Here is a 257,068-nt window from a genome sequence, read left to right on the forward strand (position 1 = left end):
AAATTACTAGTGATCCAGGATCAAATTTGATTCAGTAAATATTGTTATAATTGATACTCCCTGTATCGTTTCAATGAATTGTGAAGTTTAAAAGGTATTTGAGAGCCGATTTCCATCTTATCAATCTTCTTCACATGTAGTTATTTTTAAAATCTCACTACCTGTCTTATTTTTAAAGGATTCTAGAAAAGATTTTACAGTTTCCTGGTAAGTTTCACAATTGTTCAGGGCCTGGTCAGATCACTGAAATGTCACTTCTGAGGTTGGGCCAGGACAAATGCAATCCATAAGGATGAATTGGATAGGACTTTTCCTCTGATGTTTGCCGCATCATTAGTCTAATAGGATTATAAAGTTCTTGTCCTGTCTCAGAAATAGGTGCTATTATCCTAAACTTTATCAAACATGATTCTAAGGGATTAGAAAAGGAAATGTGTACAGCTGACAGCCAAGGAGCAAGAACCACCCTAATAATTCCTGAGCAGAAAGATCTAAATTGTAAACCCGATAATACTGGGGTTTTGGGGGTTTTTTTTGAGAACGTGATTGGAGTAAAATAGGAAGCATTTTCCAGCTAATATGGCATCATTTGTAAGAGCAGTTACGATGTGACAAATGGGGGGAAGGTGTCTTAAAATTATACATAAACTCCCTTTCAGGATGTGCTTCCTGAATATCGGGAGGGAAATGTACTGCATTATGAGATGGCCACTGCAGTGAATTTATATTATGTTTATCCCAGCTTGACTTTTTAAAAATTATTTGTGATAGAGTTCAGGTAATATGGCTATCTTTGAAAGTATTCATTGAATCTCAAGGCTAATGATTTCTATTAACCAAGAATGGCAAACTACCACCCCGAGCGCCAAATCCAAGGCCTGTTTTTTTTTTACAGCCTTTGAGCTAAGAATGCCTTTTATACACTTTTTTAATGATGTAAGAAAAGGAGTATGCAACAGAGGCTGTATGTAGCCTACAAACCCTGAAATATTTATCATCTGACCCTTTACAGACAAAGCTTGCCAACTTTCAGAAGATCAAAAACTGACCTCCTGTGGTCAAGATATGACCTGCGAGGTATATTTTATTTTGCCTAACCTGTATTTTATTTTTAATTTAAATTAGTTGTCAACATATTCACGTGTAAAAGGTCACATGCAAATTGAGATTTCCAGCTTCTTTTGGACACTGGCTGATTTAGCAACCCACATGGCAGCAAATCTGCTAGAGGTAAAAGAGGACTGGCTCAGTGGTTGCGAGTTCATTTCTGAGAGGAATGCCAAATACAGCTTTCTTCCTTAAGTCACAGTTTTGCTCCAAGTTGACAACTGACTTGAGATCACACTTTAGTTTCAAGTTTTCAAATTCCAGAAAAAAAATCCAGGTGCTACTTTTTTTATTGAGATTGTATTAAAATTTTAAATTAATATAGACCTGATATCTTGATGATGAAACATTCTATTCAAGAACAAGGGATGTCTTTCCATTTGCTCAAACATACTCTTGTGTTTTTCCAGCAAACTCTAAGTTTTCCAGAAAACTATAAATTTTTCTTCATATAAAATTTTTATATTTCTTAAGTGTTTCTTAAGTATTTTATCTTTTTTTGTTGCCATTTTAAATGGAGTTTTCTCTTCCATCTTATTTTCTAACTGGTCATTATTTATGTATCTGAAGGCTACTGGGTTTTGCATATTAACTTTATATCCTGCTATCTTGCTAAATTCTTTTTTGTTTGAGTTTGTTTTATAATTAATTCTTTGAGGTTTTCCAAGATCATATCATCTTCAATAGACATAGTTTTTTTTTAATCTTTGAAAATTAACACTTTATTTTCTATTCCAAAATAAAAATACCAAATTTAACTGTAAATGTAACAGAACTAAAAGCTGAAGGGAAAATAAGGGGATTACTGAACTTCAAATCTTCTCTAACCAATAGATAATTCTTGAAAGAGACTTCTGAGATAAGAAACAAAATTAAAAACCATTAAGAGACTGAAGTCACTAGGTTTTTTTAAACTTTTTTTTTGCTTTGTGATATTATCAACTGTCTCCATTTTTTTAATTTAATTTAATTTTTTTTATATCTTTGAGTATAATTGCTTTACAATGGTGTGTTAGTTTCTGCTTTATAACAAAGTGAATCAGCTATACATACACATATATCCCCATATCTCCTCCCTCTTGCATCTCCCTCCCACCCTCCCTATCCCACCCCTCTAGGTGGTCACAAAGCACAGAGCTGATCTCCCTGTGCTAGGTAGCTGCTTCCCACTACTCTCTATTTTACATTTGGTAGTGTATATATATCCATGCCACTCTCTCACTTTGTCCCAGCTTACCCTTCCCCCTCCCCGTGCCCTCAAATCCATTCTCTATGAATAGACATAGTTTTAATTCTTCTTTTCTAATTCTTATGTTTCTAATTGTTTTATCTAATTGCATTGGCTAATACCACTCATAAAACTGTAGTGGAGATAGAGAACATCTGTCTTGTTTCTGACCTTAGTAGGAATGCCTTTGTAGTTCTGCATTAAGTAAAATGCTGGCCTTTTATAATATATAATTGATAATGTTAAGGAAGTATTAATCTAGTCCTGTTTTCTCAAGGATTTGTATAAGGAATGCTTGTTGAATTTGTCAGAGTTTTCTCCGTCTATGGAGATAAGCATATGATCCTTCTTTTAAAATCTATTAATAAGTTGAATGATATTAATATATTTCCTAACACTCAACTATCCATATATTCCTGGCATAAAACCTACTTGGTCATGGTGAATTATTTCCTTAATGTGATATTAGAGATTTTTAATAGTTTATTTAGAATTTTTGCATCAATATTCATAAATGATACTGGTCTCTAATTTTTTCTTTATGTGCTATCTCTTCAGATTTAGGTATCAATGTTATAACTGCTTTTTTTTTTTTTGAAACATCTTTATTGGAGTATAATTGCTTTACAATGGTATGTTAGTTTCTGCTTTATAACTGCTTTAAAAAAAAAAAAGGTCATGAAGAACCTAGTGGTAAGACGGGTATAAAGACACAGACCTACTAGAGAATGGACTTGAGGATATGGGGAGGGGGAAGGGTAAGCTGGGACAAAGTGAGAGAGTGGCATGGACATATATACACTACCAAACGTAAAATAGTTAGCTAGTGGGAAGCAGCTACCTAGCACAGGGAGATCAGCTCTGTGCTTTGTGACCACCTAGAGAGGTGGGATAGGGAGGGTGGGAGGGAGGGAGATGCAAGAGGGAAGAGATATGGGGATATATGTATATATATATATAACTGATGTACTTTGTTATAAAGCAGAAACTAACACACCATTGTAAAGCAATTATACTCCAATAAAGATGTTAAAATAAATAAATAAATAAAAAGAAGTAGCAGGATCAGCATGTTACTTAGAGATAGGGAGGAAAACATCTAGAACAATCTTCTAAAAGTTGAATGTGTTTCCTCTGCGTGGTGAGAAATGGGGTTGGAATGGGGCAGTGTGTGCAATTGCTATTTTTTCATACAAGTCTTGTACAATGATTTGATTCTTGAAACTGTGTGCATGTGAAACTTTTCTTAAAAATAAAAGAGTAAATTAAAAAAAAAAAAAGATTTGCAAGTTTTCTTTCATTTGCTCTGAAACAATTTATGTATTGATAACACTGGGACTACCTGGCCTCTAAAGAACATTTCCAAATATCTGTTTGCACATTTATGGGAGTTTCGAAGATGAATTCCTTGACAAAAGGAAAAAGAAAAGAGACCCTATTCGTGAAGAACTGATCCTCTAAAAAGAATATAAGAAATATGAGATAGAGCTGGATTTTATAGAAAAGAAGTGGAATGGTAATAGCTTTGAGGACTTTTTAAATTGCTTTTTCCATGGGTTTTCAGAAATGGATTCCATGGGTTTTCAGAAATGAATTATAAAAAGATTTGTAAAAAAATTAGCTGGGAACCTTTTATCAAAAACAGATTTGTAAAAATTACTGCCTTTTAGCTGAAATTTATTAATGAAAAAGAAATTTTGTAATTAATGCTCAGGTGTCTTCAGGTTAGCTTTTAGAAGTGAAATCCCAAATGCTTTCTAAAAACCTCTCTAAAATGTACCTTACCAGTTTGGAGACTGGATTTGATGCAGAAAGGGCAAGTTATTTTGCAAGCCAGAACTTGGAAGGCATCATGTTTCTCATAACATTTTGAAAAGTAACTATGGGAACTTTTTACACATTTAAATTGAACAGATGTGTAATTTTTTTCTGTCCAGTTGTGGTTGTTACCATGTTTAAGTAAACGTACTTCTTGCTTACATGTGTTTCCTGTGTTATGTAAGCTCTAGGGACCCACACCTGACTGAGTTTAACTTGCTTATTAGCAAGTTTCCATCCGAGCAGATTTGGTTTGATTCTGAGGTCAACTGGAACAAATATTTTGCCTTTAAGGACCCTAATAAAATCAGTTTGTATTTACAGGGACTGAAATGGCCTGTTTGTTTGTTTTTAACAGATAAAAATATACTTTTAATGACAACAATTTCCTTAATGCATCTAGAAAGATAACTTCTTTTTTAGCACGTTGTCAACATTTGACATAGCACAGCTTGAGGGATAAAAGTACCTGGATATGAAAATTATTTTGTATAACCATAACTGAAAGTATCTAAGAGGTTGCTTAAATTTTCTCATATATAGACAATATTTAGAAGCAGTGACAGCCATATTATATGGCAATATTAACTATGTTATAATAAAACCATTTAAAGAGTAAGGTGGTAGTGTTGGAACTAAATATATTTTGAAGATTCTCTTCTCCCTACTAGAGAAAAGCTACTTGAGGGCATGTTGATTTTTCATCTCTGTAGGGCCAGGGCACCTCACATATTATTTGGCACAAAAGAATTGCAACTTCATAATCTCCTGCCTCAAATAGACTCTCAGCATTTCTTATCAACGCTTTTACTTAAAGCTATAACTGGCCTTATTCCAGAAAGGCTATAAAGCAGCTGTTACTTTCAATCAGCTTTTCCTCTCAGTCCCTAAAACTATTTCAAACATTTGCTACCCAGGCCTCTCTATTCAACTCTACTTTCCTCAGTTTTCTCTATTTATTTAAAAAAAAAAAATTTTTTTTTTTTAATATGAGCTCTTCAAGCATAATCTCAACTCCCTAACCCCCTACCTCCAATTATTTTCACACCCATACTTCTGCTTAGACTAACATCTCCACTGTTGCCGAGCGCCAGCTCCCTGCTGGTTGCTCCAAGAACTTGCTTTGCTTCATTTTTTCTCCTCTTTCCCTCCCCCAGTATCTTCACTCTTCCTTCCTCTCTACTGCCTGATCTTTCTTAACACGCCTCCACAGTGTTGCATCAGACCACATTACCAGATAGGATAAAATACCATTTCTTCTCCTTATATTCTAATATCCTAGGGTTCAGATAAATTAAGTCATTTTTGAAGGTTACTCACAGTCACTTTTTCTCCATTTATGAAATCATTTGAACATTCATTTAATAATCTCATATTTGCCAGGCATTATATTAGATGTTGATGATACGAAGATAAATGAGTTCTATAGTCCTTGCCTCAAAGGATTCCAATTAAGTGAATGAGGCAGACACACAAGCAGGGAATTATAAAACTAAAGAAAGCCAAGGTGAGGCGTGTACAGGTGTTAGGGTGATGTGGAAGAGGGGCACTGCCTCACCAACCTACACCCACACTTCCTAGGATGTATTTCCATAGATATAAAATTGACCATGGGTGGGTCCACCTCTGGAAATGACTGTTCCTATTCTGGCTCCCAGTTATTGATATCTGTTTAATAAATCCACAGTGGGAAACACTATTATATTTTAATAATTAAACATAATCATTTTAAATAGTAAGAAAAATATATACAAAAGTAAATTATTGCTACCAAAATTTCTACAGACCATATTGCTACCTTTTAATAAAGGGGGAAAATAACACATATAATTGCTTGTGTCTACACACACACACACAAACCTGAAAGGATGCACAGGAAACTTAATAATGGTTACCTATGTGAAAGGGAGGGATTTTTCCTCTGTTCCTCTTTATAAATTTTATTTTTAACTGTATATTGCTTGTTCAAAAATGTGAATTACAACAAAGAAATCCTAGAGGTCTCTGCACCATCTGACCTCAACTTTTCAATCTTATTTTACACTTCTCTGCAACATGATACAAATTAAGCTAGTCTCATCTCTTAATCGAAGAATCATTAGCATGCAAGTTTTGCTCATCTGAGCCCTTCATCAGGCATGTCCTCTATCTAAACCCTATTTCTTCAAGGAGCAGCTCAAGTCCAGCATCCTTCATGAGGCCTTCTCTATTAACGCCAGCTCACAGTTACCTCCCTTAAACCATCGCTCTATATAAGTTAAGGTATGTCCACCCATGTGGCACTGGTCATTTGTAATGTTACCTAAATAATGTTTGTGTTTGGATGTTTTGTATCCACTAGATTCCCAGCTTATACCTCCTTGCATCATCCACATATAAATAAAGCACTTAATATTTCTTGAATCAATTAATCCAATCCATTCGCTGAGGGGGATAATTTTGTCTTAATGAAAACCATTGAATGAAAATAAACAATAGACTGTTGGAAGTGTTTCCTAAGTCCCTGGAGAACGGTATGGATCTGGATCAAGCAAGCTTGAGTTCAAGTGCTGGCTCTCACTGTGAATTTAGGCAAGTTACTTAACATCCCTACGCCTTCCTGCCCTGTTTCTTTTTTCTTTTCTTTTTTTTTTTTAATTTTTATACAATTTTTATACATGCCATTTACAGTTATTACAAAGTATTGGCTTTATTCCCTGTGTTGTACAATAGGCTTGAGTCTGTCTCACCCCCAATAGTTTGTACCTCCCACTCCCAGACCCCTATATTGCCCCTCCTCCCCCCTGCCCTGTTTCTTGAATCTAGATAAAACAACTGGCCTCAAAGATCTGGAGTTTGTTTGGAGAATTAAGTGAAATGATGTAGATACAGCAATTAACACTGTGCTCTAGCACAGAGTATAGGCTCAGCAGAAGATAGTCATGTCATTCTGAACATTTAGGAAGTTCTTGTCAGGAGAAAATAGAATACTGCAAATACAGTGATGGCGGTTACTTGCACAGGTGCACTGCCTTCCAGGGCCTGGGCGCCCCCAGACCTCACTCTCACCTTGGAGCCCTTGGTCTTGCTGTGGAGTAGCCTACACTTCCCTGCATCACCCTCACCCCCAGCCAGCCTCTGCACTCAGGGCCTCCTCCACTCCTGCCAGGACAGGGGAAGATGAGTTACAGGAAGGCCAGCTCAGAGGTTAGGAAACATTTTCTTACAGAAAAGCTTTGTCATCCATGGTGGTCGGGGTCTTTAGTAAAATTAGGTTAATGGATTTCTTTGGCCATATCTGGCCATCTGAACCACCACATCTAAAATTGTTTCCATGGGAAACTATGTTCCAGCCTAACGACTGACTTAGAAAGGACCTATTGGAATGCAACTTGTTTGGGGACTGTTGGTAGATCAACATGCATAACTCATTGTCAATGAAAAAGGAATTGACATTTCTCCTGCTGAAACATACTGTACATACATTTTTACAACTGTTTCTTGGGGACACCAGGTATCTAAAGTTATTGAAAATAGCAGCCGTATAAGCCCATCAGATTGAATTGATTTTCTGGGACTAATTATATTTGAGCTTCAAACCCCAGCAACTCAAATGTGCTTGTTAGGTGTCTCTGAGACATTTTTAGAATTCAATACTTTGAAGCAAGGCAGAGGGAGCTTTTCCCTTTGCAGTGCCCCCCTTGTGGTTACATAACACTGTGCTGAAGTGGCGCCCCTCCCCCACCCCTCCTAGAAGCCTTCCTGCCCTTGTATGGCAGCTGTTCCACTGCAGTTCTTGGTACTGAAGCAAGCAAGTCGAACCCTTATTAGGATCCAAGTTTAAAAGTTAAACAGCTCAGGGGCTAAGATTAAGGATCTCCTGTGTGTAGAATCTGGAAGATACTACATGAATCAACTACACTGTGTTTCGGATGAAGCTGTTAGATATGAATATAGGTGATCTGTATGAGATTGGTGTCCTAACACAAAAACAATGACTTGTTCTGTTTTAAATTCATCCTAAGTCCCAAGAAAGCATTTTTCTAACTCTCTGATGTTTCCATGTTGTGTAATTACCACAAGGAGCATCAAGAATGTGTTTTCTTTCCTTTTGCTTCTCTTTCTTACGTCCTTGTGGATGTGGGCAAAAGCAGCATCCACATACTCTCTGCTGTTTATTCCAGGTTTACGCTCAGTCCCTGAGTCACCCTCTCTTTTAAGTTAGTTTCTCTAAGAGGGAGAAGAAAAAAGCAGAACCAGGCAGACAGTTAATTCTCTTGTTCCATCCCCTCGACAAGGCAAGTTCTCAAGAAGGGTAGGATATAAGCATTTAATATACCAAAATAAGCCTTATAAAGTTACCCCACACAGAATGGAAACTGGTGCAATTACTGAAAACAGTACGAAGGCTCCTCAAAAAATTAAAAATAGAGTTGCTGTATGATCCAGCAATCCTACTCCTGAGCATACACCCAGATAAAACTATAATTCGAAAAGAGAGACTGGTTCAAGATGGTGGAGTAGAAGGATGTGCACTCACTCCCTCTTGCGAGAGCATCAGAATCACAACTAACTGCTGAACAAGCATTGACAGGAAGACACTGGAATGCACCAAAGAAGATACCCCACATCCAAAGACAAAGGAGAAGCCACAGTGAGAGGGTAGGAGGGGCGCAGTCACAATAAAATCAAATCCCATAACTGCTGGATGGGTGACTCACAAACTGGAGAACACATACCACAGAAGTACACCCACTGGAGTGAAGGTTCTGAGCCCCACGTCAGGCTTCCCAACCTGGGGGTCCAGCAACGGGAGGAGGAAATCCTAGAGAATCAGACTTTGAAGGCTAGCGGGATTTGATTGCAGGACTTTGACAGGACTGGGAGAAACAGACTCCACTCTTGGAGGGCACACGCAAAGTAGTGTGCACATTGGGACCCAGGGAAAGGAGCAGTGACCCCATAGGAGACTGAACCAGACCTACCTGCTAGTGTTGGAGGGTCTCCTGCAGAGGCGGGGGGTGACTGTGGCTCACTGTGAGGACAAGGACCCTGGCAGCAGAAATTCTGGGAAGTACTCCTTGGCGTGAGCCCTCCCAGAGACCGCCATTAGCCCCACCAAAGAGCCGGGCAGGCGCCAGTGTTGGGTCGCCTCAGGCCAAACAACCAACAGGGAGGAAAACCAGCCCCACCCATCAGCAGACAAATGGATTAAAGTTTTACTGAGCTCTGCCCACCAGAGCAACACCCAGCTCTACCCACCACCAGTCGCTCCCATCAGGAAACTTGCACAAGCCTCTTAGATAGCCTCATCCACCAGAGGGCAGACAGCAGAAGCAAGAAGAACTACAATTCTGCAGCCTGTGGAAGGAAAACCACATTCACAGAAAGACAGACAAAATGAAAAGGCAGAGGACTTTGTACCAGATGAAGAAATAAGATAAAACCCCAGAAAAACAACTAAATGAAGTGGAGATAGACAACCTTCCAGAAAAAGAATTCAGAATAATGATAGTAAAGATGATCCAGGACCTCAGAAAAAGAATGGAGGCAAAGATTGAGAAGATGCAAGAAATGTTTAACAAAGACCTAGAAGAATTAAAGAACAAACAAACAGAGATGAACAATACAATAACTGAAATGAAAAATACACTAGAAAGAATCAATAGCAGAATAATTGAGGCAGAAGAACAGATAAGTGACCTGGAAAACAGAATGGTGGAATTCACTGCTGCAGAACAGAATAAAGAAAAAAGAATGAAAGAAATGAAGACAGCCTAAGAGACCTCTGGGACAACATTAAATGCAGCAACATTCACATTATAGGGGGTCCCAGAAGGAGGAGAGAGAGAGAGAAAGGACCCGAGAAAATCTTTGAAGAGATTATAGTCGAAAACTTCCCTAACATGGGAAAGGAAATAACCACCCAAGTCCAGGAAGCACAGAGAGTCCCATACAGGACACACCCAAGGAGAAACATGCCGAGACACATAGTAATCAGATTGACAAAAACTAAAGACAAAGAAAAATTATTGAAACCAACAAGGGAAAAGTGACAAATAACATAAAAGGGAACACCCACAAGGTTAACAGCTGATTTCTCAGCAGAAACTCTACAAGCGAGAAGGGAGTGGCATGATATATTTAAAGTGATGAAAGGGAAGAACCTATAACCAAGATTACTCTACCCAGCAAGGATCTCATTCAAATTCGACAGAGAAATCAAAAGCTTTACAGACAAGCAGAAGCTAAGAGAATTCAGCACCACCAAACCAGCTCTACAACAAATGCTAAAGGAACTTCTCCAAGTGGGAAACACAAGAGAAGAAAAGACCTACAAAAACAAACCCATAACAATTAAGAAAATGGTAATAGGAACATGCATGTCGATAATTACCTTAAACGTGAATGGATTAAATGCTCCAACCAAAGGACACAGACTCGCTGAATGGATACAAAAACAAGATTCATACATCTGCTGTCCACAAGAGACCCACTTCAGACCTAGGGAAACATACAGACTGCAAATGAGGGGATGGAAAAAGATATTCCATGCAAATGGAAATCAAAAGAAAGCTGGAGTAGCAATACTCATATCAGATAAAACAGACTTTAAAATAAAGAATGTTGGGCTTCCCTGGTGGCGCAGTGGTTGAGAATCTGCCTGCCAATGCAGGGGACACGGGTTCGAGCCCTGGTCTGGGAAGATCCCACATGCCATGGAGCAACTGGGCCCGTGAGCCACAATTACTGAGCCTGCGCGTTTGGAACCTGTGCTCCGCAACAAGAGAGGCTGCGATGGTGAGAGGCCTGCGCACCGCGATGATGAGTGGTCCCCACTTGCTGCAACTAGAGAAAGCCCTCACACAGAAATGAAGACTCAACACAGTCATAAATAAATAAATAAATAAAAGAACATGAATGTCTTTAAAAAAAAAAAAAAGAATGTTACAAGAGGCAAGAAGGACACTACATAATGATCAAGGGATCAATCCAAGAAGAAGATATAACAATTATAAATATATATGCACCCAACATAGGAGCACCTCAATACATAAGGCAACTGCTAACAGCTATAAAAGAGGAAATTGATGGTAACACAATAATAGTGGGGGACATTAACACCTCACTTACACCAATGGACAGATCATCCAAACAGAAAATTAATAAGGAAACACAAGCTTTAAATGACACAATAGATGAGATAGATTTAATTTATATTTATAGGACATTCCATCCAAAAACAGCAGATTACACTTTCTTCTCAAATGCACACAGAACATTCTCCAGGATAGATCACATCTTGGGTCACAAATCAAGCCTCAGTAAATTTAAGAAAATTGAAATCATATCAAGCATCTTTTCTGACCACAACACTATGAGATTAGAAATCAATTACAGGGGAAAAAATGTAAAAAACACAAACACACAGAGGCTAAACAATACGTTACTAAATAACCAAGAGATCACTGAAGAAATCAGAGGAAATCAAAAAATACCTAGAGACAATTTACAATGAAAACACAAGGATCCAAAACCTATGCAATACAGCAAAAGCAGTTCTAAGAGGGAAGTTTATAGCAATACAAGCCTACCTCAAGAAACAAGAAAAATCTCAAACAATCTAACCTTGCACCTAAAGGAACTAGAGAAAGAAGAAAAAACAAAACCCAAGGTTAGCAGAAGGAAAGAAATCATAAAGATCAGAGCAGAAATAAATGAAATAGAAACAAAGAAAACAATAACAAAGATCAATAAAACTAAAACCTGGATCTTTAAGAAGATGAACAAAATTGATAAACAATTAGACAGACTAATCAAGAAAAAGAGGGAGAGGACTCAAATCAATAAAAGTAGAAATGAAAAAGGAGAAGTAACAACAGACACCGCAGTAATACAAAGCATCCTAAGAGACTACTACAAGCAACTCTATGCCAATAAAATGGACAACCTGGAAGAAATGGACAAATTCTTAGAAAGGTATAACCTTCCAAGACTGAACCAGGAAGAAAAGAAAATATGAACAGACCAATCACAAGTAATGAAATTGAAACTGTGATTAAAAATCTTCCAACAAATAAAAGTCCAGGACCAGATGTCTTCACAGGTGAATTCTATCAAACATTTAAAGAAAAGCTAACACCCAACCTTCTCAAACTCTTCCCAAAAATGCAGAGGAAGGAACACTCCCGAACTCATTCTATGAGGCCACCATCACCCTGATACCAAAACCAGACAGAGATACTACAAAAAAAGAAAATTACAGATCAATATCACTGATGAATATAGATGCAAAAATCCTCAACAAAATACTAGCAAACAGAATCCAACAACACATTAAAAGGATCATACACCATGATCAAATGAAATTTATCCCAGGGATGCAAGGATTCTTCAATATATGCAAATCAATCAATGTGATACACCATATTAACAAATTGAAGAATAAAAACCATATGATCATCTCAATAGATGCAGAAAAAGCTTTTGACAAAATTCAACACCCATTTATGATAAAAACTCTCCAGAAAGTGGGCATAGGGGGAACCTACCTCAATATAGTAAAGGCCATATATGACACACCCACAGCAAACATCATTCTCAATGGTGAAAAACTGAAAGCATTTCCTCTAAGATCAGGAACAAGATAAGGATGTCCACTCTCACCACTATTATTCAACATAGTTTTGGAAGTCCTAGCCACGGCAATCAGAGATGAAAAAGAAATAAAAGGAATACAAATCGGAAAAGAAGTAAAACTGTCACTGTTTGCAGATGACATGATACTATACATAGAGAATCCTAAAGATGCCACCAGAAAACTACTAGAGCTAATCAATGCATTTGGTAAAGTTGCAGGATACAAAATTAATGCACAGAAATCTCTTACATTCCTATGCACTAATGATGAAAAATCTGAAAGAGAAATTAAGAAAACACTCCCATTTACCATTACAACAAAACGAATAAAATACCTAGGAATAAACCTGCCTAGGGAGACAAAAGACCGGTATGCAGAAAACTATAAGACACTGATGAAAGAAATTAAAGATGATACCAACAGATGGAGAGATACACCATGTTCTTGGATTGGAAGAATCAATATTGTGAAAATGACTATACTACCCAAAGCAATCTACAGATTCAATGCAATCCCTATCAAATTACCAATGGCATTTTTCACAGAACTAGAACAAATCATCTTAAAATTTGTATGGAGACACAAAAGACCCCGAATAGCCAAAGAAGTCTTGAGGAAAAAAAACAGAGTTGGAAAAAAATGGAGCTGACTTCAGACTATACTACAAAGATACAGTAATCAAGACAATATGGTACTGGCACAGAAATATAGATCAATGGAAAAAGATAGAAAGCCCAGAGATAAACCCACTTACCTATGGTCAACTAATGTATGACAGAAGAGGGAAGGATATGCAATGGAGAAAAGACAGTCTCTTCAATAAGTGGTGCTGGGAAAACTGGACAGCCACATGTAAAATAATGAAATTAGAACACTCCCTAACACCATACACAAAAATAAACTAAAAATGGATTAGAGACCTAAATATAAGACCGGACACTATAAAACTCTTAGAGGAAAACATAGGAAGAACACTCTTTGACATTAATCACAGCAAGATCTTTTTTGATCCACCTCCTAGAGTAATGGAAATAAAAACAAAAATAAACAAATGGGACCTAATGAAACTTCAAAGCTTTTGCAAACCAAAGGAAACTTCAAACAAGACGAAAAGACAACCTTCAGAATGGGAGAAAATATTTGCAAACAAATGAACGGACAAAGGATTAATCTCCAAAATATATAAACAGCTCATGCAGCTCAATATTAAAAAAACAAACAACCCAATCCAAAAATGGGCAGAAGACCTAAATAGACATTTCTCCAAAGAAGACATACAGATGGCCAAGAAGCACATGAAAAGCTGCTCAACATCACTAATTATTAGAGAAATGCAAATCAAAACTACAATGAGGTATCACCTCACACCAGTTAGAATGGGCATCATCAGAAAATCTGCAAACAGCAAATGGTGGAGAGGGTGTGGAGAAAAGGGAACCCTCTTGCACTGTTGGTGGGAATGTAAATTGATACAGCCACTATGGAGAACAGTATGGAGGTTCCTTCAAAAACTAAAAATAGAATTACTGTATGATCCACCAATCCCACTACTGGGTATATACCCAGAGAAAACCATAATTCAAAAAGTCACATGTACCCCAATGTTCATTGCAGCACTATTTACAATAGCCAGATCATGGAAGCAACCTAAATGCCCATCGACAGATGATGGATGAAGAAGATGTGGTACATATATAATGGAATATTACTCAGCCATAAAAAGGAACGAAATTGGGTCATTTGTAGAGATGTGGATGGATCTAGAGACTGTCATACAGAGTGAAGTAAGTCAGAAAGAGAAAAACAAATGTCGTATATATATATTTTTTTTTAACAATCACACTTTAATTTTTATTTATTTATTTATTTATTTATTTATTTATTTATTTATTTTTGGCTGTGCTGGGTCTTTGGTTCGTGCGAGGGCTTTCTCCAGTTGCGGCAAGTGGGGGCCACTCTTCATCGCGGTGCGGGGACCGCTCTTCATCGCGGTGCGCGGGCCTTTCACTATCGCGGCCCCTCCCGTCGCGGGGCACAGGCTCCAGACGTGCAGGCTCAGCAGCCGTGGCTCATGGGCCCAGCCGCTCCGCGGCATGTGGGATCTTCCCAGACCAGGGCTCGAACCCGTGTCTCCTGCATTAGCAGGCAGATTCTCAACCACTGCGCCACCAGGGAAGCCCCAAATGTCGTATATTAACGCATATATGTGGAACCTAGAAAAATGGTACAGATGAAGCGGTTTGCAGGGCAGAAATAGAGGCACAGATGTAGAGAACAAATGTATGGACACCAAGGGAGGAAAGTGGCAGGGGGTGATGGTGGTGGTGTGAATTGGGAGATTGGGATTGACATGTATACACTAATATGTATAAAATGGATAACTAATAAGAACATGCTGTATAAAAAAATAAAATAAAATTTAAAAAATAAAAAAATAAAATTAATATACACCTCCATAGAAGCTGGGAAACATAGACAAACGTAAAATGAAATAAAGATCACCTGTAATCCTTCTATAGAGAAAAAAATATGATTACTGTTTTGGTACGTCTTGTTCATATGTATAAATATATAAATTTTAAAATTAAAAAAAAAAAGAAAAGAAAAGATATATGCACCCCTGTGTTCATAACAGCACTATTTACAATAGCCAAGACATGGAAACAGCTTAAATGTCCATCAACAGATGAATGGATAAAGACGATGTGGTATATTTACGGTGGAATATTACTCATTCATAAAAAAGAATGAAATAATGCCATTTGCAGCAACATGGATGGACCTAGAGATTATCATACTAAGCAAAGTAAATCAGAGAAAGACAAATACCATATGATATCACTTAACATGTGGAATCTAAAATATGACACAAATGAACATATCTGCAAAACAGAAACAGCCTCATGGACATAGAGAACAGAGGGAGGTGGGGAAGGGATGGATTGGCAGTGTGGGATTAGCAGATGCAAACTATTATATACAGGATAAATAAACAACAAGGTCCTACTGTATAGCACAGGGAACTATATTCAATATCCTGTGATAAACCATCATGGAAAAGAATATGAAAAAGCATATATATATGTATAACTGAGTCACTTTGTTGTACAGCAGAAATTAATACGACATTGTACATCAACTATACTTCAATAAAATTTTTAAAAAAATAAAGATACCCACCCAGTACATTTGCCTCGTTCTAAGGGATAGTTTGAACTTTCTGCGCATTCTGGAAATTAAACAAGCTGAAATTTTTTTTTTTTTACAAAAGAACTTGGGACACCAGAAATCTCCAGCCACTTGTGAAATGCCTCCTTTATACTCCCCAAAATGAATGAGAAGCTCCAAGTCCTGAAGACAATCAGTCTTGGTGCAGAAGCAGAAGCGGAAAGAGGTGGTTACACATCACTAAGTGCTGTGATAAAGCTTTTCAGACGGTGCTGGGGAGGGATTGTTCAGGGGCCTCTCAAAAGTCCTCGTAGACAGACAGATGGCTCATCAGGGCCCAGTCTTCAGGTGTTCTGGAGCAGGGCAGGTGAACCCCAGAAAGGCCAGAGATTCCCTGAGACGATTCTCTGACAGTCCTGAGGCTCCCTAACTTTTGGAAGTAACTGTGTGGGTGATAATTGGTACTTGAATTCATTCTTTGTTCAACAAACATTTATTGTGCGCTTATTAGGTACTGGGAGTTACAGTGGCAAACAGGTTCTCCTGAAGATTATGGCCTAGTGTGGAAACCATTGAACAAAAAACTATACATGTATAATAGCAGCTCTGCCAAGTCCCGTGGTGGAAAATGCAGGGCGCTAAGAGATCTGAACCCAGGGACATTTGGATTGGAGAGAGATGGTGTGCAGGGCAGGGGGTGTCAGGGAAGAAAACAACATTAAACCCAAGACCTAAAGCTTCGTGGAGGCCGAGGGAAGGGCGTGTGTGTTTTCCTGTGGGGAAAAACCTGGCTTCAGAGGCGGAGCAGAGCGTCAGGGGGACAGAGCCCCGTGCCCGGGAAAGGGAGGAGGTTGCCAGGCGACCAGAGACGTAGACACGTCCTTCAGGGTTTGCAGGAACTGTCACAGATTTTGGACTCTGTGGATGATGGGAAGCCATTGAATGGTTTAAGCTAAAGAATTAACATGACCAGATCTGTATTTTTAAAAATCACTCTGACTGCTGTATAAAGTAGTGGCCACCAAACTTCTCAAGTAGTGTACCTCTATCAATAAAACATTTAAAATCTGCATGCCAATACAAGCACGTTTTTATACACATCACGTTATGTGTATTATAAAATACAGAATAGTCGTTTTAAAGGATGAGATAAATTGAAGTCCTAAGCTTTTCCTCCTGCCGCTCACTCTGCAATGGCAGGTCTGTTTGGGGGCTCCTGGTGTGCAGTGTGGACGGAGGGACTGTCAGCGGGGAGACGGGTTCCGTGATAATCCGGGTCAGAAGTGGTGGAGGCTTGGATTAGGACGAGGAGGGAGAGACGTCGACAGACCTTAAACGTATTTCACAAGTCGAACAGAAAAGCCTGAATGGCTGGTTGGCTGGGATGGGTGGGGGTGGGGAGGAGGCGATGTTAAAGGTGACTCCCAGTTTCTGGCTGGAGTAACTTCTCAGATGATGGTGTCAACTTACCCTTTTTTTTAAAATTAATTAATTTATTTTTGGCTGCATTGGGTCTTCGTTGCTGCGCACAGGCTTTTCTCTAGTTGCAGCGAGCGGGGGCTACTCTTTGTTGCGGTGCACGGCCTTCTCATTGCCGTGGCTTCTTTTGTTGCGGAGCACGGGCTCTAGGCGTGCGGGCTTCAGTAGTTGTGGCTCGTGGGCTCAGTAGTTGTGGCTCACAGGCTTAGTTGCTCCGAGGCATGTGGGATCTTCCCCAACCAGGAATGGAACCCGTGTCCCCTGCATTGGCAGGCGGATTCTTAACCCCTGCGCCACCAGGGGCATCCAGTGTCAACTTACCCTTGAAATACAGTCAAATGAAAAAAGTCTGCCATTTACATTTTGGAGGAAAAAAAGAAATGAAGAACTTTTCTAGATGTTTTTAGCAGTGTGTGTGTGTGTGTGTGTGTGTGTGTGTGTGTGTGTGTGTGAATGTTTATTTTTGTGAGAAGGATTACCTCTAGCCCTCACGTTTTCTGTTCTCACCTTTTATGTCTCTAAGGGAAGGAAGTTCCAAGATTTAGAAATCTTAGAAAGCCAAGATTTCTAAGGTCCCACCTTTTGCTCTCTTGCTCTCTCTCTCATTCTCTCTCTGGTACTGAATACATTCTGGGTTGTAAAATTTACAGGAATACTTTTATTATTTGCAATTTTGATTGTGATATATATTTAAATTATATATATAAATTACATGTAAAAATTATACATATATGTAAATTAAACCTCTTCCTTCTTCCCACTGATCCATTTTATAACCTTTTTCTTGTACATTTTCAGAACCACTTGAGTATTCCAGGGTGTAGTACACTCAAGGTAATGCTATTCACAGATTTCCACAAAAATAACAAAAATGGGGGGAGTAATGGCTATTCTAATATGGCATCTTCTGCACATCCCCAGAGAACTGCCTGGGAATCCCCTCATTAAGTAAGCCCTTGTCTCAGTACTTATCTGTAGGCAAATGTCAGCTGCAGATACTATTTTAAAAGTCCTTTAAAAAACCACAACTACTTATAGTGATTAGGAGGAGCCAAAAGGTAATGGATATAGAGCATTCTGTAAACTGTAGGTTCATATACGAATGTCCATTAATATCTTGAAAACAAAATTATTTCAAAGTGCTGCTGAAGTAGCTACTTATATGGAAACTGAATAAATCAATACATGAAATGGGAAACGCTGTCATGACCACAGCCCTGGGCCATAATTAAGTCTGCTGAATGATGCCGAGTTTGGAATGATATTTAGGATGGAAGCAGGATGATTCTCCAGGATGCACACTGAGTGAAAATAGATTTCCTATACCCTGTTGGATGTTTGTAATTACTTTTCACTTTCTTAGTTATAAAAATCAGTTGGGGGGCTTCCCTGGTGGCGCAGTGGTTGAGAATCTGCCTGCCAATGCAGGGGACACGGGTTCGAGCCCTGGTCTGGGAAGATCCCACATGCCACGGAGCAACTAGGCCCGTGAGCCACAACAACTGAGCCTGCGCGTCTGGAGCCTGTGCTCTTCAACAAGAGAGGCCACGACAGTGAGAGGCCCACGCACCGCGATGAAGAGTGGCCCCCGCTCGCTGCAACTAGAGAAAGCCCTCGCACAGAAACGAAGACCCAACACATCCAAAAATAAATAAATAAATAAATAAATTTATTAAAAAAAAAAAAAATCAGTGGGCAAGCCAGAGGTGTGGGCCTGTTCGGTGGTCGTAAAATATAGGAGGAATATTACACATAAACTTAGAAATGCCTTTCTAATTTTCTCCAAGTAAGAGAGTTTGAATAACTCGTGAACTAGTTTTCAAGAAATGCAACTTTTTACTCTACAAACACATGTTTATATAAAGACTAGACAACTACTTTGGAGAGAAGGGTGTTCTTCAGTCAGAGACCTAAAAATCCTTGGCTGGGGTTAGCAGATGTAAGCTTTTTGTTTTTTTAAATAAATTTGTTTATTTATTTATTTTTGGCTGCATTGGGTCTTCTTTGTGGTGCGCGGGCTTCTCATTGCGGTGGCTTCTCTTGTTGCGGAGCACGGGCTCTAGGCTCGCAGGCTCAGTATTTGTGGCTCGCGGGGTCTAGAGCACAGGCTCAGTAGTTGTGGCGCACGGGCTTAGTTGCTCCCCGGCATGTGGGATCTTCTCGGACCTGGGCTTGAACCCGTGTCCCCTGCATTGGCAGGAGGATTCTTAACCACTGTGCCACCAGGGAAATCCCTGTAAGCTTTTATATATATAGAATGGATAAACAACAAGGTCCTATTGTATAGCACAGAGAACTATATTCAATATCCTATGATAAACCATAATGGAAAAGAATATTACAAAAAAAATGTATGTATATATATATATAACTGAATCACTTTGCTGTACAGCAGAAATTAACACATTGTAAATCAACTATACTTCAATAAAAAATATTGATATAAAAAAAGAATAAGTTCCTAGAAAATGGAGGTGATTATACTTTTTTGTATGCCTATAAGTTTGTGCTCTTAGTAGGCCCTCAATAAATATTTTTAATCACCCCAAAATAAATAAATAAATAAAATTAAAATCCTTTGTAACTATCACATTCAGTGCTTGTGTTCAAAAACTCCTGCTGAAAGCGTGACCTGAAGTGAGAGTTGGGGTCCCCTTTCTCTTACTGTTCAGCTGTGGCCTCATGCTTCCTGTTTTGGGGGCCACCCTGGAAAGCAGAAATCCTGGCTTTGTTTTTTTTTTTCAAAGGCCTGAGCCCTAGTGAGGGTAGTGGATTCCTGGTTAGAGGTAAACTGTTGGTTTAAAGCCAATGGGAAGAGGATTAGGGGGCGTAGTCAAAGCATCTTGGCCAGAAACATGAAGGGAAGACTTTCCTGCTATTAGAAATTCCTCCCGGATGGGAGGAAGAGGAAAGAAAGGGAAAGTTGGGGGTCCTGAGAGGTGAGGGGAACTGAGCGCTGCTTCTTAGCGGCACTGCTAAGGAGAAGAAGGGTGTCGATGGGCAAGGAACCCCATGTCCCAGACTTGGCACTGCAGCAGTCAAGAGCTGCCAGGCCTGAGGGGACATCTTTGTGGCAGGGAGCTTCTATGAGCAGAGGACCAGCTGCACAAGCCCCTGATACTAGGTGAGACCCCAGACCTGTGACACAGGCAGGGGAGAGCCTCAGAAAGGGCTGAGGTTAAATCTCCCATCCTGCAGGATGGGGCTTGAAATGGAAAAGAAATTGAGGTAGAAAATAAAATTATATTTCTTGCAAAAATGATTTTGTGGACTGATATTTATAACCACTACGAACGGCAAACTCTTTTTTTGGTATAAAGTGCAGAAATAAACCAGTTTAGCATGTCTGGGCAATTGTACACATCCTAGAATATAGTAAGATATGAATGAGCAAGGTTTAACCACACCAGCACACTAAAATGAAAAGATGCAGAAAGCGTTCTCGGGACCAAGTCAGAATCATTTAAACAGAGTCAGCTGAGATGGAACTTAGATGCTTCTACAGGACTGGAATTTTTGACAGGCAGCAAAGGCAGCTTACTCAATACAACATTATTTCATTTCTGTTTTTCCAAAAGACACCATTGTGGTGAAATGGGGACCTGTAGCTCCAAGAAAGAGTGGCAGGTAAAGGCTTCCCAAAAATCTCTCTCTGACTCACCAGGGAGCATCAGGGAACTGCACACAAGTTCTCTCCCTTTCACCCCAGATGGCTGGTGGTAGCTGGCAAGTGACAGCGGTCAGAAGGCAGCCCCTGCTCCTTCACCCAATGTCTGCAGTATGAAAAAGCGCCAGGAATGGCCAACTGGGATTGCAAATGTGAAGGGTACTCTTGAAAGTATTGAAACCGTCTGCCAATACCTTGGGGGAAATGGAAGTCAAGATGTGAAGACAGAGAAAGTAGCAGTAGCAGGGTGATGGGGACCAGCCCGGAAGAGGTGTCAGGGAAGACACGCAAAGGAAATGACGGGGAAAGGAGAGGAGAAAGCGTTACCGCCACAGGGGGGTTTCTGATAGGAGGGGAAGTGAAAACTGCAGAAACAGAAAGAGGAACTAGGGGACAAGAGGGCTTTATTTCTCAGCGCGCTACCCCGCCCACCTCCCCCTAAGAAGCAACCACCTAGGGGGAAAGACACACAGGAAGTGTCCTTTGCACCTTAGACCCTGATTTGGTGATGGATGAGACGCCAGCTCTTTAAAAGGTCACTGCCTAGGTTGGAGAGAGATCAGAGATATTTCCGGACTGGAACGTGGGCCGTTTGCATTCAGAAAGGAATGAAGTTCTCATCCAACTTTGATGCTAATACTTTAAAAAGAAGGGAAAAAAATTACAAACTTTTATGTGGTGTTCATGAGGGAAGGAAGGAGGGAAGAGGGTGGGAAAGTAGGAGGAAAGCAACGTCCTCCAAGAATTTATTTTATCAAACATTTAATCAACTCTTGCTCAAGGCTAATTGTAAAAATAAGCTATGCACCTCCATCGGGGGCCGGCAGCTGGCAGACGGCGGGTGTGATTTGAGTCATTGTCATGTTCCCAGCTGCGATTCAGAAGACATTTCCTAAGAGCTAAACCAAATTTATGAGCATGAATCATTCAGATCTTATGAGTTTTTAATACAATATTAATGTAATATTTCTTTATTCATATACTATGTTTAAACTTAATTAACAGACTCCTTAAATACATCACAAGAATTTAACACCAAACCTTTTTTCCAGTTTTAGTGAGATATAATTGATATATAACATTGTATAAGTTTAAGGTGTACAACAAAATGATTTGATATTTGTATATATTGTGAACTGATTGCCACAATAAGACTAGTTAACTTCGGTCACCTCACATGGCTACAAGTTGTTTTTCTTGTGGTGAGAACTTGTAAGATGTACTCTCTTGGCAACTTTCAAATACACAAACTTTTTAAAAAGATATTTACTAAGAGACAAACCAAATTTACGAGTCTTGCAGTATATTTTGGGAACCAGACATGGATTACACCAGGTTAAAATATCTAGAAAAGAGAACTGTCACCAGATGAGGGCCTACACTTAACAAAAAATGTTTTGCATTGCGGTAAATTATACATAACATCAAATTTACCATTTTAACCATTTTTAAGTGTACAGTTCTGTGCTATTAAGTACATTCACATTGTTGTGCAACCATCACCACCATTTCCAAAATTTTTTCATCTTCCCAAACTGAGACTCTGTACCTATTAAACAATAACTCCCACTCCCCCTCCCCCAGCCCCTGGCAACCACATGATTCTACTCCCTGTGTCTAAGAATTGACTATCCTAGGTCCTTCACGTAAATGGAATCAGTGTTCTTTTGTGACTGGCTTATTTAATTCAGCATACTGTACATCTAGGTTGCAGCGTGTGTCAGAATTGCCTTCCATTTTAAAGATGAATGGGCCTATACTTTTTAAGTGGGAGGCATGATGCAGAGTCTGCTTTTTCTTAAGAAAAAAAAAGTGTATATATCCATATCACTTTTTAAAAACTGCTACAGCAGCAAATACATTTTTTAGCATTTATTTGGTTGCAGAAGAGGCTGGGGCTGGACTTCAAGGGCCTTGTTCAAAGGCCTCTTAGTTCCTGGGATGGGTTCTTCTTAATCTCACAAACAAGAGACCATCCATTAGTGGATGAGACTGAGGACTGAGCTAACCCTCAGTCCTCTTGATTCTTGCCCCCCTCCTTCTCTCCCTGACCCCTGAGCCCCCATAAGAGTTTTCTGGGTAGAATATATGGGAGCAAAAAAAAAGAAAGAGGCATGCCTCTGCTCTTTCAAGTAGAATTCCTGACAAAGGAATACCTTTCCTGGATCCAAATTTTGGACACTGAGTTTTGAGCTGGGTTCTGGTTTTTAGATCAAGTGAATTAAAGAAATTCATAACTTTCCTCCTCTCAGCTCTAACCTTAATTTCAAAACTCTGTGCCTTTTACTGAAATAAGACTCCCCTTATCAGCTCAAAAATGGCTTTGGGGGTGGTTTTTGACCTTATTCCCCCCAAATCAAAAAGTCCTTTTTCTTTAAGTCACTGCAGGGCACCTGTGGTAACGGCAGATGGAAAGGCACACTGAATCTCACCTTGTGCTTTGAAATGACAGCTGGCCCTGAAAATAATCTCCCAAACTCAGTAGGCTCTGAAGTCTGTGTTGTTAAGCATGGTACCAGGGCCTGTCAGTAACCCCTGGCCCATCTCTTCATGCCCAGAGCAGGAGCCTAGGAAAACAGGAGCGTTTACAACAGCCGATGCACAGACATGGTCCCCATGGAAATAACTCAAAGGCACTACAAAAGGGGGATGGGAGACACTAGAGATTTTAGACCTTTTAAAGATTTTTAGATATAGATATATCTAAAATATATTAATATATATTTAGATAGATTTTAAAAGATTTTCTTTTGCGGGAACACGTTTGTGTTTCTTACAAGTCATCCTGGGCTGTTTTAATGTAAAATTATTTTTTGGAAGATTGAAACTAGAAAAGGCCTGTATTTTCAAGCTGGACAAGAAAGTCAGTGTTCTTCCTGTCAAGACAGTTGGGAGAGGAAACTGCGTAGCCCCTGTAGTTTCAGTTTACAAGTTAGACCACTGATTGTTCCACGAACAAAATGGAAGGAAGTTCTAATTTCAGGAGTGGAGGAAGGAAGATCTGGAAGGAGAAAATTCAAGAATGAAGAAGGCCCAAGAATTCATACTTCTCCACTCCATTCTTAGACATTTGGGCCTGATGTAAAAAATATTGTCCCACCCAGCCAGCCTCCCGGGTATACTGTTTCCCCAGCCTTGACTGAAATTCTGCACAGAGGTGGTCTAGGAGACAACGCTTTGATCATCCACTATATCCAATCGCTCTGCGTCTGGATTCAAGTCAGAAGGCTACGTGCTAACAGTTTGCATTTCTCCTTTTAAGAGTCCTTTGCTTTTGCAGGAAAACTGAGGCTATTATAAGAATCTTAGAAAAATATGGGAGTTGGTATATTTTGGGTACTGTGAAATAATTTTCCTAAAAGTGACATTATTTAGCAACTGGGAACATGTTAGCTCTAGCCTTATTTCGTGGATATTTGTGTGTGTGTGTTTAAAATATATGTAACGTAAAATTTACCATTTTGACCATTTTTAGGTGTACAGTTCAGTGGCATTAAGTACATTTTATGGCTATTTTAAAAATCCTTTACTGCTCTGAATGCAGAGGCTCCTTCCTACTTTTTGTATAAACCACACCCTGCACATAGTGTTCAGGGGCCCTTCATTTTTCAACCTCACCGTAGCAAAATTATGTGTACTTCTATCACCCGTTTTTAAAAACAGAGATTCTAAAATGGAGTAGCTGGAAGACTGTGTCTTTTTTCTACAGGTCCATTGCTCCTCTGTGGTCTTTTATCCACTAAAGATCATGATTAAGTTTATCCTAAACCTGCTGTCCCCCAAGCTAAGTGATTTCCATTTCTTTGTCTATTAATAGACACCTTTGCCCACACTTTAGTCCTGGTGGTTCTCACCGGGGGTCTTCTCTGAACCATGTTCAAAGTTATTTATAGCACTAGAGTTTTGAAATCTGGTAGTAGTGTCTATGAGCTCTATTTAAAATAAAACAGAACAAAACAAAACCTAACAAGAGTTTCCCAGAGTAGCTTTCTTGACTCGCATTACGAGAGTGAGAAGCAGCTAGTGTTCTGGGGGGCTGTTGTCTTTCTCACTCTCATCCCCACTGTCCCTTTGCCACCAGGCTCTAGTCTCATCCAAAACTCCAGTCCAGACTAAGAAAACCGTTTCTTTCCTTAGTTCCTTACAGCACAGACAGTACGGCAGTGTGGACAGAAAGGAGGATGTTAATTACACTTTCCAGAGCAGACTGGATTTCAAATATCCTGAGCTGTCGTCACACCTCATGGCAGGTGTGTGACTTGCTTTTTTGTTCAGATAATATTGGCTAAACTATTAATGAAGCCTTAATGGAGGAAAAAGCACCCAAATAAGAAAAAATTTGGTGTGGAGACCAGCTTGGTGCTCACCGGTGCTCGTGGCCCCTCCCAGCATCGTCCCATAAACGTGGAGCCTCGGTGAATATTTGTTGACTGAATAAATGAATGAGGGATGGGTAGGTCTCAGGTAACATTCTAGCCCCTGGTAAGCAGAATAATCCAAAAGTGGAAGCAGGGGTAGGTACGGCCAGTTAGAGTGAGGGTAACTTGTGACCTAAGGTGAGGATGTGGTTCAAGTGGGGAAGATGAAGGTTTGAATGGGTTTGAATTTGGCCATATCATCCAAGCTGTGACCACCTCAAACGACTTACAAATGGTTTGCAAAGAAGGTATATCATCAAAATCCTAAACAAAAATTAATTAATTAATTAAAACGAAAGGAAGAATTAATTAATTAATTCTCTTTTCCCTGAATTTTCCCTGCCTGTCACCCTTCATGGGCATAATCCTAATTTTTCAGTGTCCTCTGAGTCTCCTGGCCCTACACACCAACACAGCCACACCCAGAACAAGTCTACCTTCTTCAAACTACACTTTGTCTTAAAACTATCCCTTTTAAAAGTGCTCTTCAAGTAAAGGTTCCAATTCCTCAGAACTGGAAAACCATCTGACCACCTTGTCACACGCATATGTAAGCCATGGTCACCAAGCGCTTAGCAGTCAATACATGTTTGAAATTACTTGGTTGAAATACTGTGTTCCAAGTCTGAACAACAGCTAGACACACGTGTGTCTCAGAAGAGGGGCTCATTAACTGCAGTGAATACAACGGATGGGGTGAATCAGGGCCCCTCTGTGCCAAGTCTGGGCAACGTTCTCCCCACCATCAGGCTGGAAACAGAGCAATCAGTGACTTGGTATCCCAGTTACAGCCCCGTTATCAGCCGTGGGAAGCCGCTGTAGATGCTGTGGGGGGAAAGGCACGATAAAAATGTGTTAGAGGTTAAAAAAAAGTTTTAGAAAGTTTGCTAGAGAAATGACGTTTATTCTAGATCTAGATGAGGACTTTAGGAGGTGATGTCTACTGCTGCTGTCCCTGGTGCTTGCTGCCATCAGGACTGAGTCCAGTGGAAGACACTGGTGGCTCTGGTCAGTATTCCTGAGGACGCTGCCACCTGGTTCTGAAACACATGCAGAAGATGTACCAGGTTCCCGGGGTGAAAAGACATGTAAGATCAAAAAAGGGTGATCAAGTTTACTTTGAGGGAAATGCAGAAGAAAGGGTGAGCAGCTCTGCCTCTATAGGTAAGAGAGTCGCCAGCCCTCCTGCGAGAGTGGAGAAGGTACCCCCAGGCGACAAGGACTGGGCCAACAGCACTGATCATTTCGTGTAGTTACAAAATCCACTGTCCATCCATCTGGCTCAGACACTCTGCTGCTCCTTGAGGGCGGGGGTGACTGCTACCGATGTTAAGGTAGCTTCCTGCCCTACTTGGCATAGGGTGCTGACTGCTATAATTATACTTGAAAGAATACATCAACATCTTTTTGTCTTGAAAGATGAGTAGAAATGCACAGGAAAGAAAGGGGTCAGCTACTCTGTGTGGAGAGAGCATAGCATAGCAATAACACAGAGGTGGGAAATTCAGTGAGCCTTTTAGGAAATGCAATCAGTTCACTCCTGGAGTGGGGATGACTGGGGGAGGGTTGGGAGTAAAGAAGTGCTGGAGCGGGGGCCAGAAGTCAGAGAGGACGGCCTCGCAGGCTTTGCTAAGAATGTGGACTGTATCCCGTAGGCAAGAGGAACCCATCCAAAGTTTTAAGGCAGGGAGATCATCAAATCTGTGTTTTAGAGGGGTCCCTGGCAGCAACATCAAGACGAACTGCAGTAAAGGGATGTTCGAGCTAACACCCATCGGTTCCTTTGTGAGTGGAGTAGAGGGCCAGACATTTATGAGGAAATTCAGAGTAGCACTTACTAGTATTAAGAGAATAGAAAGAGTTGAAGGTGACATCGAGTTTCTTGAAGGTGACATCATTAGTTTGACATTGAGCAAGAAACCAAGAGAGGTAATGGAAGAAGAGAAGCAGGCAGGGGAAGAAGAGTTTGAGGAGCCTATACATTTCCAGGGAGAGCCGTGGGTTTGTGGTCAGTAACATGACGCCCAGAAGAGAAGTTGGGGACAGAGACACAGTTCAGGGTGTGGGAGTTGGAATCATGAGGCTGGATGAGAAGCCCAGAAGCTTCACTTGGAGGGAGAAGAGAAACAGTGAGCCTGGGAAACGGAGATTCCCTGCCCCCTTTAAAGTTCACTGCCTTTCTCCCTATTATACAAATATCTACACAAGAGGACAAGTGGAAATGACACCAACATTTTTTCCCAGAAGTTCTTTAACTTCTGGCCCTGTGACAGGTGAGCTGGCCCTTTCAGAGTCTGGGTGCTTCTCCGGGAGTTGAGTGCTGCGTGGGATCAGGACGGCAAGCTCCTCTGTGGAGTCAGCTCACCCCCGCGTTTACAAACAGCCCTGGAGACGTATGCGCTCCAAACCCCGGGCCGGGAGCCAGGGCACCAGCTCGGCAGGGCTTTCCTTGTTAACTGTCTTGAAACATCTGAAGATGCTGTGATGGTGAGACCAAAGGGGGGCACCCCCAGGCCGGACGAACGCCGTCGGGCTTGAAGGCACAGCCCAGGCCTGGAACACGACCAGTGATAAAGTGCATGGTATCCAGATTGGGGCAGTCATTGTTGAGTGACTTCTCAGTGAGAAAGATAGTAAGAGAATTAGAAGCTGAAGAATGGACAGAGGAAAATCGGTGGCTGCCAGAGGCGGCGGGTGGGGCTGTGGGAGAAATGGATGAAGAGGGTGAGAAGGCAGCAATTTCCAGGCATAAAATGAATACGTCTTGGGGGTGTCATGTACAGCATGGTGACTAGCGTTAACAATACTGCATTGAATATTTGAAAGTTCTACGAGAACAGATCTTAAAGGTTCTCATCACAAGAAAAGAAAACTTGTAACTATGTGAGGTGATGGATGTTAGCTAAACTTATTGTGGCGATCGTTCCAGATGTACACACATGTGAAATCATTATGCAGTGCGTCTAAAACTAATACTACAGTTCATGTCAGTATCTCAATAAAACCGGAAAAAAAGAAGTGGAAGACTGTAAAAACTTAAGGGAAAGTAGCTATTGAGGGAAAAAACTCAACAGTGATCCCATAAATCATATTATTTGATTAAAATATATCATTACAGAGAGGACATTGAAGACAAGAGCAGAAGTATTGTGCTGGAGATGTGGTCAGGGTAGGCTTACTCCAGGATGTGGGACTTGAACTAGCCCTTTAGTGACAGGCAGAGGGGGGATTATCCCAGGCAGGAAGAATGATGTGAGCAAAAGAACAAGCTTGTGTATAAACTGGAGTGATAATTGGGATGACACAGTGGTTATTTTAGCAAACTGACGGTTTTTTAAAGCAAGGAAAAATACAGATTTGTGGACGAGTTGGAAGTTTCATTTTACCACCATCTCAGCTGATGGCGACTCCACTCTTGGGGTTGCTTGGAGTCATTCTTGTCTCCGTTTTTAAAATTCACATCCCACAAACAATCTAAGTCAGGAAATCTTCTTGACTCTTCTTTTAAAACAGATCTGGAATCTCACTACCTCCGAGTCCCTCCCCTGCTCTCACCTGCTCCAAGTCACTAATAATCTCTAGACTAGGTGACCCATTTAGCCCCCAGTCTGGTTGTTGCATCGTTGCCCTTGGACAGTCTACTCTCAACACTGCCGCCAGAGGGATCCCCCCGAAATGTCCCTCAGATCAGGTCACTCTGCCGAAAGCCGTTCCTGACTCCCCATCTTTCTGCAAAGTAAAAGTACATTTCAAAGCCTTGACGATGGCCCAGGAGGCACTGCTCACTCTGCCTGACATTCTGCCCTCTGATCACATCTTCCAAATGTTCCCTCTCACATTGCTCTGGCCACCCTGGCTTTCCGCAGGCACACTCCTGCCACAGGGTATACTCTGCCTGGAATGCTCTTCCTCCAGCTAGTTGCAAAGTTAACTCCTGCTCAGATGTCATCTTCTTAAGGAGGCCCACCTTCACCTCCCTACTGAAAACTGTCTGTTCCTGTCTGCCACTACACCACCACCAACTGGCTCCTCCCCCAGGTTACACAGGAGAAAGTTCTCCAGCCCTTTTTCAAATGGTTCTTAAATATTCTCATCTCACAATCAACTAAAGCAGATCTCCTTCCTTCCAGAGAGTTCCAACATTCTGGGTTGGGACCCAGGTCAATGAATTCAAATACTGTCAGTGGCTTTTACAGCAAAGTGCTGATCATGATATCTGTTGTAACAGGATACAAATAAATAAACATAGGAGAACATTCCTCCAGAGGGACTTTAAATATGTAGACTTATGTCTTGATACTTAAGAAGAATCCACTTTTGTTGCCATAGACTTTAAATCTAGTTTTATAAACATGGTTCATAATTTGACTTTTCAGGAAATGAAAACACCTATTACACTTAAACAGACGTGAATCATTCTTTCCTATTATAATCTTATGTATTGCCTCTCCCAAACAGACATAATTATACCTTTAAAAAATTGTATAGGGCTTCTCTGGTCGTGCAGTGGTTAAGAATCCACCTACCAGTGCAGGGGACACGGGTTTGAGCCCCGGTCCAGGAAGATCCAAAAGCCGCAGAGCAACTAAGCCTGTGTGCCACAACTGCTGAGCCTGCACTCTAGAGCTTGTGCGCCACAACTACTGAGCCTGTGTGCCACAACTGCTGAGGCCTACGCATCTAGAGCCTGTGCTCTACAACAAGAGAAGCCACCGCAATGAGAAGCCCGTGCACCGCAAGAAGAGTAGCCCCTGCTCACCATAACTAGAGAAAGCCCACATGCAGCAACGAAGACCCAATGCAGCCAAAAATAAATAAATAAAATAAATAAAAAAAAATAAAATCAGTTTTATAAAAAAAATTGTATAACAAGGGTTGAATTCCTTTATTTTGAGAATATACACTCCTTCAAACATTATTGTTTTCATTTCTTAAAGGTTTGAAATTAGCAATATCGAACAAATCAACCTAAAAATGTACAGTTAAATCTTTAATCTCAGAGAAGAAAGGACCAGTAAGGAAAAGGGTCATTGGACTTCAGACCTAGGAAAGAGCTTCAGGGTGCAACACCAGCTCAACCCCTCCATCTTGCTGTTAAAGAACCAGAGCACTCAACAAGACATGGAAGCAACCTAAATGTCCATCGACAGAGGAATGGATAAAGAAGACATGGTACATATATACAATGGAATATTACTCAGCCATAAAAAAGAATGAAATAATACTATTTGCAGCAACATGGATGGACCTAGAGATTAGCAACATGGATGGACCTAGAGATTATCATACTAAGTGAAGTAAGTCAGACAGAGGAACACAAATATCACGTGATATCACTTATATGTGAAATCTAAACAAAAAATGATACAAATGAATTTATTTACAAAACAGAAACAGACCCACGGACTTTGAAAACACACTTATGGTTACCAAAGGGGAAAGGTGGGGGGAGGGATAAATTAGGAGTTTGAGATTAACATATACACACTACTATATAGATAAACAACAAGGACAGGGAACTCTACTCAATATTCTGTAATAACCTAGATGGGAAAAGAATCTGAAAGAATGGATATATGTATATGTATAATTGAATCACTTTGCTGTACACCTGAAACTAACACAACATTGTAAATCAACTATACTCCAATATAAAATAAAAATTAAAAAAAAAGAACTCGAGGGTGTGAGTGGAAATCACTCAGCTGGTGGACCGTAAGCTGGTCCTGGAAGCCAGGCCTCCTGAAGGCTAGCAGAGCAATGTCTCCATTATGCCAGAGCAACCTGAAAATCAGCTGGGGTAATTGTGCAGCTAGTCAGATTTTATTTATTAGTTAGCACTAGCTGATACATTTGGGGAAAACCAAGCCATGCCAACATGATACTACCACTCTTCCATATACAATGAAATTTAATTCGAAAATATGCAGAACCCACTTCTATAAAGTTTGAGTACTTTTCTGGCAATTCACCCTCTGGCATTAACCCATTTGTCACAAAGTATTAACTCCCTGTACCTATGTCTGCTTGTGTGGCTATCTCTTAGGATCTAATGAGGAAGAGCTGGATCAAAGAAGAGTGGGATGGGGTAGTGCTCAGGAGTGATGACACAATGGAGACCTTGCCAGGTGAAATTATGGGATGGAATGGCATCACCCTGGTAACCAACTTGGGACTGAGAACTTCTGAGATCAACCGGCTGCCCTGCTTATCCCCAGGATGTTCCCAATGCCAGGTTCCCAGTGACACTTACTCTCTCTTTTCCCAACTCCCACTCTTCAGTCCTCAAGAGTCACAAAAATAAAGAGAAGTTTTAGCGATATTTGTTCGATAATCTACACAATTATTCTGAACAAGAAATAAATTGACAGTAGCTCAGGTCATACATATGGGATAGCACAGGACTGAAAATAGGTGATTATTCCTTACATTGCCATCTGGACTAGGAGTTCATTTCCAGAGAAATTGCAGAGATTCTGCAACTGTTTATATACCATTTGAAATCCTAGACCTCTACTCCCAGGAGACCATCATAGTCAGACTGTTTACGTCTCTCACCAGTTGACTGAGAGTCACTTTATTATCTTAAATGTGAGCTCCCCTCCATCTTGCCCTATTTCCTGTTAACCACCCTTCACCAAGAGATTGGAAGTGACATTAACAATTGGGGGGCTGGGGACTCTCAGGATAAAGTCTATTGTCACTAAGGTATAGAGATTTTGTGGGCTGCTCTATGTTTTCAGAAAAAAAACCATATTCTAAGAATCAAATATGCTTAGCAAACTTACTCATGCTTACATCAAATTAAAGAAGGAAGCATGGCCTATTTCTGTTTTACAACTCACTGTCCCAGGGCCTTAGGTATTTGGAATGCAGACTGTGCCCTGTTGGCAGGGATTCGGAATCAATTTAGAGTGTGTGATATGATAACACATGTTCTGGATCAGCGGCAGGGGAATGTTTGGAGCAGTAATTCTGTCTGTCTCCCCATTAGCAGGAATGCTTGCTAAACTCACAGCTGGAGAGGTGCCTAAAAAGAACTAGGCTCTGTGTGTGTGTGTGTGTGTGTGTGTGTGTGTGTAAAGGCAGCACAAAACCCAGCCCCCGGGATAAATGTTAAATTAAGGCCGTCAAAAATGAAACAGCACTTTCATCACAAGGATAAACCGGTATCAAGTCAAGATGACTGACTGCCTTTTTCAGCTAGAAGTGCTGCTCTATCCCTTCAGACACTGGGCTTAATGACACAGGTGATGTTTAACAACAGTAAGGAAAAAAACCTAGACCCAGTGGTCCCAAGAAGAAAATCAAAAGAAAGTGTTCATTTTAATAAGGCACAGAAGGTGGGTGGGTTGGGGGGGAGGTATAGAAGATTCAAACAACAGGAGTGAAACTTGATATCTCTCAGGCAGAAGTAGAAGCTGAGTCTTGGCCCTGGTGAGCCGAACATTAAGGAAACACGTAAGTGCGTGTAAGTGCAAGCACGCAGCGAGCATACTTCAGCAGGCTTTGTGAGGCCACATGATAAGCTTAGCAAGAAAGATCAAATGTTGTTCTCTGCAAAGATGTAAGTTATTTACTCATTTTAATCAGCAGAAAGGACAATTTGTATAACGTATCCCTGCTTTCGTATTTCTCTTTCCCTAAAGTCTATAGTGTTCTGTAACTTCCTATTGCCTTATAGTTTACCCTGCTTACACAGACACAGCAATCCTCTCCAGATTGACCTGGATGAATGAATGAATGAATGAATGAATGAGTAGTCGTGGGATTTAAAATATTCAGAATATAGGGACTTCCTTGGTGGTCCGGTGGTTAGGACTTCACCTTCCAATGTAGGGGGTGCGGGTTCGATCCCTGGTTGGGGAGCTAAGATCCCAAGTGCCTCGTGGCCAAAAAGCCAAAACATAAAGCAGAAACAATATTGTAACAAATTCAATAAAGACTTAAAAAAAATTGGTCCACATAAAACATGCAGAATATGAACATCATGGAGCCATAGTTGATTTGGCGTTTTAGATTATTTCTCTAATTCACTCAATCAATTTAATTATGGTTAGCTTAGAGATCACCAGGAATCTCTTGAAAAGAGTCAACATGGTTAAATGGTGAAGATACAAGCATATATTTTACCACTACTTGTTCAAAACTAAAACTGTAAGAATTTATAAAGTCATCTATTGATTTACGTACGATTAGAGTTAAGAACACACTGGCTAACTTTGCAGGCTTCTTCCTTAGAATGAAGCCCTAGTCTTCAGAGCAGGTACTTACAAAGCATTTCTCAGTTGGCACAGTGCTTTTACACATATTATTCCATCTAATCCTCTTGACCTCTTACCTGTTTGTTTTAAGATACCACCCTGGCTTTTTTTTTCAGAGGTGATTTGAAGTGTTAGGTCTTAATAATTGAGCAACATTTTCCCAGAGTCCTGTCTTCATTACGTCAACTTCCTTTGACAACTAGGACAGTCTTAGCCATTTCCTGTTCAGATCCCTTCTCCCTCTAAGCCACTGACCTGCATACTGGCTTCCTCCTTCAGAGGTGCCTTTGATTATCTGCTCACTGGAGGGGCAGAGAGAGGTCTGACCACTGATCCCCTTGCCCACTGAGGTTACCAACTTCACCCCTCACCCACCTCCTCTCCTACAGTCTTCCAGTCATTTATGACTATGTCCTCCCCAGTTTTCAGGTCTTGGTTTGTGTTTCAATCCACACACCTTGTCCTTGTTGATCCTGCCACTCACACCTTTCCAGGTGGAGCTGCATCTCCCTTCCCACTTCACAATCCCCACGTTCTGCCCAAAAGAGACACTGTCCTCCACCCTTTCCCGGCTTTATTGCCTAGAAGTCCCTTTTGCTCCAGCCTCACGTGTGTGTACTTTTTTCTCTGTACAGTATTTTAAAAACCTTTTATATATTTCTCATTGTACTGAGTAGTTTTTCACCAAATCTATCATAGTTATTGTTGCCATTTCCATGTTAGTGGATTTATTTCGGGTGTTTCCAGTTTGGAGCTATTACAAATAACATTGCCATAAATATCTTGTAAAATATTTTTCATTTAAAATAATTTTCTCAAAATAAATTTCCAAGAATATTATTGTGTCAAAAGGTACGATCATTTTTATGGCTTTTATTCTGTATTCGGTTGCCTTCAAGAAAAAGTACCAACTTGTCCTGTCCTTGGCACTGTTAAGAGTGGGCTTCTTTGAATCTTTCCCAACACTGGGTTTCATAATAATTTGCGTTTTTATTGTCATTAATTTAATCATTGTGAAATAATACTGCGGAGTTATCTTAATTTGCACTTTTAATTGAGGCTGATCTAGCAATAAAAAAATTTCAGGACTGAAATGATCTTTAACACAGAGCAAAAATAATTTCCAAGGGGAGCGGAAAGGGGTCATTTCTTCAAATCTATTGGGCTGGCTCGGAAGAATTTGCCTGCACACTGGCGGGAAAAACTCTATTGCCGTTTAGCAAAACTGCCACTACCGCTCTAGTCTAGACCCTTCTTTCCTCACACACAGGTGATTGCCAAAGTCTCTTAACCAATTCGCCAACCTTCCACTCTCCGAGTCATTTACCCGCAGCTCCCGGTGTAAAGCGCTCACAGAGGAAACAGGGCCGCCGGAGGGACCAAGGGCACAGCCCCCTGAGACTGAACCTGTCTCCCGAATCCTAGACGGTGTGCTTTCTCCGTCGTGCGACTCTCACTACTTTCTGGGAATCCAGATGCCTCCGAAGAGCCGCCGGCTGATGTTGGAGGCTTTCTCTCCAGCCCTCTGGCTGCAGGAGCTGCAGCCGCGACGCGAGGCTCACCCCCGGCTGTGTGTGAGTCTGCCCTTGGCCTCGCACTGGCCTCAGAGCTGCGCCCCAGTTAGGGATGCACCGGCCGGCTTGCTCAGGTTACTTGCCCTGCCTTTTGTTTGCCTGCTGCTTGGTTTCTAGGGCTGCTCCCCTGCGCTGCCAGGCGGCCAGGGTACCGCGAGGGTGGCGAGGTGCGGCGAACTGAGTTTGCGCGCAGTGGAGACCCCCGACCGCTTGTGTGCCGCTTCTTTCCCGAGGGAGGTGTGTGGGAGGTCTGAGTTTAGCAGGATGTGGAATCGTTGTGCCCTGTGAGCGTGTATTGTTTGATCATTCAGATCAGATCTTAATCGAGATGTTCCTTTCCCAATGGCTGGGCAGTATTATTTTGCAGTTGGAGGGAAAATAAGGAAGCCCTATATTGCCTTGCCCGCCTGGGAATTGAAACACGTGTCTAAATAAAAGAACTGAAGTGGGGCCTTTTCACAACATGAGGGCATTCTGTTCATGTGGGCCTGGCATTAACGTTGACTCGGTAGAAGCATCGTCTGGGCCATCACCTGAGCTTCTCTCCTGCTGTGATCCTACAAACTCTTCAGGCTGACCTCCTTCAAGTTCTCATTTTGTTTTTCTAATACAGGAAACGGCAACAACAAAACAACATGTGCAAAAAAAAAAAAAAAAAATGTGCCGGGCACTCTTCTACAGGCTTATATATATGAGCTCATTTTTCTGCCACAACTTATGAGGTAGATGATTATTATCTCCATTTTACAGGTGAGAAACTAAGGCACAGAGAGGTTAGGTAACTTGCCCAGGCCCCCCAGACAGGACCCTAGATTCTGCTGACTGTATTCTTAGCCAGTGGCTGGAACCTGGCAGTCCAGGTCTGAAGCTACCGCAAGAACAATCCCCCTTATCACGTCAGAACCATAACATCTGGCTCCCTGCTGCTGACCTGGCAGCTTTTTATTTGAACTTTAAGTGCCAAACTTAACATGATTGTAATCTGAAAGCACGCAGATTCAGGAAGCTGTGAAGTTGCTTTACTCAGTGGATTTTGGAATAGTAAGAAATGATGAATAAAAAAAAGTGCAGGCTTCCTGCTCTCAAGCCATCAGGTGTGGGCAGAAAATCATTCAACGTAGGACATGGAAAGGACCTTAGAGGTCATATCATTTTATGGCTTCATTTTATAGTCAAGAGAAAAGGCCCAGGGAGGTGAAGTGCCTTGTTCAAGGTCGTGAAACACATTTTCCAAAATTGCAGTTAGATTGTTTAGATGGGTAAGTCAGATAAGTGTTGTTGAAATGCTACTATTAGAATCCTATCTAGTTATGGAACTTGATAGATGGTATTAGTTTGGGGAGCTTCTACAGCAATATGTAGAAGTTCATATGGCTTAATTCAGGGTTACCTCACCTAGACAGACCCATTTCCAATACTAAGCATGCCATTTTTTCTGGAACCATGACACATTCAGTGACCAAAAGTTGGTTGTACAGTATTGACATCCTCTTAAAGAGAATTTCTTAGTTTTCTTGGTGCCATAATGGCCTTTATTCAGTGTTTCTAATTTCCATGTGCTTTATATACATTTCTAATGATCACCATTACATCACTGTCCGTTCACATGAGAGTAAAGGCGGTATTGCTCTGGTGGTGAAGAATCTGGATTCCAGAGACAGACAGCCTGGGTTTGAATTTCAGCTCTGCACCTTATTGCTTTATGATCTGTGCCTCAATTTCTCCATCTGTAAATTAGGGATAATAATAGTACTTACACCCCATATGGTTGCTGGAAGGATTAAATGACTTAATATAAGCAAAGCTCTTAGGATAGGGCTTGACATGACATAAGCAATATATGAAGGTTATCATTATTTCTAGAAGAGGAAGCTGAATTACAATGGAATCACAATGGAGCTGAAAAAGTGCTTACTATTTCTGCTTCCCAGACTAAGGCTGGGCCTTGTTTTATAGCTTAAGTGGGACCTTAAAAGAAAGCAGTATTTCCAAGATCATCTACCAAGAAATTGACTCAATTTACAGAATTGCAATTCTTGCCAACCTGCTGAATGAAGTGTACTTCTATATCTTTTCTAATAACAAATAAGAAAGAAAGAAAGAAATGAAGGAAGAGAAAAATAAATTCTCCTCTTTGGTCTACATTTTGAACTCCCAAGTAGAACATTTTAATAGCAAGTATAAACAAATCAGTTAATGCAGTCACTATTTTAGAAGTTTACACAAATAACTTTCTCAAATAGACTGTAAGCTAGTATGTACAAAAATCAGTAAAGGGACAAGATCTGTATGTCCGAAAGTGTGGAGACTCAAAAGAAAAATGACAGATTTTACTGAATTTCATATTGACCTTAATTTATCACCTGGACATTGTACAGATGGGGTATGATTTGTAGCTATATGTGCAATCGTAACTTATTCTTAATCACTGTAGCTGGGCTTTCATAGACTTTTCTAACCTTCCTACAAGCATCCTAAAATAAATAGAATTGAAACATGGGGAAAAAAATGGAAGTTTCCAAGTGAGTTCTTGCTTTTTTATCTTTGGAGACAGTATGGTGCAGTAGAATTAGAGTCCAATTTTAACTCCAAATTAACAATCTACCCTGTCAGTTTCAGTTTCCAACATGTAAAATAAGGCCAATAAGGCTAATCCCATTGCGTTTTTGCTAGGTTTACATAAGACATGAATGTAAAATGAGTGCCCAGTGACAGTTCTCCCTTCTCTTTAGACATAAAAAATAATACTTTGTTCTGGAGAGGGTGTGGAGAAAAGGGAACCCTCCTACACTGTTGGTGCAGCCACTGTGGAAAACAGTATGGAGGTTCCTCAGAAAATGAAAAATGGAGTTACCATATGATCCAGCAATCCCATTCCTGGGTATATATCCAGACAAAACTGTAATTCAAAAAAATACATGCACCCCTATGTTCGTAGCAGCACTATTCACAATAGCCAAGACATGGAAACAACCTAAATGTCCATCAACAGATGAATGGATAAAGAAGATGTGGTACATGTATACAATGGAATACTACACAACAGTAAAAAAGAATGAAGTAATGCCATTTGCAGCAACATGGATGAACCTAGAGATTAACATACTAAGTGAAGTAAGTCAGACAGAAAGACAAATATCATATGATATCACTTATATGTGAAATCTAAAATATGACAGAAATGAACTTAACGACGGAACAGAAATAGACTCACAAGACATAGAGAACAGACTTGTGGTTGCCAAGGGGAGGTGGGGGAGGGATGGAGTGGGAGTTTGGGATTGGAAGATGCAAACTATTATGTATAGAATGGATAAACTTCAAGGTCCTACTGTACAGCACAGAGAACTATATTCAATATCCTGTGGTAAACCATAATGGAAAAGAATATGAAAAAATATGTATATATGTGTAACTGAGTCACTTTGCTGTACAGCAGAAAATAACACAACATTGTAAATCAACTATACTTCAACTTAAAAAAAAGAAAGAATATTTTGATTAGAAAAATCTGCCGCCTCTGGGAGGACGCAGCATCATGGGCATGTGGTCTGGCCTGTCAGTGCCCTTGTGGAATCAGAAGGCAGCTCCTCTCACTGTAGGCAGCCTGGAGCCAGGGCCGGCTTGGTGCATCAGGGCTGGATTTCAGGCCCCGCTTCTCGGGTGCCCCAGGCATGAGCATACGTGGCAGCCCAGTGTACGTGATGAGAGAGAGCCAGATGTGTGCTCATCAGGACAGAGAGCTTTCCAGGAAGAGAAAACAGCAAGTGCAAAGGTCCTGAGGTGGGGGGGGGCAGTCAAGCCTGGTGAGCTTGGTAGACACAAAGGCCCCCGGGCTGAAGAGCAGTTATCAAGGGGAGAGCTGTGGAAGATGAGGTCAGAAAGGTGAGCAGGGCCAGATCGCGCAGTTCCCTGCAGGACGAGGATAGGAGTTTGGATTGTATTCTAATTGTATGGGGAACCACCGGAGGGTTTCATATTAATACACAATATGAATTCTATGTTAAAAAGGTCATTTTGGCCATTGCACAGCCGACATATAAGTGATGAGGGTGGAAACAGAGAGGCCAGTAGAGGGCAATTGGAGGAGTCTACGTGAGCAATGGGGCACTAGCGGGGTAGTGGTAGAGAAAGAAAGGTGAGGTAAGGGAAATACTCTGGAGCTGAGTGCCTCAGGACTTGCTGAGAGATTTAAAGGCTGTAAAGGAAAGAGGAATTAAGTATGACTCCTTGGCTTTTGGCTCGAGCAACTGGGTAGATGGTGCTGCCATGGACTGCAGGTTAGGGAGAGTGGGATTTAACAGGTTTGGATGGGTACAATAAAGAGTTTGGACATGTTAGGTCTGAGATGCTTATTAGCCATTCAAGTGGGGATGGCAAGCAGGCAGTTGGATGGATATATGAGTGTGGAACTTTAGGTTCGGGCCAAAATTCTAAACTTGAGACTCATCGGCTTATAGATAATATTTAAATATACAGGGCTGGATGAATTCATCGAGAGAGAGAGAGAGAGAGAGAGAGAGAGAGAGAGAGAGAGAGAGAGAATATCCAGGACCAAGCCCCGGGGTCCTCTTACTTTCAAAGGTTGGGCATAGGGGGAAGCAGCTTCAAAGCAGATTGAGGAGGTAGGGACAGGTTGAGGATGGTAGAAAGAGTTGTCTGCTGCACTTGGCGGGAGTGCCATTGACACAGACTTACAGTGATGGCCCTGGGGAGAGTAGACTGTCCTCTGGAGAATAAACTACTTTACTAAGTGCTAAACACTTTCTCTGCAGCCCTCTAATCAGTATTTACTTTTGTTGCTTTTATTCATTTTGCTAATTTAGTTGATATAAAATGATACATGATTGTTCTTTTAATTTGCACTTGTAAAACAAACCAAGTATTACTTGCTATTTCCTCTTGTTATATGAGCATTCTGTTAATATCTTTGAGACTGGTTATTGTTAATGATTATGGTTCACTTTCATTTTTGTATTGGTTAAGTTTTTTCTTTCTCTCACTTGCAATTGTTTTTGACAGGAAGTAACAGAAAACTTGACCACAATAAGAAGGGGTTACTTTTGCTTACAAAACAAGATGTTAAAAGGTAGACAATCTAGCAATTCTATAATTCCTCTAGGATCAAAACTTCTGCCTTTCCAATGCACCATCCTCAGCGGGTAGTTTGTGTCCTCAGGCTTGTCTGAAGGCTGCCAAACCTCTGAGCATCACATCTATATTCCATCAGGAAGAGGAACACGGAGCAAAACTCTCGTACTAGCTGAGTCTATTCGTCTTCATCAGAAAAACAGTAGCTTTCCTTGAAGCCATGCCAGTGGAAGTCTGCTTACATCACAATGACCAGAAGTCGGCCAAATAGCCATGCCAAGTTGCAAAGGAGGCTAGGAAGGTGACTATTTTTTTTTCACTCATGTATCATTCATTTAATCATAATTAAACATGTAGCAGGACCACACTCGAGGCATCCTGTGTAAATCACATTCTAGCCTCTCTTTAAAAATTTTGTCTTTAATTTTTTAAAAAGCTATCTAATAAAAAATTTAATCAATTTAACTTTTATTCAGTAAAAATTTACCCTTTTTATCGTACAGTTTTATGAGTTTAAAAAAACATGGAGAAAGATGACTATTTTAAACTGTGAATACTGTTGCTCCCCCAAATTGCTTGATGTTCCCACAGCAGAAAAGGACAGTGGATTAACACAACAGAATAGGACTTCCCTGGCAGTCCGGTGGTTAAGACTCCGTGCTTCCACTGCAAGGGGGAAGGGTTCCATCCCTGGTCAGGGAACTAAGATCTAAGATCTCCCATGCCACATGGCTCAGCCAAAAACAAAAACAAAAACCCAACCAAACAAAAACTGTTACTCTTAAACAACAGAGTAGTTTAAGAAAGGTGTGAATACTTAATTGATGCTTCCTGAGATGAGATGAAATGGAAGAAAGAGTAAGAAGGGTCCTCTTGAGTCAAGGGGGAGGTTTGCATCTCAAGAGTACCTGCCCATAATCCCTAGGTTTCTGCCAAGCTCAAGAACCATCCCTTCTGGGCATTTCCTCCCAGGCGAGGATGAGGCAATGATGCTGGTGATGATTTGATAAAAGACTTAGTTTTGTTGTCTCTACTGGGTTGAGGCCTGAAATGTATGAATAGATGAGCTAGAAAACAGCTGCTACCTGTACATTTTCATTAATCATTCCCATTTCCAGCATGTCTGAGTGATAAGAGATGACAGTGAATGGCAATGAATAGGTAATTAAAGTAACTGAACATCAGTATCAAATTTACCATATTCATGAAAGTCCGGCACGTCCCTACAACATGAACACAGGGTAATACCATTACTAGCATTTATTGAGCCCCTATCCTGGATGCTTACCCTACAGTATCTCATTTAATCTTTACAACCACCTTGTGACCTGGTGTGTTGAATCTTCTCTGGATTAGAGATAAGTGATTTGGGCTTGACCCTTCCCTGTCAACTTTACGTGGGATGTGTCGAGATATAACTCACATTCATAAACTTGCTTGGTTTTCATCTGTACTCATTAAGAAAAAAAGAAAGGTAAAGTAAGTCAAAAGCATGGTCAATAACTTGCATGTTTAAAATCAGTATAGATTTAGTTGATTTTAGGAGTGGTTTAAAAGAAACAAAATTACACGGATCTAATTTAAAATTGGTGTACTCTAGTAAACTATCTCCTGTGTCTCTTCCACCCTTTAATCTTCCGTATATAATTTGCATATTGAGTTAATTCATGTTTACATTAATTTTCTTCCAGTTAACATTATTTCATACATACTTCTCCATAACTCTGCCACTATAACTTGGATATTTCTCATCCTTTCTGGGCTTCAGTTTCTTCTGTAAAATGAGGCAGTTAGGCTATTATGTAATAGCCAAAGTTTTTCCAGCTCTAACAGAATACCTATTATCCACAAGGGAATAATGGAAATATAGCACAAATGACACAGACTCTTTGGAGAACAAATTTACTTCAAAACATGGATGCTACTTAATGGGCCATAACTTTCCTGTTGTTCATGAGTCAGCATGAAAAATACCTCCAGAGAAGGCTAAGTAGGTCAGATTTATCTAAGAAGACAGCTGTGTAATCCTGTATCCCTCTCCAACCTCATGGCACTGCAGATACATGCTTCTGGCTTTTTGAACAACAGTCAAATAGCATTACCAACTTTGTAAAGTCCACAAGACTACAACTTGAAAAATTAAGCTGGCCTTTAAAAAGCTTCAGTAGAAGAAAAAATAGAGCTGTGTTTATATATGGTCCATAGCAATTTTCTTCTATCTTTTAAGCCATTTCCATTGATTCTGAGATACTGGTTGGTGTGAGAAAGACTTTTCCTAAAAAGTAAAATAATTTAAAAATTAGTAAAGTTTTGGGTTGTGTCTGTTTATTAAACCTGTTGAATAAAACCTGTTAGGCTGTTGATGTTTGCTTGCTTTCCTTTCTAAGTAGTATGGTCATAAGTGGACTTAAAAATACGTATTGTAAATAAATAGGCCAATGAGACAACTTTCATGTAGAAACATGAAGGTGCAGTTACTGCCGAAGTGGGCTGGGCAAGTATTCTTGTCATAGAAGGCCCCCTTAACACAGTAGAAGAAAGACCTTCAGAGCCCAAGGGGCAAATGCAAACCTAGCGAATTGAAACTAAGAGAAAAAAGAAGGGACGCGTTGGGATGGGACTGGAGATCCTTGCTAAGGAAAGGTAGATGCTGGCAGGCAACATAGAAAAAAAGGCAAGGGACAGAGAGAATACTGGAGAGTGGATAATGCAAAGTGCCCTTCTTTTTTTTCACATCGAGGTTTTATATTTGTGCTAATCTTCTTAAATGTTTAGTTCTGGCCAAGCAATTAGGCTATTTAACCTTGTTTAGAGTTACGCCCAGACAGTGTGAGATTGGGTTCACAGTACTGTATTACATCCTTGGGAAAGAGAGGATCCATAATTGATTTAGTCCTTCCCCACATCTGTCCTGCTATTCGACCACTGCTTTGCCATTGTCTAGACTCTAAGGCACCAGAAGCAATTAAACAGAGGATCAATGTAAGCAGACAGGTGTGCCACGGTCACTTCCCCTCTTCATTCTACATGGCTCATATTCTCTGAATTTCATACAAGCTACTCTGGAAGCAGCAAATTAACTAAAAATATCTTAAGATTGCCAGCACTTCCAGGTCGCGCAAATAGATCCCCGAAAAAACCTTGCTCCTGATACTGTTGGCAAAGGCATGATATTAACTTAAAAGAGATCTCAGATCATAGACGTACTTTTTAGTTATAGGCATCAAAAAATGTATTTCCAAGTATCACTTATATTACCCCGTGAATGTCAGAGACAGCAACTCACCACGTCCTTGACCCCAACTAGGTTTCAGAAGAGGCTGACTAAATTTTGCAATAGGAGTCCGAAAGGAGTGTGTGCAGGGTCTTTAAAGCTCTAAACCCCCTAGGAAGAGGCTTCCCCACCTGTCACAAACTGGACCGTCTCCACAGAGGGTGCCGGGCCCACCACCGCCACGCGGCGCTGAGGTCAGCCTCTCGAGTCTTGGGAGAGCTCTTTTTAATTCTAAATTACAGACTTTGCAGCCACCGGATATCCTCGCTGCAGAACTGGCAGTAGCCATGTGGCTGCACTCGCCTTTCTTGACAACCACTGCATTATTTCCACTAATACCCTGTCTGGGGCCTCTCGCTGGGCGACTCCTCACTCCCATCGCCGCCCCTGCCTCTGTGGGTAATAACCCGATCGTGGCCCGCGTGCCCAAACAAAGCGGAAACCACCCCAAAGTTCTTGGAGAGAGTGGCCCGGGAGCCCCTCCCGCCGGCTCTCGGCGCCCCTGTCACGCCCGCGGAACGTGCCCGGGCCCCGCAGCCTCGTGGGGGGGCAGCCGCAGGGCGCCGCGGGGCGGGCCCGCAGCCATGTGCTCCGAGCCGGGCGGGGCGGCGGCCGCGGCCTTCGCATTGTCCACGTTCCCCGCGCCCCGCCGCGCTCCATCCCTCCCTATCTGTGGCGCACACGCGCGGAGCTAGCGGCGCGCCCGAGGCTGGCCTGCAGCAGCTGCGGCGGCGGCGGCGGCGGCGGCGGCGGCGGGGGCGGAGGCGACGCGGCGCGGGGCGGGGCGGGGCAGGCGGCGCGGGGGCGGGCCCGGGGCGAGGAGGCCGGGGCGCCAGCTAGCGAGAGGCGAGCGCGGCGAGCAGCGCAGAACAGCGCGAGCAGCAGCATGGCGGGGCTCCGACGCCCGCAGCCGGGCTGCTACTGCCTCACCGCCGCGGCCGTGAACCTCCTGCTGGGCGTCTTCCAGGTCCTCCTGCCCTGCTGTCGGCCGGGAGGGGCTCAGGGACAAGGTCAGCCTGGCGCCGCTCCGCTGGCTTCCCTCTCCACCCCGCCCCCCCTTTCTTTTGGGGGAACTGCTGAAAGCTATAAGAGGGCGAGGGGAGGAACGGGAAAGGAGGAAGGAAAGCGGTTGCAATTCCGGGCTGGTACCCTTTGCTTACCGCGGCGTCCCCTCCGGCACCCTCCGCCCCCTGCCAACCGAAAGCTGGGAAGTCGCGGGGCTCGGGGACCGCGGCGCGGACCGCTAGCCGCGCGCGCCTCGGAACCTTTGTGCGCGGGCCCCGGGCGCCCCGGGCTCAGCCCCCGCTTTGTGTGGCGCGCGCTGGGGCCCCGCCGCGGCCCGGCTTCCTGCAGCTTTGTTCCCCTAGCCTGGCCGCCCGGGCCGCGTCCCGCACATGCCCGTCCCAGCTGCTGCGGGATGCGGAGCGCAGGGTCCCGCGGGGTGGCTTCTCCTCTCCGTCCCCCCAGCGCTAGAGCCCCCGAGCCCGCACGTCCGAGGGGCCACCGGCTCGCACCCAGTCCATTGTGTTCCGATCTTCGGCTCGCTCCTCGGGTGGCCTCGGCTTCTAGAAGGGAAGGGAGGCTTGTTTTGGTGAGGCGGGTGCACGGGGGGACAGTCGGGAAACAGGAAGCGTTTCTTTTCCGTGCATTAAAAACGCGGTGTGTTTTTTGGTGTTGGTGCAGCGATCGAGCCCTTGCCGAACGTGGTGGAGCTGTGGCAGGCGGAGGAAGGGGAACTCCTGCTGCCCACTCAGGTGAGGACGGCCAGGTGACAGGGCGGCTGCGGGGGTGCAAGGGAGGAGAGGCCCGGAGGCCGCCGGCCCCCACGGCAGCACCGGCGCTCGGGCCACTTTGCAAGGCAAATAAACGGTCGGGCTGAGCCTGAACACCTGGCCACGGTGGCTTGCCCGGCCTCCTCCCGCGCCATGTGACAGAGCGTGAGTCACGCCGTCCCCAAGTTCAGGAGGTGGGAGCCGAGGCCATCTCAGCAGGGCCGCGGCCGGCGGCGGCGGTGCAGAGGGGAAGGGCGGGCCCCTTGGCCGTCAGTGGTCCGGGGTGGGCGAGGGACCCGTGCCCCGATCTCTCCGTGAGCCGTGCTGTGTGCCTGAGGACCACGGGAGGATGGAATATTGATTTCAGAAATGTTAGTGAGTGGTCCTTGCCGTTGGCGTTAAGTAGCTTTGGGATGAAGATGTGACTTTAAAGGATTGTAATCTTGAGTTTTGTCCAAGTGCCTTTAATTTGTGTTAGAATACACCCTCTTGTTAAGAACTTGAATTTCAGGTTTCGGATCCCCCCTCCCACCCCCGTGTGATATAATGATTGCATGTGGAAAAATCATTACTAATGATTTGTTGGGAATCTGGCATCATCAGATTTACGGCTTCAATAGATAGAGTACTACAAAGCCTTTGTGTTTAAGATTTAACTTTTAGGAGAATTTCTCATTGACTGCAGATGTACACATTTAAATATATTGTTGACTGTTTTTCATCAGTGACAGTAGTGACCCCAAATGCATGTTTTGGATGGGTGGGGGAGTGGTTTGAATTGTAAGGGAATAGTCAGCTTGTGTGCCAGTAATTTTTAAGATGTTCATGACTTCTCACATTGGTGGCAGCACTTAATTCTATGTTGTCTCTTGTGGCTGTTTAGAAAACAGGATGTGTAGCTATAACTTCACTGGCGAGGCTGTGCAGTTTTACATTTCAGTGTTCTTCCTCCTATGTGGAGCATTTAGAGGGCTGGTTTTGAGATATTTGGAATATTCATTTTAACCAGGGCTAATGAATAACAGCTTCAAGGTGGAGAGGTGATTTTTTTAGAGGAAAAATGTACTGGACCTTCCCTGAAGGCCAGCAGGCTGAATGAGACCAGTCCTTGGAGAAAAAGCCCCATCAGGATGGGGAGCAAATAGTCTGTCCTCTTAACAGTTTATTCCTAAATAGATTTTTTCCCCTGATTGTAAAGGGCAGATGTGTAGTGTTAAAAAAATGCAGAAAGATGAAAAGAACGAAATAGAAATCACTCAACGCCTGCTGAGAGAACCATGCTTAACATTTGGCATATTGACTTTTCACAAATGCAGTATAGTCATATTTGTGTATATCAAGAGTTTTCAGCAGAGGCGTTAGTGACATTTTGGGCTGGAGAATTTTTTATTGTGGGGGGCTGTCCTGGGAGCATCTCTGCCTCTACCCACTAGATGCCAGTGGCAGTCACTCCTCCCTCCCTGCAAGTTGTGACAGCTAAAAATGTCTCCAGACCTTGCCAGATGTCCCTGGGGAGCAGAATTGCCCCGGTTGAGAAGCACTGGTGTATATCTATACATTTTTGCATTTTTACTCAGTCGTACCCTCTACCTCTTCCTGGTTAGTGTAGGAAGCCTACCCAGACTGAAAGGAAAGGAAATGATAGACTTTCATTTGTTACAGCATTAGTCGAAGGCTCAGTCTCTGTGCTCAGAGATGGAAATGTCAAAGCCCCTGATATGATGAATGATTTTATTTATAGGCTCAAGAGTGATTTTATGTAAATCTTAATTTCTGGTTTTGTTTATATGTATAATACAGTTTGTTTTGGTAAAAAATGTTAGAATTTTAGAAGCTGTTCTCTGGAATACTCACTATAGAAGCATTTATACCTAAGCTCTTTTAATCAAAGCTATAATGAAAGTGAAACTGATACTCAAAATCATTTTCTAAATACTCCATCTATATGTGTATTTTTTAGAGACTGTTTTACCCTACATGTACCTCGGTGGGGGTGAGGATAGATATGGGTCTGTCTGTCTATATTTATCTAAGCTGCATATCTATCTAAACTGCACGTGTGTGTGTGTGTGTGTGTGTAAACTGCAGAGAGTTCTGAAGAGAGTTATTTTTAGGGAATTCTTTTCAAAGTATTTTGCATTTTTTCAGAAAAAGTTCCCTCATGTGTGTCAGGGAGTCTGTTGAAAAGAGAATATTTATAGCTGCTATGTAAGTTTGAGGGTTTTCTGCCTACTTTGTAAGCTGGGTTCCTTTCAGGAAGACTTAAAAGCTGGCTTCAGAAGCTAAGATTTGTCAGCGATCAGTGAAACGGGAGCGTCCGAAGATGTGCCGTTAAAAAATTGAATACTAACATTTGCCGGCACTCGTTATTTATACAGTTATCTATTTTGGACATGTTTTCTATAGATTGGGCCTTTCTTTTTCTTTTTCTTTTTTTAATGGGTCTCTTAAGTGACCAAGAACTTGAATAATGCATCATTAGTAAAACCAGATATAATAATTGAATTGTTATAAACTGCCAGCCTTATAAATCCCTCTGGCCGGGCTTCCAGGATTCGACTCAGGGCCCCATCGCTTTTCACCGCTCTATCCTTGGCTTCTTCATCTGCAAAATGGGGTTAATAGTGGTGCCAATCTCAGAGGATTTTGTGAGGATTGAGTGCCTTGAATTTAGTAAGCGCTTAATACAGGTTACGTGTTTTTTTGGCAGTATCTCATCTGACCCCTAGATTTGGTCACTGGAGAGCATGGAACAGCTTTCCTGCTTTCAAGGGGCTGAACCAGTGCAGATAACTCAGTACTATCATGTGCCCAGCAGTTGCATAGATAAGTTACATTATTCATATCTTTTTGTTATACACTCTTTTATGTTGTAAAATGTTTTGGTCTAAGAACATTAAAACTTGATCCATGGTGATAATGAGAAGGAAGAAAAAAACATGTAATCTTATTCTTAGATTTACAGGATTTTTCTTCTCTGACTCTACTTCATTCATGCTTCACCACACTGACTCCAGAGTGGTGATGTTACAGAAGCCAAACAAATGTTTTCGTCAAATGTTTTATTGTCAAGAAGTGATTGCCTGTGTGCAAGGTACTGCTTTGTGCACCTTCTTACTCCGCCTTCAAGGTCAGAAACTTCCATGACTCCCTGTGAGCCACTGTGGCCCTCGGGGCCTTTTGCAGTGTGACCTTGTCTGCAGCTCCGCTCAGTCCTCTGGGACACTCACCTGCCCCTTGACCATGCAGGCCCAACATGGATCTGTTGAATGAAAGCACAAATGCTATTGCCCTGCCGTTTGTCCAAGATCAGTCCTTTCTGACCCCTAGCTTGGCCGTGGCACTGTCTCCATTTCTCCTCCCCTTTGAGTTTCTCGAGTGTCTGGGTTTTTTCCTTTGTCTTGTGTGCCTTGTTGCCCTAACTGGCTCCCCTTAAGAGGGTTTGGGTGTCTACGCTCGGGTGCCCCGTTGTGGCCACGATGTTGTGCGTGCGGTAGGCCTTCAGGGGTTATTCCTGGTGGAGGAGAGGCAGTGCTCAGTGTCTTGTCCAGTTCCCCTATTCATGAAGTTAGCCACTCCTGAAGATGGCAGGTGGAATGCCTTAGGCGTTGAGTTCCTATTACTGTTTAATAATCACATTTCTGTATCAGTTCTAGGAGCAAGAAGGGCAATCTACAGTTTGTTCATTTAGTCCATTCAGACTTCACTGGGGTGAGAAGCCTCACTCCTAAGGGCCGTGGTTGGGTTTTGGGACGTGGACATCGGTGCTGAGTAGGAGCTGTTTCCTGATGCAGAAGCATGTTGGTCTGGGATGGGATGGGGAGGCTGTGCGATCCTGGCCTTGTTAGTCCATCGAGCAAACAGCTGGCCCGGGCCTGGCCCAGATAGGCCCCTGTGGTACAGTGATGAATAAGAACGTTTCTGCCTTGAAAAATCCCGCATCTTGTTTATTTTGCCTACTTAAGCCTGAGCGTGTAGATATCAGAAATTGGTAGAAAGTGAAACAGGAAGTGGCACAATGAATATCTCAGGTACTGTGTGAGGTAATAGTCTCTCGCCCCAGGCTGGGAAGCATTGACTAGCATTTGGAAGTCTTTTTGTCATAGAAATTTCTTTTTGGTTGAATCAAATTCCACTATTAACATAGAAAAAGAATAACCAACATGGGTTGAATACTCCTAGCATTGTTTAGCCCTCTATGAGTCTTAATTCATATTAAGATCCTAAAAGCTATGAAGTATTGTGAGCTGGTTTCAGATGAGGAAATTGAGGCACACAGAGGGTAAGTAACTTGCCCAACGCGATAAGAACATGCACAGCAGTGGTGGGATTTGAACCCAGGAGGTGTTTAGCTCCAGAGCCCAAGCTTTTGGGCACTTTGCTACTGTACGAGTTTTAGCACAGTCTGACCAGGAAGGTAGTATGGAGGTGATAAGGTGCCTGTGTCTGAGAGAAGTAATTTCATGTTGTGTTTTGAATTAGGAAAGTTTGCTTAATGAAATTTTTGTTTTCAATTAATTAATTAATTTATTTTTGGCTGCACTGGGTCTTTGTTGCTGTGTGTGGGCTTTCTCTAGTTGCGGCAAGAGGGGGCTACTGTTCATTGCAGTGCACGGGCTTCTCATTGCGGTGGCTTCTCTTGTTGCAGAGCATGGGCTCTAGGCGCACGGGCTTCAGTAGTTGTGGAACATGGGTTTAGTTGCTCTGCGTCATGAGGGGTCTTCCCGGACCAGGGCTCGAACCCGTGTCCCCTGCATTGGCAGGGGGATTCTTAACCACTGCGCCACCAGAGAAGTCCAAATGAAGTTTTAAAAATAGTTATATCTACTGGTATTTAAAATTTTTTTATTGGAAAAATTTTTATTGAGCTATTACTCACATATAGTGTTATATTAATTTCAGGTGCACAGCATAATAATTCTATATTTGGAGCTTTGCAAAATAATCACCACAGTAAGTCTAGTTAAGATCCATTACCATACATAGTTACAAAAATTTTGTTTTCTTGTGATGAGAACTTTTAAGATGTACTCTCAAAAAAAAAAAAAAAGATCTACTCTTAGCAAATTTCAAATAATGCAGTACACTATTATTAACTGTAGTCACTATGCTGTGTATTACATCCCCCATGCCTTATTTATTTTATAAATGGAAGTTGGTACATTCTGACACTCTTCATCCATTTTGCCCACTCCCCACCTCTGCCTCTGGGAACTACCAATCTGTTCTCTGTATGTATGAACTTGGTGTTCTGTTCGGTTTTCTTTTGTTTAAGATTCCACAAGTAAGTGAGGTCATATGGTATTTGTCTTTCTCTGTGTGACTCATTTCACTTAGCATAATGCCCTCCAAGTCTATTCATGTTGTCACAGATGGCAAGATTTCATTCTTTTTTATAGCTGAGTAATATTCCAGTGTATATACATACCACATCTTCTTTATCCATTCATCTATCAGTGGACACTTAGGTTGCTTCTGTGTGTTGGCTATTATAAATAATGTTGCAGTGAACATAGGTGTATATATATCTTTTCAAGTTAGTGTTTCAGGTTTCTTTGGATAAATACCCAGAGGTGGAATTGCTGGGTCATATGGTAGTTCTATTTTTAACTTTTTGAGGAACCTCTGTACTGTTTGCTATAGTGGCTGCACCAGATTACAATCCCACCAGCAGTGCATGAGGGCTGCCTTTTCTACACATCCTCACCGACCTTTGTTATCTTTTGTCTTTTTGATGATAGCCATCTCACAGGTGTGGGGCGATACCCACTAGTATTTAAGAAACACCTAGACTGTGCTTAGCCCTGCAGACATTTATGGAGCATGTGCTGTGGGCTGAGCACTGTTTTAGGTACTGGGGATGTCATGGGGAACAAAAAAAGAAAATCACTGCCCTTGTGGAGCTGGCAGTTAATGGAGGCATATAGATAATAAGTAAGAAATAGAATAAATTATAAGTTATGCAGTTTGTTAGAAGGGCATCAATGCTATATGGTGGCAGATTGGAGGAAGATTTGGGTGATGGGAGTTGCAGTTTTAATTCAAGAGGTCAAGGTAGGTCTCTTTGAGGAGGCCTGTATTTGGTATTTGAGCCAGCCTCTGAAAGCTGTGAGAGAATTAGAATAGCTAGCAAGGTCCCGAGGCACTGCCAAGAGGGAGTGGGGAGAAATTACGGGGTTTGGTCCCCGCCCTTTGAGAGCTCGGTGTTGTTGGGTAGATAAAGCTGGATCCAAGTGCTGAAATGTAGGAACGGAGAGGAGGGAGAGAGGAGCAGTGTGTATTGGAGGGTCTGTTAAGGCTTTGGGGAGGGAGGGGCCGCTTAGAGACCTGCATTAGCCCAGAGCCTCACAGGGGAGGTGTGTTTTATGCTTTGAATGGGAGCCAGAGCCCTGCTGAAGTGTGGCTGTAGAGATTGGGATGGGTGTGTCAAGGTCAAGTGACGGTTGCTCAATTCCAGGTTCAGGAGCTTGGAGGTTGCCTCTTGAGCAGAGATTAACATGGTGACCTTGACTGCTGGGTCCCTAAGTAACGACTGATGTTGAAAAAGATTGGTCTCACAGTGGCACACAGGCCGGGTTGAAGGCAGCAATCTTTAAAAAAATTTTTTTTTAATTGGGGTGTAATTGATGTACAATATTAGATAAATTTTGGGTGTACAACATAGTGATTCACAATTTTTAAAGGTTATCCTCCATTTATAGTTATTATAAAATATTGGCTATATTCCCTGTACTGTGCAATATATCCTTGTAGTTTATTTATTTTATACACAGTAGTTTGTGTCTCTTAGTCCCCTACCCCTATCTTGCCTCTCCCCCTGGTGACTACTAGTTTGTTCTCTGTATCGGTAAGTCTGTTTCTTTTTTGTTTCATTCACTAGCTTGGTGTATTTTTTTAGATTCCCCATGTAAGTGATATAATATAGTATTTGTGTTTCTCTGATTTATTTCATTAAGTATAATACCCTCCAGGTCTGTCCATGTTGCTGCAAATGGCAAAATTTCATTCTTTTTATGGCTGAGTAGTATTCCAGTGTGTGTGTGTGTGTGTGTGTGTGTGTGTGTGTGTATGTATGTGTATCACATCTTCTTTATCCGTTCATCTGTTGATGGGCACTTGGGCTGCGTCCATATCTTGGCTATTGGGAATAGTGCTGCTGTGACCATTGGGGTGCATGTATCTTTTCGATTTAGTGTTCTTGGTTTTTTTTTTCCGATATATACCCAGGAGTGGAATTGCTAGGTCATATGGTAGCTCTATTTTTAGTTTTTTGAGAAACCTCTATACTGTTTTCCACCGTGGCTGCACCAGTTTACATTCCTGCCAGCAGTGGATGAAGGCTCCCTTTTCTCCACCTCCTGGAAAGGCAGCAGTCTTAAACAGAGTGAAAAGCCCGTCAGCAGTGGTAGTGCAGGCCTGGGGTGCTGATGGCTTGGGCCGATTTGCCGGCAGGAGGGATGGAGAAGGACAGGTCTAAGCTGTATTTCTGATGAGTGGATAGATCTTCATGTTCGGAGGTGACGGCAGGAGAGCAGTGTAGGACAACTCTCAGGTTTGCCCAGGGGCAGGGAGTGTGACGGCCTCTTCGACACAAGGAGGCCCTTGTCAGGGACCCCTGGCGTTGAGAAGTCTGGTGTCGTTGTTTCTGGGGAGACAGTGCGTAGAGCCTGGAGGTGTTTGGCGTTTGGGCCGCAGCTGTGGGTTAAGTGGTCCTGCACGTACTGCGGGGTCTGACCTAACCTGCCCGAGCCTTGGCTCCTGTGGGAAGGTTGGTGTTTATCTCCATGTGTGATAGAGTGAGAAGCTGGGGCTGCAGATAGGGATTGGGGCCCTGTGGCTCCAAGAGTGGGTTAACAGTCAGAGGGCGTTAGTGAAGCGGGGTCTGGGCCCAGGAGGATGGGGGGCAGGGCGACCAGGAGAGCCTCGGGCTGGGGGAGCTGGAGGCGCAGGAAGGGTGGGTGTTTCCGCAGCCAGCGGCGCAGCTTCGGGAGAGGACAGAGCCATGCCACGAGCACGGGTGCCGGGCGAGTGCCGAGGCGGCGTTTAATTGGATCTGCCCTTTTGCTTCTGTTGCAAGCACCTTCTCTTTTTACCCACCTGGTATGTGACTTCTGGTCACAGTATGGCATGGTAGGTCTCAGAGAAGATTTTGGAAGCGCATTTGAGTGAGATATTTATGCCACTTATAAGTCAAAATCTATCAGGTGCTCATTTAGGGGATTCTTTATGTTTGGGGATTTTAATTATCGTTAAATTTTACCCTGTGCGATTAAACTTAAACACCAAAAAAAGGCTCTTGGAGAGAGGAGTGATGTCAAACCAATTTTGAGACTGTGTTTTGGTGGTGATTTTGAACAGGTAGAATGTTTACTTACCGTGAACATCTAAGGGATCACTTGGGAGTTTCTGGCTTTCAGTGGTGCCATTCTAGCGTCATTCTTTTTTTTTTTTTTTTAATTTTTTTTTTAAAATTAATTAATTAATTAATTTATTTATGGCTGTGTTGGATCTTCGTTTCTGTGCGAGGACTTTCTCCAGTTGTGGCAAGCGGGGGCCACTCTTCATCGCGGTGCGCGGGCCTCTCACCATCGCGGCCCCTCTTGTTGCGGAGCACAGGCTCCAGACGTGCAGGCTCAGTAATTGTGGCTCACGGGCCCATTTGCTCCGCGGCATGTGGGATCTTCCCAGACCAGGGCTCGAACCCGTGTGCCCTGCATTGGCAAGCAGATTCTCAACCACTGCGCCACCAGGGAAGCCCCCTAGCGTCATTCTTTTTTTCAGTAAGTATTTATTGAGTGCCTGCTGTGTGCCGGACACTGTTATAGACAAGTTCATCACCCCTGTGGGATTTGAAGAACTGTTTTTGTTTTTTGGGAAATTTTGTGTTTCTTTGAAACAACTGTTAAAGCGTGTTCTTTCTCAATAGGGTGATTCTGAAGAAGATATGGAGGAGCAGTCTCAAGAACAGAGGTAAGGAAAAAAATGGGAGCAAATCCATGCTAAGTTTCTCTGCCCACTTTGGATGCTGTCTGAAGTCTTGGGATATGTCTGTGTTCATGTATTTAACATTATCTGTGATTTACCTTTCTCTTTGGCATTTGGGGTATCTATACTCTCTAATAATGAAAATGGCTTTGTTTTAAAATAAGGTTGCACAGAAAGCTGTGAAAACACGCCCCCACTAACTTCACTTTCCCATGGCGTGCACACACCATCCTGTTTACAGACATCTGTTGAGCATCAGGCAGTGTGCTGGGTGCTGGACGTAAAACACTGAACAAGACCTGTTTGCGTGTAGTAGGGAAGTCAGACATTACTGTAAACAAAACAAAATAGTTATGCTTACAATAGGAGCTATCAAGAATTCAGTTGCTGTGGTAGAAAATAATGAGATGGATAGCATGCTTAGGTGGTTGGAGGTGACGTTTGAGCTCAAGTCTGGAGGCTGTGTGGGAGCAGCCAGGCGGCAAGCAGAGGTAATGGCAGGTGCAAGGGGCCTGTGGTGGGAAGCACTGGTGGCAATCCAGGGACGTGGAGAAGGCCAGTGTGGTTTCGTAGGATAGTGAGATGAGGTAGGACCTTAGAGGCCATAGTGAGGAGGTTCGTTTTTAATTTCTTTAAGTGTGGGATGAGTTGTTAAAAGATTTTAAGCAGGGGCCAGCAAATCAAAAGATGTAAATTACATTTTTTAAGGGAATGCTTTGGTCATGGGGCACTCTTGGTTAGTTGTTGTCAGACTGGGATATCTGGTCCCTTGGAGGTACCTGAAGACTCTAAGCGGTACGTGGGCGTGGGGATAACTTTCAGAGAATCAGCTTCTAGATCCTCAACATCCATATATTCTCCTAAAACTGATCTGTCTGAGCTCGCAAGTTCTCCTTTTCCATCTCTTCTTTCGCAGTCTCATTTCTCCTCTTTGCCAAACAAAGGCAGACCTCTTTCCGGGCCCCGATCCTGCTTTGTGCTTCATCTTGGGCAAAGGGACAATTTGAAGTATTGGTATTGGTTAAGAGAAAGTGATTTAATTCTGGATGACGAATTCATTAGTAACTTTGGTGGTTTTCAAATCTTTACTCTCTATAATGTTGAAGGAGAATCCAATCAAATTGTCAGTTGTTAGACCATCAAAAAGTGATTTGTGGATAAAATGCTGAGGGAGTGTAGAGCGTATAGGGTCAGTGCTGTAACAAAGCTCCTTCCATTCACATCTATTTATGTGAACAAGCTTTTTCAGCATTTACATTAAAAAAAAAAGGGACAAGAAAAATAAGATTAAATTGATGCTAATTAACCCTGTCTCATTCTAGCAGTAATAGTCATATAAACCAATTAGGGGGAAAAAAGTTCCATAAATTTCATTAAAGGATGCATTTTCAATAAAATTTGAACTCTTATGTTTAAGTACCTATCAAAATTTGTAAAATTTGTTAGATCAGTTGTGTGCTAATAAAAATTATGATAATTCAGAAGAAAAAAATTTGACACTTAGACCCTGTGGTCACAGGATATTTAAAAAACCCCCAAATCTCAATTTATACCCATAGTTTTGTTGAAAAAGGCTTTGAACATAAAGCTATATTAGGTTAAAATTCTTTGAGGGAATATCCAGCAATATAGGAAAGCCTATCTGTATATTTTTAAAAATGAATAATGATGGATATTGTTATACAGTATTTAGATTGCTTTGAATATATTTTAAAAAGTGAGTTTTATTAAAAATTCCAATATTTATAATAGGCCAGAAATTGCATTCTTTGCAAACATTCAAATTCATAGTATAACATAACAAATTTTTTTTCTCCTTGACTTATATGTATGTTTTTTTAATTTATTTTTTAAATTGAAGTATAGTTGACTTACAGTGTGTTAATTTCTGCTGTACAGCAAAGTGATTCAGTAGTACAGCATTTTAAATGTTGGGATTACTTAAATATACGGGGCAGAGTTCAAAGTTTGTCACAATCCTATCTGAGTGTCTGGGAGCAAGAAGAGCTGAGGAATGCTGACGCTGGTTCCTGTTGAAGGTGGTGCGGACAGAGGCACGTGGAAAGTTCTGAGATGAATTAGGTTTGACTCAGTTGTGGAGAGTGAGAGAAAGAGGAACCATGGAGGGCTGCTCGGATTTGGCTGGAGCATCTGGGGTGATGATGACGGTGATGGGAAAGGTCTAGCGAGAGGGCGGTCAGGAGCTCTCCTTGGTTGTTCTAGGAATCTCAGACTTGATGGGACACATCCTGTCCCGGGAAGAGGCAGGTAGGCAGTTGAGGTGAGTGTGGCGCTAGGAAGGCCGGGCTGCATCGCCAGGGGCATTGTCCTGTGTGCCTTTGCATTGGTTTTCCTCTTTCAGAGGTGTCCTTCTCTTCTTTCTTATTAATTAGAACTAGTTTCTTTTCACGCATTTCCTGTCACACTTAAAGGTGTGAAGTAAATTTTATCCTTCACGCTCTTTTTTTTTTAAAATATTATTTATTTGTTGCACCGGGTCTTAGTTGTGGCTCGTGGGCTCCTTAGTTGCAGCATGCATGCGGGATCTAGTTCCCTGACCAGGAATCGAACCTGGGCCCCCTGCATTGGGAGCACGGAGTCTTATCCACTGCACCAGCAGGGAAGTCCCCTTCGTGCTCTTTTGACACAGACGACCAGAGTGAGGGTGTAGAGGTGAGGGGGAATTGAGTCAGTGGCTTTCAAACTTTTGGACAGTGACTCAGATGAAAGTCACATTTTATATCATGATTTCTTATTACCCACAGGCAATGTATGTGGATGTATGAATATGTACGTGTGTGTTTATTTATTTATTTATAAAATAGCGCTTACCTTTGCTGCCTGTGGTGTACTGTATTTTCTGTTTCATTTTTTTAAAATGGTGGCAAAATATACATAACATTTACCATTTTAGCCACTTTTAAGTGTGCAGTTCTGTGGCATTAAGTACATTCACATTGTTGTGTAGCCTTCACAACCACGGAAATTTTCTATTTCATTTTCTTTTGTTAAAAAAATGCTGGTTGCCACTACTGAATTGATTTCAAAACTCACAGTTTGGTCCACCCTGATTTATATGTTTTAATCTTCTCAATATCAAATATTCCAGTGTTTTGCTGTTATTTTATCCCTAGTCGCTTTCCTTTTAGCTGGACTTCCAAGCCTCTTGGGGTTTTTTTTGTTGTCGTTGTTGAGGTTTTTTGCCTTTTGTGTAAAGGCAAGATGATGATGAAGATTGGATGCTGCAACCAGAAAACCTTCTTTGTGTCCATTTTCTGAAAATGTAGCTTCTGGTGTTCTCTCTGAGTCTAATGAATGAATTCTCTCTGAGTCTAATGTCCTGTGATGGGTCAGTCAGTCACCTAAGTACTTACTGTTCGTTTACCTTCTACTGTGCAGTTGGGATTTTTAAAAAATGAAGATTTTAATACCTTCAAAGCTCATAGAATCTCTTGCTACTTTTAAATTAGGCCTTTTGCTTTAGCATAGATTTAGATTTACAGAAAAGCTGTAAAGATGGTACAGAGAATTCCCATTTACCCTTCACACAGTTTATCCCAGTGTTAATGCCTTATGTTACTATGGTACATTGGTCACAACTAGGAAACCAACATGTGTACATTACGGTGAACTAAACTCCACACTTTATTCGGATTTCCCTGGTTTTTCCCTAATGTTCTCTGTCCCACGATCCTATCCAGGAGACCACATTTAGTTGTCATGTCTCAGGACCCTCTTGGTTGTGACAGTTTGTCAGACTTCCCTTGTTTTCGAAACCGTGGCAATTTTGAGGAGTTCATCCTTCAATTTGGGGTTGTCTGAGGTTTTTCCTCATGGTTAGGTTGAGGTTATGGGTTTGGGGGAGGAAGACCGCAGTTATAAGTTGCCATTCTCCTCATATATCAAGGGTATCGACTGTCAGCGTGACTTAACACTTTGATGCTGACCTTGACCACCTGGCTGAGGTACTGTTTGTTAGCTCTCTCCACTAAAGTTCTTCTTTTCTTACCTTTTTCCATACTACACTCTTTGGAGGGAAGTCATTAAGTGGAATAAGCTCTACCTCCATAAATTATTTAGAATTCCTCTGTATGGAAGATTTGTCTCTTCTCTCTCATTTATTGGTTTATTCAGTTATTTATTTATGTCATGGATATTTATTTTATACTTTGGGTTATAGGCCAATACTAGGTTTGCCCTAAATGCCATTTATTCTTAACCTTATTTATGAAGTCATTAGTATCTTCTTACACATTTTTCAAACATTTTTGTGATTTTCATTTTAATTACTACCCTGCTGCACTAACCTTAATGATATTAAGGTGAACTTGAAGTCAGTACAGGCAGCACATATGAATTCCACAAAATGAATGCTCTGTCTCTGAGAGAACCCCTGTAGAGGGACAGCTACTAACTTGGGAAATAGATTTGACCATAAAACAGAGTCTCAGTACGTCCTAGGAAAAGTGTAGTCCTAGGAAAAGTGTCAGTGGCACTGACCTCTGTCACTGGAGAGAGTCTGGGCAGTGAAGGGGGCTCTGTGTTTCCCCCCATACTGGCCAAGGCGGGGTCCTGGCTGGACCACTGTAGATTCTGGGGCGCAGGGTTCTAGAGCAGCTTGCCTGTGATCTCAAACAGAGTTTGGGAAAGCTTTTAGGGTAATTGGCCTCATTGAAGATTTTATTTATATTATCTTGACTTCATCTTCTGTGAATGCTATGTAATTGTACTTGGTTGAAAGCCAGAAAAGCGGTATTTGAAAAACGTTCTCCCCTCTCTCCTCTCCATCCCCATTTTTCTCCTGGGTGTTCTCAAATATCAGCAGTAATCTGTTCCTCTGCTGAGAAAGAAAGATTGCTGTTGGGGATTCAGTGACGGGAGCAAAGGAGAGCAAGCTGACTTCAGCTCTTCCTAGAACTGACACTCTCTGGGAAGCTGGTCTGGCTCTCTGGACGCATCTCCAAAAGGCCTTTTTGGGGTATATTTGTTAGAATGTGAAAAGTTTAAGCGTTGGCAAAGTATGAATAGTATATTAATTCTGCCTTTAAAATGATTAGGTAAAAATCATAAATACTGACCAGCCAGGGGGTGTCTGTGGAAGGTTTTTTTTGTTTTGTTTTTCTTTTAATATACTTTTATCTGATTGGTAGCAGCAGCAACATGTGTTCTGAAACCGTTTTCGTCAGAACATGAAGAAAATCTCGTTAACCTTTCAGCAACATACTGAAAGATGTAATTGCAGACAGAAGCGACTTAATCTTCAGGGAGCTTCCTTCTGGCAGTGAGTTATCTCAGAGCCCCCATGGGGAAGGGAACTACTTTCCACTTTTCTTTGTTTTTCTTCAGAAATCGAAAGCTGTGTTTTTAGCACAACGTTGAAGTTCCTTACGTGTTGATAGGATCAGGCATTTTTAACCTGAACTTGCCTCCCCAGGGCTCCGTCCTGGGCGCTCCTCTCTTCCCACCTGTCGTTTCCCTGGGTGATGGCACCTGCTCTCTTGGGATTTTAAAGAGCGAGAAGGAACTTGAACTCGGTGGTACCTTCTGCCCAGGGGTCGCACCTGTGCAGTTGCCCAGCGAGCTCTCCTCTGCTTTCCGGTGCCGCCCCGTCAGTGTGTCCTGACCTGAGCTCCTGGGCTCAGTCCCCTCAGGTTCCCGGCCTCCCCCATGGCCCTCTCCGACCTCCCCTTCGGCTGCTCCCCTGGCATAGCCCCGCCCCTCTGCTGGCCGGTGCCCCGTGCATTCATTTGCATAAGTCAGAAATCAGGACGCCTGTCGCCTCCTCTCATACGCCTCGTCCCCAGCGGGGCACCAGGTCTGGCTGCATCTTCTTCACATGGTCTCCTGCCTTGGTTTTACAGCTACCCCAGTCTGCTCTCCAGGTTCCTACCCAAGTGATGTATCTAAAGCATGTGCATCCATGCCCGTCATTCCTCTTGCAAGCAGCCTTACCTTCTGAGCATGGCACAGAGACCACTCTCCAGCCTCGCTTCCCCTTATGCACGGCCTCTCTCCCTCTCTCTTTGCCGAGACACTCTTCTCTTCCCTGGCACACCTCTCACCCGACTAACTCCATCCGTCCTGCTCCACACGCACCATGGCAGTTCTGCCGGCCCGGACGTTCACTCCTCTGTTTAAAATTGCCTTTCTCAGGATGCCCACCCACCTGCCTGAGTCTCAGTCAACTGAGCCTCCGGCACCTAATCCACTACCTAACACCTAGGAGAGGAGCTGCTAAATGAAGGGATGCACCCTCCTGTTTTTAAGTCTTTTAAATTGATTGCTTGTCATGCTTCACGTGTTCTTCATATCCAGGCACACAAACCATATTTGCCATTGAAACCACAGTACCGGTACTAGGATTAGGGGTTGTAGTTTTTAAACTGGGTTACTGCAGTTGGCATGTTTTTAATGAGAATGGGTTATTAGCTCTATCTCTGTGTGCCCTGTGGAACCTTCTACAGGGTCATGTGGCCCCGAGAGGGGTGCAGTGAACGCATTCAGTCATGGTCTTCGTGGTCCTGACAGTGTGAAGTGAATTTCCTTTGACTGTAATAGGGCTCATAATTTAGGTGTTGGCCTTAGAATACAAGCTTTTAAACAAGAACCCTATTTAAAAGGGTTAAGCCACAAAACCCCTTTCAGATTTTTTTTAGGTTGTGAAATTTCTAGCAAAGCTTTTGACACTTACATAATTAGTTAGCCCTCAATTGAAATCAATTAGAAAAATAGTATAATAGGATCAGAATCTTAATTCTGATTTTCACTGAAATTTTTACTTTTCCTGGATATATTTTTTTACATACTCTGGAGTGATTAGGCTTGTGCTAATTTGTATCTTTATATGGAAAGATATATTTGAACCAACTTTTCATAATTCCAGGTGTATTTTGAAGGTTAATTTAGAACAAAAACAGGCAGACCACTTCATTAATGTTGATATTCCAGAAACAAAAATGGGGAATTGAAGCCTGGAGAGCTTGGGTGTGTTCTGTAAATGTGGTCATCCAGTGCCAGAACCTCAGTGTTGATTACGTTAGACTTAGGGATGCCTTGAGGAGAAGCGGCTAAACTCAGCACCGAAAGTCCGACTCTCAGCTGGCGTCCTTCCACAGGGCACTCGGTGGCCTGGCTGATTACTGACGCACTTGTCACGGTATTTAACAGGGAAGTAACTGGGGAGTCATGCAGTCAGGTGGGTGCTCTGAAGAAAGCGTGAGGCAGATGCAACAGCTCAGGAAGACTTGCCCATGGAAATTACCACATGGTGAAAAAGTGTATAAAAGACTCGGAGAAGCTTATTTTAGACAAGAGAGAAGGTAGTGCTGTGAGCAAGAGAGAGACTTGGGTATTTTGTCGCTGGAAACCCAACTTAGGTCTTAAGAGACAAGCTGGCGTTTTGGCTGTTTGGCCCTTCTTTTATTTTAAATTTATTTATTTATGGCTGTGTTGGGTCTTCGTTTCTGTGCGAGGGCTTTCTCTAGTTGCGGCAAGCGGGGGCCACTCTTCATCACGGTGCGTGGGCCTCTCACTATTGCGGCGTCTCTTGTTGCGGAGCACAGGCTCCAGACGCGCAGGCTCAGTAATTGTGGCTCATGGGCCCAGTTGCTCCGTGGCATGTGGGATCTTCCCAGACCAGGGCTCGAACCCGTGTCCCCTGCATTGGCAGGCAGATTCTCAACCACTGCGCCACCAGGGAAGCCCTGGCCCTTCTTTATTGTGCTTTGGGTTGATGAGAAATAAAGGTACCCTAGGTGGAGCCCAGAGTATTGGCAGCAGTGTTGATTAGCTCTGTAAAGGTGTTCGAGATGTGTCGTGACACCAAGCTTCTTTTTTTTTTTTTTTTTAAAGGATTTTCTTATTTATTTATTTATTTATTTATTTATTTTTGGCTGTGTTGGGTCTTCGGTTCGTGCGAGGGCTTTCTCCAGTTGCGGCAAGCGGGGGCCACTCTTCATCGCGGTGCGGGGACCGCTCTTCATCGCGGTGCGCGGGCCTCTCTCCATCGCGGCCCCTCCCGTCGCGGGGCACAGGCTCCAGACGCGCAGGCTCAGCAATTGTGGCTCACGGGCCCAGCCGCTCCGCGGCATGTGGGATCCCCCCAGACCAGGGCTCGAACCCGTGTCCCCTGCATTAGCAGGCAGACTCCCAACCACTGCGCCACCAGGGAAGCCCGACACCAAGCTTCTTATTGCTTAAGAAGGGGGCAGAGCCTGGGATTTCAGGGTTCAAAGGAGAAATATGATTTCCCAAGGCAGTGTTCTCTGTCTAGGAACACCAATAATGAGATAATGGGGTCTCCTGGCAGCTTGTTACTTTCATTTTAAATGAATTGTCATCACATTATGAGTTTGTTGTTAGAGTCTTCCACAGAGGAAATAGGACTCCAGAGTAACAGTGATTCCCCCCACCCCCCCACCCCCAGTAAATGTAACAAAAGAACATTGGCACTTTACAAATGATTACTGTGGTAGCCTGGACAGTATTTCTCAGATGTGCTCAATAAAGATGTTTTTGGAATCATTACTTTAGGGTTTGCCATTGCATCTACTTTGTAAATGATGTAAGAAAAAGTTTCATTTGCTAAGTGTAGTCCTTCCCAATGCTTTCCCCCAAAGTAGTGGGAATGGACTTTTGAAAGGTCTGCTGTGAGCATGAAAATTCTTTGAATAAAAAAAAAAAAAAAAAAATTTATTGAGAATTTTTGGTCATTTAAAAATTACTCACTGGTTATTCCTTTTTTTTTTTTCCTCCAGAAATCTTTTAATAAAATTCATGTTTCAGGAAGATGGCCGTGTTTACCTCCTGGCATTCTCTCTGTGCTCCACAGATACTTATCCCAGTCTGAGAAGCATGGGTTTAGGGCCGTACCTGCTTTTTCCCTCACTCCAAGTCCTGTGGTTTCTACCCAGTTTGTCCAAGTAAACACAGCTCTGAAGGACATGAGGCTGTTGGGCTAAAACTAAACTTCTCCAGTAGAAAAGAGGATTTGCCACCTGTGGGATGTCTGGAGGAGCCCACGGCCGCTGTCGAAAGTAGTTCTCAGGGAGCAGCTTCTGTAGAAGCAGAGGCACAACCTCCCGAGTTGACCTCTGTGAAAATGTGCACAGTAACTAATCCACGTTGATGTCATGCCTTGTACAGTGGTGACTTTCAGGGTTATGGTGCCCTGTGGATGTTGGTTCCTTTAGCTGCCACTAAATTATTGATAATAGGTGAAGTCCAGTTTGAATAACATGCAACAGTGTTCTAGTTGATAGTCACGGCAGGTGTGTGTATGTACTGTGAATTTTTGGTGAAGTTATTCTTCTGGGAACATGATTAATCTTTATCTCTCAAAATCAGGCCATGTTAATCCAATTAATCCATTCAAAACTGGGTTTAAGTCATTGCCCTTATACTTTATGGTTTACAGAGTACTTTCACATGCATTGTCCTTAGAAAACCAGGTGGATATGTGCTGGTATTCTCATTTTATAGATGAGGAATGAGTTCATAAAGGCAAAACAGTTTAAGATCACAGAGCTGTGTGGTGGCAGGACAGGCACATAAGTTGAGGTGTCCTCTTTCTAGATATGCTTGTCTACCTTGTCTCTAAAGTGGAATAGGTTAGAAGACCATTTTCACAACTAGGTATACTGGTACCTGCTTTCTGCAGAAGGAGACTAAGTCGAAGACTGATAGGTGAAAACAATTGAATTCTCTGGTGAGCTTTAGTAGTGGGGGTTTCCTGGGAAACGCCTGAAAAAAATGAGCATGGCTCTTGTAAGACAGACCCGAGCTGGGTCTTCAGTAACCCTTTACGGGGTGCTAGACGGCTTCTTCAGTTTACACTATTTCTGGGTGTTGCTCACCCACTGACTGTCAGCTGCATAGCTTTTGGAATAGTCTGCAAAGTTCAAATCTGGAATTTTAGGATTATTTGTGGAACATACGCCACTGTCATGTGTGCTGAGAGGTTGCCCTCTGTCCTGGACGGACGTGCTATCCTGTTAGCTTGCTTTGCTTTGTGATTAGATATTTTCAGCTTCAAGTAACAGAAAACCCTGACCCAACCAGCTCAAACAATAAAGAATGTATTATGTCACCTAACAAGAAGCCGGGAGCAGGGTGGTGCTGGCTTGGTTTGCTGAGCAGGTGGGCGTCAGCACCGGGCAGCCGGGTCCTTCCCACCTGTCTGTGCTGCTGGCTGCTGGTCCTGCCCAGTTCCCCCTGGGCCTCACGGCCTCCGGCCGCCCGCTTGAACATCCATGGGCAGCCTAGAAGAACCTTCCTCCTGCGCCTCTTTCTCAGGAGCACCCCTCAGCGACTTCTGCTTAGGCCTCACACGTCAACATGGGTCCACGCTCACCCTGAGCCCCTCCCCGGCCGAGGGCTTGGTGGGGCCACTGGATGGGCAGGGTTTACCTCAGCCCTGGGGAGTGGTGCTCCCCTCACACTGCAGGCTGTGCCCAGGGAGAGGGGGAAGGAGGGGCTGGCCGGCTGCAGTAGTGCCACCAGCTGTCACTTGTGCCCAGCGCGGAGTGGGGGGGCTAGGGCGGTGTTTCTCAAAGCACAGTCCTGGAACCAGCAGAATCAGCACCGCCGGGGAACCTGTTAGGCCGGCTTCCAGACCCCACCCCAGGCCCAGCTTAATCAGGAGCTCCAGGGGAGGGGCCGGCGAGCTGCTTTCACAGGCCCTTCAGGGGATTCTGATGCGGCTCAAGTCCAGACTTGGATGCCATTGGTCCAGGCTGAGGCATCTAAGGGAGCACATTTCAAAATCCACTTTTGGCTGAAGGTGGAATAATGAGATGCAGAAATGGTCTTGGAGGTGAAGCGCAGTGGGTGGCAGTTGGGAGACAGGCTGTGCTCAGTGCGGCTCCTGGTCGCTGGCCCGGGGTTTGAGCAAACCTAGGACTCCTGTATTCCTTTCATGGGACCAGCCTTCCGCCAGCCGATCCGATTTTCCTAAATGAGTTCTGTCCTGGTTATGGGGCGGGGGTGGGTTCCCCCCGTCAGGGTCCACTGTGCCCCAGCAGGCCATCGAGGTCGGCTTCCAGGGAGAACTGAGGAACTTTCTCAGGGATAATTCATTCATTATAAGGGAAGTGAGTCTGGCAGGAAACCTTGGCCCAGGAACAGAAACTCTCAGTTATGGGATGGGAGTGGCCACTGGCAGTACAGGGTGTGTGTGTACTCGGATCTGCCTCCTGGCCCAGCTCCCTCTGGGCACGTGGCTGTGTGTGTGTGTGTGTGTGTGTGTGTGTGTGTGTGTGTGTGTGTGAGTCTGTAGGGGGCTTGTTGGGGCAGGACGAAGGATATTACTTCAGTAAAAACTGAAAGAAATGTTCTAAAAGTTCTGTGAGGAGCTGGGCTGGGCGGGAGCAGCACGGGCACCACCCACACTGAAGGGCACTTGCACATCCTGCCTGACCTTCCCCCCTCCACCCTGGGTCAGGGGTGCTGGCCTGGCCGCAGGAGCGGGGGTGGTGCACAGGGGTGGGTGGGAGCTGGAGAGAAGGGAGACAGTTGGGACCACGGCCTGGGGTGGCAGAGCCTGTCGTGTGACTCGTCAGGGGAGAGAGGCCTCCCCAACCAGACCACAGACGGGGATTCCCTGTGGCTCTTTCATGGTGCAATGGGAGTGTCTGCCAGTGGAGGGGGCAGGACGGAGGAGGGCAGGAGGAAGAAGCCCAAGTTCAAGTGTGCTGTGTTAGTTTCCCAGGGCTGCCATAACACAGTACCACAAACGGGGTGGCGTAAAACAACAGAAATTTATTCTCTCAGTTCTCGAGGCCAGGAGTGTGAAAGCAAGGTGTTGGCCGCTCTCCCTCTGAAACCCGCAGGGAATCCCTCCTTGCCTCCTCTTAGCTTCTGCTGCTTCTCTGGTGACCTTCGTGTCCCTTGGCTTGCAGCCACATGCCACCACCTCTGCCTTTGCCACACATGCCGTTCTCCCTGTGTGTCTCCATGTCTTCACACAGCTGTCTTCTTAAAAGGATGCCAGTCGTATTGTGTCAGGGGCCCGCCCTACCCCAGTATGGCCTGATCTTAACTAATTATGTCTGCAGCAACCCTGTTTCCAAGTCAGGTCACATTCTAAGGTCTGAGGTTAGGACTTCAGCATGTCATCTTAGGTGGACACAATTCAACCTATTACATACGGAGACTCATTTGTGAGCCCTTTGAGGGTCCCCTCACCTGCTTCCCCTGCCCTCCCTGAACTCTGGGGCTCCTAGGAAGTAACTATGGGTGTTGGACTGGCTGGGCATTTTCATTCTGAGAGCTGCACTTACGGGTCACACAGTTTTCGGTTGCCAGGGCTCCAGGGGCAGCTATAGACCCCATGGGTTTTCTTACCGACTCATTGAACCTGGCCTTTTGGTCGAATGGGTTTTATTTCTAAATTATTTCTTTGTGTATCTGTAAGAGCATATCCATGGGAATTCTTTATTTACACAAAATTGTGGGCGCCGGGGACAAGTATTTTTTATGATTTTTTTTTTTTTAACTTGTGGGAAATAAGTGGGAAGGTTGAAGAATATTTCGGTATACACTGAAGTTTAGCAAACAGGCAAAGCCTTGAAATCAAACCACAGTCCTTTGATTAGAATTCAGAAAAATACAACTACTGAAAACGCTGCCAGGCCATGTGTGCTGTGTTGGGGCTGCATGCAGAAGTATCAATATCTTAAACTTGTTTCATTCCCAGTTTAAACCCAGCAAGTGAATCCGTGTGGGTTGATGCACATGCTGAAGCACATGCCTGTGAGCCATTCATTGGTTTGGAGGGAGAATCCTTTCGTTCTTCCCTGGAAATGCTTGAATCAAGATGAGTCTCTTTCTGCCTCCGTATGTGTGGACTGCAATGATCCGGGTGTCTGATAGTGCCAACAGTGAGGCAGAGCTGCTGTTACTGTGGGTTTTTTTTTTTTTTTAAATAAATTCATTTATTTATTTATGGCTGTGTTGGGTCTTCGTTGCTGCGCGTGGGCTTTCTCTAGTTGCGGCGAGCGGGGGCTACTCTTCGTTGTGGTGTGCGGGCTTCTCATTGCGGTGGCTTCTCTTGTTGCGGAGCACGGGCTCTAGGCGTGCGGGCTCAGTAGTTGTGGCTTGCGGGCTCTAGAGCACAGACTCAGTAGTCGTGGCCTACGGGCTTAGTTGCTCCGTTGCCTGTGGGATCTTCGCGGACCAGGGCTTGAACCCGTGTCCCCTGCATTGGCACGTGGATTCTTAACCACTGTGCCACCAGGGAAGCCCTACTGTGGGTTTTAATACTTATCCATCAGGCTACTTGCAGGTGGATGGATGTCCCATCCAAATTGCCTGTTGGTTTGACTTTCATGTAACTTTAATTAGCAGATTCATGTTTTGGGAACATCTGATCTGTGATCTTGAAATTGGTTATGGTTGGCGTAATTCTTGGGTAATTAGGCGCTTTCACAGTGACTCCTCCAGTCATTAGAGGGCTGGGGTAATTTGAGGTTGAAATGTGAGAGCGAGGTGGAGAAAGCCCTTGCGCTCTAGCCCTTAATCTTTTAATCCATTTAACCTGGGTTGTAAATTCAGGCTTCGTTTTAATTTGAAATGTGTTTAGGTAGTTGGGAAGGGGTTTCATTAATTCACCACATTTAGACCATAATTAAGGGAGGTTATTCCTAATTGCCTAAACTCCTTAAAGTTACCGTGGGTACAGTAAGGGTCCATTAAAAGTGTGTTGCTCCCCGTTGGAAACCGAAATTCCAGGTTGAAAAAGTGAGCTGACAGCTAAAGGGAACAAGCACGACAAAAAACCCAGTTCAGAGGTGCGTCCTGGGCATTGTTTTTGTGAGTTCAGAAGTATATTTGTGGCATATGGAGTAGGGTTCATGGACACACAGATGTCAAGTAACCTGGTCTTTTGCTGAGTTTAAGGACCATTTCTCACTTAAATGCGCAACACTATCTACATTTTCTTTTCTTTTTATTTCTGCTTTTCAATTGGGGCTAAAGTGGAAACTGGAGAAGGAGAGAGATGCTTCAGGAGACCTGCATACCTGTAATATTGACTAATAAAAGGAAAGAAGGGGAGAAGTAAGTGGAATAGGAAACTGGAACAAGAAAAAGAACAGCTAGAGGGCCTGGATTGCATGCATTTTTTTTTTGTCTATGCCCTCCCCTCAACTTTGGGATTTTGACCAGGTAGATATGATTATAGGTTTTAATAGTATGGCGTTAAGTCTCCAGCCTTCTGTATTGTTTTCTCAGTGATCCATGTCAGTTTTCTGTCCCTCTGTAAGTAAAATCCTTCAGGAGGTTGGTAAAAATTACTTTTATTCCTGTAAGTCTGTTTAGGGACAACTTTAAATATTTTGTTGCATTAGTCATTTTATTCCAATTTGTATGGTCTGTGCATTTATTTTTTTTTAAACATAGTAAAAGCCCTCCATACACATTTAATATAGTTAATCTCTGTATTACTTTTTAGTAGTACAGATGGTCTCTGACTTACAGTAGTTCAGTTTACAATTTTTCAACTTTACAATGTTGCCAAAGTGATATGCATTCAGGACTTCCCTGGTGGCGCAGTGGTTGAGAATCCGCCTGCCAATGCAGGGGACATGGGTTCAAGCCCTGAAGATACCACATGCTGTGGAGCAGCTAAGCCTGTGTGCCACAACTACTGAGCCTATGCTCTAGAGCCTGCGAGCCACAACTCCTGAGCCCACGTGCCACAACTACTGAAGCCCATGCGCCTAGAGCCCGTGCTCCGCAACAAGAGAAGCCACCGCAGTGAGAAGCCCGCGCACTGCAACGAAGAGTAGCCCCTGCTCGCCACAACTAGAGAAAGCCTGCGTGCAACAATGAAGACCCAATGCAGCCAAAAATTAAAAAAAAAAAAAAAAGTGATACGCATTCAGTAGGAATCGTACTTGGAGTTTTGAATTTGCATCTTTTCTTGGGCTAGTGATAAGAGGTACGATTCACTCTCGTGATGCTGGGCAGGGCAGCCGGAGCTCCCACCAACCCCGCCATCACGAGGGGAAACAGCCGATATAGACAGCCATTCTGCGCCCAGACACCCATTCTGCTCCCCGCTTTCAGCACAGTATTCCATCAATTACATGAGATACTCAGTATTTTATTATAAAATAGACTTTGTGTTAGATGATTTTGCTCAACTGTAGGCTACTGTAAGTGTTCTGATCACATTTAAGGTAGGCTGGGCTAAGCTGACGGTCGGTGAGTTAGGTGTATTGCGTTTCGACTTATGATATTTTCAACTTAGGATGGGTTTGTCTGGATGTTAACCCCATGGTAAGTTGAGGAACATCTGTACTTTTGTAGAGTACTGCTTTTTTGTAGAGTACTTTTTTTTTAAGGTTTCTTTTGGTTTCCCAAATAAGGATTTTTAGTATCGAAGAATTATTTACGCTATTACAGTATGTGAGTTTTCTAAACTTATATAGCTTTTGGAGGCTGTCCCGGTGAGAGCTGTGAAGTAAGATGTGAGACTCAGGTGGAGATGGGAAGGATGACCAGAGGGAGGCAGGGCATTTTTCCCATCCTCAAGGTAGTTAGTAGCCCAGGGGCTGGAAGATGTGCTTGGTGCCAGACCCTGTGGGTTTGGATCTCACTTCCTACTTATTAACAAGTTGCCAAAACTCTGTGCCTCAGTTTCCCCTTCCCTCAAACGTGGGTATTATGAATAGTACCTACTGCAGTTTGTTGTAAGAATTAAGTAAATACACGTAAGGTGTTTAGAACAGCGCCACGCATGTAAGCACTCCAATATTACCTGCTGTGAGATCGAGAAGGTTGTCCTCGTTTTAGTTGCACCTGCCGTATAACATCAAGGGACCCTGCTCTGGCCTGCACCTGTCCCTTCTCCAGGGAAAATCCTTTTTTTAGGAATTGTTGCGTTTGAGAAGCCAGTACTAGTGTGGCTAAGGCCGCAGGCTCAGAGTTTGAACCCTATCTCTGGCTTTATCAGCTATGTGATCTTGAGACTCAGTTTTCTCATCTGTAAAATTGGGACAGTAATACTACATACTTCACAGTCACAGGATTGCGTGAGGATTAAAAAGGTTACGTGTAAAGGAAGCTCTTCAGAGTGGAATATGCAGCACATATCCAAGTGTGTGTATGCTTTAAAGAAATAATAATCTGTGTCTTAAGGAAACAGTAGGCTAAGTTTACCAAGACATACTTAAAATGATGTTCATCTTTCTACGGTGGGAAAAAATTAGAAACAACCTAATTTATTTTGGGAAAGAATTAGAGACAGCCTACGTGTCCAGCAGTACATCCATATAGATAATGTCGTAGTGAAATGTTTGTGAGAGAAAGAGGTTCATGATACTGAATTTTTAATAGAAAAAAATTACGGACAGATGTTAACTAGACTTATTGTGCTCATTTTGCAGTATACAAATATCAAATCAGTATGTTGTACAGTTGAAACTAATATAATGTTATGTGTCAATTGTACTTCAATAATGGAACCATTTATCTTAAAGAGTGATGTCGACTCAGTGGGTCTGTGCCAGGTTCTGTGATAGGCTTCCCCCTATATTACTTTGTTTTGTCCTTGTGACACCTCCCAGGGATGCTATCCGAAACACGGAACTACCTGTGTGATGCTGCACAGAATCACTTCTGCAGTCTGGAAGAATACACTTGAAGTTGTTCAGTGTTTTCATTTGGTAGTGAAGAGTTATTTTTATTTTTGCCTATTATGCCATAAGGTACATTAAAAAATAAGACATCTTGGCTTAGGGGAACTCACAATGAGGAGGGGAAACAGACTGAGAATAGACAACCAGGGTCCCTGATGGCATCTGAGCACGGCAGCCAGGGAGAGTCCCTTCGCTGAGGCGGTTCGCATTCCGTGGTAGACCTTGCTTGAGGCTGTCTCACCTGGAGAGTGGGAACTTGTCTTCTTGCAAAGGAGGATTATGAGGCCTTGGGAAAGGGAAAATCGTGCAGAGCTATTTAGTTACCAGGAGCTGTGGGTTAGAGGGGCTGGGAGAGAGTTGACGCCCTGGTGCGGGTGAGGTGATGCTCTGACGGGGGCAGTGGCGTTGGGGGCCCTGCTTTGCCAGGTGTCTGCCCTTTACTTGCTGCATCCTGCGGAGGTGTGAGGGGGTCCTGGGGGAGGGGTAGCAGCTCTTTACCGAACAAGTGTGAACTGCTTCAGCCTGTTCAAAGGATGTGGCTGTGCCTTAGCTTAGGGCGTGGAGGCCAGCGCTGGCCGGAGAAGAAGTCTGAAGACAATTCCTCGAGGGCCAGCAAGGCTCGTGATGCCAGGCCAGCCGCGCTCTGGGGTGGGGTAACTGAAGTCAGAAAGTGGTTGGTTGAAGAGAATCCTGTTTGGAGTGAGGGTGTCAACATAGATCGGGCTGTGGATTTAATGGTTAGGAATTCTCTAGAAAGGTATCAAATAGTACTTGCCTAGAAGCTGGGTCTAAACTACAGTTTCAAAAAAAAAAAAACATTTAAAATCACTGAATGCCGTATTTAAGCAGAATTTGCTGTAGAAGCGTGGAATACAAATGATAAACGCAGGCTGCTCTGTTACACTGGGGATGGAGAGGCCCACCGAGACAAAGGGATATTTGCCTTTCAAGAAGCCCCCACTGTGGGGAAGGCCACCTCCTCCCTCAGCCCCAGGGGCTGCTCGCAGTTAGCCTGAGTCGGCGCCCTCCGCATAGACGTGTGTGTAGAGTGACCATGACAGTTTCATGGTGGTTCCCTCGCCTTTGCCCTTGACCGATCTAGGATTGGACGTTACGAGGACAGTTTTGAAGGGATTGTTTGAGGACTTTGGGAAGGTTTTCCTCACGTCTCCACAACAGCGGTGGGGCTGTGATGCTGAAGGGATGGCAAGGCGGGAATTCGATGACGTCATTGAGCCGCGGAATCAGCCTGCCCAGGACCGCCTGGTCCAGGACGTTGGGTCTATGAGTCATGTGAGAGAAATACTCCTGTTTAGCTTGTTCCGAGTCAGGCCTCGTGCTGCTTGAAGCTGAAAACATCCTGTTACACCTGTGTTTCAGGTGCCTCTCCTCCGGCCTCCAAGACAAACTGGTCACAAACCCGTGACTCCGTCACCCAGTTTGAAACGTTTTGCTCCATAGAATCATCTACCTAGAGAGTTAATTTGTTTCAATTAGGTCTTATATTTTATGTTATTCATATTTTCAAAGACCTATTTTTGAAGGCTGCATCTCAGATAAAGCATTTTCCACGCCACAGTTGAGTCACGTCTGCTGGTGCTGCTGTAGAAAAGAAAGTTAATTTGGGCGCTGAACTCACAGCCTTGAAATTAGAAGGTGATGACAGACACTAGCGCCTGGCTCTTCTTTATCAAAGACTGTGCTCTTTTCCACTTTTTACCATTTCATCTGTGTTCACAAAGATGCCTCTCAAAATGCGGAAATACTTAAATATTTTTTTCTTTTTCTCGTGAAACATTTCAAACATGAAGAAATCTTGAAAGAACTGTAGAATGAACATCCAGAGCCAAATCTCATAGATTCAGCTTCTTTTGGCATCCTTAAAGCTTTTGGTAGCAGAGGCCAGTGTTTAAGCATTTTGAAGTTTCTGGCTAAATTAAGAAAAAGGCTGTGTTGCCTTCCCTGCCTTTTTATGTTTTCACATTTAAGGCACGGCTCCTTTTCCGTCCGCCTGCCGTTCTCCGAGTCTGTGTAAGTTTGAGGAGGCGGGTGGGAGAAGAGGGCAGAGGCTGGAGAGAGAGCATCTCACTCTATCCACACACACACTGCTTAGTTGGTCCTGGACAGAGATGGGGGTCCCCAGGAGGCCTGTGCAGGGAGCCCTTTCCCTCCAGCCCTTTATGTGCTTTTGCCCCCCAGGAGGACGAGGAGACCGTGAGGGGCCTTCCCCGGCTAGGAACTGTACCTCAAAGTCCACTCTGGGCAGAGAAGCAGGGTTGCAGCCGCAGAGCCAAGGGGGCCGAGGCCAGCTCTCCCGGCTCTCCCACTCATTTCCGGCTCGCTGCTTAATTTGAAATCCTGGAACATGTGTTTTAGTGAATTGGTTCATGAAAATGTTTTTTGCAGGATTCTGGAATAGAGGCGGTACCTTCTTTAGTACAACATACATGGATAATTGCACTATGTGAGAGAGAGAGTGTGTATTTTTGGAGGTAGGTAGGGAGGTGGAGGGTGAATACAGGTCTTTTAAACTCTGTCTTCACAGGATGCAAATCGTTTCCTGCCTTAATATTTATGCAGAGTGTGAACAAGGAAGAGCTGAGATCCCATGATCCTCTGGGACCCCAAGATCTTCTCACTCGGCCCTTCTGGACAAGGCTGGGCCTCCTGCTTGCCTTCATCTTTTTCCCTTTCAATCCCTTTGGAAACTAGTGGTTAGAAGCTGGAAACTGAGAAGTTGCCATTTAGAAGTTTATACAACATATGCAGGAGAGTCTTTTCCAAACTTTACAGTTGTGTCAGCTTGGAGCTTTTGCCAGCCCTTCTTGCAAAAAAACCCCAAAACCCTCTGGAGTTAAGAGAAACCTCCCAGTCCTGCAGGGCCAGTTCTGCCTTGTAGTGTGGAAGCCTCACTGTTTTTGTTGTCTTTCTCTTGGAATGCAGTCTTACGTAGAGAACTTGGGCTGTCTCTGATTTTCCTAAACCTTTACCTGGCTTATCCTAGACATTTTTTTCTTTCTTCTGTTAGTATAGAAGTCTGGGTCAGGCCTGAACGCACTGTTTCATGGCTCTGAGACTGTGCCTTATGCTTGTGACCGCTGGTCCTGGGCCGTCCCTTTCCCACGGTCAGGGATGCTGAGATCTCAGGCGCTGGAGCCCCCATAGGCCCCTGGGGGGTGTGGAAGCTGCCCAGCACCCACCCGCCCAGCAGCTTGCTATGGCCAGGCCACGGCGTGTCCCCTGGAGTCTCAGGCCCGGTGGGAGTCATGTAAGTCTCTGCCGATGAAGAAATCAGTGCCTTTATGGCATCCTCTACACTTGATTGGTTATTCAGCCTCGGCTTGAACGCGTCGGGTGACGGGGAGCTCGCCGCCTCTGACGCTGACTTCCCATCGTTGAGCGTCTCGTCGCTGGGCTGTCCTGCGATGGGGTTTCCCGTCTGCCGTCTTGGCCTCCACCAGCTGCTTCCAGTCAGCCTTGTGGAGCAGCGCAGAGCAGGGCCGTTCTCTCTGCCGGAGGACAGATAGTTCTTCACAGATTTGGAGACGGTTGTCAAATCTCATCTCTTGGTTGATTTTACCTAATTATTTTTTAAACGTCTCCAGGCTAACTTATTCCTCATTTTTTCCCAGCTCTAATGTTAACTTGGTCAGAACTTTTTTTTTAGTTTAACTTCGGCCAGTGCTGGCTAACGGGGTTCAGTTGAAATCCCAGCGGTGCCATATGGGGTGAATTTATTTCTTCTGTTGTCTGGACTCTCCTGATCTAACGAAGCCTAAGATTTCATCAGTGCGGCTGCACTGTCTCTTCCCACTTAGAACAGGATGGCTGAATGAAAGCGGGAGCAAATGCAAAACAAAACAAAACAAAAAACCCTTAAGCCTTTCTTTTTCTCTGATCCTTTTTCTTCTTTTTACCAGTTCTCTTTCTCAATATATACTTAGGTAGTTAATTACCTTCTTTAAAAAAAAACAAAACTTAAAGTGTAAGTATTTACATTTGGTCTTGCTAAGGTTTCATCCTGTTGATTTGGACCTGTGTTAGCCTGTTGAGCCCAAAGAAAAACACACACACTTTTTTTTTCCTAGTTGTGAAAATTGGGCCCCAAGTGACTTCGTCTCCTCTCTCTCCCAAGACCTCATTTAAAATGACAGGATAGAAATTTAAAAGGTAGAAAGAGCCCATAGTAAACAAGTGTTTGGGAGAGGAGTTACCAGTTGATAAGAAATTTCCAAAAAATCCTGGAAGATTGAAAATGGATGAAGATGGTAGCTGATGAGGAGACAGAGAAAGGCTTAAAACATGACAATGAAGGGGGTCCACCAAGCCTGCTGTGGACTTTCAGAACAGCAAGGAGAAGGGGATGGTTCTTGAAGGTTCTTCTTGGGAGGCGGGTGGGGATTGGTGGAGAACAGGTCAGGTCGCTAATGAAGACACCACAGGGGTCTTCTGTTTGACCGTGCAGGATGCCTAATGAGGATGTGGGACTTAGCATGCCCACCTCACAAGGTTGTCGCCAGTATTAGATAATGTGTGCAAAGCATCCACTGTATTTCCTGGCACGTGGTAAGAGCTGTCTGGGTGTGTGTGCAGGTGTTACTGCTATTGTTACTATCACTGCACCTACTGTGCCGGGGAAGCAGTGTATCAGGACCAGGATCAGCTTCATGAGACAGACAACTCAGTGGCATAAACAAGATAGAAGTGGGTTAAATAAGATCGATGTTTACCTTTAGACTGCTTATCTGAGAGTGCAGTGGGCAGGCCAGGGCTGCTGTGATGGTTCCATGCTCCCCAAGGTTGTGGCTCCTCTGTCTCTTGGTCTAAAATGACTGCTTACCCTGCAGGGTCACATTCGTATCCTCTCCAGGGAGGAAGAAGGAGCGGCAGTAGCATTTGGCTACCCCCCCCCTCCTTAAGGCCACTTCCCGGAGGTAGTCCCCAAACTTCAATATACATCTTATTTCCAGAACTTAGTCATGTGATTGCATCTCAGTCAAAAGGTAGGCTGGGGAAAGGAGTCTTTTCTGCAGCCATGTGCCTGCTTAAGCATTTCTTTTAAGGAGGGAGGAAAAAACAGCTGTTGTGGTTGGTAGCTAGCATCCTCTTTGTCGCAGTAGGCTTTAATTATCAGTACACCAGGTCCCAGACTTCTGGAGTATAAGATTTGTTTCAGCTCTTTGGGACTTAACACAAAGGTCCATTGATAGATTAACTTATATGTTGGTCGACTTAAGAATTATGTGTTAAACTAGGCGTTAAACCACAGAAGCTTTTAATATGGCTGAAATTCATTTAAATGAGCTCCACTGAAAAAGTTCAGTTTAACCTTATTTTTGAAAAGATCTGCCGATACGGAGAAAATTGGAAATTACTGAGGCTGTCTTGTGAGGCTGGTATTAGTCATACAGTACCCTTTTGGTATGGAGACAATTTGCGCAGATTCCTTTGACTGTTAGGGGACACTTGCAGCATTCAGTGTTTATAACTTCTTGTTATTTGATCTCTCTGCCCTGGAAGTGCTCTAACTCTCTACTGTCACTCCTGGGAAATCGGCATCTTAGATTTTTCACATTATTCCCGTCCGTTCGTTAGGAGGATAACCACGGGGTCCATGACCCTGTTCCTAGAGATGAAATTTCTAGAAAGCCAGTTACTGCAAAGTCTCATCTTGCAGGATGATCTTTTTTTTAAGTCTTCCTGACTATGTTTATTTCTCTTGACCCAAATACTTGAGATTTATTTTTAGTTGGCAAAACTCAGAGATGTCTAAAGGTTAATCTTAAACTGTATAAACTGTATAAACTGTATATTAAAGCGAAGACATAATTTCAGTTTCTCACACTTAACTCGGAGAGTACTTTCTCACTTAGGAAATTTCTCAAGAACCTTAACACTTAGCAAATGTCCGTGTGATGTTCTCCGTTGCTGTAACTTTCTTGTTCAGTTCATTTTTTCCCTTATCCCTTTTTAGAATGCAAAGGAATTTTCACATTTTAGGGATTTGGTTATTATTCCTTCTTGCCCTTGGAGCATAACATAGCTTTTAAACATAAACCGGCACAGGGTTAACCATATTAGGTAGGATAGAATGGAGTAGGCTAAGTGGCACAAATGGACAGCTGTTTAAAATATAGCAAAATGAGTAGATTCTGTCTCAGTGACTGTCGTTTTCAAATTCAGTCATTATTTATACTAAATTCTATTTAAAGCAAGTACTAGGATATAAACCAAAATATTAAATAGTTAAGAAAAAAATGTTAGGTGTATATTAAATTCATGCCTTAATTCAGTTTCGTGGCCAGAGCTAGGACAAGGATTCAGGGAACCTGGGTCCTACAGCTTGCTAGTGATGCGATTTGGGGCAAGTCATTTGACTGCCGAGTTTATTTCACCACAGACAAAATAAGGCTAATGTCTGCCTTGCCAGCCTCATTGCAAGAATTTAATACTATGATGGTTATGGAAGTGCTTTGAAAATGATTGAGGGTCATGAGTGTAAGGTTATGTTATGGAGGAATCACAGCTGAGACTAGAAGCAAATCTTGAATAAGGAAAGAAAAAACAGAAAACTCTCCGCTTTTCAATAAATATTGTTTTCAAATATATTGAAGTCTTTGCTTTTAAATGAATAGTGAAAGCTAAATATGTTGGTTCTTTGTGTTTTATCTTAAGCAAGAGAAAAATTGGCTTGTTAGAATGATAATTATTTTGTGGCTTGGTTAGTCTGAGTTGTAATATAGATTTTCTTATAAGTGATGTCTTTTTTTCATTTATTCCATAGAACTAGCAAAATGTTATGATTCTTTTAATGAGGTTACCAGATTTTCTTCTACCAAAAGGCTTTTTCTACAAACTAGTGACATTTAGGGTATATGAAAAGCAGAACCCTTGACTCTGTGTCTCTTCCTCACTTTACCCCGACGGTACGCCTTTGTCAAGGATGGATGGGCTCAGTTGAATCTCAGCTTGTTTTCCAGAGTGAGCAGCCTTGCTGAGCAGTGAGAGTGCCTGCAGTTCTAGGGGGCCTGTGGGAGGGGAGGTTAGGGCTGGCTAGGCACGTACTGTAGGGTGTAGAGCAAGTGTCAGGGGACCTTGGAGGGAGGATGAAGACAACTTATATGTCTTTTTGTCCATAAGTAGTTGCAGTGTAATACCTGTCTGTAATGAACTCCAAAACTGTAAACTCATTCTTTAATTATAATGTGAGTGTACACGTGTTTGTGTATCACTTGAATTAGAAGTTGAAAGCACATTATGTACTGAAGAGGAAAAGAAAATGTTAAGTTGTCAGGATTCAGGCTCTCATTCTGTTTGGAAAACGAGTTGTAAAGCCCATGACACATCAATATGTGTATGAGAGAGTACTATAATTTTATTGCCCGGCTAATATGTCTCATGCCACTAAAATGAGGTGGGCAATAAAATAATAAGGATTCAGAAAAATGGAGGTAACTTGGAGTCTGAATAGTAAGATAGAGACTGTTGAAATAAGCAGGAGAGGACCTGAGAGGAATGAGGGGCATCAAATTGGAAGTGAGACCCAGGGTTCTGCCAGGGCACTGCTGGCCAGAGCAGAGGGGTTTTTTTTGGTGTGACAAACATAAATCTCATGGATGTGTTATACCAGGTTTTGATAGCTTGAATTCTTGTGTGAGGAATGAAAACTTTTCCATGAAGCAAGAAGGATCAGAGAGAAAGTGAAGTAGAAGATGATAGCAAAGAAACAACTTATGTATAATTAGACTGTGAAGAAGAAAAACAAAGTTGTGTAGTGGTACTAATATTTAAAATCCAGGAAAACTTTCCAAAAATAAAAGAAGACTTGAATCTATAAATTGGAAGAGCCTGTCAAGTACTTGGGGGTAATTAACCCAAAAAGATCAACGTGGAGATATATTCTAGAAAAAGCACTCGACTTCAAAGAAAAGAAAAAAAATTCTCAAGGGCTCCTCGCAAAAAGATTGAATAATGTACAAGGGCAACAAGGATTTGCTCATTATCACGTTACTCAAAATGACATATAAATCAAGGCCACAGTGGAGCAGCATTTGCAAAAGATCTTTAAGTGCCAACCATGGATTTATATCCAGACAAGCTGTCCTTCAAGTATCGAAGCTAGAAAAACAGTTTTAAGCATACACAGCCTCAGGGAGTTCTGCACCTTTGAGCCCTTATGGAGGAGTTTGTGAGAGAATGTACTTTATTTAACCAAGAAGTGACTGGGGAAGCTTCAGGAAGATGACTGAGGGTGAGCATTTTGTATTTTGTTTGCAGGTCTAAGGCTGAAATGGAGGAAGAGACAAGGGTGGGAGAGTAAAAACCATCCCCATAACCGTAATTGGAAGCTCTGGGAGGTGGTTTTCTGTCTCCGTGTGGGTCCCTTCGAAGCCGCTGCTGAGATGGAGTTTGGTGTGCAGGATGTTTGTGAAGGATGAACGCCTGTGGAAGGGAGGGGCAGAAGCAGGATGGGGTAGAGGGAGGAGAGTCAGCTGCCCGTGGGTCTGCAGAGCCTGGCCGCACCGCAGGGAGCTTCGGAGTGTTCACGCCCAGCAGAGCTGCCCAGTCTTGGGCTCTTGCACCCCATCTCCGTCAGTCACTGGGTGTGGGCTGCCCTTTGAAGGGTCTGTTTTTGGGTGGGTGGCCGAGGCAGACCCCGAAGGAGCTGGAGGCTGTCTACCCACAGCACATCTCCACGCCCACTTAATACTTTTTCTTTCGTAGAAGACTGTGGTCAAAGTGATAATTTAGAAAGATAATTTCTTCTCACTGCCATAGACCTGTGTTGTTTTGTGGTTTCCCAGGACCTTTTGAACATCCTCTCCATATTTGGGTAGCTCTCTGTATTGTGAATCCTGACTTTCCACAGAGAATACACAGCAAAACCCCCAACCATAAGAAGCCCTCACACTGTATAACTTGCCTCTCTTGCTGTCAGGGCGCAGACGTTTGACTTAAGTGCTGCCAGTTTGAGTGTGAGCCCCTAGCAAGACTTGGATTTGCCACTGAAATGTGAAAAAAAGAGGCAAGGCTGGAAATACCCATTTTGATGCTGGTGTGGCTTCAGAGGCGGCTTTCTGATCACGGCGGAGCTGGGTGGTTCTGGTGCTGGTAGCTGCTCCCTTACAAGACCAGTCCTGTAATGTGATTCAGCCTGGACCCCAGGCCTAGGAGACAGCCTAGTCCCCTGCCGCAGTGAATGCCTGTAAAACATGTAGAAAGGGTTCTGTGACTGGCAACTAAGAACCTGACACATGCATAGCATGGATTGTGGGGAAACCAGCTTGGGGGCAGGGAGATCAGCTAAAAGACACTGAGACAGTCCAGGGGGGCACTGGTAAAGGCCTGACCTAGGATGGAGTTAGTAGAACCTGAGTGGATTTAAGCAGAGTATGAAAGAAGCAATGAATCACATTTAATGATGGTTAGAATAAGGAATTGATGGGCAAAATCAGACAGTATTCAGCACTACCTCTGGGGAATGGATTTGGGTGTGACAGGGATGTTTGGGTGTCTGTGAATGACAGTGAGGCAGACATAGTTTTCAGTTTTTACCCTGCTGTGTGTTGTGTTGACTATATGCTTATAGTATTTTCATGAGTTTAACAAAGATAGCTCTGAGGTTTGAGTCAGGAGGATTAGAAAAATTGGAGGGTCCAAGTATCAAATTTTGGTATGTGTATTATACCTGTGTTTGAACATGTTATTTTTTTATTTATTTATTTTTTAATGAAATGAGGTTAAGGATTTTTTTTTTTTAAGACAATCAGATGTTTTTATTTATTTATTTATCCATGGCTGTGCTGGGTCCTCGCCTCCACGCGAGGGCCTATCTCCAGCCGCGGCAAGCGGGGGCCAGCCCCCACCGCGGTGCGCGGGCCCCCCACCATCGCGGCCCCCCCCGCCGTGGAGCACAGGCTCCAGACGCGCAGGCCCAGCAACTGTGGCCCACGGGCCCAGCCGCTCCGCGGCATGCGGGATCCTCCCAGACCAGGGCCCGAACCCGCGCCCCCTTAATTGGCAGGCAGACTCCCAACCACTGCGCCACCAGGAAAGCCCCAAACATGTTATTTTTTTTTAATCTGAGAAGTCACAATAAGTCAAATGAAAGAAGGCAATGAAGACTGGAATTGTAGAAAATTATACAGATGTTCCATTTGAATCCTAAGTTCAGAACTCATAAAGCACAGTTACTGAGTTTCCTCTATGTACCAAAAGATTTGCTAGGTTCTGTAAATGTTTTCTCATTTAATATTTTCCTCTCACCTCTGTATTGTAGGTAATGTCATCCACTAAATAAATTCCCAGCACACATTGATTGAAGATGTATCTCATAGGTTTCCTTCAATTGAGGGATTTGATTTAATGTTTGCTTTAAATGTCCTCTTTTAAGTGACTTAAAGAGTTGGTACATTTTTATCTGTATAGAACTCTATCACTATAATGCTTTTTAAATTATTAATAGTACATCATGAAAATTAAAATAGTTTAACCTTGGGTTAATTTACAAATCAGGAATGTACATCACCCCTCCACAATTAACAACAAATTTTAATATTTACTTATTAATTAGTTCAGCGGTTCTCAATCCTGGCCACACTTTAGAATCACCTGGGGAGTTAAAAAAAAAATACTGATGCTACTGGCTCCACCCTAAAGTAATTGAATCAGAATATGGGCAGCCAAAGTTGAAATTGCTGCATCAGGATTTCTTTTGTAATAGACTGGCAGCTGCTTTCATGGTGCCCTTGTTTTGATCTTGCTAACTGGAATATGATCTGTCAGGAAAGGGATGACAGTGTTTATTTTGTTAGAAGGCTAAGTTTTCATTTTAACGTGAAGGCATGTCTGATGATGTGAGAGGGTACGAAAACACTCATCCTTACATTATAATTTTGATACCTGACTCTCCTTTGTCGAAGAATATGTGTATGAAACAGCCCAAATTAGAATCAGATTTTGGATAATTTTTTCTTAATCTCTGTCCTGTGCTTCCTTGTCATCCCCGTCTTGTCATCCCCGGCTTTTGAATTTAAGGTCTATCCATGCAGGAGTCTTAGAGCAACGGCCTTCGGAGCCAAGAGGATGCGCACCTGGGGGTACTTTGAAGCCTTTTTGAGGGATATGCCGGCACCCATCATTTAAAGGGAATCAGTTTCAGATTCTTCGATCTTGAGTATCATCAGCCTTAAAATGGACCTGCCTGAGGAAATGCCTGTGGCCCAGGTAGCCTGCTGGTTCCCCTTTCACACTTCTCCTTTCAGAATTACCACTCTTTAAAGGGAAGGCACACCTCTCACCCACCTCTCACCTCATCCTCAGGGTGCCAAGCAAAGGGATGATCAAAAAACTGGTGTGTGGGCTTCCCTGGTGGTGCAGTGGTTGAGAATCTGCCTGCCAATGCAGGGGACATGGGTTCGAGTCCTGGCCCGGGTAGATCCCACATGCCGCGGAGCAACTAGGCCCGTGAGCCACAATTACTGAGCCTGTGCGTCTGGAGCTTGTGCTCCGCAACAAGAGAGGTTGCGACAGTGAGAAGCCCGCGCACCGCGATGAAGAGTGGCCCCCGCTCGCCGCAACTAGAGAAAGCCCTCGCACAGAAACGAAGACCCAACACAGCCAAAAATAAATAATAAATAAATGAATAAATTAAAAAAAAAACCGACAAAAGAAACTGGTGTGGCTGCTGCGGGAGGGAATGACTCTAAGCACCGGGTAAATGATCCTCTGCAAATAAATTTCCCATTCTTCCAATAAAATTGAAAGAAGACTTAATTGAGTGGCCAGCTGAGAGATTATTAAATATCACAGCCATGGATGCATATTATTTTTCTTTGCTAGAAAAATCTTTTTCCATTTCCATCTACCTGTTTATGTGAGCTCATTTGCTCAGTGCCTGCATCTATAAGAACTAAATGCAATCCTACATTGCATATGGCACCTTGTCTTATTCCAGTAATAAGTAATAATCTCCTACAAAGAATAAACTAATGGGAGGGAGAGTACCATCCATATCATTAAGATGTACATTTCCAGTAAAATTTTACTTAGAATAATTTGTAATATTTCTTTGGTCAATTTTGTCCTTACAATGCTAATTGTATTTACCTCAATTTAGAAGAAACTGTTAACACTGATTTGTATGGTTAAATACATAAATCTCAATTTGTTTACAGATATTTGAGGTGTGATGGACTTTCAAGCATAAAAGTATATTAGAATGGAATACTCTGGGGAGAGTGGAAAGGACAGATGAGATCAAGGAGAAAGGGAAATGATGTACAATTTCCAACTCTTTTTTTAAAAAATACATCTTTATTTATTTATTTGGCTGCACCTGGTCTTAGCTGCTGCATGTGGGCTCCTTAGTTGTGGCATGTGAACTCTTAGTTGCAGCATGCGTGTGGGATCTAGTTCCCTGACCAGGGATCAAACCCGGACCCCCTGCATTGGGAGTGCTGAGTCTTATCCCCTGTGCCACCAGGGAAGTCCCTCCAACTCTTAAAGAGTCAGTTCATTTATTTTTTTAAATGTATGTTGGTATGTGGGAGATGGTGATGGAATTTAGACCAGAAGAGATACATTTAAAAGTGATGTAATAGTTTTATTTAAAACTCAATATTTACAGTATGCCAGAAATCATCTTCTTTGCAACCATTTGTGAGATTTTGAATGTTACGTTCAAAATGTGTGGAGTACATAGTTTTTCCAAATCCTTTTTGGGATTTTGCAAACAAAAATGTGAAGGAAGGCCTGTTATGGATGCAAGCATGAGGAGGAAGACAGGTGTCATTTATTTCTTTATTTTTCCTTAGTTAAAATACCTGGAAAGATGACATAATTCAATATTTTTAAGCCTCTTAGCAATATTTTAACAAAAAAGGATAATTGCCAAATTTTAATATGGTGTCCAAAAATGCACGCTCTTTTTTTCCTAAGATCACTTAACTTTTCTAGGCCCATTCTTCTCTGAGCCTTTGTCGATAACATTCCTGACATCTCCTTGTCTTCTGCCTTCCTCCTGCTCAAAGAATGTTTTCCAGTTTAGATATGCAGACCCTTTGCATTTATCAGTAGATGTTGGTGGGGTTTTAACTCACCAGTTTGTCACACTCAGGTATGCCTTTATCTTTAGGTAATTTTCATTTTTTCTGCTGGTTTTAGTTATCAAGGAGTCTAGAGAGATTTGGGGATGCCTGAAGAAGTCGATGGAGCCATGGAGAAAGTCAGGATACTCTGTGGTCTCCTACTTCAAGCTGTTTGCATTTACAGATACTTTGTGTCATGGTAGCCTGAGGGGGGAATTGGTATATGCCTTTCCTGATGCCTCTACCTGTGTATTCACTAGAGAAAATTGTGAGATTTGACCGTTAAAAGCTTATTTCTGTTCTCAGTCTCGAGTAGGTAGGATAGGACCTCTACTCTGTCATTTTTGATAATTTTGAAAAGATATAATAACCAAAATATGCTTATCAAATGAGTAAATTGAAAATTGAAAAAGGGCAGAATGCGTTCAGTTTGGTTACATTTTGTGAGCAGATTAAGTATTGGGAGAACAGTATAGGTATTCTTGTTTTCGTGCTTATTCTCTTTCACTACTGAGGTTTCATAGTATTGCAGACACTGTCATAATATAAAAATATTTAACAATAAATGAAACACTTGTAAACATGGTCTCCATTCAAACATGCCTTCCTGCTTAATACTAGCTTCTGTTCCACCCATTTCCCATCTGGTTGGTAGCCAGGGTCTTTGTGTTGGCAATGGAAGAAGAGAAAATTGACACAGGTGATATATTTGATGCTTCAAAAGAGGGTGGTTTAAATGTCAAAACATTAAGGCATGCTCTTGTGAAAATTAATATAGCCCTTAAATATTTTAGCAGAAATTATTTCTGTCATATCATGCTAGTATTTGTCAAGAATTATGCTAAAAATTCTCAACTTTTGACTCATTTTTTGTTTCTACTGAGATTTAGGGCATGGTTGGGATTATAACAAAATTTATTAACTATAAAACACTTATTTTCATAACTTAGTTTTATATTTTTAAGGCATAAAGTCCCAGATAAGTCTCTCTCCCTCCCTCCCTCTCTCTCTCTCTCTTTTTTTCTTTTTCCTTCTCTCACTATTGTGGACGTTAAGTGGATTCCTTTAAACAGCTTTTTTTCAGGTACCAGTTCTCCCTTGGATATGGCAAAGCATAGGCTTTGAAGGCATAAACCTGGGTTTGAATCCTGGTTCAGCCCTTTGCCCTGGACAACCTTGATCAGATAAATCCCTGCAAGCTTTGATTTCCTCCTCCGTAAAAAGGGACTAATGGTGCCTTTCCCAGAGCATGCTGAGAAAGTGTAATGCATATAGTGCACATAGAAAGCTCGTAGTGTGGGGTCTGCTCAATAGCAGATGCTCCCTGATAGGGCCAGAGCCTGTCATTAAGTAAGTGCTGTGTTACTCTTGCACCTCAGTTACTTTGTACTTGGCATTTGTGTCAGCTAACGAGGGAACTGCTTCTTAAACAATGAGAAACGAGTCAAGAATGTGTAGTGACATCAGTAGGAGGACATGTTTCCATTTTCAAAATGGAAATCGTTTTTTAATTTTAAAGGTTATAATCATAATAGCTAATTTTTAAGTGTTTGCTTTATGTTAGATACTGTTTAAAGCCTTTTACAGCTGGAATCTCATTTATTCCATCTCATGAGCTAGATGCTGTTAAAATGGGTATCACTACTATCCCCATTTAATAATAGGAAACCAAAGTTAAAGTTAGTACTCACTCAGGCTTGCCCAGCTGGTAAGTGTAATGCCTGTTAATGTTTTCTTAGAAAATACTATAAAATATAAAGAAAATTAAAGCCACTGTAAAATATGGAAATAACGACTGTATTTTAAAAAGCAGCTTTAAACATTGTGTGTGTGTGTGTGTTTGTATGTATATGAATCATTTTGCTGTACACCAGAAACTAGCACAACATTGTAAATCAACTATAAGGGGGAAGCGGGTGGGAGAGGGTTGGATTGGGAGTTTGGGATTAGCAGATGCAAACTGGTAGGTATAGAATGGATAAACAACAAGGTCCTACCGGATAGCACAGGGAACTATATTAAATATCCTGTGATAAACCATAATGGAAAAGAATATGAAAAAGAACGTATATGTATGTATAACTGAGTCACTTTGCTGTACAGCAGGAATTAACACAACATTGTAATTCAGCTATACTTCAATAAAAAATAAATTAAAAAAACATAAAAAACATTAAAAAATAGCAGCCTTATGGAGATGTAATTCACACAGTCCCACATAAATGCACCCTGTTAAGGTGTTCAGTTCAGTGGTTTTTAGAATATTAGCAGTTGTGCAGTCATCACCACTGTCTAATTTTAGAACATTTTCATCACCCCAAAAAGAAACCTCATACCCATTTGCCGTCACTTCCCATCCCTCCACTCCAGTCCCTGACAACCACTAATCTACTTTCTGTCTCTATAGACTTGTCTATTCTGAGTATTTCGTATAAATGGAATCATGTCATACGTGGTCAGCCTTTTGTGACTGGCTTCTTTTATTTAGCTTTACCACATTGTAGCATATGTCAGTACTTCTTTCCTTTGTATTACCAAATAATATGCTGTTGTGTGGCTGTACCACCTTTTGTCTATTCATTCATCAATTGATGTACATTTGGGATATTTCCAGCTTTTGGCTGTTATGAATAATGCTGCTGTGAACTTTGCTGAACAGGTTTTTGTGTGAACATATGTTTTTAATTTTTTTAAGTATTTATCTAAGAGTGGATTTGCTGGTTCCTATGGTAACTCTATGTGTAACATTTTGAGGAACTGCTAAGCTGTTTTCCAAAGTGTCTGTACCATCTTACATTCCTTCCAGCAGTGAACAAGGGTTTTGATTTCTCTACATCCTCACCAGTGCTTATAAGGTAACTTGTTGATTATAGCTGTGCTAGTGGGTATGAAGTGGCATCTCATTGTGGTTTGGATTTGTGTTTCTTTTTTTTTTTTTTTTTTTTAAAGTTGGTCATTGTTTATCTGAATCTCAGTTTAACTGGGAATCTTGTATTTTACTTGCTAAAGCTGGTGATCCTACACGGGTAATTCTCATGAGTGAGCTGCTTTTTTTTTTTTTTTAAAGATGGGTCACCATAATGGTTTTTTAAATTAATTAATTAATTAATTTTTGGCTGTGTTGGGTCTTCGTTTCTGTGCGAGGGCTTTCTCCAGTTGTGGCAAGTGGGGGCCACTCTTCATCGCGGTGCGTGGGCCCCTTACTACCGTGGCCTCCCCTGTTGCGGAACACAGGCTCCAGACGCGCAGGCTCAGTAATTGTGGCTCACGGGCCTAGCCGCTGTGCGGCATGTGGGATCTTCCCAGACCAGGGCTCAAACCTGTGTCCCCTGCATTGGCAGGCAGACTCTCAACCACTGTGCCACCAGGGAAGCCCGGATTTGCGTTTCTTTAATGACTAGTCATGCTGAGCATCTTTTCGTGTGCTTATTGGCCATTTGTTTATATTCTTTGGAGAAATGCCAGTTCAAATCCTCTGCCCATTTTTTTTTTTTTTTAATAGCTACTTTATTTATTTATTTATTTATTTATTTATTTATTTATTTTTAGCTGTGTTGGGTCTTCGTTTCGTGCGAGGGCTTTCTCTAGTTGTGGCAAGCGGGGGCCACTCTTCATCGTGGTGCGGGGGCCACTCTTCATCGCGGTGCGCAGGTCTCTCACCATCACGGCCCCTCCCGCTGCGGGGCACAGGCTCCAGACGCGCAGGCTCAGCAGTTGTGGCTCACAGGCCCAGTTGCTCCGCGGCATGTGGGATCTTCCCAGACCAGGGCTCGAACCCGTGTCCCCTGCATTAGCAGGCAGATTCTCAACCACTGCGCCACCAGGGAAGCCCGCTCTGCCCATTTTTTAATTGGATTCATTGTATCTCTGTTGTTGAGTTGTGTACTGTAAGGTTTTAATGTATCCTGCCAGGACTTTTTTTCTATTAATAAAGTATATTATTTTTACTATATATTTTTCAATGGGATTATTTGACATGTATAATTTTATAACTTGATTTTTCCCCCTTTTTCTAGTTTTACTGAGATATCATTGATATACATCCCTGTGTAAGTGTAAGGTGTGCAGCATAGTGATTTGACTTACATGTATTGTGAAATGATTACTGCAGCACATTTAGTTAACATCCATCATTTCATATGGCTACAGTAAAGAGAAAAAGCAAAAAAATGAAAAAACTTGTTTCCCTTGTGATGAGAACTTCCAGGATTTACTTTCTTAACAGCTTTCCTAGATACCATACGGCTGTGTTAACTGTAGTCATCATGTTGTACGTGACACTCCTAGTACTTTGTTATCTCAAAACTGGAAGCTTGGATCTTTTCACCACCTTCCTCCAGTTCCCCCTTCCCTCATCCCCCACCTCTGGTATCCACATACCTGATCTTTTTTTCTGTGAGTTTGGTGTTTTTTTTTTTTTTAAGATTCCACATATAAGTGAGATAATACAGTATTGTCTTTCTCTGCCTGACTTATTTCACTTAGCATGATGCCCTCAAGGTCCATCCATGCTGTTGCAAATGGCAAGGTTTCCTCGTTGTTTATGGCTGAGTAATATTCCAGTGTGTGTGTGTGTGTGTATACACACACATCACAACTTCTTTATCCATTCATCCATCGGTGGACACTTAGGTTGTTTCCATTTCTTGGCTATTACAATAATGCTGCTGTGAACATGGGGGTGCAGATATCTTTTCGAGTTAGTTTCGCTTGATTTTTAAACTTAATATATCCTGACCATCACTTCTAATGACTGCTTTGTAGTACATTATATGAATTTTCTGTAATTTCAAATCTAATACTTTATATATGGGATTTATTTAAAAGGAAAAAAAAACCCAACCGCACTGCATCTGCATCTTTGAACAATCATTTCTTTAGGATGCGTTACTAGAACTGGAATTGCTGGGTCAAAAAGTGGGCATGTTTTGAAGCCTTTTTCCCAGATTGCCCTCCTGAAAGGTGGTTCCGGTTTATCTTCTCACATCAGTGTTTTAGGATTGCTGGTTTGCCCACAAGCTTCCCAGCCCTGAGTACCAGTATTTTGTTGTTTTTTTTTTAGCCTTACCACGTGGCATGTGGGATCTTCCCCGACCAGGGAACGAACCCGTGCACCCTGCATTGGGAGCATGGAGTCTTTAACCACTGGACCACCAGGGAAGTCCAATCAGTATTTTCTTAATCTTTGTAATTTTAATCTAAGAGGCCCCAGTTGGTTTTATATACTTTTCATTTCTCACCATTGGACTTGTTTCCTGAGCCTGGAGGTTTCCTCCTGTACCTCCTCCAGGTCGATTCCTGTCTGACATCCCTCCTCTAGGAAGCGTTTCCTGCGCCTCCTCCCACCTGCACAAACACACTCATTCTCAATGGGAGGGAGCCCAGGAATGTGCTCACACGGTTATGCTTTTTATTAAATTTTCAAAAGTAAAGTATATTGTGTATTTTTTTCCCTTAAAGAATACCCTTCCCCAGCCCGCAAGCAATAAGTGTCAAACCCCACAAAAGTGGATCTGTCCCTGCCTGGCACATGTTAGGTATTCAGTTCAAAGCTAAATTGAATGGAATCTATTCACTAGCTTTTCTGGCATTTAGGTGAGGCACCTTTTGTTCATCTGAGGCTTGGGTCCTAGTAGGCTCGTGAAAAATATGGTAGCATTGAAAGAAACACTCTACGAAGGTTTTTAACAGTTAAGATAATTCTTTGTGCAGTTTGTGTGTTTATGCCATCGTGTATTCCCAAACTTTGCTAGCCAGAAGTTGAAAATCTATTTTGGTACATTGCTGATTTCCTGTGATAACCCAGTCAAATTACTCAGTGCCCTTATAGCCTCTTTTTTAACTCACTCTGTGATCCACCACTTTAAAAGTCACTTTATAAAGCCTTTGCATGGAGTAGGAGTCTTTTGGAACCCTATTTTTATGGCTTGAGAATTTGCCCAACTTGAGTGTTGGGGTTTCAGGGTGATTTATCACTGATTTTCCATATTTCCCAAACTTAATATGAGTGTGTGTTTCTTAACAGGGCAAAAAGAACCCACTAAGCTTTTTGTTGAGCAGAACTTTTCTGACTGGCTTTCAGTGAGCGCTGAAACCTGCCTGGAGAACGGGGTGCGCACGCAGGGCGGTAATTTGACCCAGCCCTGTCTGGGTTTAGAACTGAGGCTGGTCAGCAGGTGTTTGGCTTCTCCCCAGTTCCCCTGGACGTGCTCTGTGCTGTGATCGTCAGATTGAGAACTTAACGTAAAAATGTCTCCTCATCTCCTGAGCACCTTTGGAGAGCACTGCTGGATGCTGCTGAGTATTTCGAAAGGCGGTGTTTTGGTATAAGAGAATAGCCAAGGCAGGACAGGGCCGAGGCAGGACATCCCAGAGCAGATCCAAAGAGAAAATAGAATCAGAAGGGGCTGAGCCCAGTGTCAAGGTCTCTGAAAATGAGAAGCAGGTATAATTAGCAGAGAAACTGTTAATGGAATAGAAAAGCTTGAAAACATAGTGAATAACTTAGTTTTTGTCTCAGCATTAGCTCACCCTGGAGAGAAGGTCTATGTACGTGTGTGTGACATTGCAGGGGAAGGGGATAGACTGGTGAGACTCTAGCATGATGCGTGCAAAGGGAGAATTGGGTAAGGTGAGAAATTTCCTGTTGATTAAAATCATGTGTGACAGTTTCAAAAAGTAATGATAGGCTTTGGCATATGTTAGTATATGTTTACTATAAAACCCAATAGGCTGACTTGGTGCCCGGACTCTATTTGCAGTATCCCCGGGATGTATCAGGACCATTTTTCAGCTTTTTGATGGAATCTGTGACTCCGGGGGACACATGTGCCAATCTGTTTGCCAGTGGCACCTCCTCTTTGCTCTTTGTCCCATGTCAGGGCAGGCACCTGGGCATCCTAGCTGTTGGGGCCATACGGACATTGGGAGACTTGAGCCTGTGGTTTATTTGCTGTATTTTAAACTTTTGACCACCTTTCTTACCTATGCTGTGATCAGTTTTTAGTCTGTATGTACAATACTTTTCTCCTTGCCATCCTGTGGGGGGAGAAATTCTGTGTGTGAGGACCTTGTTACATGGGTGGTGTGACCCAGCACCCTTAGAGAGGTGAGAAGTAGCTGGGGGCATCCTGAGTGTGCTGGTCAGCTGGAGAGATGGGGCAGTGGTACGCAATACTTTTTGTTCTTTGCTTAGAGATTTAATAGAGAAAATTCTCTGGGATTTTGACAGCACTTGTTCTGATGTCATGTGTAAATACCGTCTTTTTTGAATTGCTTGCTTGCGGCCACGCTTTCAGTGAAAGTTGCTGAAGCGACAAAAGCTGTGATAGAAAATTATGTGGTGGCCCAGCATACTTATTTTTGAACTTGAAGACTTTGTACCCAAATCCAATCACTTTTTGCTCTTGCCACAGAGATTGTGAAGTTTTACTTAAACTTAAGGTGACATTAACACCATAGAAGGGGAAAAGCTGGGATGAAAGCAGGGAGACACTTTAAATTGCTATGGAAGGAGTTTGGCCATCTTTACCTGTATATTGGCCAATACATTTAGAATATGGAGAATGAGCAATTTGAAACTTTAATTTTCTTTGATTTGCATAGGAGGGAAACAACAGGCAAATGTAATTTTAAAGCAGATACGTGAATTTAGTGCCTATATGATTTGCCCAGTTTTAGCAGCAGGGATAAAGGGAAATGGCCCCCCCGGCCGTCGGATGCGTTGACGCCATCCCCGTTGGTCCCCATCAGAGCCGAGCGGCTGATCAGGCTTTGAGACAGAAATTCACTGAGTCTTTAGGAAGGTGGCCTGTTGGCTCTGATCACACTCTCCATTTACACAAGGCTTCTTTGAAGAACCTGCTCTACCAAGTGTCTGTTATGCGTAGGAAACAGGATTAGATGCTGTGGATGAAGAGGGAAGTTTGACAGCCCTTGACCACAGGGAGTTTACACTGATGCATGTGAAAACGGAACCGCCAGGGTAAAGCCCGGTGCATAAAGGCCACGTGAATGATGAAGGCAGCAGCACCGGCCCAGGGGTTCCTGTTGGGGCCGGGAAGGGGGCCGGGAAGGAGGCCTTCCCTGTGCCGGACAGCCGGACCCGCTTCCTCCTCTGAGCGGACTGTGGTGGTGGGGGTCTCTGGAGGTTTCAAGCACATCCATGATCCATCTTTCTTGGTGCCAGTTTTACTTAAGATTTAGAAGGGTGATTTTTTTTAAATCTTAAAATGAACCCCAAAGATAGAGTGCTCAATTTGCATCCATCTTAACAATAGACAACTAGCCTTGATGTGAGCTCAGGAAAGGCCAGCCCCACACAGACCTCTCCTTTCCCTTCTCTTTCGAGTTAGTTAATGGGAAGCCGTGCGGAACCTTCCAGGGGGTGGTTGTAGCTTCTGCTTTTTCTGTGGAAGTCTTTGGATCCAGTATTTCCATGGTGGCGTGAAGTTGTAGAGCAGGGGTCCAGCGTGTATGTAGTGAGTGGGTGGAGAGACTTGCAGTCCACCCTGGGAAGCCAGTTGTGTGTGTGTGTGTGTGTGTGTGTGTGTGTGTGTGTGTGTGTGACTCAGGGGCAGTGGGTTTATGGTGGGTCCACGCTGGGAAGCAGCCCGGCCCCAGGTGTGTGATGCCCAGGCTTCAGCCGCTTTCACCTATGTCATCTTGGGCCTCGTTTCTTTATGTGTAGACTGGGGACCATACCTACTCTCCTAGGGTGGTTGTGGGCATGGAGAGAACGTGTATCAGGTGAATATGTGTTGGGGATTCAGCTAATGGTGGCGGCGGCTGTGTCGTGGGTAATGGTGCTGGTATCCTTGGGAGGGAAGGGGCTGGCTGCTTCCCCAGGGAAAATTCTGGGCCCTGGCCTTCTAGGGAGGATTCTCTCAGTACACGTGTCCACCCTCACTGTTCTGGTTAGGAATTAGATAGTCTCTGTTATAATTTCTGGGACCATTGTGCATTACTCGAGAAAAGTATGTGTTCAGTACAGATGGACCCTAGTTTAGATACAATGAATTCTTGAAGATTGTTCCTTTTAAAAATTTATTTATTGGGACTTCCCTGGTGGTCCAGTGGTTAAGACTTTGCCTTCCGGTGCAGGGGGTGCGGGTTCGATTCCTGGTCGGGGAACTAAGATCCCACATGCCCTTGCGGCCAAAAAACCAAAACATAAAACAGAAGCAATACTGTACACACGTCAAACAACTCTCTAAACAAATTTATTTTAATTGTGATACAATATATATATATAAAGTTTACCGGTTTAATCGTTCAGTGGCATGGGGTCCTTTCACACTGCTGAGCAGCCACTACCACCGTCCATCCACAGGACTCTTTTCTTTTTGCAGAACTGCGACTCTGTGCTTTTTACGCACTAGCTCCCCATTCCCCGTCCCCCAGCCCCTGACCACCACCCTTCTACTGTCTGTCACTATGAGTGTGACCATGCTAAGCACCTCATGTAGGTGGAATCATCAGTGTTTGTCCTTCTGGAACTGGCTTATTTCACTGAGCGTCATGTCTGTGTTGTAGCCTGTGCGCTTTGTTTTGCTGTTGGTCTTCTTTTGTTCTTTATTTCTTACTCTTATTACAGAAGAAATGAACGTTTATTTCACAGTCTTTCAACAATACAGAGAAGAAGAAAAACATTCTGTAACTCTCCTACCCAGCATGACTCTTGCTATTTTGGTGTCTGTGCTTCTACTGAGGCTACGTCTCAGGGCAGAGTGGCTTAGAGTTGAATCGTACACGTACCGGGGCCTCTGGCCTCCTCTTCGGATGTGAGGGACGTGAGGGAACGTGGACTGTAAGTCGTGAAGACAGTGAGGAATCAAGTGCGACTGTGTGTCGGCGGCGGGGAAGGCGCTGGGGGAGAACGTGGAGCAGAGGAGTGGGAGCCCTTAACCGCCGTGTATGAAATGGGACATTCTCACCTTTGAAGCTTCAGCTTGTGGGTTTTGAGTTCCTGTTTTGTGCCCTTTAATTTCAACTTTCTAAGTTCATAAGTTGGTAGCAAATAGGTGTGCTGGCTTTCACTATGTGCAAGTATGAGGAGGCCTCAGAAAGGTAGTCTCTTTCCTTCCAGGGTAGGGTTGAGGCGGGCTGGGAGGGAGGCCGTGTGCTGGACCCCAGGGCAAGGAAGGGACGGCATGCAGGAAGCAGAGGTGGATTCAGTGCCAAGAGCGTTCCCATCTGGGTCCCCAGGGTGTCGCTTTCAGGAAGACTGACCCCTCCCCCAGCCGCCGCTGCCTCTGCTAGAACATTCTGCCTTCCACCTGTATCTCTCTAGTCTCTGGCTTGTCTGCACTAGATGAAGTGAGATGAAGTTCTTAAGAGCAAGATCCTTCTGCTGTTGTTAAATTTCTGTGTCCTCAGCGTGTTTCTTCGAATGACTGGAGAGCCTGCCCAGAAGGTGGGCTCTCCCAGGTCTCCTTGTTAATGCCACGCCTGCTGCTGTCCCTCCATCCTTCACTCTCACTCTGTTCCTTAATCGCCCCCCACCCCAGGGCCTCCCCATCCTCCCACTCCCACCTCCCACGGACCACTTTCTGCTCTGGGTTTGCCTGAGGCCCTACCTTCAGTTGCCTTTGGTGATTTAGAAAAGTCAGAGGAAATCCCCACGGCCTCTGGGGGCTGCTGGGTTTTCCCTTAGCCCACTTTGATAGTTGATGGTTAGACTTTATAGGACTTAAGGATTGAGTAGGTTTTTGTGGCTTTGTCTATTCACTTAACTATTGTGTAATATTTCTATGGTACTGTTTTCTCTTTGGTCTAAAAAAAAAAATTGAAGACCATGTGACTGTACAATTACCTATATTTTTTTGCCGTGGACATTTGTCGTGCCTTTGGTATTTCCTGTCAAAATAAGACCTGGTGGGGCTTCCCTGGTGGTCCAGTGGCTAAGACTTTGCTCTCTCAGTGCAGGGGGACTGGGTTCGATCCCTGGTCAGGGAACTGGATCCCACATGCTGCAACTAAGAGTTTGCGTGCCGCAGTGAAGATACCGTGTGCCGCAACTGAGACCCGGCACAGTCAAATAAATAAATAAATAAATATTAAAAAAAAAAAAAAAGGAAAAGACCTGAAATAGAGTTTCCTGTGAATATAATTCCCAAATATTATGTCAGGCATTGGCAAACCATGTTAATTAAAACTGCCAGAATTATGTTGCTGTTTAAGTAGAAGTATTTGTGAAATTTAGGGATTTCCTAGTTTGTCTCCGTTGCTGTCTGTCGAATGGGATTCCTTCTATACGACGTGAGTTTAGGCAGTTTGCCTAAGGCTGGAGAAGGGCACAGTTGTCTCAAGAATGAGATGGAGAGGGAAGAGAGACATAATAGTAAGCAAAAAATTAAAAATTTGAAGGAAAACATCACTGCATTGTGTAGGAGGAAACCAGATCTGATGCAATTCCAAAGGTAAGACTTGGGGTAAAAAGAAGGGGAAGTCTTTGAGGAAGAGGAACTAAGGTTTAGAAATGCAAAGGCTGATCTTTGCACAGTTTGTTGGCTAGCTATTTTGAAGGATGCTCTGAGGAGAGCAGTCAGAAAGGAGGTTGCATGCTTCTAATTACCCTTAAGTTTTAGAGTTGAATTTTCATGTGATCATTAGTTAACATATTATTATCAATAGGATTGTGGGAAAAGGTCTGCAGTTAGCTAGTGTTAAAATTAAAATTTATGTCTGGGACTCCTCTGGTGGCGCAGTGGTTAAGAATCCGCCTGCCAATGCAGGAGACACAGGTTCCATCCCTGGTCCGGGAAGATCCCACATGCCACGGAGCAACTAAGCCCATACACCACAACTACTGAGCCCACACTCTAGAGCCTGTGAGCCACAACTGCTGAGCCCGCGAGCCACAACTGCTGAGCCTATGTGCCACAACTACTGAAGCCCGCACGCCTAGAGCCCATGCTCTGCAACAAGAGAAGCCACCGCAATGAGAAACCCGTGCACCGCAACCAAGAGTAGCCCCCGCTCGCCTCAACTAGCGAAAGCCCGTGCGCAGCAACGAAGACCCAATGCAGCCAAAAATTAAAATAAATAAATAAATAAATTAGGGATGAGAAATCATATCAAAAAAAATAATACAATAAAATTTATGTCCGAATGGGGGCCACACCCAGAAAAGAAGCTATCACCCTCACCCTGCAGTCAGCCTCATAGATTATGCAGAAAGTTTTATTTGTTTTTTTACCATGTGTTCTGGGGGATACCCATGGTTTCAGCCAATCAGAAGAGGCTTAGGCAGTCAGGAAAGGGAGTCCATCCTAGTCCAGCCCTACCCTTCATAACAGAGTTTTCTTATTACATTTCTCATTACAAAAGTCATGTTTGTTGTAGCAAGATTAGGTAATTCAGAAAAGAACCACGAGGGTAGAAAGCGTCCTTATCCCACTCTCCTCACTAAGACTGTTTGACCAGCACACCTCACTTTAGGTGTGGGGAGGCTGTCTTTTTCTCCTGTGTTTCACTTCTGTTTGACTTTTCGGCCTCTCAAAGTCTAGTGTGGAGTTTGGCCACTGGCTATGCTAGGTGGCCCTTCTCAAAGCTTCCCACCCCAAGAATTCCCTTCTGGTGCATGTGGTCTGGGGAAGGGCTCCGATGGACCTGCCTTGGGTCACATGCAGGTCCTGGTGGCCAGAGAGGCCAAGCCTCTACCTGGAAGGAGAGGATGGCCAAAAGCCAGGGCTACTCAGGATGGGCAGTCCAGGCCTTCTCCCAGTACTTTGTCACTTTAAAAAACACCAAAAAGAAAAATGGTAGCTAATAACAAGCACACAGATATATAATTTTTAATGACTGATGTTGTTGGCAGGTGAAATGTGTTTTATGGGAGTTATGTTTTTTACGTATGTCTTGTTTTGGAGACAGCATATATATAACGGTGTGTGTTTTTTGCCTGTTTGCAGGGACTTTTGTAAAGAAGTAAGCTTGTCTAGAAGCACATGATTGGCTGGTAGGAGGCCTGGGTTTGTTTCTCAGTTGGCTTCTAACTAGATCCCTGGCGGTGGGCAAGTGGTCCTCTGGATTTCCATTTCCTGACCTGACGAAGGAGAGATTCAGACCCTGTGGTCTGTAAGGTCACTTCTAACACAAAATTTCAGTGTTTGGGCTTGATTTTTATCACTTTATGTTAATTATTTGGAGGGTTTGTAGCTGTGTCATAGATTCTGTGCAACATTGTCGTTGGTGTTTATTTGGTGCCTTTGACCGGGATGTAACCCGTTGATTGTACAGTTGTAATGTTGTAGTTCCTATGGGAACATGTGATCGGCTTTACGTTCCTTCTGGTTTCTAGGGATGTGCTGTGGCGGTGAGGTGGGGACTGTCTCTGTGTGAGGATGGCCCCTTTTAAGACCAGCTGTCTGCAAGGTGCCTCGCCCTCCACAGTGCTGCGTGTGTGACCGGCACGCGGTCCAGGCATTGATGGGCCACTGTCCATGTGTTAGCCTTTCCTGCCTTAGTGAACCGTCTTGCATTTGTTTCTCTTTAGCTTCATCTCTTTGGTTCCATATTTTTGCAATCTGAGAGGATTCTTTGATTTTCGGTCCTGTGTGTTTCGAGTGTCGGCTGTACCAGTCGTCTGAGCAGCTGCTCTGTCCTGTGGTCTGTTCCGAGTTTCCCTGGCCTGCTGCGGCCCAGACAGGCCCTCACCACGAGTTCCGTCTCCGTGACGTGGACAGCAGTGTGGATACGTTTGGACTTTTAGAACTGGGGGTGAAATAGTGTAGCCTCTGCTTACTTTCAGATTTTGGCACTAGATAATATAAAACAGGTTACAGCTTGCCTCTTCAAAGAGCGGGTTATTTAGTTGTAAAAATGGAAATTTATTGATAGGGAGAACCTAGGCTATGAAAACAGAACAGAGAGTAAGGCCATACTTGAGCTTCTAGCACTTGGCGTCGGTAGATTTGTGTGGGTTGAAAAACCCGAGTTTTATATTTAGTGTATCCTTTTCCAGTGACTGGAGAAAACCATGTGGCATGTTTTAAAATATTGAAAAAAGAGGATTGGTTTTAAAAATAGAGTGTACAGACTGGTTGCAGTAATGCAGATAAAACATCCACCTGGGAAAATGTAGGGGGAAACCTCTAGGTTTAAAAACAATAAAACAATTAAAAACAGTGAGAACAAGTGTCAGTTTAAAAGCAGGTAGAGGAGGGAAAGACCGACTTGAACGTGAGGAAATACCTTCCTCGTGTCCATTTTCTCCTATGTTTCTCCTCTTACTTCCTTGAAAATACTGGTCTTGTTGTCTCTTGGAGGCTCCCTTCCTCGGCCTGTCTCGTAAAGTGTTTGTATTAAAGTTGCTGTACAATCAGCAAGGCGGTTACAACATATGCCTCAGTTTTAGAATTTCTGGGACTAATAGAAAGAGCACAGGGAGAAAAGGGCTTGCTGCGGGCGGGTTGTGGGGGGTGAGGGAGGCGTTCCCTCCCTGGGAGAGTGTGGGCTTGAGACAGGCTAGACTCTGGAAAAGCAGCAGCGTGGCTTCTTTCTTTCTTTCTTTCTTTTTTTTTTTAAAATTAATGTGGGTTTTTTTTCCAGTATCCTTTTTTTTTTTTAACATCATTATTGGAGTATAATTGCTTTACAATGGTGTGTTAGTTTCTGCTGTATAACAAAGTGAATCAGCTGTATGCATACATATATCCCCATATCTCCTCCCTCTTGCGTCTCCCTCCCACCCTCCCTATCCCACCCCTCTAGGTGGTCACAAAGCACCGAGCTGATCTCCCTGTGCTATGCGGCTGTGCAGCGTGGTTTCTCATCTGACATGTATGTTGTGGGTCACATGAGGCCCTGCAGTTTTGCTCCCTTTTTGTGGGGAAACTTTGTGTTTAGTGGTCTTGGGAGGCTGGCATCCTCTGGATTAAGGAGGAAGGGTCCTGGGAGGTGAGGAAGAACCTTCCATTGCTTTTACCCCCACTGTCCAGAGGGCTCGGGACACCACTGTTGTCTTGTTACGAGATCATTGGTGATTTCCGGGATATTTTGTGATTAATTTTATCTTGGTGCTTATGAGAAATTACACTGAATTTAGTGTCCATGAATTTTGACTTTCATCTGTACAAAATGGAAATGTTCCATCCCACATAGAATTGGTTGTGCTTGCAGTAGTAAAAGAAATGATGGATTACTTTGAATTTTCTATTTAAGGAAATTGCATACAGCGTGCTTCTAAAGTGTGGTAGATGGGCTGGAATCATTTTACAAAAGAAATGAAAGTAAAATTTCCACTTAAAACAAATCAGCAAACATTTGTGGGTGTGCATCTTCCACCTCTTCAACCATACCTTGAAGAGAGCTCACTCGGTGTATATGTTTCCACTTACCGGAAGTAAGCATGTAAAGTAAGAGACCGGTGCGGACTCCTCACTCAGAAACAGACGCTGCTGCTTTGGAAGGGAGTGGGTTGGAAGAGGTGAAAAACCAATGAGCAGAGAAGACTGAATCCTTGGGGGGATATCTTAATGTGGGTAAAAATACGATACCAAATTAATTTTGCTCGTAAGAGAGCACACGTGTTCTCTGGCCTGCTGCCTGGGTTAGGAATGATTTCATTTGCTCGAAAGACCTGCCTTCCCTCCCCACCCCATCCAGGTAACTGTGGGAGACTTTTCAGATTTGACATATGCCCATGTTTTATAGTCACACAGTGCATTGAATTAACTAAGATCTGATTGCAAAAGTGGACTCTGTGGGCTGTTACACAAGATGTTTCCATATGTTCATTTCATGAGACCATGCTTTAAGAACCACCATCACTATGTCAAGTCTGAGCAGTTCATGGTTCATATTGGTGTCAGATGTTCTATTCGAAGCACGTAAAGTTCTCGCTGTTTCTACTGTTCTTTTTTCTTAAGTTTCTGCTATTCCTCTGAGAATGGCAACTCCTTGTTTGTGGTCAGAGGCATTTGTAGCATCTCATGCTGTGTTGGACATGTAGCCCAGAAAATACCATGTAAAAAATGCTGGTTGAATTTGGTCAGATCTTGATAATGCGATATTAGAATTTTCCAGTGAAGGTGGTATTAGTATATTTTAAAAATTAATCCTATCTGTTCAGTTCAAGAATCATTAATTTGGTGAATGACAGGATTTGGGGGCAAAGAGTCAGCTTATTGGATGATAAAAATCAGGACCCTAAAAGATCTAGATTGGCTGCATTATGAGCTGAATTAAAGAAGAAGAAATTCAAAAGATGTCATTAGGTACAGTCGTGGGATCTGAATGAGCATTGTCCCCACAGGAAGGCGAAACGGAGAGGAGAGAGGCCCGAGGAGGTGAGGAGATCACGTAGGGGAGGGAGACTTGAGGGGTCAGAGACTGCTTGGAGGCAAGTGCTGCACTGGTGTGTGTTAGAGGTGAGGGCCTCTGCTCAGAGTAGGCTGGCCCGCTGGACTGCGTTCTGGTGACCACCGTTCAGTGCAGTAGCATCAAAGCACTTGCAGCTCATGTAAGTTCAACCTCTGGAGCAATAGAGTGAGTGATTCTTCCCGCCCTCCGACTCAGTGGATATCTGCCGTAGGGCATCTGGTGGTGGCAGAGGCAGTGTTTTCAGGTCCGGGGACACTCCTGGCTCAGTGGTTCCAGGGCAGCCTCCCAAGGGGCTCCACCTTCCCCGCGTGACAGAGGCCAGCGCCCATGGTGGGGCAGTTCCCTGTTGCTCTGGAGCTACTTCCTGGAGGCCCAGCCTAGAGCCGGCTCCCTAGAACCTTTCAGTGATCTCACAAGCACTTAATTCCCTAAATTAAAATCCCTTTCTGCTTAAAACAGCTAGTGTGTTTCCTGCCACCTGACTCTTCTGGAGACTGAAACGTTTTATAATGGGAATGAGCTGCATTGGAAACAGAAGTATCACTGGACGGATCTCAGAATGAGCTGCAGATAGATGCATGAATGGATCTGTGGTTCCCAAACACACCTACTCCTGTTCTTCTAGTGGGTGCAAGGGCGGTGGGATTGCTTGGGGACGTTATTCCCAAAACAGATTGCCAGGCTCTATCCCCAGAGATTCTGATTCAGGAGGAACTGGTGGATTCCTGGAATCCATATTTTAAAAACGCTGCTTCTGGTTATCCTGAGAGGTGGCCAAATTGAATTCCAGCGGACTAAATAATTTCTTGACTCTACAAGCTGGTGTTTATGATGATTCTTTTTAAAAAGAAGGAAATATTTAGGAGCTACATATTGTAAAATTCCGCTGCAGGGGATTTACCTTTTCTTGGATTTAAAGGGATTAATTCTGTAACTACTGCCAGAATGTGGCAGTATTTCTAGTGTGGAGTATACAGGATTTCCTTCTTTTGTTATTAAGAGAGGAAAGAAATATATTTTGAAAAGTGTTACTGAATGCAGAATAAAAATTGAGTTGTTTGTGATGAGAGTTAAAAATTTAACTGAATACTTTATATGCAGCATAGTTATTGTACTAACTATGGAATGTCACAGTATAATTCCCTGATTCATTGTATGAAGTACTGTTAGTGTATTTTCTTATCTCTGTTTATAGTTAAAGGAAAACCACAATGGAGGCTATTTGAAATACGGAAATGCCTCCTCAGAAGAGAGGTCAAAGGATTATTTGGAGAACTGGCAAATTCAGAGTTATTGAGTAGCACTGGAGTTCATTGAGCTCTGGAGGCCAGGTGGTTTAAGGATCAGGGCTCACATGTCCATGAAGATGAGTATGGGGATGGACACAGCAAGGGGAGAACATTTCTTGGTGTAAGCACCTGTTCTGCTCTTATTTGATTTCTTCACCGCCTCCCCTCCCCCTGCCAAAAAACAAACAAACAAAAAAACAAGCAAAAAAAACCTACCCAAAACAAAAAACCCAAAACCCCAAAACACTAGTCCTGATTTCTGCCCTTCTCTTCATCTTCTCATGCTGGCATTTGGAAGGTACATGCTAACAGATGTGCCTGCTTGATTGGAATTGATTAGCTCTAGATGATTGGGGTCCTTGTGGCAACAGGGGTTATATGTCAAATGGGCCTCCACTGGGGGGCAAGGCTGTTCTTCCCCTGCAGCTGCCGGGCTGCTTGAAATTAGGCAGAATGATTTTGCACTTGGATAATAGGCATTAACTGCAGCTTGTTACAAAGTGCTGCATAATAATGGGAAACGTGGACACGCTAATCAAACGTATCTGCATATGGCATTTTCATTATGCATAAGAGGCATCTGTGTGCACAGAAAGGAAATGAGCTTGTGGGGCTTCCATGGGTACGTGTTTGAGAAGATGCATCTGTAGAAATGACCTCCTCATTCCTTTCCTACGTTGAATCCTGACAGGATGATTGAGTTAGGAGGCTGGCATGTGTACTTGCTTTTTTTTTTTTTGGAAGCAGCTTTATTGAAATATAATACACATACCATACAATTCACTCATCTAAAGTGTGCAGGTCAGTGTTTTTTTAGTGTATCTGCAGGGTCGGATTGCTGTCACCACAATCTAATTTTAGAATGTTTCTGTCCCTCAAAAGAAGCTGTGGTTCTTTTATAAAGGAAATATAGTTTGTACTTTTTAAGGGACAGTTTTTTGATGGGGATGCAGATTATTAGGGCTTTTGCAGAATCACCCTATTTCTCAGAAAGCATTTTTTTTTTTTCCCATAAATAGTCATAAAATGTATTTTAATGTTCCAGAGGTTACCTGTGTTCCTGACTTTTGGACCCAATCTCACGAATTAGGTTTTAGTTACTGGGTTCATCTAACTGTTAGTTGGGACCTTTTCAGCCTCAAGTGACAGATTCCAGTTAAAAGGAATTTATTATTTAGTTCTTACAACCTGGAAGAAGTGCTGTTGGCTTTGGGAATAAGCAGAGTCAGGGACTTTCTCTCCATTCCTTAGATCTTTTATCCCCACATTGGCCACATTCGCCACCATGGTAGCTGGGGGACTGGATGTGGGTGTGGGGGACACATCTCCCCACTGGGGCTTGAACCCGGGGTGCAGCTGAGGTAGCAGAAGTGAGGTTTAGGATCAGGTGCCGGGTGTCAGCTCAGCTTGCCTCTATTTTTGTGTGCCTGCTGTTTATTTATATAGGCTTAGATTTATTTCTTCCTTCTGGGATTATGAATCCACTCATTCAAGCAATGGAGCCAGAATGGCCGTCTCAGGCATATTGCTGCTTCGATGTTAGTTAGGTTTGAATAGGCCCAGGCCTGGGATGCTGCTTCCTGAAGATCCTCCCCAAGCCAGGGGTTAACAGACAGGGTCTCTTCTTACGGTCCTAGGTCCTAGCCTAATCTCTGCATGGTTCAGTGCCTGATTCAAGGCCTTATTTTTCTCAGTAGACTCAATATCATCTCTGTTTCTTAATTTCTTAGTTGTCTCGGCATTTTATTAAAAATTGTGGCATTTATAATTTAGTAAGTCACTCTAATTTGTATACCCTTGGCATGACTAGACCTGACTTTTTTTCTTTTTAAGGTGAATAAAAAATATAACTTGCCTGACATTGGTTTTTGTTTTGTTTTGTTTTGTTTTTTTAAAAGGTAACTTTTTAAAAAAAATTAATTTATTTTTATTTTTGGCTGCGTTGGGTGTTCGTTGCTGCGCGCGGGCTTTCTCTAGTTGTGACAAGTGGGGGCTACTCTTCTTTGCGGTGTGCAGGCTTCTCATTGCGGCTTCTCTTGTTGCAGAGCATGGGCTCTAGGTGCACGGGCTTCAGTAGTTGTGGCACATGGGCTTCAGTAGTTGTGGCACACGGGCTTCAGTAGTTGTGGCACATGGGCTTCAGTAGTTGTGGCGCACGGCCTTAGTTGCTCCGTGGCATCTGACATTGGTTTTTAAAATTTTTCTATACATAGTTTGTTTTTCCTTTTTTAAACAGTTAGATTTGGTCAAGGTTTATATTGAAATTTAGGAAACCTTTTTTCATGACATTTCCTGTGGTCTCTGATATATTTTGGTGAGGCTGACTTTATGCTGGATAATTAAAAAGATAGTCTGAGGCCTGGATTGTGATTTTAAAAATCCATGACACCAGTTGAAGAGTTTTTCTCCTATGCAACAAATGCTATTGAGCAACTGTTGTCTAAATGCTTGGGACACATTCTGCACAAAACAGACCAAAATCCCTGTCCTGGTGGCGCTTGCAGTCTAATAGAGTGTGGGAAAGAGACAGCAAATCTGAGTATAATAAACAGCTGAATTGTATGGATGTTCGAAGGTGATATGTAGTGTGGAGAAAGTTGAAAAATAGGGCAACAAAAAAGAGGATGAAGATCGTGGGGTGGGGCTGTCATTATAAGCAGGGTGTTTGGGTGAGATTTTACAAAGATTTGGAGGAGGTGAGGGAGCTTGCCATGAGGCTACATGGGAAAAGAATGTTCCAGACAGAATGGTCAGTGCAGAGGCCTATAAGGTGGGAATTTGTGCCTGGAGTGTTCACAGAGCAGCCAGAAGACCTTGGGCTACAGCAGAGTATCCCAAGGAGGGAGGGAATTGAAGGTGAGTCATGGGGAGAGCGTGCTGTGGAGTTAGTTCCTGTGAGACCCGTGAGATGGGGAGTCTTTGGGGGCTTTGAGCAGAGCGGTGAGACCAGCTGAATTCGGTTCAAAAAGGCTGTCCTGGCCGGTGTTGACGTAGACTGTGGGGAGGCCACTTGAGCCCAGTTGGTTGCAGTCAGTGGTCAAAAGATCAAGAGAGGGTGGTGCCCAGGCCTGGATGGAGGTGGGGAAAGCAGTGTGGTTCTGGATCTGTTTTGCAAGCAGAGCTCACAGGATTTCCAATAGATGGATGTGGGGCATAAGGCAGAGAGCAGACAATGATGATTCCAAGATTATTGGCTGGAACAGCTGAGCCAAGATGGCTGTTGATGCAGGGGTGAAGAGGTTTTTTAATGTCTTTTAGACATCCCAGTAGACCTGTGGGTGGGCAGCCAGAGTACTGGGATTGCTGAGAGGGCTGGGCCCGAGATGTAAATTTCAGGTGACAAGCCTGGAGACTGGCTCACATCAGCCAGTGAGTGGATGTAGGTGGGGAAGAAAAAGGCCTGGGGCTGGAGCCTGGTGGTCTCTGTTGAAAGAGGTGGAGGAGGCAGAGCCCAGAGAGTCAGGGGAGTGGAGCAAAGTAACAAGAAGTGTTTGAGAGTTGAAACTTCCATTAGCTTTCAAATAACTTGTAAATGTGAAAATGTGTTACTTGAATGATAAAAAGAAATACAGGTTGTATTTAAGAAGAATGTACCTTCCCATCGCTCTTGAGTTTTCTAAAAGCACATAACTGAAAACTGGTAATATTCTCAAAGACATTGAACCCTGTAACAAATTTGGAAAATCTGGCGAAAGGGAAACGTTACTAGTATTCCTCCATCCTAACATGGCCTGTTAATATTTTGGTTATTGCCTTTTCATTTGCCTCTGTATGTTTTTAGTTGTAATCATGTTGCACAGGACAGTTTTGTTTCCGTTTATTTACTTGTTGGCAGCTTTTTTTTTTTCCCCCCCAAGTTGCTATTATTATCTTAGAAACACAGTTTTTACTGGAACGCTGGACTTCTTTTGCAATTGGTGTTCATTGACAGAAGGATTGAAGGGCTGAAGCTACATTGCCGCTGGCTGATCCTTGTTCCTCCCTACTCTGCTGGGCTCTGGAACCCGTGCGGGATTCACTCTGTGCTCGTCTGGGCTGGAGAATGCTGGAAGGAGAGGGGAGGGTCTTAGAAACCTGGGAGCAAGACCCGGGCAGGCCCGGCCAGTGGGAGGGTAACCAGCCCACAGGGTTGCACAAAGGGAGGGCAGGTTGTGCCCAGGGGCCTCTCTTCTGGGCCCCGTGACCTCAGGGCCATTCTTTCTTCAGCAGTAACACTTCAGTGCTTCAAGGGTTTGAAAGAAAAATTACAATTTAAAAGGAAAACCCTTCATGCACTATTTGCATATGAGTGGCGTCTGTATAATTAAGAACAATTAAGTTCCCTGGGCTGAACTGAAAGGGTGGCTCCTGCGACTTTGCTGCTGTCAGCTCTCGGGAATTGTCGAAGGCGTTTCAGCCCACCCCCCCCAACTCAAGCTACGCCCTCCTCAGTATGTGAAATTCTGAAACATTTTTTGGTCTTGTCCTGATTTGCTTCTGGAGAGTCCAGGGAAATCGGAACATGAATCTTAACCATTTTGCTTTTCTGATGCCCTTAGAACAGACACCACCCCCTCCACCACACCCCAGGCACTTTGCAAAGCTCTCTACACACAGATATCATTTAATCTTCACAGTGGATCTAGGGGTGATATCTTAACTTTATAGTACTGGAAACTGAAATTCTGGTCACACAAATGATCTCTTGTACTCATCTAGCTCATTGATTCCACCTTTGTGAGTTGGTCTCTGCTGGAGACCCAGTGACTCTAGGCCCTGGGAATTCAGCAGATTTCTTTCACTGCCGTAACCTTTTTTGGACTCCTTTCTCCCAAGCCTGACTACGAAACAGGACACAGTCTGGCCCCGATTTTCCTCTTCTGGTTTTGCAAGAGCTCTGCACTTTGTCACGGTGTTGAAGGACTTTGGGTAGGGCAGGAAGATAGCCTTTCCCCATTGTAGGGTTCCTGCAGGCACCCTGGGGAAGAAAGTCATGTGTATCAATCAATGACTGAGGAAGTTCCAAGCAGTCTTTCAAGAGTAGAATAATTTTTACTCCTTGCCATCCCTGCAGTGTATTTGGTGTTGGGCTCTGATTGGCGAGGCCCCTTCCCGGACTTTATTCCTAGAAGGCCAGGTGGGGACATTACCTGTGTGTTCCTTCCAGCACCTCTTTTATTTCTGCTGTGGTCACATGGGTCTGGGTTCCCTGAAGTGTCTGGCAGAGGTCCTGATAGGTCCCTGCCTGAGACTTGTGCCTACATGTGCAGTTACGAGGCAGAATGATAGGTTCTAAACTAGAAGGTAGTTTCTGTATTACCGGTCCTGAGGGCAGTTCCTATACAGGCGTTTCTCAGTTGGCACCAGTGTGTGACCAAAGCCACCGTAGGCCACCACCATAGTCGTTGGCTTTTCCCAGTGTGGGGCAGCAGGAACCGTCCTTTCTTTGCTTAGAATTTTTGTTTTGCTGTCAGGTTTGGGTTACTTTTATTGCTGTAGCCACTTTGTCTGCTGATTTATTGGGAAGCTCTGGTTCTGGACCACATGAAAGGCTGGCACTGCTGGACCCACCTCCCCAGGGCAAGCAGAGGCTGGGAGGATGCAGAGGCTGGGAGGATGGGGCTCTTGGATAGTGTTAGTTCTGTTGAGCAGTGGCCCCTGGCAGTTCTTATGTTTGAAGAGGGTGAGAGCTGTTTCAATTAGACTTAACTTTTGAGGTAACAGAGCTACAAAGTACCAGAGGTTTGAAACATGCTTCACACTGCCTCTGGCTCCAGGCAGTCTTCAGGGATCCCCGCTCCCCCAGGATCCCCGCATTCCTTCTCCTAGGGCACCAGCCTGGTCCTCATGGTGCGAGGTGGCGGCATTGTGTTCATGGCAGCGGACGGGAGGAAGGGTGGAGGGAGGGCCAGAGGGTTCCTGGCACCCGCCACGGGACCCTACATCCCATTTGCTGGAGCCTGGTCCCATGGGCGTACCTAGCTGCAAGGGAGCTTGGGAAATGTGCCCAGCCAAAAATGAAGTGGAAGAAGGAGAGAAGGAGAGAAGGGATGTTGAGGGTCAGTCTCTGCCACAGAACCCTGTGGGAGAAACCATGACACCGTGACCATTATTTCTCAAGGGCAAATTGGTTTTGACATAACACATTTTTAAGTTACCAGCCCCTCCATCCCTAGGAGAAAACCCCAGTCTCTCTGGCTTGTGTTAAGGAGTCCTTGTATTTCCGGGCACACTCGGGATGGTTTCTCCAGTGTCAGTAAGCCTTGGGCTTCACATGAGAAAAATCAGGGTTTAAGCCATGCTGACGGTGGGATTCTATCATGTAAGCTGTGAGCTTGGTAGTAGTGAGTTATGCTCTGTGGGCAAGTGTGGGCTCTGTGTTAGTATGTTAAGTGGACAGCCTGATAGGCCAGTCAAAAGAGCTTCTTCTACATTCCTGTTTTCAAAAACAATTTGCATTCAGAGGGTAGATTTTGTTTTTCTCTTTTAAAGGGAGAGGACTTGAGCTTGTTGAATAGGGGCATGTTCAGAGCACGCGAATCCTTGCTCTTTGCAGCACGCTGATGCCGTGTCCCTTCAAGGGACAGTTAAAACGCTTAGGCATTTTTCATTAGATTTTTTCGGACAATATTGCTAATATTCTTTGTAATTGCCTGAAATTGTTTTGATATATTTGCTCACATTGGGATTAAAAAAAAAAAGTCAATCAGTGCATTGTGTTTGAATTAAAATGTTGTTCTGGACCTTGAAGTTATATAGGATTACTCTTTCATCCTCCCAAGAAACTATAAGAAATCCCCTTAGGTTCTTCCGTTTTTGTGTTACCAACCTTCCTGAAGTCCATGCGCCTTCACTTGTGTTTCCCTTGTCGGGAACCCCTTCCTCCACATTCACGTGAACACGGCATATCCAGCCTTCTGGCCCTGCTCAACGCTGTCTCGTCCAGAAAGCTTTTCCGAACCTGCTTCACAGCATCTTTCCCTCTTATGGACTGTGCTCCACCTTGAGTGATACGTGAGACCGTAGGCCCATGGAAGTTAGGCAGCCTCTTATTCTTCTTTGGATTCTTAGGTCAAACTGCCTTGGCTGCGGTAATGTCTAATGCAGGTAGAGTGAAAGAATTAGTGTTGGTGGGATTTGACATTGCCGCTTTTTTTCTGGTGATGGTGGTTCCATCACCAGAAAAACTAGAGGAATTTCTCTGGAATACAAGCCGATATTGCTGCATCCTATTCGTCTGAAAGCGTCAGATGCAAAAGTAGTGGCTTTCCCAAGCTTTAAATTTATAGAACTAATCTAATTAATCAAATTCTGCTATGACCAATCCAGTATATTCATACTGTTATCCATCTAAAAGCATTTTTCATATCAACTAAGGTAACGTTTAGTTCCTGCTTAAATATCAAGGCGGTTGTAGTTTGGAAGTCATCTGTGAATAAATGTGCAAGATGAGTACACATTGGATATATATGTTTGCCATGTGTTAGGAAATAAAAATTATTTTGTTGAAGAAAAAGTGATGTTTATATACCAAGTTGCTTCAAGGGTCAGAGTTGAGCTTTAAAAAATAGCTTGTTCTCTATGTCAGTGAGTATCTTTCTGTTACCAAAGGGGAAAGGGCAGGGGATAAATTAGGAATATGGGATTAACAGATACACATTACTATATATAAGATAAACAACAGGGATTTACTGTATGGCATAGGGAACTATATTCAGTATCTTGTAATAACCTATAATAGAAAAGAATCTGAAAAAGAATGTGTATATATGAGAATCACTTTGCTGTACACCTAACGCTAACAATAGTGTAAGTCAACAATTGTTCAGTTAAAAAAAAAAAAAAAAAACAGCTTGTTCACGTTCCGAGAACTAATATCTAAATTTATATGGGCACGTTGGTTGGTTTTCTAAATATAGCTACAGTATTGCACAAACTGGCATTGTCCACTTAACGATTGAGGAGGAAAAGGCCTTCATTCCCAGTCTCCCCATTCACTTATCGTTTGTGTGAATTTCTGTTTGGCTTCCTCTTCACCATGTGTAGCATCTGGCCAAGACTGTTAACTGCTGGAGACATCTAGTACTGATTTACTTTTTCATGCTAACTTGTCTTAGAGCTGAAAGGTAGTGCAAAATGTATTTTGTATTTTGCAGGTTTAAAAATCATTTAAAATTATTTTAACATAGAGTAGAATCTAGGAAAAGATGTTAAGTCTTTAAACCATAGATGAGAAGCCATGTTTTACAAGAAAGAGAAAGTTGGGCTGGGAGAAGGAAACATAAGCTTAATTACTGGCCTTTTCTGTTACAGGTTTTTGCATGGTTATTTAACCACCTAACTAAAGGCGTTCTTTATAGCATGTGGCCTGTGGTATGATTAAATGTGTAAACGCAATAATACATTTTAAAATTCTTCAACGTGCAAATGTAACGTCTTTTGAATGTGAGGTCCTGCTAGTGAGACTAGAAGGAGGGGGTGGCTTTGTGTGGTATCAGCGTGTCGGATCCCAGGACGGCCCTCAGTGTCGGCCGCGTGTGGAGTTAAGAAAGGTAGAGAAGTCAGGGTGTCAACAGGGCTCCCGGCTGGGCGGGTTGGCTGTCGCTCACCAGGAGGGGCAGATAGTGCTGTGAACCACTGGGGAGAGCAAGGAAGACGCTGAGCTCCATCTTGGATTGTGTTTGGGGGTTCCGGGGGGCCGTCTGCGGGATGGCGTCCGCTTCAGATGGAAGCACAAGTCAGAAGCTCAGCAGAGGAGTCCAGGCCACAGATACACAGGCTTGGGAAATGAATCAGTCAGACCACAGAAACCGACTCTGGCTGATTTAAGCAGAAAAGGAATTCATTGAAAAGATATTGGGCAGCGTACAGCATCTCGAGGAAGACTTAAGAACCAGGCTCAGAAAACAAGCAAGCAAGAAGGGGACTTTGCAGCGAGAACCACAGCCAGAGCGTGTCCTGGAAGGAGACTGCTGAGGACGCCCCGGCCCCTGCCGCTTCCCGTCTGTGGTGGTTACTACCCCAGAACCACCCCACCTCCTTCCTCCCTTGTGGCATCATTAGCCGCTGCCCTGCCCCGGGCCGATGAGCCTGGCCAAGTCTAGGTCGTGTGCTGGCGCCCGGCAGCAAGCTGGGCCACTAAAACTAGGGCGGTTGACCCTCGAACAACTCGGGTTTGAGCTGTGCAGGTGAACTTAAATGTGCTCTCTTTCTATCAATACGGACTACACGATCCACAGTTGATTGAACCTGTGGGCGCAGAACCGCGAGTAGGGGGTGGATCCTGAGGGCTGACTGTAAAATTAATGCAGACTTTTGACTGGGTGGGGCCGGAGCCCCTGAGCCCCAGTGTTGTTCAAGGTCACCTGTAATTGGCCCTTTCACAGCTCAGCAGGGGTGACAATGGGAAATCTGTGAATGTGGTAAGGAAGTCTTAGATGCTGGACAGCCAGAAAAATCCAGATGTCTGTATGGGAAGCATCACCCTGTTGGTGATGGGTGAGCCTAAGGGGTGAGTGTGATGGTCCAGAAAGAGTGAGAGTTGAGGAAGGGCGGAGGAAAGGGTGACCTGGGAGAGGTGAGCAGGGGGAGAGGACCTGGAGGGGAGCTGAGCAGGAGGAGCCCCAGGGGTGGGAGGAAGACTGGGCGAGACAGCCTAGAAACCAAGGGAGGGCACTTCGGGAGAGAGAAGCCCCGAGAGTAAGTCAGCGCAGCCCTCGAGGTCACAGCTTGTTATCCCTGGAGACCTCAGCAAGAGCAGTCTCGGTGAGGGAGGGGCGCGATGTGGGAGAGAAGGGGGCCGGAGGCAGCGTGGGGAGGGGCTCTGAGCCGGGTTCACGGTCCCCTTCAGCCACCGGCTGCTAAGTGGGCTGCATGGGCTTCGGCAAGTCATTTAAGCGCTCAGCGCGTCTGTGTCCCTGTGTGTGGAAGTGGGATACTAACAGCACCCACAGGGTGTATGGGGTTACACGGGGTAATCAAGCACTTGGCACAGCATCCGTGCACTGTAAGTGCTCAGTAGACGTGCTTGCGGCCATTGGTACTCTCACCGGCAGCTTGCTGCGAAGGGCAGAGAGGGCTTGGAGCGGGTGAGGAGCATCAGGGCCTCTTCTCAAGTGAAGGGGCGTGAGTTTCACATGCGTAAGTGGACAAGAAAGACGGCGCAGGTAAGGAGATGGTGAACACCCTGGGGAGGGCAGGATGGGGCTGGGAGGCCCTGGAATCAGCCCAGGACCCACGCAGAAAGGCGAGGTAGGGGTCGTCTTTGAGAGAAGGAACACCTCCTCTGTGGATGGAGAAGGGCATCAGCAACTCAGGGGACAGACTGCTGTGGAGGACTTTTGTCCTGGCCTTGGAGGGGTTGGCCATCACCGCGCCAGGTGGCTTAAAATCCCAGCTCTTTTGTCAGTGAGGCCACCTCCAACAGACCACTGTTGGTATTGCTCCAAGGACTTTCCTCGACTTTGACTTTGAAGCCCAGGGCTTCTATAGTAGAAGAAACTAGGAAAATCGTCTACTACCAAATGACTTTTTCCCCCTCTGGGAATTTAATGGGGAAGAATACGGGTTTCTGCCTCCATTTCCGCCCCCCCCCCGCCCCCGCCTCTTGGCTTGCGGCTTGTGGGGTCTTAGCTCCCCAACCAGGGATTGAACCTGCGCCCTCATCAGGGAGAGCACGGAGTCCTAACCACTGGACCTCCGGGGAGTCCCTCTGCCCCCATTTTTAAGCGGTTCTTTGCGAGTAGTTAATTTACCAGGAAGAATGACATTTCTAACTTAAGTAGACATGCCTGTGTATTTCATGTTTTTTTCCTTTCAGTAAACTTCTGGGGAGAAGTATTTTTTAAATTAAAAGTAAAGCAGGACACAACTTGTACTACCAAAATTATGATGTAGAATTTTATAACTCGTGTAGTTACAGAACTCATTTCATAAATCATGCAGCCTGGGCCGTTTGTTCTTCACCTGAAGGCCCTAGAGCTGGTACCGATGGACCCGAGGGGTACTCAGGGCAGCGTCAGTGCCATTGGTGGGGCTGTGCAGACCTTGCCCTGCGGTGGCCAGTCTGACTGTGGGCAAGATTCCTAAGGGCTGCTGCAGGCTGGGGCTTCTTATATCTGTACAGGGGTGGGTTCCAGTTCCACTGCATAAGGGAGAAGTACTGAATTCCTCCAAGGTCCCTGGGAATAGCAGCTGAGTCCTAGAAGTCCCTGTTTCCTGCTCAGGGTCCAAGGGGATTAACAATGCAGTGGCCTTGTCAGCGGCAGTGCCTTCTCAGTCTCAGGGCTGCCCTCCCGTCTGCGCTCTCCTTCGTCCCTGCTCACACCGCCCCGCCCGGCTTTGTGCTCCTCACTCTGCATCTGGCTGGAGCCACCAGATGCTCAGAGGGTGTTCTCCAAAGTGACCTGTGCTTCCTCAAGCTGTTAGCTTGGCTGGAGGTGCCTTGATTCAGTTTCCATGGAGGGCTGCTGTCCGTGGAGCCCCAGCCCTCGACACCTTTCCTGACTCTTTCAGTAAGTTTCTCCTCCCCCGGCTCTTTGAACTCTCTTGATCTTTTGAGTTTTGCCTGTTGGCACACAAGCCTGGCCCAGCCTCCTGGATCATGATCTTCAGGGGAGTCTCTTCTGAGCTGGCCGCCCGCCCCCCGTGCAGCTGGGCCACGCCGAATTCAGCCGAGGGCTGTGAGGCAGGGGCCCGAGCCCCTGGGCCCTGACGCTCGTTCCCAAGAGGAGGAGCATTGCGTCTGAAATGATGTGTTTTGGTTGGATAACATTTGTGAATGGCCAGAACAGTTGGTTATAGTTAATTCATTTTTATATCTAAGTTATTGGATTGAATTTTTTTAAAGGGTGTGTCTGATATTCGCAGATCGATTTAGTTTTCCTAGGAAGGAGGACTGGGCATCTGAGCGCTTTTCTAAGGATCTTGGCATCATCCAGCCCAGCCCCCTCGATTTGCTGAAGAGGATACCAAGCCTTGTGTCACGTGGGAGCTCCTGGCTGAGACCTGAACCAAGGTCTTCTCATTTCCAGTGAAATTTCTTTCCTCTTACTAGCCACTTTTTCGAACTGTGTTTCTTTGTTTTATATACAGAGAAAAAAGATGGCCAAAGTTAAAAAAAAAGAGAGAGAAAGAAGATAAAAAAGTCAGGTAATCTTAGGCAAAGATATTCTTTCAAAAAAGCATGTGTGGAATTCCTTGTCCACATGTCCTGAAGCTGAGGGAAGGCGTGACTCTTTGCAGGAGGAGGGCATCTTTGGAATAAGTGGGCATGGGACGGGGTCCATATAACAGGAGCTCCTCGCCTCAGTTTGCTGTCACTTTTATGTCTTATTTCTGTGCCTCGTTCCTGCTATAGAAGCAGAAGGGGCTCGCTCTTATTTTTCTGTTTTAATAAAGGGCTTTTCCTTGTAATCATCTTGCAGATGGGGAAAGGGTGAAAGTTAGAAGTACGTGGCATGAATTTATAATTTAGTTTTACAAGATGCATGCCTTTATTTTATGGCAGATGTGTGGACTCCTAAGAGTACAAGAGGCCAGGTGGACTTCCACATAAAAGAATCATCCGTATTGTTAAGGGTACAGATGTGAAGAGGGTAATGCTGACTTTTGAGAGAAAAAGGAAAGGGAAGACAGTGTATCTTTTATTTCTGAAGCTCTTGAGGCTTAAGTTATTTCTTTGATGTTGTCGATTTAGAAATGAAAACTTTGGCATCTTTAAACACAGTATAATTTCCTAGCTAGCACTGATATTTGAGGACAATTGTTGATGTCCATAGTTGACTAAATTTTGGCAGTTTGCTGCTTTTTCCCCCTTCAGTCTTTAATACTCGAGGTCATATGTATGTGCGTGAGATCTCTCCAGGTCAGTACCTGTGTCTAAAATGGTTTTATCTATGGGAACTAACTTTTTAGCTCATATAGTGATGTTAAATCTCCTTGTCCAACTTGATCTAGTTTCCAGATTGTAAAGTCAAGTGAGCTGAAACTGACCAAATGAGAAAGATAAATCTGTTCTGTGACTTCTAGGAAAAAATACTGACATGGTTTTATTTCTCCATTGTGAGGTCAAAAAATAGTTTCTTTGAAGTTTCTACCATACTGCTTTAGGTTGAACCTTAAATGTCTGATTTTCACTGGGTATGAAAAACTTCCTGATTGTGGGATTTAGAAAACTCTGTTATGGTGTGAGACAGCCCAGGTTTATATTTCACTTGTTCTATTCAGAGATAATTACTACTACCCCATTTGGGACTTCTAAATCCTGAGGTCAGCTCTGACTCCACGCTCAGTTGGCCTCTCCATCTGTTCTCATTGCTTTTCCTGTTAGATGACAGTCATCCTCTTAGTAACATGATCTAATATTTATTGCACTTAACTATGTGCCAGGCGTGAAGCAAAGGCATTATTATTTCATTTTAACCTCATGATAACTATAAGGTGGATACCGTTGTCATTTTCATGTTACAGATACTAAGGCTGGGACTTTTGAGAATTTAAGTGACGTCTTTGGGTCTCAGCTCTGAAGCCCTGCCCCTCTCCTGGCAGGTGAGACTGCCTTGGTTCCTTGGGTAGTTCATGTGAACTTGGATGGACTTGAACTCCGTGCAGGGTTCAGGTTTCTGACCTGGATAGACAGATCTACGTTGGAATTTTGGCTGTGCCTCTTAGTAACTATGTGATCTTGGGTGAATTACTTAAATCCTCCAAAACCTCGTCTTCATTCAGAAGTTGTGTGTGAAATCTGATGTTAAATCCACTTTCAATACCCAAGGCAGGAAGAAGACTATCATTAGTTATTTTACTTTTTACTAATACAGTGGCCTGACTTTTCTAAGATCATTCTTGGCATGTGAAGTTGCCTGTTTGCTTTTCCTTCTGGAATGCTGAGCCCTGACCAGCTTGGTCTGGAGTGGGGGTGACTGCGGTGCGTCTGATGTTGGCAACTCTTTTTTTTTTTTTTTAATGAGGATCTTGAATCAGATGCGTATGTTTGATTGATTGATTGATTGATTTTGGCTGTGTTGCGTCTTCGTTTCTGTGCGAGGGCTTTCTCCAGTTGTGGCAAGCGGGGGCCACTCTTCATCGCGATGCGCGGGCCTCTCTCGTTGCGGAGCACAGGCTCCAAACGCGCAGGCTCAGCAGTTGTGGCTCACGGGCCCAGCCGCTCCGCGGCATGTGGGATCTTCCCAGGCCAGGGCTCGAACCCGTGTCCCCTGCATTAGCAGGCAGACTCTCAACCACTGCGCCACCAGGGAAGCCCGGCAACTCTTTATGTCGCCTCCTGTGCCTCTTTAAAACATTTCTGGAGGCAACTGGGTGTGTGTTTGTGGCCTTTTTTGCAAGCAAGTCATGGAGGTAGTACTGGTCTTTTGGGGCTTGAGAGAGCCCAGTAAATAGCATACCTCTCACCTGCCCGAGCTGGACACGAGGGAGGAGGTTGGCAGATGGAGACTGAGGTCACCTTTATTATTAATACAGTTGATGCTGAGGTAGAATAAAGGAGATACAGATAAGAGATAACAGAGAAAGGATTCTTAGGAGAGGGCATGGAGGAAGGGAAGCTTACACAGAGGCAGAAAAGTGGAGAGAGGAAGAAGAGATTGCAGCGAGGATTCTTCCTATGAGATGAGGATTTTGGAAGGGGTTCTCTGTATTGTTTGCACCTTCAAGAAAAATGGGAGAGGGGCTTGCTGAAGGTCATAGTGCTTCTATGGGCCGGCAAGTTTCAAACTCAAATGTCTATTCCTGGACCAGCCTCTGGGCTGTGCTCGGTGGAGGGCTACTTTGTGGGAGGAGAACATGGAAAGATTGTATTTTGGAAAACTTACTTGAGTCTCTGAAAACAGTTACGCATGCTACATTTAGGAACTTCTCCAGTTAAGTATTTTTGGAGTACATGGCTTTTAAAATGTCCTGTGACACTAAGTGAAGTAAGACAGAGAAAGACAAATATCTTATATCGCTTATATGGGGAATCTAAAAAAAAAAATGATACAAATGAACTGATTTACAAAACGGAAACAGACTCACAGACTTAGAGAATGAATTTATGGTTACCAGGGGAGAGGGGTGGGGGAGGAGGGATAGACTGGGAGTTTGGGATTGACAAATATACACTACTATATTTAAAATAGATAACCAACAAGGACCTACTGTTTTTGTTTTTTTTTAAAAAGAATTTCTTAAAAGAAATGTCGTATGACAGTTAATACTTTCTTGATACACACACGTGTATATATTTTATATTTATATATATTTTTACATATATTTTGTATTTTATGTCTTTAAGTATGTATATATAATGTTATAGCTTATTTTTTAATGTCTTTATATGTTTTTTAGTATTTTAATTTCTGGCTTTTGGTTCTGAAGGAAAATGAAATCATAGTAATGATTAACAACTGCTGAAAATATGACCTGCCGTATGAGATTTTATTTGATTGTTAATCTTAAAAATACAGACCTGGTGATGGTTTCAACCTTTGGGAGCAACCCTGGCTATGCTCCCGATCCTTTCCCTGTTACAATTTGTCTAACGAATGTAGAGGCCAAAGCTCCCTCCCTCTGCAACCCCTTACCCTCAACCCCCATCCGTGTGTGTCTTTTCTTGATTTGGGGTTTGTGAAAATAGATATGTTTCCTGAATTCACCCAGAAATGAAGCCTATTAAAAATTAAATCTATCTCCATTTTTTTATCTGAATGCTTATAGAATCTATATATTTGATATGAAGTTATACTAACCATAATCTAAGAGTATCTTAAATTTTTGCAGCTGTAGAATTATATTAGACTTCGAATAATTCAACTTTAACATTTAAAATCTAGTTCAGACTCCTTTATAAGGGAGTAAAATTATATCTCATGAGAGCTATCGGCCTAAGTATATCCTCTTAACTCAGCATTCAAATTTTAAAAGTACAACAAAAATTAATCTGTCTTGTCTTTTCTTTTTTAGCTTCTCAGACAAGCTATTTAGTGGAAAAGCTTTACATTTTCAGCCATCAGTTCTAGATTTTGGAGTTCAGTAAGTATCTTCTCTTTATAATTTTTAATAATTTATTATTTACACTATTTGCTTTCAGGATATCTCTATATATGTATGATGTTAAATATATTTTAAATATATAGATAATATCAAGAGAGATTGATCCTAGAACTTGTTAAAAGGAACATTTTTGAGAAAAGGAGGGTGTAAGAGTTGTTTTAGCCCTTTCTTCAGTTTTTAATGAATGTACCTTATAATTTAAGTCGATAGTAAGTCCTTGTTTTTCTGAAACAAAGCAAGTTATTTTATAATGAAAAACTCTACATATTGATGGTTTCTGAATTTTTAAAATTAGATTCACTTATTCACTCAGTTTTTACTGCTCCTTATGCTTTGGGATTCAAAATTGTACATACATTAGTTACTATGATTGAGGCTTTGGAAACAAGTTAAGTGGGGAAGACAGCATGGAAGCTGTAATTCCTTGTAGTACATCTTGCTGAGAAGCATGAGATGAAGGGGATGTGATCTGAGTGTCGGCTGAGGGACTGATCTGGGAACTCAGAGAAATTAAGGAAGAGAAGGGTGAAGCTGTGCTCAGGAGGGAACTTCAGGACTCGTATTGGTTGTAATGAAGTGTTAGACTCCCTGGATGCAGAATTTTGCTGCACTGAGTAGATGTAATTTCACATTAGTAGAGTTTCTAGGTGGAAGTAAAAGAGTGTTTCAGGATTAAAAACTCTGCTTGTTTTAGCAGCCTGGACCATCACTTCAATTTTATGAAGAACTTTTTTGAGTTACAAGAAAAGTTATGTGAGTGGAATAACCATGGTGCTAGGAGAGCATCTGGGGTGAGTTAGTGGTGGTCTCCTGGTGTGCTCTCCTTTATTCATCTGGTTTCCTTCCTTCCATTTCCTTCTGATCATCAAAATATCAGAGCTGCCATGAAGAGTAATGAATTTTAAATTTAAAAGCACATTGTTGAGCTTTTTAAGGAGAGTCTGTAAAAGGAAGAAGTGATAAAAGTGTGAAGGGAGCTTGCTGATTTTACAAGATTCTAGGCGTCTACTTTTTTGTTTTTGAATTTTTATATTTTTATTCTTTGGTAAAGAATGAGGTTTTATAATCAAACCTCATTGATTTCAAATTCTGAGATCACTTTGCTTTTGTCAAAAGTATTGTAAAAAGAAATTTCAGTGTAGGACCTACTTTAAAGTGTATGTTACATATTGGTAGATATAACAAGATGGATAGTAGTAAATACACTTAGATTAGGATAACAATTCCAGTTCATGGGACACTGGCTGTCCATAGTATATTTACTCTTCAGTGATATAAAAAAATCCTACAGTCGTCAGTGCACATGATTGGATGTATGTATGTATTATCTATGTATGTTAATTAGCTCTGCACATCAATTTCTGGTTCTAATAGCTGGAAGCATGTTGAAAAGAAACGTTTAAAGTTCTTGATTTGAAAAGGTTACTGAGTTTTAGACTTGAATCACCTTTGGATAATTCAGTTTTGTTTATGTAGTAGTTTATAGTTCTTAAAGTACAATCTTGTCTCTTGTGAGTTGAGTCTTACAGCAATCCTGGAAGGATATTGGAGGTAGGTGTTGTCTAAGAGAGAGAATCATTTCCAAATATCTCTGTATTGGAGCATGTACTACAAATGCTCATATATTTGTTGCTGAGAAGTAGTGCAGTTTTCCCAAGGTCATTTTACTGGAAGTGACAGAGTAAATCTTTTGATTTCTAAGCCAGCATGTACCATGATATTTTTCTCATAATTGAGATCCAGGATATGGTTATGGGAATAAATTATTTTTGCTGAAGTTAAAAAAAATCTCAATAATAACAAAATATAGCCTAAATCAGAACACTTTTTAAAAATTAGTCATTTTACCTTGCATCTAACAAATGGTCTAATCCATAGGCATTAGATACACATTTTAACCAGAGAGTTCTCATTTCTTCACTGCCCTAGGTCAGGTTTTGCTATTGTTTATTTTGGCATTGACCTTGAGCAAACCTCATTCCTTCTCATAGTTCTGGTTTCCCTCTAGGATGCAGAATCAGGATCATGTTATTCAGTTGCCCTCTGCCTACTTCTTAGGGTTTATGTTAAGGGTTAATATTCTGCTGGTCCTGAGATTAAAAGTGCTAATCATTCATAAGAAATTTTAATCATTCTTTTGTAGTATTAAATTAATAGAGTATCTTCCAGTTGTCACTAGTGAAGGAAATTCTTATCCTCATAATACTTTTAAAAATAGAATTTAAAAAAAAATAGGATAAAAATAGTACTGTGGCGACTAGGTTTCAGCCAGCATTCTCTGTTAGGTCTGGTGAGGTTTCTGGTGGACACAGCCACTGGGCTCTGTTACATTGCAGTTTTGTGGTCTTATTTTTGAAGGTGTTTCTCGGGGAGACATTTGTATCCTTTGAAACTAAAAATCTTGTATTCCAATTATGTGAATGAAACAAAAGCTTTGAGGATAAGTATTAATAACTTTGCTGATTGATTCATATTATTCATGTAAAACCTAAAATCATGGAAGTTCTTATTTATTTAATTTAATTGAGGGAAAAGGCAGATGTGAGCCTAGTACTCCTGACACAGGGCTTTCTGAGGTGCTATGATAGTATAAAAAATTTTTAGTTGTTTTATTTAAGAACACTCTAAAAAAATCAAAGTTTTAATCACACTTATTATATTTTATTTGTAACTGGCTGTTAAGGACTTTTAAAATACATATTGGACATACTAAGCCTTCAACTAAGACTTGTGATTAAAAGTAGAAGGAAGAGCTGAAAGAAAAATTCCAAGGATTTGATGGCACTAATACAGTATTTTGGAAATCCTATTGTATATAAGAGAAACAGCATGCACTTAATTTTTCCTAAAGCACACTTTTTTTTAATATTCAACTGTGAACCCCTAGTTTTTAATATAAGAGAAATTGGAACAAAATCAGAGAAACACAAACATAATGTAGATGATTTTCTCCCCTGTATTGAGAATATAGTTTCATTTCTAGGCCATACTAAAGAGAACCGTTAATTTGGGTCTCTGCCACTGAGGGTGTTAAAACTGGAAAGATGACTTCAGTGAAATTTTTGCTGGCTCTCTATTTATCACAACACGGTTTAACTAGAGTGAATTTGATATTGGGTAGTAGCAATCAGAGTAAACGATTTGAGGGAACATTGCAGGTAGTTCCAGGCAGCTGGGCTAGAAACTGGCCCCTTTCCTCTTGCAGTTCCTTTGTCAGAGCCCACCTTGTAGATGGAGAGCCCTGCGGAAAAGATTCAACATCAAGATTTCCATTAGTTAGGGTATTTGCTGAAGAGCAGAGATTCTTAACTCTGAGGGTCATGGAAAGTTTTGAAAGTATGTATAACACTTTTGTGTGCATATTTGTGGATGGAGGAGCCAAAGCTTTCATTAGAGTTTTCGGAAAGACTCATGATTTAAATGGATAACAGCCAAAGCTAGAAAGTGCTGCAGAGCTTTCATTTTTCTCGGAAGAATGGTGTTTAACAATTAAGTTTTCTTTTATAAGACTTAATACAGTCTCTTTGCCAGTTGAAATCCATTCCCCCGAAAAGTATCTTTAAATTTATTACTCAGAAAATGAACCCTAAGAAGATTGGCTTTTTCTATGAGTACAGTTTCTTATCTAAACATATTCTCATTTGAATTACAGACCCATGTCAGACAGATACCTAGTTCTCCCTAGGTGTTTTTTTGCAAGCGTTCAATGGCCTAGATGGGTTGAATTCTTCTAATACAAAAATCAGTGGGGTGCTACTGTGGGTTGACGTGAGTGTCTTGTAAAAGAAAGGATTAAAAAATTTTTTTGACTGTTGTGGATAGAATGCTTTATTAACAATAGGATTGTTGCTTTTAACTTTGTAATAAAGATCAACAGCTTTCTGGGTTTAGAGTGTATATATGGATGGATGGATGATTTTGTTTATAACCATACAATCCCTTGCGTTTTTTCCTTGTTCCCCTCCTAGGTTCCTGGGACACCCTGCAGCAAAGATTCTCTATGCGTATAACCCTAGCGGGGAGAGCGAGGTCGTGGTGAATTCCGTGTTTACAGCTGCGGGACATTTCCACGTGCCTCCCGTTCACTGCAGGGTGAGTGTGGACGCGTCTTGGAAGCTGTGCTGTGGTGGGCTGCCAGCTTTTCTTGCTTTCTTTGCCTGTAGTTTTTTCACTTTCTGCTGCCTGTCTCCCCTTTTTCTGCTACCCAGACTCTTTCTTTCTATGTGTTTGCTTTAGCATTTATTTTTTCAGTTGTTCAGGTTCATAATTTTGGTGGCTCTTGATTATCTTTGTGGAAGAAAAATGTTTAATGAATTAAAACTAGGTAGTAATGCATGTGTATTCAATACGACTTTTTCATAGTTAAAGAACCTTAATATTACTTGTCTCATAGTGACTACCAGTGCTGAAGCATTTAGTAACTAGTACAAGTTTACAGTGGTGACCTCTTCACCTGGCGAGCGTGCTAGGATGGTTAGGACTCTTTTCTAAATACAGGCCTAAGGGGGGTGAGTTGTTCCTTATGAAGCTAATTTGCACCATAACACAGAGCTCAAAAGCATGATCTTCTAATAGTTTTAATTTAATTTAATTTTTTTAAAAATTTATTTATTTTTTTGGCTGCGTTGGGTCTTCATCGTGGCAAGCGGGCTCTTTGTCACGGTACGGGAGCTCTTCGTTGCGGTGCGCGGGCTTCCCTCTGGTTGTAGTGCGCGGGCTCAGTAGTTGTGGTGCGTCGGTTTAGTTGCCCCGTGGCATGTGGGATCTTAGTTCCCCGACCAGGGATTGAACCCGCGTCCCCTGCATTGGAAGGCGGATTCTTTACCACCGGACCATCAGGGAAGTCCCTAATAGTTTTAATTTTAGTAATTCAATTTAACTTTAATTTTTAAACTTTTAAAAGGTCTTTAACTTTTAATGAAGATCCAGGTTACTACTAGAGTTTATTTTCCTTACTCTCCCCATTTTTTTTTTTAATACTGGGACTCAGGAAGTGGAGTAAGGGGGAGCCCAGTATTTTGATCATGACAGTCTGTCCAGATAAACGCTGTCCCTGACTTTTACTAAGTAGCAACATGTCGGTACACCGGTGGTTCTCTTTACTTAAGTGGAGGTGGAAGTGTGTTAGACACAGGTCCTTGAACACATGCGGGAGGAAGAGGAGGGTAAAGGAAAGGTATGAGGCACATGGCTCCACTCAGGGTGAAAGCTGTCTTGCCCTAAGTCCACGGTGTGTTCTTTGATATTTTCTCTTAGATTGTTGGATGTTGATCTGTTTGGACATTCTCGGGGATTCATGATATGCATAAATCAAGGGTGCAAGAGTACGCAAATATCTGTTAACAGGAATTGTCAAGAAGAAAGTCTGTGAAAGACAGTTTGTCAAAGAGGGGCCATTCCAAGTGGCTAATGAGGTAGCTTTCTTTCAGGTAATTCCAGCAATGGGGAAAACGTCCTTCAGAATTATTTTCTTACCTACTGAAGAAGGAAGCATTGAAAGTTCTTTATTTATTAATACCTCCTCACATGGAGTTCTTTCTTATCATGTAAGTAGCTTTTTCTGTTGGTCATATAATTTGGCTGTTGACGTAATGAAGGAGTTTGGATGTTAAAGAAAAGCCTTTTGGAAATGTTGCCACCTAGTTTATGTCATTCAAATATAAGGCTGCTTAGTTGATGTCCAGCTCACCAGCCCTCCTCCTTCCTCTGCCTCACGGGCCAGGTGGCCATCTTTTGTGGAAAGTGCGCGGCTGGAATGCACCTTGGATCTCGAAAGGGTATCAGAACAAAACAGAGAAATCTATCGAACGGTTTTCTAGTATAAAATATAATGGGGTTTCAAAACTCACGACGCTCACCTCCAACAGTCCAGGAATAGGAAGCTTGTGAGGGCAGCCCCTGGAGGTTTTGCTTCCTCCTCTCCCGGGCTCAGGACTGTTTCTGCTGTGGGAAACTGACTGCATGCTTGGGGGCCCGTCCCCAGGGAGCTCCCTATTCTAGCAAAGCACTGGGGAGGGAGTGAGAGGAGTCTTTTTGTTGTTGTTCACAGAAATAGTCAGGAATCTTTATCTTAAGCGGTATCTGTGACATCTTTCATTTAAGTGCCAAGATCTATCACTTTTGTGGCTAATTCTTACAGGATTTCATGTAACTTGTGGTCCCATATCAGAAAAGTTGTCTATTTCTGAAGAGATTTGCTGCATTGAGGAACATTCAGCTTAAGTACAGCAACTTGTGTTGCATTTTTGTTTTTGGAGGACAAAGATAAATATAATAATTGGATTAATAGTCTTGATGGCCAAGTTGACGAACACAGATTTCCTTTGGGAAGGTATTTCAGCACTATGTCAAATGTGTTTCAAAAGTAATAGATTTTTTTTTTCCTGCAGGTATCTGGCATTGGCACTCGCAGAATCTCTGCAGAAGGGTCTGTAAAACAGCTACCAAATGCTTACTTTCTGCTTCCACAGGTCCAGAGCGTTCAGCTTTCACAAACACAGGTGATTTTAGTAGGACGTTTATTTTGAATGCTGATAAATACCAAACTTTGTAGCCTCTACATTTATGTGTCTTACACAGAGTACAGACAGACCTTTTTACCTAGTCAGAAGTGGGATTTTTTTTTTAAAAAATATTTATTTATTTATTTATTTATTTTTGGCTGTGTTGGATCTTCGTTTCTGTGCGAGGGCTTTCTCTAGTTGCGGCGAGTGGGGGCCACTCTTCATCGCAGTGCGCGGGTCTCTCACTGTCGCGGCCTCTCTTGTTGCGGAGCACAGGCTCCAGACGCGCAGGCTCAGTAGTTGTGGCTCACGGGCCCAGTTGCTCCGTGGCATGTGGGATCTTCCCAGACCAGGGCTCGAACCCGTGTCCCCTGCATTGGCAGGCAGATTCTCAACCACTGCGCCACCAGGGAAGCTCAGAAGTGGGATTTTAACATGTTCCACTTTTGGAAAAAATCCTGGTACATATGGAAAAAACGTATGTATGTAAAGTGTCAGTGGAATCCGTATACTTCTTTTTGACTGCTGTATAGTCCACGGTGTTGATATTACATAGTTTGCTTAGTCCTGTTGTTGGTCATTTGCAGTGTGTCCAGTTTTTCATTATTTTTACCATTAGGCCGTGTACATATTTTACAGGTTTCTTTATTTCTCTTTTGGACTACCTGTTTCCTTGGGGTGTATTTTGTAAAGAGGATTCTGTAGTTAAAGACTACGAACCATTTTATAGGGCTTGTTAATCTTGCCAGGGTGCTTTTCAGGGAGCCAGACCCTCCCTGGTCACTGGTAATGACATTCCTGCAAGCGTCTTTCCCTCTCCCCGCCCTCCTGCCCTGAGTCCTGCCTGGGTGTGGCTCAGGGGAAAGAAATGTTTTCAATGTCTTAGTAGGTATATAATGGAACCTTAAAATTCTTTTAATGCGTATTTCATTAATCGCTTATAGGGTTGGCCGTTTTTTCCCTTCGATTATTTATATTTCCTTGCAACTGTGGATAACTGTTGAAATTCCAAAAGCACTTGACCCAACATATTATGAAGCTTATACCACCTTACCTACCCTTTCTTTCTAATGAATAACTAAAGCCCACCGCTCGGACTTCTTGTAGGTCATGGTACCCAGGCTTTCCTTCACCATCAGTCTCACTGCGCCTCTGCTCTGGGCCAGGCATGAGTCGGCACCTCTGTCTCCATGGAGCTCTCATTCCAGTGGGGAGAGGAGCAAAATTAATTTACCTGTAATGTAATGTCTGGGTGCTTTGCCACCCAATAGGTCATTCTTAGGGATTTAACATACTATTTCCATTTTTTTATAAAATGGAATAGCCCTTCCTCAGGATTTTAAGGAAGATTTCTTTTTATTTGCAAATTTGGATTTGGTTTAAGTTCTAAAACCAGTGGGACTGTATTGAAAGGTTTTAGGCTGGAGACTGCTGTGATCTGACCTGCATTTTGTAAGGTCTTGGAAGGCCTGGTGAAAGTTTAATTTGCATGTGCTGACAGCGAGGGCTTTTCCTGTGAGCACTTTCAGCCTTATCTTGGGGCTGTCCTTCAGCAGGGGGAGGGGGGGCAACTGGGAATGGCCAGGTTTCTCTGGTGACTGAGAGCTTTGAGTGCCTGGTACCATGTTAGTGGTGATAAAAGCATTGAAACCGAGGCGGGTGTTCACATTACCTTAGTTAATGCTGTTAATTTAAGGATACGTGGAATTAAGGGCCTCAGAGGCCTTGGTGTGATGAGAGCGTGCCTGCCATCCACTCTGCCTGGCAGATCCCGTCCTTGCCGTGGTGCCCTCTGCCCTGTCCCACATCCAGGCCATCCTCATCTGGGCCACCATAGCAGCCCCTTAACGGGTCTGCCAGTGTCTGCTTTGGCCCTTTCAAGTCCTCTTCCCCAAAATGCAAGTTGGACCTCGTCAGTCACCTGCTTTCCGTGCATTCCTGTAGGATTTAGGACTTAAACGGAACCCTTCGTGTGGCTGGAAGGCCTTGTGCGGTCTGGCGCTGTCCCTCCCCCGCCTCCCTCCCTCTGCTGCTCACACTGCCTCTTCCCCTCCTGCCCCTGGACCTCTGTGCCTGCCGTTTCCCCAGACGCCCCTCCCCCAGCTTTTCTCACAGTTAACCCTCACTTCATCCTTCCTTTCTCATCCTGAGTTCTCCAAGGATCTTGCTGTCTCTCCCATTCAGTTCCAGACCTCGGTTGGCCTGCAGTACAACTGACTTCCTTCCCCCTTAGGACTTGTATCCGGTGAAATAATCCCACGCCCACATAGTGTGGTTACTTAGCCACTCTCTCTTTCACTCATGGAGTTTAAGCCCCACGAAAGCGGGGGCCACCTGACTTGGCTTTCCATATCTTCCCGGCCCAGCCCGGGGCCTGCCGTTGGAGGGGCCCATGAACTTGGGCTGAGGGGAGTTTTGGCCAGCTCCCCCTACCACGGCGGTGACTTGGCTTTTCTTGTTTCTGCTTTAGCTGGTACGAAACTCTGTTTTGTTTCTTTTTTCCTTTTTTGCATTTTTATCTATATTTAACAACTTTATCGAGATATGATTCACATACAACAAAATTCACCCACTTAAAGTGTCCCCCCACGGGTTGTTAGTATACTCACAGAGCTGTGCAGCATTCACCACTCTCTCACAGCCTAATTTTAGAACATTTTGTTTGCCTTAGTCCCTGGCAACTATTACTCTATTTTCTGTCTCTATAGATTTGTCTATTTTGGACATTTCATGTAAATGAATTGTGTGGTCTTTTGTGATTGGCTTCTTTCACTTAGCATAGTGTTTTCAAGTTTCATCCATGTTATCAGTCTTTCCTTCCTTTTTATTGCCAAATGATATATTGTATAGGCGTATACCACATTTTGTTTAAACATTTATCAATTGGTTTCATTTTTTTGATTTGTTTTAGTTTTTTTTGGCTATTATGAATAATGTCGCTGTGAACATTCATGGACAAGTTTGTGTGGACGTATGTCTTCTATTCTCTTGGGTGTATATGTAAGGGTGGAATTTTGCTGGGTCATATGGTAATTCTATGTCTCACATTTTGAGGAATTGTCAAACTGTTTTCTAAAGTGGTTGTATCATTTTACAATCTCACCAGCAATATGTGAGGGTTCCAGTTTCTCTGCAACTTTGCCAAGGCTTGTTATTTTCTCTTTTTTTGTTGTTGTTTTGTTTTTTATAGCCATCCTAGTGGGTGTGAAGTGATACCTCATGTGGTTTTTATTTGCTTTTCCTTAATCACTAATGATGTTGAGCGTCTTTTCATGTGCTTTTTGATAATTTTTATATCTTCTTTGGAGTAATGTCTATTCAGATCCTTTGCCCATTTTTTAATTGGGTTATTTGTCTTTTTATTGTTGAGATATAAGTGTTCTTTATATATTCTGGATAGTAGACTTTCATCAGGTACATGATTTGTATGTATTTTTCTCCCATTCTGTAGGTTGTCTTTTTATTTTTAATTTTGATGAAGTCCAGTTCACCTATTTTTTATTTGGTCACTTATGCTTTTAGTGTCAAATCTAACAAGGCCTAAGGTTGTAAAGATTTACTCCTGTGTTTTTTTCTAAGAGTTTTATAGTTCATCTCTTGTAGTGAGGTCTGTGACCCATTTTTACTTCACTTTAGTGTATAGTGTGAGCTCGGGATCCAAGTTCATTCTTTTCATATGCATTTCCAGTAGTCCCAGTACCATTTGTTGAAAAGACAGTTCTTTCCCCATTGGAGTGTCTCGGCCTCCTCCTTGACTGTCTCAGCTTCAGCTCTGTTCCCAATGGTAGATTCTCTCCATTTTCATTTATACTGGGATCTATGAGTTTAGTCAAGTCACTGTCTAAGGCTGCCCCTGTTGAGCATAGCTCCCCCCATCAGTCAGTCAACAGTTAGTTATTAGATATCATTTCTTGAATGTTCCAGGAAATGATAGGGCAGTGAACACAGCACAGTGTCCTGCTCTTATGACGTGACAATGTAGAATACATTACAGAGTTTGAAGGTAAAACTCAATTTTTTTGACTGATCTTTTGTTGGAACCCAGTATTGAGAGGTCTAAATATCAAAAAATATTTCTTAAAAGACAATTATTTAAATTTCTTTCATTTTTACAGTGATTTAGAAAAGGAAACTTCAAAGTCTTTTTTTCAAGGCTTACTACACCTAGAAAGAAAAACAAAAACCTACAAAATTTAGACTTAAGAAATAATTATGGCATTCCTCAGAAAAAATCCTGACTATAATATTTTTGCATTTAAACTGCACACATAAAATGCGTTCAAGTTGTGTTTTAAGTGGCTGTAAGGTTGCCGGCTGTCCTTTTCCAGAAAGGAGTATCTTTATTTTGATATTCTTTCTGTCCCGTGTTTTTCTGTAACTTTTGCCTGTGGTCCAGAACCCATAATCTGGGGTGGGTGCTGAGTTCAAGAGGTCCCTTCTCTCAACGGGGAAGGAGGGTGGGGGAAGGAGTGTTCATGACTGAATCTTCTCCATGACAGAGCTGGAAAGTGCATCTGGTAGAAAGCTAAAAAGAGTGAGAAGGTTTAGGCAGAAATGAATATGTCCTGAGTCTTTCAGATACAGGGATTGTCACCGGCCTTTGCTCACACATACTTAAAATTGCTTCCTAAGGTAGCAACTAGAAATTTATGTAATCAGAACACTTTTGCTCACTTACCCTTGCAGCTTACCACGTGATAACTCACACAGAGGGACTGTGGCAGCACTTGGTTTTGTCTCCTGAGCTGCTAAAAGATTCAATTAACTATGACAAAATCAAATTTAAATAATGCTAGTAAGAAAAAAACCATGGATTTCCTTTAGGGATACAAACTGGAGGAAAAATTAAGTACTTCCATGAGGGTCAAAAGCCAATTTCCTCCCTCTGTCTGTCTTTTTCCAAGCCTGTGCTCCTTCCACTGAGCTCACTTGTCTCTCGTTGGATCGTTAAATGAACACCTGTAAAGCCCCAGGACAGAGCCCAACCCCAGGTCACAGAGTATAACTTTACTAAAGCGCCCTGAAAAGGGCATTGTTTGATATTTCATCCTCCTTTTCTGAAAGAGCATACATTTAGGGAAAATGGTCAGATGAAATATGTCCATTTTATTTGATCTTATTTCTATGAATAGGGGGGAAAACAATGTGAACATTTATAATGTCATATAGATTGTAATTGGTTCAAGATCTCAGTTTGTTTTTTGGAATAACAAAAAAAAAAAATGTGTCCCTCTTGTGAAATAAACTAGGGTGCCCGTGAAAAAATTGTTAGGTTATCTCAGTTTTTTTGTAGTATGAGCTCATTCCAGTCCTTTTTGTGTGTGTCCACTCATATCTTACTTTTGCATTTTTCCTGCTCAGTCGAACTGGATTAAATGGCTCACTCTCTTCTGCTGAAGCCAAGAGTGTTTGTGTGATTTGTCTTCTGTCTAAATTCGTGCTGGCCGGGAGTTCTCTAGCAGGGGCTGAGTTCAGTGAGAGGAGGGTGTGCATTGCGGCCTCTCTGCTGCACATGCGTGTCTGCTCTGGGGAAGAAGGGGGCAGACATGAGGAATTAAGTTGCCTTTTCACTTAGTCCTTCTTTTTCATTTGTTTTGACGTTTATGGAGTGAGCATTCCTAGCAGACAAGACGTCACTATGACAGTGGGTTTAAGTGAGAATCTGAGGACCCTCTGCTTTTGTTGCAGTCCTGTCATCATTTGGCACCTGGATTATCCCCCAGTCAGGCTTTCTCCCCTCCGGTGCACCTGCTGCGCATGCTGGTGATGTCTTCTTAAACAAAACTATTCGTTATTTCCCTGGTCACTACACTGCTGGGTCCCTGTTGTTTGCAGGATCCAGCCCAAGCAACCTAGCTTGGCCTACAAGGTCCTTCGTCTCCTGGGTCCAGCTTCTTCTCCAGCCTCGGGGGTACCACCCTGCTCTTCTCATCTCTGGGCTCACAAACCTCCCATCACTGCCAGACCATGCCATCCCTTTGTACAGACTGTCTCCCCTTCATAAGCTTTTCCCCTGTTCTGACTCCAATTTTACTTCTAATTCTGTCCTCTGAGACCCAGTTCAGATATCACCTCCTCTCCAGGTTCCCAGGCCAGTCTCTGCTCTGGTCCCACGACGCTTGGTTCAAAGCTGCTTTAACATTTAGTGTCCCGGGCTGTCTCCCTCCGCTGCTCTTCCATGAGGCTTTCTAGGCCCGGGCCTGTTTCTTTTTCATTTTCATAATCTCAGTATCACCTTAGTGTTTGGTACATTGAGGGCAGCCCCAGAGCTTTTCATAGGTAGATGAGTCAGTGGGCACCCAAGTTAAGAGCCCCAAATAGCATATCTCCAGTCGTAATATCTAAGATTTGTCTAACTTCACCTTTTCACCACATCAACCAGATGACCTTCAACAGATTTACTACCAGGGCAGGTGGTATAATTCTTATTTTAGAAATTGTAGAATGGTCTTAGAGTTTAGGTTACTTGGTGGAGGTTGAGGACAGAGCTGGGATTGGCAGTCCCGGCTCAGTATGCTTTAAATTTTTCCCCAGGTAATGATTTTCATATTGTTGACTTTGTAATTCATGTTCCAGGAAAGATATATGCAAAAAAAATTTTCTTGGCAGCATTTTTATAATGGCAAAAACAGTAGAAACAGCCTAAAGGCTCAACAGTGGAAAAAGGATTTGATAAATTTAAGTATATCAACATAGTAGAATATTAAGTAGTTCTTGCAAGTTACAATTATGATGCTTATGTAGAAATGTCTGACAAGCGAATAGTAGATTATAAGCTAGACTGTACTCTGTGATTGTAATTGTAAAGTATATGGTGGGATGTAATATGTAAATAGAGTTGTGTTAGGCTCATGAAAAAGTAAGAAGTTTTATTTTTTAACGTTTTCTTTAGTGTTGTTTTGGATCCAAGCCATTGAGATTTGAGGAATGTTTCAGTGGTTTATTTGGGCAAAACAGAATATTTGTAATTGTCATTCTTTCAGAATCTGGCATATAGGGTCACTATAGCAATAACCTTGTCTCAGAGAGTTAAAAGAACTTAAATTATTATTATTGGAATCACTATAAAATAATATTTATTGTTAAAGGTGGAATTATAAGGCAATATGGGAAACACAGAGAGGCTTTAAATTAGAGGAAAGCCGATGACACACAGTTCCCATGAAGTAACAGTGGATCTGTGTGTCCTAACATAGTATCATAGTATTGAATTCTCTCAAAAGGAGATTGTGACGATAAAAAATTACAGTGTAATTATAAGAAAACACAGGAAACCAGAGAAGTAAAAAATTAGAAATAACCCCCAAGACCACAGTCACACTCAACATAGGTGACCAGGAAGAATATTTTGTCACCTCCTTTCTGAACTTTTCAGAGTGTCTACAGTCTCCTGTTACCTGATTGTGTAAAAGAGAGCTTATTTCTGGGGATTGTGTGTGATGTCTGATACACTTCAGACCAGGAGTTGCTACCCTTTTAAGACTGGCACAGCCTGGCTTTGGCATGCTGCTGTCAGGCCCTGTGCCTGCCTGCCCGCCCGGGACAGGTGTTGGTGAGGCCTGTGGTGCCCGCCTGCGTGGAGCCTGGTGCCGGCCAGGCTCGGGGAGCGTGCCCCACGTTGCTGTCCGGGGATTCGCCTCCTAGGTGCTGATCCCTGTCGAGTACGTGCGGTGGTCTGGAAGGGAAGCTATAAAGTCAGTGTGGGGAGGAGGACAAGGAACGTTTCCAATCACAGTTCGACAGAGGAGAAACGGAAAGGGGCAGGTTTCTGAGTAACAAATAAATTGCAGAAGTCTGAACGAGGATCTGGAGATGGAAAATAAAAACAGGGAAAGGTTAAAGGCCGCTGTGGCCGGCTGCCCTGTTTTCCTGATGTCTTACAGGATAAGTTAAATGAAATACACAGATTTTCTGGGTGAGATAGCTAAGAATTCCTACAAATCTGGGTGGGAACATAACGTATTTAATAACATTTATTTGCCTGATAAAAGTTACCTTTTTTAACATAAAAATGTTAGTCTGTCAGACTCTGGAGAGTTATTACTGTATGTTAGGAAAATATATGCCGTTACCTACCTGCCTCTGAATGCAGCTTTTGCTTAAATTTAAAATTTTTTCTTTTTTTTCATTGGAGCCTCCAGTGAGAATGATTCAGTGGAGTGGGAGTTTGGGAAGAGATAGAGGGCTGGTGAATGGGAGACAGGAAGGAAGCTTGGTGAAGCCGCAAGAGGTACCCAGGGGTGGGGCTATTCCCCTTTCCTCGGCTTCCCCCCGCCCCCCAAACCCCCCAGCCCGTGAAGTCTCCTCCCCCCATCAGCCCCGTTTGCTTCTCTCAAATCTCTGCTCTCTTGGCAGGACAGAACAGTGTTCCAGGAGAGAACAGTTTCTTGGCCCCTCCTTTTTTAAAAAAAATTATTTATTTATTTATTTATTTATGGCTGCATTGGGTCTTCATTACTGCGCACGGGCTTTCTCTAGTTGCTGCGAGCGGGGGCTACTCTTTGTTGGGGTGCATGGGGTTCTCATCACTGTGGCTTCTCTTGTTGCGGAGCATGGGCTCTAGGTGCGTGGGCTCAAGAGTTGTGGCTCATGGGCTCTAGAGCTCAGGCTCAGTAGTTGTGGTGCACGGGCTTAGTCGCTCCGCGACATGTGGGATCTTCCTGCACCAGGGCTCGAACCCGTGTCCCCTGCATTGGCAGGCAGATTCTTAACCACTGTGCCACCAGGGAAGCCCTCGGCCCCTCTTTTTAACTCAGCACTTGCTTAGTCCCTTTTTTGCCTCCTGGAGAATTGACTAGTTCCTTACTGAAAGCCCTGAGAGACCCCTGTCTTAGCAAGGATAGTATGCAAAAGCTTTTGTTTCTGTGTATGTGTTTTCCTTTACTAAGATTATAAGCTCCTTAAAGAGCAGGAATCATGTCCTAACCAGTATTTGTTTTCTTATCACCTAGCACAGAGCCTTGCCACAGAACACATAGTAAATAAATGATTGAGAATTGAATAAATGACCTTAAAAAGCAAGGAATTATAATTCTGCCAACATTCACTATGTTAGAATATTCTAGAAACTGTTGTTAGAAGACTTGAAGATGCCCAATAAATAAATAGCACCTCTCTTCCTCAGGTTCTGAACTGGTGTATATATAAGAATCAGAAGCTAGAAAACTAAATTTATATTACTGAGAAGCCACATTCTCCTGTGTCAGCTGACGTAAGAGGGTCAGGGTTGCTAACTCCCGGCCCCCAGGTAGACCGTGGTGTGGCCCATTGGAAGGGACTTTTTTTTTAGTTGAAGTATAGTTGATGTGCAACATTACATAAGTTACAGGTGTACAATATAGTGATTCACAATTTTTAAAGGTTATACTCCATTTATACTTACTATAAAATATTGGCTGTATTCCCTGTGTTGCACAATGTACCCTTGTAGCTTATTTTACACATGATAGTTTATGCCTCTTAATCCCCTGCCTCTGTCTTGCCCCTCCCCTCTTTCCTCTCCCCACTGGTAACCACTAGTTTGTTCTCTATATCTGTGAGTCTGCTTCTTTTTTTGTTTCATTTACTAGTTTGTTTTGTGTTTCAGATAAGTGAAATCATACAGTATTTGTCTTTCTCTGTCTGACTTACTTCACTTAGCGTAATACCCCCCAAGTCCATCCATATTGTTGCAAACAGCAAAATTTCATTCTTCTTCATGGCTGAGTAGTATTCCATTGTATATATATACCACATCTTCTTTATCCATATCCATTCATCTGTTGTTGGACAGTTAGGTTGCTTCCGTATTTTGACAATTGTAAATAAAACTGCTATGAACATTGGGGTGCATGTATCTTTTCAAATTAGTGTTTCTGTATTTTTCGGATATATACCCAGGAGTGGAATTGCTGGGTCATGTGGTAGTTCTATTTTTAGTTTTTTGAGAAACCTCCATACTATTTTCCACAGTGGCTGCGCCAATTTACATTCCCACCACCAGTGTACCAGGGTTCCCTTTTCTCCACATGGTCACCAGCGTTTGTTATTTGTGCTCTTTTTGAGGATAGCCATTCTGTGAGGTGTGAGGTGAAACCTCATTGTGGTTTTGACTTCCATTTCCCTGATGATTAGCATTCATCTTTTCACGTGCCTGTTGACCATCTGCATTTCCTCTTATGGAAGGGATGTTTGAATCAAGGACAAACACCCTTACCCAGGATGTAGAGAGAAGGAGAAAAGAAACCAACTCGTCCAATAGCCCCTGCCCTGTCACCCTGCCTGCAGTACAAGGTCATTGTCTGTGGCTCACTAATAGGCAACTGCCTCTACCTTGAGGGGAGAGGAAGACTTGGGGCAAAGGAACAGCAGTATCAGGAATATTTAGTGTTTAGTGTTTACTTTCCTAATACTGCTCCTCAGTTTTGGACTTTTGACCCTTTGGGCTTACCCGTTGTTAAGCCCATGGCCCTCCCTCTCTGCACGGAGGTAAGCAGACTTCCCGTGGCCGTGCTCCTGCCTTCCTGAGCCTGTTCCTTCTCCCATGGGTACCAGCCCTGCTTTTTCGATCCTCTGTGGACCGCTGGGATGCACAGTTGAGTTTTCCCCTGGAAAGCTCTGAGATGCATTATAATAATTCATCAATAATCTGCTCCAAAGCCACACTATGCCCCAGGTCTGAAGTTCATATCCTCATCTGTTTCCCATCCCAAATTCTTTTCAAGTATCCAATAAAGCTTACCAGAGCTTTGAAAGGGGATCAAATAACAGAATTAAGATATTCCAAAAAAAAAAAAAAACCAACCCAGCCTTATAAGGATGCCCCATCACAGAACTGTATAGTGAAGTGAATAAGAAAGTGAATTCTAAAACCAGGCCACCTGGTTAAAAGTCTTGGTCCTGAGTGGTCTTAGCCAGGTTACCTAACCCTTTTATGTCTCAGTTTATCTATAAAACAGATAATAGCACTACCTCATAGGAGTGCTATAGTTATTGAATAAATGAATACATGAAAAAAGCTTAGAACCTAGTATCTGGCACATAGCTAAAATGCATTTATCACTTAAAAAAGTTTTTGTATATAAACCCTCTCCTATTATGAAACTCTCAGGGAGAAATTTAAAATTCAGAGAAGCAATCCTTGGCAAGACATGAAAGTTCAAGGTTCTAGCCCCATATCAAATTATGTTGGCCTGTGAGTTAACATGCAGAGAATTTGAAGTCCTCCCTAATTCCTTTTTCTTGGTCTTAGCCAGAGAGCTTCTCCATGCCTGTGTGCAGCTGGGGTAACTCCCCCTGCCCCCTGCCCAGGGCTTCTCAGAAAGCCCCCCGCCAGGATGTGCGTGGCTTCCCCAGGGCTTCTCAGAAATTACAGTAGTTCAACACTAAGTCTCTCTTGTCTCTGCTTGTTTCAAGTGGAGCTTGAGTCTAGAATCTTTTTTTTTTTTAATAAATTTATTTATTTCATTTATTTTATTTCTGGCTGTGTTGGGTCTTCTTTGCTGCATGCGGGTTTTCTCTAGTCATGGCGAGCGAGGGCTACTCTTCGTGGTGGTGTGCGGGCTTCTCATTGTGGTGGCTTCTCTTGTTGTGGAGCATGGGCTCTAGGCACGCGGGCTTCAGTAGTTGTGGCACGCGGGCTCAGTAGTTGTGGCGCATGGGCTTAGTTGCTCCGCGGCATGTGGAATCTTCCTGGACCAGGGCTCGAACCCGTGTCCCCTGCATTGGCAGGCAGATTCTTAACCACTGTGCCACCAGGGAAGCCCGAGTCTAGAATCCTAACAAGACACACAGGAATATTAGATTATCAACCTTACATCCACCAAGTTTGGAGAACATGCCCCCCAGCCCTCAAGGTGCTAATTTTGAGCGGAATTGTTCCCAGTACTTCATCTTTGCCAAAGAGAGGGATGGAGGGCTGAAACCATCACCTTGGTTTCAGCCTCAGCTCATGCCAGTTCTGAGGCCAAGACCTGCGCCCTTAAACTCGATGGGCAGAGGTTGCCTGTCTGGAGGCGAATTTGGGGAGGAGCCACCTCCTCTCTTCGGAAGTGACACCGAGATGCTCAGATTCTCGGGTCTGTGCTCACAGTCAGAGCCTTGCGGTGGTGCAGTCCAGTCACCAGGTGTGTCTGTCCTCTCCTTTTTGCAGGGAGCCCTTGTTTCTGGCACTCCTGTGCTGAGTGGTGTCCCCGCTCTGTTAAGGGATGGAGCATCTGTGGGTGGGGACTTTGAGACCTGTCTGTGATGTGGTTTCCGTTAACTGTTACCAGGAGCTCACAGAGGCTTCTGGAACCTGCTTCTTTGGGAAGGTTTTTCCCTTTTCGTCCTGCTTGTTTCAAGTGGAGCTTGTTCGCAGCAGATTCCTGGCGGGGAACTGCTGTTGACACTCCGGGAGCTTGGGGCCCAGTGGGGGTAGCTCCTGGCCCCCGAGCCCCGCGCTGTCTCCTCCAGCTTGTGCGTGTGCCCTTCTTTGTCTGTAGGCTGTGTTCTGCCTGCAGGATGTGCTGGTCTCTTCCTGTCCCCTTTTCCTGTCAGGGAGGCTTAGATGAGTTTCTTGCTGTTTAACCAGCTGCTTTTGCTGGTCTCTTTTTCCCTAATGCTTGTAAGCTACTGCTGTTTGCTGGAATTGATGCATTCCTTTTTTTTTTAGACCTTTTTCTTTCCTTTTTGGTCTAAATCTACTTTTTCCTCTAGGTGTTCCTCTAGATATTTTCTTGTGAGTTCTCCCAAAGCAAGAGAGATACAGTTGCTAAGTTTTGGGTCTGCCGAATCTTCTTCTCTTCCCTGCATTGGGTGCTCTTACATTGGAGACGTTCTCCCAATAGACCAGCATCTAATTTAGGGCTGGCATCAGTCTGTCTTGTTCTCCCTGGTTCCCCTTTAATAGGTTTCCTCGATGCTGTGCCTTCTCTTAGACTGAGTCCTAATTCCATAAACTTTGCAAGTGTGTTCCCTCAGGGCACAGGCGGTGACAGTCCCTCCACCTGCTGTGCTCCAGCATCTTCGTCTGATCTCCGATCTCCGCCGCTACCCCCACCCCTCACAGCCTGTCCAGAGTTTGTGTAACCCTTGGTAGAGCTGTGTCAGTCTTTGGAGATGAAGGTAGATCCTCAGTTGCTCTCACTGTGGGTTTTGTACCTGGCTTTAGAAGTGTGTTTCTCCACAGTTCCTAGAACTGAATCCTGGTTCCTCTAGGAGGAGCAATTCCAGTCCTCTGAGATCTTGCTTGTCTTCCTTTATTAGAGGTTTTTTTTTTTTTAAGGCTCAAACAAGCACAAAGATATTGCTCCCTCACTTGAGTTAGACTCCAGGCTGTCCCTGTCTCTGTCTGTTGAACCGGGTGTCAAGGTCTCCTTTTCTGTTGCAGCTCTGTCCAGTTATTCCCCAAGATGTCAACCTTTCTCCAAAGGGTGGCCCTCTCTCCCTCCTGTTTCATCAACCTGCCTTGCTTTTTTTTGTTGTTTTGTTTTTGTTCCTCTTGTCCTGATAGGAAGATGAGAGAGCGTTTCTCTAAGCTTCTAGCACCTTTCTGATTTCCGGAATGAGCCTAATCGTTCCAAGGACAGCCCTTAGTGGTTGCCTTCTTCGTGCATACAATAATTTTGTCAAATTGCTTTTCTGACTCAACCCAAGATGACAGCATATCTCTTTAATAAGGTTATCCTTATTGCTTCTTTATTTATAAAATCTGCCCCCATCTATGTATCTTCCACTTTGGATCTTGAAAATCTGAAGCAGCAGTTAGCATTTAGGTGATTAATAGCTGTAGGGCCAGGGAGTTGGAGGGGAACTCTTGAGTCTGTGGACCAACCACATGAATTTAAAATAAACCTTCTCACAATTCCGACTCGTATCCATAAAGGTAAGGCATAAAAAGGAACAGAATTTGGAGCAGCCTGTCTATATTGCCTGCCTGGAGTTGGACCCAACACAGTTTCTTCAAGATTGGGCTATAGAAGCACCAGATAGTATTCTGGAAGCTCTCTCTATTTTGAGAGCCCTGACTGGGACACCATTTTGTTTTTGTTTTGTTTTTCCTTCCCCCGCCCTTTCCCTTTTCTTTTCTTGTGGTAAAATATGCATAACACAGAATTTACCATTTTAACCGTTTTAAAGTGTACAGTTCAGTGGCATTAATTATACTCACAGTGCTATGCAGCCATGACCACCGTCCACTTCCAGAACTTTTTCGTCTGCCCAAACTGAAACTCTGTCCCCCATTAAGCAGTGATTCCTCATTACCCCCTCCGCTCAGCCCCTAGTAAGCATTCTACTTTCTGTCTCTATGAATTTGAATATTCTAGGTCCCCTCATACATGGACTCATACAGTATTTGTCCTTTCGTGACTGACGTATTTCACTTAGCTCAGTGTCTTCAAGGTTCCTCCATGTTGTAGCAGGTGTCAGAATTCCCTTCCCTTTTTTTAAAAAAATTAATTAATTAATTTATTTTTGGCTGCATTGGGTTTTCATTGCTGTGCGTGGGCTTTTCTCTAGTTGCGGAGAGTGTGGGCTACTCTTTGTTGTGGTGCGCAGGCTTCTCATTGTGGTGGCTTCTCTTGTTGTGGAGCACGGGCTCTAGGTGCACGGGCTTCAGTAGTTGTGGCATGCGGGCTCAGTAGTTGTGGCTCGTGGGCTCTAGAGCGCAGGCTCAGTAGTTGTGGTGCACGGGCTTAGTTGCTCCGCGGCATGTGGAATCTTCCCAGACCAGGGCTCAAACCCCTGTCCCCTGCATTGGCAGGTGGATTCTTAACCACTGTGCCACCAGGGAAGTCCTCCCTTCCCTTTTAAGGCTGAATAATATTCCACTGTGTATATATCCCGTGTTTTGTTTATTCATTCATCCATCAGTGGATTTCAGAATGTTTCCATTTGGCTACTGTGTGTAATGCTGCTGTGAATATAGGTGTACAAATACCTGTTCAAACCCCTCTTGTCACTTTTGGGTGTAAACCCAGAAGCGGAACTGCTGGATCTTGTCATTGTGTTTAAATTTTTGAGGAACCACTGTACTGTTTTCCACTTCAACACCCTTTCTTTCACAGCCTTCTCTGTACCTACTTAGGTCAAAGCCATGCTGTATTGCTCAAGGGCAAGCCACAGCAGCCTGCATCACAGAGCCTGAACTTGTGCCGAGCCTGGGTCCAAGCTCAAGGGCTGAGCCAGGCCTTCAGGGCTCACTTGCCATTTGCTTAAGGCCCAGCGGCAGCCAACTGTATAAAAATAGCTGCTTGTCTTTGGATCGCGCTTCTGTACGCTGCATGACCTACCAAGGTGGAAATCCCACATGGCTGTCCTGGAACTGCCAGCCCAGGTTGTGGTCGTTAAGGGCCAGCTGCCCAAGTGTAAAAGTCCAGGGTATTGCACAACGCAGGCTACTGCCACTTGGTCCGACCAAAAGTATTAATATTTCACTGTTAACTTGTTCTCCACATTGTGTTTTGTCTTTAATGGTTTTTGGCACATTTCAGGGGGGTGGGAGATGGTGTGCAGTAAATGACCCTTCTCTCTTTTCTTGGGTTCTGAACCATTTATGAAATAAGAAGAATTTGAAACATTTAAGACAAAAAATCCCTTCTCTTGGAAACCAAAGGATTGGGGAAGAGGAGTTTCCCTTCTAACAACTTTGATGTGGGGAAAATGCTTCCTAGAAGCATTTAAATGATTTGTTGTGGAATTTTACTAAATGAATGCATGAATTGTGAATGAAAAAGCAAATGCTCCCTTTTGAGGGCCTGCTTCATGCACTGTGATTGGCATGTGTATCGCATTTAATGCTGGTAGCATGGCTGTGAGTCCATTAACTGTTTTATACAAGAGAAAGCTGAGTCTTGGAAAAGGTAGGGATTATCCCCAAGGTTTCATCTTCAGTCCGTGTTGACTGCAAAGCCACTTGGCCACACTGCCTTTTCTAAAAAGATGTGGATAAGGAAAAATGTGATACATGTGCTTTTTTTTAATGATAAAATTGATTTTTATTTATGTCTAATATTAAATTGTGTATTGGAAAGAAATCTGTTGCTCTGACCAAGTACTATTCACTTTCTTTTTTAACTGGAGTCTAATTGCTTTACAATGTTTTGTTAGTTTCTGCTGTACAATGAAGTGAATCAGCTTCATTGTACATATATCCCCTCCCTCTTGGACCTCCCTCCCACCCCACCCCCCATCCCACCTATCTAGGTCGTCACAGAGCACTGAGCTGAGCTTCCTGTGCTTTATAGCTTGTTCCCACTAGCTATCTATTTTATGCATGGTAGTGTATATATGTCTGTCCTAATCTCCCAATTCATCCCACCCTCCTCTTCCCCCACTGTGTCCACATGTCTGTTCCCTACGTCTACATCTCTATTCCTGCCCTGGAAATAGGTTCATCTGTACCATTTTTCTAGATTCCACATACATGTGTTAATATACGATACTTGTTTTTCTCTTTCTGGCTCACCTCACTCTGTATGACAGACTATAGGTCCATCCATATGTCTACAAGTGACCCAATTTCGTTCCTTTTCATGGCTAATATTCAACCCTTTTTCCCTTAAAACAAATAAAAACAACTCATTTCATCCGGTTCTTAGGGTTTTACAAATATTTTCGTGAGTGGGTCTGACAACATAGGTAGATATTGTTTCAGTGGTTACAGATCTGAGAACCAGAAGGTTAGTGGTAGTGGTGAGGGCTGAAACACAACTGCTGGTTAATATTAGGGTGAAGCAACCGAACTCAGCTGAGCCTGTCTGTTATGCAGGAGACACTAAATTAGGAGTTCAGTTAAAGAGTGTGAGTGTTGTGTAGAAGGGACCCAGGAAAGCACTCATTTTATACAAAATGATTTGCTGTATAGAATGTATTGTACGTAGCACCATATGTGTGGGCCGCTGGCTGGAATGGTCACATGGCTTATGTGGGCTCTGTGTTCCTAACTGAGACACACGTGGGTATAAGAGACTTACCTTTGTAAGGGCCTCTACAATTTAGCATTCAGAATTGTGAAAGGGAAGAAAACTGAGAAGGAGAAATCTCAGGTTGGGATATATCTAAGTAATTTTTTTATATTTCATACATTATGTTCCTGAAATGAACGGTTTTCATATGTGGTCAATACTGGGAACATCATAATTTCAAATCTGTTGTTCATTCTGTCTGGATTAATGCATTATAGACTCTCATATACTCTTGTCAGGATATGGTTTACTCTTGCTAGTGAAAGTCATCTCAGATGACTTAGAACTTTGTCTATCATTTTCTTTCCTGTTTAATTGCACACGGCCCCCCAGAATCACACTCTGCCCCTGGCCTGGTACACAAAGACCAATTTTTTAGCAAGTAGAGGAAGGTGATTTTTTTTCTCTTTCATCCCATTCCCTAAATTCATACGTCTTCTCCACAAAATACATGCCATACAAAAGAAGTCTTAACAGGGATATTTTCTTGACTGTTACATTATCTCCTGGTATGGTTTTCTAAGACATATTTTCATGCTGAAGAATTTTTAGGCTTTTAAGTACCTAGGAGAAATGGACTTGGCCTGTTCTAATTTACTTGGAAAAAATACTTATGACTTATGTTAAAAGACCTGCTATTTTTTTTTTTTCCTGTTTTTCTACTAACTAACCTTTGGACCTTTGATAAGTCATTTAACCCCTCCAAACCACATCTTTTCCCATCTTCTAAAATAATATCATACACTTATGTGAAAACTACTTAGGGGACTTCCCTGGCGGTCCAGTGGTTGAGACTTTGCTTCCCAATGCAGGGGGTACAGGTTTGATCCCTGATCAAGGAGCTGGGATCCCACATGCCTCACGGAACAGAAGCAATATTGTAACAAATTCAATAAAGACTTTAAAAATAGTCCACATTAAAAAAAAAAATCTTAAAAAATACTACTAAGGAAGTATTACTTCTTTTAGCTGTCAAATTTAGGAACTAATTTATTAAAATAATGTGGGAGGTTTCAAAAGTAGAGAAGTAGGTTTTTGTTTGTTTTTCTTTTATAATCTGCCCAGGCACACTTCTGCATAAGGGGTCAAAACAAATGTCAAAACAGCTGGGGTCCTTTCAGAGGTAATTTGTAATCCCAGTGTGCCTGTGCTTGCTCCAGGTGGCTCATGTTTTGGTTATAGTTTCTGATTTTAAGTCAAGATTGCAATACTTTTGTTCTTTTGGGAGAGAAAGACATGAACATTTAAATTTCTCTTTGGGAAAAATCCGCATGCTTCAAGGGCAGTTTGGAGGTGTAGGAACTCCCCCTGGTGGGAGTCTGAAATATGTTGTACAGCAAATGAAACAATATTGTAGTTTATTTTTGTTATGTTTTCAGCTAACAGAAGAATCTTACTTAACATGGTAAATTATAAATTCATTCTTGGTAAATTATAAATTCATTCATGGTAAATTATAAATTTGTCATCAAGAATGACAAAGTATTGGGCTTTAAATCGCATCAAATCACTGTGCAGATAGGATTTTTAATCATGTTCAAAGTCATAATTTTGAACTTTAACATAATTTCAACATGTGAAGAAATATTTTAGGCAAGAAAATTGCCTTGTCAGGTTAAGACCTATAGTTAAATTGTTGTAGATGAAACAAAACCCAACTTAATTATAAACGTATATGTTGAAAGTGTGTTGATATGGGTGTTTCTTTAAACTTTTTTTGGGGAAAGTTTCAGATCAGAAGCACATGCCAGATATCAGGTTTTGCTTCGTGCTCTTATTTTAGAGCCATTGTTTATTTTTAGTTTCTTGCCCCTTTCAGGCTTGCCCCTTTCAAGCAAACATCTGTGACTGTGCAGCCACTTCTCTTCCGTCATCAGCTGTCTGTTGAGTGCCAGTTAAGTGGCAGGCATTGTGGTAAAAGCACAGATGGGGGCTTACTGTCTGCTGGGACAGGCAGACCTTGAACAGGTTGCTGCAGTGTAATGAGGGGCGTTATGGAAGGTCAGGTAAAAGGCGGTGTGGATGTGAGTGATGGCACTTACCCCCTGGTGGTGTCAAGGACGACCTCCCTGAGGATGGTATTTAAGCTGGGACATGAAGGATGAATCAGGTTTAGGTAGATGGAGGGGAGGGTGGCTTGGGGATGCGAGTTCAAGGCAAAGGAACAGCACATTCAGAGGCTGAAGGCAAAATGGAGCAGAAAGTAGACCGGCGAGGCTGCAGCGTAAACAAGGATGTAGAGACAAGGCAGGTGCCCGGGTTTTGTAGCTACAGTAAAGGACTTGGGGCTTTGGCCGAGCAGGAAGTTTGTGAAGGGTTCTAAGCAGGTAGTGGCGTGAGCTGATTTGCTTATTCGTAAACTCATTCCTGGTGCAGTGTGGACAGTGGAGAGGAGAGGGCAGAGGTGGACGCGGGGAGACTAGGAGGGAGTTGCTGTACCAGCCTGCCTGCCCGCCTCCCCCTCCCTCCCACGAGGGCAGGGGTCCATCAGCTTTTTCTGTAAAGGCCCAGAGAGTAGACAGTTTTGGTTTTGCAGGCCATACTCAGCTCTGCTGTCGCAGCACGAAGGTGGAGCGTGTCTGTGGTTCCAGCAAGACTTCATATACAGACACAGGCCGCGGGCTGGATTTGGCCTGCCGGCATAGCGAGTTGAGCCCTGAGCCTTCAGGTGTTTGTTAGGAATAAAGGGAAGTGAACGGATCCAGGGGCTGCTGAGGAGGTCCAGTCAGCAAACCTGGGGTCTGGGTCTGTTTGCTGGAGCTGAGTGAGGAGGCGAAGTGAAGCTGGTTTCCAGGTTTCTGGCTCAAACCACTTTATGAGTAACGAGACCCACAGCAAGGGCCTCGCTCTCTGGGCGTGGGTGAGGATTCAGAGGGGCGCCCAGCCGCTGGTTGCCTGCGTGGGTGTGCGGAGAGGCCTGCGCTGCTGAGATGAATGTGGGCGGCTTCAGCGTGTCGCAGACCCCCCGCGGGAGAGAGGGAAGGGGGCCGAGGTGGAATCTGGAGTGACTAACAGCTGGTGCCCGAGGAGGAAGAGCCAGCAAAGCAGGAGCCTAAGAGAGGACAGAGGAACACCGAGAGGACAGAGGAACACCGAGAGGACAGAGGAACACCGAGAGGACAGAGGAACACCGAGAGGAGGCGACGTGGCGGAGAAGGGTCGGGCCAAAGAGCTTTCTATCAGATTTGGATACGAGGGGGTCACTTATAACTTTGATTAACGCAGCTTCAGGGAGTAGTGGGCTTTCTTTGTGTATGTCTTTGATGTGGGACTTGCTCACAGAAAAACATATTCGAAAATCTAGCTCTTCCTTAAGATTTGAGGTTCAGTTTACAGGTGGTATTACCCTAACTCTAGCTGATACTAGCAATTACTTTTTAAAAGAGCCTTTGGTTAATGTTTGGTCCTATTTACAAGCCTGGTTAAACCCTCTAACTATTTTTTACTACACTTTAAAATATAATGTGAAAAAAAAAAAAGTAACGTGCTGTAGTTCCTCGGCATCTGTGGGGGAATGGATCCAGGACCCCCCCTCGGATACCACACCCCAAGGAAGCTCAAGTTCCTTCCGGTCTGCATCCACGGAACAGAGGATCAACTGTATTTTATTCTTGTTTTATACATTAATTGCTGAATGACAATTGAAGTGGTTAAAAATGTGTTTTTATATAATGTACTTAGGTAGTTCTTATAAATCTAACAAATTAAACGTAATTGTGGTGATTTCCACGTAAAACGAAAGTCAGCCGAGGATTTGGGGAATGCCTTCTCACCTTGCTGAGATTTTCGGGTGTTCCGACTGTGACTGCCAAGCCAAGTGCCTTGTTTATAACCACTATGCGAGACACGTCACACTGAACAGAAGAGGAAATCTCACAGCGGAGATCCTTTAGATTCACGTGCTGCACTACCTGACTTTTCTGTGTATTCGCCGTCTGCTGCCCCCACCCTCCCACCCAAATGGCTGTATCCCTGGATTGACTTTGCATTTCTTTGTCTTCACAGTATGTCAATATCATCCCATGTGGCTCTTAAGATCTTTGAACTTTATGAAATTCTGCAGTCTTTTCATATACTTTTGTCTCTTCCATCCACGTCTCTTCCACACATGAAAAATGATAGCCGGTTGAATTTTGGGCGTTTCCTATGCTTTTCTCATAGCGTCTAAGCTCACTCTACAGATGGGAAGCAGACATCAGAACCGTTGATTGGCTTTTACTGGGTGAACCTACTTTAAAATAAGAGCAGACTCCTACGTTGGAACAAAATGTTTGAAAAGTATAAGAAATGCCAAACTACAGTGTTCCTGTGTATATTTAGAACATATTTATCTGCTCATTGCCATAATAGGAATTTTCATGTTGCCCAAGGGAGAGCTTATGATTTCCATTAGATGTAAGCTCAGTGACAGAAAAGATTTTTCTCTGTTTTATTCACTATTGTATTTCCAGTAAATTGAATTTTACCTAGCATTTAGCAGACGTTCAAATATATGGTGAATGAATGAAGAAATGTCCTTTCTGAATAAATGATAGATTGTTTATTATTGGCAGTAGATTGTGCCTTTTGCTTCCTTTTAATTTCTCCCCTTTTTTCTTCTTTTAGGCAGAAACCACTAACACTAGCCTCTTGCAAGTGCAACTGGAATGCAGTTTACATAATAAAGTGTGTCAGCAACTAAAGGTAAAATAAAAAATTTAGTGTTTTCTTCCTGCCTTCCTTCCTGCCTCTTTGCTTAGAAATAAAAAATAAAACAGCATGTTCTGTTCTCAGAAATGCACATACCCTTACCTTAAGTGCTTTTTCCCCGTGAAGTTCAAAACGAAAAAATTCAGATGATATTTTTGAGTTTTTCCTTTTTTTCCATCCCTCCGATCTCAGAGTTGCTATGTGGAATCAGATGATGTTTTACGGCTACAAATGAGCATAATTGTAACAATGGAAAACGCCTCGAAAGAATTTGAAGAAAACACCCAAGATTTGTTAGATCATCTCTCTATTATTTATGTAGCTACAGATAAATCTGAGACCTCAGGTAAGGTGGAATCTTTAAACTTTTCTGTTACAACATATTTTGATTAACCTGCATCACCATTCTATATCATTTACTTATAGATCGTATCATTGCAATCCAAGACAGAGAGCCTTTGCTTTCATTATTAACACAGTGCAGTAGTAACTGGTTTTCAATCTGCATCTGCTAGTAAGGCTGTATTATTTTGGGGTAAATTAAGTGGCAACGGACTTCCCTGGTGGCGCACTGGTTAAGGATCTGCCTGCCAGTGCAGGGGACATGGGTTTGAGCCCTGGTCCAGGAAGATCCCACATGCCGCGGAGCAACTAAGCCTGTGTGCCACAACTCTTGAGTGTGCGTGCCACACCTACTGAAGCCTGCGCACCTAGAGCCCATGCTCGGCAACAAAAGAAGCCACTGCAATGAGAAGCCTGTGCACCACAATGAAGAGTAGCCCCCACTAACCGCAACAAGAGAAAGCCAGCGTGCAGCAACAAAATAAATAAACAAACAAATAAATAAATAAAAAATAAATTAAGTGGCAACGGCAAACCATTCTGTGTTTCCCTGGGAAGAATTTTTCTTGGCGTTCTGAAGATAGTAAACTAATTAAATGGGCACGACAATCGAATATAAATATTCACGAAGTATTTGAAGTCTTGTGTCTCTTGTTTCTGTTTTACTGATTTGCAGAAGCTCAGTTGACCAAATCATGCTGTTTATATTTTTAATAGTTGGTTGTCTGCTGCTTATTCCTGGATGCCTGATCAGTAAGAGTAGTGTGAGTTTCAGTGTTCATTTCTATGAACTTTATCTTTGAAATTGTGTGTCCTACTTAACCAAAGATAACCTAGTTTATCAGTTTAAGTTTCTAAGAGATTTTGTAGGAGACACATGTGATCCATGTGATTTATCACGTGGGGTTTGCTCTTATCCATTGGTTATCAACACAGTTCTGGTAAGTGAGAGTGTGTGTGTATGTACACACATATACACGTTCAGAGAAAGAAATGGTACCAAAATATAGTTTTAAATTGGCAGTCTTAATTGTTGGTCAAACATTGTTTACTTTCCAGTCCTCAGAATTGACTGTAGTAGACATGGGTCAGCAGGAGAGCTTTCCTGTCCTTGGGTTCATAGTTTCTGGTGATTCCCAGAATGGCCAGGTAGACATCAGTGTAGAGAAGACTCCTGTCCCATGGGGAGCACTTCTGTTGGTGAGGATTAAAGGGAAGCCTGCATTTTGAGATCCAGGGTTTTATTTTTCCCAGTGTGGTTGTCAAATAAGGAAATGAGGGGCTGTCTAATCAATAGGAGACCTTAACTTTATTTGAAGCTGTCCAGTTGGTTAGTTTCATCCAGGGGAGTAGTACTATGACCCTAAACTCAGACTTTTTCTACTGGTAGTTCATCATTTAGAGAGCCTGTGTTGACAGGTCAGTCTTTTTGCCAAGGTCCTTTTTCTTGTGACTTAATCAACAGAAAATAGCTCCTCACTTCAATTTTAGTGTTGAAAAGTAAGTTACATTTTTTTATAGAAATATGTAATGTGATATTTTAACTACTATATTAAGGTGTGAGAATGAGATGGCCCTTTCTTTTAATCTCATTGCTCTGATTCTTTTGGACAGATGATTCGGCAGTGAATATGTATATATTGCATTCAGGAAACAGCCTTATATGGATACAGGTAATTGTAAATACTTTCGTAAAGTGTAGTTTAAACTTACAAGTGTGTATTTAATTGCAGAACATGAGGATTTTTGAGAAAACACTTGTCTCTATTATCTTTTGCTTTCATTTAAGCCCATTCTCCCTTGCTCGAGCCCATATTTGGATGAAGGTTGTCAGCACCCCTTCGTACCATTATAGACACGTGTGCTGAGCAGTTGTTCTGTATGCCAGTCTGAGCTACTTAATCATTTTAACAGGGTTGATTCAAACTGGATCAGTCTTCTCCAGCTAAGAGCAGTACTGTGGATTGTTTTTTGTTACAGGATGTACATCATTTCTCACAGAGAGATGCCCTGTCTCTGCAGTTTGAACCAGTACTCCTACCTACTTCCACAACAAACTTTACAAAAATTGCCTCTTTTACTTGCAAAGGTACAGATTTTAAAAATATTGGAGATTGTCTTTTTATTTTCATTATCCAGTTGTTATGCCTGCAGTTCTTTCTGTGAAATGACTCACAACTACAGCGTAGGCAAGGCTTTAGGAAGTGAATGGGCTCAGTTTCAATTCCACAGACTTAACAGTTATGAGAGGTAGCATGATGGAAGAAGTGATGGTGATGCTGCTTTTATTCTGCCACATGTGCAGGATTTTGAGTTTATAGATCGTAATTCAGTTGGTGATTTGAAAGACCAGGTTGTATATGAGTCTGACGGACATAATGCTTTCACAGAGAGGTTGAGCTGCCCCAGGTTTGTTTCTTTGTGTAGAAATCGATGCAGAATGTCTAGCGAGTATAAACCCAATCCTATCTTCAGGGTCTTACTTATAGTTCAAAAGATTTCTGTAAAGAAATGCATTTTAAACATATGAAAACAAGCCCCACCTCACTTACGTTGAAAGAAATGTTAACTTAAAGCAATACGTGAGATATAATTTATGACTTAGATCTATGAAGATCAGACAGAATATCCTGACAGATCAGACAGTTAATATCCTGTGTTGGTAATGATTAGGAAGAAAAAAAACACTTATATTTTTGACATGGGTATAAATTGATGCAGCCTTTTTGGGAGGGAAAATTGGCAATCTCTGTGAAAATTGAAGATGTGCCTATGTGGTCTCTGATCCTTAATTCTACTTCTAGAAGGTTATCTAGAGATACACCCTAGATGTTCAAAACTGTAATACAGGAATATGCATTGTTTGCGGCAGCAGAACAGTATAAGCCTCCACTGACAGAGAACTGTAGTTCATCTCTGGGGGCGGGGGGGCTGGCGTCTGCAGGTGATACGGAGCGTACGTGGGCGTGCAGTGTCAGCAGTGTCCTTCTTCTAAGGGTATCTGTGTATTTGTATATGTTAGAGCACCTGGAAGGATGCTTGGGAGTCTGCTGGCAGTTGTTTCCTTTGTCTAAGGTAATGGGGAAGTCAGGGGGAAAGGTAGACTTCTATTTTCACATCTTTTTGTGACTGTTTGAATTTTGGGGGGAACCATGTATATAGCTAAAAGAAAAAAAAGAGTTGGGTATTAGTATCAGAGTCAAGAATTCAGTACCAGTGTTTTGATGTTCTGCCATGGTTCAAGGAATGCTTGAAAGTGATTTGATACCTCAGCAGTGTTTTGCAGCGCGGACCCACTTTGGCTGTGAGCTCCTCCGTACTCTCAGGTTGAGCTGCTCCTTTCTCACTCACACCTCCACACACGCCTCTTCACTGTTCACTTTTGTCTTCTCTGCAGACCTAAGGACTTGCCTCTTACTTAAGATCTTTGTAAAAGGAGAGCCACAAAGCGTTGACTCTCTTCTCCCCCCACCAACGAAGAAATGAGAGGTTGCTGTAGGAAAGAGGGGTGGGTAGGTAGACAGCACGTTCTGGGTAACTTCCTGGGCACCCAGCCAGGAAGACGGAAAGATAGTGTTCAAGAAAGGATTTTAATGGAGCCAGAAGAGTGAAGGAACTAAAACATTACAAATAAAACATTTATCTTGTTTTCGTTTGGGCATAATGAAAGAAAAGATACTGATACTTCACATTTATTTCCTCCTACCTCAAAACAGCTCCATCCTGTGACAGTGGGATGAGAGAAGACAGGAAGAAAAAAAACACTCCGACACTAAAAGCGTGCCTCTCCTCTCCTGTGGCTCAAGGGTGGGTGAATTCTGCTTTCTCTGGTATTGAGTGGTTCCCCTCCACCCCCTCCATCTAGAGATGATTTAAAAATATAACTGAGACTTGCATGATTCTCTCTCTGGACTTACCTTCCCTACATTAGCACTGCTAGTAGGAAGTGAAAGGGTGGTTTGCAGGATGGGAGGGAAGAAGCTGAATGACGGAGTTCGTGGATCAGATCCAGGCCAGGCGGCCACATGTGGGAGAAGGGAGAAGTACTCCTGCACAGTTTCTGAGTTAAATTCGGGTCCTGGTTTTGCCTGGTGGCCTCTGTGAGCCATCCTGGTCCTGGCCCCATTGCACCCTCTGGCCTTCATATGCTCCACTCGTGGGCAGGAAGGTTGAAGAAGGCAGTTTGTCTGGTCCTTGCCAGCACTTACATTTGTTCTCTGACATTTTATGCAGCTACCATTTTTGCAGTTAGAGGCTCATTCGCATGCTAACAGCTGTTGTACACACAGGGCTGATGGCATGCGTGTCCTGTGTTCACAGGTATTTTCGAATGGACTCTTCTGCAACCCAGTTTCACATAGAGACTCATGAGAACACATCGGGGCTTTGGTCAATGTGGTACCTCAACCGTTTTGACCGTGGTGTTGTATTGAATGATGTGTTTGTTTCCAAGGAGACCAAGCGTGTTTTAAAGGTACACATGGTATTTTTATCCAAGTTTATCCTATTTTACGCTTTGTTTAAAGTCAAATACTATGAAACTGATATTTACAAAATCTTTCACTTATGAATTTTAAAGCAAGTGTGTTTCTTTTAACGTTTTCAGAATTACATTTAGGCTCTCTTTATTTTTTTCAAACTATTGTTCAAGGAGCTCAAAGGAACCAGGGTACATCTTTTAGAGATATTTGCTGTTACCGTTATTTAAAAATATTATAAATTATAATTTATTCTAAAAAGTTTATATTTAGTAAAAAGAAGCCTGGTTCATGATACAATACTGGGTTTTTGTAAAATACTGCCTATGAACATTTCAAGATTACTTTTGTGAAATTTAAAAACAGTTGTATGCTAAATATTAAGTGAAACCTATCATTTACATGAAAATATTTCAATATTTGACCTGGAAATAACTGAGTAAAATTGTATTTCTCGAAGTATAGAAAAACTTCAGTGTATCACACATTATAATGATTTTAATCATAATTAGCGTTAGTTAGGAAAGTAATTTCTCTTACTTCTTTTCTTTTTAGATTCTGAATTTCACTGGCCCTTTATTTCTACCTCCAGGCTGTTGGAAAATATTTTCTTTGAAACTTGCCGTTAAAGACTTTGCCATAAATCTATTCACCCGTGTATTTTTGACTACAAACATAGGTGCTGTTTTTGCAGTACCTCTACAGATTTACTTGGCGCCGACCAAGGTATTGTTTACACAGTACATATGTGTTATAATTTTTGTAATAATTATTTCTTTTTATTAACTTATCTTACGGTGCTTGGACTTTATTGACTGAGTTGAGCTCATGTTTCTTAAGGCTGCCTAAGAAATTGAAGGATATTACCAGGCCAATCTTAGATGATAAATTGTTCAGATACAGAAATCTTTATTTGAAAAGAGTTTCTATTTCTCATAAAGTGATATGAGGTAATTTTCAAATGAAATAAGGCATTATAGGTCGATAGATCTCATTTTCACTTATTTCCAAAATGTATGGAGCAAGGAATATGTGCTTGCTGTAGCAAACACAGTTGAGCTTTTAGTACATACTTGCAATGACTTCAAATAAACTAAATCGTTAAATGTTTTATTTAGACCTCTGGTAACTGACTCTCAGCTGCTCATAATCCTTGAATTTCCTTAGCGGGCCAAATCTAAAGCCTGAAAGGGTTCACAATTAAGAAAATGCTTTCTAAAATCTGGGTATATTGTATTTAATTTAGATCTTATCTTAAACATGTCTCATTTTTTCTTAATGTTTCTTTCTTTTCATTTAGTTACTGTTATTGCTTCTTTTTGATCCAAGCTCTTCTGTATAATGCTGGGTTCTAATTTTTCACTATGAGACATTCATGCAACCATCTTTATGATTTTTCTCACTTATTAGCGTTGGTGTTTCATAGATAGAAGTGCCTCATGTTTAGCTAAAAGCTTAAAGATAGGGCTTCTAAACTTACGCTAAACAAAATGTAAGGTTAATTTCATTCATCCATATTTTGAGCAGGGGAGGTTTCTTAGAAATTTCCTTTTCCCATCAAGGGATGCATACCGGAAGCGTGACTGGGAGGGAGCAGGCAGGATGCAGGACTGTGTGGAAGCAGCAGGTCTGTGCTTGCTGAGCCTAGGAAGTGCGACATTCATTTAAATGTCCTGAGTAGTTTAGGAGTTACTATGGATTAGAGTACAGTTTGTTAAAAACCCTACTAAGAATGTCCTGAGACTAATTTAATCTTGAATTCAGAAGGCAGCTTGGTGTCTGTCAGGCCCAAGGGGTGTCACTGTGGGCATTGATTATTGCACAGAATCCACTGTAGTGACCCTGCCTGTGATAGACAGTTAGAGCTCTCATTCAAGGAGAAAGGAAGCCAAGAAACCTCTTTCTAGCAGTTTGGCTTCTGGTCAAAGGGAAGTTCGCTGAGGTGGAGGCCAACGTCTGCTACGCATTTGAGTGCATTAGGATTTTTGTGTTTAGTGTTGTGTTGTAAGTTATTCATATATTACTTTTCAATCTAGGAAGGGAGTCTGGGTTTTGAAGTGATAGCACATTGTGGCATGCATTATTTCATGGGAAAATCAAAAGCGGGTAAGTATTTTGCCCTTAGGCTTTCTGTAGAACTCTAGTTTGGGGTGGGGTGGGAAGTAGTGAGAAAAATTCGTATTTGTAGATGGAATAATTAGTCCTATTAACGTCATTGCATCATATTCTGTTCTTTAAGAGCATGATCATTAACAGAACGACTTGAAATTGTTAAGAATCCTCCAGAAACATCCGAGTGCTTGTGTAATTAAAGCCCCCTTAAGTCTTAGCCTGTACTTTTGTAAGGGATTTTCTTCAGACACGTTATTTGATCATCATAGCAACCTTGTTGCCAGGAACAATTGGAAGATTCTGGTTCTTTTATAAAAGGGCTGACTAGAAGTTAGTAAAAAAATAATTTGGAATTGTGTTTGAAGACTCTAGTACAGGAGCATAAACATCGTATAGGGAGCGCTAGTTGTTGCCTGAGGCTGAAGGCCAGGGTGTTGATAGAGAAAGCTGTTCCTGGTTTTCTTCCTGCTTTTTGACTTATTAAAATATGTAATCTAAGGACAGTGTTATAGCACAGAGATTTCCTTTGGGAGATTCCCACTTTTCCACCCTGATAATGCTCTTTAGCACAGACAAGACAGAACAGATAAGTAGGGAGGGCAAGGTGAGCCGGAGACCAGCTTGCAAATGTAAACATGCACCTTCTCTAGATTGAGCCCTGCTCTGGGCTCTCTTCTGAGGCTTGCTGTTTGCCCATCAGCATTCTGCCTAGTAACCCGGCTTAGATGATGACTAGCACTTATGTGGAAGCAGTTTAGCCTTTTAGGTGTAAAGCTGTTAAACATGGTCCGAGTATGATTTTTAACTTGTTTCAGACTGTATTCATGAGCCATGTGTCTTTTATGTTATTACCTTCACATAATTCGATTTAGTTTTGTTTTATACATGTTTCTTTGATTTGATATATCATTTGCCATTGAGTTAGAGGGACTTTTAGTAAAGCAATCCGAGGACAGGGGGTCATTGATCACTTTACCGTCCTCTCAGTTTGAGAAGTTTTAACCCTCAGCCCTTGGCATTATTTACTAAGTGAATTGTGTTTTCCATACATCTAAATAGTACATCTGATCTAACTTGTAGAAAATCCTAACTGGGAAGGGAGCCTTTCTCTGGATTGGTCTACCTGGGATGTGGATTCCGAACTTGCAAATACACTGTATGAAAGATGGAAGAAGTTAAAAAATGGTGACGTCTGCAAGTATGTTTTCACCTCTCTTTGTTCAGCACTGGGGAGACACTGTGACATAATACTTTATTGAAATTTCAACACTGAATTTTTAATATCTAGCCTTTTATTTTGTCAAATTTCAAACCTCAAGATTTGAAAAGTATAGTATGGTAAATATTCAAATATTCCCAATCTAGACTCACTAGTTGTTTACATTTTACCACTTTTGCTTTTTTCTCTCTCTCTACGTCTGTATCTGTGCACATACACACATTTTCTTTCTGCTGAGTCATTTGAAAGTAAGCTGTAGACATCATGATACTTCAACCCTCAGTACTATATTAGGAAAGACTTTCTTTTCGAAGGATAACATTCTCCTACATATAACTACACTGCCATTACATACCCAACAAACTTAACACTGATGCAATTATATGAGCTGATATACAGTCCAGATTCACATTTCCCTAGTTGACCCCAAAATATCCATTATAGCTGTCTTTTTCTTTTTCCTTTTTTTTTTTAAACATCTTTATTGGAGTATAATTGCTTTACAGTGTTGTGTTAGTTTCTGCCATATAACAAAATGAATCAGCTAAATGTATACGTATATCCCCATATCCCCTCCCTCTTGCATCTCCCTCCCACCCCTCTAAGTGGTCACAAAGCACCAAGCTGATCTCCCTGTGCTATGCGGCTGCTTCCTACTAGATATCTGTTTTACCTTTGGTGATATGTATATGGCAATGCCACTCTCTCACTTCGTCCCAGCTTACTCTTCTCCCTCCCCGTGTCCTCAAATCCATTCTCTTTGTCTGTGTCTTTATTTCTGTCCTACCCCTAGGTTCTTCAGAATCTTTTTTTTTTTTTTTTTAGATTCCATATATATGTGTTAGCATATGGTATTTGTTTTTCTCTTTCTGACTTAACTTCACTCTGTATGACAGACTCTAGGTCCATCCACCTCACTACAAATAACTCAATTTCATTTCTTTTTATGGCTGAGTCATATTCCATTGTATATATGCGCCACATCTTCTTTATCCATTCATCTGTCAATGGATACTCAGGTTGCTTCCATGTCCTGGCTATTGTAAATAGTGCTGCAATGAACATTGGGGTGCATGTGTCTTTTTGAATTACGGTTTTCTCAGGGTATATGCCCAGTAGTGGGATTGCTGGGTCATAGGGTAGTTCTATTTTTAGTTTTTGAAGGAACCTTCATACTCTTCTCCATAGTGGCTGTATCAATTTACATTCCCACCAACAGTGCAGGAGGGTTCCCTTTTCTCCACACCCTCTCCAGCATTTATTGTTTCTAGATTTTTTGATGATGGCCATTCTGACTGGTGTGAGGTGATACCTCATTGTAGTTTTGATTTGCATTTCTCTAATGATTAGTGATGTTGAGCATCCTTTCATGTGTTTGTTGGCAATCTGTATATCTTCTTTGGAGAAATGTCTATTTAGGTGTTCTGCCCATTTTTGGATTGGGTTGTTTGTTTTTTTGGTATTGAGCTGCATGAGCTCCTTGTATATTTTAGAGATTAATCCTTTGTCAGTTGCTTCGTTTGCAAATATTTTCTCCCATTCTGAGGGTTGTCTTTTCGTCTTGTTTATGGTTTCCTTTGCTGTGCAAAAGCTTTTAAGTTTCATTAGGTCCCATTTGTTTATTTTTGTTTTTATTTCCATTTCTCTAGGAGGTGGGTCAAAAAGGATCTTGCTGTGATTTATGTCATAGAGTGTTCTGCCTATGTTTTCCTCTAAGGGTTTTATACTGTCTGGCCTTACATTTAGGTCTTTAATCCATTTTGAGTTTATTTTTGTGTATGGTGTTAGGGAGTGTTCTAATTTCATTCTTTTACATGTTTTCCCAACACCACTTACTGAAGAGGCTGTCTTTCCTCCATTGTATATTCTTGCCTCCTTTATCAAAGATAAGGTGACCATATGCGTGTGGGTTTATCTCTGGGCTTTCTATCCTGTTCCATTGGTCTATAATTCTATTTCTGTGCCAGTTCTATACTGTCTTAATTACTGTAGCTTTGTAATATAGTCTGAAGTCAGGGAGCCTGATTCCTCCACCTCCGTTTTTCTTGCTCAAGATTGCTTTGGCTCTTTGGGGTCTTTTGGGTTTCCATATGAACTGTGAATTTTTTTGTTCTAGTTCTGTGAAAAATGCCATTGGTAGTTTGATAAGGATTGCACTGAATCTGTAGATTGCTTTGGGTAGTATAGTCATTTTCACAGTGTTGATTCTTCCAGTCCAGGAACATGGTATATCTCTCCATCTGTTTGTATCATCTTTAATTTCTTTCATCAGTGTCTTATAGTTTTCTGCATACAGGTCTTTTGTCTCCTTAGGTAGGTTTATTCCTAGGTATTTTATTCTTTTTGTTGCAGAGGTAAATGGGAGTGTTTCCTTAATTTCTTTTTCAGATTTTTCATCATTGCTCTGTAGGAATGCAAGAAATTTCTGTGCATTAATTTTGTATCCTGCTACTTTACCATATTCATTGAGTAGCTCTAGTAGTTTTCTGGTAGCATCTTCAGGATTCTGTAGTATAGTATCATGTCATCTGTAGACAGTGACAGTTTTACTTCTTTTCAGATTTGGATTCCTTTTATTTCTTTTTTTTCTCTGATTGCTGTGGCTAAAACTTCCAAGACTATGTTGAATAATAGCGGTGAGAGTAGACAACCTTGTCTTGTTCCTGATCTTAGAGGAAATGGTTTCAGTTTTTCACCACTGAGAACAATGTTGGCTGTGGGTTTGTCAACTATGACCTTCATTATGTTGAAGTAGGTTCCCTCTATGCCTACTTTCTGTAGAGTTTTTATCATAAATGGGTGTTGCATTTTGTCAAAAGCTTTTTCTGCATCTATTGAGATTATCATATAGTTTTTATCCTTCAGTTTCTTAATTTGGTGTATCTCATTGATTGATTTGCGTATATTGAAGAATCCTTGCATTCCTGGCATAAACCCCACTTGATCATGGTGTATGATCCTTTTCATGTGGTGTTGGATTCTGTTTGCTAGTATTTTGTTGAGGATTTTTGCATCTGTGTTCATCAGTGATATTGGCCTGTAGTTTTCTTTTTTCGTTACATCTTTGTCTGGTTTTGGTATCAGGGTGATGGTGGCCTCGTAGAATGAGTTTGGGGTGTTCCTCCCTCTGCTATGTTTTGGAAGAGTTTGAGAGGATAGGTGTTATTAGCTCTTCTCTAAATGTTTGCTAGAATTTGCCTGTGAAGCCGTCTGGTCTTGGGCTTTTGTTTGTTGGAAGATGTTTAATCACAGTTTCAATTTCAGTGACTGTGATTCATCTGTTTATATTTTCTATTTCTTCCTGGTTCAGTCTCAGAAGGTTGTGCTTTTCTAAGAATTTGTCCATTTCTTCCAGGTTGCCCATTTTATTGGCATATAGTTGCTTGTAGTAATTTCTCATGATCCTTTGTATTTCTGCAGAATCAGTTGTTCCTTCTCCTCTTTCATTTCTAGTTCTGTTGAATTGAATCTTTTCCCTTTTTTTCTTGATGAGTCTGGCTAATAATGGTTTATCAATTTTGTTTATCCTCTCAAAGAACCAGCTTTTAGTTTTATTGATCTTTGCTATCATTTCCTTCATTTCTTTTTCATTTATTTTTGATCTGATTGTTATGATTTCTTTCCTTCTGCTAACTTTGGGTTTTTTTGGTTCTTTCTCTAATTGCTTTAGGTGTAAGTTTAGGTTGTTTGAGATTTTTCTTATTTCTTGAGGTAGGATTGTATTGCTATAAACTTCCCTCTTAGAACTGCTTTTGCTGCATCTCACAGGTTTTGGGTCATTGTGTTTTTTTTTTTTTTTTTTTTAAAAAGAAAAAAACATTTTTATCTGAAGAAAGCATTGCTAAAAAATTTGGTGCATCTTCTTTTCGCCTCAAAAACAGTTTCAATGTTTTGTTATTTATGATAGAAAGATCCACATGAACTTCAGCAAGCAGAAGAGAAGGCTGTCAACCACTCGAGTTGCCCAATGCCAGGAGTTTTTTTTTTTTTTTCCACACACACACACACACACACACTGTATTTTATTTTTACAAGAGATAAATAGACTGACACCAAGCATTGTACATGGATGACCACAACAAAAGCAACAATAATTGCAATTACTAAACATGAAACACACTCATACTATGTCATAATATTGACATTCAGTCCAGTAATCCTCCACTGACACAGCTCCTTTACTTTGCAGTGAAAATTGATTTGTATATTCTTTGCCTCTGAGTCCTTGTGGGATTTTTTTTTTTTAATTCAGACAGAAAGTCACAAAAATTATACTCATCCTCATCAGTTCACTCAGTCCCATGTAATTAATTTTTTTTTTCATCTTGATCTTTTGTTAGCACTTTTATGAGTTCATCAGTTTTTCATTAGAGTTCTGAAAATGCTTATTCATTCAGTTCAGCAGTACAGTCAGTTACCAGAAACCTGTACTTGTCAGAGTCTTTTCCATGAATTTCTTGAAGATGAAACCCTTTTATAGGAACATATTTGCAAAATCATCAGAGTACACCCAGAACTGTCTGTAAATGACAAAAGACTTAAAAATGACCATGGTTAAAGAGTTGATGAAAGTTCATAATAATGCAGTTGACAAGAAAATTAGTTATTTCTGAGATATACATTTTAAAGTAATAACTAGGATTATTACTTATAACATTATACCAGAACATATAAGATTTTTAGAAGTTTCCTGTAATGTCTGAAACATTTATATTAACATATTTCCATACATATTTCCATACAAATACAAATATAAGATTTTTAGAAATTTCATGTACTGTCTGAAACATTTATATTAACATATTTCCATACATATTTCCATACAAATACAAATATAAGATTTTTAGAAATTTCATGTGATGTCTGAAACATTTATATTAACATATTTCCATACAAATAACCCAATGAAAGTTTAGTATTAGTTGTTTTGTTTGTTTTTTTATACTGCAGGTTCTTATTAGGCATCAGTTTTATACACATCAGTGTATACATGTCAATCCCAATCGCCCAATTCAGCACACCACCATCCCCACCTCACCGCAGTTTTCCCCCCTTGGTGTCCATATGTCCATTCTCTACATCTGTGTCTCAACTTCTGCCCTGCAAACTGGCTCATCTGTACCATTTTTCTAGGTTCCACATACATGCATTAATATACGATATTTGTTTTTCTCTTTCTGACTTACTTCACTCTGTATGACAGTCTCTAGATCCATCCACGTCTCAACAAATGACTCAATTTCGTTCCTTTTTATGGCTGAGTAATATTCCATTGTATATATGTACCACAACTTCTTTATCCATTCGTCTGTTGATGGGCATTTAGGTTGCTTCCATGACCTGGCTATTGTAAATAGTGCTGCAATGAACATTCGGGTGCATGTGTCTTTTTGAATTACAGTTTTCTCTGGGTATATGCCCAGTAGTGGGATTGCTGGGTCATATGGTAATTCTTTTTTTTTTTTTTTTTTTTTCCACACACACACACTGTATTTTATTTTTACAAGAGATAGATAGACTGACACCAAGCATTGTACATGGATGACCACAACAAAAGCAACAATGATTGCAATTACCAAACATGAAACACACTTATACTATGTCATAACATTGACATTCAGTCCAGTAATCCTCCACTGTAACAGCTCCTTTACTTTGCAGTGAAAATTGATTTGTATATTCTTTTCCTCTGAGTCCTTGTGGGATTTTTTTTTTTTTTTAATTCAGACAGAAAGTCACAAAAATTATACTCATCCTCATCAGTTCACTCAGTCCCATGTAATTAATTTCTTTTTTTTCATCTTGATCTTTTGTTAGCACTTTTATGAGTTCATCAGTTTTTCATTAGAGTTCTGAAAATGCTTATTCATTCAGTTCAGCAGTACAGTCAGTTACCAGAAACCTGTACTTGTCAGAGTCTTTTCCATGAATTTCTTGAAGATGAAACTCTTTTATAGGAACATATTTGCAAAATCATCAGAGTACACCCAGAACTGTCTGTAAATGACAAAAGACTTAAAAATGACCATGGTTAAAGATTTGATGAAAGTTCATAATAATGCAGTTGACAAGAAAATTAGTTATTTCTGAGATATACATTTTAAAGTAATAACTAGGATTATTACTTATAACATTATACCAGAACATATAAGATTTTTAGACGTTTCCTGTAATGTCTGAAACATTTGTATTAATATATTTCCATACATATTTCCATACAAATACAAATATAAGATTTTTAGAAATTTCATGTAATGTCTGAAACATTTATATTAACATATTTCCATACATATTTCCATATAAATACAAATATAAGATTTTTAGAAATTTCATGTAATGTCTGAAACATTTATATTAACATATTTCCATACATATTTCCATACAAATACAAATATAAGATTTTTAGAAATTTCATGTACTGTCTGAAACATTTATATTAACATATTTCCATACATATTTCCATACAAATACAAATATAAGATTTTTAGAAATTTCATGTAATGTCTGAAACATTTATATTAACATATTTCCATACAAATAACCCAATGAAAGTTTAGTATTAGTTGTTTTGTTTGTTTTTTTATACTGCAGGTTCTTATTAGGCATCAGTTTTATACACATCAGTGTATACATGTCAATCCCAATCGCCCAATTCAGCACATCACCATCCCCACCTCATCGCAGTTTTCCCCCCTTGGTGTCCATATGTCCATTCTCTACATCTGTGTCTCAACTTCTGCCCTGCAAACTGGCTCATCTGTACCATTTTTCTACGTTCCACATACATGCATTAACATACGATATTTGTTTTTCTCTTTCTGACTTACTTCACTCTGTATGACAGTCTCTAGATCCATCCACTTCTCAACAAATGACTCAATTTCGTTCCTTTTTATGGCTGAATAATATTCCATTGTATATATGTACCACAACTTCTTTATCCATTCGTCTGTTGATGGGCATTTAGGTTGCTTCCATGACCTGGCTATTGTAAATAGTGCTGCAATGAACATTCGGGTGCACGTGTCTTTTTGAATTACGGTTTTCTCTGGGTATATGCCCAGTAGTGGGATTGCTGGGTCATATGGTAATTCTATTTTTAGTTTTTTAAGGAACCTCCATATTGTTCTCCATAGTGGCTGTATCAATTTACATTCCCACCAACAGTGCAAGAGGGTTCCCTTTTCTCCACACCCTCTCCAGCATTTGTTGTTTGTAGATTTTCTGATGATGCCCATTCTAACAGGAGTGAGGTGATACCTCATTGTAGTTTTGATTTGCATTTCTCTAATAATTAGTGATGTTGAGCATCTTTTCATGTGCTTAGTGGCCGTCTGTATGTCTTCTTTGGAGAAATGTCTATTTAGGTCTTCTGCCCATTTTTGGATTGGGGTGTTTGTTTCTTTGATATTGAGCTGAATGAGCTGTTTATATATTTTGGAGATTAATCCTTTGTCCGTTGATTCATTTGCAAATATTTTCTCCCATTCTGAGGGTTGTCTTTTCGTCTTGTTTATGGTTTCCTTTGCTGTGCAAAAGCTTTGAAGTTTCATTAGGTCCCACTTGTTTATTTTTGTTTTTATTTCCATTACTCTAGGAGGTGGATCGAAAAAGATCTTGCTGTGATTTATGTCAAAGAGTGTTCTTCCTATGTTTTCCTCTAAGAGTTTTATAGTGTCCAGTCTTACATTTAGGTCTCTAATCCATTTTGAGTTTATTTTTGTGTATGGTGTTAGGGAGTATTCTAATTTCATTCTTTTACATGTAGCTGTCCAGTTTTCCCAGCACCACTTATTGAAGAGACTGTCTTTTCTCCATTGTATATCTTTGCCTCCTTTGTCATAGATTAGTTGACCATAGGTGCGTGGGTTAATCTCTGGGCTTTCTATCTTGTTCCATTGATCTATGTTTCTGTTTTTGTGCCAGTACCATATTGTCTTGATTACTGTAGCTTTGTAGTATAGTCTGAAGTCAGGGAGTCTGATTCCTCCAGCTCCATTTTTTTGCCTCAAGACTGCTCTGGCTATTCGGGGTCTTTTGTGTCTCCATACAAATTTTAAGATGATTTGTTCTAGCTCCGTAAAAAATGCCATTGGTAATTTGATAGGGATTGCATTGAATCTGTAGATTGCTTTGGGTAGTATACTCATTTTCACAATGTTGATTCTTCCAATCCAAGAACATGGTATATCTCTCCATCTGTTGGTATCATCTTTAATTTCTTTCATCAGTGTCTTATAGTTTTCTGCATACAGGTCTTTTGTCTGCCTAGGTAGGTTTATTCCTAGGTATTTTATTCTTTTTGTTGCAATGGTAAATGGGAGTGTTTCCATAATTTCTCTTTCAGATTTTTCATCATTAGTGTATAGGAATGCAAGAGATTTCTGTGCATTAATTTTGTAACCTGCAACTTTACCATATTCATTAATTAGCTCTAGCAGTTTTCTGGTGGCAGTTTTAGGATTCTCTATGTATAGTATCATGTCATCTGCAAACAGTGACAGTTTTACTTCTTCTTTTCCAATTTGTATTCCTTTTATTTCTTTTTCTTCTCTGATTGCTGTGGCTAGGACTTCCAAAACTATGTTGAATAATAGTGGTGAGAGTGGACATCCTTGTCTCGTTCCTGATCTTAGAGGAAATGCTTTCAGTTTTTCACCATTGAGAATGATGTTTGCTGTGGGTTTGTCATATATGGCCTTTATTATGTTGAGGTAGGTTCCCTCTATGCCCACTTTCTGGAGAGTTTTTATCATAAATGGGTGTTGAATTTTGTCAAAAGCTTTTTCTGCATCTATTGAGATGATCATATGGTTTTTCTTTTTCAATTTGTTAATATGGTGTATCACATTGATTGATTTGCATATATTGAAGAATCCTTGCATCCTTGGGATAAATCCCACTTGATCGTGGTGTATGATCCTTTTAATGTGTTGTTGGATTCTGTTTGCTAGTATTTTGTTGAGGATTTTTGCATCTATATTCATCAGTGATATTGGTCTGTAATTTTCTTTTTTTGTAGTGTCTTTGTCTGGTTTTGGTATCAGGGTGATGGTGGCCTCATAGAATGAGTTTGGGAGTGTTCCTTCCTCTGCACTTTTTTGGAAGAGTTTGAGAAGGATGGGTGTTAGCTCTTCTCTAAATGTTTGATAGAATTCACCTGTGAAGCCATCTGGTCCTGGGCTTTTGTTTGTTGGAAGATTTTTAATCACAGTTTCAATTTCATTACTTGTGATTGGTCTGTTCATATTTTCTGTTTCTTCCTGATTCAGTCTTGGAAGGTTATACCTTTCTAAGAATTTGTCCATTTCTTCCAGGTTGTCCATTTTATTGGCATAAAGTTGCTTGTAGTAGTCTCTTAGGATGTTTTGTATTTCTGCGGTGTCTGTTGTAACTTCTCCTTTTTCATTTCTGATTTTATTGATTTGAGTCCTCTCCCTCTTTTTCTTGATGAGTCTGGCTTATGGCTTATCAATTTTGTTTATCTTCTCAAAGAACCAACTTTTAGTTTTATTGATCTTTGCTATTGTTTTCTTTGTTTCTATTTCATTTATTTCTGCTCTGATCTTTATGATTTCTTTCCTTCTGCTAACTTTGGGTTTTGTTTGTTCTTCTTTCTCTAGTTTCTTTAGGTGTAAGGTTAGATTGTTTACTTGAGATTTTTCTTGTTTCTTTTTTTTTTTTTTTTTTTTAAAGGATTTTCTTATTTATTTATTTATTTATTTATTTATTTATTTTTGGCTGTGTTGGGTCTTCGGTTCGTGCGAGGGCTTTCTCCAGTTGCGGCAAGCGGGGGCCACCCTTCATCGCGGTGTGGGGACCGCTCTTCATCGCGGTGCACGGGCCTTTCTCTATCGCGGCCCCTCCCGTCGTGGGGCACAGGCTCCAGACGCGCAGGCTCAGCAATTGTGGCTCACGGGCCCAGCTGCTCCGCGGCATGTGGGATCTTCCCAGACCCGGGCTCGAACCCGTGTCCCCTGCATTAGCAGGCAGATTCTCAACCACTGCGCCACCAGGGAAGCCCTTTTCTTGTTTCTTGAGGTAGGCTTGTATAGCTATAAACTTCCCTCTTAGAACCGCTTTTGCTGCATCCCATAGGTTTTGGGTCGTCGTGTTTTCATTGTCATTTGTCTCTAGGTATTTTTTTATTTCCTCTTTGATTTCTTCAGTGATCTCTTGGTTATTTAGTAACGTATTGTTTAGCCTCCATGTGTTTGTCTTTTTTACGTTTTTTTCCCTGTAATTCATTTCTAATCTCATAGCGTTGTGGTCAGAAAAGATGCTTGATATGATTTCAATTTTCTTAAATTTACTGAGGCTTGATTTGTGACCCAAGATGTGATCTATCCTGGAGAATGTTCCGTGCGCACTTGAGAAGAACGTGTAATCTGCCGTTTTTGGATGGAATGTCCTATATATATCAATTAAATCTATCTGGTCTATTGTGTCATTTAAAGCTTCTGTTTCCTTATTTATTTTCATTTTGGATGATCTGTCCATTGGTGTAAGTGAGGTGTTAAAGTCCCCCACTATTATTGTGTTACTGTCGATTTCCTCTTTTATAGCTGTTAGCAGTTGCCTTATGTATTGAGGTGCTCCTATGTTGGGTGCATATATATTTATAATTGTTATATCTTCTTCTTGGATTGATCCCTGGATCATTATGTAGTGTCCTTCCTTGTCTCTTGTAACATTCTTTATTTTCAAGTCTATTTTATCTGATATGAGTATAGCTACTCCAGCTTTCTTTTGATTTCCATTTGCATGGAATATCTTTTTCCATCCCCTCACTTTCAGTCTGTATGTGTCCCTAGGTCTGAAGTGGGTCTCTTGTAGACAGCATATATATGGGTCTTGTTTTTGTATCCATTCAGCAAGCCTGTGTCTTTTGGTTGGAGCATTTAATCCATTCACGTTTAAGGTAATTATCGATATGTACGTTCCTATGACCATTTTCTTAATTGTTTTGGGTTTGTTTTTGTAGGTCCTTTTCTTCTCTTGTGTTTCCCACTTAGAGAAGTTCCTTTAGCATTTGTTGTAGCTGGTTTGGTGGTGCTGAATTCTCTTAGCTTTTGCTTGTCTGTAAAGCTTTTGATTTCTCCATCAAATCTGAATGAGATCCTTGCTGGGTAGAGTAATCTTGGTTGTAGGTTCTTCCCTTTCATCACTTTAAGTATATCATGCCACTCCCTTCTGGCTTGCAAAGTTTCTGCTGAGAGATCAGCTGTTAACCTTATGGGAGTTCCCTTGTATGTTATTTGTCGTTTTTCCCTTGCTGCTTTCAGTAATTTTTCTTTGTCTTTAATTTTTGCCACTTTGATTACTATGTGTCTCGGCGTGTTTCTCCTTGGGTTTATTCTGTATGGGACTCTCTGCGCTTCCTGGACTTGGGTGGCTATTTCCTTTCCCATGTTAGGGAAGTTTTCGACTATAATCTCTTCAAATATTTTCTCTGGTCCTTTCTCTCTCTCTTCTCCTTCTGGGACCCCTATAATGCGAATGTTGTTGCGTTTAATGTTGTCCCAGAGGTCTCTTAGGCTGTCTTCATTTCTTTTCATTCTTTTTTCTTTAGTCTGTTCCGCAGCAGTGAATTCCACCATTCTGTCTTTCAGGTCACTTATCCGTTCTTCTGCCTCAGTTATTCTGCTATTGATTCCTTCTAGTGTAGTTTTCATTTCAGTTATTGTATTGGTCATCTCTGTTTGTTTGTTCTTTAATTCTTCTAGGTCTTTGTTAATCATTTCTTGCATCTTCTCAATCTTTGCCTCCATTCTTATTCCGAGGTCCTGGATCATCTTCACTATCATTATTCTGAATTCTTTTTCTGGAAGGTTGCCTATCTCCACTTCATTTAGTTGTTTTTCTGGGGTTTTTTCTTGTTCCTTCATCTGGTACATAGCCCTCTGCCTTTTCATCTTCTCTGTCTTTCTGTAACTGTGGTTTTTGGTCCACAGGCTGCAGGATTGTAGTTTTTCTTGCTTCTGTTGTCAGCCCTCTGGTGGTTGAGGCTATCTAAGAGGCTTGATGGGAGGCTCTGGTGGTGGGTAGAGCTGACTGTTGCTGTGGCGGTCAGAGCTCAGTAAAACCTTAATCCACTTGACTGTTGATGGGTGGGGCTGGGTTCCCTCCCTGTTGCTGTGGCGGGTCAGAGCTCAGTAAAACCTTAATCCACTTGACTGTTGATGGGTGGGGCTGGGTTCCCTCCCTGTTGGTTGTTTTGCCTGAGGCAACCCAACACTGGAGCCTACCCGTGCTCTTTGGTGGGGTTAATGGCAGACTCTGGGAGGGCTCACGCCAAGGAGAACTTCCCAGGACCTCTGCTGCCAGTGTCCTTATCCCCACGGTGAAACAGAGCCACCACTCGCCTCTGCAGGAGACCCCCCAACACCAGCAGGTACGTCTGGTTCAGTCTCCCCCAGGGTCACTGCTCCTTCCCCTGGGTCCCGATGCACACATTACTTTGTGTGTGCCCTCCAAGAGTGGGGTCTCTGTTTCCCCCAGTCCTGTCACAGTCCTGCAGTCAATTCCCACTAGACTTCAAAGTCTGATTCTCTAGGAATTCCTCCTCCCGTTGCCAGACCCCCAGGTTGGGAAGCCTGACATGGGGCTCAGAACCTTCACTCCAGTGGGTGGACTTCTGTGGTATAAGTGTTCGCCAGTCTGTGAGTCACCCACCCAGCAGTTATGGGATTTGATTTTACTCTGATTGCGCCCCTCCTACCGTCTCACTGTGGCTTCTCCTCTGTCCTTGGACCTGGGGTATCCTCTTTGGTGAAGTCCAGGGTCTTCCTGTCAATGATTGTCCAGCAGTCAGTTGTGATTCTGGTGCTCTCGCAAGAGGGAGTGAGAGCACGTCCTTCTACTCCGCCATCTTGGTTAAACGGGTCATTGTGTTTTCATTGTCATTTGTTTCTAGGTATTTTTCTATTTCTGTTTGATTTCTTCAGTGATCTCTTGGTTATTTATTAGTGTATTGTTTAGCCTCCATGTGTTTGTATTTTTTACAGTTTTTTTCCTGTAATTGATATCTAGTTTCATAGTGTTGTGATCAGAAAAGATACTTGATACACTTTAAATTTTCTTAAATTTCCCAAGGCTTGATTTTTGACCCAAGATATAATCTATCCTGGAGAATGTTCCATGAGCACTTGAGAAGAAAGTGTAGTCTATTTTTTTTGGGGTGGAATGTCCTATAAATATCAATTAAGTCCATCTTGTTTAATGTATCATTTAAAGCTTGTGTTTCCTTATTTATTTTCATTGTGGATGATCTGTCCATTGGTGAAAGTGGAGTGTTCAAGTCCCCTACTATGATTGTATTACTGTTGATTTCCACTTTTATGGCTGTTTGCATTTGCCCTATGTATTGAGGTGCTCCTATGTTGGGTGCATAAATATTTACAATTGTTATATCTTTTTCTTGGATTGATCCCTTGATCACTATGTAGTGTCCTTCTTTGTCTCTTGTAACAGTCTTTATTTTAAAGTCTATTTTGTCTGATATGAGAATTGCTACTCCAGCTTTCTTTTGCTTTCCATTTGCATGGAATATCTTTTTCCATCCCCTCACTTTCAGTCTGTATGTGTCCCTAGGTCTGAAGTGGGTCTCTTGTAGACAGCATATATATGGGTCTTGTTTTTGTATCCATTCAGCCAGTCTGTGTCTTTTGGTGGGAGGATTTAATCCATTTATGTTTAAGGTAGTTATCAATATGTATGTTCCTATGACCATTTTCTTAATTGTTTGTTATTGTAGGTTCTTTCCTTTTCTTGTGTTTCCTGCCTAGAGAAGTTCCTTTAGCATTTGTTGTAAAGTTGGTTTGGTGGTGCTGAATTCTCTTAGCTTTTGCTTGTCTGTAAAGGTTTTAATTTCTCCGTCCAATCTGAATGAGATCCTTGCTGGGTAGAGTAATCTTGGTTGTAGGTTTTTTTCCTTTCATCACTTTAGGTATGTCCTGACACTCCCTTCTGGCTTGCAGAATTTCTGCTGAAAGATCCACTGTTAACCTTATGGGGATTCCCTTGTATGTTATTTGTTGCTTTTCCCTTGCTGCTTTTAATATTTTTTCTTTGTATTTAATTTTTGATAGTTTGATTAATGTGTGTCTTGGCGTGTTTCTCCTTGGATTTATCCTGTATCGGACTCTCTGCGCTTCCTGGCCTTGATTGACTATTTCCTTCCCCGTGTTAGGGAAGTTTTCAACTGTAATCTCTTCAAATATTTTCTTAGACCCTTTCTTTTTCTTTTTTTCTTCTGGGATTCCTGTAATTCGAATGTTGGTGCGTTTAATGTTGTCCCAGAGGTCTCTGAGACTGTCCTCAATTCTTTTCATTCTTTTTTCTTTATTCTGCTCTGCAGTAGTTATTTCCACTCTTTTATCTTCCAGGTCACTTATCCATTCTTCTGCCTCAATTATTCTGCTGTCGATTCCTTCTAGAGAATTTTTAATTTCATTTTTTGTGTTGTTCATCATTGTTTGCTCTTTAGTTCTTCTATGTCCTTGTTAAATGTTTCTTGTATTTTCTCCATTCTATTTCCAAGATTTTGGATCATCTTCACTATCATTTCTCTGAATTCTTTTTCAGGTAGACTGCCTATTTCCTCTTCAATTGTTTGGTCTGGTGGGTTTTTACCTTGCTCCTTCATCTGCTGCATATTTCTCTGTCTTCTCATTTTGGTTAACTTACTGTGTTTGGGGTCTCCTTTTTCCAGGCTGCAGGTTTGTAGTTCCCATTGTTTTTGGTGTCTGCCCCCAGTGAGTGAGGTTGGTTCAGTGGGTTGTGTAGACTTCCTGGTGGAGGCGACTGGTGCCTGTGTTCTGGTGGATGAGGCTAGATTTTGTCTTTCTGGTGGGCAGGGCCACGTCTGGTGTTGTGTTTTTGGGTGTCTGTGTACTTAGTATGATTTTAGGCAGCCTCTCTGCTAATGGGTGGGGTTGTGTTCCTGTCTTACTAGTTGTTTGGCATGGGGCATCCAGCACTGGAGCTTGCTGGCCATTAGGTGGAGCTGGGTCTTAGCGTTGAGACGGAGATCTCTGGGAGAGCTCTCGCCAATTGATATTACGTGGGTCCAGGAGGTCTCTGTTGGTCCAGTGTCCTGAACTTGGCTCTCCCACCTCAGAGGCTCAAGCCTGACACCAGGCCGGAGCACCAAGACCCTGTCAGCCACATGGCTCAGAAGAAAAGGGAGAAAAAAGAAAGAAAAGAATAAATATATAATTAAAAAAAAATTATTGCAATAAAAAATAAAAAATAATAATAATAAAAAGAAAAGTAGAGAGTAACAAAACCAATAAACAAATCCACCAGTGTTAATAAGTGCTAAAAACTATAGTAAGATAAGCATAAAAATCAGAAGCAAATCAGTCGCAGACTGCCAACCCCAAGTCTACAGTTGCTCCCAAAGTCCACTGCCTCAACTTTGGGATGATTTGTTGTCTATTCAGGTATTCCACAGATGCAGGGTACATCAAGTTGATTGGAGGGATTTAATCCGCTGCTCCTGAGGCCGCTGGGAGAAATTTCCCTTTCTCTTCTTTGTTCGCACAGCTCCTGGAGTTCAGCTTTGGTTTTGGCCCCGCCTCTGCTTGTAGGTCGTCCTCAGGCATCTGTTATTAGCCGAGACAGGATGGGGATAAAGCAGCGGCTGATTAGGGGGCTCTTGCTCATTCAGGCCGGGGGGAAGGGAGGGGTATAGTAGTTATAATTGGAACACGGGACGAGACTGCGGCGGTAGAGGCTGACGTGACGTTGCAACAGCCTGAGGCGTACTGTGTGTTCTCCTGGGGAACTTGTCCCTGGATTATGGGACCCTGGCAGTGGCATGCTGCACAGGCTCCTGGCGGGGTGTGGATAGTCACCTGCACTTGCACACAGGATTTTTTGTGGCAGCAGCAGCAGTGTTAGCGGTTCATGCCCATCTCTGGGGTCCGAGCTGATAGCTGTGGCTCGTGCCCTTCTCTGGAGCTCGTTTAGGCGGTTACCTGAATCTCCTCTCCTCACACACCCTGAAACAATGGTCTCTTGCCTCTGAGGCAGGTCCAGACTTTTTCCTGGACTCCCTCCTGGCTTCCTGTGGTGCACTAGCCCCCTTCAGGCTGTGTTCACGCAGCCAACCCCAGTCCTCTCCCTGGGATCTGACCGCCAAAGCCCAAGCCTCAGCTCCCAGCCCCCATCTGCCCCGGCAGGTGAGCAGACAAGCCTCTCAGGCTGGTGAGTGCTGGTTGGTACCGATCCTCTGTGTGGGAATCTCTCCACTTTGCCCTCTGCACCCCTGTTGCTGCACTCTCCTCCATGGCTCTGAAGCTTCCCCCTTGCCCACACCCCGTCTCCGCCAGTGAAGGGGTGTGGAAACTTTTCCTCTTTCACAACTACCTCCCAGAGCTGTGGGTCCCATCCCTATCCTTTTCTCTCTGTTTTTTCTTTTTTCTTTTGCCCTACCCAGGTACGTGGGGATCTTTTTGCCTTTTGGGAAGTCTGCGGTCTTCTGCCAGTGTTCAGTAGGTGTTCTGTAGGAGTTGTTCCACGTGTAGATGTAGTTTTGATGTATTTGTGGGGAGGAAGGTAATCTCCACATCCTCCTCCTCCGCCATCTTGAAGGTCCCTCCTCTCTTTTTCCTTTTTTAAAATTCAGGGTCCAGTCAAGGACCATGCATTGCATTTGGTTGTCATGTTTCCTTAATTTTTTTCAGACTAGTGTCCCCACCTTTTTTCGTCTTTCATAGTGTCAGTGTTTTAAAGCGTCCTAGTCAGTTGTCTTATAGAACATTCAACACTTTGGATTTTGGGGGGTTGCTTCTTCAAGTTTACATTCCTGTTAAGCATTTCGGGGAAGAGTACTAATTACTTGGTCGGTCTTATGTCCTTATCATCTCATCACCTGAGGGAGGGACATAAATGTCAATTTGTCCCATTATTGACATTGCTCAGTTGAATCATTTGACTCTCTCCATTGTAGATAGTTTTCCTTTTGCAATTAATACGTAATATGTGCTATGATAATTCGAGACCATGTACATTTCCTGTTCCCTAAGAATGTTTCACCCCATGATTTTGGCATCCATTGATAATCCTTGCCTGGGATCAGTTGTTGAATTGATGGCTGCAAAAATGGTGATGTTTCTAATTATTTTGTTCATTGTACACTCTTTTTGAGCATCACTATGGATTCTTTGGTCCTTACCACCATTATTATTTTTGATGCTGACTTGTCCCAGATTTGCCTGATGGGAGCCCTGTGTGCCCATCATTCTTTGAGCACTTCCTTGCTTTCTAGTAAAACAGGATCTTCCAGGATCATCTTGTAGTTTGTGTCACCCAGACCCCAAATAAGTCATTTTTTCCCAAGATCCCCTTGTTCCTTTTAGTGGAAGTGATTTCCTTTTTTTCTGTCAAAATTATTTTTCATAATTTCTTTGTTTCCAAATTACGCAGGAGGAACGTTTTAGGAATGACTCGGTTTGCCCACTCGAAGAAATCCAAGGAGTCAGAACCCTTTGCTCTCTTCCTGCCTCGTTTGATCCCGGAGACTGGCCTCGTGTTAAACTTCAGTGCCACCGCCCTGAGGAACAGCGTGGTGAGGGTCCTGCGTCTTTTCATCTCTTCATTTCACCCCAGCTCTTGGGTTTTTATGTTATCAGAGTATCACCACCTTGAGATACTGTTTCAGAACCAAAATTAGTTGAAATTAAGTGACACACATATGCCATTCAGCACTTTTAGGAGGGAGGCGTCAGAAGAACAAAGTAAGGAGTAAAACTCGTTAACAGACTGAAAATGCTTAAAACAAACACGTTTTATGAAGTCTGTATCCAGTTCAGAATCTATCAGCTAAGAAAGTATTCAACTGCAACAACAGAGAAGATCCTGACTAACACGGGCTTCAGTAGGAGTGAGTGAGTTTGAAGTTCATAGGGGAGAGGAATTGACTGGGTGATGGTTTGTAGTTAGATGCAGGTGATGCACTTTTGCAGGGGCGTTTCAGGAGTGGTTCTGCCTTTCCTGGGGTCTGACTCTCCTCTCTGTACATCTAGGTGAAGTACTTTGTGGTGAAGAACCCTTCCTCATCGCCAGTCTCCCTGCAGCTCCTGCCTGTTTCCTTGTACCCGAAGCCCGAGGCTGCCGCGCGCCTGCTGCACAAATGGTAATGCCCAGCTGGTGAAGATCTCTCACGGGGTGTTGGGAGGTCCTGTTAAGACCCGGAATTATTTAATGTCCTTTGCGTTTTCCCTGGGACCTGTGTGTGGATGTGCATGGGATCAGCCCATGACCACAGCCCCCATCTCCTCAGTGCAGACCCCTGATGGCAATTCCCAGTTCTGGGTACTGTGTGGGTGTTGAATGTTACCATGTCAAGTCCAGGGCCCAGCAGAATATTCTTTTCTTGTCAGAGAACCTTTACAATCATGATTTTTCACATGTACTCCTCTAAAATTTAGAATTGAAATCACAATGACCTCTGGGCAACACAAGAAATGAGTTTAGTGGTTCAGTGTATTTTAACCTAGGGTTGTTATACAAAATATGATCATAGTTCATGTCTGTTACATCTTATTTTTGCACAGTAGTCACAGTTTCACTTAGAATGTTTCCTCTTCTGGCTCAGTGACACCTGCCCTCATCCCTGGGTCTCAGCTTCAGGACTCCTGATGGTTTGGACCACATGAGTCTCTGTTTGGGGTTGGGGTAGGGGCATTATGTGCTTTGAAGGATGTTTAGCAGCATTCCTGGCTTCCACCCAGTAGATGCCAGTGGGACCTCCCCAGCTGCAGCAACCAAAAGTGTCTCCAGACGTGGCCAAATGTCCACTGGGAGATAGAACTGTCCATGACTGAGAGTCACTTCCTATCAGGTTCCATAGCTGTGAACCATTTGGGGGAAAAAAAATTGCTTCATATTGGGAGCTTTTGTCACCATATGATTCTTTACATGCTGTGCTGCCAACATTCATTCAACAATATTTATTGAGCTCTTACAACATGCCTGGTACAGTGTGGGGGGCTGGGACACAAGAGTGACAGGTCGGGGTGAATTGGGTCTGTGTGCAAATAAATGCATATGTATCTATATGCACACGTATGTTCTTCTTTCTTTCTTGGTGATCTGAATGCTATCTTAAACATTTTTTTCTTTATAGGTTTGGCACCGATGTGCAGATGATTAATTTCACAACTAGTGAATTCCAGCTCACCAAAGCTTGCCCTTACCGGGTAGGATGTCATCTTTAAACAGAAAAAAGAATGCTGACAAACTAGACACATAGCATATGGGCCTCACTGATTTGTGTTTCAAGTGTCTTTATGTAATATATGTGGCTCTCTATTTTTATATTCTAGGAGTTAAGTATACATAGCAGCTTTTTCCAATTAACTAATGCAGCAGGAGCCCATGGTTCATGTGAGCCTGTAAATCATTTTAATTTGATTATTTAGATTCATGTGAGTGAAGAAATAACAATTGAATCAGAGCTATGTAGAAAACCATAAAACTCGAGATCCCAGAATTTATAATTCTCTTAAGATTCCTTGGCCCCATCAAATTCTTTTAAGGGCAAGATAAGGTGAAAACAAATACGTTAAAAAGAAATCTTCTCTTACTAAACTGGCTTCATGTTTTTAGCAGATCACCCAGTTTCTGTGATAGTCACCTGCTCTATAAAAAAGGATTTCTGGGAGTCTTGAGCCTCTGGGCTGTTATGAGGTCTCGCATAAATACCCAGGGAGGGAGTAAACATGTCACGTGGCGAGGACATTGCTTGACTGGGAACTGGCAGCCTGCTTTCTTAGTTTTCACGCAGTCGTTCTGTGGGTCACTGGTATTCTGTGCTTGAGATCAATTAAAAATGAAGCATCTCTTAAAAAAATACACACACATAGACACACATATGCATGTCACTGTGGTTCTAATACACACACGTATTCAAATGCCTTGGGTATTTTCTTCTTTCTCTACCCATAACCCTCCAAAGATACACTGTTGGCTCTAGATTAACTTGAAAGAGGGGGGCCACAGATAACCTCCAACTGTGAGTTAGAACGAATCAAAGCAAGCTTTTAAGTGGATTTTTAACAGAGTTATTTATAGTAAGAAACACGCAAGCAATAACGTTCCTTTCCCTTTGTCAGTGGTCTAGGCAGCAGGGTCTTGTGTTAGCGAGCCTGCCCTGCCCTGTCCCTCTCATTCTTCTCTTCACCAGGCAGTCTCCCAGGACTGTTGGGAGGTAAATGAGTCCAAAATGCTAACAGGTATTTTGTCCCACGACTATTTAATCACATATAATTTGAAATTCCAAAAATAATGCCAGTTTCTTTTACATGTCAGTGTTCTATTCAGATTTAAACAAATAGTGCAACTCGCAAAAAGTTTTTAATCTGTGATTGAAGATTTTCCCCGAGAATGTTATACCTTTTGTGACAAAGGAAATATCAAACCATTGTTAATTTATTACATTGACAAAAAGAATAGTCAGTATCAATGTCTCTGAGACACTACAAATTTAACTTAAAATTCTTATTAGAATTCGTTGTCATATAAGAAAGGCCTACATTTTTGTTTTGTTGGTTTATGTTTAGAAATGCAGTTCCTTTGGTTAAGAGCATGTGGAATTGGACATTCAAAGTTCCAAATCCAGGCTCCTCCATGTAGTCCTGGGTAAATTATTTAACCTCTCCAGGTCTCCTCTTTTTCACTCATAATAATGTTTGAAGATTCCATAGGTTTATAGAATGCTTAGCATCTTATATACCTAATTATATTCCAGAGCCTGGCATATACGAACTATTTTATTTAATAATTGGTGCTGTTGTTATTATGCTTTTAATACCCTAAATCGGCAGCTTGTTTTCAATGTTCATATGTGTATAAAGCAGAAGTCCTCCCTTCCTGAAGTTTATAATTTTAATGAAAATGAATCAAATACCATCACTATTTCTTCTTTCAGATAGTATGGGAAATGCGAGCAATAACTGAGGGATAAAACAAATTTAAAAACTAAAAATATAGAAAAGAGAAACATTATGCAGACTACATGGTTACAGTTCTAAAGAATTACTACATTATTTTTAGTGAGAAGGAGCTAGAAAAAACATTGGAAAGAGGGAAAGTCTACCACAATGATGAAGAACTAAATCTTGAATATTAAATTTAGAACACAAAATTTATTCAGAGAAAGTGAGAAATCTTGGGGAGAATAAAGGAGGATATGAATAAATAAAGATCTTTCTCCTAAATGGAGAAACTAAATAAAGATGGTTTCTTTATAAACTTAATATTAAAGAGAATTTAGGGTTGTCCAGCGGTGGACAGGTGGTTTGGTCAGATCCCTGTAGCATTCAGGCAGAGGCTCTTGCTCTGTTTTCTCGGTCATGTTTTACATCCAAAGCATCTTTGCATCAAAGGCCTGTAGCCCCAGCTCCCATCTGGTCCAGGCGGCAAGTCCCCTTTCCAGCATCCGTGTCAGGTTGTCCTGCAGCCTCTGCCTCTGCTTCTCAGCCGGGCTCGGGAACTTTTGATGGGTGTGAACTCTCCCGGTAAACAAGTTCCACAGGTTGATTTGGGTGGTCAGATCCAGACGTTAAAGAAGCAGCAGTCATGTTTATGCATTTTAATGAAGATGGAATCTTGTTCTCTAGGAGTTAATTGCATTTATTAATAACTTGCAGGGTGTGCATTCTGAGGAATCCAGGTTTGGCATCCTCCACCTACATTTGCAGCCTTTGGAAAGGAAAAGGGTTGGTGTAGTTTTCACGCCAGCTGACTATGGAAAAGTCACCTCCCTCATCCTAATCCGGTAGGTGTGTCCCTTTCTCATTGGCTGGCTGACTCTCTTTCTCTCAAGAATCTCTTTAGCTGAGAGGTGACGCTGACTCACTCAGGCCCTCAGTGATGATCTGTGTCCAAGGGCAGGAGAGGCAGTGGCTGAGGAGTGCGGCTCCCTGAGGCTCCACACTTAGGCCTCCTGTGTGTCAGGTTCCTGCCTTGTACCGTGGGGAGCATGAGCCCACCTCTCCAAGGGTGGCGGTACCCTTCCTGCAGCATCTCATCCGCCGTCACAGAGGGTAGAGCACACACGTGAACACATACACACACACACACACACACATCCACACTTACTTTTCTGTCCTCAGCTCAGAAGAATAATTGAAACACTGCCATATACGTTTTCATTCCGCGGTGTTTGGATTTACACTGTTCTCATGTCTCTCTTGCTTCTGGAATTCTCTGTAGCCCCAAAGGACAATGGAAAAAGTCCTTAGTTGAGCCCACTGGCTTGTTTTACTTCTTTTCCTTCCTTTTAAATGAACAATTATTGCCAGCTGATTTAAGCAGTTAAATGTTTTTCATTCTGAATTTTTTTTCCTCTTTACTCTTTATTGAGAGTCTTCTTTCAAAAATTTACAGTAAATACAGATCTATGTTGAAGCTCTCTCTGCATTGGTGAGACTTCTAACACAAATTTAATTTTTTCATTAATGACGTTTTAGTTATATATATTTTTTAAGCTTTTCCAGTATCATATCAGTTGGCAAAGACTTTCTTATTCTGGACTTCCTTTAATATATGAGTTTGTTCTTCTGCAAGTGAATGCTGCTAAAAAGAAAATGCACTAAGATAAAGTTCTTAAAAGAGTCTGCTTGCTCATTGTAAAACAACTATACACGCCCCCTGCCAAAAAAAAGAAGTACCCATAAAGCACTCATACTGCATCCATGGTCGTCTCCAAGAAAAGTACGTTGGCGACTGTTTGAATTATAAGCTGAATTAGCCACTTTTTTTCATGGAACACCATTTTTACTTGAAAGGATGATTAGCAGACAAACTATGGTTGTTTCAGATTCAGGTACTTGGCAAATGTTTTCTTGAAAGTGAACAAAGTGAGCCTGTCACTTCAAGGGTAGTGTCTGTTGCCAATGATAAAATTTGAGCATTCGCATGAAAAGTAGAGTTTTGGAAAACTTGTATCTGCCAGTGTGAGCTTCACAGCTTCTCAGTACTTAAAGTACTTTTCTGTTAACATCAGTGAAGATATTAATAAATGTGATTTTTATAAGTATAATGAAATGTGTCAACATTTGGAAGATCTGCATATCACAGTGAACAGTATTTTCCAAATAACTAATTATGATAATCCAAAAATCATCCCTGGTAAAATGTGCAAGATAGACCACTGGATTTTAATGTAACAAACTATGAAAATTCATTAATATAGTTTCAGATTTCACATCATAAAGAACCTTCAAGAGACTTCACTTGTTGAATATTGGTGTTGTATCAAAGATTTGCCACACAGATAACTAAGCACAGGGAACTCTATTCAGTACTCTGTAATGACCTATATGGGAATAGAATCTAAAAAAGAGTGGATATATGTATATGTATATGTATAAGTGATTAACTTTGTTGTACAGCAGAAACTAACACAAGATTGTAAATCATCTATACTCCAATAAAAAATTAATTAAATTAAAAAAAGAGACTGTTTTGTTAAGCATTTTAAGTAATGCTGACTAGAGCAAACTAATAACTAATGTTCTAGTAAGCATTTTAGTGCTCTGCTGACAACGCTCTCCTGTCCTTTTAAACACATTCTCTGTTGAAGAACTAAGGTCATGGGAAGTGTAGAGAGAAGCTTTACCTCATCCCAGCTTCAACTGTGCCAGGCTTGAAAAGAAAATCTCAGTTTTTTATAGTAGTTAATTTATTTTTGGTGGTTTCTGTATTGAGAGACACCACATTTTTCTGTAAACAATATCACTCATCTAACATCACTTTAAAGGCTTTTAAGTGGTTCAATAAAGGTTTTAATCCTTTAGATGAAGATGTAAAGATATCTCAGTGTATTTTGCTTCTAGGGTTTACCTTAATGGCAACTGACTTTGAGTGCAGTCTGCATCATTTAAACATCATTTCCACTGAACTTTCCATCCTAGGAATCCTGATTTCAGTTAATGAAAAGGCAAAAGCTAGTCTGAATTACTATTTGACTAATAAGAACTTGAGTAGATACATGCTATTTGTAGGATGCTATTCTAAATCTTTGGTTCAAAAGATAGGGTAGGATTTCATTTCTAGAATTAACCCTAAGGAAGAATTTCTTACAGTCACAATTACTATGAAAACTCCTTAATTCACCCTATGAACAATTTTTATCATTTTGTCTAAATTTGTTAATGTTTCTTTGTGGCCCCCCAGTTTATTCCTTCACGTTTTGTCTCTTGGAGGTATGATCACCACCCTGGTGCCTGGTTAGAAAAATATAGGTTTCCATTCTTGGGTGGAAACTGGAGAGCGATCATGATCATTTGCTCGTTCTTGCCCACTCAGCTTGCTTTGACTCTGCCGGTCTTGGCAGCTTCCGTGCTCTGAGATGGAGGGAGATGCCACACTATTTAAACTGAGTTTTTTCTCAAAACTTAAAAAATTTTGTTTTGCTAATTAGGAATATTTAAATTCAAGTGCATTGTATCTTGTGACAACTCTATTGCAGTGCATTTTTATTTGCATCTCCTTTCTCTGTAGGAATAACTTGACTGTTATCGACATGATTGGCGTGGAAGGATTTGGAGCAAGAGAGCTACTGAAAGTGGGCGGGAGACTTCCTGGCACTGGAGGTTCACTGCGCTTTAAGGTGCCCGAGTCCACACTGATGGGCTGCCGGAGACGTGAGTCCCTGTGTGTGGTCCGTGTGTGTGGTCTGTATGTGTGGCACTTGGACAGGACAGGCTTGGAGCCAAAGCCAAGAGCAAAAGGAGATATGAGAAGATTCTTTTAAAAATTTACAGTAAATTCATTGTATTGATGCTAATAATTAAATCAGGCAAACATTTGAGAATATGTAGGCTGGTACCACTTGATTAGAAACAATAGCCTTAGATATTTAACCCAACTTAAATAATAGATATGGGGGGAAAAGTATAATGTTAAGTTACCAGTAGAGTGTCAAATATTTAAGAAAAATAGTGTGAAACTGTAATTGTAATTTGGTTATCAGTTACCTAATCATAAAAAATCACACCAAGATGATAAGTAGAGAGAAGACTGAAGGTGAGCTCACCACCCTTTTGCAGTAATGGAAATGTTCTACGTCTGTGTTGTCCAGTACGGCAGCCACTCGCTACATGTGGCTAATGAGTGCTTACAATATAGCTCGTGTGACTGAAAAACTCAATTTTTAAATTTATTTAATTTAAATTTAGTTTAAATTTAAGTAGCCATATGTGTCTAGTGGCTACTGTATCAGACAATGCAGATTTAGAAATTTGTTTAAGTGTTCCATTAGAAAATTCTAAGTTTTGCATGTATTTAAATTAAATGCGTTTAAACTATTTATATTAGTTCCAAGAACTTCCTTAAGAACTAAGCCAAAAATAAGCCAATAGATGTAAAAGTTTTTGGTAAATTCTGTCGTGTTTTCCTGTTATCATTTTTAATTTCAGGATCACACTGAAAGCATTTTAGTGTAACAGTATGTTTCCTGTGGAGAAACTGATTGGTGAAACCATTGGATAATTTGTAGAGCTATTTTAACGCCTGTTTGTAAATTTTTTTTGTTTTAGAAAACTATGCTAAATGAGCACTGAGTTTGAAAAGACTGGCCATTTTGCATTCAAAATCTTCATCAGAGTGTTCATTTTTTTTTCATTCATTCATTCACTCATTCAATAGTTTAGAGTTGCCTTGAAAGTTAGAATTATGGAGGAGTATAAACCATAGAACCAGATAAAATATTAGTCCTAATATGGAATAAATTGTGGGTTATAAATTTATAGGAATATTTAAAAAATTGATACCTCTTCCTTTTTTAAACTCCCAACATGAAATGTGCTCTCATTATTTGCAAGGATTTAACTATTTACTACCTCTTAATGTAATGGGAGTTTGAACTGTGTTTCTAGTGTCCGTGATGGGTTTACACAGAAGCACACACACCCTCCTAACTGGTCCTGTTGGGTGTGAATGAGGCTCCCGGGGCACAGGGTGCATGGTGGCTCGTGGTAAATCCAAACTGTTAGGCTTCTGAGAAGAATAAACTTTTCACCTTAACCTTTAATAAGTAAAAGAACAAAGAAGAGATTTTGGTACCTAGGCAGATCATTTAACTTAAGAAAAGCCTTGACTAGTTAAGTATTTTTATCATATCCTGGTAGTAGAATCTAGAACCGTTCTAGAAGTTAGCTAGAAATCATGCTTTGAGCTTGTATTGAATTTTTTTACATTTTAATCATGTAGATCATGGTTTGTGGATTCAGTAAATGTTGATTCAGTAAATTATTTTAAATAAATTTTGCAGTTCATCTGTACTAAATATCACTTTTCATCCTCATTAGAACTGAAAGACAGCAAGCAAATTTTATCAATTACAAAGAACTTTAAGGTTGAGAATATCGGACCACTTCCTATAACTGTGACATCTCTGAAAATTAATGGGTATAATTGCCAAGGTTATGGATTTGAAGTTCTAGACTGTCAGCAGTTTTCCTTGGACCCCAACACGTCCCGGGACATCAGCATTGTGTGAGCATTGGACTTTAACCTCATTTCAGTTTGGGGTCGCATTTACTATATTGTGGGGAAAAACTTTTTTTCATTGGTAAGGTGTCTTGAGTTGTTTTCATGTTAGTATTTATCTTGCAGAAGTAAGAAATTCTGCTGCCATTATGATTATTTTGTTCTGTGCCTAAAATTAAAACCATCAAAGTTCATAAAGATGCCTCTTGCTGTCAGGTTTACTCCAGACTTCACCTCTTCCTGGGTCATCCGCGAGCTGACTCTGGTCACGGCGGCAGACCTGGAGTTTCGCTTCACTCTCAACGTGACCCTCCCTCATCACCTGCTGCCTCTGTGTGCGGACGTGGTTCCGGGACCCAGCTGGGAGGAGTCGTTTTGGAGGCTCACCGTCTTCTTTGTCAGGTAAGCTGCCACCTTCTCCACTGTTCCTCCCTCACTGAGTGGAGACGCCATCCAGCCAAGTTGCATGGAAATGTATATTGCCCAGTGGGATCAAAGCATATGAATTGAGTGGAATTTTGACATTCGTGAAGTAGACAAAGTAGTTCCTGGTACGCTTGAAGAGAATTTACTATTCTCTAAACTAATTGTAGGAGAGTCATAGGACCTAGGAGTATAATGGACAGTTGTGTTCCATATATGTTCATTGGCAGTCCCGGTGGAAGATGTGAATGTTATATGTAACATTTAAGATATACAAACATCATCTGTGACATAGGATGTATTATTAGCTCAGTGCAACGGCAGTTTGAGATTAGAAGACTAGAAGGACCCTTTAAAATGTGATTTTATCCTGGAAATGTCTTTAAAAATTGAACTGGTATGTCAGAATTATAAATATTCACACTTTCAGGAACAGTTTTTTTGAATCTTTAAGAGTTGTCAGAAATTATGGAGTCATTCCATATCCATAAGATATGGAATCTTAATAGCATTTCTTTAGACTTTTCCCATCAGTTGATTCACCGCTCTTCTGTAGAGCTAGTCTTTTTTTTTATTTTAATTTTTATTGGCGTATAGTTGATTTACAATGTTGTGTTAGTGAGCTAGTCTTTTTAATGCCAGTCACAACCGGGCAGTAATGAACCCTGTTGCTTTCGTCCTCAGTTTGTCCCTGTTGGGTGTGATTTTAATAGCCTTCCAACAAGCACAATACATTCTGATGGAGTTCATGAAAACGAGACAGAGGCAAAATGCCAGCTCCTCTTCACACCAAAGCAATAGTCCGATGGATGTAATCAGCTCCCATTCTCACAAGTAAGAATTCTTGTAGTGTGGGGAGAGGGTTCTCACCTTTGGTATGACTCATTTCTGATTTTATTTTAAGGTCATATACATTTTGGTTCCAAATTTGTTTCAGTACAATTTTCTTTAAGTCACTGTGTGACAGCTACACCATTTCTTTCATTATAAGATAGACTTCACGTAAGGACTTAGTTTATTAAACTCCCAGAGCTTTAGAAGAAGGAAAGGTGAGAACTCCTTGGTGTACCCCAGACTGCTCCCTCTTTCTCATGGAGTTAGAAACAGAGAGGGAGAGGTTTACTTGGTTTGCCTTTATGTTGAATGTTTTTCTTCTTAAATCCAGAAGCAATTGCAAGAACTTTCTCGATACCTACAGCCCCTCTGATAAAGGTCGAGGGAAAAGCTGCCTTCCGGTAAACCCCCCGCAGAGCAGGATCCAGAACGCTACGAAGAGGAGCCCGGCCACCTACAGCCATTCGCAGAAAAAGCACAAGTGCTCGGTCTATTATGGGAAACACAAAGCCAGCGCAGCCGTCGCTGGCAGTGCCAGCGCCCCTGCAGAGGACAAGCAGGCCTCGGCCCCAGGTGGCTCCCTGGCAGCTGCTAAAGAGGACGCATGCCCTGCCGGGATGGGCGAGGCCTGGGTGGGCCTCAAGTACACAGGTGGCCTAAACGTCAACCTGCAGAAGAATCTAACTCTTCCCAAAAACTTACTGAGTAAAGAAGAAAACACACTGAAAAACGCAATTGCTGTCAGTAATACTTCTTCCGAATGTCACATGAAGGAGGGAGTACAGACATGTATGTTTCCTAAGGAAACGGACCTTCAGATTTCAGAAAACATAGCTGAGCTCAAGGAGCGAGAGGTCTGTCCTCTGAAGACCCCTAAGAAACTACCTGAAAATCACTTGCCGAGAAATTCACCTCAGTGCCAGTCAGACTTGCCAGAAATTTCCAGGAAAAATAATGGTAATTTTTCCATCCTCCTTGGTGATTCTTCTCTCCTGTTTGTCTACAGTCTGTTCTTAGTGGAATTTGTTCCCATCTATGACTTTAGTTTGAACTGTGGCTGCTGAATTTTTATGTCACACACAGAGTTTTATTAGCAAAGGTATAGATGTTGAAATACCATTTCTAAGAAGGAAAGTTTAGGACGGGACACCAAGTTTTTAGAGCATTGTGGTTAAGAAGTTTACTTTTTTCAGTACATTCATTATAATGATGCGAATGTCATATTGTATTGTTGGAATTTATGGACACCTCTTCCGAAGTATCTTTTATCTTGGCTTTTCAGACTATTTGCAAAAATCAATCAGCCTATGACATGTTTCTGACGGAACAAAACTTACCAACTCTCTGTATGTAACAGCTGCCACCATTGCATGCTCCTTGTCCCTGGTTCTTCTCTGGTGTTGTTTCTTGGTGAAAAGAAGGTAGATGTTCTCTCGTAGCAAATGCAGTTAATAAAAATGCAAGCAAAACTAGACTGGGAAGCCTACCTACACATACATTTGTCATTAAATCTTTAACTGATCCCTCTGGCTTCTGGCATAAGAGCTTGTGCTTATTTTTGTATGTCTATCCTGACCATTTCGATAAGCACATTTCTACTCCCATTAAGAGTCAAATTTTTGACACTTTTTAATCTGGAAGAATCACTTACCTTTGATCTTATTTGAAACATCTAAATATAAATAACATCATATTTTTCACTCCTTGATATTGTAGAGAAGATTATATTAATAGATTGGCTGATTCTAATGAGCTTGATGCATTTAGTAGGGAAAATACCAACCTGAATTTTAAATGTTCCATCAAAGGACATTTCTAATTCAAAAGGAAGGCAGGGTCCTCTGAGTAGAACATGGTTTGGGCAATTTGTGCATCACTCCCGGTGCCCCTTGTTCCACCCTGTTGGTGCCGTTTCCCTGGCAGCAGTGCGCACACTTGAAGAGGACTCCTGTTTGCAGGGCCAGCTGTCCCCACGGCCTCTCCCCCAGCGTGTGAGTGCGCCCCCTGGATGAAGCCTCTACCAGATCTCCATGAAGTCACAGCATTCCTTGTCTGAGGGTGTTGATGGTGGGGCAGTGGGGTGTCTGTTCATCCATTTCTGTCCTGACACTGTCTAGGGCCCAGACTACAAAACTCTCATGAAAGGGTGAAATTATGGAGTGAGTCTAGCTGGGTTTTTCTCTTGTTTCATGTGTCACTTAGGCCTGAGGACAGTATTTGACATAGGCTGACTTTACACAAACTTAAAATCAGACTGGTTTGAGGGACTTGTTCCTCCAGAAGTGCGTCTTCTGTGGTCCATTGCATCCATCAGACATCTGGGTAGATGTGCCTGCAGAATGCAAGGGCTGTGGCCTTGTGGGCGGATGGATGGGAAGGCCTTCTGCTGCATCAGAGCTCTTTGAAGGGCGTGGACCAGCCATGTAGTGCCAGGGTGGGTCAGAGGATTTGGCTTGGTGCTCCTGGATCCTCTTGTGCAGTACATGCTGTTTAATGCCTGTAGTTGAGCCTAGATGACCATATAATATCTAATAACACTTCAGCAAGTGTGAGTAAATTTAATAAGGGAGCCCACAAACATAGGGTTTGCTGGTATCATTGTAGATGGCAAAGCTGCCCCGAACCTTTCCTCCCTGTACAGATGACTGGTATGCTTATGATGCTTTAAATGAAAACCAATCTCTCACTTCAAGAATATTTTTTTTTTTTTTTAAAACTCGGTTTCTTTTTTTTTTTTTTTTTTTAAAGGATTTTCTTATTTATTTATTTATTTATTTATTTATTATTTTTGGCTGTGTTGGGTCTTCGGTTCGTGCGAGGGCTTTCTCCAGTTGCGGCAAGCGGGGGCCACTCTTCATCGCGGTGCGGGGACCGCTCTTCATCGCGGTGCGCGGGCCTTTCTCTATCGCGGCCCCTCCCGTCGCGGGGCACAGGCTCCAGACGCGCAGGCTCAGCAATTGTGGCTCACGGGCCCAGCTGCTCCGCGGCATTTGGGATCTTCCCAGACCAGGGCTCGAACCCGTGTCCCCTGCATTAGCAGGCAGATTCTCAACCACTGCGCCACCAGGGAAGCCCAAGAATATTTTTAAAACTGCTCTTTAGCTGACTTGTCAGCCTGTTAAGCAGTATCAGGGTGATTGCTGGTCAGATCACATAAGAGTTGATGAAAGAACTTTGGCTTTCCACCATGTTCATACCAGCAAATTCAAAGGTGCTAATTTGCAGCCCTGTATTTCTCTCCAGAATTAATCTGTCAGCAGGAGGTTCCTCACAGGGAAATCCATTCACTGACATGTATTTGGTTCTGACTGTTTTCTGTTTACATCACTATTCTAGGAAAATATCAAAGAGGTTAAAAAGTAAACAAGTGGCCTGCCATCAATTTACAATTTAAACATTTTAAAGAATTGAGAATTTTAAAAATAAGAAAGGACTGAGAAATTTAGGGGAAGCAAATTGTAGTTTGAAGGTAAGATATGGAGTCTTTTGGTCATATTGAGGGTTCGGGGTTCCTTTGTCAGATTTTGAAGGAAAGCATTGTAATAAGCTGGCAGATGGTGACAGGCAGGGGGTCATAGGGTGTAAAGAACACTCAAGAATGAGAAAACCAAAAACATAAGAACCTTCCAAGTTTTCACTTCCAACTTTGAGCATCAGTCCTTTTCTTACTTTGAAAAGGATTTCACTTTGTGTTTCCATCTTAAGATCCTTTCTAGAATCTGAAGAAAACAGCTTCAGTCTTGCGAGCTGAACTGATGGCCTCTCGGGAACTTCCACTCACTCAGTTGAAACCAGTCAGTGTCTGTGCCACATGCTAGCCATTTTTCCCAAAGTACACAGACGTTCTTAGAACCAGGTCTAGTGACAAGACTGCCTTTGGGAACGGGGCCTGGGGAGGTGGCTTTTCTCCCGAGAGTGCCTGAAATGGCATCCCGAACCCGCCAGAACTCCTGGAGGTGCCTGAAGCACTGTGCCTTCTCTTATTCTGAGACAGTGTTTTTTTCTGAGGGTAACTTCTTGTGTGAGAACGAAATCTTCCAGGCTGTGTATTAATGGCTTCTGGCTACGTGCTCACCGTTGTTGTTGTGGAGAAACAGAGTGTTTTCTGAATAACAGAAAATGTGTCACCCCCTTCCTGCTCTTTCTCCTGCCTCCTCCTGAGAGTCCTGTAGTAAATCATAAATTAAAATTCCCGTTAGAAATGCAGTCTCTTGACAGATTCTTCAGGGCTCTGTTTCACACACTTGTTTTTTGGCATCAGCCTGTCAAACAACCGTGAAACAGCGATGCCTTCCAAGCATGTGTTACACGGTCCAGAGTCTCTTGATGCTCTGACAACAGCAGGGCTTTATGTGTCATGTAAGTGATCTTTTGAAATTTGTCTCTTTTCAAAATGTTTATAACTGTTATTTTTTCATTATATGATCAAAATAATACAGACTTAGAATTAGGGCTAGAGGCAAATTGCTTCTGGCCTCAGGAATAGTTAGGAAATTTGTCACTGTTTCTGCTTATAATAATGTAAAGGATAATGGACTTTTAAATTTAATAATACCCTAAAACCTTGAAATTAATAGCACATGAAAGTTTTCACTGAATTAGATAGATACCTCCAAAATTTCTGAAATACCAATATTTGCAGAAATTCAAAAAATAGTCTCATTTGCTTACAGATACTGATAACTGGAAATGAAGATCTAGCGGTTTACTCAAAATATATCATACAATTAGATTTGATTCAGTAGAAATCCAAGTCGGATTCTGGCCCGTTAACTTGTTCCTGTTCTTGTATTTGTTTTGTTATCTTTGTGGCTCAAATACTCCTACTCCGTGAGATAAATGGCAGAAAAACGTGTAATGTTGTGAGTAAGCACGCTTAGTAGGATGCCGTGGGATGGCTCCATTTTTTAAATGAAGTATATGCTCACGGTATTTCTGAATTCTTGAATATTGTCGTGATAGAATTTCTCAAAGGCTGAATTTGAATTCATTTTATTGTTGGTCCTAATTCTTGGCCCCCACAATAGGCATTAGTAATTTTCGGAGAGTCTGTGCTTTATCCCTTTTTAGGGGGTAGTTTAGTGTTGGATATTAAATTTGGATCCTTCCTAAGAAACTTTGATGACTAATACTTTTAGTGCTATTCTTGGCCTGAAGAAAGCTTGAGGAAAACCATTTTCTCATGAATTAAGACCCTAGGAAAGTCACAGCACATTTTTGGAGGAGAATATCTATATTCTGTTCATACCGATGGCTTCCGGAATCCGAAGTGATGTCTTTGTTTATGATGTCTTTTTCTGTTTGGACCCTGTCTCCCTTGCTCTTGGCTCTTTCCCGGCTCATTCGCGGTCCTGGATGGTTTCCTCTGTGGGTGTCTCACACCCAATCTGTGTTGCAGAGGAATTTATGCTTCCCCAGTATTTTTATAGCTACGTAATATTTACATAATTCTCCGTTAACAAAATACAAGAATGCTTACCTTTTAAGTGTTATTGTTGAAATGTATGCATCTTGCTTTGAGTGAGCTTGATTTGTAGCTTCAGGATTGCAGAGTCTGGAGGGTGTTTGACCCCCACCTGTCATTTGGGTTGAGAGCCTCGTGCAGCCCCAGGCCCCTCAGCAGGGCCGGATGGGAGCGGGCAGCCTGCTCTGCTGTGATGTATTTGCACTGTGGGCATCTACACTTTCTCAGATGGCCAAGGTGTCGTGAGGGATTTTCAGTTAAAGAAAAAAGGGGAAGGTATTGAAATCCTTTCTGATTCATATTAGAACACTGAGCCCAGTTATGGTGGGGTTGAGGTCTATTTGACCATATGTCAAAGTCAAGGATAGCAGAAGAAATACACTTAGTGAAGTCACTTGAAAAAACAAAGGAAAGGTCACATTTCAGATGTGGTTCCTGCTGGTGCAGACCTTGCCAGCGTGATTGTCTCGCGCTTGGTTCTCACCCCGCAGGTGCTGTTCCCAGGGCAGGTGGGCGTTACCTGCAGGAGAAGGCCCTGCCCTCCAGCTGTTCATGTGTCTATTGGTGGTGACCCTTTATATTTCTGTCTGTTCTGGTTGCATCTTCATAACAGTCAGGCAGGGTAGGCAGAGGAAGTGGTATTGTCATTTCATAAATAAGGAAACTGTAGCTCAGGGAGCTTAAGAGACTTCTGATCAGTAAAACTAATTAGTGTCTGAGTCATGACCAGAACCCAAGATCTTAGCTCCCTCTCTCCCTCCCCTAACTTAAAAAAAAATTGTGGTAAAGTATATATAACCTAAAAGTTACCATTTTAAATTGTAAAGCTCAGTGGCATTAAGTACATTCACATCATTTTACAGCCATCACTGTCATCCATTTCCAGAACTTTTTTCATCATCCCAAACAGAAACTCCGTACCCATTAAGCAATAATTACCCGTACTCTGTCCCTCCACCCCCTGGTAGCCACCATTCTACTTTTTATCTCAATGAATTTGATGACTCTAGGTCCCTCAAACAAATAGGATCACACGATATTTATCTTGTGACTGGCTTATTTCACTCAGTATAATGTCTTCAAGGTTCATCCATGTTGTGTCATGTTTCGGAACTTCATTCCTTTTTTTCCTCATCTTAACCATTTTTGTGTGTACAGTTCAGTAATGCTAATTATATTCACATTGTAGTGCAGTGAATCATTCCTTTTTAAGGCTAATGGTGTTCCGTGGTATTTACCACATTTTGTTTATCCATCCATTCGTCCATGCACATTTGGGTTGTTTCTGCCTTTTGACTTTCATGAATAATGCCGCTATGAATAATGGTGTGCCCCTGCACTTTCTTCCCATGACCTCTTTTAACGACTGCTTGTAAAACTCTTAATATAAGTACATTTTCACCTATAAACAAAATAAATTTCTAGAGCACTGTGGATGTCAAAACAGTCCTTAAGTCTAAATCTCATTAAATCAAATGAGATTGTTTGGTGTAGGAAGAAGATTTAACTATGGGGAATGTGAATGGAAATTATTAGCTAGAAATTGAATCATTTTTATTTATTCAAGGGAATAACCAGCAAGTGCCTGTCAAGAATGAAGTAGACAATTGTGAAACTTTGAAAAAGGTTGACACAAAGTCTTCTTCAGAAAAGAAGATTCACAAAGCGTCTAAAGAAGACGTATGTTCTGAGAAGCAGGATGTACCTTCAGTCGAGGTCTGTATTCCTTTCTTTCTTGCCTATTAGAACAAAACCCAAGTTTAGGACTTAGAGTGCAAATATCTATGTAATATCTGTACATCTGTATTTCATACTTTTCAAAGATGATAGTTATATATTTGAATCCACATTGATAATTGGTGAAGTTCATGTATTCAGAAAGTTTATTTATCTTCTAATTATACAGGAGATACTAAAACAATTTTTGGTGATACCAGATAGCTTTTATTCTCAAGAGAAGCTGTTCTTAAGCAAATGGGTTAACTCCTGGGTAAAGATGGTGGAGTAGAACCAGATCACATATCTTGCCTCTCCAGTTGTTACCCAACATCCATTTTTAGGGCAAAATCTTGCTGAGTTAGAAGCATTATCCAGAATCCACAGGAGAAGGATGCCTTTCTAGCTTCAGCGCATGGGCCCTGGTGTGACAGAATCCCAGAAGAGAGGGCAAAGCTTGTGCACTGTCTCAGCCAGCTCTTTCCCTTCCCACTGTGTAGGCCACTGCAAAGTGTCTAGAAAGCAGAACCCAGAACTAAAGTTCCCAGATAAAGGTGGGAAAGGGATTTTGGAGAATTTATCTACTTTACAACAGGACAGAGCTATCTGTGTATTAGCACAAGCACAGTGAAAAAAATAACATTGCAACTGTTCAAATATACTATAGTAAAAAATGAAGGAAAGGAGTAGAACATACAGAAGACAGACCAAGATCCCAATCTAGATGAAAACATACCCAGAGACCTGAAGGGAACTCTGAAAATACTTCACACTATAGACTATGAATTCAATAAAATTCAAGCTTTTAAAGGCAAATTAATATACTACGATGAGGTTGGAAGAGATATTGTAAAGCTAAGTCAATAAATGTAGACAGTACATTACCTATTCAGTGGCTGAAAATTGACTTATTGACATGAAGGAAAGGCTTTGAGATAATCAGAGTGAATGTGGAGGAAAAATTTTAAGAGATTTTAGATTTTAGAGAAAAGATGATGATAGATAAGGGAACAAAGACAAAAACAGTCCAACATCAGAATAATGATTGTCTCAGTAAATGGCCCAACAGCGGATCAGAAAAGTATTCAGAGACGTAATAGAAGAAAAATTTCCCAATGTGAGTGAAAAACTGAATTTAAAGATCCAAAGGCACACTGTGTACACCAGGAAAAGCTGATGTGTGTGTGTGATATTGGACATAGGCACATCCTGGTTAAGGTGTTGAATTTAAAGCTTAAAGAATTGTGCGGAAAAGGCAGGAAAATCAAGAAAGACACACCTAGGCTTGCCTCAGACTTTGTAGAAACATCTAATGTCTGAGAACAGTGGAACAGTATCTTCGAGAGAATGAAAATGTGAACACGAACATTACGTCCAGCGAAGCTGGCACTCAGGCACGAAAGCAACAGACATTCATCTGTAAGCTCAAATGAACTTGGGAGCCTTCCTTGAAAAATGAAGTTAGTGAAATTTAGCCAACCAGGATAGAAGTTTGAGGAAGCTGTGTTAAATGTCTTTTGAGGTTTCTGTCCATTTTATATTCAGAACTTTGGTTAAACAGTGGAAGGTTATGGTTGCAAAACAGATTGCAAATATTAAAACTTTAACAAAACAAAAATAGTAATAAAATCTGCAAAAATGGGGTGGGACTGAAAGGTAAGTGAAAGTACATTTTAATTTTATCTTTCTTGGTAGCGAGCCAATCCTGTGCAAAACTGAAACATGTAGTTTAAAAGGGTGAAAACCTACGAAAATATCTTTCACCATCTTTTCCTTAACCTTAGAGAGATCCTTAAGCAATTAATGTATCATGTGGAGAAGAAGTAATTATTGAAAGTTGGCGTTCCTTTGGTTCTACTTCATTTTCTTCTAAGTTCAAATAAAATTGAGCCTTAAATTTGTATTTAAAAATAATGCATGGTCCTAGTGTTCTAAATTTCTCCCATCATCTGTCCTCCCATCCTTATGTATGTATACGTTCTTAAAAAGACACATTAAAGAATAAGGTTTGCCAAATAATCAGTGGGAGAACCTGCTTATTTCTGAGTGATGGGATTTTGCATGATTTCTTTTCTCCTTCTTTATGCTACTCAATTTTTGCTTAAACTCTACAAAAAGCATGCATTTTTCATTTAAGTAAATGGAATGAGAGTGATACCAAATAAGAAAATTGCAGACATTCCAAACCAGGAATTTGTGGTCTGTCAAGAAAGACATTTCCATGTAGTCAAGTGCTAAAGTCAGTGCATAGTAGAGGGGATTGCAGAGATGGGAACGTCAGCTTAGCTTGCAGGGGCCATGGGAAGCCCCGAGGAGGAAGGAACTTGTGCAGGGGGAGTGTAGAGGTGCAGGGGGAGTGTAGAGAAGCAGAGGAGGGGAGGGGGGCAGCCGGCACCACCGGGTCTCGTGGCATGGTTGGGAGCAGTGAGGGAGTCGTCTGACCGAGAAGGAGCTCAGTCAGGAGGGGGAAGGAAGGGGAGGGCAGCGGCAGAGTCCTGCCAGCTTGCCAAGGCCCTCGCCTGCCAACTCAGAGTTTAGACTTTAGTCCGTGGATCTCAGTTGGAGACACAATGAAGTAAGTGAGGACAAGCACTAGGAAGGGAAGGTTGCCTGCTCAGGAATTTCAGGATCAAATTTTTAAAAGCACATTGGTCCAAACAGAAAAGTCTTTTTGGAGGATTTGGCCTGAGGGTGGCCAGTTTGGGGACCCTGCTGCAAATCATGGAATGCTGTCGAAGGGTTCTGAACCGGGCAGGGGGTGGGGGGTAGAGGATGGTGGACAAGAAATGGAAAACAACCTGTGGGCTGCGATCTTCTTGAAGGTCATAATTGAGTATCTTTCAATTCAGTTTCATGGAGATGGGCAGGGTACCTGTTATAAAGAGCCAGTGTGGTGGTTTAGTGAGTGCTTGAATGAATGTGTGAATAATGCATTTCTGAAGGATCAGTCCTAGTGTTTTGGAGGCTGGGTTGGGGAGGGCAGAAATGGATACCAGCTCTCTTCTCACCAGGAGGCTACTCCTCTGCTGGGAGGTGTGATGTAATCAAGATTCTGTTTGGGCAGGAGCAGGGGTGAAGGATGGGAAGAGGAGGTAGGAGACAGTGTAGAAGAAAGACCAGCAGGACTTCTTAGCACCTGATTGCATAAAGGAGAGGAGCTGGCTTTGCTTGCAGAGCCATTTGCAAAAAACAGCTCCAAGGTTTTAAGTCTGGGTAACTAGAAGATGGGGAGTTGGAGCTTCATTTTTATGTCTGTCAGGGCCATGTTGCCTCATGGTTAGCAGCATGGACTTTGCAGCTGGTGTGAACCCAGCTCGACACTTACTCTGTAACATCGGGCGAGTTACTCAACATCGCAGTTTCCTCATCTGAAAAGTGAGAGTAATAATAGTATCTCTGCCTCATAGGTTCGTGAGGACTGGAGGAGTGAATGTAACAAGTGCTTCGAATAGCAGCACTTGTGAAGCACTGCCCAGTAGTAAGAATCAAAGAGGTGACAGGTGTGACTGTGGTCATTGCCGACAGAGGGGGTTGGCTGGACTTGGACGTGGCAGAGCCTGGTAGATGGGAGATACCGAGCCAGAGCTGCCATGGCGAGGCCGGCCCGGGCCTGGGACTTGGGAGTTGTCCCCGTGGAGTTTAGAATTGAAGGGTGACGTGAGTTCTCTGAAGTGTGCATGGAGACCAGCGGCCTGAGTCTGCTTGATGGAGCAGGTATAGTGACGGAGGGCAGGCACACCGGCCGTGCCGTGGAGACAGGACACGCAATCAGGAGCAGAAGTCAAGTCATTGGATCTGGGGGAGGAGAGACTGGACTCACTGGGAACGGGGACGTCTGTGCTGCCCTGCAATGAAGTGGAAGACGAAGCTGAGCAATGCCAACCCCTCCCAGATGTGTCCTGGGAGGAGAGGTGGGAACTGATCACTGCAGGGCCCTCGGTGCAGGGCTGTCTGGAGGGGACCCTGAGGTCAGGCTGGGGATGCTGCACCGTCTTCTGCGTGTGTGGGTGCCGTGCCCCCACCTCACATGCCCCCCAGCCCCTAAGTCTCCCCTGGCTCCCGTCCAGACTTGCCCCCTGTGCCGGTGCCCTCAGCCGTGTCTTCACACCAGGTTGAGGAGGGCATGGGCCGTGTCTTGATCCCTGTCCGTGGCGCTCAGACACTTCTTGGCCTTGGTCCCAGGGCTTGGGTAGGTTCTTCCTTCCCTTCCTGGTCTGTGATCCTGGTGGGACAGACGTCTGCTCTGGGTGCAGGCAGCAGGCTTGGCTGCAGGGAGGCTGCAGCGGGGCCGAGGGTCTGGGGGCTTGGGCTGTGCTTGGGGCTCCGAGGCTCCTTGTAGTCACCTGGGCAGGATGGGGGCGGAGCTGTGGGCGGTCCTCTCTGCTGGCTCTGGGGGCCACTCAGGTTTGTAGGCTCTTCTTTAAACCCCCTTGAGTGTACTTTCCATTTCATTGTTCATTTGGAGAAAATAATTCTCAGTAAACACATTCCCAAGTGCAGTGCTCAGTGTTTGTTTTTCTTGTACGTTCTTGGAGCCTGACTTTGCAGCTTAGAAAATTGTACAGATCTGTCTATAGCACATGGGGAACATTCCTCCAGATTTATTGGCAAAGGAGGTTGAAGCCCAGATTTGGGAGCCACAAACTAAATTTTAATCCCAGCCCTGGCTGTTTATTTTCTTGTAAGCAGATCTTTTTTTATCCCCCTTAGAAAAGGAATTCATGATTATTACAGAAGCATAAAGAAGGGAGGACAAGATCTGTCCAAAATGGACCACTTTTTGCATTTTTCTGTATTCTCTTCCTTCTCTATGCAAGTGTTTAAAAACTTGGGATAATTATTATTGTGTATATGGAGCTTTGTTATAATGTCGTAATTCTGAATTTTCTCAAGTTAGAAATTAATGGGAAACTTTGTTTTCAGTGGTTACATAACATTCTATCATTTAACTGTGCTGTAATCCAAACCATTCCCCTGCAGTTGGACATTAAAGTTGTTTGCAGCTTTTTATTTTCATAATAGCATGATGAACTAAGTCTGGCCTGTATATCTGGTGCATCCTTGCTATAGGTTTCTAGAAATAGAATTAGAGTGTCAACTGTCAGGGCCCCTGGTGTGTGCCGCCGGCTCGCTCTCCGGAAGCAGGGTCCCTGTTTCCCCTCATGCACGGTGCACGACAGCCATTGTGTTACTCTGGGCTCAGCAGCACCGTTTTTTGGCAAAATCTTGGTCAGTGGGATAGGTAAGTGATTGTGTTTTGTTTCTCATCTCAGTTTGCCTCCCTTACTAGGGAAAAGTAAGCATTTTCCTTCATTTTTTGTAAAATTCTGAAAAACACAAGCAAAAAGTCATTCATCTAAGATCCTACCACGGACATTTTAAAAAATATATTTTTTTCTAAGTTAAGAAGTGAATGTCTAACCTAGTTTCTCTTGCCCTGCTGAGAGACACACATGGTACCACACGCGGCTTCCCTAGCCTGTCCTCGTGTTTGCAGGCATAAACACGCAGTGTCAACACACTTGTGTTTTTAAAGCCAAAATGGAAAGATGAGGTAATTGGTCTTTCCTAAAAACATACTTTATTATTAAGTATTTTGGAGGAACTCTTCATGTTTTTGACCTTCTCTATTTCTTTTGTGAATTTTCATTTCATGTCCTTTACCCACTTTTCTATTGAGTGTTAGTGTTTTTTTCTTGTTTTCTATGAGAACATAGGTGAAGGTATTAGCTCTTTGTCTATTAAATACTATCACAGATTTTTTTCTTAGTTTGCCCTTTCCCTCTTATTTTTATTCGCTTTGACTTATGTACAGTGGCTTTAAGAATGCCTTTGTGCAGTCAATCTGTGATTTCTCTTTGATTTCTTCCTTTTACTAAAGCTTAGGAAATCTTATTTCCCCACCCTTCGGCCAGTTAAATTGCCCCTCATTCAGGGAGATTGGAGAACTTAGTTCAAATAATTCAACAATGATGATGATAATAGCTAAGTCTTATGTAAACTGCTTACTACCGTCAGGTACTTTAATCTTCACAACAGCCTTTTGGAAGACCTGGGAAACCGAGGCAAAGAGAAGCTAAGTTACTTGCCCAAGATGAGTCAGCTTGTCACACGGAGTGAGGTTCAGACCAGGTGGTTTGGCCTCAGAGACTGGTCTTAATTTCAGGTCTGCGTGGACCCTTTCCGATCCCGGCTAGTCCTGCTTCCTCGCATGTGGCACCTCCCCACCAGAAAACAAAGAGCCGATTGCCCCTGTCTTCTTCCTCCCATTTCCTGAGAAGTCTGTTGCTTTGGCTCTCAGGTTGCTTTCCCCTCTGCCCCACCTGTGGCATCCGCTGTCCTCCCCCACCTGACCCCGGCCCCATGCCTCTGCACTGCCCGGTGCTTCTCTCTCGGTCTCTCTTTGTGACACACACACACACACACACACACACACACGCACGCACACACACACACACACACACACACACACCTCTTCCCCAGCCCTCCTGTGTGTGCTGTGGACCCTGCTTCTCCAGCACTCCATCCACACCTCCTCGTCCAGCATGTCCCCCGTGCTCCTGAAACTCACTCTCCGATACTCACAGTAGGTGGCGATGCTTCTGACCACCAAGTCCCCGCTGGGTGTAGCCCTCCAGTGCCTGCCTTCTTGTGGCCTGTTATGCCATTCTAACCAGGTTGTGCTGAGAAGGCAGCCACGTCCAGAGTGACTCCTGCCCAGATCACCCTTCCTGGCTCCACTTGGGGCTGGTCCTTTATTTGTGGGTGACCCTGGAGGGACAGAAAGGTTCAGGTACTGGCTGTGTTGAAAAGCCTTTCTTGGCCCTTAAGTGGACAGAGTGAGGCAGGGGAGGGGCAGACTCTCCCCCTGCTCCCCCCCAGCAAAAGTTGGAAATTCACGGAGAGCAATACTTGAATAAATGTGGTTTGTATTTAATGTTTAACATTGGATCGCATCTGATCATACGTCTTTAATGTGTCTATTTGGCATCAAACTTAAACGATTAGCATACGGTCCTGTAGGATAGGACTTTGTATGTTTAACTTACCATGTTTTAAAAATGCCTTCAGAATGAGAAAAAAGGTAATACATATTGGGAGAAAAAATAAAGGAGTGTAAAGAAGAAAGCAAAAATACCATAATCCCACCACATGTACACTTAAAATATCATTTTATTTCTAGTGTTCGTTTATTGTAGTGAGCATATTGCTTTGATGGAAACATGAGGCTTTCAGTACCCCAGACATGTAATGTGCAGGCATCTAAAACCTTTTATTTTTCTTCTGCTTTAAAGGGGCAGCATGGTGGAAGGAAGAAAAGGAGAAAGTATTAGTAGACGTTAGAGATATGAGCTACTTAAAAAGGGAGTCCCCCTCCCCTTGGGCCTGTTAGTAGACCATGCCTAACATTTAAAAGAGGAAAAAACCCAAATTAAAAAAAATTTTATTTATATGTACATATATATATATATATGCATACATATTATATATAATATATTTATGTCTCATGCTAAATTAAGTTTTTCAGAACCACATTAAAAAAACATCAAGCATATTCTTGGCATTATTTACTTGAAAAGCTTAAACTAGTTTGGAGCAGTCTCTGGAGTTTTGCCTGTTCTCCTAAAGTTCATCTATAAACAAATAAAAACATAAATACACAAATTACTCCTCAGTTGAGTTTTTACACGATTTTTCTTCAGTAGTAATTCATGTGAATTGCACATACCAAATAAACAGGTGAAGGTCGGAGGATTTATTGCTGCTGAGGTTAACGGCAAGCTGACCATAAATTACTAACAGATGTTTTTCCTTTTTAGCCCCTTAGAAATTTTATAGGCGACAATTTTTTTTTCTTTTTGCAGAGGCTGAGGGGAGGTAGAGAAAGAAGGGAAATGAAAACAGACTAGAGATTGAGAAATGTATGTCTGTTTTCACTAGTGCTGGAATGTTCTGAATTCAGATGGAGTTGGTCTTCAAAAGTTAAAAGAAAAAACCATACACAGGTTTTATTTGTGTTAGTAAGTTGAAACCCTTACTAAAAGTTTTCTTTTTCCTCTTTAGCAGGAAGATCCTTATAGGAAGAAGAAGCTTCAGGAGAAAAAAGACGGAAACTTACAAAATTTAAATTGGAATAAAAATCGAGCATGTAGAAAAAACAAGAAAAGGGGTGCTGCCCAGGTCTTGAGGTGTGTGATTTTTACAGTCCCTTTAAATTTTTCATCTATTATTTACTCTATAATTTTACATTTAGCTATTATGTTTCCATCTTATTTTTGTTACATTGGATACAGATAATATGAGAGTGTAGATGTTTGTGTTTTGAGATAAAGATATAGTCTTAAAAGTAACATATCTTCTGGTTATGTTTTTATTTATTTTGTTGAAAACCCCTTAAGATGAGCAAAATTTTAAAATTTTACTTAATAAAATGCAAAAAGCTATAGCAGGTTTTAGGGAAAAAGCAGAGCCATCCCTCCACACCAGGGGCGTTGGAGGAGCAGGTGGTAGAGGACCCCCGGGCACAGGCAGGCCCGCGGTCCCAGCTTGACCCTGACCGTCTGGGGTCCCGATAACGCAAGAGAATAGTCCCCACACATAGAATCTTTGCCCCGATCGATCGTCCAGCAGAAGGTAGGTTCTTCCGCTGTGGGAAGTGAGCTGCAGATACTGCGAGGTTTGCCTGAAGCCCCGGAGCTGGTCAGGGGCAGAGCCAGACATGACCCCAGGCAGTCAGGCAGCCTCCTTGGGAAACGTTGCTTCTTTACTAACCTGTAAAATGAAGGTGCTGACGTGTTCGTGCGGATCCCATATGTCTAGGTTCCCAGAAGTAGCTCTCCAAGCCTAATTTTACATAAATTCTGCAGCTTGAGAATTTTTTCCCACCAGGTCAGTAGCGCATCCATTCTGACGCCACATACGGAGCGCCTCTGGCAGACTCGTGCCCCTGCGCCCTCCGCCCTGGTCCCTGGGGAGCCTCTCAGGTGGCTCTCGCGCTGACGAGCTCCCTGATTCCTGTCCCGAGTGGGCTTCGGAGCCTTTTTCCTCCCACCTTGCCCCTCCGCTCCGGCTTTTCTTCCTTTGAGCGCTGGCATCTGGGGATTTCTCTTTCTTGTGAGCTCAGCTAGGTACTTAAATGTGTTGCTGTCAGCTTTGTTCTCTAGCAGTTCCAGATTTGCATGGGGAAGGGACTCCACCCTGCTGTAGTGGTTGCTCTTGTGGTTGGGAGGGAACTGTGGCAGAACCGCCCACTTGGTAGCCAGGGCCCCCGCATGGGGGCACGTAACACACTGCTTACAGCGTCTGCCCCCTTTGCGATCAGGAGCTCGGACCCTGGGATTCAGCCCTGTAACACGCGCCCCACCCCCCTTCCCCGAATGTCCTGTTCTGCAGGAGGAGGGCCAGGCGACCCCAGGGGGTCTTCAAGCTCTAGTTCTGTGTCCTGCAATCAGCAAAATGCAAATAGGAAAAAAAGAAAGATACGCATTATTAGATTATTGATGGGTAATTATTAAATTATTAAATAGTACTTACTAATGGGTAATTATTCTTATTTAGGCTAAATTATTTGAAAGCTGCAATGTGGTCTCCTATAGAAAGGAAAGTCACACCTTGTATCTTCATAAAAATTTGATGGACTTATGTGGTCACTTTAAAGTGGCATGTTTTTCTGATGTGGACATATAGAAAGATATAAAATTAGGGTGGAATTTCACCAATTAAATGTTACAATATATTTTTGAAAGCAGATTTCTGACATGCTAAAGAAACAAATTACATTGTTAAAGAATAACTTCCAAGTAGCTTGTAGGTAATCAGAATGTTTTGAGAACATGATGCTTACGTAGGTGGTGGTTGTTGGATTGTCTGTTGCCAATCTGTCTCTATACTCTGTCTCTATACTCTTTACCCTGAGTGGTCACAAACCACTGAGACCATCGGCTTCATTTCACACCTGTCCTCCTACAGATGTGACATGAGGTACGGAAGTTGGACTGTGTGAAATAATCACCTAGGTCTTCACGTAGCGTTCTCTGACACATTTCCGTGTCCCCATTTACAAAGCTGTATTACAGGTTTTCCCTCAAGTTCATGGTCTTGTTAGAGAGATATAAGTGTTGGACTGTGAACTCCTTGGGGGAGGAGCGCCATTCTTCTTTGTAGACGCCACACCTTTCCTAACAGTACGTGGCTCATGGTCGTCACTCCACAAATGTTTGCTAAATGAATGAATGAGAATAGATTTCAGTTAACGCTCAGACCTTCCCCCAGACGCCAAGGAGCAGATTCATCTACTGAGAGTCATGTTTTACACGAAAACCAAGGAAGACATACAGAGAGTCATGGGTTCTGGTCCTGCATCTGCCACTTATCAGTTGACCTTGGGGGACTCATTTAACCTGTGGAGTTTTAATCCTCTCACTGTAAAATATGAAGAGATTAAATGAGCTCCAACTTAATTCTCGTTCTAAAACAGCAAAATCTTGTTCTTCCTAATCTCTCTCCCTTACTTATCGTCTTCTCCCAGCAGACCCAGAGAGAAGAGGGCTCAAGTTGTCCCAGATTCACATTTTCACCTCTGCTAAGTCTCAAGGAAAGCAGGTATGTGTGTATGCACGATAAAATGCAGACATGATTTTTTTGTGGCTCTTCCAGGCCTTCGGAACAGAGTGAATTAAAGCTGGTGTGCAGTGAATTTGAAAGGTCTGAACTGAGCAGTGACATCGACTTAAGGAGCTGGTGTATCCAGGAAAACCCTGGGGAAGCGTGTAAAACAGATGCTGGCATTGGAAGCAGCTTACCTGCCTCGCAGGGAGAGGCAGGTATGGAACCGCATGGAGCTACAAAACAGTGCTTCTGTCGGGATTGTTGTTGATTGTTGTTTCCTCGGGGAGGTGCCCAGTGTGAGAGATTGTCACTTCACTCAAGCCTGAATGGAAAGCTGTCCAGATGAGACAGTAGGCTGCGATTCTTCTGAGCCCGGCCAGGCCCCTAATGTTGCCCCTCCTACCTCCCACTCCTCTAAAATCTGGCCATTCTTGACTGTGTCATGCAGACGGCTGAGCAACAGTGGGTGCTTGCTCAAGACAGGACTCCCTTGGTGAAAGAGGGGGGTAGGGGAAAGCCAGGGGAGAACAGTGGCCGTTCTCACACCCCTGCGCCAGGTGCTTCCTGCAGAGCCAGGCTGCTGCTCCGCCGAGGGCTGCCGGCCAGTGACCTGGGGGCACCAGGGCTGGGTGCAGGGTCGGGGGGAGGGTGGCAGGAGAGGAAAGTACTAGGGGGGGTGTGTGGGGCACTGACATGCACGTTCCCCGACACGTGTGCATTGTTTCTTGGTCTTTCTGGAGGTTCTTCCCACCCACACATAAATAATACTCTGAAACTCTCGGTGGACATTTAAAAACACTTTTTATTAGAGTCTAGTTGATTTACAGTGTTGTATTAGTTTCAGGTGTACAGCAAGGTGAATCAGTCATACATCTATCTTGGTGGACATTTTAATACAAGAGAGAGGAATTACCTACATGTCTCCAGTCCGAGAGAGTAGCCTTGATTTTCTTGAGAGAAGTACTTGTTATTTCCAGAACCACTTTCAGGTCGAGATTATCGTTGGTGCTGACTCTCTCAGGCCAGACCACGTTCACTGTCCGGCCCACGGCAGAGCCTGTGGGGCCCGTGGCTCACCCCCGCAGCTTCCTCAGCGCCCATCGTCAGTTTCGGGGAGCGTCTTCCTTCTCGCTGGATGGGCAGAGGGAGCAGATCCTGAAGCTGAGCCTTGCCTTCTTCATAACTTGGCCTCTCTCCTTTTACTGGAAGTGGCATCAGGTTGAAAACTCTGTAAGCAAAACACGGCTCCTCTCTCACTTCCCACAGAGGGTTACTTCCAGAAGCCGGGGAAGAAGCGTGGGGAGAAATCCTGCTCAGACTCCAGCTCGGACTGCGGCAGCTCCTCGGGCAGCGTGCGTGCCAGCCGGGGCAGCTGGGGCAGCTGGAGCAGTGCCAGCAGCTCTGACGGGGACAAGAAGCCCATGCTGGGCCCTCAGCACTTCCTGCCGCCTGGTGAGTCTGGGACTGAGGCCTCCTGGCCCTCCTGCCCCGGCGCCCAGAACAGGGGCCTGATCTGCCTTCCAGTGCCGCCCGCCTGCCCGCAGTGGGCTCTGCATTCCTGTGCTTGCTTTGCTTTGCATTTTATCCACTTTCTTTTTCTTTCTTCCTTCCTTCCTCCCTCCATTATTATTATTATTTTTTTAAGTCTGTATCTTGGAAACAGTTCAAAGAACTTCCACGTTTATTTTTTCACTTGTACATTTTTTTGTTGTGGTAAAGTATACATAACACAAAATCTACTATTTTAACCATTTTTAAGTGTACAGTTCAGTGGCATTAAATACGTTCACATCGTTGTGCAGTCATCACCACCATCCATCTTTGGGCCTTTTTCCCCATCCCAAACAGAAACTCGGTACCTGTTAAAACGTAGCTCTCCCTTCCCCACCCCCTACAGCCCTGTGAACCTCTATTCTGCTTTCTGTCTATGAATTTGAATACTCTCGTATCTGGTAAGTGAAGTCATACAATACTTGTCCTTTGTTGACTGGCTTATTTCACTTAGCATGATGTCTTCAAGGTTCATTCATGTTGTGACATGTCAGGATTTCCTTCCTTCTTAAAGGCTGAATAATAAATATTCTGTTGTGTGTGGATAGACTGCATTTTATCTCTCTATTCATCTGTTGATGGACACTTGGGTTTTTCCACCTTTTGCGTCTTATGAATAATGTTGCTATGAACAGTGGTCCTCCCTTGTTTTTGAAAAATTTAAAGGTACAGGAAAGGTCGAAGAAGCATCTATATTTCTGTCACCTAGAACTAATAACTCTTAATTTTGTCATACTCGCCCTCCTTTTTTTTAAGGGGTAATATTTTATAGTCTGTTCCGCTTCCTCCTGCTTGAGAGGCTCACTGTCCGCTGTCATGGGCTTGCTGTGTCTTCTTTTAATCCATACTTTATTTTACATTCATATATCCATCAACAAAACAGAGCATTGTTTTTAACTTACATAACGGAGATCATGCTTCAGTAAGCATGCTGTGTCTTGCTGTTTCACTCAGCGTTGTTTTTTATACCTCCGTGTCTACATAAAGATTTAATTCACTCCTTTTCACCGTCATGGTCAACATAGTACAGGATAAGCTTTGTTATCAGGACAGGGGGGAGACAGGGGTTCCATTGGCGTCACTGTGGCGTCCATGGGACGCTCACTCTGTATGCAGGGCCATGGGGGGCGCTCCCCGTGCCTCCAAGGACCTGGGCTCAGAGGGGTCGTGTGGCTTGTTGGACGCCCTGGGACCCTAACTCCCCCCGAGCCCAGCCCACTTCCCACTGCCTCCAGCTCCTCACAGCGGCCTCTGCTGTGTCTCCTGCCAGCAGTGATTACCTATATAGAAGCTCCTGTCTGGGAGACCTGGGCCCTGGCACCATAAAAACCTGGACAAATGCCCACTTGTGATTTCAGTCCGTTTCTCAGCCTTCTTCGCATTGTTGGCCCCTCCTGCAGGTGCCTTTTTAGACACTGTTCGGCTAATGACCCCACACTGACATACATGTACATCTGTTTATTGCTGTGTGCTGGAGAACGCGTGAGGGCTTGGATGCAGGGCGGCTTGCGGTGTTTTGTTTGGTGGCGGGGATGGTCTTCTTGGCCACTGAAGGCAGTATGCCTGATGGTGCTAATGTGAGAGTTTTTAAAATTGGTGCTTAACATCAATAAAAAATAGAAGCGCAGCTCTCGCTTGGGGGATAAGGCCAACAGCAGGTGAATGAGAAAGGTGATTGATGGCCTTGCTTGTAACACAGGGCATAAGACTCAGTCTAGTTATGTTCAGAGGTTGTATAATAAATATCAGGAAAATGTCCCCAGTATAATTTTTTTAAAGATTTATTTATTATGTACATATTTATTTTATTTATTTTTCCCTGCGTCAGGTCTTAGTTGTAGTATGCGGCATCTTTTGTTGTGGCATGTGGGCTTCTCTCTAGTTGTGGCTTGCAGGTTTTCTCTCTCTAGTTGTGGCACGCAGGTTCCCCAGCACGTGGGCTCTGTAGTTTGTAGCACGAGGGCTCTAGTTGGGGCTTATGAGCTCAGAAGTTGTGGCGTGCGGGCTTAGTTGCCCTGCGGCATGTGGGATCTTAGTTCCCTGACCAGGGATGGAACCCGTTTTCCCCTGCATTGTAAGGTGGATTCTTTACCACTGGACCACCAGGGAAGTCCCCCCCAATATAATTAATTGTGTAAAAGATCAAAAACACAAAGTATTTTTGAAGTATCATCCCAGTTTTATACGTATTCATACGTAAAAGTTTTTTTAATTAAAAAATTGACTGAATATGTGAATATCAGTTAAAAGTGAAAAATAAATCACTCATAGGGGTTAACGATGTTAGCGATCTGCATCTTAACACAGGATATACACAGTTGAATTATGCTTATAAAAACTTGTGATCACCTTTTTGTTTTTATGCAGGAGACAGTGTTTCACAAAATGACTTTCCCTCTGAAGCTCCCATCTCCTTGAATCTTTCTCATAACATCTGCAATCCCACGTAAGTGTTTGGTTTTCCAGCTTTTACAGTATGTTTTAGGTACTGCTTTTTTCTTTCATTCCGTGTGTTTCTTCTTTGTACTTGGTTCTGCAGGCTAAAATAGGAAAACCTTTTTAAGGATGTGAGAAAGTAAAATCTGATTTTATTAATAATTCAGGGCGTACAGTCTTTCCAAGACAACACGCTTGTGTGGGAGCGTCTCTGGTATCACTGGTCCTTTCAGTGATACGGCCGCGTTAGAAAAGATGTCACTCCTGAAAGTAGGAAGAACAGTAGTAACAGTAAGGATGGGAACCAGCTACTATTTTCTAGGACTTGAAATAAAACTGAGCACTGATGATTCACAGAAGTTTGCAAGAACCTAGAAGACACTCACATGCTTACAGTTTGACCGTGTGATGATTTCTGCAGCATCGGACAAAATAAACAAGCACCGTTTACTGAGAGGGAGAAGAGGAGGGTATGTTAGAAGGAGAAGGTTTCAGAGTGAGGAGTGTGGTTAGGTTTTAGGCACCATGAGAGGACAGGGGGTGGTGTCATAAAAATGGAATGGATGAGGAAAGCTCTATGCGAGCTCTTTCTGTTAGGGGTAGAGAGTAAACCAGGAGTGGGAGGTTGCTGCCAGCTGCTGGAAGGCAGATTGGAAACTGCAGACTACCTTAGTTAGCATTGTGCTGTTGGTGTTTGTTAAAACAAGACTTCCCTGGGGGCTTCCCTGGTGGCGCAGTGGTTAAGAATCCATCTGCCAGTGCAGGGGACACGGTTCGAGCCCTGGTCCAGGAAGATCCCACATGCCGTGGAGCAACTAAGCCCGTGTGCCACAACTACGGAGCCTGCAGTCTAGAGCCCACGAGCCACAACTACTGAAGCCCACGTGCCGCAACTACTGAGCCTGTGTGCTGCAACTACTGAAGCCTGTGCACCTAGAGCCCATGCTCCACAACAAGAGAAGCCACTGCAATGAGAAGCACGTGCACCACAGCAAAGAGTAGCCCCCGCTCACCACGACTAGAGAAAACCTGCGCAGAACAACAAAGACCCAACGCAGCCATAAATAAATAAATGAATGAATGAATACATACATACATATTCTTACACCAAAATAGAAGATTGAAGGTAGATGTTATTTAAAAAAAAAAAAAAGACTTTCCTGGATCTTGGGAATTTAATATTCCTCAGCCCTTTTTTGGGTGTATACCTTTATGTCTCTAGTATCTTTATGGCTTTTGAGGGGAAGAATTCATGTAAAAACGCAGTCAGACTTAGTTACAGAAATTCAGCATTTCCTTGTACAGAGAGGGTCAGTGGCTCCTCATCTTCTTGCTCTGCCCGCAGAGACGTGAGTAGCTTCCCCCGACACGCGGACGCCCCCTGTCCCAGCCTTCCTGCTGGGCCTGCGGCTGTTGAAGAAGATAAAGGTGAGGCGCGTTGCTCTTGCTCCAGACACCGGCCAGGTGTCCATGTTGCGCTGCTGGCCGGGGAGCTTGAGGACAGACAGAGCTGGCTTGTCTGTGCCCCGGCTCTCGAGCATCGGGAAGGCCCCTGCCCTCTGTCCTGGTGTCCTCGGGGCCCCTGGCCTCGGCTGCCCCTTCTGCACGGACCCTGAGCTCCCTCCTGGGACACAAGGCACAGGTGGCCTGTGGCCCCGGAGCAAGGTGGGGCCCCTTTACAGGGATTGCCTCCGCCTTTAGTTCCCTTTCCCATCTAAGATGGCAGAAAAGCGGGGAGCAGAAGGAGGGTCCGGGGCCCCGATTAGCCGACTTCCACCTCCTGTGTCTCTGCCTGTCCCCCGTCCCCACCCCTCCCCCTTGTCTCAGAAGCCTGTCCACTGATCCAGCCTCCCTCTTGCACCAGTGCTGAGGCCAAGCGCTGAGCTTCTGCGGCCTCAGGCAGGCAGGGACAGTGGCCCAGGAGCCTGGACACGGGGCCCAGGGAGGGAAGCCGCTCTGCCCAGGGTCTGTCCCGGAGGTTAACTCCAGGCCCCCTCTCTTTCCTTCTCCTTCCCTTCACCTCTCTTGCCCTCGTGTCTCCTCTTTTCTCCTCGCGCCTCCTTCCTGCCTAACCAGGCCCAGGGATGGTGGCAGGATAAGCCTGGTTGTCACCCTCTGCGGCACCGTCGAGATCTTGCTTTTGCTCATGTGAACCGTGCTGGACTAAAGGCTGCCAAGCACAGTGGAGCACTTTTACTTTGAAGGCAGGAGGCTTCCAGCTCTGTGGTTACAGAGAGATTATCTGCTGTCAGATTATCAACAGAAATAAACTATTCGTGAGTTGGATCTGCTTACTGGTCCAATAAAAATAAGTGTTTTTGATGAAAAAATACTCTTAAATTCAGTAATTTGCTTAGGCAAGATTTAGGGAGGTTTAGAAGGCACCGCCGTTTCTCTTTGAGGTGATAGAGGGGAAAGAGGATTTAATTATCGGTGAGGAAGAAGAAAACCTGTGTCAAAACAGGTACGCCTGACATGTTCTCCTGTCTGTTTTTGTCGTCAGTTGGAGAATTGTATGTCATCTAGTGTCTTATCCATGTTGTGTGTATGTGTTTCAGGTGCCTTTTTACCTCGTCTTTGTTAATAATCTGCAGTTACTTTTTGATGACCCGTTACAATCCCCGTTGAGGCCCTAAAGTCACTGCAGAAACAGCCCTTGTTCATGGTCACTGTCCGCAGGGCCTGTGCGTCCCCTTCCTCTGCCCGCACCTCCCTCACGCGCCCAGCCTCAGTCCTCCCACCTGCTGTTACATCACCTCTGGGCCCCCTCCCCCTGCGCTGCGCCCTCCTTGCAGAGCCACGGGCATGGTTTTGCCCAGCTCTCCAGCTTCCCTGCCCCGTGCCGTGCAGATGAGCGAGACCGGAGAGCAGCACACACAGCCGGCCGGCCGCCAGCCTCCCGGCAGCTGCGGCGCTCCCGTGCCCACCTGTCAGTCCTCTGCTTGGTTCTCTTAGCTGATGCTTCCTGTTTCCTGGGGAGGAGAGAGGCTCCGCCTGCCCCGTCCTCCACCCGCCACCCCCGCTGCCCTCCTGCTGCGGCCCGTGGGTTGTCAGGCTGCCCTCCTCTGCGGGGTCCCGCTCCGGCTCGGCCCCGGCGCCAGGTTTTCTCTAACGGGTCGTCCACAGCAGGATACGTACATACCGTGAGACCTCCCATCCCGTCCTTAACACAGAAGCAGCCAGACTGTCTCCCTTGACCCCCCCTTATCTGGCTGCTTCTGTGCCTACTTCTCTGGGAGAGCTGCTTGGGGGAGCCGTCCGCCTGCTGCTTAGATTCCTTTCCTCCTGTTCTCCCTGAAACCGCTGGGGCTGGCTGTGCCGTGACACCTGAGCAGTGTCTGCGGGGCCCCAGTGATCTCCGTGGCCGGGGCCCCATACTCCGGCCTCCTGAGACCTTCTGCTCGGGCTGTGACCTCGGGGGTCCCGGTGCAGTGCCCCTCGGCTCCCCCAGCTCTCATGCTCATCTGGCTCACGCTCTCCTGGTGGTCCGTCCACCTCCAGCCCCTCGACAGCTCCCACTTCTGCACAGCCAGCTGCCATTGCCATCTGTCCTCGGGTCTGCACCGGTGTCCCGTCCTGAACGCTCACCTCCCCAGCCCTACTCCTCACACCGCCTCCCACTCGGGCTTTCTTGTTGCTCAGGCCAGAAGTCTGGGCGTCATCCCGGACTCTTTTCCTCATCCCCACACAGGATCTGTTGTCTCACTCTCTGCCTCTGCCTTCCAAACAGACCCAGAATCTGATCACTTCTCCCCATGGCCACCGTTCTTTCTCACTGCAGCCTCCCAACAGGTCTCTCTACTTCTCACCTCACCTCATTATCTCACTGACTTTTATTTTCTTTATTTTTGGGATATAATCGATACATAACATTATATTAGTTTCAGGGGTATAACTAATGTAATGATGCATCATATGTACATGTTGCAAAACGATCACCACAGTAAGTCTGGTGAACATCCGCCACCACCTTACCGTCTCTTTTCAGCACAGCAGCCAGAGGGATGATATTGAGCGTGAGTCAGATCACATCACTGTCGAGACCGGGGAAGGGTCTGAGGCATTTACCCTACTTATTACGAGCTAACAAGTTAGCCTGCCATGATTTTGTAGCTGCTGCCAGAGGACAAGAGACTCCTGGGTCAGAGAATAGGACGCTTAGCACAGCAAGCAGCCTGAGCATCTTGTAAGCACACCTCCTTCAGGCCCCCAGTCTCTTGGGGGCGATGCAGGGGCGCCCAGGTGGTCGTCTGCACCTGCAGTGGTCAGTGGTTGGAAAGACTCCTTTCCGTTACAGGAAAGGAGCCCTGAGCTTAGGGAACCTAAGGTTTTTGTTCTGTTTGGTTGTTTTAATAATAGGCAGGAGACATTATCTTTATTATGTTGGACGAAGCAAACTTGCCCGTTGCTCTAGGGGGAGACCCTGTCTCCATCTCTGAGGCTTTGTTTAGCAAATATCCTTGGAAAGATAGGTCAGAACATGGGCAGTCAGAGCATCCATTCCAGGAAGCAAAGAAACGTGAGAACCACAGAGATTGTCTCGAAGCAGCATACACACCCCTCGTTTCTGTGCGGTCTTGGCTTCTGGTCCATTTGTTCATGAGCACCTGAATGCAGAGGCGGTTCTTGGTTGATCTGATCTTAATTGGCTCATGCAGCCTCTGGTTCCAGCGATTCTCAACAGGACTTTCGCGGCAGGATGCCCTGCCCTGCAGGACTGACCGTAGGGTCCCTGCCCAGCCGCTGAGCGAGGTCCCAAACACCAGGGCGGCCTTAGGAGGTGGACCTTGTCCTTGAGAGACCCCCACAGCTATGACAGCTACGTGGTCTCTGGTGGTGTTTCTTTAAACGCTTGAGGGTCTCTCTGACCACTGTGAGCTACAGGTCTCCGGGTCTCCAGGCGGGTGATTGCCGCCGGCCCCCACACGGGGGTGCAGCCCTGGGGGCGCACACGCTGCCTGGAAAGCGAGAGTTGTGTCCACGTATTCCTGTCCATGTATTCCCCCCATCCCCGTGTGGCCTGGTTGGCTGGTAGACCTTCGGGTTCCCAGTGCATTTCGAATAGTTGAGTCTGTTCTTTCTTCGTGGGTTCCTGCCCATGTGCAGATGGCCAGTCCCTTTAATCCATGCCATCAACCAATGGCGTCCATCCATGCATCCCACGAATGAGCAACGGCTGTGGCAGTGAAGGTGGAGACAAGCAGAGGTGCTGCAGGTGTTTGCTGGGAGGAGCAGGGGCCGGGCGTCCCCTGGAAAGGTTTAGGGGGACGGTGTTCAAACTGAGGTCAGGACCATATGGCCGTGTTGGCACACCCAGCAGGCAGGCGCTTCCACGGCTTGGGAGCGCCGAGCCAGGACAGGGTCCCTCCCGAGGAAGGCTCGGGGGCAGTTGTGGAAAACAGGGCTCACTCACGTCACTCCACGCCCCGTACCTGCAGGGTGCAGGGTGTTCCCTCCCCTGGTGCTGAGGTTGGCCCCCTCCACTGCCACAGAATCCTTGTGTCTCATCCCTGGGGCTGTAACAGCACCGTTTTCCCAGCTTCTTACTTCTTTTGTTTGTTGTTTGTCTCCGCTCACTTGAATGTCAACGTGTTCACTGCTGTGTACTGGGAATCCTGACGCGGCTTTGCAGGAAGCAGGCAGGCCCTGCAGTGCTTGTTGAGTCACTACCATGATCTCGTAATCCGGGCCAGGAGATGGTTGTGTCCCGTCTGAAGTGCAGGTCAAAGCAGCGCGCGGCCCTTGCACTTTACAGAACGCAGGGCTCTTGCGGTGGGGAAGTCGCGCGGGTGATACGGGCTGGGGGCGGGGCTTCCTGGAGGGAGGAGAAGTCGAGCTGGTCCTGCAGGAAGGGTGGCCGAGGGCTGCATGAGAAGGAGGGGGGCTGAGAGGCCTGTTCTCTTCCGCAGGTCTCTACCCCCCGGGGGACCTGTGGCCCGCACAGCCCGTGTGTGTGACCAGCGGCTTCGGCTGCGCCCTGGAGAGCAGCGGGCCGGCCGTGCTGCCCGCGCCCGCCCCGGTGCACAGCAGGTATGCGCTCCATCCCGACGACGGCAGCGGCGGCCAGGTCCGGGCTTCTTCCCCAGCTCCTGAGCTGGGTGTTGCCAGCTGCCTTTTGGAGTTGAGCTGTGATGTCTGAAAAATTACAAGCCAGGAATTGAGAGAAACGGGGAAGGAAAAAAGTAACACAGCCGGTGACCACGTCACTGTTTTCCTTTTTAAAATGAAAAGATGAGCTATTCATATATTAGAGGCAAAACTGAAAAAACAAAAACAGTCCCTCATAACTCCTGCCCGCTAACAAAACAAAAATTTCCATTTTTCCTTGGCATTAATCTTGAACACATTTAAAATTTTTAAAGATTGAATAATTTGAGTATCGAAAAATAGTTCCACAGTGGCAGCTTCTTAGACTTGGCATTAGATTTATCATTTGATTATGAAAACTTGAGAAAATTTTAATATCTGTGTTTAATCAGAATCCAGTTGAAGTTTTTTTGGGGAGTTCAGCTTATTAAAGAGGTAGTTACTTTCTTATTTCTATAATGAAAATCCAGATTGCAATTGGGATCAAAGCATCTACCATGAGTCATAGTCTGGCCTTGCCCTGAGTGGAAGGTGGCAGTTAGTAGCGGATGTGTTTGAGCCCCCTGGGTGGGTGCTGGGACCCTCGGCGGTGTCCCATCCTCCACGTGCTGACAAAGCCACAGCCACGGCACGGGTTCTGCCTCTGGTTAGACTTCACAAACGTGGGTGGGTTTTAGTTTGTTGTTGTTGTTTTTTTTAATGTAATACCTTTTAGTTAAAAGTGAGAGCAATTTTCTCTTTCAAATCTTGATCCTGCTTACATGGTTTACACCTAACCATGGGCAAGTTTTTTACAGTCTAAGTGAAAGTACTTCTCTGGCAAACTGAAAGCCGGGTTTTGATCCATTCCCTTTATCTAGGCATAATTTATTTGCTTTTTCTTGTCTCATTTAAAGAAAAGCTCCCCTGCCCCCACTTTTCCCTGAGTCCTTGGCTCTCTGTACTCAACAGATCAAACTCCATCTCTGACTTTCTTTGGAATTATAACTGACATACAGTATTATATTTCAGGTGTATAACATAGTGATTCATTATTTTTATACATTACAAAATGATCACCATGTAAGTCTAGTCACCAACTCTCACCACACAGAGTATTACAGTGTGATTAACTTATGTTTCCTATGCTGTACATTAATTACATCCCCATCGAAAGAAAGTGGGCATCCAGTCCAAGCCATCCATCCTGCAGTGCTGTGTCATTGGTGATGAACGTTGAGTTAGTAAGTCTTTGATTCTGTGACAATAAAGTACTTCTTTTATTTTCCAGAGTTGAGGAATTAGCAGCGATGAGGATGCTAGGCAATAACATCGTACTCCTCTTTCTTTCCTTGATCTGTTGACATCCTGTTTCTGAAACTAGACCCCTTGTTTTTTGTAGCAGTTTCATTGATTGGAATGCAGCGTGTGAAGGCCAGTTTCCCAGTGTGTACTGCCCCCTGGAATTGAACGACTACAATGCCTTTCCAGAAGGTAAAGCTGTTTGGACAATCCTAATGCCATTCTTTTTTTTTTTTTTTGGTTGTGCTGGGTCTTAGTTGCAGCCCGCGGGATCTTTCATTGCAGCGCACGGGCTTCTCTCTAGTTGTGGCATGCGGATTTTCTCTCTCTAGTTGTGGCGCGGGCTCCAGGGTGCGTGAGCTCTGTAGTTTGCGGCACACAGGCTCTCTTGTTGAGGCACAAGAGTTCAGTAGTTGTGGCACGCAGGCTTAGTTGCCCCGCGGCACGTGGGATCTTAGTTCCCTGACCAGGGATCGAGCATGCATCCCCTGCATTGGAAGGTGGATTCTTTACCACTGGACCACCAGGGAAGTCCCCCAGTGCCATTCTTTTATTCTCAGAAAGTCAAAGCAGGAAGGGTGTGTGGACTCAAGGCACTTACTGCAAAGAATGTGCCTTTGAGAATGATCTTCCAGGAGGCTGCTGAGTCAGTCCTTCATGTGGGTCCAGCATGCCTGCCATATGTAATTTTATATGGCCTCAAAAAGCCCTCTAAACCCGGGTGTCTGGGGACTTGTACAAATAACCCTAATCTATTTAGTCCTTCAAATTAGGTAGAACGGGGTCATTTGGATCTATGTGGACCTAAACTGTGGATTATCCATTGGATTATCCATTGGGAGGCTGGGGTTAGTTACTCTTTTTAGGGAAACAAGTCCCAGGTGAGGTAGAATCATTTACCTGCTTGTTCCTCACATGTCCTGACACTTATGCCCCTGGATGGTGCTGCAGAAGGAAGGGAAGGAGTTTGAAGGGGAAATTGTGAAAAATTGCAGATTCTGGGCCCAAATATAAGTACAAGATGCTTGTACTTATCTGGGTTTTGATATATGCAGTGCTCTATGATAATCACAAGGGGGTGCTGTGGTAACTTTCTTCCTGCCTGTGAGACTGTGTTTATACCTTCTTACTGCTGTCAGAGAAGTGCTTGGTTTCCTATTGCTTTATCAGTGCATATGGTGTATGTGGAGATGGCCGACATTGGCATGACAGGCAATAAAAGAAAATTTTAAGGACTGGTAAGAACCTTGACACTATTCAAATCTATGGTAGTATTTACTACTATGAAAGTATAGCAGTATTTTAGTGTATTCTGTGTATTAGAAAGAGTTGCATCAAATTATCAAATACAAAAAATTAAGCCCAGAGGAAGAACTTCCTGAGGGCCTCCCAGGTGATATGTCTCATGGAGTAATTATTTTATGTTCATCTTTAACTTGTCAATATAGTAAGGCCTTGAGAGCTTTTTCTGAGAGTGAGAATTCCATTCTCTCCAGAAAAATGTTCACCTCTGTCGATGTCTCCCATTCTTTGTAGAAAACATTAACTACCCCAATGGCTTCCCCTGTCCTGCCGAAGTTCAGACAGACTTCATTGACCACAGCTCCCAGTCTGCCTGGAACAGCCCCCCAAACGTGCCGACCGCCTGGGGACACGCCGGCCTCATCAGCTCTCCGGTCAGTGCCGCCCCATCCTGCTGTGCCCGGGTTCTTTCTAGTGCCTGCCTCATCCTGGTCTCTCTGTAGCTTTAGGGTTGGGTTCAGATTAGCCAGAGCCCGGCTTGTTCCCCTTAGGTCACCAGCCGCCCTCTGCAGGGGCCTCACACGTGGTCAGATGGGCGGGGGCTTGCAGACACTAGCAGCCAAGACGCCCCAAACCACACTGAGGAGAAATGGTTGTCAATGGCATTGAACTTGGGCCAGGAAGCCCTCTGGGATGCAGCTGTGTTCCTGTGGCCCCGCTGACCTTTCATCTGTGGGAGGAGATGAGATGAACCTTCCAGGAAGGTCAGGCAGTGTCAGCGACAGAGCTGGAGGGCTTCCTGCCTGGGGACACCCTCTGTGCTTCTCTGACGCCCACTCTGCCGCTTTTTTACAAATAGAGGGCATTTGACCTGTGGGTCCGTCCTTGGGTTGAAAAAAGTTTTATCTATCAATAGTTTGAGGGGAATTTCATGACCTTCTGTTTGAGAAAAATGGAATTAAAGCCACCCAGGTGGTTGAGAATAGTGTAATAATGTCGAGGTAGCTTGGATTGATTCCACTGTGGTAGCCACGGGTACATAGTCAACCTTGCCATTGCCTTTCTAAGGCTCCTTTATTTTTTTAAACATTTCTTTTTTTTTTTTTTTTCCTTCTCCTCATGTATCCTTCAGCCCTACCTCACAAGCACCCGAAGCTTGTCTCCGATGTCTGGACTTTTTGGTTCCATCTGGGCCCCGCAAAGCGACGTGTATGAAAATTGCTGCCCCGTCAACCCCACCACGGAACACTCGACTCACATGGAAAACCAGGCGGTCATGTGCAAGGAATACTACCCAGGGTTTAACCCATTCCGTGCCTATATGGACCTGGACATATGGACTAGCACTGCGAACAGGAGTGCAAACTTCCCGCTGTCGAGAGACTCCAGCTACTGTGGGAACGTGTGAAAAAGGTTCGCGTTTTCAACAGTGTGAATAAAGAGGCTTGTGTTTTGATTACTAGCGTAAACTGGTTGTTGACATAGATTGACGTTGGTGGATATTTTGGCACTTTTATATGAAAATAAATTTTTTAATGAAATCTGGGTGCTCTATTTTTTTTAATCCTTCACAAATCAGTGATAGAAACGAAGCATCCATGTGTCCTAACTTCATAACTCAAGAAGCGTGTCAGACATGCCAAATGTTTAAATCAGAACCAGGGCGGCTTCTAAGAAGGTAAGAGTTGAGAAAGAAAGCACTGCAGTGATTGCCCCCTCCGTGGGCATCGGACTCCCCGGGAGCTTACAGAAAGTGACTTTGATCAGGTGGCATTCCGAGGGATGCTGCTGTAATGGGCCTGTGGTTCAGGCAGCCAGGATTTTGTTTCAAGTGCTCCGTTGATTGAAACGAGCCTCCAGTGTTGGGAAGCCAGCTGCCAGTCACTTGCCTGGAGGGACCAGTCCTGGTGGGCAGGGCTGCTGGGGTGGAGCAGAGAGCCCGGCACTGTTCTGCTCGACCGTGTGACAGGGATGTTCCCTCCCCTCCATCAGGCCAGTCACCAGGGGCACGACAGCAGTAGGGACATGCTGGTAAGTGTCCGGTTTCCCTCCGAGTGAACAGGCCGAGTCCAAATACAAGTACTGAGCGGGTTAGGGTGTTCGTGCGTGTTTGCTAGGCTGGTTTGTATCTGCTTGTCAGTGATCTAGAAATCCATGTGATGGAATTATCTGTTTGCATGTATAAACTTTGAAAACATTTCAGCTTTTAATAAAAATGTCTTATTTTTACATTTTGTTTTGTCCTTATTGGAAATGGAGTGGGAGAGATTTTTGAGTGGAATGCTGGGTTCGCTTGCTGTTTCTTTCTCTTTGCCTTGGCCATGTGGGACCCTGGACGAAGGGTGAGTGCACTGTAACCTGGTACTGCCCTCCTGCAAGGAGCACCTCCGAGCATGCATGGCTACTGGAAACCTCTCAGGCTACCGACTTGGAATCCCCCATCCCCAGTACTGAATAATGCTGAAAAGTAGTTTAGGTTCTAGGTATATACCCAAAAGAATTGAAACAAATGCTTGTGCACCATGTTCACTGAAGGACTAGTCACAGTAGCCAGAAGGTGGAAACAACCTAAATGTCCATTGATGGAAGAATGGATAAGCAAAATGTGGTATATACAGACAATGGGATATTCAGCCTTAGAAGGGAAGGAAATTCTAACACATGCTACATCATGGATGAACCTTGAAAACATGCTGAGTGAAATAAGCCCGTCACAAAAGTACAAGTATTGTATGATTCCACTTATATGAGGTACCTAGTGCGGTCAAATTCAGAGTCAAAGTAGAATAGAGGTTACCAGGGGCTTGAAGGGGAGTCAATGTTTAATAAGCTCAGAGTTTCAGTTTGAGGAGGTGAAAATGTTCTGGAGATGGATGGTGGTGATGGTTACATAACTGTGAATGTACTTCATGCCACTAGACTGTACACATAAAAACGGTTAAAATGCTAAGTATTGTGTTATGTGTATTTTACCAAAATAAAATAATTTAGGTTGATGAAAAAAGCCCCAAAGCATTTTCAATATCAAATTCAAAACTTCCCCACCAGAGAGAGTCTGAGACATTTAGATACACGTTCTTCTCTCTGCTCAGATTGTTGATCTAATTTATTTTCCTGCTTTCACTGATCCTTCAATTCCCCATCAGGAAAGACCAAAACAAGTTTTTATTCCACTCTATACAAAAGAAAGTAAAAATCTGCGCTTTAGCTGGAATATTATCTTCAGCCATAAGACTAAAATCAGTGATGGGGGAACTGGAAGTTTTTATTCATTTAAAAATATTTGCCAAGCACCTCCCAGGAGCTGGGACCTGTCCAGGGGCTGTGGGTGCAGCAGAGGCCAGGACAGACAAGGTCCTGCTGGTACATTCCAGGAGCAGCGTCAGGGAAGAAGCAATCAAAAGGTTCAATGAGTATTTCGGGTCCTGGCGAGCGGTGAGGGCAGCCAAGGGGTGACGTGACCAGCGGGGGAGGTAGCAGGGGTACCTGGGGTCTCAGGGGAAATCTCCCTGCAGAGGTACATCTGAGGTACAACCTGGGTGACGAGAAAGCCGGCTGCGCCCAGATCAGCGGGCCAGAGCCTCCAGCAGAGGAAAGAGCGAGGGCAAAGCCTCCGGGGCGGGAGGCCAGGGCGGCTGGGGCCCCGCGAGTCAGCGCCACAGGCACAGAGGAGCTGTAGAGGCCGCGGGTCAGAGGCCACCTCCCTAAGGCCCCGTAGGCCTCCGAGGAGAGGATGGGAAGAGCAGTGGGCCCCACTGGGGTGTCTTAAGGGAGAGGGAGCGTCATATGATTTGAGTGTCAGAGACACTGAGGGCTGGATGGAGATCGGTCCTGGGCGGGGCGGGGCGGGGCGGGAGGGACAGTCCCAGCAGTCAGTCGCCTGCAGCAGCGGGTGACAGACAGGATGGTGCCAGCAGGCTGGGGTGGAGGGGCGTAGGGTGGCCAGCACCCCTGCTGGACCTCGAGAGCTGGGTCCTGCTGATGCCCTTGACCGAGAGGAAGAGCCCCGGGGCGGGGGGAGGGTCTGGTTGGGGGCAGGGGGCCTAGAGGTCCGCGCTGGACTATTCGGTGTGGGAGGCCTCGTATCAAAGTGCAGACGGCATGGAGGCTGTGGCCCCGACAAATCTGAAGGTCGGTGGAGTTCAGGACTGGAGGCCGGGGGGGCGTCCATCCTCGGCCTCCGGATGGTTCTAGAGCAATTGGAGTGCCTGGGGCCTCTCCGGGAGGAGAAGGGTCCTGAGCACTTAGCCAGGGGCCCCCGTGTTTAGAAGAGGAGGCGGCAGCAGAGAAGACTGAGGAGGAATCGCTGAGGAGGTCATAGGCCCAGAGGGGAGGCAGTGGCCCAGACTGGGTCAAAGGCCGGGGGACCCGTCAGATGAGGGAGCCCTGAGGGCTGCATCCAGCCCATGACCCTTGTGGTGTCCTCAGCTGTTCCAGCCGCAGTCAGTTGACACGGGAGACGGAGGTGGCAGTGGAGAAGGCCAGCTGTGGGGAGCTGGACGCGGGGACACGAGGCCAAGGTAGAGCGCTGGGCCTGCTGCGTGCTGAGGGCGAGGCCCGGGCAGAGAGGGGGCAGGTGGGGCCCTGGGTGTCACTTGCAGGCACCTGAGCCTGGACGGACAGGGGCACTTCATCCCCCGTGGTGGGAGGGACGGCAGAGACCTGAGCAGAATAGGTCTATTTATGAGAGAAGACGCCCAGGTTTGGGTTGCACATCATGGCCTCTGGCCTGCTTTTGTGGATAAAGTTGTACTGGAACACAGCCACTCCTCATTCCTCTACTGAACAGGGCACAGCCTAAAATGTTTACTCCAGTCCTTTACAGAAAAAGTTTGCTGATCTTTGCTCTAGGGGACAGAAGAGCAACAAGAGAGCAGGAACCTGGGTCTCCGACACCACAGAGGCACCTGCCCTCACAGCCCTGGGCTCCGACTGCCCTGGGAAGGGACACATAAGTTCTCTCTTGTTTGGCTACTGCTGTGTGGGGTCTGTGTTACAGCATCAGCGCTAATACAGCCCTCCTCTCTTGTCTGGTTCAGTATTGTCTCTGGCGCCTGGTATAGTGTCTGATACACAGGAGTGTGTGGAAAGGAATGAGTGGGAGGGGCGTGCGTGAGCACAAGTATCTGGCAGTAAAGAAGTGAGTCTTAATAATTAGGGAATACTTCGATTATTCTGTGGCCGACCACAAGCAAAGGCAGGAGAATTACCACAGTTCCTTACATACTAAACACACATACATACATACATGCTCTTACATACCAATCTCCATGTACAGAGCTCTTCATGACAACTGTTACTACATTGGATTATGTTACCACTGGGGAAAACCTGAGGATCACTAGAGTGAGTAAGGTGGTAGAGGCTGACTCTGACTTCCAGGAGCTTTGATTTTAATGGGAGACTCATTGACGAACATCCCCTTTGGGGCCAGACTTCATGGGGTCTAACTCCAGCTTTAGCACATTCTTAAATGTCCCATGCCTCAGTTTCCTCTTTCTGTAAAATGGGGATAATAATGGTAACAAACCTCATAGGGTTGCTGGGAAGATTTAATGAATGAGTTTTTAGATAGTGCTTGGCACATAGTAAACCCTCAATTGGCTACTTTCAGTATTCCATATAATTACTATCATCAATTTAAATGAAAGAACATGATACATAGGAACAGGATACATAGGAACTTAAGTCTCAGGGTGGGAAGGGGCAAGTGAAGCAGGCATTTGTACATTGCTGATGAGATGGTAAATTGGTGGGCAATGTGTATTAGGTACCTTGAAAACTCTTCTAGGAATTGACTCCCAAGGAAAACAGTAAAAAAATTGTGCACAAAAATCAGTTTTCTATTGCTGCTGTAAAAAGTTCCCACAAACTTGGGGGCTTCAAACAACAGAAATGTATTATCTTACAGTTTTGTAGGTCAGAAATCCAAAACAAGTCTTGCTGGGCTAAAATCAAGGTGTTGGCAAGGCTGTGTTCCTTTGCAGGGGCTCTAGGGGAGAATCTGCTCCTTTCTCGACTGCCCCAGCTTCTAGAGGCTGCTTACATTCCTTGGATCACGGCCCCCTTCCTCCATCCTCAAAGCCAGCAACATGGAACCCCTCTGACCATGCTTCCATTGTCACATCTTTGTCTCTGACCACAGCTGGGAAAGTTTCTCTTCTTTTAAGGACTCATGTGATTAATTCGACTGGCTCCACCCAGATTAACTCCCCATCTCGAGGTTCTTAACTTAATCATACCTTCAAAGTCACATATTTTTGCTATGCAGTCACATATTCACAGGTTCCAGGGTTTAGGATGTGGACATCTTTGGGGCAGGGTTGTTATTCTGCCTATGATGTATGAGCAGATTCATTACAGTGTTTAGAACACTGATGAATTGCAAATAAATGTTCCACGATAGGAATAGGTTTAAATTACAGTACATACAGATGTTGGAATACGAGGAAGCCTCTAAAAATCATTGTAAGAGAATGACATAGGCAATGAAAGAGGTAGGATACAGTTTATACGCAGTATGAGCCCATACTGAATTTGGGGCAGGGGCGGGGGGAGGATGCACCATCTGGTGGGTGGGATTGTGAGTAATTTTCATTTCCTTTTTTGTATTGATTTTTTTTTGGGTATTGTCTAGTATAAGCATGTAATTACTATCACTCCACCTCCTCCCAAAACTTTTAATTAAGTCTTAAGGGAAAATATATTTTATTTAACAATGGTGAAAGCAAGTATGTTAAAAACAAATGCTAAAGTCCTAATAAAATTTACATTACGCTATAAAAGGACATAATTTGAAGGCAAAGGCAAAGTGAAACTTTCACTAAGCATTCCCTAATAAAAATCCTATAAAATGAGGTATGTAGTAATTACTTGGGCTAGGATTAAAGGCATATAAGAATGTCTTTAAACACTCGTATAGGCAACATACAAAATGCAACGCAGTCTAATTATAATTAGTTAAAATACAGGACAAGTAATATAAAAACACCTTTTAAATACAACTTTAAAAAGATACATATAATATTTATGCAAACTCTAATTAACATTTCAAAATAATTATTTCTGTGTGACCCAGACATTTGAACAACTTAATACTCCCGCTGGAGTACGGAGAAGATGTCAGTAAAATAAAACGTGTTTGTGTACCTAGAACGTATGTAGTATTTATAAAGGAAAACTCTTACTTTAGAAACTGAAAACAAACAAAAACTTTACCCAGTGTCATTTCATCTGGATGGATATTTATTCCAATTGGATGTTTATTCATTCGCTGTAGATGTAGAACTTATTGACAATGTTTAAAAAATGGAAGGAACAACAACAAAAATGGAAGGAACAGACCAAGCGCCGTGACCTCAGGACTGGGTGGGCTGCAACACTGGCGCGAAACATGACCACTGAGTCTATTTCAATATGAAAAGCAGTTCCTGCCACAAAAGGAGCAAGCAGTGCTGGGTTAGGCCACATCCCCCAATCCATCACGTATTCCTGAACCACAGTGCTGCTGAAAAGAAACCAACCACTTGTTTGCCTTCCTTCTTTAATTAAAAAACTTCATTAAATCAGAATAATGTGTCAAAATCCAGAGCTGATTGTGTATTAGTTGGGAAAGGCTAGGTTACGCTGCAGAAACAAACGGATCCCCAAACAGGCCCTAATGACACTCCAGGGTAACTGTCCTCTGGTGGGACTCAGTATCGAGGCCACTGTGCTCTTGTGACTCGACCATCTCTGCAAGCAGTTTCCCCGCTTAAATCCACAGGAAGGGCTGACAAGACTCAGCCTGCTCTTCCGGGCTTGGCCCCGGCAGTGACGTACAGTACGTCCATACGTCACTTCCGCCTACAGCTGGTTGGCAGTAACCAGTCACGTGGTCCCGCTCTGGGAAAGAGAGGTTTTCCCTTGTCCGAGCAGCGCGGAGCAGATGCTGCTGAGCAGTCCTAATATGTAACCACGCTGTACAGTCTTGGAGAAGAATTCTTTATTTCCCCCCTAGTTGGAGAGGTTTATGGAGTCTAAACCCCACACAGCCAACAAGGCCTGGGCCTCCTTGTGGGGAGAAGGCCCTGCAGTGCCAGCGGAAGTGTGACTTGCGGCCCCGCCATTCCGGGAGTTCCTCAAAGTTGAGTGCTGGTTCCGTGTGGTAGCCGGCCGGCACCCACGCCGACAGGCTTCCACATCCTGGGGAACTAGATGCAGCCCACAGTCCCTGCGGTCTGTGTCTGCCCTAGGAGCCCAAGCTGGCTCCTCAAACACAGTGTGTGCTCCCTGTGTTGCTTCTACTTCAGAAAAATAAGGTTTAAGGTCACAGGCACAAATATATGTCAATTACTGAATAGCTATTCAAAAACAGTTTACCAGAGTGACTAGTAGGCCTGAAACCCAGGTAGCCAAGAAAGGGATCATTGCTGGAGTAAATCTGAAACACAACTTGGCGAAATGGATAGTGGTTATACTGGAGGTAACATGTTGGTTTCCTATGTTTCACTTCCTGATGGGAAGTGAAAGTCTGGTCAAGTTCAACTGGGGATGAGATGAAGGCTGAAGCAGTCTGAAGCTCACGATTTCATGCCCAGGCTACAATGAGAAGGATGATCAAAACAATTATGGGATATTATTCTAGGTGTCAAATGCGAGACAGCCTCCAGGGCTGGGAAAAGCTGGATGCCAGCAGGAAGCAGTAGACGTGCAAGTGTGAGAAAAAGACAGGCTAGGCTGGGGTGTGGCCAGAAATGGATTTGAAAGGCAGGCCTGAGACATGTTTCAGAGAAGGGGGCTGTCAGGCCAGGCAGAGGGAGCTTGGCCGCAGAGGAGGTGGCCATGCTGCTGCCAGTCAACACCAAATGCTCTTTCTCTGACCCGACCAGAAACCTTGCTTTACAAATGCTGGGGGTTTTGCCCACAGCAACCATAATCCTCTCCTCTCCCTCTCACTGGGTTACTTCTCCACTCCAGGAATGACCTCTTACATGGTACTGACTTAAATCCATCGTGGCTCTTTCTCAACTTTTTAAGAATACGTGGAAATACCTTTATTGTTTGTTCAGTCTGTTGTAGAAAATATGGATAAGCAAAAGGAAAAAAAAAAAAAAAAAAGAAAACCACTGTAATCCTACCACTCACAAAGCAGCAGTCAGCATTTCGGTATGTTTCCTGCCAGACTTGTGTAGATGTGTTTTTACAAAAATAAGATATACACACTATTCCGTGAATTGCTTTTCTCATTTAACATTCTATGAAAAGCTAGATTTATTTCTGAATGCCTATTAGACATTTTACCGATATTTCTCAATGTGTCAACATGAAACTTATCACTTCTAATCTATCCCTAACTTAAATCTATGCCTGAATTTGTTCATTTACTAACTTATTCATTTACCACCTTCTGAGTCCACAGTAGGGGCCTAGGCGCTTGATAGTTACAGATAAGTCAGCCCAGACACTCTCTCTTCCCAACCCTCCTCACGTTTAATTGGCCACTAAATCACTCATTCATTCAACAAATATTTGTTTCATCTCTCCTGACGTGCCCTGTAGGCAGCCCGTGTCCTCATGATTTGCTCATTCAATAAAATTGAGCAGCTATTATGTGCCACACTTTGTTTTGTGCTCTGGACATACCACAGTAAACAAGACAGGCATGCTCCCTTCTACCAGGGTGCTAATAATCTAGAGGGGGAAAAATACATCACTGCGTTAGTTCTTGATTACTGCATGACAAATGACCCCCAACTTAGTGACTTAAAATAACAACAGTTATTATGTCACAGTTTCTGCGGGTCAGGAATCGGCACGACTCAGCTTGGCGCCTTCTGTCTCAGAGTTTCACTCACAGCTGCATTTGGGGTGTCAGTCAGGGCTGCAGTTACCTCAAGGCTCAGCTGGGGGAGAATTTGTTTCCAAGTTCATTCATGTAGTTGTTGGCAGGATTCAGTGTCTTGCTTGTTGTTGGCTGCAGGCTGGCCTCAGTTTCTGGCCACATGCACCTCCCCATTAGGGCAGCTCACTTCAGCAGAACAAGCAAGCGGGGCAGGGGTGGGGGAGAGAGAGAGAGATCGGAAGAGAAAGGGAAGACAGAAGTCATGCCTTTAGGACATAATCTCAGAAGTGACCTGCCATCACTTTGCCATATTCTCTTTGTTAGGAGCAAGTCCCTAGGTCCTGCCCCCCACTCAAGGGGAGGAAATGAGTAGCAGGAAGTGGGGGCCTTCGGGAGCCATTTTAGAAGGTTGCCTGCCCCCATCGCAAATAGACAAGACAGTTCCAGCTCATGTTCAGCACTCGGAAGGAAATGAAACAGGGAGAAGACAGAGTGCCTGGGAGTGTTGGGAAAGGGACTCCTGAGTGAGTGGGCAGGGGAGACCTCGTGAGGAGGGAACAGGTAAGCAGGGACCTGAATGACAAGAAGGATCCTGTCTGGGAATACCCAGGTCTCCCTGACAGGGGAGCAGGAAGTGCACAGGGGGACAGAGAGCTTTGCGTGTTTGAGGAAGAGAACAGAGGCCAGTAACATGGAAGAAAGTGAGTGATGGGGACGTGGTGACTGGTAAGGTGAGAACCTTATAACAGACCTTATAACAAATCACACAAGGTAAATACTGTCTCTGTTTTGGAATAACAAGTAACTTCCCTAAGATCGCACAGCTTGGAAGTGACGTAGCACACACAAAGGTTTGAACTTGGGTCTACCTGATGCTAGAATCCACGTATTAGCCACAGCAGCAGCCTGCAGTTCATTGCAGAATCCACTAGAAGGGATGAGTTGCAAAGGAAACCATAAACAAGACAAAAAGACAACCTTTAGAATGGGAGAAAATATTTGAAAACCAAGCGACTGACAAGGGATTAATCTCCAAAATATACAAACAGCACATGCAGCTCAATATTAAAAACACAAACAACCCAATCAAAAAATGGGCAGGGCTTCCCTGGTGGCACAGTGGTTGGGAGTCTGCCTGCCAATGCAGGGGACACGGGTTCGCGCCCTGGTCTGGGAAGATCCCACATGCGTGGAGCGACTGGGCCCGTGAGCCACAATTACTGAGCCTGCGCATCTGGAGCCTGTGCTCCGCAACAAGAGAGGCCGCGATAGCGAGAGGCCCGCGCACCGCGATGAAGAGTGGCCCCCACTTGCCGCAACTGGAGAAAGCCCTCACACAGAAACAAAGACCCAACACAGCCATAAATAAAAAAAAAAAAAAAAAAAAAAATGGGCAGAAGATCTAAATAGACATTTCTCCAAAGAAGACATACAGTTGGCCAAAAAGCACATGAAAAGATGCTCAACATCACTAATTATTAGAGAAATGCAAATCAAAAGTACAGTGAGGTATCTGCTCACACCAGTCAGAATGGCCATCATCAAAAAATCTAAAAACAATAAATGCTGGAGAGAGTGGGGAGTGAAGGGAACCCTCTTGCACTGTTGGTGGGAATGTAAATTGGTGCAGCCACTATGGAGAACAGTATGGAGGTTCCTTAAAAAACTAAAAATAGAGCTACCATATGATCCAGCAATCCCACCCCTGGGCATATATCTGGAGAAAACCATAATTCAAAAAGATACAGGCACCCCAATGTTCATTGCAGCACTATTTACAATAGCCAAAACATGGAAGCAGCCTGAGTGTCCATCGACAGATGAATGGATAAGGAAGATATGGTACATATATACAATGGAATATTACTCAGCCATAAAAAAGAATGAATTAATGCCATTTGCAGCAACATGGATGGACTTAGAGATTGTCATACTGAGTGAAGTAAGTCAGACAAAGAAAGACAAATATCATATATTGCTTATATGTGGAATCTTAAAAAACGATACAAATGAACTTATTTACAAAACAGAAACAGACTCACAGACTTAGAAAACAAGCTTATGGTTACTGGGGGGGAAGGGGGAGAAGGGATAAATTGGGAGATTAGGATTGACATATACACACTACTATATATAAAATAGATAACTAATAAGGACCTACATAGCCCAGGGAACTCTACACAATACTCCATAATGACCTATATGGGAAAATAATCTAAAAAAGAATGTATATATGTATATGTATGACTGATTCACTTTGCTGTACCCCTGAAACTAACACTACATTGTAAATCAACTATACGCCAATAAAAATTTAAAAATAAATAAAAATTAAAGAAAAAAAAGGATGAGTTGGGTGATCAGCCACCCCGGGGGTCCAGGATGGAGGAGTTGCCTAGGACGTGAGACTTTCATGGCTAAAACCAGGGCAGTTCGGAGGAAACCAGGATAGTTGATCACCCTAGGTGAGAACATGACCACTGGGGTCTTTGATGTGATATTAAACCCAGGCCGAGCCAGCAGCCATGAGTCAGCCAGGGGGAAGACTCAGCTGTGTGTTTTGTTGCCAAAAGAATAAACTGTGGAATAGCCCCACCTTGTTGCTAAAACACGATGTTTTAAATACTGAAGTTTTGTTGCCTTTTGTTTTTCTCAGGTCATTTCTGTGAGAAAAGCTGGCCTAACACAGAGGTGTGGTCATGGAAACTTAGGACTGGGAGAGACCAAGGCTGGTCCACGCCCAACCTCAGCCACTGAGCAGGACATAGGGCACAGGGCAGGGCTTCCTGTTCCTCAGACATCTTCCTACTGGGCATCCTGCTTTCGGCATATGTACTGATACAAGTGCCTCGTGCCCCTTCCTGAATCACACCTCCCCCCCTCCCCACTCCCCCCCCCCCCCAACCTCAGGGAGGTACCTGGCCACTGGGAGGTGCTACACGGCAGTCCAACAAATGACAGTGACCTGTGCACAGCAAAGTGTGATGGGACTGAAAAGCTCACACCAGTGAAAGCTGGAGGCTGAGCTGCAGACGTTACTTGGCTTTGCTGCCTTTACCATATCCTGGTGACCTGAAGCAGGAGGTCAGTGGCTCGAAGATAGCCCCAGTGGGATTGGCCGTCTCTCGTGGAGAAAACTGATCCTTCACTTCCTGCAGACCACCTCTCTTTGTGAACCTCTCCCACCGCAGACGCTGTGACCCGGAGCTTCTCCTCTGCTCCTCACAACCGCTCCTCTTCCTGGCCTCACTCTTCCTCGGAGAGTGAGTGACACCGTGACTGGGCCCTCGGACACCTTCTCCTCCTCCCCAAAGAGCCCCACGCTCAGCTGGAACTTGCGCTTCTAAGCTGAAGACCTCCTAAGGGATCTCAGACCAGACTGACTTGATCTAGTGACCGAGGTAGATCATATCCACTCTCTCTCTGAACAGCACCCCCTGTGGGTGGGATATACTCCATGCCCCATTGTCAGGCTTGGCCTGATTTCTTGCTTTGGCTGTGAAATGTGGGCAGAGTGACAGTGTGCTAATTTCCAGGAGATTTAACAGGTGCCGCATGGCCATTTGTCTCATACTCTTCCCTTCTGCCACCGAAGGGCATGCTCAAATAGAGGCTTGTCTTTCAGCCTGGGATTCAGAAAAAGACAACCAAATACCTACTCTCTCTGTTTTCTACAGAACCTCCGAAGCTGATGGTATCATAAAAAGCACATCATTGAAAGGTGACTATTTGCAAATAGGATCAGATCTCTAAGAATGACTGGATAGGAAGCTTCTGCCCAGTAATTATTCAAGGTGAAATAGAGAATTGATACATTCTGAAAGAGTACCTAAAATAATGCCAAGATCCAATACTCAGAGACCTATTACAAGTGACTTCTGAGAGAGCCAAGCTTTAAGAGAGCTCTGCCTGCCCCACCTACAAAGGTTGGGTTATGGAGTGTGTGGGCTTTTGGTTTGAAAGACAAGGTGTTGAGATAGTCTATTCTTAACAGAGCAACCGGAGCCGGAACTTTCAATTTGTCAGCCCGTGTCACACTTGCACTCCATACCCACCCGTGGCTTTCCATGACCCGTGAGAGCCATGACCCCCAAGAGCCTGCATGACATGATTCCCACCACCCCATCTCCCACACTGCCCTTCTTTCTCACTTTACTCCAAGCGCTGGCCTCCTTACCATCTCTCAAAGACACCAAGAAAGCTTCTGCCTCCAAGGCCTTGCACCTGCTGTTCTCACCACCCAAAACACTCACTCCCTACATGTCCCCGTGACACTCCCTCTCTCCCTTTAGGCTTCTATCCTGGGCTCACCTTATCACCCACGTGGAGACTGTACTACTGTACTTCCTTGCCCTTTATCGCTTTTGTTAAAATCAAACACAGATGGAGACTAGACTTGAGAATTTCCTACAAGCAAAGCTTAAACTAAGCAAAGCTTAGTTTAACTTAGTTTTGCAAGACAAGTGAGGTTACTAATTCCTACTTAAGTTTTGCATTGGTTTTACTTCTGTTTTTTATGAACTTTTGAAGCTTTGGATAATGAATTTGAGCACAAGTCACGTCACTCCTGGTTTGAAGCACTTCAGAGTCAATGTATAATATTGATGTTTGCTTTCTTCTGCAGTGAGAGGGCAGACCACATGTTCCAGATGATTTGACCACAGGTTGGTGCAGCTTACATTAGCCTGAATTGCTGAGTCACTACCTAGAGCAAAATTTCCCTGGAGACTTGTCTGGACCCTCAGTGGTCTCTGTATATTTGTTACAGCAGCATAACCTAAGCTATCCTGATTGATACCCATTCCCACATGCCATCAATTCCTCTCCCCTTACAGTACTTTATTTTCTCCATAGTATTTATTATCACTTGACATGTATATTTACATGTTTGTTTGTGGGGGTCATTAATGTTGCTCACCAAATATTTCCATCTCTCCGCCCTCTGGACATGTAGGATGGGGCTGTGTTCCAGAGTTTCCCTTGTGCACAATAACTGGCCCCTTTGGACTCATCCTGGGTCTCAATGTGGCAGACAGACCCTAGGCTGGTCCCCACAATCCTTAAATCTTGGTGTCCATGCCCTTGTATAATATTCTCCTCTTGAGTATGGGCAAGAGCTGTGACTTACTTCTCACCAATAGAATGTGGTGAACGTGATGGGGTGTTGGTCCTATAATCATGTCGCGTTGTATAAGACCCCCGTCTTGCTAGCAGACTTTGTCTGTGCCGCCGGCTTTGAAGAATCAGCTGTCATAAAGTAAATGGTTGTATTGGAGACGCTCACGTGGCCCCTAGGAGCCAACAGTGACCCTGAGCTAGAAACAAATCCTCAACCCACGGCTTCAGGAAATGAATTCAGCCAAAACCCTGAGAAATATTGGAAGTGACTCTTTTCCTGGTTTAGGCTGTGGTGAGAGCCCCAGTCAGTATCTGAATTTCAGCTTGATGAGACCCTGAGCAGAGGACCCAGTGATGCCACCATATTGGCCTTCCTACCCACCTGACAAGAATTAAGCTCCATGAGGGCAGAGATTTGTTTTGTTCGCTTCTAATTCCCCAGCATTGCTTGGCATATAGTGGACACTCAATAAATATTTATTGGATGAACGAATAAATGGAAAAGAACTTTGTTTTGTTTAACTTAAGAGAGAGATACTTGCCTATAATAAATTATTCATTAAATATAACATGTTAAATATAATATGTTTTGAAAAGTCTAAAGCAACTAAAACTCTGTCATAAGTTTACTACTGAGTTCCAATTCTCATTATGCACAAGGATGATATGATTTGATCCATGGTAGGAACTAAATTTATGCTAAAACAAAAAATAGGATAATATAAAATGAGTGTTTCTTAATCCAGATAAATAAAACAAAACTTTCATTGGTCTTAACCGTGTCATGAGAAATTGGCTGTTAGCATTTTTGCCAAACTTGGAGAGTATGTCTGGAATAGTCTGGTTTACAACGAACAGGAAGTCACATAGTGGAATCTGATTGTCAAATAAGAGCCTCAAAATGAAAGCCATGCGACAGGCCTCGATTTACAGTAAAGCCATTTCTCATGTAGGGAACTTCATAAACATACTATAAGGATTTATTACATAGTGATGGTTATAATTGTCCTGAGAAATGCAGGAAATTGGGACAGCCAGACTCGAACATGTGGATATTTTGTGACAATGTTATATTGCAAAGTGGCTTCCCTTTGTCAACTGTCACACTTGTGGATTCCTTTCCTACTACTTGTGATAGGCACAATAATCGTCTCCCAAAGACGTCCACATTTTAATCCCCAGACCCTGTGAATATGTTATGTTACATGGCAAGGAGGAATTAAGGCTGCAGATGGAATTAAGGAGGCTAATCAGCTGGTTTTGAAATGGGGAGATTATTCTAGATTCTCTGGTCGGGCCCAATGTAATCATAAGTGTGTTAATAAGTGAAAGAAGGAGACCAGAGTGTCAGAGTCAAGGTCATTCCTTGACTGGTTAGCTTGCAATTGGGGTAAAACCTCAGATACGATCACTTCTGGACAGTGCTGTATTAGTTTCCTATTGCTGCTTTAACAAATTACTGCAAATTTAGTGTCTTTAAGACAAGAAAAAAATTTTAATCTTATAGTTTTGGAGGTCGGACACTGGGCTAAAATCCTTTCTGGAGAAAAGTCCATTTCCTTGCCTTTTCCACCTTCCAAAGGCAAGCTAACCAGTTGGCTTGTCACGGTCCCATGGATGCTGGCAGAACACAGGAGACCAGTGACAAAGGATTATTTCTTACAGCAATGGCAGCAGCTAGAGTATCAGCATTTTGTATGGTTCACTGAGCCCAGATTCCCATGGGGCAGGGTGAGGAGGGCCCCGTGACACCTGCACACACAGTGGGGTGTATGACAGCAGAGGATCCCTGAGCTTGGGGAACTCAAATCTTTCCAATTGGGCAGTAAGCACGCCTGCTCTTTGCTCCCAAGGCAGGTACTACTGTATCTTCCAAAGCTGAAAAGTAGTAGTAAGAGTAATAAGCATGAGAACAGTGGTTTTAACTTACAAACTACTTTTCACATCCACCATCTAATTTAATCTTAACAACCCCGTAAAAAGGTAATACTCCCAAGAAATTGAGGCCCAGAAACACTGACACGCAGAAGACCACCGACACAGTGAGGGTGGGCCACCACTTCCTGTCGCCATTTTCCATTCTACTACTCTTGGCAAATCCACCTATTTGTGTAGCTCTTCACCCTTGGAAGGTATGAAGCTCAGAGTAAATAGTTTTTCAAGCTCTCACCCTGGTGACATGCACATGGTAGAGACTGAAAGGCAGTTGATAGAAAGAACATGGGTTATGGAATTAGGTGACTGGAGTTCAGATTCTGGCTGTGCTTCTTACTAGCTTCTCTGACCGCTACGAGCCTCAGTTTGCCCATCTGCAAAATGGGGTTCATAAATCTTTCACAGGGATGCTGAGAGACTTTCGCCTCATGTGTAATGTTCATGTTGTCCCTCTTGGAATTACTTGCACAACTTATGTCTTCCCTGTAAGACTGTGAGTTTTTGTTCTCAATCGAAGTATGACTTACAATATTACATTAGTTTCAAGTGTAGGACACAGTGATTTGATATTTTTATAGATTATACTCCATGTAAAGTTCTTATAAAATATTGGCTATATTCCCTGTGCTGTACAGTACATCCTTGTATCTTATCTATTTTATTCCTACAAGTGTGTACCCCTTAATCTCCCTCACTCATTTTGCCTCTCACCCACACCTCTCCCCTCTGGCAACCACCAGTCTGGTGTCTGTATCTGTAAGTCTGTTTCTGTTTTGTTAGATTTGTTCCTTTTTAAAACTGTGAGCTTCTCAAGGGCAGGGGCCATGACTTTGTGCCGTTCACCCCAGCAACTAATTCCACGCCTGACAGAAGGACACGCTGAGTAAACGCTGTCAACAGAAAGCCAATGTCTGGCCCCTCGTAGGTGCTTGACAGTCCTGCTCTCTTGCCACCCTCCCTTTGCAGGCCGCCCCTGTCTGGGTTGGCTTCCTGCACGATGGCTTGTGCTGGGCATGGCGTGGTTCCAACGGGAAGTTCAGGTCCTCCAGAGCAGTCACTTTCATTTCCTAAAACTGAAATTTCTGGAAACATGTGATGAAAGAGTGGAATGTGACTGCAGTCACTCCCTGGACAGCCTGCGGCAAGACAGGCTTGTCCTGCCCGCTTCCTGGCAGAGCTGGGGTTGGTCCAGTTGTGCAAGTTTCTGAGATTTCAAGCAGAACAAGTCTTCCTGTGTGTTCGCGATGCAGGGAAGCTTCCTCAGCAGAGCTGGCCCGCGGTCTTGGAAAGGAGAGCAGGGTCCTTCCCCTCCCAGAGCAGTCCCAGGTCTCTCCTCCGAAAGGAACAATACACTACTGTTGGGCCTGTGGGTGTGGCCTGGAGCCGTCCCTTGACAAAGAGACAAAACGTGTTCTCAAATGAGGTTTTCCTGGAGTGGGTTTCTCCCCTCCTCCTTCCTCTGTCCCCTCCCCTTTCCTGGACTCTATTCTCTGCTCCTGAGGGGGTCCCCCCCTCTTCCCTAATACTTTGCCTTCATTGTCCCAGTTGAACCTGCCTGAGGCCACACCCTCTGCTCCCAAATTGCACCTCCACCTGTGTCATCAAACCCTCATTTTCTGAGAGAAACTGAGCTCGTCTAGTTGGTAAGAGGGAAACAATATTCATCTTAAAGTTGAAAGTCCCATAATATTTACATTCCTTAGTGTATTTACCTTTTGTCAAAGGGGCTTATTCGTCCAAGTGAACGCTTTCTATGGCATCATTTTCATACAGAATTTCTGGCCGGTTAGTCCTTTCCAGGTCCCTCAAGGAATAATTCTTTCTTGATAATGCCTGCTTCTTTGAGAGTGACACAGGGGGAGGATCGGTGACTTTATATTTGGTTGACATTGGATAAGGTCTTTCCTCACCTGTTGGGTCTTCTGCCCTCACTGGACCAGAAAGATAGGTTTGGGATCTGATTATTTGAGTGGCAACAGTTATCTGGTAATTTTCCTGGCAGGGCAGTCAGCTTAAGATTAGAAACAAATGCTTTTTTAGGAAAGAGTGGGGGGAAAAAAATCTACCCAGATATCCACATCCATTCATATAGTTTAATTTTCTCTCGGAATTTTTATTATCTGCCAACACAGCTTTGAGTTCTGCAATTTCACGGGTCTAAGAGTTCCTCAGTCAACAGAGCTACAATCCGCTTTCTCTTCTCATTCACCCCATCACTGTGTACTTTTGTCACCTATTATTATTATTCATATGCTACATGTTTGTGCACAGATATGGACAGGCAGCTTCATTTCTCCAGTTGATTTTCCACAAAATAAATACAATTATTCTTTTAGCTCTACTGACAAACAACTCATAGCACTCCCAAAGGCCAGGCACTGCTTGTGCTTTGCAGAAGGCACTTTGCCTAATCGTCATAACAACCCTATTACGTTCATTTTACAGAGATGATAACTGGAGAGGATCACGCAGTTAGCAAGAGGGCCCACGACCTCTATCTGTAACCACAGCACACACTGCCTCCCTACTGTACTTTCATGGCAGACCTGTTTTAAAAACACTTTGAAATATTATTTCTCACAACAAGCAAGAGTCATAGTATCCTAACTTTCTAAAAGTCAATCTGGACTGTTGGACAGATGGACAGTTGAGGGAGGACCAGACCCCACTGTAGCCATGGCAGGTTCATGGTTGTCGAGGTGATATTCCTGCTGTCCCCCCAGATTCTGGGGGGTTGGGGGCAGTGACCCCTTGAATCAGGAAATAGAAAGGTGGCTGTGGGCAGAGCAAGTGACTGTGTGAGATTCCTTCCCCCAGGACGAATGTTCTCATTATTTTTCTCCTGATCCATCAACAATTGGATTAGACTGGCTGACCTACAGCAAACTAGAGCAGGAACTAAGTTCCCACAGTTTAAATGCCTCTTAAAAAATAATAGCTAACACTGAGCATGTACCAGCTTCTGGGCATTATACCCTGGCTAAGAGTTATCATTCCCTTTTAACAGATGTAAAAACTGAGTCTTGTGATCTGCTCAGTCATAACGCTAGCATGTGGAAGAGGTAAGGTTTGAACCCGAGTCTCTCTGATGACAAAGCTCTGGCCCTTTTGCTCCATTGTCCCCATAACGCTGTGGATGAGGGGTGGGACTCTGTTATGCTGAGCCCTGGAAACCAGTCGGGTTCGGCTTTGGATCTGTGCTCTGTGGTGCATGGGCCATGTTTGGCGGCTGAACTGATTCAGTCCAGAAGCTGATTTATGGCAGCGATTCATGTGAGTCCTTTAGAGCAGGAATAGCATATTTTTATGAACCTATATTTTAGTATGTATGCAGGAAATGAGGGAAAAGCTGTTATGAGCCAGGAAGGATAACGATCATGATCATGATAATACCAGCCAACAGTTATTGATCTCTTTGTATGCCAAGTTTCTGTTAAGCACATTATATGCATAAACTCACTTAAACAGTTGGGAAAGTCAACTGGTATTGAGAAGGTCCCATACAATCATCATTTAACTTCCTTCTCAAAATAGTAAATGCTATCATTTCAGACAAGGTTTGTTTTGCTTAAGTGTCTCATATGAGGCAATCACACTTGAATTGTGCAATGCATTTGGGCAACATTTGTATGAAGAAATCTTGCAACAAAATAGGGGCACGTACATACACGCTATAAAAAATCTAGCCTTTTCTATTATTTGAGGGTTCAGTCACATTCTCATTGAATAGTATTATTCTCATTGAGTAAAAGCATAGGCATTTGTCTATGGAGATCTAGTGAAACGCATGGTGCATGGGCTTTGAAATCAGACAGAGTGATGTTCCAATCCTACCTATGTCACTTGACAAGTCCTGAACCCTTCTGAGCCTCTTTAAATTTAAAATGCAGATAATACCTGCCTCATAGACTTGTTAAGGCATTAAACAAACATACATTAAACTTCGAGTGGAGATACTAACACAAGATCAGTCTTAGTATAAGCATCTACCTCCCACTCCTCCATCCCGCTTTAGAGTCTACCTGTCAAACTTGACAGTGTTCCCTGACTTCTCCTCCATTCTTCAAGCTCTATTCTGTGCCCCATTTTATGGTCCTTTATTTCCTGATTATCTTGGTTTATTCATTTATTTATTCAAAAGTTTTTATTGAACACATACTATATACAAGTCACTGGGTAAGCACTGAGAATAAAATAGTGAGCTAAACAATTCTTTTTATGGCCTCACAAGAGAGACAGGCACTAATCACACATGTGGGAGGATATAGTTACAAACTAAGCTAAATGTTATGAAGGAAAGGAACACATATCTAGGCTGAAGAGTAAGGGAAGTGAAGGTGAGTGGAGACCTGAAGGAGAAGTGAGAGTCTCTATGGCAGGTGGTGATGGTGCAGGTGGAGGTGGTGGTGATGGTGTTGGTGATACTGTAATGATGGAGGTGATGGTGCAGGTGGAGATGGTGGTGATGGTGCAGTGGGGATGCTGGTGCTAGTGGTGGAGATGATGTTGGTGGTGGAGGTGCTGGTGATGGGGGAGGGGATGGTAGTAGAGGATGGTATCCACAGCACAGGGAACAGCATATGCAAAGGATCTGTGGTGGGTGGAAACTTCGTGGGTCTGGAAACCTGAAAGTCTGATGTGGCTGATGTGGCAGCACACAGACGGTGAGGGTGAGAAGAGGCAGAGACCAGAAGTTGAAGCACAAGCCACATCACAGACCCTGCAGGAACTTGTAGCCTATGTTAAATACTTGGATCCTAATCTTAAGAACAATTTGGAAGCCACAGAAGAATATTAAACTTGAGGTGGGGTGAAATGATCAGATTTGCATTGTTAAAAGATCATTCTAGATCTCTACTGTCCAGTAATGGTAGCTACTAGCTACACATGGGTATTGAACACTTGAAATGTTGCTGGTCTTAGTTGGGATGTGCTGTGAATGTAAAATACACACTGGATTTCAATGACAGTGTAAAAAAGGAATGTAAAATACCTTGTTACTTTTTTCATAATCTTTACATAGTGGAATGGTAATATTTGGGGTTAAATAAAATGTAATTAAAATCAGTTTTACCTGTTTCTTGCTTACCTTTTAAAATGTAACTACTAGGACATTTAAAATTACATAAGCAGCTCGCATGATATTTTCATTAGAGGGGGCTGCTCTAGATGCAGCGTGAAGAAGGAGCTACGGAGAAGGCGAAGCAGGTGAGACCATCAGGAGGTTGTTTTCATAGTCCAGGCAAGAGGTGAAGGTAGCTCTAACTAGGTTGATGGAAGTGGAAGTAAAAGGAGTTGGATGGATTCGAGGTAAAATCATCAGAACTAAGTCTTTAGCAGATGCTTCTGGATAGATGGTCGTGCCACATGTTGAAATAAAAAACACTAAGAGAGGACCAGCCTTGGCAAGAAGTATCATGAGCTCAGACTTGGACATGCTGAATGGACATGCTCTGAGACATCCACGTGGACGCATGTCTCCAGAAGGCAGTTGCCCATCTAGGTCTGCAGCTCGGATGAGATGTCTGCATGGGAGACTTAAATTTGAGAGGTATTGGCATAGAGATGAACATAAATGAGACTCCTTAGGAAGAAAGCAGCCAGTGAGGACTGACCTAGGACCTAGACTTGGGAAACAGGGTAAGGGAGGACAAGTCTGAAAAGGAGCATCGAAAAGGAAGCCTAAGTATGTGGGGTCATGGAAGCCAAGGGAGAAGCAAAGAAGGAAGGAGTGTCAGCAAGGAGATTTGTTCTGACAGGTTAGACAACAGGAAGAATACAATGTATTTGGGAGTCAGCAGTATGGCGGTCATTGATGACCTTGCAAGTGCTGGTTGGAGTGATAGGTGTGGAAGCCAGGTTGGAGTAGACTAAAGACTGGGCAAGAGGTGAGGAAACAGAGACAGGAAGTATAAAGAGCTCTTTCCAGAAGTTACTCTATGAAGGAGGAGAGAGGGAGAAGCTTGAGGGAGATGAGAATTTGTTTCTGTTTGTTTATTTGAAATAAATATGGAAGAGACTTGAGGATGTGTAAACACTGGTAGGAATGATCTGGTTGAGATGGAGCAGTGGAAAATACAGGAGAGAGAAAGGATACTAAGCAGCACGTGGTTCCTGAGACGGCAGGGAGGGAGCGTCTCGATTGAACCAGGTGGGGCTGGCGGCCATTCTAGGAGGGAGCCCTCTCATACTGCAGCAGGAAGGGAGGGTGGGTGTGGGTAGGAGCTCAGCAGTGAGAAGTTGAGGGGATCTCTGTGGATGGCTTTAATTTCCTCTGTGAAATAAGAGGCAAAGTCATCCCCGAGAGCATGTGGGGAGGTAGAGACTGCCAGTGGCTGGAGGAGGGTGGAGGGTGAGGTGGGTTGGCTAGAAAAGTGTAAAAACAGTGCCTGGTCTCCTCTAAGTCCATAGGGAACTTTCAGGTTTAGGATTTTGTCACATATGAGGAATAGGAACATAAGGAAAAGAGAGTGGTGGCTCTAGAATTCCTATTTAGAAGTGGTGATCTGACTCAGGGGTGAGAGGGCTTGAAACTTTTTGTATACTATTTTCCATTACATGATAGTGAGAAAACACCAACTGTTCATACGGAAGGGCAGGGAAGGCTTCTGGAGATTGGGGGGAGGGGAAAGCCCTCTCCTTCAACTCCATGTTTGGTGACACCACTGGCAAGAGGGTTTGCGGGGGTGGTAAGGGTGTCTTGGAGATTCTGAAGTAAGAAAGGCTGCGTCATCCCAACTTCCCAAGACCTCCTGCTGGCACCCCCAGCGCCCCTGTGCAATGGGCATGCATATTCAGACCATCCGGTGGCCACACCCAGGCTGGTATTTTCCCTGTAAAAAAGGCGGAAGAACCCAGCGAACCAGAAATTTGGGGCCAAGTATGACTCTCCACAGAATGCTTAGAGGATGGGAACCCCGGGTTCTGCTTACCCTTCCACCTGTGAGCTCCAGCTTGCACCAGGCATTGGCCTGAATCTACACTAAATAAGGAAGAAAGACAAGGCAGGAGATGACCAATGGGTTGGGGGAAGAGGAGGGACCAGTGGACTCTGAGCAAGATGCAGGAGGCTGAGTTAGTCATTTTGAACTTGGACAAGTGTTGGTAATCCCCGGGTCCCGGGAGTGACCGAGGTAGTGCAGGGGAGGAGCTCGGGGGACGAGGGGGTATAGGAACCGAGAGGTGACAGGTGGGTCATCTTTGTGAACAGTGAAGCAGCTGGGCTTCTGGAAGATCTTAAGAAGAAGTCTGTGAGCAGATGCCAAAGTCTTCGACAAGTGAGAGGAAGGGAGCAGGAGGTCAGCAGACAGTGAGAGACAGAGGAGGGCATGAGGGCAAATGGCGTATGTGAGCTGGGAGCCTCAAAGGGACTGGTTTTCTTACAAAAGGTTGGGGAGATAAGCCAGTGACTCTCACATTTGATCAGGGAGTGGAGTTCCTGGATCTGATGATGCCTTACCCTACCCTACCCTAACCCTAACCCTAACCATGGATTTAATCCCATAGATTTAATCCCATCATATAAACCAACATTTAGTACAAATCATCTCTTAGTAACCTAAAAGGGCTGGAGCTGGCACATGGTAAATAATGTATACACAGTCAAATCTGTTCCAGTGATTGACAGCTCAAGGAAGCCATAGCTGAGGGAAGAGCAGAAGGACACTGGCGGGACACACAGGATCAGACCAGAAGATGAGGCCGTAACTGACTCAAGCCAGAGGAAACCGTGGCCATAGGCAGCAGAAGAGGAAGGAAGGACATGGCAAATTTTTTCTTTGGTGACTCAAATTTAATTTTGTCAATGTTGGCTTTTTTAAAAAAAAGTCCTCATTATTTTTTGTCTGTAGAAGAGATAATTCAGGAGTTTGCTTTGGCTTTATGATTTAATATCTAAATAACTAAATTTGCCAGGTTAAAAATCTTGTCCTTCCTTAAGCTTTTAGGTTTGACTAACTATTCGTAAATCTACTAAATATAAACATCAGTTTAAAAGGGACTTTGGCTTTTGTTTGGTCCCATTTACAAACTTAGCTAACTAAACTTTTAATTAATTTTAGTGGCATTTATAAATGTGATATATTTGATGTTCTCTTTAAGTGTCAATTGTTTGACTTAGTAAAACTTTCCTGAGTTCTTAAACAATTCTAATATAACTAATACACTTATAAATATGGTAAAATTTAAGCTCTCTTAAATGTTTCAATGTATGACAAATGTTTCAATCCGTGTTTCTACAATGAAAAATTTCAACTTAAAATCACAAATATAAATGAAGTATACATTTTAAGTTGGAATTACAAGCTTGACCTTGACTCTAATAGACCAAATTTTAAAAAAATGTGACAAGTCTTTAAAAACCAAATATTCATAGATTCCTTAGCACAAAATATTAATATAAATACTAATTATAAGTCTTCCAGAGATTGCATCCAGAAACTTTTTGGGTCAAGTATGACTGTCCATACAATGGCCAAGAAGACAGCAACCTCCAGGCTTTGAAAGTTACTTACACACACGTAGGAAACCATTACATCACCATACATAATTTGGGAATTCATTCATAGAGAGGTGGCCAATGATATGGCCTAGGAAGCTGGCAATATAATGCATGGTCTGTGACCGTGACTGGTACACACTGAACCCTAGTTATGCTTTGTAACAGGACTGAACCTAGAGAAGGCAGTGGTCACACAGCTCATGTCCCTGGGTCTGAGTCATTATCATGAGCTCATTTTTTTCCATCCACATGGAAGGCAGCAACTTCTACCCAGACTGCCACATCACATGGTTGGATTTAGCAGTTATTTGATTCTTAAGATATTTCAATATATTTCCCAAGGCACTCCAAAGAACTTAGAAATTGATAAAATTCTGCCTTCTTTTCATATTCTTCCTGACTGATGAGGCCATACAGATATTAAAATGATACCAGCTGCTCGCTCATGGTTTGTCTGACTCTGTGGTTGGAAAGAATACACTATATTTCTTCATTCTCGTCTTTAAACAAGGTCAGCTATTGTGCGGCAAGTGTAGGAAGTTGGGGCTAGAAGCCGCTGGTCAGACCTCTCTCCCTTGCAGTCCCACCTGTGTCTGCAATGTCCATACTCCATTCCTCCAGACCCAACTGATGTTCTGAAAAGGCATGTCAATCCACCACTCAACAAGTAATAGTTGGGACTTCCCTGGTGGTCTAGTGGTTAAGAGTCTGCCTTCCAATGCAGGAGACGCGGGTTTGATCCCTGGTCACGGAGCTAAGATCCCACATGCTGCGGGGCAACTAAGCCTGCGCACCACAACTAGAGCCCACGCGCTCTAGAGCTCCCGTGACGCAACTAGAGAGCCCTCATGCCGCAATGAAAGATCCCCCGTGCCACAACGAAGATCTGTGTGCCGCAACTAAGACCCGAATTGGCCAAATAAATAAATAAATAAATATTTTTTAAAAAGCAAGTAATAGTTGATTAGTGCCTACTGTGTTCTCAGGGCTGGGAATACTTCACTGCAAAAAGGAGAACAAAGTCCATGCCCTCATGAAATTTACATCCAGCCACATTCAGCAGCTGTGTGTGAATTTGAAATCTCCTTTTCTATCATCTACTACCAGTCTTGCAACAGATGAAAATTATTTGCATTGTCCCTGAGAGTTTTGTATATTTGGACCTAACCTATACAAACTTACCTCATGTATCATCTTCATGGTTTGGCCCTTTGCATCTGGGATAATGCATCAGAGAACTTGAAGAAAAGTCTCTTTCCCTCTCTTTTTTCATTTTCCCAAGTTTTAGATTCCTGAAATATTCACAGATTCTCTAAATTAAAAAAACAAAACAAAACAAGACTTTTATGGACTTTCTGTTCTGAATTAACTTAAGTTTGATGCTTCCAATCCTTGGAGTTAGGTACCAAGAAGTCTGAAATCAATGTAGAAGATCAGTCACTTGGGCTGACAGATGAAGCAGTCAATTTTACTGTAAGAGATTTTATTGGTCTTTGTTTCTTCTTTCTTTCTTTCTTCCTTTCTTTTTTTAAAAAATGAACATTTAGACCATTCTTACTAGGAATATCTTAATTTCTGGAATCATTGTAGTCTGATGAGTTTAGTCCTGGAATGGACTTTGTAAAATTTGGGTGCTGAATCGCTCTGATTACACATGGAGTGGTATTGGCAAGGCAGAAAGCTGAAAATGAGCATTCCAGAAGGGATAAAGCCACCCAAATATGATATTAGAAGATTTTATGATTTTATATTTCTAGGTAGTTTGGACCTCCTGAGTTACTTAAGAAACAATTTTCTTTCCATCAAGAAATATCTTAGCCAGGTCTCTTTTGGTTGCAAGTGAGAGAAATTAATGTAAACTAATTAAAGTACAAGGAGACATTTTATAAGCAAGGCAGGATGACCTGCTAGAGAAATTAGGTGTTTTCTCCTTCTTTCTCTAAAAGGCGAGCAAAAGGTTAGCTCGTCTATTTTGGAGGCCTGATATATCCATCCTTTGCTCTTGGAGAGAAGAGGATGTTTTAAAGTCGGTTTTATTGAGATAATTTATATATAATAAAATTTATCAATATAAAAAGTAGTTTGATGAGCTTGACAAAGACATACAGTCATGTAATCACCATCACAATCATGATACAGAACATTTCTATCACCCCCAAAAGTCCCCATATGCCTCTATGCAATCAATCCCCTCTCCCACCCGGCTCCCTGATACCTCTGCTTTCTGTCATAGTTTTGCTTTGTGTAGAATTTAAATCTAAATGAATTGTGTGGAATTCACTTAAATGAATTCTATAGTATGTATTTGTTTGTGTCTGACTTCTTTCACTTCATGTAATTCTTTTCAGATCATCCATATTCTTGCATATTTCAGCAGCTCTGCCTTTTTATTGTTGAGTGGTATTCTATTGTATACATATACAACGATTTCTTTATCTGTTCATGAGATGATAGATATTTGGGTCATTTCTAGCTCTGAATAAAGTACATGCTTTTGTTGGACTTATTTTTTCATTTCTCGTGGGTAATTACCTAGGATTGAGATTGTTGCATCATTAAGTGCATATTTAATTTGATAAGAAACTGTCAAACTTTCCCAAAGTGGGTGTATCGTTTTGCATTGCCAGCAGCAATGTATGAGAGTTTCAGTTGTTCTACATCCTAACCGACACTCGGTATTGTCAGTCTTTCATTTTAGCCTTTCTAGTGGGCATGTAGTGGTATCTCAATGTGTCCCCCCTGCCCGAGTTTTATTGAGATATGATTGACATGTAGTATTGTATTAGTTTAAGATGTATAACATAATGATTTGATATATGTATATATAGTGTGAAATAATTATCACAATAAGTTTAGTTAAAATCCATCATTTCACATAGTTACTATTTTTTCTTATGATGAGAAATTTTAAGATCTACTCTTAGCAAGTTTCAAAGGTATAATAACAGTATTACTAAAACAGTAGTACTAACTATAGTCACCATGCTGTACATTACATTCCCAGAATTATATATCTTATAACTGGAAATTTGTACCTTTTGACCACATATAAAGAGGTCAATTTCACTCGGAAAGGTTTTGTCAATCTTTCAAGTTTCCAAAATATTTAGAACTCAGAAATACTGCTCTTCATATGAGATCACAAGTAACAGAAGACACTCTTACACTCAGGCCCACAGTGAAAAAACTAATAGTAAAACAAGTTGAAGTAATTAAACAATAAGATTTGAAAATCAGTTATTGAATGTAGAACTGGAAGACTGTACTTCAGGAAAATGGAAAATGGGATGGCTGCGATCCCATGATCAGACCAGGCCCAATAGAAACTGTAATAACAACAGAGCTTAGCTATGAGAATTTTCCACAATGATAGAACTTTAAAAACATGCTTTTATATTAACTAAAGATATTCACAGTTGAAACTGCCAAAGCTTGCTTAATACCATATCTCCCTTCTCAATATTTAAAATCCACAGGATACTTGGATCTCAGTGAACATTTGATGGTTGGAGAAGAACTGAAACAGTCAGTTCAAAGGTTCTCCCTACATACTTTGATTTTAAGACAAAAAAATCTATAAACTCTGGACAATGTTGCTTTCTCTAGAAAAACCTGACTAACATTGATCTTTGTCAGTGTACACTTGGTTCTTTACTTAACTCTTATCAGTGGCCAGAAAAAGGTAACATACTTGAATTTATCCAGTGTCAAAATATACAATCTAACACTCACTGTTTCCCAGACACTAGGCCTATTAGATGTTAGCCATATAGTCTTTTATTTTGTCACATCTTAAAGAACTTTACATTTTCAGGTACATGTCGAAGATGCTCCCAGGTACTTCCTTTCCTTGGAAAGTAAGCAAGAAAATAAAACTTTCTCTAAGGAGCAACTTGATTCTTTTCAAAAACTGAAGACTTTGGAAGTTGGTGGCAACAGCTTCATTTGCTCCTGTGACTTCCTGTCTTTCACGCAGGGGCAGCAGGCCCTGGCCCAGGTCCTGATCGGACTGGCCAGAAGACTACCTGTGTGACTCTCCATCCCCCGTGCGGGGCCAGCGGGTTCGGGACACCCGGCTCTCACCTTCTGAATGCCACAGGGCAGCCGTGGTGTCTGCCATGTGCTGTGCCCTTTTCCTGTTGCTCCTGCTTGCGGGGATTCTGTGCCACCGTTTCCACGGACTGTGGTACGTGAAGATGATGTGGACCTGGCTCCAGGCCAAGAGGAAGCCCAGGAAGGCTCCCCGCAGGGACATCTGCTATGACGCCTTTGTGTCCTACAGTGAACGGGATTCCTACTGGGTGGAGAACCTCATGGTCCAGGAGCTGGAGCACTTCAACCCTCCCTTTAAGTTGTGTCTTCACAAGCGGGACTTCATTCCTGGCAAGTGGATTATTGACAATATCATTGACTCCATTGAAAAGAGCCACAAAACCATCTTCGTGCTTTCTGAGAACTTTGTGAAGAGTGAGTGGTGCAAGTACGAGCTGGACTTCTCCCATTTTCGTCTCTTTGATGAGAACGATGCTGCTGCCATTCTCATTCTGCTGGAGCCCATTGAGAAAAAGGCCATCCCCAGCAGGAAGGGTTTCAGTTGAAGAACAATTCTAGTTTTTAAAATAAAAATATCTATAAAATGAAATATTCTCAGGTTTCAAAACTCAGCTCTATGTTGATTCAGAGTTTTACTATTATCATTTTGCATAGGCACTATTAAATAGTATTCTTCAAAAGTTACAGATGTTATTGAAATCTCTTCAAAGTAGAAAAATTTTGAAGAATGAGCATTTGCATACAACGATCTGTGTATTAGTGCAAGGATTAGAGCTGATTTTCATTAAGTGATTTTTGATGGATATATTTATTATTTTCTCTATTACAAAATATTTTATGTGAACAAGATAGACTGTATTTTTTGATAACTTCATTTTAGAATTTCAGTCAGATTCTCAAAAATATAGATACCATGAGAATTACTTTTTACCGAATTATCTTTTCATATTGTGTTCATTTTCTAACTTTTTAAAAAAAGAATAAGTTTTGTAGGCAGTTAGAGGAGGTCTTATACTGAAAAGAAACTAAGGCGTTTTGGAGTCTAACCTGGGATTTGCCACATGGCTCTGAGCCATGTGACTTGAGGCAAGTTCTTTAATCACTTGAACTGAAGGCGTAATAATATCAGAACTATTTATTTCACCTGTTATTATGAGACTCAGGTGAAAAGATTTATGTGAAATTGCTTCGAAAACGTGAAGAACTGAACACGTATAAGGATCTGCCTGAGTAGAAGGTGCTAATAGCTTTGCTGAGAGTGTAGAGAAAAATTCACTGCACGTAGATGACACTGGTAGTAAGTTGTGGGTAAATACATAATTTCTACTTAACTTTGTCAGAATATTCTAATCAACTTTGGGATTACAAAGCAATAACATCAGTCAATCTAGGCAGCTCAACTAGAAAAGATATATAGAGAAAGAACAGAGGTTTTCAGTTTCTGGGCAAAAAATTGGAAAGAAGTTTTCTGAAGAACACACTTGAGAAATCATGAGGAAGAGAGGGGGAGATTTTGAAGTAATAAGAAGAAAGTGTTTCAGACAGCTGGAGAGCCTGAATGGTCAGGGATGCAGAGAAATGTCCCCACGGTAATCAGTAAACTGTATAGGAAAACAGACTCCACCCCCTCAAGTTCACATTCATGCCTATAGATTGAGTTTGCCTGAGGCTGGAGCCTTTGATGAGGACTAGGCATGTGGAATAGGGTAACACAAAGAACCCTGGGTTTAGGGTAAAATTCTGGTTTCAAATCTCAATTCGGCCACTTAGAATTTGCATGGCATTTCCTCCTGTGTCAAAGAGGAACTAGAATGCTTCTTCAGCCTCCAATCTCAATTTGGGAAGGTCAAATGTAATTAAGAAAATAAAATGTAGTTAATGAATATTAAGGCAGCTTAATTTTGAAAAGGTATCTAGTTTCCCTTACAAACATGTCTCACTAGTCTCTGTGGCAATGAAGAAAGCCAATCTAAGACTGTTCATTTTGGGAATTACCCACTTTGAGAAACAGGGATGGAAATGCGCAAGGGAAGGACTTAGGTTCAAAATCTTAGACATAAAGGGGAGCCCACATCTTTTCATGGTAAGAGCAGGGATGGGAGGTGGGTGCTAGGGAAAGTCAGCGCACCGCCAGGGGTCCGCCACAAGATTGAAATTTTTTAAAAATCTGGGCTGTCCTTATCTGCTCTTCAGGCAAAATCTTGCTGCGTTGGTTTGGATAGTGATTGGTGTTATTTTAATGCAGGAGAGCATAGACTTGCGGGTGGAAGTGGACCCTGGAGATACAGTGACCGGGAAATTGTGTTCAAAAGGTCGTGGTGGGGGTGGGAGGTGGATGAAAGGCATGATTCGAGTGCCTGAATTTGGGCGTCCAAGGACGCAGAAGAATGGAGAAGGCGTGTTTCAGGGCAATAAGATGCTTTGGGTGCCCGAGGCTTCAAGAAAATACTGGTTGGGTAATAAGCCTTCTCATTGGTTTCGAAATCTACCTCTGTGCTAGGGGACTCCCACGCGGAGGCCTTAAGCATCTCCCCACACCCTGGCCCCAGCGCCTGCCTCCGACCCAGGCCGGGCACCAGGCGGCGGTGGGGAAGCACCTGGGTCACGGTTACCCGACGGAGCCCGCGGAAAGGGAGGCGGCGGCGGGCCCCGGGCCCCAGGCCACAGGTGCCAGGCGCGCTCCGCTGTACGGGTAGTCCCCGCACCCTGGAGGAGGGGGCGCCGGCCACACGCAGCGTCCCCGTGCACCCTTCCGGGGCGCGGGCAGGTCCCGGCCGGAGGCGGCAGAAGGCGCGGCCTGGCGGCGGCTGCGCACTCTCCGGGTACATCGGGCCGAAAATACGCTCGGCGGGCTTCCTCGTTCCGCAGCCCTCCCCGGACCGGGCGGGCAGTGTCCCAGGGTGGCCGAAGCGCGGACGCGGGCGCCGGGCATCCCCGCTTCCCAGTCGGCGGCACCCGGGACCCCAGTCGTGCGGCTCGGGCCCGGGGAAGGGGGGGAGTCCCCGACCCCGAGGCCGTCGACGCTCCCGCAGCCCCGTTTGCGAGGCTCCGCACGAGAATGTGCACACCCGCCCCGCCGAGGTGAGAGAAGCGGGGGCCTCACGGAAAGGGACGGGGGTGCGGTCGAGGTTCGCCTAGCCCTTGGCGTCACGGTGCCCGCGGGCCGTAGCGGGGCCATCCAGCCTCCGAGGGGGCGCCGCGGGGAGCTTCCGCGGGCTCCGCGCTACGGGCGGCCGCGTTCTGGGAGGCGGGGTAGCCGGTGGCTCCGGTTCCCGAAGGGCCGCCCTCTCGCCAGCGGCTCAGTGCGCCCCGGTCGCCCCCGCCCCCTTCACTCGGAGCGGCGGTGACGAGGGTCAGGTAGAGGCTTTCAAGGTTGCATAGGTGCGTCCTGCTGGCGGTGCGTCTGCGGCTCACTGCTTACCGCTGGGACCCAACTTGCAAAGGTGGGATTTCGGCCACCAGGGCTCAGAAGTGGGACAGGGTCAGGACTCGGATCTGCCTAGGACTCTCGCTCCCCAACCCCGAGCCTGGCCTCTGCTCCGGGGTGGGCTTCACGCCATTAAAACTTCGTCAACGTCTATAAATGACAACTTGTGTTTGGAACTTGGATGTCAGCCAGGATAGTGTTTTTCCTTTTCGGGGGGGGAAAAAAAAAAAAAAAAAAGGGCTGGGAGAGAGAGAGAGAAAAATTGTTCCGGGTGTAAACAATTCAGCCGGGTGAGATGCTTGTAATCTTGCAGAAGGTCTTATCTGCACTGTTACTAACTCAGATCTTTACCAAAAAGCAACTGGGAGATAGGATGGCTGACTTGAAAGTAGACACCAAAAACAAAGAAAAGAAAAGAAAAAGGCAAATATCCTGACCTGATTATTTGAAAATGACTTATTCACCAATATTTTAAGTTTCTTCTTCTTCCTGTTCTAAGCAGAGAAGCTTTATGTCTTCTTTAAACTTTTTATAATGTATCAATTTTATGAAAATTGCCTTAAGTTGACAACATGTTTTGGAAGTTTCTAAGCCATCAGTTATTTTTTTTCATTGCTTTACTTAAGAATTTGACTTGGTTGGTTAAATATCTTGTTTTGATTTCAGTGATTGAGCATAATTTATTGTATGTGGCACCTTGGGTGTGACCTCATAAAGATATTTTAGTAAATCTAAGTTGTATTTACTCCTCCCAAATAGGTTTGCTTGTCAAAAAAAATTTTTTTTTATCTCCACAATGTCATTTAAAATTTACATTACTTTTTCCTCATGCAGGAAACCCATGTCTGAGTTTCTGAGTGCTATCTTTCTTATCTATTGTTACACTAAAAAAATCCAATTGTTGCTTCTTGTTGCCTACTCTTACCTGGTTTATTTTCCATGTGTTGAAGAACATATGTTTTTGGGTACTTCTTTCAATGAAGGTCTACAAATGTCTGAAAATGTCTTGTCCTTACTCTTGGATGATTATTTAAATGGGTATAGGTGCCTAGACTAACAGGTATGTTTTCTCAGCCCTTTGAGGCTATTATTCCATTGTTTTGGGGCTAGATGAGGAATTTCTATTCTTTGGGATTCAATATGCATTTATAATTTGTAAATTTATGTTTTTCTTCAGTTCTGAAAAATTCTTAATTATTATATCTTTTAATATTTGGATCCACACCAGCGTATGTGGCAGGCCTGGGTTTTGATTTCTTATGGGAGATTTCTAGGAGGCTAGCTTCTAGCCAGGTGGAGACCCTGGGTCAGAGGGCAGAGATTTTTGAGGCCCCTGTTCACATATGGCGTAGCCTTTTCCCTGCGCTTGGCTTTATGGAGAGCCCACTTTCACTTCTCTACCATGCGCTGGGCCCTGAGTCCTTCTCCAGTCTGGCTTCACCCAGGCATCTCAGCCCTTGCCCTAAAGTGGGCGTCTGGTCCTGGTTTCACTCTGGGCCACAGGGCTTCAACTTCCTCTCAGCTAAGTCGCCTCTAACACCAGGCTTACTCCTCAGACTTCCATCCTATCCCGAGTCTTGGACTAATAATTCCTCACCACTCTGGCAACTTTCTGAATTCTTTAAGAGGATGATTTTTATACTGTGTGCAGATCCACAACTTTTATTAGATCTGACTCCACTCCGTCTAACTTGAGCCATCAGCCTTCCCTTTCTCAGTGTCTTACATTGAGGAGTTCTCTGCCCCCTCCTGTAATGTATTGGGGAAATGGGAGGAGAGACAAGTAATTCTGACCTAAAGTGTCAAGTTGTTAACTGTAGTTTTAGCATCATCAATAATTATTATTTGTTGAAAACTGACCATGTAATAGGTATCATATAATATGTATATGAAATAGCCCAAGATCTCTGCTCTTATAAATTTTACCTTTTAAAGAGAAAAAGCCAGGAAAAATGAACGTATTTGACCTTAAATCTTAGCCAAAAATTGGTATAGATTTCTTAAGATTTGTGCAATATGTTACAAAGTGGAAAAAATCAAGTAAATTTTGGTTCTCCAGTACAATTTTACTAAGAGGATTTTTTTTTCAACAACCGATTAAGCAGAAAGACAATGGGATAGACATAGTACCAAATAGTAATAGCCATTTCATCTTAACCATGTCAGTTTTAGAGGTGGGGACAATGCTAGATCTACAGCCTCTATGGGTTAGTTTCTGTTGTCTGCTGTTTCTGCTTTTCTCATGCTTATCACCTTGCTTTCGTTAGTGCCCAGTTGTTTTTCATTTTTTACTGGACATTCTATTTGAAAAATTGTTTGTAGAAAGAAATCTAAGGGCTAGGATGATGTTTTCTTCTTCTGGAGAAAATTTTCCTTTGCTTCTGTAGGTACCCATGAGCACTAGCGTTCCAGAAATAATCTTAATCCATATTCAGAGATCGAGGCTGCCTGAGCCATCCAGATAAATCAAAGCTGTGATGCAACCTGTGTGAGGACTTATCTTCCTCTAGTTCAGCCTTATCTATCCCATCCATGACTGCCCCAGACCTTAACATTTAACTCCCTGCTTTCTAAGGCTGTCAAAAGTGCTCTGCAGCCTGTCAGACTGTGCTTACTATGTTCAATGCAATAAGAGACAAAACTGAAAATTTTGGCAGAGAATTTGAAACTATAAAAATGACATAGCAGGGGCTTCCCTGGTGGCACAGTGGTTGAGAATCTGCCTGCCAATGCAGGGGACACGGGTTCGAGCCCTGGTCTGGGAAGATCCTACATGCAGCGGAGCAACTGGGCCCGTGAGCCACAACTACTGAGCCTGTGCGTCCGGAGCCTGTGCTCCACAACAAGAGAGGCCGCGATAGTGAGAGGCCCGCACATCGCAATGAAGAGTGGCCCCCGCTCGCCGTAACTAGAGAAAGCCCTCGCACAGAAACGAAGACCCAACACAGCTAAAAAAATAAATAAATAAATAAATTTATAAACCTATAGCTTTGACTTTAAAAAAAAAAAATGACATAGCAGAAATGGAAAGGAACCAAATAGAAATTATATAGATGAAAACTGTAATAATCAAAAAATTTAAAAACAGTGGATGGATTTAACAGTAAATTAAACATAGCTGAGGAAAGGAAAATAAGCTAGAAAATAGATCAGAAGAAAATACCTAGATTGAAACTTGAAGAGACAAAAGTATGGAAAGAACAGAAAAGAAAGAGACATGGACAATACAGCTAAACTAGTGTTTAGATGAAAATTCATGACCTGAAATGGATATATTAGAAATGAAGAATGGCTGAAAATTAATGAGGAAGCATCTATCTCAGGAAATTAGAGCGAGAACAGTAAAATAAATCTAGAGAAAGCAGAAGGAAGTAAATAGTAATATGAGTAGAAATTAATGAAATAGAAAATAAATAGAGGCTCTATAGAGTGAGAAGTTGGTTATTCAAAAATGCTGATAGGACTTCCCTGGTGGTGCAGTGGTTGAGAATCTGGCTGCCAATGCAGGGGACATGCGTTTGATCCCTGGTCCGGGAAGATCCCTCCCACATGCCATGGAGCAACTAAGCCTGTGCGCCGCAACTACTGAAGCCCGTGTGCCGCAACTACTGCAGCCCGTTCGCCACAGCTACTGAAGCCCGCATGCCTAGAGCCCATGCTCCACAACAAGAGAAGCCACCGCAATGAGAAGCCCGTGCACCACAACGAAGAGTAGCCCCTGCTCGCTGCAACTAGAGAAAGCTCGCACATAGCAACAAGGACCCAATACAGCCAAAAATAAATGGATAAAATAAATAAATTTTTAAAAATGCTAATAAAAACGATAAACCTCTGGCAAGACAATTGAGAAAGAAAGCAGGCACAAATATCATCTAAGGAATAGAATAGAGGTCCTGCAGACATTAAAACAATAAGAGGGTGTAAGCAACTATGTCAGTAAATTTGAAAATTTGGAAGAAAATGATAAATTCTTTGAAAAACACAACTGACAAAAGAATAAAAAGAAAATCTGAATCATTCCGTAGCTGTTAAATTAATGTATTTAACAAAAACAAACAACAACAAAAACTGTATGAGGACATTAGGAGAAAGAAATTTGTAGGGCAATTTTACTTCTGAGTATAGATTCAAAAATTCTAAACAAAATATTATAAAGAAAATCCACCAATATATAAAAAGGATAATACATCCAGACAAATGTGGGTTTATTCTAAAAATGCAAGGTTGCTTTTTTTTTTTTTTTTTTTTTTTTTTTTTTTTTTAATTAATTAATTTATTTTTGGCTGTGTTGGGTCTTTATTGCTGCGTGCAGGCTTTCTTTAGTTGCAGCAAGCGGGGGCTACTCTTCGTTGCAGTGGCTTCTCTTGTTGCAGAGCACAGGCTCCAGGCGCACGGGCCTCAGTAGTTGTGGCACGTGGGCTCAGCAGTTGTGGCTCGCGGGCTCTAGAGCGCAGGCTCAGCAGTTGTGGTGCACGGGCTTAGTTGCTCCGCGGCACGTGGGATCTTCCCGGACCAGGGCTCGAACCTGTGTCTCCTGCATTGGCAGGTGGATTCTTAACCACTGCGCCACCAGGGAAGTCCCGCAAGGTTGCTTTAACACAGACATTTATCCATGTAGTCACCAATATTTATTAACAAAGTGAAGGAGGAAATGTTCTTATCTCAATCGTTACAGGAAGAAAAAAAATTTTTGATAAAATTCAGCATTCACTAATCAAGACAATGAAGTAAAGGTATAAGGATTGGAAAAAGTAAATAAAACCATCATTATACCTGGATGATATGATTGTGTATGTAGAAAATTAAAAGGAATCTACAAACTGAAATTGCTGAATTAGTTTTGCAAGGTTGCTCAATGCATGGTAAATATGTAAAACTTAATTGAATTTCTCTCTCTGTATATATAGGTATATGCCACATATAAGTAAGTAATACTATTTTCAAAACTTCAAAAGCATCAGATGCCTAGAAATAAATCTCACAAAATATGCTCAAGACCTCTGTGTAGAAAATCATAAGACATTATTGTGATAATGAAGACCCAAATAAATGGAAAGATATATCATGCTCATGGATTGAAAGATTCAATATTGTAGTGATGTCAATAATTCCAAAATATCTATAGATTCATGGCATTGCCAATTAAAATCAATGGGTTTGGGCTTCCCTGGTTGCTCAGTGGTTAAGAATCCGCCTGCCAATGCAGGGAACACGGATTCAAAACCTGGTCCGGGAAGATCCCACATGCCACGGAGCAACTAAGCCCGTGAGCCACAATTACTGAGCCCGAGTGCCACAACTACTGAAGCCTGCACGCCTAGAGCCCGTGCTCCGCAACAAGAGAAGCCACTGCAATGAGAAGCCTGCACACTGCAGTGAAACGTAGCCCCCGCTCACCACAACTAGAGAAAGCCCACGTGCAGCAACGAAGACCCAACGCAGCCAAAAATAAAATAAATAAATTTATTTTAAAAAAATCAGTGGGTTTTGTTTTTGAAACTGATAAGCTGATTCTGTAATTTATAAGAATATGCAAAACACCAAGACTAAATAAGACTCACTTAAAGAAGAACAGGGAGGAAGGCCTTGCTCTCCTGGATATGAAGATATGTCATATATTTAATATAGTGTGTTACCGGTACAAGGATAGACAAATAGACATTGGATCAGATTAGAGAGCCCTGAAACAGACTGACCCTTAGATGGACACTTGAGTATTGGCAAAGGTAATACTGTTGATTGTTTCCCCAAAATGATCTTTTGAAAAATGTGCTGAGTCAAACACTGCTTGCTGCACTTGGTTCACTGCAGATGAGAAGGTTCTGATGGTCTGATTGTCCCTCCACCCCACAAACCACCTTGCTCTGCCTGGGGTTCTCAGCACCGCTTCCACCTACTAGTGCCAAGTGCAAGACAGGTTGACAAGCATGGGACCTTTTTCTTTTGGTTAAAGAGCATGCTCCTCCTGGAGCTGTATTCAGTGAAAGTTGTTCAAGGAGAGCTGTGGTTTGGCACTGTGAGATCTCTAACTCACGGGGGCATCAGGACAGGCAAGGGGCATGCTGCAATATAAGATCTGAAGTATACAAATAGGAGGTTGTAAATCCATATGGTTAAGCCTAGCCCTTTTCTTAAACTGCTTGCTTTTTCATCCTCCATCATTCATTTACTTTCATCTTTCAACCCACGTTTGGTCCTGCTCCATATTCCTAGATGGTACTGTGCCTTTAAGTCATTGCTCAGTGGTGGTCTGTTGCTGGATGTGTCAGGGAATTCATTTTTTATCCTTATTCATACATTCCATTTCCCTGTCAGTTATTTCTTGGTGTGTGTGTGTGTGTACGCGCGTGCTACATCTTACAAAATGTTTCTCAAGAACTGGAATTAAGCTATGCTGTCAAACACAATCACTCATTTGAACCTCTTTTCTTTGTAGGTGAGATCACTGGACAATGCCACCTGCATTGTGGATAGTGTGGGTCTTGGGGTCTGTAATCAGCCTCCCCAAGGAAGGAGCCTCTGATCAGGCTTCTTCTCTGTCTTGTGACCCCACTGGTGTCTGCGATGGCCGCTCCAGATCTTTCAACTCCATCCCCTCAGGGCTCACGGCAGCTGTGAAAAGCCTTGACCTGTCCAGCAATGAGATCACCTATGTCAGCAACAGTGACCTGCGGAGGTGTGTGGACCTCAGGACTCTGAGGCTGGGGGCCAATGAAATTCACACAGTGGAGGAAGATTCTTTTTTTTCCCTGAGGAGTCTTGAATATTTGGACTTATCCTATAATCGTTTATCTAACTTCTCATCCTCCTGGTTCAGATCCCTTTCTGCCTTGAAATTCTTAAACTTACTGGGAAATTTATACAAAACACTTGGGGAAAGATCTCTTTTTTCTCATCTTCCAAATCTGCGAATCCTGAAAGTAGGAAATAGTAACAGCTTCACTGAGATTCAGGAAAAGGATTTCGCTGGGCTAACTCTTCTTGAGAAACTTGAGATTAATGCTCCAAATCTGCAGACGTATGCGCCAAAGAGTTTAAAGTCAATCCAGAACATCAGCCATCTGATTCTTCATCTGAAGCAGCCTATTTTACTGCTGGAGATTTTTGTAGATATTTTAAGTTCCTTAGAATGTTTAGAACTGAGAGATACTAATTTGAACACTTTTCATTTTTCAGAAGTATCCATCAATGAAACGAATACATCAATTAAAAAGTTTGCGTTTAGAAATGTGCAAATCACTGACGAAAGTTTTATTGAAGTTGTGAAACTGTTTAATTCTGTTTCTGGAGTCTTAGAAGTAGAGTTTGATGACTGTACCCATGATGGAGTTGGTGATTTTAGGACATTGACTCTGGACACAATTAAATACCTAGGTGACGTGGAGACATTAACAATACGGAAGTTGCATATTCCACAGTTTTTCTTATATCATGATCTGAGTAATATATATTCACTCACAGGAAAAGTTAAAAGAATCACAATAGAAAACAGTAAGGTTTTTCTGGTTCCTTGTTTACTTTCACAACATTTAAAATCATTAGAATATTTGGATCTCAGTGAAAACTTAATGTCTGAAGAAACCTTGAAAAACTCAGCCTGTGAGCATGCTTGGCCCTTCCTAAAAACCTTAGTTTTAAGGCAGAATCGTTTGGAATCATTAGAAAAAACTGGAGAAATTTTGCTTACTCTGCAAAACCTGACTAACCTTGATATCAGTAAGAATAATTTTCATTCAATGCCTGAAACTTGTCAGTGGCCAGGAAAAATGAAATATTTGAACTTATCCAGCACAAGAATACAAAGTTTAACCCGTTGCATTCCCCAGACACTGGAAATTTTAGATATTAGCAATAACAATCTCGATTCATTTTCTTTGATTTTGCCAGAACTCAAAGAACTTCATATTTCCAGAAATAAGTTGAAGACTCTACCAGATGCCTCCTTCTTACCTGTGTTATTAGTTATGAGAATCAGCAGAAATATAATAAATACTTTCTCTAAGGAGCAACTTGATTCTTTTCAAAAACTGAAGACTTTGGAAGCTGGTGGCAACAGCTTCATTTGCTCCTGTGACTTCCTGTCTTTCACGCAGGGGCAGCAGGACCTGGCCCAGGTCCTGATCGACTGGCCAGAAGACTACCTGTGTGACTCTCCATCCCCCGTGCGGGGCCAGCGCGTTCAGGACACCCGGCTCTCACCTTCTGAATGCCACAGGGCAGCCGTGGTGTCTGCTGTGTGCTGTGCCCTTTTCCTGTTGCTCCTGCTCATGGGGATTCTGTGCCACCGTTTCCACGGACTGTGGTACATGAAGATGATGTGGGCCTGGCTCCAGGCCAAGAGGAAGCCCAGGAAGGCTCCCCGCAGGGACATCTGCTATGATGCCTTTGTGTCCTACAGTGAACGGGATTCCTACTGGGTGGAGAACCTCATGGTCCAGGAGCTGGAGCACTTCAACCCTCCCTTTAAGTTGTGTCTTCACAAGCGGGACTTCATTCCTGGCAAGTGGATTATTGACAATATCATTGACTCCATTGAAAAGAGCCACAAAACCATCTTCGTGCTTTCTGAGAACTTTGTGAAGAGTGAGTGGTGCAAGTACGAGCTGGACTTCTCCCATTTTCGTCTCTTTGATGAGAACGACGATGCTGCCATTCTCATTCTGCTGGAGCCCATTGAGAAAAAGGCCATCCCCCAGCGTTTCTGTAAGCTGCGGAAGATTATGAACACCAAGACCTACTTGGAGTGGCCCGCTGATGAGATGCAGCAGGAAGGGTTTTGGTTAAATTTGAGAGCTGCGATAAAGTCCTAGGATCCTTCATTAAGGGTCATTCTTGGTCTGGTGGTGGTCTTTCTATCACTAGTTATAACTAAGTCCATTCTGACCCAATTATATGTAAACTATATGAATGAGGACTTGCTTATTAAAACAACTAAAACTGTTCAAAAACTGCTACCAGATTGGAAAAACATGGTTCTGGGCTTTATCCTATGAGATAATCATGATCTCACTGCATTATTGATATCTGAATTATCTGTACCAATTGGCTTAGTTCATTAGGAAACAGCAGAAATGAGCAGAAGATTTCAAGTGACTGTGTCCATCAGCTTTCTGCCAGGAGACTCATCCATGTCTGTAGAGGTCGTTCTCCATCCCCCCAGCTGTCCCTTCTGTGCCTGACTGCTCTCAAGAGCAGCAAGGCAAAATGTTATTGCTGTTCTTAAAAAAGAAGTGCTGTGTGTCCCCATTAAGCTTCACAGGATACAAAAAAACCTAGAGGGTATATTTTCATATGAACTGGATCTGTCTTTCTCGGTATTTGATAAGTTTCTCCAGCCATAGTTACTTGAGAGAGGGTATATAACCCAAGATGCAGTAAATTATGTATTTCTATGAAAATGAAACTAATGAAATAAATACTCAGTTTTGAAGAATTTGAAAGAAGCCCCCTATATCCCTGACTCAGATCTTCAGCCTTTAACTATGTGTGAAGTTCTAAGTAGTGTCTGGTTACTCTGCTTTCAGCCTCATCTTCTAGTCCACTTCCCCTGCATCATGTTGATTTTTCCTTCTTCGAAAAGTCTTGTGTCTGTTTTTTTCTCTTTTCTGAAACATTATAAAAGTACGTATGAGCTAAATAGATTTTTAAGCAAGTATAGACATAGAGGTTCTTCACAATGACTCAGAAATATTTGTTACACAATAATTTAAAAGATAGATACTACTTCCATATGTTAATTTTTAGAATCTAGATAATAAGACATTAAGTGAATGCATTAAATTTAAAAGTGAGGAGCTATTTATGGACTTCATGCAACTCACTTCTTAAGCTGGGAACCACATGTGAAAGGAAGTGACCTTGCTCAGTCCTCAGCCAGAACTGGGTCTGTGTGGTTAGTTGGGGTCTGGAATCAGAAGGACCTGGGTTAGTACTCATGTATCTTTGGGCAACTCAATCTGACCCCAAATGTTTTCCTGTCCTTAAGATAGGGATAATAGTAAATACATCTTAGGGTCTGATGTAGATGTCAATGTGCAGTAATATCAGTAAAGCACTGGCATGCGCCCCTGGATGAGGACCAACCCTATGAGAATGGGTACCATGGGGTACTCGCACAGGGTGACAGGTGCCTGTGGTAGGTGTTAGCTATTATTATTATTTTCCAAGAAGGAATTCCTCTTACATATTATGGTTTGTAAATGAATGTTTTTGTCTTATGGGTACTAGCAGCGATCTAGGGTATATTTTCTGTAGTTTGCAGAAAGTTATCCCAAAGAAATAAGTTCATTAAGTGCAGGACAGGCTTTAGTCCTTGGGAAACCCAAACAGTGGGTTCTTCTGTCTCACACAAACTCCTGGGAGAGTGTAATGGAGTACCCAGCCTAAGAAAAAAATAGACAAGTTCAGGAGAAGGAGACTTGAGATGCCACAGAAACCAAACACAAAATAGACTTTTTGCTTTAGTCCTCTATTTCCTTCCTACATTAAGCACAATGTTAATTGTCACGAGAACCGGACAAATTTAACGTGGACTTGACCTGTAGATTTAATTTCAATAATTTAAACAGCAATAGAAAAGCTTGATAGTTAATTGATAGATTTAAAATAATATTTTAAAAATAATCTATTTTTCTCATTGCAAATGTTTAATTGTAGAAAATTTGGACAAGAAACGAGCATATAAAAGAAATTAAGAATCAGCTCTTATCCCTTTACCTTGAGATAACCACTGGTAACTGGGTAGTATATACATATTACTTCACAAAACTGAGACTAGATTTAATTTATTAATTTATTTAAAATTAATTAATTTATTTTTTGGCTGCGTTGGGTCTTCATTGCTGTGTGCGGGCTTTCTCTCGTTGCAGCAAGCGGGGGCTACTCTTCACTGTGGTGCGTGGGCTTCCCATTGCAGTGGCTTCTTTTTGTGGAGCACGGGCTCTAGGCACATGGGCTTCAGTAGTCGTGTTGCGTGAGCTCAGTAGTTGTGGTTCGCAGGCTCTAGAGCACAGGCTCAGTAGTTGTGGCACACGGGTTTAGTTGCTCCACGGCATGTGGGATCTTCCCAGACCAGGGCTCAAACCTGTGTCCCCGCGTTGGCAAGCGGGTTCTTAACCACTGCGCCACCAGGGAAGCCCCTGAGATTAGATTTTAAATGCCTAAACTGTGTAAAGGAAATAGCATCTTTATTTTTTTCTGATATTGTTTAGTAATTATCTAACATTTCTGAACTCTGAGGGTCATTCAGAATTCCATGAAGACACATGCTGGTTTATTTGCCCAGAGTCCTAAAGGGTCTTCACTCAGCTCTCCATAAAAGGCGGATGGCAAATACATCAGAGGTGAATTTAAGGGTTCTGCTACAAAAGAAAAACTAATTTTTAGTTGGTGCTTTATCCAGCTGTGAGGTCTTTTATTTGTCTGTAGCCTGTAAGTTCAAGAATCTTGATTTATCTCTTTAATCCTTGCACATGCCTGGTACATAATAAATATTGAATTGTTGAAATGTTTGCTGAGTAGAGAAATAAAGCAGAGTTAAACCTTCTAATAATCTGGATGATGAGCCAGTTGTAATACTTAAGCACTGAGCAGTTTCAAGAAGGAAAATTACCAACCGGTAGAAATCTTACTGTGAGTTATTGTCATTACAGCTACAATGGAATTTTGTATAGCATTAAGTATGTTGCTGATATTTTTTAAAAAATTTATTGAAGTATAGTTGATTTACAATGTTGAGTTACTTTCTGCTGTACAGCAAAGTGATTCAGTTATACATATATACATTCTTTTTCATATTCTTTTCCATTATGGTTTATCACAGGATATTGAATATAGTTCCCTGTGCTGTACAGTAGGACCTTGTTTATCCATTCTGTATATAATAGTTTGTATCTGCTCACCCAAACTTCCAATCCAACCTGTCCCCACTCTCCCTCCCCGCTGGCAACCACAAGTCAGTT

General features: G+C 43.0%; 2 protein-coding genes and 1 pseudogene across 11 annotated transcripts; all 3 read left to right on the forward strand.

The window, feature by feature from the left end:
- Positions 1–44,537: 44,537 nt before the first annotated feature.
- On the forward strand, positions 44,538–213,793 carry TMEM131L (transmembrane 131 like). Of its 10 annotated transcripts, none has more exons than XM_057546826.1 (35): positions 44,538–44,718; positions 45,392–45,462; positions 54,407–54,450; positions 117,748–117,816; positions 121,806–121,929; positions 123,267–123,383; positions 124,227–124,337; positions 145,871–145,948; positions 146,147–146,300; positions 147,911–147,969; positions 148,277–148,385; positions 150,013–150,103; positions 150,617–150,770; positions 151,330–151,500; positions 152,811–152,880; positions 153,967–154,084; positions 171,539–171,680; positions 172,138–172,247; positions 173,241–173,313; positions 175,765–175,892; positions 178,622–178,764; positions 180,430–180,616; positions 180,827–181,012; positions 181,718–181,867; positions 182,199–182,824; positions 188,899–189,047; positions 197,112–197,236; positions 199,704–199,870; positions 200,922–201,107; positions 203,574–203,652; positions 204,988–205,070; positions 209,552–209,672; positions 211,111–211,202; positions 212,547–212,686; positions 213,385–213,793. In XM_057546826.1, exons 1-35 carry the CDS (start codon positions 44,595–44,597, stop codon positions 213,658–213,660), a joined length of 4,827 nt encoding a protein of 1,608 aa, XP_057402809.1. In that variant the 5' UTR covers positions 44,538–44,594; the 3' UTR covers positions 213,661–213,793. The 10 variants fall into 10 exon arrangements, with proteins under 10 accessions (XP_057402809.1, XP_057402810.1, XP_057402811.1 ...); XM_057546827.1 differs by having other exon boundaries at positions 197,115–197,236; XM_007189434.2 differs by lacking the exon at positions 44,538–44,718 and adding an exon at positions 45,061–45,299.
- A 21,137-nt stretch (positions 213,794–234,930) lies between these two features.
- LOC130708200 (toll-like receptor 2) lies at positions 234,931–242,226 on the forward strand (annotated as a pseudogene).
- A 2,101-nt stretch (positions 242,227–244,327) lies between these two features.
- Positions 244,328–254,625, forward strand: TLR2 (toll like receptor 2). Its single transcript, XM_057547491.1, has 2 exons — positions 244,328–244,762; positions 251,545–254,625. Exon 2 carries the CDS (start codon positions 251,561–251,563, stop codon positions 253,916–253,918), a length of 2,358 nt encoding a protein of 785 aa, XP_057403474.1. The 5' UTR covers positions 244,328–244,762; positions 251,545–251,560; the 3' UTR covers positions 253,919–254,625.
- The last annotated feature ends 2,443 nt before the right edge of the window (positions 254,626–257,068 follow it).

The sequence above is a fragment of the Balaenoptera acutorostrata genome, chromosome 5, assembly GCF_949987535.1.
Source record: "Balaenoptera acutorostrata chromosome 5, mBalAcu1.1, whole genome shotgun sequence".
NCBI lineage: Eukaryota > Metazoa > Chordata > Mammalia > Artiodactyla > Balaenopteridae > Balaenoptera > Balaenoptera acutorostrata.

Bases quoted from the DNA above. Each gene is read 5' to 3' on its own strand.
- TMEM131L (XM_057546826.1), top strand. From the start codon at position 44,595: ATGGCGGGGCTCCGACGCCCGCAGCCGGGCTGCTACTGCCTCACCGCC. The intron at 117,817-121,805 runs GTAAGTATCTTC...TTCCCCTCCTAG, and splicing joins GTTCTAGATTTTGGAGTTCA to GTTCCTGGGACACCCTGCAG. The intron at 150,104-150,616 runs GTGGGTGAATTC...CTGTGTTCACAG, and splicing joins TCCTCTCCTGTGGCTCAAGG to GTATTTTCGAATGGACTCTT.
- TLR2 (XM_057547491.1), top strand. From the start codon at position 251,561: ATGCCACCTGCATTGTGGATAGTGTGGGTCTTGGGGTCTGTAATCAGC.